The sequence below is a fragment of the Anomalospiza imberbis genome, chromosome 4 (assembly GCF_031753505.1).
Source record: "Anomalospiza imberbis isolate Cuckoo-Finch-1a 21T00152 chromosome 4, ASM3175350v1, whole genome shotgun sequence".
Lineage (NCBI taxonomy): Eukaryota > Metazoa > Chordata > Aves > Passeriformes > Viduidae > Anomalospiza > Anomalospiza imberbis.
This window is the reverse complement of record NC_089684.1, coordinates 11959856-12248213: the sequence shown is the minus strand read 5'-3', so window position 1 is coordinate 12248213 and position 288358 is coordinate 11959856. Positions and strand designations below refer to the sequence as shown.

At 36.2% G+C, this 288358-nt stretch overlaps 1 protein-coding gene and 2 long non-coding RNA genes across 7 annotated transcripts; all 3 read right to left on the bottom strand.

Annotated features, from left to right (window-relative positions):
* Positions 1–70743: 70743 nt before the first annotated feature.
* Positions 70744–72858, bottom strand: LOC137473351 (uncharacterized). The gene is made up of 3 exons (XR_010998707.1): positions 72819–72858; positions 71568–71687; positions 70744–71286 (listed from the first exon to the last, which is right to left on the bottom strand). It is a non-coding gene; the product is annotated as an uncharacterized lncRNA (long non-coding RNA).
* A 556-nt stretch (positions 72859–73414) lies between these two features.
* Positions 73415–241168, bottom strand: SPOCK3 (SPARC (osteonectin), cwcv and kazal like domains proteoglycan 3). Of its 5 annotated transcripts, none has more exons than XM_068187120.1 (11): positions 241022–241168; positions 240685–240861; positions 179839–179884; positions 168249–168363; positions 141716–141842; positions 122441–122555; positions 95053–95172; positions 84131–84352; positions 77593–77655; positions 76298–76435; positions 73415–75287 (listed from the first exon to the last, which is right to left on the bottom strand). In XM_068187120.1, exons 2-11 carry the CDS (start codon positions 240859–240861, stop codon positions 75112–75114), a joined length of 1299 nt encoding a protein of 432 aa, XP_068043221.1. In that variant the 5' UTR covers positions 241022–241168; the 3' UTR covers positions 73415–75111. The 5 variants fall into 5 exon arrangements, with proteins under 5 accessions (XP_068043221.1, XP_068043222.1, XP_068043223.1 ...); XM_068187121.1 differs by having other exon boundaries at positions 240974–241120; XM_068187122.1 differs by lacking the exon at positions 179839–179884.
* A 21978-nt stretch (positions 241169–263146) lies between these two features.
* Positions 263147–286720, bottom strand: LOC137472234 (uncharacterized). Its single transcript, XR_010998085.1, has 3 exons — positions 286366–286720; positions 267084–267127; positions 263147–263514 (listed from the first exon to the last, which is right to left on the bottom strand). It is a non-coding gene; the product is annotated as an uncharacterized lncRNA (long non-coding RNA).
* Between the last annotated feature and the right edge of the window lie 1638 nt (positions 286721–288358).

Genomic DNA, 288358 nt, shown 5'->3' with positions numbered 1-288358 from the left:
CCTCAGACATTCTGAAACTGCAGTTAATAAATATTTTAAGTACAGTTTTGTCACAATGAATAAAATGAAATAAAGCTATCCCAAATAAGGCTTAGAAGCAGAAATTAAGGCAGTATTACTACTTACACCATCCAGGGAGGAAAAAAACCCCAAACATACAATGAAGAAATCAGACAAAAGAATTTCTAGAATCTTAGAATCAAAGAATGGTTAGGGCTGCAACAGACTTTCAAGATCATCTAGTTCCAATCCCCTTGCCATGGGCACACCTTTCATTAGATCAGGCTGCTCAAGGTCTCATTCAACCTGTTCTTGAACACTTCAAGACATTGGGCATCCACAACTTCCCTGGGCAACCTGTTCCAGTGCCTCTCAACACTCTGAGTAAAGAATTACTTGCTAACATCTAATCTAATCTAAACCTACCCTCTTTCAGTTTAAAACTATTGCTCCTTGTGCTGTCATTATCTGCTTGTGTAAAAACTCCCTCATCCTCTGTTTGATAAACCCCCTTTAGGTAGTGGAAGGTTGCAATGAGGTCTCCTTGGAGCCTTCTCTTCTCAAGGCTGAACAACACCAAACTTTTTTGCAGGAGAGAGTGGGGCTTCAGATAAAATTTATTCGAGAAGCCCTCCCTTTGAATCATGAGGTACAGAAAGGACCCTCTTGTAAACCTCTCAGAAAGGAGCCTGGGGGCAAATGAAGCCAATCTTACCCTCAGACTGCCAATGGTTTAAGTCTAAGAAATTATAGAGGTCTTACTGAACCTTTCCACAACTTTTTCCTGCAGGATTAATGATAATGATAGCAAACCAGGCATATTTATATAAAAATGAATCAATTGTTATGACAAATGACTAGACAAAAATATCTTAATCAGAATTATTTACTGAAATCTATAAAACTGAAAAATAATAGTATAGTATAGTATATGTAGTATAGTATAGTATAAGTATAGTACAGTACAGTATAGTACAGTACAGTATAGTGTGAGATACTGCATTATATCTAAGCAATTCTATTAAAGCAATGACATTAAAGCCAGGAAAAAGAAACAATAATTGAAGTAGAGATTGATGTAACTCACCCATACCACTGACCATCAGCAAAATCTCTTTCATTCAGACTGTCTTCATAGGAGAGATACTCCCACATCTGATCACCTTGGTAGCCCTCCTCTGAACCTCTTTTAACAGGTCAATGTCTTTCTTGTGTTGAGGACTTCAAATCTGGATGCAGTACTCCAGGTGGGACCACAAGAGAACAGAGTAGGGGAAAGCATCACCTCCCTTGACCCGGTGGCCACCCCTCTTTTAATCAGCCCAGGATGCAGATTGCCTTCTGGGCTGTGAGTGCACACTGTTGGCTCATGTCCAGCTTTTCATCCAGGAGAACCCAAACTCCTTCTCTGCAGGGCTGATATTGATGACTTCTACTCCCAGTCACGTCTCAGATTGCCTCAACCCAGGTGCAGCCCCTTGCACTTGGACTTGAACTTCATGACTCCCTCGTGGGCCCACTTCTCAGATTCGTCCAGGTCCCTCTGGATGGCATCCTTCTCTTGTGTCAACTGCACCACTCAGTTTCATGTCATCTGCAAACCTGCTGAGGGTGCTCTCGATCCCACTGTCTGTGTCATTGATAAAGATGTTGAAGAGCACTAGGCTAAAGACAGACCCCTGAGGGACACCTCTTATCAGTGGCCTCTGCCTGGACATAAGTGAGACTCGCTGATTTTCCTGTCTCCCCTTTATAAAAATGGGAGAGATGTTTCCCTGAAAAGCACAATGTTTATTGAGCATTTTATAAATGTTTCCCTTATAGCTGTTCCATTCCTCCAATGAAAACATCTGCATGCAGCTTTTACTGAATGGGTTAACGACTGTGATATCTGTCTTCAGATTCTATATAACTATAGAACAAAAATAACAGAACAAAAGTCCATAACAAAGGCAAGTCAGAAATACTTTGTAATTCACAGTATTAAAAGCAGCACAGACAGCAGTACTTGGAGCAAGTTCTTACTGTGTCCAGGATCTTGCAAGTAGGTCACAGTTTGATACAACAAAACTAGTCTCTGTTCTCTGCCTGAGGCTGGACTCTGACTGTTGATTTAACATCTTGTTCAAACTTAGTGCTTACTATTTGGGAACTGGAAGCACAAGATTGGACCAGAGCTGAAAGACTTACGGCATCTTTCTACTAGTTTCTTCAGAATTCAGTGGAGAAATCTATTTTTTTTTATCCGATTGCTTCTAATTTGAAATGGCAAAGTTTGTAATTTATTGCCAGTAATAACATTGATTAGTTTCAAAGTTTTGACAGATATTTTTCAAGGTTTCTTAACTTGTACTAAATTGAAGAGGAGAGAAAGAGAGAGATAAAATAGGTGCTTATTCTTATACCTGGTTCAATATGTAGTCAGTGCTTAGTTTGGTGGTTGATCAGTGCTATTTATGCAAAAGAGCTCTAGTGCATGTGATGTTGCCATTCTTGCTGGCAAAGTTTAGAAAGCAGTGTAATCCTGTAAATCATATTTGTCATTTTCAGTGGTAGGATTATTCTGACCATAGGTCAGATTTTCAATTTTTGTACAAATTCTAGTTCTCTTTTGGCCCTGTTTTTGGGAATACAATGTCTCTAGCCACTACCAATAGTGAACTACAGATGACTCTATAATTATGTAGAGTCATATACAATACTCATGAGTATTTCAGTGATGCATTTGGAAACATGCTATCCCAGCTTCTATGACAGCCAGGCTAAGGATAGAGAGAGGCTCTCAGCTTCAGAGCAGGGAGTCACAAAGCTCTGAAATATTGTCTGCAACACTGTCATTATTAAGGCCTGCCCTTTAATCACATAAGTGTGAATATGGCTCTCCAAGCTCTACTTCAGGGAAGTACAGCCAAGTCCCAGTCTAGGAATGGTGCATATTCATCATCATACTGAAATATTTCTGCCAAGCATTTTTATTTGCTTCACAATAGCAACTAAGAAAAAGGGGTTAAGGTTCATTTCACAGAGGATGATGAAGAAACACAGATGACCCATGTGAGCAAATATCTCAACTCCAATTACAATGAAGACCTGCTCAGCACATCACTAGTGAATAAACCCCCAGTATTTACTTCAGGGTGAACCGAGCTGTTCTCTCGGCTCTCTTGCCTAGCTCTCCATCTCACACCAAGGGAGGGTAGACACTTAGAAGCAGATAGCTAAACTCAGATGTTTTAATCCTCTCCCACCCAGAGTAACCTCATGAAACAGAGGGGAAACAGCTATAAAGAAACATCCATGGTATAAAACTACCACAAGCTGTTTCAACAGCAATAAAACTGCAGCCCTCATTGCTGCCCAGTCAGCAGGCCTCATCCATAGCCTAACCTCAAAGGGACTGCCTCTGAGTAAGCAGTTTGGCTTTCCTTCCTCTGCTCCATTGAGACTGCCAAACCCAGCCCAACTGCGAAGATGCCTTATGATTGAGAATTTTCATCAAAAAGGAACCAGATATATTACACTCATTTGGTTATTGCTATTATAAAAAAACTGAAGAAACAATGAATCACATCCAGGCCTGGTTTAAGTACAGACTGCCCCAAAATAACTACTTGGCTTCCCTCTGCAATTCAGTATGCACCCATTCATCAATCGGCTTTGTCTGGGAGCCAGTTTGGAGCTCATGGGCTAAGTGTTACAGGCCAAATCAATTTTGATTATTTATTTTTTCAAATCAGTTGCTCTGAGACAATACAAAGTAATTTGCTAAAGTCACAGTGTTCTACAAATACTCCAGATATACCTCAGTCACTAACCCTACAACCTTAGTAAAAGTCATAATAGAAAAGAAAAACAAACAAAATCAGATTGCCTAGAAAGCAGTTTTTAAAATCAAATGTGACTGCTAACTCAGTGGTCAGGTTTATTTTTAATACTTTTCTATTCTTTGAAACTGAGAAGAATGAAGACCTGTAAAATATGATATCCAGGAGCATTCTTTCTTGTCTAAATAAGAAGAAATAACTTTCTTGCTTTTGTGTGTGTGTGCATGAATTTACAGTGTTCTGTGAATTTCTAAAAAGAAGCTCCATTAGCTCAGTAATAGCTCTCCTTTTTCTATAAAACCTGGATATAAACATTCCTTGGGAATATTGGCTGAATTAGAATGAGATCAAAATAATGTAAAAAAATAAAATGTTTACTCTCTTACTTCACAGTGTTCATGCATATATATAATTTTTTTTTCCCAGCAACTACAGCTTTTTAGCCATTTTTCTGCTTGAATCTAAAATGATTGTTTCTTCTCACCCAAAACCATTTGACAGTAACCACTGCTGCCAGTCTTGGTGTCCTTGATTTCCCTAAGACCTGGCACCCCGAGACTTGTCTAAATATATACGAGTTTGGTCAGATATATCACTGTGTTAAGTTACAAAGAGGTGTTAGAAACAAGACTTGAATTTTCTTGTGTTTCCCTTAATTATTGAATCATCTGCTTTCTGATTTGTCCTCTTCTATATTTACAAAACTTTTATGCATACATTGCTCTGCCTCTCTAAGGCACACCAGATAGATCATTGCTGGTTTAAGCATGAAATTTGGCACATTAACTTGACGTGCACACTCTACATTGGAGACCAGTAAAACCATCACAGATCTAGGCCTTGATCCTCCTTTGGTCAAGGATACAGACTGCACTTATCCCTCAAACTGTTGATTTACAGGTCAATTCCATGGATAGGCAAGGTATTAGTAGCCATTACAGTTGTTCTGTTAAGGCAGACGGGCTGTTTGCAGGTAGGTCATGAAGGTGAAGGGGTAGTGAGAAAAGTCTTATCTGTGGTAGGAAAAACTTTCCAGGAAGACAGGATTTCCCACCATTCTACAGATTAAAGGAAAGCAACTCTGAGCAGTAATAACACTGCCAGCAATTACAGGGAAAACACTGTTTCCTGCCTCCTTTTAACACAAGAATGTTACATTTATGTTTTGGATGAGAAACATTTTAGCAATTAACAAAATAAGTAAATAAATAACAAAAAAAAAAAAAAAAAGGCAAACAGTTAAATTCTCCAATTTTAATTTGCATCTCCCTGACCAGAAATGGCTCAAGAATTAATTCAATAATAAAATCAGAATTTTAAAAAAGTTATAATGGTTTATGTAATGAACTTCACCTTCCTTTGCCTTCACAGAACCTATAGAGGTGTCTGATAGATCCAGATTTAGAGAGAGGATTCAAAGCAAATGATCTGGAGTTAGCTAGTAGCAAACTCTGAGGGTCGGGGGGGACACATAGAAACTTCTGCCCCCTTTTTTTTTTTCAATAGCTACATGGCTAAGGATCCATTAATTCTGCCTAGAAGCAGTTTTTCAAGTGTCTGGAGGGAAAAACACTTTGTTTTACATATCTAGTTTGATGATATGAATTTCATGCCCTCAAATAGTAGCATGGTACCATTTATTGCACATATATTGATGCATAAATACAAAACTCCAGCTATAAGCTAAATACAAGTTCTTAAATAGTACTGATGTCTCCTGGAAAATAATAAAATAGTTATCACAGTGCACCATAATACTAGCCTTGGTAATGATTGGGCTTTCAACCATTTCTTTCCTTCAGTTTACATGCTGAAGGATTCTAATATTTCTATTTATCTTGGGGGGCATTTTTTATGTTTCTGAAAATGTAAGCTGGAAAAATCAGGCTTTTACAGTGTGGAAGCCCAGAGTTGCATACAGCAGCCATTAACAGTGGTTGCCACAGAACTCAATCACTTCTTCGTGGAACATGGATTGGGTCCTTGTATCTTATTTATTCCACACATGTAACTGCCACACCAAGGATCAATGTATTTCATGACTCAGTAATGATTAAATGCAGTGCTCGAAATCTGAAAATTAAAAGTGGACACTTCATTAATTTTTTAATAAGTTGATATTTTGGTAATGGTTGTGCTACGCAGCATTGCAGACATAGTGGATGAATGTCAAATACTAGATGATATGAAAAGAACCTATGTAATTTATACTCTATTGATAACTGAGTTATGTTAAGAAACAAATCCATGCACGATAATAATCTTGCATTCATCTATTAGTCTGTCCATGGATCTGTGTGGCACTCAGACTTGCCTTTGATTTTGCTGCATAGAACATTTTTCATTCATGAACTAGTACAATCTTATTAAAAATTAATTTAGAAGCATGTTTAAAAATTAAAAAGATTTACGAATTATGGCTGCAATGATACAGATCTTAGAGAATAAGTTTTGCTCAGTTGGAAAAAAACTAATGTGAAGACTTCTGCTTCTACCTGCTCAGCTGTAAATATTTCTGGTGACACTATCTGCAGCCTAGCAGATCTCTTGAACTGAGCAAATTATTGCTTTGCTCTTATTCCTGCTGTGTTTGCCATGAACCACCCGTGCAGCAAAAGAATTACTTTTTGTCACTTTATCCCCAAGACTTTGGGATTAGCTGATATTCTAAAAGGTTTTTTTGGTAGTTGCATAAAAAGATAAATAAAAAAAGGAAAAAAATAAAATCAAAAACCCCAAGCCGTGTTTCCTCTCCCAGTGGGCTCTTACCTTTTCTCCACCAGAAACTAGAAGGCTGAAAAGAAGCCAGAACAATGTCAAACTAACCTGAGAAACTTCTAGCTCTTTTTCATCGTGTGAACAGATGACTTTCAAGTTTAGTTTGATTTGGTCAGAATGGCCCACAACAACAGAAGCAGTAGCTTGTGCCAAGTTATTTCATTTACAATTAGCTTGAAATGAGCTGCCTAAACAAAACCAGGCTTTGTTTTTGAATTGCATTACCCAATGTGTAGGACTTAAGGTGACTTGCACAGAGCACCAAGAAGAATAAAGAAGAAACAGATTTTGTTAGCTGCAACCAATGTCAAAATTTTAAATTACCACTGAGATATATAAATTTAACTGAGATGTATATATAACATGATAACTTCAGGCATATGGGTCATATGTGAATTTTAGGATTGTTTACACCAGCAGCATAGCACAAAGGAGTGAGGAGCAAGAGCTGATATCCATGTGATGATCATATAAAGGAAATGGTTCTTTGTAAGGAAAGAACATAAAGGCCTTTCCAAACTGGATATTTGGGGCTGGATTTGGTCATTCTGTGTATATTAAGAATTACAGTAACTTTATACTATATTTATACTTTACATTAGCTAACTCACAAGATTACTCCTGCGGGTCTACATGTTCTTAACACTACATATTCAAAAGTATTCAAGTAAAATTATTATATGAAATATGCATGATAATCATGTAAATGCAGATTTGTGAGATTTTGGTTTCTTTCTGTGTCAGGCTAGAATACAGAAGAATGACCTCATGGGGATTTTTTTGGAGTAATTTTGATTCCAATCCCTTTCAAAAGTTGTGAGGTTAAAGATGATTTGGGAAGGGTGGGAAAATGAGAACAAAACAGTCATAACAGTTTTATACTGGAATATTCAATTTAAAACTATCTGAAAGAACAAATAATGTCTCATGAGATATAAGAATAAAATTCCAATTTTGATTCCTTACAAGAATGTTGAGAAAGAGACACATGGCGTCTTCCATCTGGGCAACATATTCCGGTGATTAGAACAAAATCTTTTCTGGTTTAATCAAGCTTTTTTTCTCTAAAACATGTAACAGTTCTTAATGAAAGGTGGACCTTACACCACTGTGGTGCATATTGACTTAATTTAACCATACCATAATTTGAAATGGTCTTCTGTTTCCAAATGAGAAATACCAAAACCTGAGGTTTTTCTCCCCGATGTCTTCCTACAACTGTCTTTTTTTTTTTTTTCTTAAGCTAGAGAGAGTAAGTCCTGACCATAATGATCTCAGGTGACACCATGCCAAATCCTTTCCCAGTGTATCTGAGGTGACATGACAGTACATTACACAGTGAAGTAGATGTTACCACCACTGTGAGCTGATGAAACCTAAAAAAAAAGCTTTAGCTTTTATATTATAGATTATTCTGACTTTTGGCTAGATAAAAGTAGAATACTTTGATCCAGCATTTTCATTTGCTGTTATCCACAGAATAATAGGATGATAAAATTACTCCATAGAATTTTTGCATAAACCCAACAGACAAAGATATAAAAATATACTCTGTGGGGATTTTGATATACAAGACATCTCTAAAAGGATTCAAATGCATTGTAAAGTAGAAGCATTTATATTTCAATTTTTGCATAAATTGACTGTACCTAGGAAAAAAAGTAAAAAAGCTATATTTTAATCTAATGTGGACCTTTTTCAAAACCAACTCATATTAACTGAAGGTTGAGCCCTTCAGACATTATCCACCTCAGTGAACCTCACAGGCTTTAATAGGATCATTTGAGTATGATGACTATTTCAAGGTGAACAGGGGTAAAAGGAACAGGTCTCAGATATATGCAATAAAGCAAACACAAACAAAAGAATTATTAATATATTAATATGTAGAATTATTTTGTTTTCCTAATATAAAACCTTTTAATATTACCTGAAAATGTTGATTTCATCAATACAGTTGAACCAGGAAGCAAATTTAGAACCCTCTATTTCTGACCACATCCACACTGATTTCACACCTACACAATTTACTGATTTCACACCAACACACTTTAATTGCATTATTTTTGTTTTTCCTCATTGCAGACAGTCAGACCTAAACCCTTATTATCCCTCCAAATAAATTGCTCGTTATTTTAACAGCTTCCTGCAGTCAGTTTCTCAGCATGTATCACATTCCTATTTCTTAAGATAGAAATGTAAAGCAGCTGGGGGTCTGCCTGATTTAACGTCCAGATTTGCTTAGAGGAAGCAAAGATGATTTTATATTTCTCTGTACACTGATGATATGTGGTCTTTTAGCTTCTTCAACTATATTTAGAAGGACTTATGAAGCAGCATTACTGAGAAAAGAAACACAAACTAAGGCCAAGTCTCAAACAAGGTAATCAAAGCTACTTATGTCCTGCTGGGGAACTTCAACCACTCTGACATCCGCTGGGAAAGTAGCAGAGTGAGCTGTAGGCAATTCAGGACACTCCTGGAATGTATGGAGGAGAAGTCCTTGAGCCAGCCATCAGACAGCTCTGCCAGAGGGAATTCAATACTGGATCTGAGCAACACAAGGCAGGTAATTGGAGACATCAAGCCTGGAGGCAGCCTGGGCTGTGGTGATGGTGCATTGGTGGAGTTTGCGGTCCTGAGGGATATGGCTCAGAAAGGTGTGAAGTTAGGCCCCTGTACCCTAGGAAAGCAAACTTCCAGCTTTTCAAGGATATAGTCAATAGAATGCACTGGGAGACTTCCCTCAAGGACAAGGGAGTGAAAATAGCGGAGCTTTAAGGAAGTCTTCCACAGAATGTAAGAACTGGCAATTCCCATGAGCAAAAATCAGGTGACAGCATGGCTGAGCTGGTCAAAGTAAAAGGAAAGAAGTAAATGCCCAGGCAGTGGATGGAAGCTAATATACCCTGGAAGAGTATAGAGTGAAGTTTGGTTGTATAGTGGTGAGGAAGACCATGGTGAAGCTGGAACTGAACCTGGCAAGGTAATTCAAAGAATAAAATGAAGAGCTTATATAGGGGTGTTAACTATAAAAGGAAGGTGAAAGAAGAAACACCCTCCTGAAAAATAACAGTAACAAACTGGTAACAGTGGATCAGGAGAAGGCTGAGGTAATCACCAGTCTTTGGCTCAGTCTTCAATGGCAACTTCTCTTCCCACACCTCTTGAGAGGATGAACAGCAGGATGGAGACTGGGGAAGCAAAGTGCTTCCCACTGTAAGTAAAGATCAGGTTCATGACAACCTGAGGAACCTGAATGCACATAAATCTATGTACATAGAACTGTGAGATGTAGCTTAGAATCCTGAGGGAAATGGCTGATGTTGCCAAGCCTCTCTCCATGATATTTGAAAAGTCATGGCAGTCAGGTGAAGACCCAAGTGACTGGAAAAAGGGAAACACTGTATCCATCTTTAAAAATGCTTGGATTTTAAAGGTGTGATTTGTCAATCTAATAGTTGAAAAGGGCTATTTGCTTACTTAATTTCAGCACAAGTAATCCTGCTGAATTAATGAGTATTTGAAAAGATGATAAAATATTTTCACATCTTAGAAAGTTGAAGGCTGCATGATGAACTACTCAAAAATTAAGTATTTTATCCCCTGGAAAAAACACAGATGAAAAGGCAGGCCAGGACATTTGGGGAAAGATGCAAAAACTGAAAATCTCTGTTCCTAACTACTTGACTTGGAAAACAAAAAATAAAAAGAAAATATAGATCTATATTACTTGAAAAAATAAATTAAACTTTTGCATATTTCTGGCATAACACACCAATTTAACTTATTAAATATAGCACTTGACTTTCACCAAAACCCTGAGAAAGACAAGGCTATCTTTTTTGACCTGTAAGTTGGCTACTTCTTAATGCTACAGCCTGTCTAGAAAAAAAAGGAATAATTTTGAATTTCTTAATAAGTTTCCATGTGAACAATTTGTCTAAAATAAGACCTTCACCTAAGCTGAATCATTTCTGGATTAAATGAAAGTGAAACACATCCTTTCTACAATTAGTGTAGGACCTTCTCTTTTTTGTTGCCCATGGAGAATCTCTACTAGAAGAATCAGTACAGTCTATGGAACAGAATCTAATAAGTCCAACAAAGAAACAAGATTATTATGTCTTAACTGGTTTAAAGGGATTTTAAGGGCTCCTGCTGAGCACTTAATACTTTGGACTTAGTCTCCTACTGAGGTATTTTGTCAGCCAAAGATAGAATGGGAGATGTATCAACGTTTAATTCTATTTTGGCCTCATTTTTCCATCTCAAAGTGGGTTAGGTGCAGCATTTCTTGTACAGGATACTTTGGCGATACGGTGTATTGATACACTGATACTATAATGGATATGGCTGCATATGAGAGATACACCCATAGGAAAGGAAGATTAAGGAATGCTCTTGTCTGCAAGAACCAAAATCTACCCTATTACCCAGCTGCTGGTTTGCTCTCTGGCCTCTGCTTGGTCTCTGCACCTGGCTCTCTCCATAGCAGTTCATTTAGAGACACCTTGGAAAAGGTTATAGGAATGCCACAGCATGAGTTTTAGATCCCTCTGTAGTACACAACAATTATCACAGTTTCCACCTCATACAGCAGAACATCTTAGTCTCTAAAAATCACTTTTACAAAACACCACGGGCAAAGGTTTGATTCAAAGTTACTTGAATCAGCATAAAATCTTAATGTTCCAATAAGCTTTGAAAGCAGAAACCAGTCTGGTGTCTTATCTAAACCTTCTCTGGCTTTTGAAATGGCTCTGTGTGAGTGGTGCACACTACAAGATAAATAATACACTTGTGCAGACTAGGGATGGGAACCATAATAAAGTGGAAACTTGTGGCTTTCCCAGAAGTCAGGTCTATCTGCTCCAATACCGTTTCAGTGAGAAGGAGGTGATTCCAGCACTGGGTAGAGAGCCATTCTGAAGACAAAATGAACCAGGCAGATAGTCCCAGAGGCATGATTTTAAACAAGGACAGGTTTTGCCAGCCAAACCAAGTGAAGCAAACAAATGAACTCAAACTGACAACCCTCATGACAGTAACTTCTAAGTTTTGAGAGTTAATCATGCAGCATTTTGACAGATCACTGATGAAATCTTTCAGATTTGCCTTGTCAGTCATTTATTAGCAGACATCTAATGAATAGCATATAAAGTAGGCTTTTTAAGTATAGTGCCTGCTGACAGTTCAATTTAAAAGTGAAGGGTGTAGAAAATTCGTTCCAGAGCAATTGTCAGTTTTTCCACAGGAAAAGTATATTTGTGTCAGCAGTCTGTATAGGTCTGGTAGGGATGTTCTCCATCTCCCTGACCCTGGCTGCCACAGGGATACAACAATTTCTTTAGCAAAGAAATGGTCAAGCACCCAAGCAAATATTACTGGAATTATGACATTACCATATTAATTTCCTTGCTTAGGAAAGATAATTCAAGGATACTCCCTGAGGTGTATCAGTTATATTTGAAACTGATTTTATTGCAATTTTTTATTTTATTTTTTTTTCAATATGATATATGAGAGGAATTATTAATGCCATTAATTTAAGCTATCTCTTTTTCCAACATAATACAGCATGAAAATAATAACATCTAGCATTAAGCTTGCAAAATAAAATGCATTTTTATGAGATGTTTCCTACTGACTTTGGAAACAAAGTATAACAAAACAAAAACATCCTTGCTGATTGTTCAAACCTTTAAGGAAAGAGATTAAAGCGGATTCAAAGACTGCATTGATATTTTTTATATTGAAATATTTATCTTCTCACATACAAATACATAGGCCCATAAAAATACCGCATTGTTAAAAACCACAGTAAGAAAAAATGACTGAAATGCAAATAGAAAAGCTTATTATGAGAAGTGGATAAAACACTTTTTTTAAAATATATATTCTGAAGGACTGTGGTTTTTTTAAAGGAACCTTACAGGTGGTTTTAATTTTCAGTCTTCCAATTTATTGACCCATGTTGGTTTAAAAAAATTGAAACTCAACTAGTTTTACAATTATATCTCTCAAACAGGATAGGGACAAGTGAGGCAAGAGAAGATCAAATGTTTGTTGATGGGCAGGCCAGGCTAACACTAAAAAACTTTTGACTCCTCTTCACAAGATCTTTTTCAATACTTTTTGTTGTTTACCTGTTACTTGATTAAACTCATTATGGTTATGAACTCAGATATATTGCTCTCCTTCATCATGACCTACAAACATGGCATGGGATGAGACTGGAGACAGGAGACTGGAAGTAGAATAAAGGCACATAAACTAAAGGGGGAAAATGAAAAATACAGAAGGCATTTCAGCAAAGCTTAAAATAGGCAGAAATATAACAGATCATGAGGAGAAGAAGTAATTGTAAAAGCACAATGAAGGCCCTAAGATGTTGTGCTTTTTAATAATCAGCTAAATTAAATAGTCTACAGTGGTTTTCTAAGATGAAGATCTGCATGGTTTTTAGACAGTGATAGGAGGATGTGAAGAATACTAATTTCCTGGAAAGCATGAATCTTCAAAGATATCTCTTTCATATGAGGAAGGAATAAAAAAGGGAGAAACTTTTAAAAGCCTGTAAGGATTGAAACTACTGTTTCTAGTGTCATGTTGTAAGGTTCAACACATGCAAAGAATCCTTAATTCCAACAGTGATTCTACTGGTGTTCAGAAATTGATTATAATATTTTAATCATGTTAATATTTATCATGATTAGGGAAATAAAAATATACAATAGATATAAAAGGCTCCATAGGCTGATGCTGTTTATATACAGATGTACTTGGGAAACTCTAAATCCAAGACTTTATGTTACTTTAGCCAGAAAGTTATATCTGAAGTTTTAATATAGATTTTTCCCTGCAGACACAGGGATATGTTACATGAAAAACAGATGCTGAACAGTAAGACAAAAAATACTGCCATATAGAGAATCCAGAGAAGTTTCTGCTGTTTCAATGCCCACAGGATACTAAAGAGTGGTCCTCTAAAAATTACAGATATGAGTCCTCCATGACTCTGCAACTTCTACAACCAATAGCAGTGGATACACTGTTGCCAAATCACACTTCCATGTTTAAATAAAGGGTGGCATTTTATACTCATTGGGTAGGACATGACTGAAACGTGGCAATTCAACATCATGGAAGTTACAATCTCTTTAGATCTAAATATCTCATATATCAAGCAGAATAAAACCCTTGGAGAAGTGAGACTGCAGCCATTTATTTGTAAAGAACTTCTTAATTCTAAGAATTAGCATATTTTACTGCAGATCCTGAAGCTAATCTTTCTCCCCCTACCCAATCTTTACTCATATAGAGAGAAAAATGGTCTTTCTTCTTACCTCTACAAGAACTAAATGTGGATTAAGTCATAGCTGTGCCAAGACTTCAATATGTGTACCAATGAAAGATGAATTACTTTTAAGAGGTCCCTTAGCACAGAAGCTCCTCAATTTGATAAAGAAATTCTACAAAAAATCCCTCAAAAGGAAGGAAGATGTTGGCTCTAACTCTACCTTCAATTCAAAGGAATCCATCAACACACAGCTGCTCCATCAAGAGTCAATGAATGCTGACCGGAGCAAGGTTTCCAGTGAAAAAGTCAAAAGATTGTTCAGGGACATCTATCTGACAGCTGAACTCATCTGTTGTCTTCTGCAGGACTACCACCTCTGCCTAATGTCAAAAAAGGAAACAGGCAAAACCCTGTAACAATCAGTTATTTACTTAGAGCTGTTTGAGCAGAAAAATACTGCTCCTTTAATCCAAGAAAAATAAAATAAATTCTCCACCATTTCAACAGCAGCATCTGTACCTGTCTGCTATACATATTAGAAGTTCATAGAGGTAATTGCTTGTATCATTTGCAACCTACAAGATGAAAAAAACAACTTGAGATGTGTACTCAAGAAGGAAAAAAGGCTTTTAAAATGTTGCTTTAAAAAAATACACATTCCAAAATAAAGAAGGAGTCATACAAACTTAAATGTACATGGAATTATTTGAAACACTTTGGAAGTTTCAATAAATATTCACTGATTTCAAAGATTTGCAGAAAGAAAGTTATATGCAGAGCTGCTGATCTTGAAGTGCATCAGAAAAGTAACTGTCTAAATTCCTCAAAAAATATAAAAGCAACCCAGTAAAAATTACTGTGCTCACAGAAAGATAAAAAACAAATTGAATGGACATCAGCAGCCAATCTTGTAAGTATCCAAACAGTAATTTAAAATTCTAACAACTTCACTGCCTGAGGAGGCAGCCAAAGCACAAAGTCATTTGTTAAAACAAATACTTTAGACAGTTGGGTAGCCAGATCTGTGACAGCTGTGACAGTCTGATGACTTAAAATAAAGGAACAAGAGAGATATGGCACTTAATCAAACTTTCCAAGAGTAAAGCACACTTCCCTACTTTGCTACTTTAAAAGGACTAAAGAGCCCCCAAGTTTTTTACAGCAAATGTATTTTTCATCCTGAATTTTGTCATTCTGAGGGACAGACTTTCAGTCAAGTCTTCCTTCTACAAATATTTGCTGCACCAAAAATATCAAACTAAAATTATTGATTGCTGATTGTGGATATTCTCAGTTCAATCAAAGAGAAAAAGAGAAGGTTTTCTAACCAGGCGAAGAGCCTGGGAGACAGTTGGGAAAGAATGTAAATAATTCTCTAATCTATCTTGTTGTTCGCATTGTTTATAGATATGTTCTGCCACCGTGTGTCATTCACTGCACACCAATGGTGTGAGATGTTTTTACTCTAAGACCAATGAAATTAGTCTGCACGATGTTCTCTATAAATAGAGCAGTGCATTTGAAATAAATCAGAGTTCATTCTCTAGCCTTTGACTTGGAGTCATTCTCGTTACTGTCCTGCTCTACAGGGACAGCTGATGCATTTCAGAATAGCAAATAAACTGATGCAGTTGGGGTGGGGGTGGCTGTATCCCATCCCTTCTGAATCAACAGCAGGTCTGAAATTTCTCAACAGCCCAGACTGGTGGAACAGCTAAACTCTTTACTGGTCCTTGAGAGACTTGCACGTTCTTAGACACTTGGCTACTGTGACTTGATCACAATATTGGGAATAAAAATAAATGACAGATTTCGGATCAGGGAGTTTATTTTGGTTTTGACCTACTTCAGACAGGTAGAAACAATGGGACTCACATAAAGATGACAGAGATCTCCCTCCTGATATGTCTTTCCAGGGCTCTAGCACTGACAGCACTGCAGTCTTCTGTGCTGAGCCTGCAGCTCCCCACAGCCTAGCCTTTGCAGGTTGAAATGGTTTAGATCAGCTTAAAACCTTCAGTTCTGTACAGCAGTGCAAGGCATGTCCCACAGGTGGAGACTGCAGAGTGTGATACATATGAACACAGCCTGGGCTGCCTACAGCCCTGGTCCTTGGCATACCTGGCAATCCTGGCAATGCCAGGGTAGGCCGGTAAAGAAAAGGAACATGGGACACACACATGCAAGCTACTACAAATGTAAGAAATACTACTCAGAACGTTTCAGTTATTACTTCTGGCTCTTTTTTGCACAATTCAATTTCCCGTTATTGATGGCAAATAATTACTGACAATTATGAGAAATTTGTTCAGAGCAAAACTCTTGAAAAATACTCATTCAGGCCCTTAAGTTCATTGTGGAAGACTTTAATCATTGCTATCACCACTGTGTGGGCTATAAACAGTAAATCCAGTTAACAGGAGCATAGAAAAGGTCAGAACACTGAAAAAAAATGTTTTCCTTTCATACTTACCTTCAAACTCAGACCTAGCAGTAACTTCAGGTTCATCAGCTTACATTGGCTACCATAAAAAAAAAAAAAAGCCCCATCATACTTCAAATCATTCAAACACACATCAAAACAGAGATGCAGTGGACTAGCAGAGTAAATTACTTTTCTGTTAGAATCAGTCTGTGATCCCCTAGTTGGCAATAATGATAGTTAGGGAATATTTTTCAAGAATTTGTCCCAAGAGTCTAAAATTCATATATGCCTGGCACTATGCCTTCCAACCTTCATACTCTGCAAATCTTCATGTCTCCATTCTAGAGTGTATCTAGTCGCAACAGCTCTGCCAGATAGTTCAATTATTTAAGGAAAGCCATACCAGTGTGTCTACTTTTGTTCAGATTTGTAATCCAGATTTATTAATTTTTTTTTAGATAAAATATACAAGCACCTAATTTCCCATTCAGTAGCTTCAGTCCTTTGCAGAACACTGACTTACTTGTGGATTACACCAAACCACTCAAACAAACAGGGCTTTATAGTTTAAATGACTTCAAGTGGATAAACACAACACATTGTTTGTTTCTGGTTTTAGACCTGTTCCTGTCACCTTTCTGGTTTATATGTTTTCCTTCCAACAATGAAGTTCATCTACTTTCACCATGTTGGCTGTTATTCACATTTGGTTACCCACAATGACAAACACTGCTCAAATATGCCTCCATAAAGTTGTCCATGTGGGTTTTGTAACAAAAGCAAAAAAAGGTTCAGAGATAAATGATTTAGTCTCTATGGCTCATGGAAGTTAGTCAGCCTTTGACTGCTGAAAGATTAAAGGAAATGCATCTTGCTCTGAGTAATGAGTGAGGAGGGAAGACTCTATTTCTTAAAAGTAAAATGTTATCTAAACTATGGATCAGCTCAAATAGGAGTTTCAAGCTGCAGCTTTGTAGGGATTTGATAGATTTCACGTCATTGGTGACCAATTTATTTTCTGCCAGCCAAAACAATGTTTGTAAACTGCACTGCCTGGTGACTGATGATGCCAAGGGCAAACAATGAACAGAGAATAAGAGAAGAGATGAAAAGAAACTCTGCTGGCATAATGAGAAGAAATGGTCCTTCATCATCCTATCAGGCCTATGGCTCTGCAAGTTATAAATCACTGTCCTCTGCCTCACAGCCTGGGATAAGCACAGCAAAATAAATTCATTAAACTAAAGTGTTCAGAGTGCTGCATGTATTTTTATGTGGTAACAGGTTTGTTTTCCTGACAGCTTTTCAGAAATGCCTCTTTTGTTGGACTTAATCCATGCAGATATAAACTGAGCTGAGTTCATGATATACATTAATATCTATGTAACAAGAAATATGAAGCACACTTTATTTGATAGTGTAAATCAGTTTCAATACCAGTTTGAACTAAACAGTGCTTTTTCATTGTCTCTGTACCAGATTCAGAAGACAGGAGCACTCTACTAGGTCTCATTTCCTTTTGAATAATTCAAACCAAATGAAGATTGGTTTATGATTTGCTGTGGTTTGAAACTCTCAAAGTAAGCTTAATAAGAAAGTTACTGACTTCAATTGTCTGTTTTACAATCAGGATAATATTAAAACTAACTGTAAAGAGGGCTCTGGACCTTTGATTTTAGTATTAGGGAAGAATTGCTCTTTGATGTGATTCATATAACACCTGTCCTAATATCTATATATATGTATATATTTACTCCCACGAATGAAAGAAATTCTTTAATTACTGGTGATAATGAGTGGCTCTTCATTGAATGGTGTGCATCTAAGCACTTACCCCCGCACAAACAGATCTTTTTTGTATTATTTCTCACAGTTTCCATGCATTCAGAATTGCAATCTCTAAGTGAAAAGCAGTTTCAAGGTAAATTGTTTTGACATTAATTCTTATTTATGTTGCAATATGATTTGTATAGACATCCATAAGTAAACCTAAAATTAACTGCTTTTGCAAAATTTCTCAAGAAACTACCTTCATCATGATATAATGTATCTATCATACTTATCATTTCTCATTTCATATGTCAGGAAAGAATTAAACATTGCAGTAAGGACATTTAGTTTTCTCTTGAAAAAGCTTTCTTGTGTAAAGATTCAATTTAATCTGAAACTAAAGACACAAGAAATTCAATGTGCAGCATCATAAATTATTAACACTGATTAATGAAACTCCGCTGTCATTAAGCACTCATACTAATATTTAAATTCATATAAAAACGTTTGAAAATTCAGATGGTGTTTTCATAAGAAAATAGATAACTAACTTGTTTATAATACAGAAATTGATAGAAAGTTGAGAATAGATTGTAAAAAATCTCCTAAAACCACAAAACAATTGGAAAATGCATTCTTATATGTTGGTTTGGAATATATTGTACTAATATTAACATTTTATACTAGGGTATCCCTGTAACTTCTGCTGACCACAATGAAACTTGCAGTAATGTAGGCTTCAGGAGCACACATAAAAATAACTAATCTTTCAGAAAAACTGCGCCAAATCACCCAAATGGAAAATATTCAGTCTCTCATAAGCAATCAATTTTTTAATGCATACATGTCCTTTGGGTAGCTATTTCTTTATTTAGTTCAATTTTATTTTGCTCTAATTGTTTTAATTGAAATGGAAATAACATTGCTAATAAACTTCTAGCTCTGGGCTTCAGATTACCTGTGTTCCCAGAGGACTTCTGAAGTTCAAATATGGGTACTTCTTCTGAAAATCTCTTAATATGGTGCACCAGAGCCCACAAGGTCTGATGCAGAGCTGTTACACAAAGACTACATTACAATCTGTGATGCAAGTGCCTAAATTAAATATTATTTCTGAAGGGAGAATGTAAGCCCAAAATGTACTTACCTAATAAACACGCCTTCCCCCTCTGATGAGCTCTCCTCTGAATAAATGGAAGTGACAAACAAAAGATTTAGTCCATAAATGTAATTAAGTTAACTGATTAAAATCATAATGCCTCTAGTAGACATTTTTTGTACATAGAGCATAGAAGGGTACCCTGTAGTCTAGAACAACAGAGAAGCATTAACTCAAACACCTTCAAAGAATGAATTAATTTCAGAAAGCAAGCTGGTTATATGACTTTGTGATGAGTCAGTACCCCGAGCAGCGCTAAAAGTTCCCCTTGGTACAATGATGTCCCATAAAGTCTACAGGCCTAGTGGTGTGATGGCTAAAATCACTGGATGGAGAGTGGGCAAAAGGGTGGAGACCTACGTGGTTCGGGGGACAAGGGAGGAGAGAGAAGGACATCAGTTACCTGCAGGTTCTAAGAAATCTAAACTTCTTAATGGCAATCTCTAACAGACATGATCAGAGTGCTAACCAGGAACCAGCAGGAGGAAAACTGGCATGGCCAGGTCTCTTTGAGTTAACAGCTTCACACTGGAGAGAAAAGCTCACCTCAAAGGCACACAAAACCTGTGGAAATTTTCAAATGTGGGGACACTTATGAGTAGGCATCATATATATATGAGATATAGATAATGTCCAACTGCATGGGATATTTCTATACCACTCCCTTCTAATCCAAGGGTAAATGTTTGCCAGGATACCAGCAATCTGGAGTTGATTATAGTCCAGAGAAACAGACAGACCTTTCATATATTTATGTAAAAACATTTGCTTCCTGAAGACTAGGAAAGGTTGGGAGCAACATCAATGGGAAAACGTAAATAGGAAAATGTATGTTAATCTCAATACAAGCTACTTACTTTGGGATATTTGGAGGGATAATCTAATCAATCATAGCTCCCCCACCACAATGGGATAAGTGTAGCCCAAGTTCTTATCTTTCAGGACAAAGTAATGAACAGCTGTTAGAAATACAATAAGCATTCATCATGAATTGAGAAGAAAAATATTAAAATTAAGAGCAATTAAATATTCTAAAGGAAATTGAGAAAGGTGGAAAAAAAATGAAAGTCTTATGAAAGCACAGAGAACCAAAGAAACATCAGCAGTGACTTAGGATCTTTAGCAGGTGGCAGCAAGATGCTAATAATTATAGAGTTAATAATAAATAGTACTAAGTGTTTAAAGTTGAAATATGATAGCTGAAAACCATATTAAATTGGCTAATCATACAAGTCTTGTACTGCAAAATACTCACCCATTGCCCCGAGCCAGGAGTGCTGCACCTTCTCACTCTTCCCTGCAGCAAAGTGTAATCTGGTGCCCAGACAGAGGGCTCCTAACATCACACAAAATCAATAGGGCATGGATGGGCTGTGAGCATAGCTAGGTGTAGTTTTCTCCCTCCATGCTCCTCTTTCCATGACTGGAAACTCAGGAAGTGTTTGTGTGATGGATAGGGAAGGAGGGGTTGCTCTGCGGTAAGTAATTTTGGGGTTTTTGTTGCATTTTTGGTGTAATTTTATAACAGGGAAAGACCCTTAGGAACTTTGAACTATTCCCACTTTATTAGGATGTTTACATAAAAATTGAAATATCTCGCTAAAAACAGTGGGTCTTATGGGAGTATAACTGCTGTGAACAGAAAACCATATTGATGGCATGGAGGCATCTGCTTATAGAGGTGTCATTAGAAAATTATATATTCCTATAACAATACATATTGCATATTGAGAGCATGTTTGAAATAACTTCAAATTAGATAGACTGTTTTCTGCCTATGTGAGTGGAATCTAAATTACTGAAGAGTCTAGTTGGCCTTTAAGTTATTGTAAACATCAAGACAGAGCAATTCTCTTGCTCTTCAGTAAAAAATAATAGTCTGGCAGGCTAGGACTCTATCACCTTTCCTGGACTGATTATGAAATTACCTCTGTATGGTATTGTTACTCTTCTCAGCTGGAAAAAATGTAAAGGGTCTAAAACATGATATCTCATTATTCTGCCAGGTTTGATACCCTGGATCACCCAAGCATGTTTTCATGAAGAATTATCCACATGCATCTCTATTTTCTGAACAAAAATATGTACAAAGGGTTGTTTTCTTATTCTTCGCATCATGGATGAGTTAATCCAGAAAAAAATTAGATGTAATTTCCTGTCTATTAGCTTGCTTCCCGATTATATTTCTGACCCTTCACAGAAAAGTATTTTAATTTTTCCAGAAAGAAAAAGAAGATGGAAGGAAGGAAGGACAGAAGGAAGGATGGAAGGAAGGAAAATATCTTGGAACTGAGGTGACCTCTTTACCATACAGGGAACACAGAATTACTGTAATGTAAATACCTTTGTGCCATCCACACAATTCATCTCTCCCCACACTGTTAGCTATCCCAGACCTAAATTCCACCTACTTACAAGCTTTATGTCTATTCAATGATCCATAGCTCTCACTTCATTATAAAATCAGAGGGAAAAAATGAAATTTATAGTCCGAGTAGGAATCAGAAAGAACACATTCATGAGTGCAAGGAAGGCTCATTTAGCACATTTGGAAGAAATACTTCAAGAAATCTGGCTTTAGAGGACCCACAGCACATTATTTCATACACTTTATTCCAACTTCCAGCAACTTTTAAATGTGTTTTATGAAGATTTCTAACCTCACAAGGAGGGTAATCATCAAAACATAAAAACATTTTCACTACCTTTCCTTGAGTAACAAAAGAAATACTAAACCAATAGAAACTTGTTTTTCCCCAGTGTTTTACTTATTTAAAAGTATTTCTTCTTAAGATCTGTCTCTGTAAGTCTCTCTTCAGTCTCTGCAAAAAATTATATAAAAGCAGTATTTGGAGGATGGGTTTCTAATTCCATCAGACAGAAAGCACTTAAGGCTCAGGTCAAAATCTGATATTTTCAGGTTTTTCTCATAATTTATGTGTGTTTAGATATAGGATTGAAGTTAATGGCACAGCATTATGAATCAATATTAACTGTAGTGAAAATTAAACAACTATCAACTAACATTTGCCCAATGGTATGATACAAATTGGAAGGTAAGTTTTTATGCAACAGAAAAATAAAGAAAATTACTTTTTTAAAGGACTTCAAATACATTTTTGAAATAAAATAATGCAATTTAAAATCCCATCAAACTGTAGGGATTATTTTAAATTAATCTTTTTAAATCCACTTTTAAAAATCCTTCTAGATGTAATCTATGGTTGAGATAAAAACCCAATTCCATTTTATTTTTCAGTTGTTTATTTTCCTGGCAAAACAGACTATTCTATTTTAGATCACACGAGCTGCTATTAGAGTCAATGAATAATATTTCTTATGCAGCAGGGGCTTAGTCAGTCCACATCATCTGTGGTTTATCCAAGGGGATTAACCATTTATAATCAAATCCAGGTGGATTAATCATGCCCTGGATAGGAAGACTCAGAGCTGGCTCTGTGCAGAGCCAGTCTAGGTCGTCTGGGCTTCTTAGGGCAGGTGTGGTGTAACAAAGGTACCACTCTTCTCCCAGGCCACATCACACACAGAAAAAGGTTCATCACTTCTGCATTGTGCAGGATTTATCGAGCCACACTCAAAGGCCCAAGCTACTCATATTCACTGCAAATTAGTTATCTTGAGCCCATGAAAATATTGAAAAATATGATGCAGAGACATGAGTGGTCACATGAGGTCAGCTTGAGTACTGTAGGATTTACCAGTCCCCCTTCAGATGCTTCTGCAGCCCAGAGAAGCTGCGCATAAAGGACAGAAACAAACCCTGGCTGCTGATAAATGAAACACTGGCTACATTTGTCATGGATCACACAACTCAGAAATTCAGTGTTTGCTTTGGTACTCTAATAAAGTGACATAGTCAGATTAATGAAGTACTACACTGAGGTATAACCTCGATGCTACAGGAGCAGAGCACTGGGGCCTTTACAGGCTGGGTGCCTCTGAGCCAGCACTGTCTTACGGCTGCAAACAGAGCAAGGCTGAGCTCCGTGCTGGAGAGAAAGACAGATGTCTTCCTGAGCTGTATTCCTTTCCTCATAGCTGTACAAGGGCTATCTAAAAAATCACCCACAGTCTTTAATTCTGCTCCCACTTTCTGCACTGGCTTTCATATGATGATTTGGAAGGGAAGAAAAAAAGTGGAAAAATAGGTAAGAAATAAGTTAAGAGGAAAAGCTCATTTACTTAGTTTTTTCATGTAGAACAAGTTAATTTTCTTCTTGGCTTACAGCAAATATTTTTAAATCATCTTCCTTATGTGCAAAACATCTCTTTTGGCTACAAAATCTAAGTAACAGCTGAGGGTGAAGCATGAGTTCAAAGTCTAATAGGAATATAAAGCCATTTGAATTCCACACAACAAAGACATGCAGTTTGCTAACAGATTACAGACACAGAAAGCATTTTTGATTTGCTTATCAAAAGCAAGTCCACTACATGGTTGCATGGAGTATGAGTAAATTGTTCTTATATTTTAAATGGTATCTCTAGCATATAATGTAATTTACTGGGCCCACACACTGAAAAAAAAAAAAGCCTACATCATACATTTGACAGAGAAAATTTTGCTTTTTTATTGCTTCTCAGAAATTACTAATTTTTAAAAGCCTAAAACAGAAACAAAATCATCACCTGTATTGTCCAGATCTTTGTACTAAGCAAACTTTTATAGAATGTACTTGAAGACATTCTTGATTATGAAAAAAACAAACACATAAATGCAGATTTTTGGAAACCAGCTAACTCTCTTTTACAGTTTCATCAACAATCCTGAAATAATTTATATGTTCAGACATGAAAGGGATCTTAGTAGCTGTAATTGCTTATTTTACAACAGTCTAATTAAAGCCCACATCTATTATATATACTGTCTTGTTTACAGTGAACAGACATAAATCAGCCTAGGGAAAAGCAGGCAGTCTATTTCCTCTCCCCACCTGCTGACTCTACCACCAACAGCTTGAGAAGAGGGCAGTTTCACAAGACAGAAGAATGATAAATTATCTGAATTTCTATTTCTGCACCTTTGGACGAGACTGGCTTTTCTCACACATCCTTGCAGTTCTCCAAATAATGGCAGTACCTGTACAAATAAGGGTGGCACTGATGCAATGCATGGGTAGATGTGCCTCATCACTGTGACCCCCTAGACTGTGCCCAGCAGACTCTGTTGGTAATGAATGGCTTACTTCTACAGGAAAGATCAGCTCTTGGTTACTGAGATCTTCATCTCTCTCAGCTCTGGGAAGAGAGACCCTGCCCAGGGAAAGCCTAGGCAGGAAAGTCTCCTGCCTGTGCTTTGGCACTCCACACACCTGCCCTGCGGGGGGACCGAGGTGCTATGGCTGCTCAAAGACAGACAGACAGACAGACAGACAGCTGTCCTGTGCTGTGCACACCAGTGAACCTGGGTAGTTGCAAGTCAGGTCTGGCCCTGAAACTGAGAGAGAATTTGGGTGGCCTGTGCTTGTGTTAATGAGACCTGACAAAACATGGGGCATATGCTTACTTGCCAAGTAGAGCAGGGCTGGCTCCAGACATCCAGGAGTCCAGGCAAAGACAGTAATTCTGCCTCTTTACACCATCTGGAAAGATGCATTCACCTCTACCTACTTTGCACTCAACTACTTCAGTGTGAAAGTAAATGGAGTAGTCCTGCATATTAACAAAAAGCAACCTGGAATTCCACCTCAGATTCTTCAAGCAACCTCAATGCCAGAAAATGAAAAGCATGATGCTGCCCTAAAAATCACAGCCAGGTACATCACAAAGAATGAAATAATTGTTTTTAATGGTACAAATGCACACCGGTTCTCATTCTTTCCAAGTAATGGTGCAACAAACACACCAGGACCACAAATGGAAAAAATAATAGTGTGTTTCAGGTTTTTTTTTTTTATATATCCCCTGACACAGAGCTTCAAGTGAAAATAAACAGATAAAATGAGAGAATTTCTGAGAAACGAGAACCTGGTGTACCAAACACGGACCACTAGATGCTCCCAAGGAATTTTGTGGGGGCTTCCAGTTGACAAGAGGGGTTGGACTCAGGGAGATGTTTCTTGTGTTAGCTTAGGTGCTCTGACTTGATAGATAGTGCAAGAAAATGAAGTATCTCAAGAAGGAATCTGCAGAAAACAACTGACAGAAGAGGAATTAGGTGCAGAAAGGACCTAATTAACAAATGTTCCCAACAAAATTTCTGCTCCAGTTATTCAACGACTAATAACTTCGGTAACGTAGGGTCAAGAAAGGAAGAAATTGACTAAGTTCATTGTGGACTTGGCATTCAATCAGATATGGGATCTCTCTGTTAACTTGGAAAGAACATTAATTTGAATTTGGATTTCCCACAATCTGTTTACGGGCCCTGAATGCTAGTGCAAGATTCCTATAATAGTTTAAGCTGGTGGGGAACCCTCAAGATCATCTAGTCCAAGATTCTGCTCAGTAGAACTAGCTTCAAAGGTTGTTCAGGACTTGAGGCAGTGAAAAAGCTGTAATGTGCAGAATCCACTGCCTCTTTGAGCAAGTTATCCCAGTGTTTAACCACTCTCGTTGTGAGGTATTTTTTTCTCATGTCTAATCACAATTTTTTTTGTAAAAAACCACAAAAATTGAAACTATTGCATTTTTATTCTTTCAGTGTTTGCCATCAAGATATGTTACAAACCCCATGCTTTCTGTTCAGGTAACCATGAATCTGGGCTCCTCACATTCATGATCAGCCTAACAATTAAACTGAAGCCAATCTCAAAATATTTATTCCTCCCTATTTTTTTTTTTTTTTTTAATTTCATAGTTTTGTAATTGCTTGTAATTTTGTATGACTGGAAGATTTAGACACCAGATCAGTGTCAGATCATTCCCATATTCATCAGAAATTGTGCTTGTTACTGAATGAAAAATATGTCTAAAAAATTAAAGTTTTCCTGCTGTACCTTTCTCCTGATACAGCATAACTGTCATTGTATATGGAAACAGAAAATAAAAGGAATACCTTACATCTTTGCTGAAATAAAGTCAAGGCCAATAAACCTTACTGGTGATTACAGATTCTAAGTGCTCATATGAATAGTATGCCAACACTTTTTATAAAAAGTAAAAGTGAAGTGAAAAGAAGTGAATTTTTAAGTTACGGACAATGAGATGTCGTTCTCTTTTCTTCTGTTTAAAAGCAAGATTATTCTTGACCTTTGGAGAAACCCAAAGCTCATTGTAAAGGAAAACAGTAGCTGCAGTTGTACAAAGCTAAACAAGAACAAGGCCATTCTAGTACAGTAAGTTCAATTTAATATATATTCCTCAAGGACTTTTGGTGTCATTTGCCACATGTTTAGAGGTGTCCTACACTAAAAAGTTATAAACAAAATATTATTTTCTTAATTAAAAAACATTCTTTTACAGTGCAAGGAGAAAATCAAGTTATCACACTGCAATTCAAATTCAAAATTCAAGAATAAGTTAAAAAATTGTCTTTGTGTCCTTGAAAAGTTTTAAGACCAGGTTCTGATACAGAAAATTCAAATTATGGTGGTGTTTTTCAGTGGTGACTGAAAAGTAATTCAATAAGATAAACAGTGGCGGGGGGGGGGCATTATACAGTATTTCAAAGCATATTTTTACTTAACTGAATAAATGAGAAATTGGCATATACCCCTATTTACCATTGGTTCTATCTACATGAATTTTGAAAGGCAAATTATCACAAGAGTTCTGCAGTCACTTACATTCAGTGATAAAATGATCAGCAAATCTGCAGATAGGAAATAACTTTCTAAACTCAGGCAGAAACTGAACAGTATTTTTGGAGGTTTCTGGGGGAAGCATGTCTGGTATTTTATTTTCTTTTTGTAGTTAAAGTATGGACTGGCACCCCAAAAGCCCTGTGATGTTTATGTAATAATGACTACTTTTGAAGGGCTTCTGGAAAAGAAAGAACCCCCACTTTTCCTGCTCTTTCCTTGTAGCCTCCAGTCTTTTCTGTAGATTGTTGTATGGGAATACATAGTGATGACATCAATATTTTATTAAGCATCTCCTGTTTGTGAATGTAGAAGAATATCTTTTCACGACCATTTTCACGATGTTACTGAATCTGAAAATAAATTGGTGGCAGTAACATTAACTTGGATCCACACATAGGAAGGATTGGATAAAATCAATCCACTGATTCTCATATGTTAAACTAACATCTTCAGCACTTGTTGCTGAAATATCAATTCTTGTTGAAGAATTTCCTGGTACATAATGCATGACTGATAGAAAATTAAAATGTGTTTAATTTGACTGACAATGGCAAGATAGAAAATGAGATGAAGACAACAAAAGAGGTAGTGAATAACTTAAAAAATAGAACACAAAATCAAAATATATGAAAGCAAATGAAGAATGGAACAGTGAATTAAATTATAAGAGCAGGAAATATTATGAAAAGTAGAGTAAAAAGATAAAGATTAAACAGCATGAAGACTATGAAGCAGTAATAGGATGAGATGTGTAATGGAATCTGCTGTATAGAGTAATAAAGAAAAGCAAAAGGAAGATATAATTTGGAAAGAGATCAGGTGTTTAACCTTCTAAATATTACTTGCTTACAAGGAAAATGGTAATTTATGCCTCAGATTAAGAGAAGATTTGACTATATCTCCTGTTAAAACATAATGCTAGAGTCTTCATTTTTCACATAAAGAACTCTGTAAACTAAAAAAAAAAAAAGAAAAGACTGCCCCCCAACTAACCAAAACAGAAGATGGTGCTCTGAGGTGGTCCAAAAATGGTTCTTGTGCTACTTCAGCACTGAGGTTTTTAAAAGTTGAGGTTTATCACATTCAACAGGAACATTAGGCAGTGGATAAGGGAAGTAAACAAAATATATTGAGGCTGTTTTTAACTTTTTCACATAGCCTAATATACAGACTTACGTGACGCATGTTTTGCAATGAGGAAGAAACTAAAAGTGAGATGTAAAAGTGAGATGATCAATGCCAAGAGCATTGATTCAGAAAATTAAGTTAATAAGTTAATTTCTACATGATTAATTTGAGATTAACAAAAAATATATTCTAGTTTTTGTGCCTTTGAAACATACAGAAAAACCAGTCCTGACAAACGTTGGTACCCATAGGTTATCCAGGGAAATGATGCAGGATCTATAGCAGGAAGGCATGAACTCAAGTTGAGAAGAGACCAGGTATGAAAGACATCTAGGAAACAATGTATTTGCTACAAAAATGCAATATTAAATCAATCAACAAAATTTGGATATTTCTTCTTCATTCTTCTACTAGTACAGAATGTGGATTATATAGGCTGAACAGTTTTTTTTATTTCATTTTATGGTCATCATTTTAGTTAAATACACAGAGTGTCTATGTGTGTACAGGTGTCTACAACAATTTTTTTGGTGAGCTCACATAAAGGAATGCATGGGCATATATTTATTTGGTGTAAGAGCCCGTCTGAAGCCCCTTGTTCTCCATTCTGCCTTCCGATTGCCACGAGAAAGAATCCCTTCCCCTGCTGCAGTTCCGGCTTAGAACAGGACACAGTGCAGGTGGAACCACTGAACCATCATGCTAGCTGTTCCGAACAAGGCCTGGCCAGAACTTGGCAAGGAGTTGGCAAGGACTTGGCAAAGACCTGACATGGACCCAGCTCGGGACAGCCTGATGCGCGGCCTGCTTCTAATCTCCGTTCTTAAGCCGAATGAACTTTTGGGGGGACTCCCGTGGTCCTTCATTGAAGACCCCTCATCTGCCTCGTTACCACTGTGACAAATAAAGAATGAGAACCCTCCTCCCAAGGACTGAGACCGAGACCCCGACTATAGGGAGGAGGGGAATTTGGTGGTCTGACCACTAATGACATGACCTGTTTCCCTTCAGTAATTTCAATGGACTTATTCTTTATTGTATTCGTCTTGATTTGGTGGTTTCTGTGGACTCACCTGTTCCCCCGTGGCGATTACAATGGACTTTCATTGTTACACTTGTTCCCCCCTCTTTCCTCTGTGGACTATAACTGGAACCCCGAGTCGACCAGAACTTCGGAGACTCCCCCGACACGACAGACAGATCCCCATCGTCCGGACCACCGAGGATCTCGCCTGTGTTGGTAGCTATTCCCATCCCCCTCTTCTCTCTCTCTCTCTATTATTTTATCTCCTTTCTGATCCCCACTATCGCATTTACTATTTTGGCCCCTAATAAAAGTGCATTTGTTGTGATTAACTGATAGTCCCTTGTTGTTTGCCTTTTTGTACTTTTGGGATTGGTGAAAAGAACCATCACGACACCCCGCAAAAAGCGGATCGTGACATTTGGCTTTTAAAAATCAACTTATATTAATTAATTCAGCTATATGTATTTTAATCCTGAGGTTTAACTTTTACATTACCCATTGCTCTCACCTGTTAGACAAAAAAATAAACTACTGCTACTTGTGTTGTGAAAGGGAAGGAAGTCAGGCTGCTGCTGTATGCCTTCTAACCCAGAGCACAGACTAAAGGGCAGAAGAACTAAGACTGCTGCAGTGAAATGGAAATATCTTAGAAAGAGGTGAAAAGCTGTCAGGGACAAAGAAACCTGAAGAGGAAAGGCAACGCAATAAACTGGCTGATTCAGTGTCCTTACAATCATCCCTGTCTGACCTTTATGATCATTGCATCTTAAAAAATTCTTTGGAGCAGTTGTCTGCCCCCATTTATTATCATTATTGTATGTTTTGTAATAGCAGCAAACATGAATCAAGTGTATTTAGGAGGATATGCTGCATAAATGAGGAGAAGAAAGTTTCTTCTGTTGTGAAATAATCTCTGCAAACAGAAAATACCAGGGAGAAGCAAATGCATGGCCTTAAAGTAACCAACCTGAAGTCATTACACATTAGTAAAGGAGATCAGGCAGTAGTGTCAAATTATTTCATCCTGGCTTTAAGAGTTTTAATGCAATAAACATGTAATTATTATTGACTCACCCATTATATTTTTAATTCCTTCTGCTAAAATGGTTTCTAAAGTCTAAATAGAAATAGTAGCTCTTTTCTTAGCACCTATGTAATCAGTGTTTTAGGTACCAGGGCAGCTGGCAAGCTAGGAAGGAAATAACAGGAAAGCAAAGAGAAATAAAGGTAATAGCAAATATATTTTGGGAACAAAAACCTGAAATACCATTGCAGCCACTATAGGCATGTTGACCTTTGAAATAAAGAAACTGCAAGGTAATGTTCTTTTTATATCCCACCCCATCTATGGTAATTTGAATGTCTATATTTATGGAGACAAATCTTATCACTGTTTATTAATCTCCTTTTACCACTATCTGTATCCTGTAACCTCTTCCTATTTGTCCTTATATTCTGAATGTCTTCTTTCAGTCCCGATCTTTTACTGAACTTTTGGCAGGTGTCTAGGATGTCATAGATAATGACAGAGATTGTAATTGCTTATCCAGTTAATGGGTTGCTTAAATACTGGCATTTATAAAACAGCAGCATTATGCTGGTTTATAATAGTTGGCATTTAAGAGACATGATCTTCTAGTACTGTAAGACTCTTGTAAAGCTCAGGTGAGCAAATGTTCAGTGGATATGACCTAGATCTATAAGCTTGAGCTGCAATTGCAATACACAGTGCACTGTATATAGTACACAGTGCACTGCAATATAATCCTTTGGTGTAACACATGAAAATATCCTTAAAAGATGAAGAAAACAGGCTAGTGTCCTATTTGTTACCCAAGACAAGTGTAATTGTGAACTATTGCCATCTGTATTTTCATGACATCTACTGACGAAGTGTCAGAGATTAAACTATGAAAGAAGGAAAGAGTGCCCTTAATAATGAAATGTTATTTATAAGCATGGTCTCATTTTGTAAGGAAGATGTGTGGAAAAGACAAATAGTTTAGCTGTGACTCATAGTCAAAGAGATCATGACTGGAATTGCAGGTAATTATAATTTCTGAGAAATTCACCACTGAGTTTGGACAAAGTGTCAAGGACTCTTGATTAGCAATCTACCGCCTTTATAATACTGTAGAAGGCACAGGAAGCAAAGAGGGCGGTCAAATCAACCTTCATTAATCTTGTATGCTTATGCTTACAGCTCTTGTATAAATAGAAAATTAGGATAAATTACCAAGAGCCAGTGTTCTGCCAGAAAAAAAAAAAGTCTCAACCTTTTTTTTTTTTTGCATAAAACTTTGACAGTGTTTCAATCCATATTAACTGTCTGTGCTATATTGTAAGTTGATGTCCCTCAAGCAGATGGCACTCCAATTACTCATAGCTGTAACAGGCTTTTTCCCCGCTTCAGAGAAAACTAATGTGAGCTAAATTTTAAGCAACACAGCAAAATTTTAAAATTGCCTTCAGTTGGTGAGCTAACTGTGGAGGACTTCTTAATCCTGTACTCTTGTGGAGATCCTTTAGGTCTCTTTTTATGGCATATTGTTTCCTCAATAGATCATCAGATGTGTTTTCATTAAGCTTGAGGCAGATATATCAAGCTGCACAAATCACAGTGTCCCTCAGATACAATTAGGTTTAGAATAAAAAAAGAAGGAAGATATTGTAACTCAAAATGCCTTTCTTAACTAGGATATATGTCTTAGAATATATCCAGTCATCAGACTTAAAAGATGTTCTAAACTTTTTTTCTTTAGCATCCTAAATGCTCACAGGTCTTAAGAAACAGTAGCAGGAAACAATTTTGAACCACTGAATTAAAATCTGAATTTATATCTGCAGATCTAGGGATATGTAAATATATTTACATTGTAGGGAGGTGATATTCACTTCTAATGGCAACGTTTAGTACATCCTGTTAATACTCTGTGTGTTGGTTTCTTACGGACACCAAAAAACAGGTTTTGAGAATTCTCATGGTTATATTTTTGCATTGCAAAACTAGTTTCTGAGATGTGATGATATGCGTAAATCTCTCACTACTAAAGTAATAAGGCAGAAAACTGAAATGCAGGACTGGGGTTGAAACAGGTCAACTGAACCCAAATAGATAGGATCTGGTTCCAGTGACATTTTCTGTTAGAGCTTAGAAGTGATGATGAATAAAGAAATATTAAAACAATACAGTTTTCACAGATGAAGGTTGCTATAAGATATAAATGACTGAGCAGTCTGAGCAATACTAGAACAACATTTAGGTACAGGTTCATGCAGAATCTCCTTTTTCTAGGTGGAGCTGATTTATAAGGGATAGGAGATTTTGTTCTTTTGTTAAGGCGATTCCTTGAGGACAGGGAAAATTATAAAAAGTGTTCTTTTGGAATTTTTAAATCAGTGCATTAAAAAGGAAAGCTTAAAAAATGCATTTTAAAATGTCTGTGATTGAGAAGAAAATTATCCCACCTAAAGCATCAGCTTATGCAATTCACCACAGAGACAGCCTACAGAGGAAAGGAAGTCTTTAAGTTGGTCTAAACTGCTGTGATAACCTGTTCATTGGCAAAACTATGCCAATACAATCTTCTCAGTTTGCAAGTCTTGGAAAAAAAATCCATGAAGCTGATTATGTAAAGCTTAGTGTTAACCCACAGCTACTGATCATAGTAAATGCCATTAATTCAACATCCTCCAATAACAAAGAGGAAGGATGTGTATGGCACATTGATCTTCCCCGGGTTAACTTCTGCCACTTCTGTGCTAAACCACAAAGAAGTTCCATAACCCTTTCTGATTTATGACATGGAAAGCTCTAATTCAGACTTATTCACTAGAAAATGAGCTAATTAACTTCCTTGTAGCCTTGAAGCACAGAGATATTTTTTTAAGCAAAAGAAGGTATGCTTCTGCATTTAAAATTGTGTGACCACTTACATGATGTCCACTCTCCTATCAGACCATTGAAGTGTCTACAATTAATAATCTAGTTTCAGATAAGTCTGAATTGCTTTGCAAAAGTAACTAATCCCAAATTTAAAAAGGTATTTGATCAAGTTTGAAATCAAAGCATTACATTTAAAGGCCAGATTCTCAGCAAGCATAAATGAAGGCACGAAAACTTATACAAGATGACCACTGGGCTCTTCTTAAGCACAAGCACCTGACACTAAAAATGCTTGACACTTTTTTTGCAGTTACCATACTGCAATTATTTTAAACAGGGTCAACTTATCATTGAAGTTGTTGCTGTAGTATTATACTTATTAAAAAAACCAAGAACAATCACTCATCTTGTTAATCTCCTTTCTTGCTAACATAATAAATAGCTCTAGTACAGTATGTTTAAGCACAGAAAAAAGTAAATTAATCAACTCTGTGAATTTTGTTCACTGAATGGTAGTGAATCTGCCAGTGTTATCATATGGGTTTTTAACTGTCCTTTCCCTGTTTATTTTAATGTACAGGCTCTTCTAGTCTGTGTACTAGAGAGATACCAAGTTTACCTGGTACTCTTAACACCAATAGTCATGCCATGTACCACCTGGAAGGTCATTTTTTCTCCAAGTTTTGCAGAAATATCCAGATTTTTTTTTCCGCTGATGTGACCAAAATCTGGAAGTCAGTATTATAGCAAGTATAATCACTGTGCAATAACTGGGAATTCTTGCATGCTGCTTTTGCACTAAGTCATTTACAGGACTTTTCAGTCTTACGTACTCCCAGCAGGTTAACATTTTACCTTTTTTATTTTGAAGGCCACTTCAAGGAATTCTTCCATTTCCTTTCAAATTTACTTTGGTTGGTCAAATATACCCTGTGAAAGATAGAATAAAAAATTTATTCTTTTTTAACTGTCGTTTTTTTACTGCAACTGTCAAAATTTATACTTTTGAGATTTAAACACTGTGAAATGATCACTCATGATAGACACTCTGAACATTGTTAAAAGTAGGGGCAGTGTATTTTCTTCAGCTGGGTAGATTTTTCTAAGCAGCAGGGATGTTCTGTTGTTTCAGATAAAAAGTCTCTTCTCTTCTGCTACTCATACCATTAAAATTACAGGTGTTTATTCCTATATGATTCCAGAAGGCTCAAATTCACTATATTCTTTGGAAGCTTTTCTCATTTTGTTTGCTATTACGATTTTCAAAATAGACTTCTCCAGCTTGACAGATAAGTTTTCATTGCACTTGGAGGTTTTGGGGTTTCTTTCCAAACTATGTACACACATGATGGTCAGATTTATCATAGCTGCAGAGATTCAAAACATTTTAAAAGTGTTTTCTCCTACTGGGGCATAGTACAAGATAGAATTAAAATAAGTTATGGAATTATGTAATGGTGCATTTTTTCTAATGGTAGAGAATAATTAAGCTATAAATACATGTTTAAATTATATTAAGTGGCATATTTTCCAGTTGATGCACAGGAAATTAGCCTTAAAAGTCCTATTAGTGTTAAGTGGAAGCTGTATTACTAAATCTGTTTGCATCATTTTAAAGGTTTATCACTTATGTTAGAAGTAGTTATGATATTCAGTAAGAAGAAAATTGTACTTTTGTCACCATATATGTCAGAGTTGAAAAAAATCATTATCTGATAATATTCATCACATTAGAGCATAATCTTTAACTTCTGCTACAATAATTCCCATGTATTTCTCTGTCAGATGCAACATAACTCATCCTCTGAATTTGAGATAGATGGTAGATTGAAGCAACATACTGCCAACCACATAAAAAAACAACTACAGCCAGCAGCTTCAGGATCCAAATCTGCCTCTTATTCCCATTTCTTTAGTTAGATAGATTTATGCAATCAGAATGGATGATACCAGAGTGGATAAGTCGCTTTCTGTTTGCCTGTTGACCTGTCAAAAATTATCACAATTGTTGCAAAAATACCACCTGTGTAGAAGAGAGTGTCTGCCAGAGCAGAGCCAAAGTCACAAGTCTCTGCCAGGGAGCTTGTACAAGTCTGAGAGAGGAATTGCCCCTTTTGTCTAAACCACGGTAAAAACCTTCACAGAGAATAATCTCAGATCATCCAGTTATATGGAGTTTTTGTATGTACAGGCATGAGATACAAGCATGAGCTTTCAAAACCAAAATTAATGGAAAATGGGAAAAAGAAGTAAATATATATTATACTAAAGCAGGTATAAGTGATGCAAGAAAATACACATATTTTATTATTCATGACCTGAACAGTTCCTTTCACTTGAAGAAGTCATCAAGAGATACAGGTTCCAAATATGACGAGCCAAATATAATTATGTTTCTTATCACAACAATCATGCAAATGAAGCACCAATGAAGAGTTAAAATGAAAATTCTAGTTTTAAAAACTAACTTTTATAAAATAATATTTAAAATTAATAAATCAAAAACTTAAAATATACAACATTGATACCATTAATAAACAGCCACGGCCCCCATTATCTCTTGGAAAACAAATAAAGCCACATAAACCCAAAATCAAATAAAATATATGTAGCAGTATGTTCAAAATTCAGATTTTTTTTTAAATGGCTGAACAGTCAGGTCTGTGATAAATTCCTAGCCTGCTTTTAGATCACATTTGGGCTCTCAATTGTAAGGATGAAAGTCAACAGAAACACAAGTTTTTATAATTATTGCCTTTAAAAGATACTGTACTTTTTAAGAAAAAGATGTAAAAAAAAATATTTCAAGAAGCATTTCTATTTAATTTTGGTTGTTACAGTTTCTAACTAAAAAATGCAACTTGAAATTGTAAGGACTTCACAATGCTACAGAGTCTGCACAAGTCATTAATTTGAATGTCCCCTTGCTAACTTCCTGTTGTGCTGAGGAATAATGACATGGTGTTTCCTATCACTACATCCTTTGCTATTCAAATACCTGGATATGTTTTTCTGCAATCTAGAAATTGCAGTAATGGAAAAAACAAACAAACAAACAAACAAAAAAACCTGGAATTGACTCCCATTCACCAGCACAGGCAGCTGAAATAAAAAAGGAAAGAAAATTTCAATGCTCTGAAAGACAGTTAGTGCAGATGTCATATTCTTCATGCCTGGATGTATCCATTCAGCTCTAAAGGCAACATCAAGCATCTCCCACACCACCCATGACACAGCTACTCCAAGCTTCATACCAAAACCATAACCAAGGCCTTTCTGATATACATTGTTAGTGCTGCTTGTCAGCACCTTTGATGGCTATACTCTTGGAGAGAAAAGCAAACATATGGGAGTAGAGACAGAGACAGGAATCATCTGCAACTCAGCACAGCACTGCTCAGTAACCAGCTGCTGCACTACACTACTGAAAATCCTACCCTGACACACAGACACAGAACAGTGCATCCAGAGTTGCCACTTTGCCTTCCTTTCAAAATAAACAATCCTCATGTATATTAAAGTATCAATTAAAAAAAAATATTACATATTGCGGACTATCTTCTGGGAAAATAAGGCAGTGCTAATTTTAGCCCTACATAGACAAGAATATATTTTATTGCAGGTAACTACAGTAGACTTAAACCAGTTGATGAATATTGATGTTAACTTATGAAAATTCATAGTTTACTCAGTGCATAGATAAAATAGGCACACGCTTCTCTGCTTGTTATCTCACCATAAAATTCATCCTTTCCAAGTTGTGCAACACAGGGAAATTTCAAGCTTCAGGATTTGGCGTACACGTACCTTGTAGATATTCCATCTTCTGAATGGAATCTCCTTCTGGAAAAGTAGGTCCTGTGATAAACTGTACATAGTAGGATTTCCCATTTCTTCAGACAGCCTCTATAAATGTAGATAGAGTTTGCCTCCCCTTCAACCAGAATATTAGCACATAAAAAAAATATTTTGTCATTTCCATTGTAACATTCCCTGGATTTTCTACAACCCAAGCTTTTAAAAGCAAGATTTACTTCCACATTTCCATTAAAAAGTTGCTTAAGGGACTGAAAAATATACTTATTCTACTTACAGACTTGTCATACAATCTTTTTTGTGAAGAATTATTCAGACAAGCCAGGTATGCAAACTGTCAGAATAAAACATCATGTATTTCTTTTAGAAACAAGTTAAACTGTACACACACTTCCTTCTTTTTAAAGCTGAGGGGAACCTTACATTTAACAAGTAAATATGAAGTTTGTAAAGTTTCAGATTTGAAAAAGTAATGGAGGATATATGTTTCTGGACCCTACTGTGGGAATTTAAAATTATGTACATTATCAAAAATGGTGCTGCATGCACTAATATGACTAATATTTTTCTTTCCATAGCACACATAGTGTGTGACCAATCCCATAAATAAAGCCACACTGCTGGTGATTTCTCATCCAAGAAAGCCTACCTCATGTGAGATTTACTGAGAAAGATAGACTTTGAAATTGATGGCATGCTGTGAAAATGTTAGTTTGTATATCATACATAGTGCTATGCCAGTTGTGAATTTTGATTTTTTGTGTGATTTTGGCAGTTGAGAAATGTTCTGGCTCAACAACACTAAAGAAACAAAACCCTACATTTATCTACATCATGGGGGAGGCAGAGCACAAAAACTTTACATTCTGCTCTGCTTCATGTGTGCTTCATCCACCTTCAGTGAAATGAGACTCAGCTGTAGGAGAACAACTCTCTGTGATGCAACAGAATATGACCTCATCTCCAGGATCTCATGTTAAAAACAGCAGAAAAGATAGGAAAGGTGGGCAAAAAATATGTTGAAAGCAACCATTCACAAAGGTTTGTGGATTGAAGGAAATCTTTCCACTCACAGCAAAAGACCGTTTTGCTGGAGGAGATATTGTCAGAATGCAGGTGAAAGCAACTTTATTACATGAGCAATAGTGCACTCAACTTGAAGGACTTAAACATTCAGGTTACCAGAAACTTTGAAATACCCGCTATTTCTGAGGTCTCAATATGTTTTATAACCTCCACTCACTTCAGAAAAATTGGTTTGAGAATTACTTCCAGCAAAAGAACATTTTAAAAATATAAAAATCTTTAAAGCAAAATATATTTTTAGCAAATTCAATATAAATAAATGTTGTTTTTTTCATTTAAGAAACTAACACTCTAAACTTGTATCTATTTTACCTTTAATGAAGGTTTACATCTGACACTTTCTCCATGAGTTTGTTGGGATCTAGGACAACACCATTTTTTTAAGAATCTCACCTATCACACTTTCTAAACAGCCTACATAAATGTTCCTTTAAATTTAATTTGAATTAAGTTTCCCTGTTTGCGTGCTCTCAAAATATTCCAGAGAGTTCTTTATTACATATATAATAATTTTATGCCAAATTTAAAGAGGAGATATCAAACTATCCTATATCTGAACTCATTCACTGTGCATGTCCCAGCTCTTTCTGCATTGAATATTGGAGTGAGAATTAGCCATACAACCTCCCTCCCTACATATTTCTTCCCATGATGAACAAGTCCAGTCACATATCCCTGAAAAAAAGGTATGATGTGTTCAACACAGTGTTTCATATGCAGTCTTAATATGCAGGATTCCATTGGAACAGAATGTCAGAACACAAGCTAACTGAGGGGACTTACTAATTCAGTCATCTCTTGTCATAGGCAACTGCATTATCGAGTCTTGCCATAACAGTTTCCTCTTAATTCTAAATGCTACAAAATAATACAGTGTCTACACACATGCCCATAAACACCTTGCTGTTGGGAAACTGTGGGCAGTCAAATTAAAAAAAAACAAAACCCAACAACAAAACAACAAACACAGGAAGACATTTGGTAACAAGAGACTATTTAAGCTGATATAAAAGACAGATTAATTCAGTGCAGCAGTTCAAAATCACATCAATACAATAGCCAGGGTATAGGTCTGTGATTGCCAAATTATGACTCACAGGCATTACATTGCCTACAAGATCCTCTCAGGTTGCTCATTTCTCCCACTTGTCACATATATGTCTTCTCCTAGTCTGGCTGGAAAAGCAACATGTGATGTTGTTTGCAGTATCCTATTAGAGTGGAAAAACTGAAGATCACCATTTAAAGCACAAGATTTCATTTAAGTTACTGAAGCCTCAAAACCCAATATCTTCTCATCACCCAGTAAATCTTACAGCAGCAAATTAAGGGCTGTTAGATAAATATTTGTTTTAATGTGTATTGGAGATTTGGAGTAACAAAGTTCTGGCTTTGTTACTATTGCAGTTAAAAACTTTTTCACCACCAAAAATAGAAACCAAATAATCAAATCTCAGTTGGTTCCTGTACATGTCTATTTCCAGCAATTAGTATTGCATTAGTAATACATTAAAATTCTCCACAAGCACAATCAATTCTGAAGTTAGTTAAATACTAAGCTTTTCCTCATTATAATGCCATTAAGGATGGAAGTGTCTCTTGATGTGATTAATGGACTCATGCAGAAATTTGTGTTAAGTATTAGTCCATTGCTGGTACTTACTTTTTTGATATCTTTCAGGGATCTTTTCCTTAAGAATCAGGATACCTTTACCTGGCTCCAGTAACTTTTAACCTCTGCAGCTGGGAGAACTGGGTACTGAACTGCCTGGCACTTTGTTGAAAGCTTTTAATTATTACTAAGCAAAGTTATCCTACCAATAGGACTGCAAATCTATTGACTTCTGTGGTGCCTGTGGGAGGGAACTGTTCAGTTAGGGGGAAGAAACTATTTCTTTGCCTTAACTGAGATTAAAGTGACAATGCTGCTGCCAAAACCTAGGCAATGGCCATGGTGATGTGTGTCAAAGAGCTTTACACTGAAGGTCATAGTAACATTGATTCTCTTTTAGTACTCTTATTTTAAAGCACCTCTGAAGTGCTTCCTTTCTCATTATGCAGTGGGTCTTCTATGTTGATTTTTATGCCATTATTTCAAGACTGACTTTTGTAGACTTTCTTTTCTTGTGGTTACTGTTTTCTTCTGCACTCTCAAGAGGTCTGTTGTGGCAGGAAAACAGACTCCAAAATGTGCATTTTACATTGATAGCAAGGTACGGATGGGGTTTCCAAAAATAATTCTCTGGTGAAGTCTCACTGGCTCTACTAGGAGCAGGATTGACACTTTGCCCTTTAGAAAATTCTGCATCATTTGTAACTGCCATTGCAAACTTGAATCCTCACTGTCACAACCATAGAGATACATCTGTAATGTTTGGAATTCCACCGAGTCTATGGGTGCTGAAAGGGGCCACCATCAGAAGCAATCCTCTAATTATCAAGACACCTTTTCTTCAGCCAGCAGTGTTTATGCACTCACAGCCTGATGCTTCCCACTCAGATGCAGATGCTTTCATTTGTTTTGCTTATGGTTATGAAGAACTCCGTGTTTAAAATATTAGTAGGATTTTGAAATGGATTTGTGAAAGGAAAGCAAAGAAAGTATTGTGGCAATGCACTTACAAGTAAATACACACATGTCAGTTCTGGTTTTCAGGAAGGGTTTTTTGTCACTATGCTGAAGATACATGACTCTCCTTCAAAGTAGCCTTAAAAGTATTCTGTGTTAGCATTAAGAAATGCTCAGTATCAGTTAGAAAGCTAAGAACTGATTAATAACAATGGTAATCATAGCAGTTTAATCAACAATGACGTTATTAGTATTTTGGCTCTTTGTCAAACCTGCAAAAAAGGGGGAAATAATACAGACTGTAGAAGTATTTTTTCTTCAATTTGTAGTATAGAAAGCTTGCTAGTAATGTGGCCTCATTTTAGAAGGCACACCTGACATTTCCTAAAGGCAAAATTAAATGGATCAGAGAAAAAATCATCTTGAAACATTTTGATGCCATGAAGACTTAAAATTATTGCTAAAGTGTGTGTCCTATCTATGATAAGAACAAGAACCTGGAAGTTGGTCATTTTGGCAATATTCAGGGCCTCAACTTGTCAGGTTACTGCCCGAACATCAAAAGAATAGAAAATCTGAAAGTAACAAACCTTTCATCTTTCCCTTCATTTACTGTAGTGACTTTCTTCCCTCTTACACTCCAGGAAATAAAGTTATGGAAACTGCTGGTTTCCCTGTGTCTGAAGTACATTTCAGGCACAGTTTTACTGTGCAACCCCCTCTCTTACAGTACCGTGTGATCACCCAAATTTTTTGTTACACTTTGAATTTGCCAAGCTAGTGATTTTCTAAGAAGAAAGAAAAAACCCCATTCTACTGAATGATTATTTAAGATGACTTTTTCCCCCCGGTTTTTCAAAGTTACCTTTTCTTTTAAACCATTCTGAAAATTATTCTTCAAAAAGCTTTCACATGCCCTCCCTTTGAAGTGTCTTGCTTACTGCAGTGTGTGTTTCAGGAGCTCTATAGCTCCAAGCCTTTTCTGGATTGGGTATACATGCCAATTGTGAAGAAATGTCACCTATGCCAGCACTTCAAAAGTGTTCAAACAAAATCTTTACTTAATTGGCTGGCAAGAAGTGTGCACATTTAACAGTTTGAATCATTAAGTAAATATTTGAAGGAAGATTAATAAATCTGTATAGAGTTGAAACAATAAGTGCAAATGTTAGCATTTTCCTTTGTTTCTAGTTAAACCCAGGCTTCAATAGAACGACACAAATTCTCAAATTAATTTATGATCTGAATTAATGTTCAAAATGTTTACATCTTCCTCTCTTCCTGCTCCCCTCCTTAGAACAAGCAGGCTGGACGATAACATCAGACAGTGCATGATCATTGCTGATCCAGTGGCATTTACTTGAGCAGGAAATTTACCCACATTCAGAAATTTTAAATTTTAGAAATGAAAAATTTCTGTATTGAGCTACTCACCAGTCAGCTACCACAATGTAACCTGAAAAAAAAGGAAGGGAGGAAGCCCCACTGCTTCCTACTGACTACTGAGAGTGAAAGAAAGAGAGAAAAAGTGATGGAAACATGTGGGGAACTACAGAAAATGAGTGGAGATTTTGTTAAGGAACAAAGCATAGGATAATAGTTGGATTAAAGCTGATTTTCCACTCTATCTTCCAAGCAAAGAGAAAGCTCTAAATGTATGGGACACCTCAGACTGAAGGAATTTTCTATCCACTGATCAGTACCTGTAGCACTCACACCAGTAATGCCATTAGTGTTGGTACCAATAATACCAATAATTTTGTGCTTTGACATAATGACAAATCTTCAGACACATGGCTTGTACACATGTGTCTTGTCCATCAAAAGCCTGGTGGAGCCCCTTAAAGTGGAGCATGCCTTACTTCAGTACAGCAGAGGGGAAAAAACTATGAAAACTTCCCCTTGATCTGTAAAAATGTGATTTAGGAAACAGTGGGAAGATTTCTGAATCCAAATTTTTTTTGGATTACCTACTTGACTTAGTAAAAAAATCTTTGGAGGAAAAAGAAATTAGAACTTTTTCTTCCCATTTCAAGCTGTGCTTGGATTTGCCATATATTTATCTTTTTTTTTTTTTTTTTTTTTTTTTTTACATATGCAGCATTTAATTATTTTTTGAGGCAGGACTAAATGCAAACTAAAAAGCAGACCAGAATTTTGTATCTGTCAGTCAGCTCTAATGCTACCACTAAGAAAGGACAGTGTGTCTCCAAAGAAAAGCAGACAATCAAAATACTTTTAATTTATTAATTATTTAAAAAACTGGCTCAGCCAACTTATTTGTGACCAGGCATATTATAAACAAAGTGGCTGTAAACATACACAGTGGAATATAATATTATCATGAAAAAGAATTCTTGATGTTTTTCTGCTTATATTATGATTGCTGAAAATTTTTCTCTGCATTCTAACAATGAAGTCCTGTTACAAGGTAATCTCCTCCTCATGGAGCAGAGAATATAAAAATTTAAAAATCTAGTAATAAAACAGGAAAAACAGCTTATATTAATACTTTTATACATAAAATTGTTAGTGGGTTTCGTAGCTACAATAATGGGACTGAGAAAAAGATCAGCAAATTAATTTTAATTAGTGAGAATTAACCTCAAGGCATTCACAAAAATAAGAGATTGATTGCTTTCTTCTATCACCTGTAGTATCTCACAGTCAAAGCACGCATCATGTAGAAATCTAGCTCAGGGCCGGAGGAAAGAAACACAGTATGGGCTTGTCACAACATCTAGAGAAATGCAAGGAGAACAGAGAAACAGAGGTAATTACCAGTGTAATAGGTATTAAGTATTATTACTAGTGGGGAGAGAGTTTGAGGCTATCAGGTTTTAATTGGCTCAACCCTAAATTCACTGAAGTAAATGAAAATCTTTCCAGCTATTTCAGTGGGATTTGGAGTAGTTTTCAGTATCGTACAACAAAGATGCAGTTGCCAAAACAATTATTTCTTCATTCCTCCTAGTAAGAATTTTCTGAATAACCTTTAGTGGCTGTTAGTGCTTCTTAAGTTTGAGAGTTATTACTGAGGAAACAAATACTTTCTGACTGTACTTCCTCAGAATATGGTCACTGGACAAATAACAAGAACAGAAGGATTTGTAAAAAATAACCAAGAAAGCATCATGGACACCTTTCTGTTCTAACTACTGCAAGAATTGTCATTGCAATATTTAGAATGCATTTTATTTATAAAATGTGTGCAGGGATGCATTATTTTAAAATACATTCTACATAAAAGTATCAATAGAGATAACCACTTTTTTTTTATTAGCATTAAATCCTTGCTCATGAAAAAAAAAAGACCTTTTTATTATATGCTTAGTGTAGGTATTGCACAGAGAAGCTGTAAAGAGATGTAGGAAGCACTTTTCTAGCCTCCAAACAATCTCCACATTTCAAACTATTTGTAACTGAGCATGGGTTCTCCTTTGAGAAAGATTTTCTCCATCATTGTTCTGAAGGCATGTGTTACTTAAATGTTGCAAAAGGGAAACATATGGAGAAGCAAGACGAGGAAGTACTTAGGAAAGCCTCAGTAGTAAAGTAGAGGAAATAATAGCACAGTCTTAGCAGTAGCACTGTTCTTGTTTTCATGAGGTATTTGTTCAAACATATATATGCATATATTATATCATGGTGTCTCTACCATCTGTCCTTTTGGTCATGTAAAATCATGCTCAGTTTTTGAAAAAACAGTTGCATGTAAATCTGCTTCTGTGGGGAAAAAAAAAAACCCACACCAGTGTCTATTTCAAAATAACATCAGAGTGGAGGAAGGTGAATCCTCAATAATAAACAAATCATTTCTTTCAGCATCTCAAAGGAATGTCCCAAATTCAAGGACTTCTTGCTATTACTTGCTGATTTTTGTCCTCACATTAGAACAAAAGGAATCTTTTGCCCTTCATTAGCTACAAACTCCTTTTTAATCTCTCCTCTGAGCAACAAGGTTTTCCTGACATTTATTTGTAAAGTTCTTTATCATGCAGGAGAAAGCACAGAAACTGAGTAGAAGCCAATACATTTTTAGCTGATGAATCTGTTCATTTCTGAGCTCTGGAGCACTCACATGGTGACAAAGCCATGCTGGAGAGAATAATTTAAAATTGAAAAATTTCCACACACAAAAATGAATGACGTCTGCACCTGAAACATAGTACGTAGTTAAAATATTTACTTTATAAAATATAATGTCCTTGGCCTGGATTGCCTTATGATAGAAGTGTAAGTATTTAAAGACATAGAAGTGCTTTGGACATAAAACAGAGAAAAATAATGTATACAGATACACATGATGACATGTCTTGCATAAAATCTAATTAAAGATCACTTTTTAAATATAGATTCAACTTTTCTTATGTCTGTTAAGACAGTCAAAGGAAAGCCTGAAAAGAAGTTCTGAATGGAGCCCCTATTTAGCTCAAGGGAAGCAAGAAAAAGGATGGTCGAAACAGCATGACATTTTATAGACTGCTTTCAAAGAATACCTCTGGTATTTCCTAGCTCTTAAATCAGAATGGCAAAAATCTTTTCCCTAAATGTGAAGACACTCACTGATGGGGAATCTTCATTTTTTCTTCATTTGTACATTTTATATATGATTATAATTTTTGCATTATCCCTTGGTTATGCCTCCAGTCTGGCAATATTTCACTGTCTCACACTATATTAATTAAAGATTTAATTTCATAAGCTTGTTCTTTCTCTCTCTCTATTCTCTGTCCTATATACGGGTAAGGATTAATAACAAGGGCACCATCAATTGCTGTGCCATGCTCCAGGGGTGGGAGACAGGCTGAGTGTGATGCTATCTTTTCTGACCTGAGAACTTTAACTTACTCAACAGCTGGATAGCTAGAGAGTTTTATGGGATGAATTGAATCCCATATATATATAGGTGTCATATATATATATATACACAGTGCCTGTTTATGTCTAAGACAAGCCTTCTACTCTAAGATGGGAATGTAGCACCCCAGCAGGAGAGGGGAGCAAATGCAGAGAGGCTGCCTCCTTCCTTGGTCAAGTTGGAAAGGCAAGAGATGAAAAGCAGAGTAAACAAGTATTGACAGAGCTGGAGCAAGAAAGATGAATATAAATGAATAGCTGTACAGAAGTGTATATCAGCACCTGACTGTAGACATACAGATTTAAAAATTATTTAATTCAGTTGTCTGGCAAACAGTTACTGTGCAGAAAAAAATTGTTCAGAAAATGAACAGAGAAGAGATAATTCTGGCAATGTCTTGTACAAAGAAAAGGTTATGTTCAAAGCCGAATTTTGCTGGTTGTCTAAGCTAGTAACTAATTTTCCTACATAAGAAAACTCTTCTTTTAGGAAATTCATAAGGAATTATGTATCGTTTTTGAAGGACCATGACATTATTCTTTACTGTCACTGACTTGTCACTATTTGGCCAGATTACCTAATGCTCTACCTACTGTTAATGGATATCTTTGATTTCCTTCTAAAGTACCCAAAATGGGTACTTTAAGCCCAAAATGGCTTTAGCCTGCTAAGAGCTCAAGAACAGCTTTACAGAAAAGTAATCTTTCTTCAATAAAGACACGTTATCCAGCATTAGCCACATCAACAGGTATACCAGATACTGTCATTCAGTATCTGAGATTTTCACTGAGATTTTAACCTACTTGATCTGAAATTTTTGGCAATGTTGAGGCAGAAAATAGCTTCCTTTGAGAAAGATTTTATTTTTCTACCTGCAGCAGCTTGAAAAGCTTTTAACTTAGCAAACATTTCTGGGGGCAGGACCAATGATTTTTTTTCCTGTGTTCTGAACCCTGTATGTGATACCTAAATGTAACAAATAAGATGCTGTCCCCAAGAGCATTTATGTTGTCACACTGAGTAATCAGGTCCTGTTGATTTTTGGAAGCTGTCTGTTGTCTCAGGAAGAAAGTCCACAAGTTTATCCTACAGTGACAGATGGTCTGGTTAATAAATGTGGCAATAACTCTGATGGGTGTCACGGTCCTGGCAGCTGGTACTCCAGAGCACACTACACAGCAGTGTTGACTGAGTCCATGCACTGCCATACATCCATGTATCTGTGATCACCTCACCCTCATTCTTTCTGAGCTGTTAAGAGAACAACTTGCCACAGACCATTTCAAACATTCGTAAGGACTCCCTTGTCAGAGGAAAGTTTCCTCCTCTTCAGTAACACAGAAGGAGCAGAGACTTACTGAAAAGGCTTCTTTTAAAAACTTCCTGGAGGAGCAGAAGGCACAAGCACCTGGTTCTTTCCCTCTCTACCCTAGTACAATTATAAAGACTCTTCAGGGTCTCTCTTCCCACTCCTTGCAAACACCTTTGTCATTTCCTCAGACATACTGCTTCCTTCTCGGACATGTCCACACAATTCAGAGAGCACAGGAAAAAGATAAAGAGATGAAAACGGCATGAAGTTATTCCCAAGCAGGTTTAGCAGAAAATGTTACAGTAAAAGGCTAAAGAAGACTGAATGTGTCAAAAAATGAGTTTAGGGATAAATAGATGGGTTATTACAATCAATTAATTACCAAATATGGAGTTGAAAAACACCACATAACAGATTAGAGCTATCCTTAATAATTTTCAAAAGACTCCTTTCAAATAGACTTTTCTTAGTAGACAGGAAAAGGTATCTGCAGTGGAGAAAAACAGGCCTTCCAGTCTAGTTTCTTTAAAGTCAAAATCCAATTTTTTTTTTTTTTTAGAAAAGCTTTGTTTCTTTTTCTGTCTTTTTAAAGTAGTAATAAAGGGCTCTGTATCTTGAGTGCAGTATTTAGCAGAAATTTCACCTTTTAAGGCTCATGAGTTTATAACCTTGGTATTTTTTACATATAAAAATAAGACACACTGTGCACACAGTTACATAGCATGAACCAGTTTCCAGGAGACCACATCCATGAACAAATGTAGGCATTAATTCTAAAGGGAGCCTTCTAAATGCTTTTCCACATATTCTAGGGACATGGTCTCTGTTCCTGCCACATTGAAAGAAGAGAAGTAAGCAAAAAAGATGCTTTACTGAATAGGAGCTCAGCTGTGTAGCAGTACAGTACCAGAGACTAGCAGGCTTTAAATATTTAAATACTAGTCTCTCTAAACCAACAGACCAGTTTTAAAATTGAATGGTTACATTCTCCTTTTCCCTTCCTCCTTCCCTTTTTTTTTTTAAATGGCATCTTTAATTTTTATTTTTAAGCCTTAACCTCAGTGACCAATAGGCAAAAAAACTGCAAAAACCCTTTTAAGAATAGAAATTTAGTCACCACTGCATTTCTGTTCATCTTTCCAAAGACTGCCCCATGTGTCTGGGGCCCTCACTTGTTATTTTCCAAATAACTTGTTCCATCACAAGATGGAACAAAATAACAAGACACTTGGATAATGCAAAAAAAAAAAAAAAAACCCAAATCAAATAAGTAACACTGTCTAAAAGCAGCTGTTTCTCTTCTGCACACTACAACCTCCAACTTTCAATTGCATTTTGTAATCCTATGCATTGATAAAGTGATTGAGGCAAGGGATTTTTTATTCTCTTACCTTTGCTTATGGAGTATGAATAAACTACTCTGAGCAACACAATGTGTTTCTCCAAGCATCTTCTGACACCACTGCTAATGACAGCTTTCTGCAAAGTGCTTCCTTTGAGAAGATGGACAGGGTTATTTACAAGGTGTTTACTATCACTTCTAAACCAAGTGTTTCATTCATTACATCTATAAAAAATGGCCTGGTTTATGTAATAATAAAAGATTTCTTAAACCTTAGACAATCTTCAGCTAAGTTACCTATCAGCACTAATGATGAAAAGAATAATTGCTCTCTTTAACATTTCACTTTTTTTTATATTCATCAACTCCATATTGAGAAACTATTGCCATGCAGGATAAAAAGATAATCACATATGGAAGAGGCTGCTGTTTTATGAGCAGTCATTGTCCTCACCCTGTGTGTCTGAAGGATAAATGCTCACTCAACAACCACTCCTGCAGCTGAAAGAGGCTAAAGATCAAAATTTGCATATCACAACACTACAAGGAGAAACAGTTATGTCTCTTTATTACCTTTCAACTTCACACCAAAATGTAAAAAATTAAAAATAGTATGAAGAAAAGCTTGATACACTAAGATTCACTTAAACCATTTGCTGAGGTGTATTTGGAATTGAAATGTACCATTGTTTGTGGGAAAACACAAGGAAATTTCTCAGAAATTGAGTTCATACTTCAGATGTTTAAGTGATTTACCATTTCTTATCTTTTTTTTTCTCAAGATTAGCCCAGGTTTGTCACATTTTGGCCAAGAAGAGATCAGCCACTAAATTCACTCTAACTCAATGCTACATCTAATTAAATGCCCAACACTTCATATTTCTCCGCTAGCAAATTCACAGGGACCAAGCACGTAACACATAGGTGCCTGGTCCAACTCAAACAGGTGCTTTCACCTCTATTTTCCTTTTCCAAGACCTGCTGTAAGGTCATCTGCTTTCTTTCCCCCCTGCAAACAAGCTTGTCTTCTCCTTTGCTCTTCAGGATACAAAAACCTCTGAGCTGAATCCTGAAATACCATTTTAAATTACAGGAAAGCATTCGCAACAGATGAAACGGAGAGAGATAAGAGTTCCATCTGGAAGGATATTGGTTAACCTCATCTATTGCTCACCTCACAGACACTGCACATCTTGGTTAAAGAAATGCCAGTAATGCTGCAATTGCTTTCACACAAACATACAAAAGAAACAGGAAATATTTTATCATATTTACAATTCATTTCTTCAGGTAGGAGATCACAAGATAAAAAATGCAGGGAGATGGCCTATATTACTTGGTAACTGCAACTCAAAATGTATTTGCTAGTTTAATTCCTATATCTAGCTGGGCAAACATTAAATGCATTACAGGATGCTGATTGTCATCTTTGTTTACAATTGTTAAATGACATCATAGAATCATAGAATGGCCTGGATTGGAAGGGACTTTAAAGACCATCTGGTTCCAACCCCCACACTGTGGGCAGGGACACCTTCCACCAGACCAGGCTGCAGTCCCAACACAGCCTTGACAACTTCCAGGGACTGGTAACCTGTGTCAGAGCCTCACCACCCTCCCAGTAAAGCATTTATTCTTATCATCCAGTCTAAACCTAGTGTCTTTCAGTTTTAAGCCATTCCCCCTTGTTCTGTCACTACATGCTCCAGTATATAAAAATATGCTAAGTGATGCTTTGAAGGCTGTCATAATATTTTGCTTCCAATTATGGCCACTGCTGTAGGAATTCACTTAGTGGTGAACAACCGAGGGGTGGCCCAGGACATTACCTTTGTGTCTGGATGAAAGGTCTGGATTCATCTGTCTGGATGAAAATGTCTGCTGTTCCTCACCCCTCGTACTCCCCACAGCACTGAGTTGTAAGTACCAAATTGAAGTACAGTGTTGTAAACCCTGAATTTGTAATTTTTGGCACCTTCCAAAGCATTCAGATTATAATTCTTGGAGAGAATTCTTTAAAAAAAGACTATAAACACCCCTACCCCAGGTTCTCTAAATGTTATTATTTAATCTAAGAATATTTTGCCCCCCTTAAGACTGGCTAGTTTTAACAAACCATTCATGTTGGAAAGGTTGTCATTTTGTTATCTCAAAGAAAATAAATAAGAATCTTATTTTTATCATTAATTTGTCATTTCATGAACTAAGGGTCACAAAGGGCCCCTGAAATTCTGGATTATTTCTTACCTCAAAAATAAGTTTCATCCTACAGTCTCATGGTTAATTTTTTTTTTCACTAAGAAAAATGAGGAAAATTCTGCTTCAGAGAAAAGCTACAGCTTAAATGCAAGCACTAGCAGGTGAAGCGTGTGGGCTTCTACTTACCTGTTTGTTAGTCTTGGCAAAGAAATGAAATTACTATCTCAAAAGGATCACAGCAGTGTATTGCACCTTTCACACTCAGCAGAGCCATGAAAATAGTGAGAGAAGAGAGCTGCTTTTTTCTTTATAAAACATCTGACTTACTCTGACAAAGATCATGACAGATTAGTGGCTGGAATGAGACTGAAAAAACCAAACAACTGCTATAAATGTTCTTTTTTTGGTTTTTAACATTCAGTTCTAAATAATGCCTTCCCTTTGCTGTGTACAGATGACAAAGAGCTGCTCAGAGAGGTTTTTTTGACTAAATATCTGAAATAAATAGTAAATAATGTCATACCATTATGCAGTCATGCAAGGCAACATCATCACATTTTAAAAGCCTCTTACAGAGTTCACTTTCATTTATACTACATGAAAACAAAATCAATTCTCCTTAAAAATAACATAAGTGATCTAGTAATTGAAGCAATCTTTTCAATACAGCTTGTGCAGCGACAGGAGAAAATGCAAAATATTTTTTATTCTCTAGAAAATGGCTCAAAGGCAAAGTGAGCATAGCCCTTTGAGACCTGTAATAACCTACAATGAGGGCAATAGCCATCAAACAGAAAATATAACAGATGGCAGCATGGTTGCTTTACTTTCAGATACAGGTTACTGAACAGATGCCTTCAGGGCTTAATATTAGATATTTTTTCCCTTTCTTCTAGACCATGGCATAGCTTTGTGCACATGCCATTTATAAAACAAATGCAAAACACCATAGGGAAATGAATAAAGTTTCAAATGGCAAAATGTCAGCAGAAATACAAATTTACAGAGGATAATGTGATTATCAATGTTGCTGGTATACACTGAAACATAACCTTACCCTTTACAGTACACTGCATCTATCACACATTATTTTGAACTATCTTACACAATTCAAAAGTTTACACATAAAATCTGTTATTAGCCTTCCATTTCTTTGGCAGAAAGGTCAACCACCCAAGAAGGTAAAAATCAGCTCTCTTGCTTACCAGGTTTAAACACTCAGAAGCAGCAAGACTAGAATAGAGAAAAAAAATTGTCATACACAGCAAGAAGGGAGATTTCTACAACTATCTGAAAAGATAAAGCACACAGAGATATAGATCACACACTGGTAAAACAGATAAAAGCAAGAAAGATTATTTCTAACTCCTCAGGCACTACAGAGTTCACAACCGGACCAAGTCAAAAATGTATCTTCAACATATGTTATGGTGCTTACGCAGACCATCCTCCTAGCATGGATTCAGTCACGATAAATTGCTGGGATACATTATGAGACCCCTAAGGATATACTAGGTTTTCAAGATTCTGAGTCTTTTCTCTGTGTAACAAGACAAAATATCTTTCGTCTTCAATAAGACAAGAATTTCATCTTACAAATGCACACAAAAATGCATTTGAGTTGTGGGTTTGGTTTGTTTTGGTTTTTTGTTGTTGTTGGGGTTTGTTTTGTTTTGGATTTTTTTTTAACTAAAATTCTTTTAGGACTAATTACTATGGTGCCAAGAAAATAAAAGAAAGAATCTTCTAGAGATTAGGCCAATCTCTCTTTAACAATGGGATATTTCAAAAATAAAGATAGTGCATTCCTTAGGATATTTTAGTAAATATTTCTTAGAACAGTATTTGTTTTACTAAAACTGTATTGCTTAACCAAGGAAGAACAGTGTTCAACAAATAAACTGGGCTTCCTTGTCTAAAAGAAAAGGCACATCGTTAGCAGGAAAGAAACATTCAGATGGAAAATATAGTGACAAATGGGCATCATTGTCACTTCCACCATTTTGGGGAAGGAAAGGAAACTGTATTTTTAATAGCCTGGAGGAAAGTTAGAGGAAATACACATGGATAGTGAGATACCAGAAAACAGATATCGTGTGACAGAGTATTTGCTGCAGCTTATACTGCTTTGCCAGAAATCTGGTGTCAGAAACACCACGGGGAACCTTTTCCAAGTTTCACAGAAATTTTGTCATGATATATTTTTCCCAGGGAAAGTAGGATAACGTTAAGCTGAGGATGAATAGACATGATTTGCTTTCATTTTATTATGAACTTGTTATGACCTTACATATCCTATTTTCTCTGCCTCCTTCAGCATCCAGGCTACTTTCCAATACTTTATAAAATGGTTGGACAGTGTAGCATTGAAGGTCGGTGGAAATCCAATAGAAAGGCAAATTTCAAAGGCTACCCCAAAAAACTTTAAGCACCCTCAAGTAAACAAAGTAATCTAGGGTTAGGGAAATTTTACAGCCATCTAGGCTGTTTTTCATCATGCTTGAGTCACCAATACATTAGCTACTAATCAGAAAACAATTTATTTTCCTGGATGCCTATTATGGACACACTGCCATCTTTGCCATCTTATTTGAATTATTAAGACAAAATATTAAGAAAATTAATCATAAAAGAAAACTTATCCAAGCTACCCTACAGAAAGTAGCTACTGAGTATGCTTTCCTCTTCTCTTTTCTCTTTTGAAGTATTCTCTTTCCATAGTAAACACACTGACATTACCGAGACAACTCAGTAATAAAAGGATTTCACATAAAGAAAACCTGATAGATTCATTCACAGGAAAATTTATTCCATGATAGAGACATAGATACTAAAGGCAGATTCTGAAAACTGATAGTTGTTTTAATTTTAGCCTGAAGATGCAAAGACCCACTCAGATTAGCCAAAATAAAAAAAAATTGTGTCAGGTCTAAGAGTAGCAGGAGCACTGTGCTGCATTTCCAGGCCTGTAGATACAAGACAAATACTGAGTAAGTGGAAGAGAATTGTAAGCTACATGATCATTAATCAGGGTGAGAAGGACAAAACTGGAAAGAAAGTGGCACCCAGGTTAGCAGGTCTGCACTTGGCAGTGCTCTCAAGGGTACATATTATAAATAGCTGAAAGATATTAATCCCAAGGGGTTGCATAGTGATATGAACAAACCCTTGTAAAAGGAGTTGAATTTATCATACAGCTGGATTTACTTTGAGTGAGGAAATCCCTTATAAGATTGTTCAGATTTCAGGCACTGAAAGCACAGCTTTTTCTTGACTCCTTTTCAGCACAGAATATTCCAAGAGATGTGAATATTCCAAGCCCCCTTTATTTTTATACCTATATACAAAAGGCTAAAAATATGAAACTAACATAGGAAACTCCTTGATCTGACATTCAGACACCATCCTGCATTGAGCCAGTAATATAAATAAAATTCAGGGCCTATTTGCAAACAAGAAGTTCCATGACTGGTGATATAACCCATTACCAATTACATGCCTCATCTAGTTGAAGAAAGGTAAGCTGACTTTGCTAGGGATGTGCAGCAACTTGAGCCTGCAGGGACCATTGATTCTGCATGCAAAATATGACAGCAGGCATATTATAAACTGCAGTGAAAATTTAAGATGTTAACAAATTATTATTTTCCTTCTCTCCCCATCACTTCTTACTCAAAGCATGTACTACATTGCAGATTGCAAATAAATTTAGGGTTGGGAGTGAGAACATCTGGGTAAAATTATTGCCCTTTTACTATTTATGTTGACATTCACTCATTTGTGTGTTATCAGACTGTTTCGGTGCTCTGCTTCTAAGGAAAATAGTCTGGTTGTCTTCTGAATCCATTTCAGCTTTCCAGAGCTAACTGCCTTTCCCACACATTCATTATTCTAGGCTCTGCAGGTTTTAGTTTGCTTCATTTCTCTCGATTTAGGTTGTGTTGACCTAGTTTCTTCACTTATACTAGCACAGACGAAGGTAACATTGTTAGTAATCAGCCTTTTCCAGAACCAATGTATTGGGTATATTATTTTAAAAGCCATAAGATGAATAAGAATATATTAGAGAAGCCACATATTGGACAAATCATTTAAAAAGAGTAATAAAGCAGAATTCTAAGCATACAAATTTTATTTTCCTCCCTCCTTTCTTGTCTTTTCTTTTATATGAATGCTTTTCTACCTAAGAGCAGGTAAGCAAAGACACCTCATTTTTCTGTCACAGCCCTGCCTTCTATTATTTAGATAGAGTAAAAAATGCCTACTGATATGAAACAATAATCCATAACAACAGAGCATAAACTAGATTAACTTATGCATCCAGAATTCATTTAAGACTACCTTTCTGTTGCATTTAGGTAAAAACAAAAGGAAGGCCTTGTAAAATCATGGCTCAGGCCTGTTGCTTTGGCTAAGTAGAAAGGACTGTGAGAAAGTGACTCAGCTGAATTAGAGGTAGAAGAACAAGTCACGTCACCATCACGTGTTCACGTCGTGGTGTGTGGTGGTTGTTTGAATTATGTCTGTGGTGATTTAAAACTGTGTAACTGATAGAGGCCAAACTGCTCTAAAAGGCCTGGCAGTGCAAAAAAGCAGCTCTCCTTTGCCCCTGCCTGGGGACTCTGCATCGCTTTGCTTCACACACTTTGCTTTAGTAAATCAAATAGCAAGAGTTAAAGTGTTCCCTATTGAATTGGTTTAAGTAGAAATGACAATGCAATCTCCAAGAAAGCACAGGAATGACTTCTACCCAAAAAAGGCACAATCCCGTCATAGTCCCTCAGAGCTGTCAGGACATTGCACCTGAACACCTCTGAGGCACAGACAAACATATCCGACAGTTTCTGTGGCACCTGGTGTTCCCTGTACGTGACGCTGTGATGAGCACTGTGCAGAGATCATAGAACTCTGCTAATGGGAATTCCCATACAGGATGTTGCTTGGAGACCTCTTCTCCTTCCTTTTTCTTCTACTTCTCTTCATTTTCAACTAGGAACAACAACATCTCCAAGAAAGCCAACCCAAGAGCTGCTTGTCAACCTATAACTTCAAGAGCAGCAACTCTGGGATTTGTGGTTTATATTTTGTCAGAAAAACATTAAATATTATAACATATGTATGGTTGGCCAAAATATTATTCTGCAACTGTGATACACCAATTAGTGTCTTCGCAAGTCCTCTTCAGAAAAACTTCTGCCTAGCACAGAAGAGCTGACACTCTACATGACAGCCTTATTTGCTCCACAGATACATGGCTGAATCTTTGCCTATATAAAAATTATTTCAGGGAATTTAGGTCTAACTAACAAGGGAACTGTGGCCTGTCTTCTTCCCTCTTTATGACTACGCCAGTCTTTGTGTCATTTGCAGAATTTCAGTTCTCTTGGAAAAAAACCCCAACAAGTAACAGGAAAAAAACCTCAACCCCTAAATAGTTTATATGGGTCCCCAGTAGCAAAGAATTAATGAAAGGTAAAATAGGAGATGCTCAGCTGTTTGAGTCTCTACCAAATATACTTCAGTTGTCCCTACCAAGTAATTTCTAATTTCATCAGAATTTATAAATGCTTTATTAAAAGATTCATACCATTATCAATCAACATGATTCCTGAGATTTCCCTCCACAGAAATGAATATTTGACTAATCCACCCAAAATCCATTTCAGAAAATGTTGGTTCAAAACTTTTTTCTTTTAATAAGATGTTATTAGTTGTATAAGTTAAGAAGTCTTTTTTCTTAAAGTTTTGTGAACAATTTAATATTAATTAATGTAGATATTACTGCAATTCTTTTCAAGCAGTGAATCTTTTAAAATGTATACTTATTCTCTCAGGATTCAAGGCAAACAAAATATTTAGTATCATTTATACAAATGTCTTTCTCTGTGTCTCTGTCTGTTTTCATGTCATGATGTTACTGCTTTGGACTCTTTTTATTTCATTTATTATTACTCTTTTAATTAATTTATTTATTTTGCTAAATTATTTTAAAAGGGGAATGATGAGAAGCTGAGTTGTCTGAGAGTTAGTTCAAAAGTGTTATGGCAACTTCAGTGAAAAAAACTATCTGCTGAATTTACACCCCGAATAACCTCATTGGTCACTTTCAGAGATTTTTCTAAAGATGTATCCATGCTGCTGAGAGAAAAAAAATCCCAACAAAACAGTAATACATTCTGTGGTTTTGTAAGTTCCATCCCTGAAACATACTTCAGGACAGCAGGTGTGCTAATGTGACAGAGGAGAGTTTTGCTCATTAAGTTCAGTGGTTTAAGTTAGAATAAGCTTTGACCCTACAGCATTATCTTCTAATCTTTAGATGAAAGCAGGAAAAGCTACTTATGATATACCAGGAAAGAGAAACAGGTGTCAGCTGCTGACCACAAATCAAGCCTTTGATATGCCAAAAAAAAGGGAGCACTTTCCAGAAATTCCTATTACCTCTCACTTTTGAGCACATATCTACTTGCATGAGCCCAAATATATAGTAAGTTTTTTCCATTCTGGGTTAAATGTAAACTCTAACCTGTTTCAATTCAGCCTTCATACAGATAAATCATTTTCTGCAGTGAAGGATTTTTCAAACTGATCCTATTTAAGAAGCAATATTGAACTTCAGAAGAAGAAGAAGAATGTATCTTCAGCTTCAATAACTTCAACAAACACCCTATTCTGCTGTCACAGCTGTCAGTTCTTTACAGATTATGTGTTTGTGATACCAAATATTAAAAAAAAAAGTAACTGAAGGAAAAACATGTTCCTTGTTCAGACACTCTCACATATAAGCCCTTCTTTTGTGTTTTTCCTTCAGCTGAGATCTCATTTCAGGAAGATAGATGGGGAATGAATACCACAGTCCAGCAACTATTATAAATATTTCACCTATGTTTACAGAAAAATAAAAGCTTCCTGTGTACACAGACACTTGAGAAGCTTCTTGAAGGCACTCTGTCAGACAATAGAAGAATGTAAACAATAGATGAAGTAGATCTATGTTCAGACCTAAGTTCTGCACGAGGAAGGACATCCTGTTTGTCCTCAGTTCCTGACCTGTGCCCAACAAGGCAACAACTATCCTGAGGCAGACAAGCAGAACTTCTTTTTTGTGAATGCACATAAAAATATGTATTTTAATGTTAGGAAATGCCCAGCTGCCATAGTTACCAAATTCAGAGAAACAGTCATTCAGTCCATTATTTCTTGGCTACACTCAAAACTACATGTGAAAAATCACTGATGTTCTATACTCGTCTCAAAAACAAACAAACAAAAAATTGAAAGAGATACCTGGGCTTCCATATGAACCTGTTTTTTGAATTCCCATATAAAACCAGAAGCCTTTACCATATTAAAACACTACCAAGCTAGAAACAGCAGATGAAACTCTGCTGTGTACAGGCTCAACATAGGTAGGACTGTTCTGACTTGGCACAAGAGTGCCAAGTGTCACTATTATCTGATTGTGCCATTAGTGTGGGAGAACAAGCATATTTGTCCCCATCCTTGATGGGATGGCATGGTTACAAGGAGGCTCATCAAGGCTACTTAGCAAGAGCAGCCTTGTTGAGCATCTCTTGTTGAGAAGAGCACCTTGTTACATAATTACCAGCCACAGATGAAGATACAGACTGGGCTTGAAGGGTTCATGCATCTTTTATGTTATAGATAGATTTTAATAATGTCTATGTTTATTCTCTTTCCCTTTAATATGTCTAGATGAGAAAATAAATAGAAAGGTAATATGATAGTGACAAAACAGGCAAAGTTTTTCTGTACTTAAGTCAATAAGCTGGTGAAAAAATGGACCTGTTTTCATTATTCACCCCTCAGCTGGCATCAATGATAGGTCACAGTGTTAATGCCAGACTAGCAGTAACTTTGGTGTTTCATTTCTCTACAATACAGTTTTACGGAATTTTCATCATCAATACAGTAACTTTTAATGATAGAGACCACAAAACACTAGGGTTTAGTTTGACATACCTGTGTATTCCTCCATGTTTTCCTTTAGGCCTTTCCTCCCAGGTACTACTCACATATGCACCAGGAAAAGATATAGTCAGAGGTAAGGCAGAGCCTTGAGGATCAGGACCATCAATAGTAAGCGATACTTGTAAATAACAAATCAATGATTTAAAATATGGATTCAAGGGAAACAGCTTTTGAATACTGGGACAGAACTCACATCACAAAATTCATTTTTATTCCCATCAGATCCATTCAGATAGATGCCATCTTTCCTGCTACTAAAGGCATCTATAGATTCTTATGACCACTAGTTCTGACAGTTCTTCTGAGAACTATTTCTCCCAGTACATCATCATAACTATGCCTTTAAAATAAGTATTTAAGCCTGAAATATGCTAGACTGGCAGTTGAGGAAGTTCAGAGGAAGAGAAAAAGATGCTAAGCCTGTCAGGATGAGACAGCAGAATGTTATGAATACAGTTACCTAGCAAATCTGTCACAGGAGAAAGTTAAGCAAAAAGCAGCAATCTTCTTGAATTCCACAGTAAATCTGAGTGTGGAGTATTTCCACTAGAAAAAAAAGTTTATAAAGCTTTTTATTGAGACCAGTTGAGAAATTATTACATGGTAAGCCCAAAAATGTCAAGGTCAGGTAATGATTTTGAAAAAAAATTCCAGTAAAATTGTCCTTCCATGTTTATAAAGGTGCTAAAATAGCACAAAATTTAAAGCTGAAGAGTGACTCCACTTTGAAAACTACATAAGAAGCCAAGGATTGAGATTAATGTAAATATTCAGTATCAAAGTTTGAGTCTGAACAACTGAGTAAGAATGCATAAAACATCCAGGATATTTTGCTTCAGTGCATGTGTATCTGAATAAACAATCTCTTTCAGATATTACATTTTCTCTGACTGGAAACAGAGTAGGTCAGGGTAATAAATGATTTTTTTTTTTTTGTTGTAGGTTTAGTACCTACTTGCCCTGCTCCCAGGCATGACAGGGTTAATCTTTTGCAGTACCTAGGAGGGAACATGGCTAGGACAGGGATACCACCTCATGTCAATGCCAGGGTCAGGGAAATCGACTCTCTTCCAAGGAAAACAGGTTCTTTCTGGTCAAGAAAATGTAGCATGGGAAGATGTCTGGTACTGTTTATTGCCATGGGCTCTGCAGTGAACATTCTTGCATATGAATCACTTATCTTTTATACACTTTTGTTATTAAGATTTTTGCTGTTACTCTTTGTTTTCTTATCTCACTGCTATTTCCAGAAAATTGTACTTATCTCAACTCATGCTCTTTGCCTTTTGTTCCTCCAGTTAGAGGGGCAAGGGTGAGTGGGGCATGTATTTTTTCTGTGGGAGTACTAAATTGGAGAATCCCATTCCTAAACCACAACACTGTTATATGTTTCATGTTAACAAATGTTAAACCAGTGTAAATAGATGATCACAGAAATCTCATTTCAACTCTCAATCTCTTTGCTGATGGCCTCACTAAATATTTCAAAATCCTCACAACTATAGAGAATAAAAAATATTTTCCCTGACGGTGTTTTTCCCAGATAAGCACATTTGTACATGACACACATTTGGGGAAAACAAGCCTCAGATAATAGATTTAATCCATTAGTCTCTCTGGGGTTCAAACTTCATTCACTACAAAACAATTGGAAGAAAGGCCAGTCAACCTGCTAAGGGGAAATGTCCAGCTCCCCAGCCACTGAAGGACTGGTAGATGAGAAAGAAATGTGCACATTTGGGAAAGAGAGTGGCTAAGAAGATTTTGATGCCCTAATGGTTTTCATCTAGAGCTAGAAGTGCACAAGCAGGAAAGCATGTCTGGCTTATTACATAACAGCAAGATGCTGGCACTTCTTTGTGATGAAGTTCTCATTTCACACACCCAGACCATAAAATCCTACCTGCCAATACATTGCTCTCCCACCTTTCTATAGAATTAAATGTGGTAAAATTGAGAATTAGACCCTTTCAAAATTTTCATATCAAAGTGGTTTAAATAAGACATGAATTATACCATCTGGCTTAGGGAATTCAAATGACTTCCCACTCACATTTGGTATTTAACTATAATTAGACCAATTTATCCGAAACTTTTCACTAGACAAACAAAAATGCATTTACACCCTTGTCCCACATTTCTGTCCTTGCACATCATGGTGCAGTCCTTAAAGTACAGAGCTTTTATTCCCTTGTCATCCATAGAATATTTTCACTAGCAGAAGTTGGGTATCTGGAACAAAAAACATTTTCTAAACCTGCTATTGGCTCCAAAGAGGAGTAGGATGAAACTTCCCATTCAAGGCAACTTCAACTCCCTGCAGCAGAGCAGCCTGGGGGATGAAAAACCCACTGAATTCTGTTAGGTTTTGACAGCTGAGCAGGACTGCAGTGCTGATCTACAGCTGAAGGGACACACACTGCCCATGGACTCCAGAAGTGGCATGTGGTAACAAATGTGAATCCCACATGTTAATGTCCATTTTTAATTTGATTTTACAGCACAGCCACCTTGTCACAGCAAGAATGAATATAAATCTGCCTATAATAGATACTCATCGTTTCTCTGTAAATATATTCTAGACACCACATAGAGTCATTTGCCAGTAACTTCATTACAGGGCATTTCCAAAACAGAGAAAGAGTGATTTTATTTTAAGCTCTTTCTAGGCCATTTTTTAACAGCTATTCAGGTCTAAAAATGTGAGAACTTGCTAATTATTATGTATTTAGGGAATTAGCTAGACTTCTTTTTCTTACATTTGACAGGCAATTCAGCTTTGCAAGGCTGTGAAGTCTTCAGTGATAAAATGTTCTTCTGCATGTTGTCATTAATATTTTTTTTTACTGCAAAGCAAGTGAAAGTTTCCTAGACCCATTAAAGACTATTTTTTTTTATTCAGGATGGTAACAGGATTTAGAAATTTGCTTTCTTGCCTGTCCAATGTTAACTCATCAAGATACTATAGGGGAGACTGAGGTTCAAGATTAGCACTAACAAATATCTAAGGTGAAGGAACATGATCTTAGAGGAAACACAACCAGCATCACTTAGATTACAAGGAATTTATTGAATGCATCCTACAATATTTAGACAAAAAAGCAAGACTCACTTTTACTCAGGACATTTTTCTGTTCTTTCTCAGACAAAAATACTATCTACCAGACAATGATGAATTATTTTCAAATTGTGTAGACTTCTGTTTTACTTCTGAATCACAAAAACTTGCAGAGAATAGGCCAAAAAATCTGGTATCCCATTAACCATCCCTTTCCATGGAAATAATACAAAAAGAGTTTCTCTGATCCTTAAGCTGCCACATCACATTGTAACTACTCACTTAATCAGAGATCTCACAGCATGCTGCCAGCCCCAGTCCCTGCTGTCACTAGAAAATATGTCCTTTTCTGTCATAAGTGTGGAGTTATTCAAATCCTGATTCTCTTTACTGCTTAGTCACAATAACCTTTCTTTCCAGAAAGCTAAAATACAATAAATATTTAAGCAACCTAATAAAGACAGACAGCAGAAAAAATTCATCCAAAGATTTCTCTAGTTGTTTCATTTGTACTTGCTAAAAACTGTTATTGAGAGTCCTCGTGTGTAAGAAATCCACATTTTTTCCATCACAGAGGATTCCTTTCCCCTGTGACTGGGCTTCCTAGTGACATTTGCTTCAATATTTCTGGGTGAAATCTAAACTACTTTTGCAAGTAGTCCAATGAAACTATGTTCCTGAATGGTGAAACTAAATGAAGCTTTTAATCCCAGATTTATTTTAAGGTCAGATTGGTAGTGAAATAAATCAAGCAGCAGGAGAAAGAAACTGATTATTAAAATCATTAATAGACAGAATGCATAGACACAAAACAATGACATGGAGAACTTTGCAGTAACTTTCACGAATATGGAAATGGTAGAACTTCTTTTCTACTAAAAGAAGATAAAGCTGTATCAACAAAAAGTATCAATCGAGTAAAAATCATGAATTAGAATAAAGTTTTGTTGAACAGCAGTGATCCATGGCCTGTAGTAATCCCTGACAAGGACTAAAGTTTGCTTGTATTCTTGAGTTAAAAATAATAAATGGTATGCGTTATACAGAACAGCCCTTTTTCTGGGAGAGGGAAGTCTTGTGAGTATATTCATGTCAACTTCTGGCCTATCAATTCAAACTTCTTTCTATAAATCTCATCTTCTCTCTGTATCCTGTCCTCAGCAAAACTCCCTTCACCCAGAAAAGTAATAAAAAAATTATTCTCTGGAATTCACCAAGGGCCAGCAGAAACTCTCATTAAATGGGAACATGTGTCTGCTTTACGTATGAAACAGTTGGTTACTCTGATCTGCATCACATCAACACATGGATGGCTGAGAAAAATCTTGGCTTCATTTCAATAAGTGCTACTTAAATAATGAGGGCCCTAAATAATGCACACTGTTTTCCAACACTTTAACAGGAAACAGGAAGAAGGGTTGATGTACTATCCCTCTCTACAACTCCCTGAAAGGAGTTGCAGTGAGGTGGGGGTTGGTCTCTTTCTCCAGGCAGCAACTGACAGAACCAGAGGACACAGCCTTAAGCTGGGTCAAGGGAAATACAGGCTGGATATTAGGAAAAGGTTTTTTATGCAAAGAGTGATCAAGTACTGGAATGCTTAACCCAGGGAGGTGGTGGAGTCACCATCCCTGGATGTGTTTAAAAAAAGATTGGATGTGGCACTCTGTGCCATGGTTTAGTTGAGGTCTCAGGGCTGTGTTGGACTCGATGACCTTGAAGGTCTCTTCCAACCTAATGATTCTGTGATTCTGTAAATCCCATCTTGATCAATGAAAAAGATCAATGAAAAAGACTGAATAGAAGACGTTTCTCTTACTTCAGTTTCACAGAATTACAGAATGGCTGAGATTGGAAGGGATGTCTGGGCATCACCTTGTACAACCTCCTGTTCAAGTAGAATCACCTTGAACAAGTTGCCCAGGACCTTGTCCAGGCAGTTTTTGAATGCTTCCAAGGATGGAGATTCTAACACTCCTCTATGTTCATTTCAGAAAAAATACGTTCACCAGAAAAATTATGAAGCTGTCTTTAAAACTATGCAAAAAGGAAAATAAATTGTGTTTTGTTTTTCTTTTTTTTAATTTCTAATGAAGAAGAAATCTAAAACTTTTGCCAAAAAGTTTTGTCGTGTTTTTAAATTGTTTTTAGGGTCAGGATTGCTGATGGTCAATATTTTAACAAGATTAGTGGTCTATATGATCAGGAGAAGAACTTAAATACAAATAGAACATTTATAGGTTTTTCCAAGTTATTGCATACCGCACATATAATATTTAATATACGTACACTTGTGCAGTATTTTGCACACTTTAAAAGCAAAATGGGAAATTATGTAACTAAATTTTACAAAAATCTGGAACATATGCTATATAATAAATACTTTACCTATTGTAATTATTTATTTTTATTTAATTCTCTGTTTAGAAACAAGACCTTCCTGTTTGTGTATTGCAATGGAGGATTTATGATCACCCTTTTGTAAGCGGAAGTTTAAACTTATCTTCTGTGTGGCAAACACATGCGTGTAATATTCCATTAGTTCTGTTATCCAGTGTTCATCCAAGAGTAGTCACAGCTTTTCTGGAATCCACTCTTCATAGAATGAATTCCATTCTGAAGCAATAACTGTAACAATACACTTTGTCCACAGAAAAGTTTCATTAAACACTGTTTTCACAGACAGCTTTAATCATATCCCTGGTCCTAACCTTGCAATATCAAATAAAATTAAAATCTTTTAATTACATTGAAAAGTTTCAGATGTTACCCTCAAAAACAAAGATGATAAATTTTGGTGTCCCAGAGGTTGCACATTAAAAATACCTAAATCTGTAAAGTGCAGGAAGACACTTAGTGACACTTTGTAGAATGACTCTATCTTTCTAAATATCTACATGCCAAATCACTAATTTCTGGTGGACTACTAAAAAAGAACAAATCCCAAGAGCAAACTAATGTAAAACATCACCACTACCATGTAAAACACCTTTGGCCACTACTCTTCAAGTCAACTAGTAAACACAAAAAGAAAAGACCCAAAAAGGAAAAAAAGCTCAAACATGTCTAAAGGAAATTTTAAAATTATTTCATAGGTAGAGTACTGTATCAAAGGAAACAGCTTCCAAAAAATGCATATAAAAGAGCATATTTGAAGGCAGTACTAATCCTTCTTCTCTTCCATGAATCCTTCTCTTTCACAAATGGACACATTTGGTCCTATAAATAATTCCCAATAGAAAATAAGGAGTCTGATAGAATAAATACAATTATTTATTCTATATATAATAATATAATATAATATAATATAATATAATATAATATAATAAATATAATATAATATAATATAATAATATAATATATATTATATTATATATTATATATTATAATATATTATATTATTATATTATAACATGTTATAATATATTAATAATAATATAATTATATATTATTATTCTGATAGAATATAAATAATTCTCAATACAAAATAAGGAAAAAAGGAGTCTGAAAGGGCTAAATAAAAACAATTAACTCAGAAACTTTGGGGAAAGATATGTGTCCTTTCCCTGAAATGTCCCTCTGGGGACATAAATGGGATTTGACCCTAGCTGAACTTGTCCCTAAATACACACTGTGCACACTGAGGAAACGTACTTAATCTGAAATGGACAAGTGCTAAATGAGAAAATTCTGAGGATTGACTTTGAGATGAAAGAATTTTGGCAGCTCTTAAAAATGTTTAGGTCTGGAAAATGTATGAGAAGGTTTCCAGGTGAGATTTGCACTGCTTCCTAGTATTACCAACATTAGCAATAAATTCATGTTAGTTACAACATTGCTAGCATAGTCACTATGGCATTATACTACTTCCATTATGGGATTTGGCAGGTGGTGGCAAGTGCAGTTTTAAATTAAATTAAAGTAACTATAAGATACAGGTTTTGTATGTATACATTTCATCCTCTAGAAAAAAAAAAAGGAAAAAAAGAGGGAGAAAGAAGAGATTAAAAAAATCTCTTAAAACTGTCTTAGTTAAAACGGCATTAATTACTTCTTACTTAATAATAAAAAATAATCAAATAAACGAACTTCAAATAATTTCAAATTAGCATTTAACCAGGATTGACATAAAAATCTAGGTTCTAACAGAAGTGCAGTATTAGATAATTTCTCATAAAAAAATAAAATTACATTTGAATTGCTATAAAGGTCTTTTTCTTCACAACCATGTTAGAGTAAATTATCAGCGACTCTTGTATGCTAGTCAAATGCTATTAATGTCAAAAACCTTGGTGAAAGAAAGCTCACTATTTTTTCATCCTTTTTTTTAAATACTGTTGGATTAGATCCTTAAGTAGGATAAACCAAGCAATGGGACAAGAGGCAATGGACAGAAACTGATGCACAGGAAATTCCATCTGAATATGAGCAAGAAATTTTTTACTGTGCAGGTGAGTGAGCACTGGAACAGATTGTCCAGAGAAGGTGTGGAGTCTCCCTCGCTGGAGAACCATCTGGACACAACCTGTGCCATGTGCTCTGGAATGACCTTGTTTGAGCAGGGAGGCTGGGCCAGATAACCCACTGTAGTCCCTCCCAACCTGGCCCATTCTGGGATTTTATATAATTCTATTATACAGAATACCAATTCCAGCCAACAGGTCACATAATACTATTTTTCCCTGAGGATCCAGATGTGGGTTTTCCAGTCCTGTTTGAAAAGTAAAGGGTAATAAGCCCCTCAGGAGCTCTTGCCTACGACCAAGTTTCCCTTTGAATAACTTACAATGAAAGTCAACAATGGCAGGAAGTACAACTTAATTATTTGGACTTTTATAATGAATTTGAAAAATTTCCACTATATAAGCCTCCTTTCAAGGAGTATTCCAAAGAAACAAGTGGGACAGCAAAGAGGTAGTAAGAGGGAAAAAAATAGTGTAAACTTTTCTGAGTCAATTGCTAATTCTCAAGGAATATGAAGTAGGCCATCTGCTGCTACACAAATCATACGTGAAGAGTCTTCTGCTTAAAGAGATCGATTGAGCATATGAAACATTAAGACCAAGAGCAACCTTGGGGCCTCCTGACTGCTGCTATAATTCCTAGAAGAGTGGAATTTAGTGACAAAAAAGATAAACTGAAGGTGTAGAACAGATGTAGATGCATGAAGAACTAATTTGTGCAAGACAGCTACTAGATGTGACAATTTTTAGTAGATAGTAGCTTTAGAGATAGGAGCTTAATCATAGAAGAACAATGATCAGGCTCTTCACAAAGAAAACGAAGTCTCACCACTTCACATTTCATTTAAATGTTCACATTTAAAAATGGGAAAACGATGTTAGTTTAGCTAAGTAAGAAGATATACAATTGAAAGTCATACCTGTTTTTTTTGAAGACAAGGTCAATTCTTCAGAGCACGTGTTGAATGCTTTGTGATCCTGCTAAGAAGATGCCACTTGACGGCCAACTTGTAGATCAGGAGGAATGTGTTAAATGGTTTGGTTCTTTTCAACAGCTTCAATAAGGAAAGTCAGGATCTACCATACATTTTCATAATTTGAAAAATAATTAGAAGTCACTTCCTGGAACAATGAACCAATAAACCTGAGCAATGCCTAGAAGCATATTTATAGAAATTAATAATATGAAAAAAGAGCAGTCTTATAGGTGTCATTAATGGCTGTTGATATCTTTGTTTAAATGTTTGTGTAGTCCATGTGTTGACCTTCTGAATCTATTTTAGGGAAGAAATGACAGTACTTTGTCTAAAACCAGTAAAATGGCCAGATTAACACTACAAATAGACCATACCCTGGAGAACATGTCACAGGGGACAAAGAGAAACAGTAACTATTATCATAACCACTAATAATTTACATTTGTTTCCCTCTTCACTTTTTGCCAGGTAGTGCCTGCTAGAAAGCCCTGCAACGCACCTTTACTAAGTCACAGCTGTGTGATGGTCTTCCATGGGGTAAAGGCAAAGTTCAGCAGACATCTGTTCCTTTGGTTCAATGCATCACATCTTAGATGCTCTGGTATTCTTATACTGAATTGATGATTATATTTTGTGGCATGTGAAATTGGTCCTACAGAACTCAAGGGAATGGAAGAAATTGTACTGCAGCATATTAACGCATGAATTAAACACTCAAAAAAAAAATCACATGTTGAGAGTTATCCATTGCAATCACTGTCTTAAGGGAGAGTGACTGGAATTCTTCCCATGAGTAAAATGTAGCTTTGGCAATTTACAGATGTTTGCTCCATGAACTTGTGAAATCCCAGAAGTGTCTAAATTAAATGTTGGCTACAGATCGATGCAGACCAAGGTCACAAAGCTAAAGTAAGTAAGTTGGCTAAATTTAGGAGGAGTAAGTGCAGAGTGAGGCTCTCTCACCCTCAATATGTTACTCTTTTCCACAATTCTGTGTTATCAGTTTACTATTTTTTTTACACTTCTGCCTTGTTTTCTTCTCCTGTTTAGAATAATTTTTGTTTTTTAACAAGAGCTGGACCAAGAACGCTTCAGAAAAATAAGGAAAAAAACCTCACAAGCACAATATTTATTTCTTTTTGAGACAGATAAAATGCCAGGGAAAAACAGCTGGCTATTTTGGGCTGGTACCACCAAGAGAAATGGAAAGTTGACACACCTAACAGAGCAAGTATCTTTTGTGAAGATGAAATACAGGCACCAGAGGGGCCACTGTTGTGGGACTATCCAGTCTGTATAATCTCACTATGCGAAAAGAGAAAAATCATTCCCTTTCTCCCACCACACTTGGGCAAGCACGAGCAGCAGCACTACCACAGATCCCTTCAGCAGGCACATGCAGTTCCCCTTCAGCAAACACAGCCTGTGTACAGCCGAATCCTCTGCGGCCAGGTCGCAGCACAGCTCAGCCATCAGGGAGGGCAGCACAGAGATGAGCTGTGCCAGGCAGCAGAGGTTTCCAAAATCCTGCCCTGTTCATGACAGCTCCATTCACTCAAAGGACACGGGGACTGCACAGCAAGATTCCTGTCTGCACGTAGGAAGAAAAAGACCTTTTTCTGTACAGCAGCAAATTCTAGAAATTTTGTGCAATTTCACAATTTCATTCCTGCTGTTGAAGATTATCAGGCCTTTTTTTTCCTATTGTTATGTAATGGAATTCAAGAAGTAGAGAAGTGGGAGACAATTTAATACAAGCTGACCTCTAATTAACAGTAACAGACACATTACAGATTTGAAAGGGGGGAAAAAGAGAGCTTCTTTCACTCATTTTCTCATTATAATTGAAATCTAAGTATGGCCAGACAACAGCTAACCAGGCAGCTAGTGCTTATGGTGAAAGTCAGATCTATGAATCATAGGAGTCGATTGTATTAGGGGATCTACTCATTACCTCTTTGGCCTTAAGACATCCCTTATGTCAACACTGATTTTTTTTTATCTTTACAAAACTGATACAGGAAATTTACTTAGAAGGCAATACTTTTTCTGCCTTTATTGCTGATTCAAATTAAAGTAACTAGGCAGAGAGATAAAATAGTAACACCATTTCCACTACACGAAAATCAAGCTATCTTAATGGACAAGAGATACAACTGTCAATGGTATTCCACTTTTATGTCAGAATCTGAGCAAATTACCATTTATATAAGCAAAAACTCTGGGCACTTCCTTGTACTGAGTCAAGCAAGCATTTGTAATAGATATACTGAAGTACATCTGGACAAACACCTGCTGTAAAACTCCCTCTGAGGAATGACAATGTGTCAGTAATGTCCTCAGCTTCTGGGCTGCTTAATGGTGCAATTCCTGCAGATGCCACTGTGGGAAATGATCTCAGCATTTATGTGTAATTTCTGATGTGAAGATATGCTAGAAGGCTACATAGGCTAATAAAAACATACGTGGTGAAATTATGAGGGGAAAGAGCAACCTGAGCAATGAACTCAGAATCCTCACACTTTTTAATTTAATGACAGGAACAGTCAGCTACTCAGATATATCGATGTCATCCCAGTGCTGTCACATTCTAATGTCTCTCCTGCCTTCCTTTTCTTTGAACATGCCTTACTTTCAGCATTTCTATTTTGGGGTGTTTTTTTTTTTTTTTTTTTTAACTAGGAATTGTCTTCCCATGAGCACAGATTATATTCAGGTACATTTTCAAGGCATAAATTAAAACTATGGGTAGGTTTTCTTCACAAAATTATTAAGAGTAATCAGTCTTGGCTAAATCATGCATTTGAAGCTGCTATGCTTTCAAAAGACCCTCCTTTGTATACTCTGGCAGGATTTCTAGGGATAGATCCTAGAGTTCTTACTGCTGAAGGTAGTAGTCCTGCCCAGCATTTGATTTCTGTCTTTCACTGGAAACTAGTCTGTGTTTCCAAATGCATGGGGAAAATGAAGGAAACAAGTTCACTTGAACAAGAAGAAATACAGACTGGTACCATCATCTTGTGCTGTTGCAGCGTCATTTCACAGTGCACATATTCTGAGTTACACTAACTAACATGTCACCATCCATCGGGTCACAAATAATCACAATGATGACACAGCACAGACACAAATCTTTACTTTGCCCAAATCTTCATCATGCTAAGCAAACATGAAAACTTCCCAGCACAAAATAAATACATCAACTTCCTATAGATACATTTGTTGTGTTCAGGTAGCTGCCTCAGATGTTACAGCAGGAAGGATTCTTAAGCCACTTTTAACCATTTCATACTCAACACTAAAATGTATGCCTTCTACGAACTGAGCACAGTTTTTACAGTAATTGTCTACTTTGAGTGGATTGGCTTGGATTTTACTGGTGCCATCTGTAAAACCACCTCTTAAGTTTTGTTTACTTCAATAATGAATGCTTATACTAAAAAAGCAAATAAAAACTTCACCCAGCAGATTTTGGATTAAAGCATGTTTCAGTTCCTTAACACTAATGCAGCACAATGGAATTAATGCACATTAATAAAATTTGCTACAGAAGTATAATAAAACTGAGCAAGTTCTGAAGATGTTTTGCATAAAGCACACAACCAATCAAATGGGACTTACTGTGTACTTTCAAAGAACTGCATTTTTCTTAAGAAATAAGAAAAAAGAATCATGTCATTGCGACTGCAAAACTGGATTCTTCCTATATATTGCTACTGCCAGGTGGTTTTTAAAATAGGTGAAAAGCTCAGTAATCTTTGCTAGCTTTCAGACAAAATCAACATATTTTAATAGCCAATACTCTTTTTTTAAACCCCAGACTTAAGAAATCTTTTTGTGGCCCTTCAGCCCCCTCAGGCATATGGAATCAATCAGAGCCATTACATTTCCAGCAGAAGAGATCCAATCTCCTTCACAGAGACCAAAGACCAGAAGATGATCTCACAGAAACAAGCCAGTATGTTAATTCTGTGAAGTAAATAAACTATGAAAAGGGAAAGGAATTGGGGAGTCTTCCCAAAAATGTGTATTTGACATCAATGACAAGCCCTCTAGAGCAGACCTCTCAGTGCCTTGTGCTGGGTACAGCCAGCTCTTTGTAAACTACACTTCCCTGATGAGCAGAATAATGATCTCAGTTGGAAGGATGTGCATTAGTTTTTTGGGATTTTTTCTTTTTTTAGATTCAATAGACTGCTGGATGCTCCACGAGTTTACAAAACAGCTGCAAATGCTGTGGGCAGAGAGGGTGAACAGGTGACCTCTCTGTACATCTTAACTGATAAATTTCAACCACCTTGGTAAAAGTGGTTACAGGCATGAGCACCAGTTTTGTGCATCTCTGCCTGAAGTTTTAATCCAATTTTTCCATGGAGTTGTGTGGAAAGCCGGTGAAAAAATGTGAAATGTCTTGCACTATTACTAACACTATGGAATGGAATTTTTTTTTAAAAATAGGCACACATATTTCACTTGTAAAACTCACCTTCAAGGAGACACATAGTGGGCAGAAGTCTCTTTTTCAGAATTTGGTTCAATTAGCATCTGAAACACAACAAAAAATTCAGGTGGAAGTGTCATGTTTTAGGCTAGGCAACTCTGTTTCCCATTCTTGCTCTGGTTCCTTAACTTCAGAGTGATTTCCATTGCCTTTTGACTGGATGAATTAACAAATTAGCAAACTGCACCCCTTCTGCACAGCAAGTAGAGAGATTGTGTTATCAGAAATCCAATTGTGACAAGAGGTTTAATTCAGCATGTCCAGCATTGTATTTGCCTTCAGGAGGCAGCTGAGTTTTTCAAAACTTGGGGTTTTAATTACTCACCCAGTGGTACCTGGTTAAGTCAGAGATTCTTCCAATCCATTGTATTCTTCTCCATGTTAATACCAATCTCTCTTCACACAGGAACTTGCTGAAAAACTATTTTATTGTCCACTGCACTCGCTGAAATGAAATTGTGAATGATTTGCGACCAATATACTTAAATTCGCTGAAAAAACAGTAAAAAGAAATACAGTACTTCAAATAACTTTGTGCTGCTACAGTTTTATTTAAATCCAGTTTTCAAAAGCTTTTAGTAATCAAAAATATGTTCACTGCTTTCACAAATAATCTGTAAATAAAAATGCTTTAAAATTTCTTATGAAGCATAAAGCTAATCCACGTCCTGATAAACTTTTATTATTCTACCTGGGCACTGGAATTTTTAAGTAAGAATAAAGGAAATCCAGTTTTTGTCCATGAGCACAAAACAGGCAAAAATATTCCTACTATCATTATTATCTATCTTCCTGTCTTGTACAATAATCCAATTTTCATATAAGCAAATTAATGACACTAATTCATTTCCTTCTAAACTAAGCACATCTCTGCCTTGACCCAAAATACTCCTTTCAAAGACTATATATTGCATTGAGCATCGTATTCCTCACTTTTCAATGAAACTGAGATTTATAATTCCACACATTCTCAGAAGAGTGTAAGGATTAATCACTCTGCCTGAAAATCTCCAAATGTACATCACAATCTTTGCCTATCTATAAATACATGTGCAGAACTGTAAGAACAAGAAAAAACAACAAATGACAGCAACACTGTAAAAATAGTCAAGGGCTCCCAAACTGCTTTCTGCATGACTGTAGTCATGAGGACAGACATCTGTACAAATTTTTGCATTTTATGGAACCTAGGAAAAAGCTTCCAAATACTTTAGATATTTAGTACATTTACATTATCAGCCTTTGCCTTTATTTATTCTAGCTGCTCCCGATATCTTGCATTTCTTTAATGCAGGAAAGAAGCACACAGTGAAGTAGTTTCCAGTTCCTCTGGTATCATGAAAGGTAAGCAACACCACTGTATTAATCCACAAATGGTTACCTATCTTTTACAAAACAAAAGGATGTTTGCAAGGGAAGATTTACACTCTGTCAGCCTCTTCTCTGGCTTTTCCTCAGGAATATGTAACAGTTGAATTTTTGGTTCTTGCTGTTTTAGTTTTGGATCACAAAAATAAGCCAAAGTTATCCATATTCCCCACTGTCAATGTTCTTTATTGAATTTAACTATCTTGACTTCTGAATTTATGCTAAGTAGCTTTAATACTCAGGGACTACTCAGGTACTAAAATACTCAGGAACTACTCCTCCTCTTTCAGTTCAGTGGAGAAGTTTCAGGGAAGAAAGAATAAAAACTTCTTTCAGGCTCTTCTGCATGACAGCTGTTTTCAGAAAGGTCTTCATACTGTAATCCCTTAGGCAAAACACATAATGAATTTTCTTTAATTCTTCTAATATCACAAGTTTTAATGAAATGCATTTTCAGTTTGTCATCTAATAACCATTTGTCACATGCAAAAAATTTCCCACAACAGTACTTACTGTATCAGCCAATAATGACAACACGTTTTCTTTAGCTTCTTTATTTAAAATTAGTTTATATATCAGTGAATTTCAGTCATAAGAAACTCTTTTCTGACAGAATCCCACAATCAGAATGGTACACTCTTATCTTTTTTTTTAAGAAAATAACACAACTATGCCCTACAAATTATGAACAAGCTTGAAAAGAAGTCTCTCTTTCTTTACTATGTAATGAAGACAATGTCATAAAAGTACATAACAAAGCTATAGAAAAATCAGGAAAATTACAGAAAATCAGAAGCTCCCTAAGCCCTATTCAAATAGTTTAAATGGAAATAAAACATTAATGGCTTTATTCAAATAAATACATACTTTAATAGGTAAAATGCACCTGAACCATGAATTCTTCCTGATTCTAAATTTCAGACTACATAAAAAGTCAAAATGATGGGCTATACTGGCCAAAGGTTGGTTACAAGAGTTTTTATTTTGCAAACTATACAGAAACAGTAAAAAAGAAAATGCATTATACTTTTCAATATTACATAAGATAAACCTTAGATTTAGTATTTACCGTGTAGAAATTAATTCAAATAAGAATCTGATTTTTCTTTTATTAATGATGGGAAATCAGTGACTAATTTTTAAATTATACAACCTGCAGTAATACATTATACAGGTCATTTCAATTTTATTGTGGGCAGAAAGAAACAGATAGGATATGAATGGAGATGGTGGAGTCCCAAAATGTCTACACAATTAATTAACATGCTAACATAAATACAGTGATTAAAGTAATTTTCTCTACAGTCAAATCTTAAGTGCTACTCTACACAATAAGCATAATCTAGACCACATGGTAATTACATAATAATAGGAAAAAAAATTAAAATAATCCATTTTCTTCATTCCAGCGGCAGTACCTATACTGGTATTAATTTGGTAATTGGGTGTGCTTAGCTATTGCCTAACATCCTATACTGGTATGCATGCTAAAACCTCTCTAGTTCTATTTTGCAAGGCACCTTTACAATACGTTCTATAAGTTTCTGCACTAGTAACAGAAAACAACATGAATTAAGATAAAGAGCAAAACTATTTCCCAAAATAAGAAAATAAAAAGCATCATTATACATTTATTAAAAACTACCTCAGGGCAAGTGACAGTACTCTGAAATACAGTAATGTATAAAGGTAATAAACTTTAAGCAAATCTTCTTCCCAATGTAAATATTTTACGCTAGTCTGATTAGAGAGAAATACAGAGAAACCACAAAGGGTGAAGCAATGATTAAGTAAATAATGATAAAGCTTGTGTGACCTTGACATGAAACCAAAAAAATGAAGGACAAGAAAATTTTAGAATTACAGAACTGGTGCTTGTCCATGCTACTGCTTTTGAAAAATCCTCTCAAAAATCTAGCCATTTCCTACTAACAAACATAACTACAAATGCAAAGGAGGACTTTGCTACAGTTTTCCCTCCCAGTTTTTCTCAATACCTCTGGTTAATTAAATGCTGGTTGAGATGTTACTTGTGCATCAATATTTTTCTACTGCAATAAATTTCTGATTCATTAAATGAACGCTGCAGGGCCGAAAACATGGACGGAACCAAAGTTAAGTCACAGTATGCATTCTGAAGAGGACATGCACAGTCCCAAGTAAGGGCAAATATTTTTTCAGCAGAATTTTGAAGAGACTGGTTGGCTTTCTAGTGTATTTTGCACATATATATATTTTCAGTAGCACATAACATTTTGTTCTTCAGGCTAGAATTCCAATGTGTGTTCTTCAGCGCAACGGAATTTAAAAACTCAAAAGCACATGATATAATTATTCTTATTTAAACAAAAAAGTCTATGACTCCAACTGCAATGTTTGAAATAATCATACAAAATATACATATTTGTTAGAACCCTTTTGATCTTGGAGAGCAAAGGGATTTTATGAAATATCATCTCATGAAATTTAGAAAGGTACAACATAGGGACCTCCTAATATTATCAAATATATCCATCATGATCATCGTCATCATCATCATCATCATCATCCCCTTCATCTTCATCATCATCTTCAATTTCATCTTCATCATTCATTATTTCATCTTCATCTTCTTCATCGTCTTTCCATTCATGGAAATCACCAGAGGCAAAATCACCTGAAGTCTCTAAATCGATAGCTAAAAAGGTATGATAGTTATAGAAAAGACTCACAAGATACACTATATATTTAAAGTATATTTTACATAATCATACAAAAGGCACACCAGAATAATTACTTTCAGGACAACTACAGAGTGTTACATAATAACAAAGTAGAAATAATACGCAGATTCTTTTGTCATAAAAAATCCACCTCAATACTGAATTTATTTCTCAATGTTAACAAAAGGAGACAAATTTTATGAATTTGCAGAACTATAATGAGTGTTAGGAATAATTAAAAAAATTTAAGTCCAACTTACAGATGATAATAAAGACTACTGATAATATACCCTGACTATTGTTCACTTCTTACATATCGTTTTGGACTATACCAAACTGTCCATTTATCTAGAAATGATCCTGGATCAGATGGACAATAGGCCTGAGCTTGTACCTCAAATACTGTGTACAATTTACTCTCTGCTTCAGGCTATGTTCTTTTGTTGGAGAAGTGAATAGGAGTCATAAATTACTTTTTTTTTAAAGAAAGAGGAAAAATACTTTTTTTTTTTTCATCTTTTATATCTGGGACATCAAATAAAGGTGACATGGGAATTCTTGGAAGAAGCTGCACAATGCTGTAGGGAAGGGAAAAATAAGGGAAGATTTAGTGTGCTAAAAACTTTTGGCAATTCCCTCAAATATAAACTGAAAAAAATGTCAAATCGAATTCACTTGCATGCTGATTACCCAAAGGAATTTCATGAAACATTCTGGGACTTATCTAATGCTGGTCTAGAAAATTAATTTTTCCTGGGTTTATATACACTATGTCAAGCACGTGTAAGGGGTCTATTAATAGTTGACACAGTAACAGTAGTTCCAAAAAATAATGCAATAAAAATAACAAATCATAATTTTTTGGGTTTTGTATCAAAATCCTTGTAGTTGGGTCCCACACTTCTTACTGAAGAAATTTAACCTGTCTGGCAATCAAAGGGAATAACACGTTTAAGCCAAACACCACAGAAGGTTCTTAACTTACCGCATTCCGCTGCGCCGTTTGTTCTGGATCCTGACACCTCATTGCCGTATCTGTCCACGCACCAGCACTGCCCTAGGCTTCCATGGCACTGACTTGGTTTGTAATACCCATCCTCATCACAAAAGGGGATGTACTGCCCTGCAAGACAGATAGATATAGATAGATATAGATATATATGTTCAATAAGTATATTAAAGTCCATGTCTTGGCCAATGTCACAATTATAGCAGAAATCATCTGCCTTTTCCTGTTTCATCATTTCAGACTTTACACGGACTGCTTTAGCAATACTAAATTCAGTTGACTCAAAGTGACTGAATGGATCAAATGTGGGAGGGAAAATATCACATATCAGTCTTGGACTGATTTCAAGACATAAAGTGAGTGATCTTCCTTTAAATTTTTTGTTGATCCTGTGATACATATTTCTTACTCTCTGAATATCTCAGTCCAGATTTTCACTGTATTCTGCTGAAAAGGCTCAAATGTAGAACCTGCTCCTGAATGGGAAGGTCTATCATCTGTGGAGTACAAACAAGTCTGAACAGTAAGGGCCAGACTTCCTGACTAACAAACTATCTACTACAAGGAGTTATTTGTGTTTAATATGTATTTTACAAACCACCACATAGTAATATTTAATTATTCCACCACAGAAGACAAACGCAGCAGAACGCACCACAAAAAAACTGTAAAAAATTTGCATTTGTATGTACAAGAGGGGCTTATTTTGTGAGGCCGTGACTTGCCTACAACTGAATAATCCACTGTTTATTACTTGGACCAAGTGGAGATCACAATGAACACAATATTCATATGAAAGCATTTGAAGAGATTGTTCTTATTAGAAACCATTCTTAAGAGAAATACAGTTTTGACTGCTTGGTGCCAAGCCTTTTATTTTACATAGCTTTTACACAGTGGCTACTGGTAAATGAAGACTTTACACTTCAGAAATATTGATGCAGTATAAACTGATTGACAAAAAAGATTTCAATTACTTACAGAATATTACTGTTAAAGGATCAGCAGAAATACTACTTTAGGAGTACCTTATGCTGCCCCCTCTGTACTATAAAAATGTACCTTCTATCAGGGTAATAAAACAGATGTAAGAGCTTTTGGTAGGTAACGTAATAAAACCAAGTTTAATAGCTTTCAAAAATTTCATAAATTTTGCTGTTGAGATTTACTGTGGTCTATCTTCATTGGATTAATATTGATTTTGTGTTGCTGTTTAACTAGGGTTATTTATGTAAGTAATAAAACCTTCAAAAGAATGATCTATGGCTCACCTAGGAGCTTCTTTCCTCCTTGCTGCTTCTGAATGTTACTGAGTTCTGTCTGGCAAGGTGGGTCTAAAACGACATAAAAAATGTTAAACAGGTTACACAGTATCTAGGACAGAAAGCACATGACTACGTTTTCACAGTTTGCTATGTTGTAAAGTCACTCTAACTACTGATCTTATGAAACACACACATCTGAAATAAAAGAATTACCTTGCTACAGCTTCAGAATTATGAATTTGCACACCACCATGGATTTGTGCAGAACCACGCATAGTTAACTCATCTCTAAGTGAGCATCTAGTCACTAGTCTGGAGGATCGAGGAATGCTAGACCAAAATAGTAACTCTATCACACCCTACTTTACTGGTCTATAAAAATCTGTGCAACTGTGAAGCTTGCCTCATATATTAGCTAAAAACAGGACAGATCTTTTAATTTCCTCCCTTCTGTCCTTTTTAGAAGTCATGTTCCAATTTTGTATTTCACATACCACACTAAGAAAATAACACCTTTTTCTTCACTGAAGTCTGCGAGATTCAGTGATTCTCTGGCAACAATTTAAGACTGGATCCCATAGGTATGAAGGCCCATGTGCAGCAAACTAACTTAAAAACGGAGGCCAAACTTTAAATGGCTCTAAGAAGCAGAATATGTATGAAAATTCAGTTTTCCATTATTCAGCTACAGCTTCTGAATACTTCTGAATAATTTAATTTTTTGCTGTCCATAAAAGAAAGTAGCAGTGTGTGCCATGAATGGGAAGAAAATAAGATGTGAATGTGTTTACATCACTGTTCAGTAAGTGAAAGAATCAAAGACAACAAAGCATTAATTAATATCTGAACACTGGCTCTGCATACCACATTAGACCATTATTAGCACCAGGGCACTTCTCATTCTGAACCAGCACTAGAATTACTCAGTTTACTCACAGGTGTCTTTAGCTTGCACCGTTGCCAGACAAAATCTGACATTCCATGAATATTAAATGCATTTTCCATTTTAGCAGACTCTGATCATTCATAATACATCTTTGCCATGTACTTAACTGAAGGATCCCTTTTTCTTCATGCAAATAGAAAAATGTGTTCTGAGCTGGTTTAAAGATGAATAAGACTGGCCCAGCCCATTGATGCAGAACACATGTAAGACCAGAACCCAGTCACTACACAGGGTACTCTGGTGACAAAGGCCTAGAGAAAGTGGGGATCAAAAATATAGTTCTGGCGAACACGGAGCCTCTTGGCCAGCACAGCCTAGTTATTCTAACAGGCCTTTGTATTGTCTAAGAGAGTAAATAAAAAGTAGTATACAATAATAATCCCTTACTGGTAGCAGGCTGTTAATTTCTCTTGGTTTTACATTTTAGATAACATTTACATATGCAATACATTTAAAGAAGCTTATAAATGTTTCCAGTGGCCTCAGCTCTGGTAGGCCTGGCTATTCACACTAAATCTATAATGATTTTTTTTAGAGTGAAGCCGTTAAGGGCAGGCTCCACTTTGAAAATACTGTCAACAGGACTCTTAATGCCAGAAGAAATTTTCAGGAGTTGTCTTTCCAGATGATGAACCAAATTCTCTGCGTGCTCTTCAAAAATCACTGAGATTTGATATCACTGGGTGAGTATTGGATTTTAATAATTCAGTCTTTGAGTATTTTTTGAGGCTACATGAAGTTTTACTTTTTTGTTGTAGGAAATACTTTGAGGATGATCATGCTCACAATTTCATTACCTTTCAAAACTAAGGATTCTGTCTTTCCCAGAATTTGATTATTTAAACTCTTAATGCTACAACATTCTGAGGATCAATTATTTCTTAAATTAAAGGTATTTTCTACTACTATTAATTTCATAAATGATAGTCATTTATCATAAAAATATCACAGGTTATAAGGATCTAGGAATGGGGTGGATTTGGCAGGGTTAGGTTAATAGTTGGGTAAGGTCACAGAACATTTCTATTCTATTCTGTTTTCTCCTCTCCTACAAAAGAGATGGGAAATATGCCAACGAAGAAGAACTAGTCAAATAGGAAGAATACATGTGTTTTTTTCCCATGAAGAATAATCCTAAATTAGAAACATAGATATGCACACAAGAGCACTAACGTGTGAAAATGTAAAAATTACAGATGATGCCTAAAGGAAAAAAAATCTTCTTTTATAGCTATAAATCTTTGGTGGCATAATTACAAAGAGGAGCACCACTAACCAAGATGTAACAAAGCAACACGAGGTAGTTACTTACCCAAAACACTCTTTTTCCCAGAAGCTAGGTCTTCAAGACTCACACTTAAGCTTTGCTTCTCAGGGCAAAAACAGTAAAAACTCTTAAAAATACTAAATCACTCTGGTGCTTAAAACTGTCAAAGAGAATGACAGGCTAGAAGTTCAACCAATTCCTTTTGGCTCACAGCACATACATTTTCCTCTCTTCCCAAATCATAATGCCTCCCTCTTTATTTGTAGGTTAGTTCCTAAGTTTGTAAAGTTTTTTTTTTTAGATTTCTGCATTTATTTTTATAAGAAAAGCAGTCACTGGACAACTTATGGCAGTCTTGAGCCAAGGAGAAAAAAAAATCCTTTACAAAAATCATGGTTGTAGTTTCTCTTGAAATAGCAATGAATCTGACTGTCTGTCTGGAAATCTGAATACAAATAAGGTATCCAATCATCTTCATCCTTAATCTACTTTCACAGATTTGGTAGGAATTGTCCTTCTGGACAATCAGTGCACAGCTAGGAGTGAATCATGAACCACACAACACCAGCCATTCACAGTTCGTCAGCGCTCAAAGTACTGATGCACACCAGAGTATCCAACGCTATTAACACCGGCACTTGAGACACCAATATCTAGCACAATTAAGCTTTGATTTACCAAAACAGCACATTAACAGTTCAGCTGGAGTAAAACTGGTAGGTTTGACAATTATTTTTAACAGATAGGTCTCAAGGAGCTGTTATTACTCACACAGTGAGCCTCCAACTTTCAGAGATTCTCCTTCTAACTCAAGAACAAAACAGTGATTTTTCACCAATCAAGTAGATAATATTTGGCAGAGCCCCTAAGTTCTGGAATATGGTCCATTGCAGATAAGGCTGCAGTGACATCTTGCCTGTACTTGGCATCAAGCATTATAATTGTTGGACATCCAAGGTTTGTACTTCAGGGATCTGAAACATCAATACTACAGTTCAAGAAGTCTGCCAGGGGATCTCATTTATGATCATCATTTATCTTGATAAAAGCATGTTACATCTTCATTTGTAAGTATTTATAAATATATTTGAAGTCGTTGCAATCTTAAGACTGGCAAATACAGATCATGATAATTCTCATTCTTCTGTAAGAGAGACTGTTTTTGAATTGATGAAGATGTCTTCCAGGCATGACAAACAGAAGAGCCTCTATGAAAACACAACTAGAGAAGTGCTGGACTAATAGATCCATGCAGAGGCCTGTAGTAAAGAAATACTTTGCTGCTAAGCATTAATACTCTCAGCAAAATTGGCTAGTCTCCTACTCTGAGTCAGTGATGCAACAAAACAAGGCTGCAGTAATCAATAATTGGAAGAAAAAAATTCAGCCTATAAAAAGGCCAACATTGCAAAGGCCTCAGCATTTCAGCATTTCGGTAAGCACCAAAGTGTCATGTTAGCATTGAACAACTAAGGAAGTAAGTTTTGAAGATGGGTGCTGAAACACTTGCATGGATTGTTGAAACTAGAGAGCCATAGTGACCAAAGTGTACAGAAAGACTTGCAAAGAGCACTGGCACAGCGCAGATTTTGATGCATTGCAGAAATGCATTTTAATGCCTTAGATATACCTCAGAAATACTAAACTACATTTAAGGCAGAGTAAGGGCAAGAAAAAATGCAATAAGCATCACTGGACTGTACCTAAGTGTTTAACCATTAGTCAAGGCAAAAGAACTACTACAGGAAGATCATCTTCTCCACAAGAAAGACCTGACTTCAGGATTCATGAAATTGTTGCCTATATTGACTAGAATTTTAATGTTCAGTAATAGGTCTAGAGTAGTGTAATCAAGCAGAAAGAATGAGGAAGAGTTTCAAGTACTTGTCTAATGCTGACAGTCTTGCATGGTAAAACTAAGATCAAAGACCACGAGGGCTTCTCGGGTAATGACTCAAGCTAACACTATGTACTTTTAAAAAGTACAATGAAATTGCTATCCCAGTGTGATACATATGGTTGACTACATTTTGTATTCCGATTACAACAACATTAATCATGAACAGTACTGTAAAACTACTGATCTGCCCAGAAAGCACTAAGCTCAATGAATACAGAGAACTGCTCTACATGGCTTGAAGCATTCTGTTAATATCAACTTATTTTAATAAACATCAGAAAGAAGCTGCTGAATTTCTCAGCTTTTCAATCTCCTTGATATTAATAGCAAAGGCTTAGTTAAAAGCCTTATTTAGATCATTCCAGCAAGTAAAACATAACCAGACATGAACATATTCCATGGTTCAGCATAATGATGCCAATTACAGAGAATTCAACGGGTCACTAATACACCAGGGAAGTAGGGCTCAGACAGTTGTGCACCAGCTAATAATAAGACATGACAAAAGAAGACTACAAGATTTTTTTCTCCTTACACCAAAAAATGGAGAATACAGATTTTGATGACAGTGTTAATTTCAAAGGACGATGGGCATGTTAAATGTGGAAGGGTTGCTGAAACTCAGATTTCACTTCATATACAATGTTTAGGAGACATCTTTTTACTATATACTCAAACACACTGTGGTAACAAAGACTATCTAATCTGTTTGAAATCGGGACCTTATCTCAACACCATTATCAAGACAGCGAGGAAATTAGTAAAAAGGGGAAGAAAAGCTGGATAATGTTGGGTTCTACAATGTGAAGAATCAGTGTCACTGAAAGATGAATCTGTTGGAGTACCATTAATAAAATTACGTAGTGTTTAGATCAGTCTTTACAATACCATCCTCAGTTTCTAACGGTACACTGAGCAAATATTATGCACAAAATGTGTTTATTAGATAAGAAAATGCAAAACTACTTGAAACTGATCTGTAGAATGATTTTCTTAATGCACCCTGGTTATGCCATTACATGAAATTGGTGGAAAAAAATTGGACCACAGTAGGCCACATGTAATTTTCTATACTTCCTCTTACAACAGGACAGAATTACACTGCCCTCCAAAGACTAAGGGTACTTATATATTAAGCTGAAATTACTGTGCTGGGTTTTTTTTTTTTTAATATTTTTATTTTATAGACAAATGACCAAAATTTTATGTTGTTTAAGAGCTACATTACTTCTGGGATGGGTTATTTTTAATTTGCTAGTGTTGGTAGCAGTACATACATGCTTATAAAAAAAAAAAAATCACACAAGTTATTGTTCTACTATAAAACAAACAAGGTGTTTTGAAAGTTTAAATGTTAACTTTTTAACAAGAAAGTTACCAAAGAAAAGATATCTGCTATTTAGTATTTATCTACAGAAGTACAGCTTTATTTTTACTTAGATTTACAACTGGCAGATGTAGCATGATAAAAACCTTTATTTCAACAGAAATCAGAATGAAACCATAAATGTTGAATGCTAATGCATATTTATCATGAGAGTTTTAAGGGTACAAGTGAGAATTAAAAACTGATACTAAAACTTTCAAAAAGGCTGAATTAGCTTAGCAAATTTTCCACCAAATCAGTTTTATCTCTTCTATCAGCAGCAGAAATTTGAACCCTAGTTGCTGTTTATCCTTTAGAAAAACTCCCTCATGTTAGTAAGGAAAATGCAGGGGTTATTCTGACCAGCTGTAGACAATATTCAGTCAGTGAATTTCTCGATACTTTACAACTAGCTTGATTATATAATTTACGTGATGTCACACCTATGTCTAAAATTGTTACATATTCCTCAGGAAAATAATGCCTATAGACTGTGTTTATTTGTCTAACCAAAATCACATCACAACATTAAAAAGAGATTCAACTAGGCAATAAAAACCAACCGGCTTTAGGTCTAAATGACTGGAAATAACTTTATCCATAATGTTCATTCAGCTATTTTATTAGGCTCACTGAACATTAAGATACCCTACATTAGCAATAAAAAAATTTACTTTATAATGTAGGCAAAGTAGACGGGGAAAGAAATAATTTAAGTAATTTTGTTCTTTATTTTCATCTCTTTCCCTCTACATACATACGAAATTTTAGTATGAGGAACAATATAGCAGTAAAAGCATTAGTGGCAGTGTTGCACTTTATTTAGTCCTTGAATTTCTAGCAAGCCTTTCCATTCAGCTTGAGTCGCTTGGCTTTTTTGTTTGTTTGGGGTTTTTTTTTTTACTTCATTTTAGGTATTCACCATATGTCACAAACTTTAACACAAATTCACTGCACAGCATTTAAAAGCTTATAGTTCACTGTAATCTTAATATGTTAAAAAAAAAGATAAAGCACAACAAAAAGGTCAGTCATATACATATGCAAGTTGATCTCATCTTTTACCTTGCTGTCTTTGGAAGCAGTAGCACCACTCATTGTTAGATATCAAACTGTCTTTGTATGTGTCACAAGAATTGAAGAATGCCCTGGTGCATGGCTCGTTCTTGTCAAGGTAAATGCTTCCAAGCTCTGACTGGTCCAACAACAGGTCATAGTTCGTATCAAGCCTATTAAACATCCAGCCGAGGGAGTCTTTGCAAATTGGCAAAATGCTGGTATCAAATCCTAAGAGACAGAAGAAAAATTATAAAAATTATATAGATGGAAAGCTGGAGCAGCTGCTGATCCCAGCCACCACAAAAGAATGCTGCATCATGGAAATAGCTCTGGTGGTACATAGATAACATAAACAAACAGTATGTGCTGTAAATTTCTATGTGTTGTTGAAATGCACATAGAAATTATATGTCAGATTCACTTTTAAAGTGACTAAATTAATCTGCTAAAAAAATCAATCCTACATTCAGCCTCAAAACATTTATAAATATGAGTTGTCATGTCAGATGTTATATATATATATATCACACACATTATGTACAGTAATAAATGATAGATTATGATTTCCTGGAAAAAAATACTGATGAGGAATTTAAGTGGTATTGCAAATCAGGAGAATGAAGCTTAACTGGTTTGCAAAGTTTACAGAACTAAGAAGAGAATAAATTCCAGGTAACTTGTACGAGTCCCTGCTTGGTTGTTTTTTGTTTTTTTTTTTTTTTTTGTTTTGTTTTGTTCTGATAACATACATTTATCTATGAAAAAGGAACATGACAGTCAGTCTCAGCAATGCTTTGAAAATTGTGTTTTATCTTTACATGGTGTACTTTGTATCTTGAAGGAGGCCATGTAAAAAATTATTGCTAACAGCAGCCAGCTTCCAGTATCGTACTTACCTATACAGTTTGCATCTTCCTAAATCACTGCTTGAAGAAATAGCCAAGTGGAACAGGCTGAGTTACTTATTCCTGTAGCCAGACCTCACACCTCCTATTTATGTTTCCTGCATGAACTTTGAAGTACATGCAGACTTGCCTATGGACACGAAAGGGAAATGCAGAAACCACCAGGCCTCTTGCCTGTGTCGAAGCTGTGAGCTGCAGGTGACACAAACACACTCCTTCTGGTTCATGCGCTGTGGGTCATGCCACAGCACCATGTGGCCAGGCAGTTGAGTACACACCCTAATACAGAGCAAGATTTCGTGCTGCTAAACATCATTCTTCTCGAAACTTTTAAATTAAAACTGAGCACAAAAAATATTTGATTGGTAGATATGGCTATAGAAAAGTTGACATGAGAGCATACAGGAATTCCCAATTTCTACCGCTGTTGAAAATCAAGCCTGGCTGCCTTTTTTGTTGTTCTGACAACAGTAAAGAAATCATAAAAGTGCTTCTATACTGCTAAACAGGTTTAATCCAGTAATTGCATTTAGAAGTCATTAGGCGTCCTTTTATATATATATCTATATATGGAAATGCCTATTCTGTGGTAGAATGACCATTTCAGAAAGGAAAATAAAGCTGATAGCATCAAAACTCCCCGTGCAAGTCAGACCAACACATAAAATCCCTTTCCCCAGAAATTCTAGATTAACAATGATTTTTCATTGGGTGATCTCACTTTTTTTAGTTCCCTGATGATCTGTTGCATTAATTATGACTTTTGTTTGATAGAAAGAAGATCAAAAAAAGCAATAAAATTTAAGCAAGACATTTCCTTTTTATTAAGTTTTCATGTGTTTAACACAATTTAAAAACACACCCAAGCATTCAGCCAAAGATATCTTTCCCTTCCTCTTCAGCCCCTGATAAAACATCAGGACAAAACTTATTTTCTGTGGATTACGAAGAGCAGTGAGATGCAGGACCCAACTGAATAAATAAGAATATAGAGTAAATGCCTTATGCAACCTCATCTGTAAAAGGTATCAGAATTATTCAACAGGTGTTTCTGATTAGAAAAATCTGGAAGATTCTTCCATCTTAAAACATTTTTTTCTAAGGATTAATGTTCAGTGTAACATTATTTACCTATAAGATTCTCTTCCTGAAGGCCTCTTAACACTTTCTCTCTTAATTCTGCTTTTAGCTAGAGATCCTCCTCATGACCTTGGATACCAAAAGAGGTCAGCATGGAACATACTGCTACCTGTCCTGCCTTTTGTGTACCTGCATGACAGGAGAAATTATTCTTGTACTCACAATATTTTTTTCTGCATTAGCATTCTGGTCAGCTCACCCAACTCTAACAGATGGGGCAGAAATAGAGCAACTATGATTTAAATTAGTAAGATGTCAACTAGAAGGGAATTTAAGATAAAAGCCACTTTAAAGGTGTATATAAGGATAGACCTTGTGGGCCAAAATAATTGAAGATAATACCCCTGCATGTGGTTATTCCAGCGTAAGTTTATTGAAAGAAGCATCACTTTCCAGTGATGGGACAAAATATTTTTAATTTAGCATTTGTGGTTCATGCTGGCAAAGCTCACATTGTAAAATATTTGTATTTGAGGATACTAGAAGACAGTTTTATGTTTTTAATAAACTATACTAAGGAAAAGCAGAAACCCTCCAAACATCTGCTTATTTTACAGAATAAGCTGAGTTGGACGGGACCCACAAGGATCATTGAGTCCAGCTCCTCAGTCAGTTTCATATCATACTCTAAAAAGAAATAAATTTATCTGAAGTACAGTGAAAGAGAACTGAACATTTCAAAGGTGCATACACCACTACATTAACGTTGGAACAATATTATACAACTGCATAAGATTTTTTCCCTATCTTTTTCTTGATTTCCTTAACTATCATTAGCCTGTGACTGGAGTTCATCCTCTCTTCCCATTCCTCAGTTTTTTTCTCACTTCTTCCTATATAGCTTTTAGATTTTTTAAAAAGTTATGTCCCACTAGCATCTTATCCATTACATTTTTTATAATTAAGGACAAGGCTCGAAATTAAAAAAAATTGTATTGGAGTCAGCAATATAATTAAAAGCAGATAATTTTATTACATATCACTTATACCAACAGGATAGCACCGGAAAAATGTTATTATGTTCTAATGCTTTCAATAAATCCTGTCAAAGTTCAACATAACCACAGCTGAATATTTAAATACAGAGTATGAAGTCTGATATTCATGACAAGCTCTTCCTAGAAGATATGAATATATTATTTTGGTACACCACAACTAATAAACCCACTTCAAATAATAATATTTTATATAAGAAAAGCTTACATTTATTAAAACTCTCATAACCTATCTGTTAAACAGCATCAGATACTGGAGGAAAAAAGCACTGTGGATCATGGGGTCTAACTTTCTACTAAATAACTGTTTGATTTAATAATTTCTAAAACTGATTACATTTTATCTTGAAAGTAATTTATGTTTCTTTTCTCAGAGTTCAACTCTGAAGTAGTTTGTATTCTCATTTACAGTCCAAATATATTTGTTGTTGCTTTTACTAGTTTTTTAGTTCTTCCTCTTGTTTAGTATATACAACTTTAGTGTTGCAAATAGAGAAAAATCCCATTTCTTCTTAGCTCTCATTGGCCTTGTTTCACCAAGCCAAAGTCTTTCACAGCCACTAGTCACTGCAATATAGAAATGTCTGAAATCTAGGTAAAATATTAGTTTTGCTAAAATAAATAAAATAAATAAAAATGGCTCAAGTATTTCAGAGGTAAAACAGGCAAGTGTTCATAGAGATAGAAGCAGCTTTGTTTGATATAAAATGGAGCACTCCACCTCTTTCCAGAACTGCTACATCACAAAAAGATCATCAGGTCTATATACACATTACCAACTCTTTTAGAGATTATTGTGGTAAAATTCTTGGTTCATTTTAAAAGAACTTTTACTGAACTGTCCAAACTTAAAATTACCAGAAGTACTTTCTCTCAACTACTTGCTTCCTCTATTATAATACTGATAAAATAATACATCTTGAAGATGATATACTTGGGTAAAAGAGTCAGAAAAGCCTTGAAGTTCACATCTAGAGTTTAATATCTGCTAACATGCTTTGACATGTGAAGGCGTCAGCTGATACAAAACTAAAAATCAAAAAATCACCCAGTGACCTAGACCCAGAAAATTATTGCCCAAATCACATACTATATCTATTATCACTTGGACCACCAACTAGAATGCTGGTTTTACACATTTTTCACAGTTGTAACACAAAGCAATAAGCAGAAACTAAGGAATAATTAGTATAACTGAATTATAGTAATTTATCCTTGATGATTAAGTATCAGGACATTATGCCGAGGAGTGCAAAAACTGCTGCTCAGATGACTAAATTATGAAAGATGTTTTTCTCTTTCATTTTAACCACTTACTCAAAATCTATTTCCATACACCATAATGAAGTGAATTTTTATGCAGCTATTTCTGAACACTATCTAAAAAATTTGAAGTACCAGCTCATGCTCTTTTCCTGGTCAAAACAATTCCAAGGGAAATAATAAAAAATATAACCATCTTCCATGGCTTACATACTGGGCATTCAAAACATTTGCTCAAAAGGAATAACAGAAATGCTCCTCTTTCTGGTTATGTCTCTGGGGAGAATTTCAACTCTTATCTGCTTTCCAAGGCAAAACTATCGTTTGCCTGCTTATTAAGCACATAAGTAATGTGTACATTGAGGAAGACAGCTTTTGAAACCATGTGGAAATCAGAACAGCATACACTCACAGGCCTCACATACTGCATTATATAGAAATTGTTTATCTAATATGCCAAGAAATGCACATTTTTTTCCAATACCAGTGTGCTGTCTAAAGCAATAAAAGTCACTGGCAAATCACACATGTGAATAAACACACATGCACTCTTTGCCAGACTCCTGGCTGACATCTAGACCATGCATTTTACCTGTTCAGTGTGCAAGCTGCATCGCAAGAAGGTTTTCTTTTGTAATGGATTTCTGTAATATTGTGGTTAGTAGAAAACCTTCAGTGAACAGCATCTCACAGCTGAGACCTACCATGCACAAGCTGGGAAAAGGTTTCCCTTCCGAATGCAATCAGGACAGAGTAGAGCAGGAAAGACTAAAATAAAGGGGACTAAGCAGAAGTGAATGCTTTTGTACTTGATCACAAAGGCAGTGATCTTGGTGAGCCTTATCTGGCTCCACAAGAGCCAGGAGACAGATTCAAGGCGTAACACTCTCTGTCCCCCTCTCAGGCTGTAATACATTCCTGCTCACTGTGGTTACACAGACACAAAGCAGAGCCCAGGTGTTGCATCCCAGGTTTGGGTTCACATTATGGGTTTTTTCTTTGTTAGTTTTCCAGTTCTCTGTACCCTCGTGCATCCTCCGAGTTTTCCCCTACTCCTGTGGTTTCCGTGTCCGTCTCCCCGTTCTCGCCGTCCCACTCACCCCAAAGTCTCGTGTCCGCCCCTGCCGTGTTCCCATTGGTCGCTGTAGTACACGTCATCACCGCGATGTCTGTACCCATTGGGCGGGAGGGCTCCCCGTCCACCCTGTCCCTTCCCTATTTGATCCCACTCCTCGGCATGCTCGAGGTCATTTGCGTCCGTGCGAAGCTGGGAGCGGCTGCAGCCTTTCCATCGCAGCTCTCGCAGCCAATAAAGCATCCAGCCACCACACGGACGGATTTGGACGAATTCCCTGCCTCTTTGTTTCTTCCCTCGCGCCGACGGCAAAGCGCGGCCAACAGCCCACCCCGGAGCGCGACAGCAAGAGCACCCAGAAACTGCGGCGAGCCCCGGCCCCGACGAAAAGCTGAGACACCCAAGCCGGGCATTCGGGAGCTGATCGGGGCAGACAAAGTAAAGAGCAGTCGCGCCCAGGTTAGGGCAGGATACAGAATCCCAGAATATCCTGAGTTGGAAGGGACCCATAAGAATCACCGAAGGCCAACTCCCGGCTCTGGGGAACATGGGGAAGGGACTAAAGGTATTTTGATAAACCTAGGAACACCGACTCTCATGTCACAACAAAAGGTATAAAAGAAAGAAAGAAAGTACAACTGCAATGTTCCTGTGAAAGTCTGCATTCTGAAGTCTCTTCCAGAAAGTGTTCTAAAGAATTTTATATGGAAATGTGGGGAGGGGGAAGCAACATGAGTCCTATTCCTAGAAACTATCAGTTTCCTAATAGATAGATGGATCAGATGAAATTTGTTATTTGGGACACCAGACTTACCATTTTATTAACAGGAGAAACTGTTGGAGGAAAGCAGATAACTGAAAATAAAACAAAATAATAAAGACCCAGGTTTCATTGTGTACAAGAATAAATTCTGTACAAAAGATTGAGTCAAAACCAATTTTCAGTCAGCAACACCGATGTGGTTCATTTAGAGACTTTAAAATTTAAGTAGAGATGGATTAATTAACATTCCTGTTCAGAATTAATTCTAGGCTGGATTTCTTCCAGACTCTTGCACTGAAGATGCCTTTGCATGAGCTAACCTGACACATGCAGAAATTCATTGGAAGAACCTTGCATTTTTAGCAAGCTAGAACTATGGTTCAGGTTGTCAGCCTGTTCAACTTTGCAGTTCAGCTTTATGGAACATTTCCTGAAATAATCTCAGGAATTAGACAAATTCTCAAGCCAGCAGTGCTTTGAAGGTATAAAATATACTGTTTAAAACCACAAGTCTTTCCAGCTCTAGGAGTTCTTTCCTTACCCTAGAAGTAAGGAAAACTGTATTGTTCTCATGAGTTCTGTCTGCACCCTCAGGGTTTTCAAATATGCTTCAGCAGAGAAGATCAGGGAAATATAATTTATCACTGCGTAATATCAGCTTGTCTCTTTATCAGTACGGAATTTAGGATAGTCAGAATGAAATTAAAATCTGCAAGCTAAAATCTGAAGTTGCTTATTTTATTTACTTTTCTTTACAAAATTAGTCTTTCCCTCCCAAAATTTTGTATAGGGATTTGTTAATTTTAGTGTAATAATATCTTCCTATGCTAGTTCCAGAAAAGCCACTTATAAGTAATTTTCTTTCAGACTTGATTTTTTAGGTTATTTTCAAAATTATTAGTGTATTAGACTTCAAATCATGATATTATTTCCAAGTCATAAGAAGATGCTCTATTTATTACCTTTGGCCTCTGGTCTTTCATCTGCTAACAGTACAAGGTGCACAAGTGTTCTTCAGAAATAGAATGCCTGTTAGCAAAAATACCTGTGGGACTATGGTATTGTTTGTGCTCTGCATATGATGTATTAATTTTGTGTTCTATCACACAAAATTAATATAGAAATAGAATAAATAGACTTTAAACATGTATATTAAATGTCACTTGATTTTTTAACTCTGCATATTCTGATTCACAAGTGAAAATTAATGGTGGTGTTATTGTAGAATGGGGGTCAAATATGCTTTTCCCCTTTGTGTCATCTATTTAGACCCTAAATGGTCTGAGGAAAAGATTTAAGTGTGTATGTAGCATCTATATTATTGAAACTTTTAGATATATTATATTTGACCACATCTGGACTCAAAAGAGATTTTGGAAATAATACCCTATTATTTTTTGAAATATCCTACTCTTGATTACATCCTGCTTAGGAAAAAAAGTGTCAGTAAGACAAAATTACCTTACTCTTGTAAAAGCACAGCCATGTAGGCACCTGACATTTTTAACTTGTGAACAGCATACTGACGGTCCTGGCAGAACACTATGGTTTGGTTTGGTTAGGTATATTAATGATTGATTGGAAGAAAGTGGATTATTTAATAGCTGGAGAAACTCCAAAAAGCACCATGAAGGCACTATAAACTTCCACTACATCTGCCTTGGTCAGAAGGACTATGCTGAAATCTTTTAATATATCCTGTCCTAAATGCCACCAGTGACTGAAATATGAAAAAAACCTAAATAGAAAGAGACAACCAGAGAGGATGCCACTAATTGCTTCTTTGAATGCAGTGCGGTTTTTCGGTGAGGAAGGAACTTTATTATAAGAATACAGGAAAGCCCAGGGGAGAAGGGTGACCAAACAGATTTTTAACTCCCCAAGAATAACGAACAGCTCCAGGGATCTGCTAGATTGGACTCTGAAAGGGGAAGTTGCATTCAGGTGCCTTTCTCTTCCAGTTGTATTCTGCACAGACCACCAAGTCTCATGTGCTAGGTGTAAAGTTATTATACATGATAAGAAGTTCTTTGCAAGTTTTGTTTCTAGCTGTAGCTTTCAGGCATCTCCAAAATAGAGACTGGACAGCCCTGGTATACTAAGATATCAATATGGCTGGATGCCCTGACATACTTAGATATCAACAGACCTAATGTCTTGACTTTGGAAACAGACATGGAGGGATATTATGTGAGAACTTTGCCCTTCAAGAAGTTTTAGGAATTTTTAAATGGGATTAGAAAGGACATTACCATGTTAAATGGTTATAATATTTCATATTTCTTTATGTGTTTGCAGGGACATAGTGACACAATATTTTCTTCTAAACAACAGACACGTTCATTCTCATAAAATGCAGTATATATTTTGCTGTCTTAAATAAGAAATTTTGAAGTACAGAAATTTACGTAACAGGAGAAACATATAGCACTAATGAAACCAATTTAAAAAAAAATTGTACATCCCCAAATCTAGAAACAAAAAAAACCCACAAAAACCTACTACTGAACATATACTCATTCAATTGCTTCCTGTCTATAGATGGACTGCCTACCTGCAGTAGCCTGTCAAATTATTACATGTAAATATTGGCTATTTATAAAATTGAGTAAATACTGCACAAATAGCATGTTTAATATCTGAACCCAGTATTTTTTCACAATTAGCTATATCCAATTCGAGTAACTGACCACAGTACTGAAACATGACCCACTGAAAAATTATTGTTCAAATGGGAAACAATGTAGGTATTTGTTGAATACCTCTTTTTTGAAAAGAAAAAGAAGAAAATGTAGGACAAACTGAATGTCTCACATGTAACCATTTTGTAAAACTTGATTTGTTTTATTTTAGCAAAAAGAAAATAAACACCCCAAAACATACCACCAAACTTTGTTCAAATTTAGAACCAGTAATAAATTAATACTTAGTACAACATTCCAAATAATGGTACCATGATAAAAATCTAAGTCAAACATTTATGACAGCACAATGTTGATATGTAACTTAAAGTCAGTAATATACACAAAACAGAATTTTCCACAGAGATTGTAATCTTCTACCTGTTGATGAAAAAGAACCTTGCAAAAACTATTCTTAGCCATCCAAATCAACTCTTGGTTCTATCACTTAAAAAAATAGTAAAATATCGTGCAATCTAAATTGTGCCTTAAATTTTATGTACCTCCTAAAATATGTGTAGATTCTGTACAATGCCAAAAGAGAGAACTTCCAAATTTGAGTGTCAAAAGATCCCTAAGATTCTGGAAGTTTTAGCCTCACATATTAAAATCTTGGATCTTAAGTCTAAATATAGTCGTTGTTACCATAAAGTAAAAATTTGCAAACAAACTAGCGACATAAATATGACTGCATTACATCCATATACACATCACAGTCCAAATGCCTGTTTCAAGTAGAGACTGTAGGTCTTATTAAAACCACCTGTATGCTTAAGGAAAAAAGCTTGAAACACTGACTTGTTATTTATGCAGGACATAATACTTCACAGCTCTACAGTTGCTTCCTTTATCATTGCCAAATTTCAAAATAAGCATTCAGCAAGAAAAAGGACCCTACATGATATTTCAGTAGTTTACCTTCAGCACAGCAATGCACTAACCTACATAATTAGATACATGTTTTTTCAATTATACAATAAATTCTTACTTAAGGGCTGCAAAATTTGTATTTCTATTGTTTTCACTACTGCATGAGAAACAGATCACATGCCAGTTATGGGCACCAACCAGAATGTAAATTGGAAATGTACAGGTATAAATGCCATTTTTTTTCATTATCAATAAAGAGTGGCATTATTGTATTACCAGCGTACCTCAGAAACATTTTTTCCTCAATGTTAAGAAAAGTATTCCCATATAAGACAGAACTATCTTTAATTCATTCTGTTTTACAGAATAATTCACATTTTCTTAGCATGAAAAAAATCATACAATGAAATGGCATTTCCAATTAAGTGAAGTTAATGGATATCTTGAAAAAAAAAAGTAATGCTACAAATTGAAACAAACAAAACATAAAAAATCTCAAATATTTAAAAAGCTAAAAATAAAATAAGTAAGGTAAGAAGCCAGTGGTGGCCAAGTTCTGTGAAACATACTCTGGAAGAATTCATAGTTTGCCCTTCTTATTAATAAAAGCTAGAGTTTTATGGCTTACAAAATCCAATTTGACTCCCCTCACAGCAGGACTTTACTTTTGGAACTATTAATGCACACTTCAACTGCTCTTCTAAAAAAAACATTTGATTATTACATTTTAAAATGGAACTACTTTTCACACCAAAAGAAATCTATTTAAATATTGGAGGGGGTTAAAGACAAATTATGCCCCTACTGTTTCCACTTCATTAGTACTCCTGAGTCTTTTCCAATTTCAAGTATAACCTTAAAAATTCTTTTTTACTTACAAGCTTCTTTTCCATCTGTTTTTCAGTACCAGTACATACAGTGACATCAACTAGCAAAGATGGGTCACACATAATTTAAGCTCCTTTATTTTATTTATTTTAATTTGATGGCATTTACAAATTAAAGCATTGTGAATGATAGCTGTCCTGCCAAATGATATTGAAAGTCTGAAGTGAACATTTTGTATTAGTACTAAGCCATAAATAGGAAACCAACTCCAGAAAAGCCCAAAGTTATAGTTTTGTACACATGTCTATTTAAAGCACACAAGAATAAGGCAGGTCCTAGCAATGGAAAAACAAAAGAGCAGAAAAGGATCAAAGAAAACATCAAATAAGACAAGCAGAAATCACTTACTACTTCTTTCAGGCCTTTGAACCATCCTAGTCTTCTTATTCTGAATTCCACTTTCATGAAGTGCCTTAAACCAGTCTCTCAATCTGTTTGCAACTTCCCTGAATTCCAGGTCACTGCACACTGAAAAGCAAAATGCAGAGTTCTTTAATGTTTTTCTCCAGAGTGCTAAATAGAACTTTTCAAATTATGCTAAAAAAAATTCCCCAACCCCCACCAAACCCAAACCCCATATAATAATACAAACAGTTATGTTCCACAACTTTTAACATTTATTTAATTCAGCTGCATTGCTTAGGTATGCCTTCAGAACCCAATGGAGGTCGTGAGAAATAAATACCTGCAGTATAAAGGAATTATAAAATTACAGATGACAAGGAATAGAAAACCTCCTTTGCAAACTACTATACACAGTTGTAGCACAGGTATTTTCACACCTTACTGCAGATGAGGCTGAGACACCCATGACAGCCTTTTGTCTGTTCATTTCCATGTTCATTAAGGCAATACTAATCCAAGACCTATCAGAAGAGGTCAGAGGTGAAATTTAGGCAGATAATCATGAACACCCAACCTACTTTCCTATGCTGAGGCATGAAAAGAGGGAATAGCATTGGCAGCAGAAGTGTTTCAACAATGTGCTGGAAGTTTGGAATACTTGGAATGGAGTTTCACAAGCCAGACCTGTGAGCACATAATGGCTAACAGGCAACTGTACAGCCACTTAGTGATGGAAAGGATGTGTTCTTTGACCAGAAATAGCAAAGGCAGAAAAAGCACACCAGACCAAAGAGAGCATCTGTAGTGCCAAGAGCAGCAGATTAGTAGAAGACTGGCTGAAGTGCTGTCAAGTACTGGCAGTTCGTACAGAAGGCAACAGAAGGAGGTATCAGAGAGAGATGTGCATTCAAGAGGCTTATTCACTGAGAAGACAAAGAAAGGGAGTGCTTGAAGCAAGCAGATATCCCTCCCACAACTCCATCTTCCCATTTGTTTGGGAAAAGCTAAGAGAAGACAAAAGAAATAGCACTATCTGGAAGATGACAAGCGCAGAAAAGACACCAAATGTATCCCTGTTCAGGTAACAAAATATCTTCAACTGCCATTCTCAATAGCTATAATTTCCAAACTGGGATCATTTTCCAGGTCTACCAGTAACTGAATGAGCTACAACCTGAAAGCTCGTACCTAAGCTGGCAGAGCTTCAGAGCAACATTCTTGAAAATAAATCTCCAGTTTGCTTACTTCTCCTTTATTGTGTAGCAATCCAACACATTTAGTGACATAGCTTTTTTAGCACTTCATTAAATTAAACAACACTGTGAAACACCTATTTGTCTTTTGGAATAAGATAGAAACATGTCATTATGTCAACAACAATCAATGCCTGTACAACTGCATGCATCTAAGCACGGGATTATTTATCCTTTACTGAAGTTCCTCTTGATACTTGGATTCTATCCATGAAAGACTAAAGTAGAATTCATCCATCCATACATTTGCATATGTTATGGACTGACATTTTTATAAATGTTGTATTTGTGCTTCTCTATTGTGTAACAGAACTATTTCTTTTCTGATAATTTACAGGGAACTGGGGAAAAAATAATGATAAATAGGCACGTGTACTAAAAAATGTATACAACAACCAGACGAAAATGTTCTCCTGATCCAAGACCAGATATTTTAATTCAAACATGTGGGATTTCTATATTTGCTATAATGACACCTTCCTGTATCAACTCTTGCAATCAGCTGACAGGTCAGCACAAAGAGTCAGCTGTTAACTTGGGACACTCTGCTCCTCTTTAATTTCTCCTTCAGTTACAGCTGTATATTGGGTTTGTATGGCCAGGTTTTGGTAGCAGGAGGCTAAAGGGGTGGCTTCTGTGAGAAGCTGCCAGAAGCTTCCTCCAGGTCCAGCAGAGCCAATGGCAGCCAGCTCCAGGACAGACCCACCGCTGCCCAGGGCCGAGCCAATCAGGAATGAGAGAATATATTTATGTTCAACTTCCTGTTCTGTGACAGAGATGATCGACCTGAAAATCCATTCACCAGAATGCTTCTTGCCATTGAAACATGATGAAAAGTTATAGTAATTAGTTGATACATACTAAAACCTGTTTAGAAACTTTTCATCCCGGTGATGAGCTTGTAAAGATACAGAGTAGTGAAATTATTGTGCAAATTTGTCTGTACTGATTTAAAATAGGTCAAGATGAGGTAATTCAGATCTATTCAGACTATTATTTAACCTGATAGACTGGGAGATGAATCTTTAATGGTGAAAGACAGACAGTAAAGGTTGTAGAAGGTTAGACAGTAATCAAAAAATGCATATTAAATCATATGAATCCACTCAAAAACCTGCCAAGAAGTACTTCTGGTTTTGTATAATCCCAATGCAAAGCAATCCTGCTATTACAATCAATTTTAGTAGCCATTAACAGAATTAGTACAAGGCAATGCAAAGTCACTAGCTCAACGGTTACTGGAGTCTACTGTCATTTCAAGCAATGAGACTGTCTTCTAAAATTAACAGCTATGGCTATGCAAAAAAATGAAGGTATCAGAGAATTTATAGGTACTTAATCCAGATATAACTTTATGATAAATATTATTTAAATGTTAGGTGGAACCAACTATTCAATCTGTTTTCACATACAGTAAATGTTATGATTTGTGTTGGCATTTGAATATACTTTACAGATTGGAAGCAAAACATTTGAAAATGCTGTATCAGCCCGAGTTCTTTAAGTGCCTTTACACTCAAGCTAATTAATGAAGTAAAAACAGTGTTACTGAAAGCTGTAAAGACATGCAGAACGTGTTTTAGCATTAGCACAATGTACTGAAATCCCTAACAAATTTAAACTAGTCTTAGCATCCTGACATAAGAGAAAATAAGTTGTTTTAACAGTGCTTCTTTTTTATGTAAACACAGACACAAAAAAAATTATCTCTAACTTAGTAAGTTTTGAATGCACATAATAAGCACACTGCAATACTGTTATATCAAAGAGTAGCTTTTGTTAAGTGAAGGATCAAAAAAATTATTTAGGAAAAAAAAAGAAATGAGAAACACACCACAAATGATGCAGATGATCTTCCTCAGCACACACAATCTCATTCAATTGTGCAGAACTATATTCATAAATTCATGTATACAATAAAATAACCAGGAAGTAAATATAAAGAGAGCATATAGAAAACTTGAAGAACAGGGTACACATCAACCATGTTTTAGAGTCAACTAGTAATTACCCCATGTGAGATGGGCAACTGATCAGTCTGTGTGTGCTGAAGCAAGACTTCTTGCTATTCAAACTTTTTCAACATATTAGAATCACTGCATATGACTTACAAAAGCATTGCAATCAAAGAACAATATGATGTTGTTCAATAATTTTTGTTTAAAGGGACCTCCAGAAGTAGTTCAGACTTACTCTCTGTTAAAAGTAGGTCTAATTACATCAGGCTGCTCAGGGCAGTGTCAAGTCTTTCATGTCCTGTGACCATCAGACAACTCATGTGAGGGTTCCTCAGTGCTTGAGAGACAACCCCTCTTTGAAAGGAATTACTATCAACTGCTTTGTAGCTCTATACTGTTCTCCCTGAAAAATACAAGAGTATTTCCTCATGCTGTAACTTGAGGATTGCATCCATCTGTCCAGGCTTGCTCGAGACCCAGAAACCTGGTTAGAGCAGCAATTCTGAATCAGCTGTGAGCAGGGTTATTAGGAGCTGTCCACAGCTGATGCTCGTGTAGCCCAATGCCCTTTGACAGCATTACCTACCAGTCATATAATATCATATGGCTGCAAAAAAAATGTTGAGCATCTGTTCCAGCACAGGCATTTAAATGTTCTTCTGAAAATACAGTAACCCTGAAACTGCCATCAGAACTCAGTGCTGCCTTTGAAGACAACATCTACTACAGTAAGCTGGAACATTATAGCACACGTAACTACCCAGTGACAGTGCTCTGCAAGGCTGCCATTCTGCAGAGGCTTGTGAATTTAGCCCTGAGGAACTGATTACTCGGACTGAAAATTCCTGGCTCCAGAATATGGGCTAGTACCCATGTGGCTAACTCTAAATGTCTAAGAATTGTATGCAAGTGACTTACAATTCCTGTAATATAGAGCAGCACTTCTAGCTCTGCATCATCTGTCACAAATGGGAAGAGTAACATATGGCAAAAAGAAATGTGCTAGAAAAACCCAATAAATTTGGCAGAAGGACAAAAATCCCTCCAAACCTGTAACTAAAGGATGGGATAGTCATTTCAGTCACCTTTTTACCATCCAGGATGTACCATTAGAACTTGTTTGGTTTTTTTAAAAAAGCTCTAAACTGAAAAAATTCATGCATATATTTCTATAAGCTGATATTTATCAGCCATCTGTTACCTCTAGGGTAGGGCTAGTGATTTTAAGAAGATAATACCTTGAAATTAACTAATAAAAGCATTCTGATTTCCTTAGTATTTAACTAAACATAATGAATTTGCTACTTTGGTTAGTCTATGTTATGAGATAATTAATACAAATGCTGCAGATACCATATCAGGGACCTGCAGCTGCTTATTCTTACTGCCTCAAATTAATGTTCCATACAGACATTCTGCATATGATTAATGCTTCATAAAATGCAAAATTATTTCAATAAACTACATTTTCATAAAATAAATCTGATTTTTTTTGTGTCCACACAGTTTTTAAAGACTTCACATTTAAATATAATAATAACTTCTGAATGCAGGAAAAATAGTAGTAACCACAACACACACAATTTATGTGCCAAGTTACTGTCTTCATCTTAAAATATGTGGACTTACAAAGACATTGCAATCAAGTAAGACAATACTGATTCTTTAGTCTCTCAGAAGTCTCTCACAGACCTATTGTGGAATTTGCTAATTTATTTTCTGAAGGACAATCAATGTAGATGGCTTCCTTTGCTAATTGCTGCTAACCTTTACTATTGCCTATCATTTCTCATCGTGGTCTGTTATTCCAAACTATTAATTTCTGAGGATGAAAATGACATTATTAATCTGTAAATTGCAGAGTTATGAACACAGACAGCAAAAGAAGATAGCAAAGAGATGTTCCACTGTAATATGCTATATTCCAAGATAATTTTCAAATATTTCTGTATATTCAATTGAAACTGGTATTTCATGTAATTAAAGATATGGGAAGTATCAAATAGGGACAGACCAAAAATTGTGTTAGTGGTGAAAGCTTTTAAAGAAACCATAACACAAAGGTATGGTAGTTTTCAAAATTCAGATTTAAGGATTCCTGAAAGCACTACACAGCTCTGGGACATAGTCTGGACATTTTCTTCCCTTCAAGATCATGACTGACAGAGAGACCTGCAAAGACTTCTTGCATTTGACACATAATCCCTTGAAACATAGTAGACAAAGGCAAAAAAGATCACTGAATCATGCTCTTTTTAAAGAAAATTTAAAAATATGTATATATTATTTTACCATTTCAAATTAGGTATTTTCTGGAATCAGAAATGTTCCATCCTGATAAAAGACTTTAAAAGTGTATTACATCAGGTAGCCATGCACAGAACCTAGAAGGGACTGACAGACCTTTCTTTCTTTTGTGAGAGAAAATTATTGCTTCTCATTATGACTACCTACTGGTTTGCACCTTTTCTCTGTCATGGAAGGGCAGGAGAATTGAACAGTGGGCTGAAGAATCACCCTTTAACAGAAATTAACTACAATCTGTCTGCATGTGTCTGGCATAAAGAAATCTTACATCATATTGGATCCCACTGAAGTCTAACAGATCCGAGGCTGCATTGCAGAAATTTTTTTTTCATATTTTGATTGTGATCTGACGCTTTAAACCACTTTGTATTTACTCTAACCATTTGCTTGTGTTTTTCTTGAATGTTTAATCACTAACATTGCTGTCAATCACATAAAATTGTTCATTAAAGAGAACAGATGCCTGTAGACCTTTCAGAGAGGACTGAGAGAGAAGAACTATTCCAATTTAGTTAATTATTTGTATCTTCCCTAAAGTAAGGCCAACAGAGGTAGACAAACTCTTTCTCTACTTTTGAGGAAACCTATGACAGTTAATCCATTATATAGTAATGTAACAGCAGGACTCAATTCCCCTGGCCCAGAATTGACAGGCAGCGAGATGCAAAATCTACTACACTACCACCACCTCAGTGAAATCAAAATGCTGGTTAAGTAAATGTAATCTGCAGCTGTGTCTCCACACAAATTCAATAATCAAGAGTGCAAGGAGAAATGCAGAAACTAATGAGTTTTAAAAAAACATGGTTAGGGCACAAATACCCAAAATGTTTACAAATGCATATATGAAATATGTTAGCAAAGTGCAAATATGTTCTGTTAGTCTATGCATTCACCACTAAATGGATTGTTCATGAATGTCTGATGTAGATCAGGAAATTTTTACGAGCTGTATATGAATATTCATACAGATAGGAATTTATTTAGCCTTGGTAATTTCTAATGTGGTTATTCCTGTATGTATTTTAAACCCAAAAATCTTGCATTATCAACAATGATCCTCATATGTGTTACAGAGAACTTCTAACACAGAGTGTGACATAAACCAACATCAGATCCAAAGCAGACACCATGAAGGGTCAGTCTTGGTATCATGACAGGTTTCAGAAAATTCTTTTCCAGCCACACTCTTTCTGCTGGCTACCTGCATGCAGTGCTGCCCATGTTGACTTCACAAGTACGGAAGTTTTCAAAAGGAGATGCTTACAGAAAGCACAAACCAGCACCATGTGTTTGTGCATGGAAAACAGGACAAAGCCCTCTTAAAATCCTTACCCTATTGAAATCCGTAGTAAAATTATTGCTGACTTCAGTACAACCAGAATTTCACCCTCAATTTGCTGCTGTCTAGACCAGCTACTTGCTTCTTTGAAGAGGAAAGGAATGCTAACACTGATCAACACAGTGATGATTTTTAAACAATTCTGTTGACATTTTTCACAATTCAAAATTACATTTAATAAATTTGCAATCTATTAAAAGAAAAATATAACCCTTTTGTTTAAAGAAATATGACATCATATTTTGAAACAAATCTACACAAGAAAATGTGTTGCATTTTAGACAAAATCTATATAATTAGAATGTACATTGTTCTTCCACACGGTGATTAAGAACCTTTCAAGGCAAAAAGAGTATGGGCAATTAGAGATGCCAGGTAGTAATCTATTCAGTTATAATTTCACTTGTTAATCATAAGCCATGAAAGGCATTTATACTAACTGGCTGTGCTGATTATCAGCACTGTTGCCTACAGCTGAAAAGAACTGCCAAGTATCATGAACTGTGAGCCTCTTTACCACTGCATCTGAGACTTCCAAACTACTGTCCTAATAATGGCATCACCGTTTTGCACTTTTTACAAAATCTGTAGAAGTCCTTAAACTATCAGTGACATCAGCAAGTGTCTGAAAATAATGCATCAGGTACCTGAGACTTAAAAGTGAAAAAACAAAACCAGTATTACAATTATTTTAAGAAATAATGAAATACCTACTGATAATGGTTTTGAAGACACCCTAGTAAAAACAGTAAGAAACATTTATAGTGCAAAATGATGTCTATTTCTCACATAGATTCTTCTGTTCTCTGTTAAAAGACTTTTAACATCATTTTCTAGCTGCTATTCCTTTTGCTACTGAAATTCAATTTCATGCATGTTTCGCTTCTGCCTTTTTTGGGCCGTGCTCTTAGAAGTATTTTGTATTTCTTTAAACACATCAATAACTACCGCGAAACATATCACAGTGATACCTGAATTTTAATGGTCACACAGAAGTTCCTCATTTCTTCAACAATGATCATCATTAAATCAACACAGCACTAGAGAGTCCTGCCAGATTATTCTATTCTACAGGGCCAGTCGCATCACTAGGCTATTTAGGTAGTTTTAAAAGATACAGGCCCTGACAGCCACCTGTGAATTCACTGTGGTCAAACTCCAGGTTTTGTTACTACTGCACTGAGCTCAGAAAGTTGTTGATTTCCTGTCTGCATGGTTCATTGCCTCACTTTCAAAATGTTGACATTGCTCCTCAATGACTTTCAGACAACAGCAAATTCACATTTAGCAAGGTGAAGCTGAGGCACAGCAAATGTGTGCAGAGATTACTGGACTCAACAGCAAGCACCACCACCAAAAAAATTACCTTGCAGTGTAACGGCTCCAAGTTTAAGAGTTTCTCCACGGCTCTAATTTAATTAAACAAACAGAAACCTTGTTTCCATTTAGTGGGAGTTTTGTCACTGATTTCAGTACCAGTTTTGCATTCAACAAAGATGAAAAACCCTTATTGCTACTGCATAAAACCTCAAAACTTCCTCCTGGTTTTACAGTTGTAATTTGAAGGCTATTGCTTGGATACCTGAACAGACTTGGGATCTTATTCACTTCCTGCTGTCTGCATATATTAATTTATTAACTGAAAGGACATCATCAACACATTTCTACTTTAAGAACCAACACTGCTATTATTTCTTAATATGCAATCAACTTACAGAGAAAAACCACTAGTTTGTTTTCATTTTATACTGAATTCCTGTTTTAGAAAAAAAACAGTTTCTAAAGCTTCTAGGGCTGCTCACAGATCAGTCAGAGTTGGTAAATATGATGAAAAATAAACATAATCTTGTAACATCCAAAATAACATAATCCTATAACATACTGTACATGGCAGAAAGTGTCTTTTTTATAATTTATAATGACACCTGGAAGTCTAATAGGACTGCAGGTACTGCATAATTTTACAAGGTCATTAAATGTATAGAATAATTATATTGTGGGGCTGATACTGTTCAACATCTTTGTCGGTGACGCAAGCACTGGAATCAAGTGCACCTTCAGCAAGTTTGCTGACAACACCAGGCAGTGAGCTGCAGTCAAGACGCTGGAGGTAAGGGATGGCAGCCACAGGGACCTTGACACACCTGACAGGTGGCCCCAGGCAAACCTCATGAAGTTCCACAAGGCCAAGTGCAAGGTCTTGTGTCACGGCAGTCCCAGGCACACCTACAAGCTGAGCGGAGAAGGGACTTAAAGGAGGGCTGCAGAGAAGGAATTCAGAGATGGTTGATGGAAAACTTAGCATGAGCCATCAGCGTGCAGTCTCAGCCCAGAAAGCCAAGGGAATCTTGGGCTTCACTAAAAGGAGCATGGCCAGCAACTTGAAGATTATTCTCCCTCTCTACTCTGATCTTGTGAGATCCTACCTGACTACCACATCCAGCTCCAGTGTCCCAACATGAGAAGGACATGGAGCTATTGGAGCAAGTCTAGACGAGGGCCACGAGGTCAAAACAAGGACTGGAGCAGCTCTCCTATGATGATGGCTGACAGAGTTGGGGCTGTTCAGGCCCTGGAGAAGAGATAGTTGTATGGAGACCTCATAGGAACCTTCCAGTATCTCAAGAGAGCTTACAGGGAAGCTTTTCATCAGGACCTGTAGTAACGGGAGAACAAGTAATGGGCACAAACTAAAAGAGGGGAAATGTAGGTTAGACCTTAGGAAGAAATTATTTTCTGTGAGGGTGATGAGATACTGGAACTGGTTGCCCTGGGAGGTTGTGGATGCTCCAACCCTGAAGGATTCAAGGTCAAGTTGGATAAGGCCTTGAGCATCCTGCTCTCTTGTAGCCTCCTTCTGATACTGGAAGGATGCTATAAGCTCTCCCCAGAGTCTTCACTTCTCCAGGCTGAACAACTGCAGGTCTCAACCCTTCTGAACATTTTTGTGGCCCTCCTCTGGACTCACTCCAGCAGGTCCATGTCCTTTTTATGCTGGGGGTCCCAGAGCTGATGGCCATGACTAAGTAAATTTTTGCAGTACATGATGCAGTATGGACAGCAGCTGCCACTATGGTAATGTACTTTAATGTTCCATATAAAAAAACTTCAGTACAACTTCAACTAGTATTTTGAAATCAGCCAGTAACTTGAGCTGTGAAAAAATTTCTGAAAACCAAAAAATTACATTGAACCCTAACGTTTCCAAGTTGATAAGGGAAGTTACAATAAGAACAGACTTCCCACCAAACCTAAAGGCATTGAATTTGCAATTTAAAATGGTATCAAAACTGTTGTTTAAGCCTTAGAACACAGAAATAAACCAAAAACTCATTAAAGCTTCAAACTGCAAAAAAATGACTTTCTCATACAGGCTGAGAAGAACAAAATATATAAAATCATAGAAAATAATTTGTTTTTATTATCTTCCAGATACTAGAAATTAAATTTGTGAATTTTGTTGTTTGTGCCTCAAGGTATGTTATCTATTAAAAAAGTAAGTGGGCAGACTCCTAAATAGAATCATAACTTAGCAAACATATTAAAACAATTCCTACTCACTTGGAATAGTATTTCACTTGGAAGGGACCTACAATAGTCCAGCTGCCTGACCAGTTCAGGGCTGACCATAACCTAACATGTTATTAAAGGCATTGTCCAAAATGCCTCTTAAACACCAGCAGAATCATCGACCACATCTCTAGGAAGGTTGTCCCAGTGTTTGACCACCTTCCCAGTAACAAAATGCTTTCAAATGCTTCCAAAATGCTAACACTCCTGTGGCGCAATTCTGAAGCATTCCCATGTGTCCTTTCACCCGATACCAGGGAGAAGAGCTCAGCACCTCCCTTTCCACTTCCTCAGGGAGCTGCAGAGACCACTGAAGTCACCCTTCAGCCTCCTTCTGTCCAAATTTGACAAGCCCAAAATTCTCATCCTCTCCTCACAGTACATTGTTTCTATCCCTGTCACCAGCTTTGCTTCCCTCCTCTGGAGGCATCCAAGGACCATCACATGCTTCTTGATGTGTGGGGCCCAGAACTGCACACACCACTCAGGGTGAGGCCCCACAAGGCTGAATGCCGTGGGTCAGTCACCTCTGTTGGTTGTCTGCTTGTGCTGTGCTTGATGCACCCCAGAATGGGGTTTTGCCCTCTGGGTTCCAGGGCACACCCTGCTGACCCATGCTGAGCTGCTGCTGACCAGCACCTCCAGATCCCTCTTGGCAAGGTTGCTCTCCTGCCAGTTCCCTCCCTATTTAGACTTGTACCCAGCATTACTCAGTAATACTCTTTATTTCAGTAGGATTCAGCATGAGGGAGCTGCGAACAAACAGTACCAATGTACAACACCCAGTGCACTGAATTCAAAACCACTCCGGCTATCTGATGTAAACAAATAGTTGACCAAAATAAATTAAATTAATACTGAATGTCTAGTGACTGCCTAAAGTCCAAAAATGCATGAGTGTTAGGTAAGTCTCTTAGAAGAAATTAATAAAAAAGAAAACAGAAAGCATGACATTTTCAACACACTGGTATCAATCACCTGTGAAGAAGATGCAGGCAACAGCTCCTCTGATTATTCAGTCACTCAACAGTGATGACAATTAGAAGAAACTTCCTGAGGATATAGGCAGTAGTTATGGCCCACAGGGGAGCAATTCACACAAACTCTCCAAAATCTCCCTGAAAGGTAGTCAACTAGGTATATTAGGTATCTAGATTTCATTTGTTTCTCATTGACTACACAGACACACACAAAATAGGTCAGCTCTTCAGCAGAAGATAGGAACATACATAAATACATAAATATATGGCTGAATATAAATATAAAACAATCGTGAGTTTTTCTTCTCTCTGCTATCTAGACAAGGCAGCCAAGCACCTGCCTGGTGGGCACAAGACTATGGTCCTGAGCCAGAGATGTAATTAAAACATCATCATATCCTTGCTATTCACATTTTCTTTTTTCACCTTCTCCCCCTTTCTAGGCTGCTTCTTTCTTTAGTTCCTCACATTTTGAAGTGTCAAGAGCTAATGAAACACATTATTTGTATTACATTGTACACCACATAATCAAGGTGTCCCATTTAATCACTTTGGTGTTGAAAAGTTTCCTGTGAAATGAACTATTTGTTACTCAGCACATATTTCTGTAACAAAAATACCCTTTATCATTATGATACTGTTACTTAATTTTTTTTTTCCTGGTGAAAATAGTAGATATTAATTTTTTTAGAAAATACAACAATGAAAACATTTTTTTTCAGAAAGGTAAGATGCTGAACATTTAAATCTAAATTAATTGATTGATATTTATCCAATGGCTACAAAGAAATGCAAATATATCTAATTTTTGAGTCCACATACAACCCTTTTCTCTTGTAGCATTGAAAGAAGCAAGGAAATTGTCTTCAGGAAAATGTCCATTTTTTATATGGCCTGATATTGCACAGATAAAGTAAATTCAATTTGAAAAAATAAAATAACACAGGCTAACGATGAGACACTGATAGCAAAAATTAAGACCTCTGTAAAGACTGGAATAGGCAGATGTACTTTGTTTTCACAGTTACTGTTTGGCTTCCATTCCATAAGAAATTCCTCATCATCCAAAATAACATTAATAAGCATTTAAAATGCTTGATAAGGATTGTCAATTCCATTTTGATTTATGCAACAGAATGACCCGATGTCCACATGATACACTGGAACAAACTGCTCCATTACACAGGAAAGGAGTTCCCGCATTTCAACTTTTTAGAATGCTGTTCTTTATCTACCCCACAACTCTGGAAATCAAAAGGAAACTCAGATTATAATAAAACAAGAGCTCTGACCAGACCATTTCATGTGCAGCTCTCCCAGAAGAGTGTACCATACAAGTTTCAAGTCATTAAGCTGCAAGCCTCCAGGAGACACCAGATTCGCAGCATGTGCAGTGTGGGCAGTCTGCACATATGGACTGGTTGTTTGCCTGGTGCTTAACAAATGCATGCCAACACCATCAATCTCTCTGCAAATGCCTTCTTAATGGATATATGCATTTCTATTTGCATTATGGAAGTCCTTAAACCGCAAAAGAGCCATTCTTCCAGTCTGAAGAGATCTTGCTTCGAGGTAGAGCAATAGGAAAAAAAGGAATAGTAGATTGTGCAATTATTCCATGACATCTGTGGAAATGAAATTCAGTACAATTTTATGTTTATGTTGTGTATAGTTAGCTTGCTTCTAGATATAAATATATATAGCTAGGAATTTAAAAATTACTTCCAAGGCTCCTTGTGTCCTTTGTCCAAATGTCAAGAATGAATCATTACCCATTAGAATGCTCATTTCAGATTGAATTGAATGTTACATCACTGTGCCCGAAGAAGATGGAAAACAAAGATTGTTTTGCAGGCTTTATGATTTGCAAACACTTTTTATGAGTTCATGTTCTGTAAAATAGGTTTCTAGACTACTACTACTACTACTTTTAGTCATAGTTTTCAGTGTATTTCGTACATGATTATGTTACCCTACAAAAACACCCACTTGGTTCCACAGAAGAGTTTCAATGGTCTAGGTGCTTCATGTATATATATAAAATATGCTATAGATATAGATATAGATATTAAGTATTACAATATCTGCATTGTGTGTGCATGTAGACAAACAATATTTCTTTTTAGAGATTTCTCTTAGAAAGTTAGCATATAAATCTAGAATCACTGTAAACTGCACAAGGTTAACTAGGAAATTTATGGATTTACATCACCACATTAAAATGACAAAGAACTTTTAGTGATAAATATATTTTGAGTTATAAATCACATTTTCTTGGCTGTATTTCATGCTACATGTTAAGCTACACATTTCTCAACTTGCTCCTCAAATGCATGAGATCAGACTGCATTTCTTTCTCTATATTTTGGCTAAAAAAGAAAAACATGCATTTGTACACAGAAGCAAGTGTAGTATCTCTTAATATACATACATGTGCTATAGTTCTCAGACCATTCTACAAACTCTTTCTCTTTCACAGGTCTTCACAGCTAATAAAAAATGTCTCACTAATTGCCACTGAATGTGACAAAATCACTCATGAGGTTCCATTATGATAGACAACTTTGGTTAGCTAATTATAATGTGGACCTTTACATTTGGTGCATCAAAAGAATTTCGTATGATGAAATGTTGAAAGCACTGGGACCATTTTTGATGAGAGGAAAACAATGGAATCTTATAAATGTGAATACCTGGAAGGTGGACATAAACACAGAACCAGGTTCTTTTCAGTAGTTCTCAGTGATGAGGCAAGAAGCAATGGGCACAAAGTGAAACAGGTGGTTTCTGCTGAACATGAGGAAAGAGTTGTTTGCTGTGAGAGTGACTGAGTTTTCCAGAGAGGATGTAGAGGCTCCATCCTCAGAGATGTTTTAAAGTTGTCTGAACACGGTCTTGAGCAACCTCTTCTAGGTGGCTGTGCTTGAGCAGGGGGTTGGAGCAAGAGCACCTCCAGAAATCACTTTCAAACTGAACCATTCTGCTAGTCTGTGACTCTGCAATACTGGTGTGTAGCCTAGTAAAAGTTTGGTAGCAGAAGTACTTTACTGATAATTTCAAACATCCCAACAAAAATAATTTCAAGTGATGGTAAAATTTAATTCTTTATTTACTGCATCTTTATTCAGATTCTCTGTGCTAGTTGCACAGATTATTTTGGGAAAAAACTATATTCATTTCTTGCTCCTTTTACACTAAGCAAAGTTTTCCACCTCCACACCCTACCCCCCACCTCCAAGCTTATTTTTATATTTTTTGGGGTTTTGAGAAGAGAAATTGAATAAATCAAAAGCCTGACCCCTTTGTCATATCAAAGTCTGATCTTACAAAACAACCAATTTTAAATCTCTCCCAATACATTGGAGAAAATCAGAAATAAGATTTAGAAGAAAAAGAAAAATCTTTATGACACTGCATATCACTTATGCAAAAAACTGAATTAATTTCAAATAAACTAAAATAGAAAATTAAACAATTTAAGATAAATTAGTAACTAACTGCTTATCATTCACTCTAACTCTCCTACCCTAACTTATAAGGACCAATACCTTAGACTTACCACTTGCAGAGTGAAGTGTTGCATGGTATGTAACACTATGTAACAAGTGGCCTAGAGAGAGGGGGAAAAGACAAAGAAAATAGTAATATATAGTTCCTCAATGTAAGAAAATTAGGATGTTCTCCGGAAAGGGAATATACTTCAGCTAGAAAGCTGAATTACTGTATTTACTCTGTATTGAGTGCTACATTCCTGCCACTGCTGAGAACCTCTTTCAAGAAGCTAAAGAAATCAGTTCCCTGGCATCACTTACTGGCATCAATGAACTTCTAACAGCTCCCCATGCAATGCAGGAAAAACATCCTGACAGACTGGCATCTTACACAATGAGATTCATGTTCCCACAAATGAACATTACAGAGGTGCAGGCTGCTAATCCTTACAGTCAGTGAGAGCTCTCACTAATAATTAAAAGACCATCTGGATGAACTGTGGACATGGGAAATCAGTACTTGCATTATAAAATCTACCTTTAACCCTGGTGAATGAAATTCTAGAGACATCAAGAAATAAACACATGTACACAATAACCTTGTGAATAACTGCATTGATCTCTAGCCTTCTTTTTCTAAGCACCAAATTGTCACAGATGCTCCTCTCTGACACCAGTCTGCACCCTCTAGCCTTGACACACTATATACTGTTGGCTATTGTCAGTTTTTCACACAGAAAAAACACTTTTAAGCTATCAATCAGTAATCTTTAAAACTGGTGGACAACTCTTCTAAATTATTCCTATCTGTAGTAATTTTCTTTTAAACTTGTTTTCCCAATACATGTTATGTATCCTGTTTTCTATGAAGTCTAGTTATGACCCAATGCTCAATTAAATGGTCAGAAACATCCCAACTGATTTGGATATGCTTGTACAAACTCTTTCTCTTTAATAGATTTAAACAGGGTGAAACACATAACCAGAAAGTATTACTAGTTTCTGTGTTTTTCTGAGCTGCAGCAGTATTTCGTTCACTTTGCTAAAACTATACACTCTTTTTGCATTCCTTTTCTGAAGCTAAACCTTTAGAAAGAAGGTAACTATATAATACCAGCGATTTAGTGGCCTCTGTCTTTGACGTATCTTTTAATCCTCTTAAACTGTATATACAGAAATACTACAGAGGTTGATCAGCTTCAACTACTGACCTTAAAAGAAAACTAGGAAAAAAAATCAGATTCCTATACAGGATTCCTATTCCAGAGACATAGTAAACTTTCTTAAAACATTCAGCCACATCTGAATTTGAGACAATCCTGCTAAAGAGACCAAACAGAACAAACCTGTCTTAATTACTTACTTTCCACTTAAAAGGACTTTACTACTCTCTTTTTAAATATTCTATGCTCTACTACTGTTCTGAGTATTCTAACAAGCCCCTACTAAAAAGACAAAAAATAATGCAAAAATATTGACAGGAATTATTACTGAGGATTAATCAATCCAGGATTTCTTATGACTTGCACTCTTAGGAATGGTAAAGAGATTTGTTTGATTTTTTTTTTCATACCTCTGAACTAGTAAATCACAATACAAAGCCATTTAATTTTAGGGGGTAGTTATGTTTTAAAGGTGCCACCATGTTAATGAGCTTAACAATTTGGTAAAATTGAACAAATGCTGATGCCTGCATGTGAGGTGACTGTAGCACTTGATGTTGCAGTATCAGCAGAACAGATGCCACAGCTAATTTCATGGATCATGGTGCATTCAGGAAAGAAGTTGGGTTTTTCATTTTCCATGAAGACTTTAATGTGTTATTTAGAGAATTTCTGACATGTAAAGTGGTATGCATCTGTGATATAAAATAAAGATATCAAGAAAAAATAAACTTAGTATTGTATATTGTGACGCAGATAAAAAGCAACACAGCTGGATAATTACTATACTTGAGGCACAAAGGATTGATCTAATAATTTTATTAATACATGTTTTCATAATGCTGAATTATCAAGAATACAAAATAAATCTGTATTTACAAATACAAAACCTGGGTTCTTGGCAGTAAAAACATTCAAGATATGAAAATGTATCATTTGAAATAGATTTACATCATACAGACACTAGTACATATTCTTACCAAGTCTCTAAGTAAAGCTGTAGTAAACTACATAAAGGCTCAAAGCTAGCAGGACTATTTTGCATGCAAAATAAGGATGGGGGGTTTTTCAAAATCATCTTTCCCTTGCTTAAAGACACTCAGAAGCATGTAAAAATTGTCTCACAGAGTTATTGTTCAATAATTTTCTTCTAATACTCTTACATTTTTTTCTAACACTGTATCATCATTTCAAACTTTTAGAAATTATCACAGCTAGAAATGAGTGATGAAAACATGGCCTAGGTGTCATCATACCTTCAATGCACAGATGGACATTATCAGAGTATCAGTGAATACACACAACCACATTAAAAAGTTCAGTAGTGCCTCAAAAGTTTACACCAACCAAAAGAACAATGGTTCTCAACTGTGAAAGAATGTTCAGGCATTTATGTAGGAAAAGTAAAATCGAAACAGTAAATCAATTCTGTACTTCTGTCTGTATGCTCAGGAGGGGTGAGAAAGATTTTTTTAGAGAAAACTTCTACTTTTAAGTCTAAGAACTAATTGGGTATATATACACTATTACACTACATATACTATTGAAAGAAAGAGGATATTGTCTAACCAAGTAAGGCTATGCTGATTCCCAGTAAGCTTTTTTTCCTTGCACAGTAAGTTACTGGAATATTTGCTTAAAATTAGCTCAAGTAGAAACTAGTTACCATGACAGGGGTCAGCTTCAAAGAATAAATGAGATACAACATTTATGTTAAAAAAAAATTGAAAGGGCTACCACATCACCAGGATATTAACAAATTTCTGTCAATTTCAGTGTAGCAGCTGTAGAAACATCAGTAACAGCTGCCAAAGTTAGACATTTCAATCCATGTTTCTAAAGGCCTTTGATATTTTAAGGAAAACACTAAAATTCTGGCAGCTATTAGAACAGTCACTTCAGAAAAGTGATACTGCAACTATTTAACAGGGAACACAGATAGCACAGTTGAAGTACTAAAGTAAATAGGATATTGAAGTTCTAAAGACTCAATTAATATTATTGAGAAGTGATTGCCAAAAGGTTATCACATGTTCTTTAAATACCACTCAGCTTACATCCTACCTGAAGAGGATTTCATGAATCTTATTGATCCACCTTCAGAACACTACTGAACCATCATCAGTCCATTCCTGAGCTTCCTAAGGATCTCGAGCAGATTCACTGTCAATAAACTGATATACTTACAGAAAAAATAATTCAGAATTAAGTTATGCAATTAGCACCATGTTTTATCTTCAAAAAACATGAAGGAGGAGCAAATTAAATAATTTAAAGTAATTACATGATTTATAAAAACACCTGATTTTTCTAGCAGTTATCTTCCACTGTTGAGTAATGAAAGACTTTTAAATATTACTGCATATTGATGGTATAAAAACAGTATAATTAAAAAAAATATTACCATCACATCAGTAAATGAGACACAAGCATAAAGGCATCCTTAGCATATTTGTACATTGCATGAACAGAAAGATAATGCTGATCCAGATACTTAGCATATGATCTGCATCTCTTTAGTTATTTATTCTTAATACAACTGCTGTGACACACTTAAAAAGCCTTTAATGTACCATAAGATTGGCAAGGCCCCTTCATTTACATAATTAAGGCAATTATAGCCATTATAATTGAATGCAACACCATTTTAATGGTCTGGACTATATTTAAGCTTCCACTTTATAATCCATGGAAGCTGGTTAGCGAAATGCAAAAGAAACTAATGAATGTATCCTAAAAAAGCACTCTCTCATGACTACCTAAAATAGTTAATAGAGTTTGTTGTGCTACACAGACTAAACTTTCTAAATAATTTGCATGTTTTGGGGACTCTAGAACTGAATTTGTTCATTAATTGTTTCGATATCTAAGTTAAAATTAATAATTATAAATCCAAAAATAAAAACAGCATTAATTATCTTCTTTCATCATAACAGCTTGCCTAACTGTCTTAAAATTGCAGGAACACACACAAAACCACAGGCTGATACACTGTAGATAACTTTTTCGCCTCTAAAGGCATATTCGCCATTGGGTTCCTTGGGGCTTCCCCTCCTACTAAAACACAAGGAGAAAGGAATTTAAAAAAATCAATCAAGCTAATCAAAATTCTCTTAATAAATAATTTTAAAGCAACCTCCTCTAGAAAAATCTTTTCCCTGTGAAAAGTATATGAATACTTTTTAAGAATACAACTCTGAATGACTGATTACTCATCTTGTATATAACGAGTCTTTACCTAAAAAGAACCAGTGTATAAATGGCCCTGAGTGTTGGAACAACCCCACAAAAATCAAGGATTACAAAAAAAGCAATGCATTCTAAGCATTCACCCCATGTATATAAGCTCACTCCCACATATAGTGAACAAGCTAGCAAGTGTCCTGTGATAAAAAGTACTCACACAGTGAGCAGAGATGCAACACTGACATTATTTTAGAAATCAAAAACTGTATTACACCACTTTTTTTAACACAAGGCCAGATCTGCCAGTTCAACACTCGCTGGTAACAAAAACATGAGGAGAAAATTCTCAAAGTGCAGTCCACCACAGTAGGACAGAACTGCTTTCCACAGCATTGAGACCTTAGGAATTTTCCATTTAAAAGTAAATTTGTGGATGTGACATACATACTAGGATTTGACAAAACTGTATAGATTTGAGTACCCCAAAGCTTCCAAAAGCAGCCATAAAAAGTGGAATGACTTGGAAACCAACAGGCCAAATGAAGAGAAAAGACAAGGTGGTTATAGAGGAGATTGATGTTGTAAAGGTGCTTGGAACTGTGAACAAGGAGCCGTTTCCAGTGATGGGTATGTAATATTCCCATCTTCCCTTTAGTGTCATAGCTCTTTGCAATATTGACAACAAGCACTTGGCTAAAAATACTTTCTCAGTATTACACTTCATCCTGGAAACAATAAAATGTTCTTCAAAGCATCCTCGAGTATGTTCTGCAGTGTTATGGGGATTATTTTTCATAAACACAGTGTATACACTCTGGCCTTTTTACAGTATTATTATGGAATGGGCAACCTTCCCTTAATCCTTCACTTCTTCCTTGTAACAGTCAGGCTCAAACGAATTTTAATTCATTCTGCAATTATGACTTAATTGCAGAGAATATCAAAAATATAGATAATTGCTCAAGCACATTCCGCCTTTTCACTTTTTTTTACACTATCAGCTCCACTCTGATCTGAATTAATAGTATTCTTTTACTAGAATGTCTCTGCCTCATTGATCTAGCTGCATTTGTGATACCACTTTTTTCCTGCACAACACATAATTCTACTGCTTGTTCTCAAATATTCTAATCCCTGTAAAAACAGAAAGAAAAAGCAAATATTTTTTAGCCAAAAGGTCATCTACCAGTATAATAACCAATTCTAGTTATCCTTTTTGAACTATAAAGCTGCTTTAAACAAAGTGAACACACACTATTCCATGCGGAAGTTTAAAAATATAGGAGAAACAGGCATCTGGAACAAAACTGAGTCACTTCTAGAGCCTAACAACAGCTTACACAGCTGCTTCTCCGTTTCTGCAGTCCTACAAACACAGCCACAGGGTCCTCATCATTTCCACATCACACATGGACAATACCTGGCAAGCAGTCTCTAAGACTCCTTTCCAGCCTTTCCCAGCTTTTGGAGGAAGGAAGCCCAGGTCTGTGGGTGTGCTCTGGTTAAGCCCAGGCTAGTTGACAAGGGAACCAAGAATGGTGGGCACACAGGTCAGACCACGCTCATCCCAAACACATTCCCTGTCATTCCACACATTAGATTGCTACTAATCACACTAAATTAGATTACTAGCAATTATGATGGAGAGGTCTCCTTTTAGAAAGTCTTAGCATGGATTTTGATTAATGAAAAGAAGATACTGCTGACAATTTTACTTGGCTCATTGTCACTTGAGAAAAAGAAGATAGTTCAAAAATTTTAAAGAATTATGCAAAAAATATATCTTAACATCAAAGAAACAACCAATAAAATTAGCTCCACTGAGTTTCTGTTATTACACAAACACAGTAAATGAATCCTAAAAAAATGCCTTTTACAAATACAGTAACACAGTATTTTTGTGCTAGCAAATTCCCTTTCTATCATACATATGGAAGTAATTTACAAATACAAATGAACTGTTGCAAAGATCTGTTGCTAGTCTGCTAGCTCAGAAATAACCTACTATTTAGTAAGCAAAGCTCTAAAATCTGACAAAACAATAGTATTTCTTATTACAGATCAAGTTAAAAATGGTCTATCACTCACCTTATATACAACAGAGAAAAAAAGGACATTCTTAATGAATTAGACTGACCAAATATCAAAGAATAAAAATCCACAATGCATCAACTTTCATTTTATATTAAAATAGCTTCAAATTATACATAAGGTATACTTACAGCTAACCACTACTGTAAATAAAGTGAAAAACAGTAGCTTGGATGCTTGGATAAATACCGGTTTAAGATGAATAGCATTAAGATTGAAAAGTAAAAACTATATGTTCTAGTAAAAAAAGCAATAAAAGAAAAATGAACATTTACTTGTAATACCCTCTGAAGAACTACAATGTATATACAATAACACATTTTAGTTTCATAGCACCTTTAAAACCAAAAGGTTTCAGAAACAATAATAAAACAGTGTTCAGAAACATCAGTAGAGTAAGAAGGCTTACCTATGGATAATGTATTTTCCTCTAACAAGGAAACTGAGTCACAATGTTATAGCTGACTTGCATTTAAATCAATAGCGTGATTCATGCTGATGCCAGCAGTAAAAGCAAGAGCAGAAATATTAGCCCAGATTCAATTTTTGTTGTGAGCCCACAATGACACCAACCTCAAGCAGTGTATACCAGTACAGATAAGACAAACGCCTGGACTTGAGTGCTTCCACTGATACCACTCATCATTATGCCCTGGCATTTCAGGCTTCATCTAAAGACTATATTGAGAAAGATTAGCAAAATTTATGAAAATAATGTAATTAATGAAAATTAAGCAACTAAAAAAGCATAGAGAATTTATTTTATTGTTGCATTTCATAGAACTATAGTAGGAATTACATTTTTAAAACTTACTGAATATAAATATATGGCTAAGAAGAACAGTAAACTAGAAAGCTGACAATTACCCAGTGCAAATTTAACTCACATATAATAAATGTTGCTACCACCTATACTCCCAGACTTCCAAGACCACTTCCTTCCATTTATTGTGCATATTCCTCTGAGAGAGACTGTTAACTGAGAGCAGCTTGCCTGTGATGTGAACCAGCACTTTTGCCTTTGTGCTTCTTTTTATAGGCTGGTCACTTTATTTTCTGTAACAAGCATGACAGTATGAAATTAAATGTTACAGTTAGATATTTTCAAAAAATTTGAAAACATACTACCATATTTGTAAATAAAGGTCAAACAGCAATATAACCTAACAGGTCACTGATAATATCAAACCTAATTGGCCTAGTACATGTTGGTTTTAACATGGATTTTTATTCCATTGATGTCCTGTAGTTACCTTTTCAAAAAAGAAATAGGGGATTACAAAACAGCAGTATCTGTCATTGAAAGGCAGAAATACAAAGCAGAGATTAGGGAGTTAACACAAGTGGTAATTTTGGCCCTCAATCTCTTTATTTGTGAAGTCTGGAAACCAGTCAGTGTTCTCTCTGAATGTAAACAAAACAAAAGCTCTTTTTTGGCATCTATACCTGTACTATATGAAGAGTAGTAGAGGTCACGTATTGAAAAGATGATGCTATGCAAATTAAATCAGAGGATTTGGTAGAGTGTTGCTTGGTTGTTTGTCCCTCTATTTGTTTTTCAAGCACTGATGCACACAGAACAAACCAGTATCCACAGTGTCTTTAATCCTACTGTTCTTTATCCCCATCTCTACAAAGCAATTAACAATTTGAGGGTATTCAGTATAAAACAGGATGCAGCTGAGAAAGCAGTCACATTCTGTGATTAAAGTCTTTCAGATATGCTAACTGAAAATACTTTGAGCATGTAATGTTGTCTTTTCAGCTCCTTCTGGCAAAAGCTTAGAGTCAAAAAGTATGACATTTGTAAGAGCTTCCTTGTTACCTACATAGTCCCCCTCAGATACTGAAAGGAAGAGAAGCCCTTTTTTTTCCTTCCATGAATATAAGCCTAAATCTCTTATTTTAGTGAAAATATCATGTGAACTCTTAGCACAGGATTTATTAGAGATTAACTCAAAAATTATTGAGACTGTATTCTTCTATTTCAATAGCTAATACAAATGCATATTCAGTATTTTACCAACAATGATACAGCTTTTGTCATTTAAACTGCAGGGCCTTCAATTGGCCCTGAGCTTTTCAGTGTGACTGTTATATCCCAGCTAAATCTTGACCCCATGTCAGGGCAGAAACACAAACATATTTCTATGATGAAGATATCCAAAGACATAATTAATTGAGACGGATGCTGTACAACACATCAGCCACATCAGCCAAATCTTTGAAATAGACTTTTTGGGAGACCAGGATCCTGGGATGTCACAGCACACATTTGTCAGAACATTAGTGCAGCTCAACAGGGAAATAAAACAAAGCACTCTGTCAAGATTTTCAATTTTAAGAATAATTAAACTTTCCCAATGTATGTACTCTGGCGAAGAGCAAATTTAAGATAACTGACAGTGGATGCTTTTCTTAAATACCTGTGAAGGTCTTTAATCATAGCTAACAGCTGTCAGCCATACACTCACCTGCTGACAAAATTTCTGAAGAAATGCCTGTGGTCTTCATTGACCACACTTTGAATCATGTGTATTTTTTCTCACCCATCAGACTGAACAGCAGGAAAAGCAAGGGACAGGGCTCGCTACATCTCACAGCAAAATGACCATGACTACTATCTGAAAGAAAAAAATTGTGCCTAGACATTGCCAAGGGGACAAAAGTCTCCTTGGTTTTGTAAAAATGTGCAGTGCACAGAATACTTCTGAGCTTCTGGTTCCACATAACCACTGAAAAAAAGCCTCAGAAGTGCTTAGGAAAATAAACATCTGCAGATTCTGACTCAATGAAATCCTTTCACTCAAAGCTGTGCAACTCAGTATGACCTGGGTACCCCAAATCCTGGCACATACTTGAAAAGGAGACTGGGGCAAAAGCAGGACATGAGGTGATGGCTATGCTTGGAAAACAAGATGCTTCCTCACGTGTCTCTTTAACACCTCTGTCACAAGTGGCAGTGCTTCCCATCCATTCTGCTTTACCTTTTTTTCTCATTGTGCTTCTACACAACTTCCAAAGCCCTCCCTCTGTTCTGTACTCCCCATATTCATTTACTTCTAACTTTGTGCTCCCCTAATACTGCCTCTAATGCTCTGCAGATGTCCCTCTCTCATTTGTAATCCTAAGTTTGTCTTTTTTGTCTCTTTTTAAAAATTAGTGGAGTACCTATTATAGTTTATATGATATCCATTGCTTTATCTAAATTACAATCAAAACAAAGATGGTAAAGATTTTTATTTTATTGTGGGTTTTTTGTTGTGGGGTTTGAGGCTTTTTTTTTGCTTTTAACTTTTGTTTTTCTTAACAACTTCCACATCTAGATCCAAATCAAGTTCTTAAGCCTTTCATTTATGGATTTAACCCAAGAGACCCTGAACATCAACTGGGTTCAATGTTTCTAAATGTATCATTAAAATGAGAAAGCCTTCACAAAACCCGGACCCCTCACCTGCCTCATGCATTCATCAGAGATAAGAATTAGACAAACTTCATAGTTGGATTCCAACGAAAAGGACCCTATGATTTCATTATTAAGTTCATACACATTTTTAAAAGAAAATCTGTTTTTCTGAATAATGGTTTAATTTTCCTTCCCAAAGGACTACAGGGATCCACACCAAGACTATTTTGGGAAAGTTCATAGACATAGTATGCTCTCTAGATACACCCAAAAAATCAGCAATTTCAGTCTGAGAAGATGAACAAACATGTCCCAAACAGCCTAGGTAAGGGATGTATTTTAGGAAACCCTTACTTAAGTTACCCCTGAAAAAGGAACAGCAACCCTACTTTGCCTGTTTGGCTTCATCAAATTTGTAAGCAGCTTAGAACCAAGGAACCATAGCAACATTTAGTTTGAAAATATCTCCAAGATCATCAAGTCCAACCGCAACAACACTTTACAGAGCTCCATTTAAAGACAAAGATTGTATTCTTATAACTTTTGTTAGAAGAACTTCCGTTGTAAGAAATTTTGTATTCTGTCACAATAAAAGCTGAAATTTCACTAATGATGCTTAGCTCACTTTAGTGTTTCTCACATTTCCTGGCTTTTGGCCTTGTAAAAAAAAATATATTAACAAATTTCAGTGTTGCAACAAAATATAACACTTGGAAAAGCCCTGTGTTTTGCTTGCTCTGACAATCTGTCAGGACAGGATTAGTGCTAATTCCTATACCCATGAGACCTTTTTTCCTTTTCTTTTACATAACTAGGCACAAGTAATCTTGACTCCCTGGCAACTTAAATCATCAAGAATAATTCGTTCTTAATTTTAAAAAATTCCAATTTTTGAAGCAAAAAAATTTGTCTCTAGATTTTTTCAGTGTTTTAGCACAAGAGTATGAAAAATTAAATATGCTTGAAAGAATACACACGAAAGGTAACTGCATTAGGTGAAACAGCTTCCAGCAGAGAGAATACTGATCTTATTTTGGTAAAAACTAAGGGCAATGATAGCATATTAAAAGACTAACACTGGAGAATGGTAAGCCTGCTATTCACAGAGATGATTTTCGGCTCATTATCTTAATTTCACTTCATGCCCACTGTTAAGCAAATATTCCCATATCCATCCTGAAGATACAGAAATTATTGCTAGAGGATGCTGCAACCACATTAAGGTTACACCCACTGTATATCTTATCAAAGGGGCCACATTAGCCACACGATGCCAGGTCTTCCAGTACATTTCATTTTGTTTAACAATGCGAGAAGATGACATATTTACTTTCAAGATACTACAAGAAATAGTAAATTAATGCTTTAAAAAACATCAAGACTATCATTTTGCAGAGGGGTTCCAGCACAAGGAGCATTTAATTACATATATTCAATTAATATTTAATTACACAATCAATTATATTGCCAAAGATGAAAAAAGGGACCTAAAGAAGTGTTTCAGAGCAGTTTTTTAATTGACTCGTATGCCCGCACACAGTTTAATCATTACAGTGGTCATCGTTGTTCATTGTTAAAAGAACATTAATTTGTTTTTTAAACTAGAAAAAAAAATATAGTTTTGGCAGTAGCTACAGCTTATAATGGAAAGTAAGACTATCCTCCACAATAAATTTGGAATAGTGCTTCAAACTATAATGAAATATCAGCATTAATGCAGGAATGCAATATTTGTTTCTTTTATTGTTATAAGGTTACTACAGGAAAAAACCCATCATCTTTAAATTTTATTTTTTCTGTATTTTCAATGTATTTTACTCATTAAATGCATTACTATATAGACAGAACAAAAAGATGCATCTAACAGAGATCAGTCTAAAGAAATTTTAAAAATGCAGACCTCCAATCATGCTTTTCTTGACAGATTCAGGTCCATGGTAGCCTAAAACGTCATGACCACTTGCTATTCAGAACCACCAAAGATGGTATCATGTTTTCTTTAACAAACACCTTCCATAATCACCTGGAAGCCACTGAAATATAAATATACATAGCTACCATTTTTCCTCTCCAGTTTGTTCCAGCTGCACCTAAAAGGCCTAAGAAGCACTGCAAAGCAACATAATCTCATTTGTGGTCCAAAAGGAAGCTGATTTACTCCTATCAAGCATTTTTCAAAGGAACTCACTTGCATAATAGAGCCATTACTAACAGTTCTACAGCTCAACTGCTTGCTCCTATGACCAGCAAGAAGTACTTATAAGTTTTCTTCCTTTCTACCACCCTTCGTTTTCTTAAATATTCAGATGAAAAAACTGAGGAGCAAGGAATTAATTTATAATTATAATTATAATTTATAATTATAATTATAATAGAAGCATCTCAAGGAGTATTAAATAGTAAATGAAAAAAAGAAAAAAAAAGAACAGCAGTAACTCATGCTACAATAGCTCATCTGAAAAATACCATGGTATTTTACAATAGGTACAATTTCAAAACCCTTGGCAAAGAAACAACCTTGAACAAAAGCTGGTTTTATTCAAGAATAATGAGTGTTTCTGATAACTGTAATATTCCATGTGCAAAATCTTCCCTCCTTCTGGAAATGAGTATTAAAAATATTACACAAATTACCATCACTCACCTCTCCTGTCATTTCTGCCTGCATTTGTGGATTTGTCAGAAGGGCAAGGGCAACGTCCTTCACATTTCACTGAAATTTGTTTTCCTGAGACACAGGCTTGATAGTCTAATTTGCACTGTAAGGAGACAGAATGACTATCATTAACGTAAACATATCTTATTAAAAAAATTATACTTCTAAGAAATTTGAAGCAATCTCTCATGAAATGCTTAAATCTTTGCGTACACCTGAGAAGAAAAGTCTTCTTCAGTGTATGCTACTTTTGTAACAAAAATTAGATTCAAGAAAGGTACAAAGTTTTTGGTTCCTAGCCTGGCTACAGTTTCAAAGTCAAGCATGAAGGCACTTGTGGCATGAGACAGATTTGAATATCCATCCTAAATGGAAGCAGGCTGCATTGGTTTTATCTGTATTCAATGAGCAAATAAACACAGCAACAACATTCATTATAGATAGGAAGCAATAAACAGTCATTTTTTATAGAATTTATCACTGAATTTCTATCTTTAAGATGACAGTATCGTGGTAAAAAGCATTAATGAATAAAATGAAAAGCTGTGCCTAATGTAATTCTGCACAGTATATTTTCTGATACAGAAACAGATTCATTTGTGAGGTTCTGATCTGTGTACTTACAGCACCAATCTAGAAACCACATAAAAACTAACTATATCTGAGAAACAAAATTGTTGTCTCAAGCATATAAAAATATTGCAGTTAAAAAACACATACAGAGAAAATAGTATCATTGTAAACATTATCACTCTTACTTTTTCTTGCAATAAAACAGTTCTTTGCATAGAGATCTTTCTCTGGGATGTTTTGTCAATGTGTTATCAGGAAAAACATAAACAAGAAACAAAGATGGGGAAAGCATTTACAAAATGCTTTTTCCCAAATCAAAAGAAGAAAGATTGTTATGGAGAACACTTCATCCTTGAACAAAAGATGCCAGATGTCTCATTAAATAGGTAAAGGACACAGAAGCATATGAGTCAGAAAAGCAATTCAAGTAACAAATAAAAATACAAAGTGTTTTCTGTGCATCACAACACTTCAGAACAATCTCATCAGAATTTGTCTCTTTTATTCCCTGACTCATATTTTGTTGGGGTACATTACTGTAATGCAGTTCCATTATTTGATTCTTAGGATTTCCAGAGAATGTGAAAGTCAAAATTTCTCTCTCTCTCTTCAAAACATGTAAGGGGTGGGAGCACTGTAGCTATGAAAGAATCAAGGAGCCTCCTGAAAAACTGCTAGTTTCCACTAGTATGTAGATGTAAGCACTGTGAATTTACGGAACTTTATCAACTTTTTAAGCAGTCAGACTTTAGTCTTGTCACACTCATGCAATTCCATATCTTGCATAACCTGAAGTGTATCACTGTATCAAAAGAGTACATTTTGGCACCATTGCCAGCACTAAAAAGACAGAAATAATTACATCAAATTTTGTGTACTTCAATAAAGTCATTATTGTACTTCAGTTCTGAATGTGTCACCTTTACCAAAAATGCATGCTTAAAGGAAAATGACACTAACAGAGCCTTTTAAATCTCCCAAAAACCCCAACATAACTGTTCCAATTGAAAGCTATATAGCACTAATATCTCACAAAGGACTAGACAATGGAAGCAAAGCAAACACCTTCCCATGCTGATTTTGAAACAACTGAATACTTTTTCTGTCTCAATTATCCTGGCTGTACAGGAGAGGGCTTGCATTACTATGATGCCTACCAGCCCTCTCTCCAGAAAGTACATGACCTAATGTTGTGGTTTGATAGGGAAGTGCATTTTCTCAGGAAGGTGGGGTCAAACCAATCAGTGGTCAGGTTTAAATATCGGCACTTGGAGTGAGTGCTTTCGGACACGCCTCTGAGAACACAGCGGGTTAAAAGCAAGAACTCCCAAGAGAACTTTCTCTTTAGTTCCAGGCAGAGTACTGCGCAGACCTTCCCTACCCAGCCTCAGGCTGGGTGAGGGAGGGGAAGCCATGCGGCCTGGGAGAGGTGGGCCCAGGGTGTGAAGGGACTGGAACCCCTGCAGGACGGAAGGGTGGAGAAAATCTGAGATGTCTTTGTTCCTCCCCCAGAGAGAGAGAGAGAGTGAAAGAGATGGAGACTGTGCCAGCAGTACCCGGCAGAGGAGAAGGAAAGGGAGGGTGGGGAAGGTGCCCAGCTGTGGGAGTTGGAGTTCTGAGCAAAGATTCCAGCCAACCCAAAAGCCTAAGACTTTTAACCCTTTCCTTAAAAGAAAATACCTTACAAGACACTACTCCTCCTCAATTTAAAAGAAAAAAGAAACAGTCTAAGACCTAAAATGTTAAAAAAATCCTAAGTTAAAAAAAAAAAAAAAAGATAAAGTAGCCTTAACTAGACTTTTCTTGTATAACCATAAACTAAACCCATCCTGCAACACAGACACTACATTTAAGAAGACACAATAACTTAAACCAAGAAAGACAAGAGTGGGAGTGACCTACTTCAACAACTGCAAGCGCAGGAATAGAGTAAACAAAGAAAAGTTAAAGAAAGTGTAAAAGTACCCTCTGTCTCCAAGAAAAAAAAAAGATCTCTGTTCTCAAGACCCTCAGCCCCAGGAGAGGAGAAAATGGGGGGTACTGTTGTCCCAAAAATGAGAAACTAAACTGTTGTTCTTTTAGTCCTTAACAAAGCGTCCTTAAAAGGGCCCTATGAACAGTTTCAGTCCATACATAGTAGTAAGAACACTGTAACATAAAAAAGAAAGTGTCACAATAGCAGATTTTCTCCAGGCGGTGCCATGTGTAACATAGAAACACAAAAAATTACAATTGTCTTTCCTGGGGGAGTCTATAATACAAAAAAGACTCCTCTCTCCCTTAAGAGACTACATATTAATAATCTAAAAAGTGGTAACTAAATTAAAAATCCAAGTTTTGTCTCACTGTGTTTTGTTAGAAATTAAGTATATGAAAGAAGAATGTATTAAAGGGTGTTCATCCTAAATTCTGTGTAAGTCTTTTATTATAATTGTAAAGTAATAAAGTCTTTTCCTTTATTTTTAAACTTAAACCTACTCTACTCTTTTCCTAATCACATCTCACAACACTAATTTTAAAAAAGTATATTTTCATAAAGAACACTAACATTACACCAAAGTCAAACCATAACACCTAATTCATATTTTAATGCTCCATCCAGTATTTGGAGTTTGTGGAATGGGTTATTGCTCAAATTTAATACTCATCTCTGTTAAAAAGAGGTGCCTTTCCTTTTTTAAGATCTGAGAGTTTTTATTATTCAAACTTGGTAGTTTAAGGATTCAAACCTACAGATTGCTTTAGGTTTTGATTACTCCCTTTGGTGAGACCGCCACTTAATATTTGACATATAAACACATTCCAGGTCTCATTTACTCAGAAACAGAGTATGAAAAGTGAAGGAAAAAAAACCAAAAAACTTTTATTTAATTTATGAAGATTTTTTTAATCCTTTCTTTGAGAGATTATTTTTTACAGACTCCAATCCTCCTAAATTTGATTCACTTAAATGTTGCTCAAGAGACTAGTAAATACTTCATAGGTGCTTCAGCTAGCATCATGAGTTGCAAGTTCAGTCTTTTTTATTTATGTATTTTTTTAAATTTTATTTTTCTTTTAAGTTGTCTACTCAGTCCTATTTGCTAATAATAGTATCCTTTTAAATGCTAAAAAACTTAATGCTCAGCACCTAGCACAGGCTCAGATACATGAGATACTGAGCGCAAGGTCAGCACACCACACTTCCAAATCAGTATTCCCATTCACAGGTATGATAAAATTTTACCCTCACTGAACTCCTTTTAAGGACAGGCAGGCAGCAGAGATATATTCATTTTTTTCAGAAACAAACCAACATCATGGTGCTTGCATAAGCTGAAAATGAATCAAGGCAGTTCTGATAATATCCTATTAGCAGCTAATGACACCAGGAGCAGAACTCTGGTTCAAACCTCTTGACATCATTCCCCAAATTAACAGTGCACGAGGATACTGTAAAGATAGCTCAGTTAAATAAAAGTGCGTAAAACTTCCTTCAGTGTTACTCTTAAACTGGTAGAAGAGCAAGCAACATACCTGAAAAACTCCACAGAAAAAGAAATCACTGACATGCAGGCTATGAGGACACAATGAGAAATAGTGGCCAAAAAGGAGAGGTGGTGTGAGGGGATTCATGCCAGGGCAGTACTCAAAGAGCTGGCTGATTTCCTAACCATATATCTCTCCATGACTTTTCAATAGTCTTGGGAATCTGGAGAATTAACAGGAAGCTGGAAAATACTGACCCAAATCCCACTTCCATGCCTGATAAAATTATGGAGAAGATTATTCTGGAAGTTACTGGAAGACGTAAGAAGGACAATGCAATCATAGGTCACAGACAGGACAGCTTAATGAGGATGAAGCCCAGCTTATGACAAAGTTACCCACCTATCTGACCAAGGGAAGCCAGCTGGTATAATCCTTTTGGATTTCAGTAATGCTTTCAATACTGCCTCTCACATTGCCCTTGTGGACAAAATGTCCAACAGAGAGCAGGATAAACTCATCATGTGATGCATGAGCACCTGGCTCATGGGTTGGACACAAAGCACTGTAGGGTAAAGGGGATAACATTGGGGTTACATCAGGCTGGTGACCAGTTACTACTGGGGTTCTACACAGCTCCACTGTAGGGCCAGCACTCTTCAAAGTCCCCATAAACAACTTGGATGCAGGATTCAAAAGTATATGAGTAAGTTTGCCAATGATATTCAACTGGGAGGAGGTGTTGACTCACTCTCCAAGGCAGAGAGGTCCTGCAGAGAAACCTGGACAAATAAGAGGGATGGGCAATCACCAACTGTATGAAGAACAAAGAAAAGTACCAGAGCCTACACATAGAATGAGGCAATCTGGATGAATACAGCTGAACTGGGGAATGAGATGCTGGAAAGCAGTGCCATGGAAAGGAAATTGGGGGTCCTGAATGATGGCAAGTTGAATTTGAATCATTGTGCCCTGGCAGCCAGGCGGGCCAACCGTGCCCTGAGGTGCAACAGGCACAGCATCGCCAGCCAGGCAAGGAGGAGGGGATTGTCCTGCTCTGCTCTGCACTAGGGCAGCCTCCCTCAAGTTCTGTGTGCCATTTTGGGTGCCACAACATAAAGAAGATATTAAACTAGTAGAAAGCCTCCAAAGGAGAGCCACAAGGATGGTGAAGGGCCTTGAGGGGAAGCCATATGAGGAGTGGCTGAGGTCACTTGGTCCATTCAGCCTGGAAAAGACTGAAGGGAGATATCACTGCAGCTTCCTCATTCGGGAAAAAGAATGAGTAGGCACTGATCTCTCCTCTGTGGTGACCAGTGACACGACTCAAGGGAATGGCTTAATGCTGTGTTTAGGGGATGTTTAGGTTGGATATTAGGACAAGGTTCTTCACCCAGAGGGTGGCTGGGCACTGGAGCAGGCTTCCCAGAGTGGTCACAGAAACAAGCTTCACAGAGTTCAAGGCTCTCAGGCACGTTGTGTGACTCTTGGAGCTATCCTGTGCAGGCCAGGAGTTGGACATGAGGATTCCTGTGGGTCCCTTCCAACTCAGGCTATTCTATGATTCTAGAGGGTTGGAAGATGAGATAAGGATATCCTATTAAACATGGAAGAGTTTTAGAAGATAGAAATATACAAAAAATAGTCATAATATTAAAATAGGCTACAATATAATGAAATTCAATACAGAAAACTCCTATGTTCTACTGTTACATAGACAAGATAATCAAGATATTAACAGCAAGCTGGAGCAACTGGCTAGACATCCATTCTAAAGGAAAAATAGGAGTCTAGTGATCATTAAGAAAAATTGAATGGTGTTTAAAAACATTATACCAGGATATATAAATGCTAGTGCAACCTATAAAACTTCTAAGATAATTTAACATAGCTCTGGCAGCACTGTACAGCTTGTGACAAGGTTTCAAACAAGACAGGAATTAAATGAAAAAGAAGTAGCAGGAATAATGAGAAACCTAAAAAATAGTCACCAAAAAGAGGCTGAAGGGTCTTAAGAAAAGACTATTCACAAAACAGCTGTCAAATAGGCAAAAGACATCTGAAAGGTACCTGAAAAGAATTCCACTATGAATGTTAGAAGAAATAATTGTCTTAAATTGCTGCAGAGAAGTAATAAATTAGATACTAGGCAGACCTTTTAAGAAGGGTAGTGATGTCTTAAATCACTGGAGAAGCTTTTTGAATCTCAATAATTGTCTTAACAACCAGGCTTAGATAAATCCATCAGGAATTCCACTTGTGTAGCTTATCTTGCTTTGAGAACATGGGGGAATCAGATGGCATCAAGCTTATTCAGTTGGGAAGCACAGTACAGACCCACTCCAGGAATGAACCAGTGTCAAAAGATTATTGCTTGCATAAATCTTGTTCATTTACTGAAGAGTTTAAAGATATGTAATGAATGAACTAGGAAGACGGCACAAAAGAAAAGAAAAGTAAAGTTTATACTGGTCTATTGATCCTAGATAATTTCAGCAAAATTCTGTTTGGTACTGAGTATATTTGTGCTCTCCTGAGCTCTTGAAAACCTGAGATATGACTTGGGAACATGGTAAATATTTTTAGATAAACTAAACCAAAAATTAGTTGAATATATAAATGCTTTGCAATGTGAAATATGAACAAAAAATCCTTAAACTGTATATCCACATCTCACATATAATTTATTTGCTTTCATCTGCAGAACCATCATCTACCTGTATAAAGACATATCACACAGAGGGACAGTGTGTGAGACAGCTGTAAATTAGTTGCTATTTGCAGACTTCTCAAAATGTACAGGGAATAAAGACATATTAAAGTAGATGAGAAGTTTAGTTTAACTGTCTGGCTACCATATAATAAAAGACGTGTACTGACAACAATTTCCTGATTAGATAAAAGGGAGGTATGTCCATTCTGTGTGTTATGTGAGTGAAGAGCCCTCTGGAAGAAAGCAACAGAATTAGAATTGCATTATAAGTCTACCCATAAAGGAAGATAAAGTCCTTGGACAGCATTGACTCTGGTATTTCCAGAAATTTTATCAGTCTGCTTTTTCTCACAGACTTAATTCTGTTCCTTTTAGAGAAGGCTTCAACCTCAGTGCAAGATAGCATTTTCCACAACAGTACTGTCTTGCCAGGAATATCTAGTGGCTTTTAAACAAAACTACCTCAAACTAAGTAATGAGGACATGCGTGACTTCTCTGGCAAGTAAAGAACAGAAGCTCATGAACAGAAGCCTTTAGGTACAGTCTGCAGACACTCCCCTCCAATCCCTCTTTTCCATCTGTATACATCCTGGGCAGCTGGAAGCAGATCTGGTACACCCCTACAGCACACAAGTCAGCAGAAATTAGCTGCCAGGATATTCATCTAGATGTCCAGTGAATACTGTGTCCATTATGTGCTTCAAGCCCTTCACACTGAAAGACTGAAGTTTGGCCAGATACATCAACATACCCTCTTCTAAACAGGAGCATATCTGAAATATTGGACAAAGTGTGAATTCAGTATTAAGAATCTTTCGGATATTTTCATCTGCTGAGGTGCTGATACTTACAGAAATGCTTTCTAGAACACCATCATATTTAATACTGAGCATTTAAGTAAATTACTTTTTAGACAACCAATAACTAGTATTTATGTAACTGTAGAGTGTCTCATCTTTGAAAGGTAACCATCACCTTTAATTGTACCTTATATCAACGACAGCTTTCTAGAAGTCTCTGATTTTTTAAACATTTAAAAATCAAACAGGGCATGCTATCCAATTCTAAGAAAAAACACACACATAAATAATTAAATTCAGATTCACCCTAATAATTATCAGTTCATATGCTACAAATAGAATTGCTGGGTTTATCTGGAATATCCTTTCAAGTTGATATGTTCCCACCACAACACATAGCTCTTTCTTTCCTGTATATGTTCTAGATGATCAACAATTCATGGTCAGAAGATTTCTGTATGATGCAATCAAGAGGATCTCTGAGAAAAGAGCTCTTTGCTAGAGTACCACACAGATATATATTTTTTCCCCAGTATCACTGTATGTTTCACAGGCAGAAATCTTTCCCACAGAGCTCCACACTCATGCATCAATACAGATGTTTTGTCTCTCTTGTTAGAAGCTGGTATCTCTGACAGCTGAACTGATAATCTCTGTTTACTCAGTACTATGTGCTTTCAACTTGCCTTCATGCTGTTTTCTTAACCACCTTCCCCATTTTCAGACTTTATTCCCATTTCACAAAGCTTACATATATTCCCCAGCAAAAAAATTGCCTCTATGCTTCTACTGTATTTGGTGCAAAATGTTATGTGAAATTATGCCCTCAGATTTGAATTTACATCAAATATGTAAAGAAAGTATCTTTTTTAACTCGGTTGGTTCCTGTCACCAAACATAGGGGCATGGTGGGTAGGGTGAGTGCTGATCAGGTATGTTCCAGGTCCAGTTCAACACAGACCATACGCTGATACAGCACATGGAAGAGAAGTAAAGGACTGCTTCATGCAATCACTTCAGGCTGGCTTAAAATGAAGGTGAAAATATGACCAAAGTTAGTGATGTGGTAAACCTAATTTGGAAAATTTTATGTAATTTGGATTTTCTTTACAAAAAGCAGCCAAGAAGGTATAGAATTTCAAGCCAAATACAGCTAGGCATAATGCCAAAAGACCACATTTTCAACAAATTCAAGCTCAAGAAAGGAAAAATTATGTGCAAATCTATCCATGAAGCATCATCAAAATCGACAAATGCCTTTTTGTCTCATCAGTAACCTGCTAAGCATGTGTATTTCTCACATAAAAAATAGGAGTTTGGATAAAAAGCTTTTCAGCAAACAAGTACTGCTAGTGAAAATGAAAACAACTGTTGAATATATTAACCATAAAGACATGCAACTAGCATTTTGATCAGAAAAAACAGGAAATGTGTCAATTGAACCAAGACCCTGAGCAAAGAAAACCTTTTGTGGTTGAAAGAGAACTGATGATACATTGTTTATGAAACTGTGAATTAGAGAATGCTATTTTCATGACAAAATAAAAACCTGTATGCAGTTTTCTTCCCATCCACCTCAACTCTTGTCTGTTTCCTCCAATGCTCTGCAGTGCAATAGTATAAAATTTAAAGCTTGAAATCATTGAAATCAGGTCAACTAGATATTCTATCTTTTTTGGGCACCCAGGAACACATATTAAATCACAGAAACATGCCAGCAGATACCTACTGGGATTATTTAAATTAGGCACCTACTTATGTTTGCTTTCCTACTTAGAGACTATTAGAGATACATGATGCTTAGGAACTTCTGCAAATCCTTCAAAGAATTTATCTGCTTTTAAAATCAGCTGTCTAAATTTTTAGACACTTACTCAGTTTGGAAAATATATACTTCACTATCTTATTCTATACATATTGCAAACAGGCTAACTAGTATTTTGTACTATCAAGCAAGAACACAAAGCTTAATTAATGGTAGATCCCTACTTGATATACAGTATTTCTAGTAAATTAGGAATAATTAATAATAATGCTTTTAGTAGTTGTGTAAAAAATGTAATATATTTCCTCACATCCAAATTATTATTTCAATATTCCTTGAATACAATAAATTATGTAAAAATATATGTCAAATATTTTTTTTAATTTATTCACAAAAGGGGTAAAAATATATAACCATGTTATATATGATATCATGCCTTGACTTATTCCAAAATTATAAACATTGATGCAGTCTGAAAATGTACTAAAAGCTTCTTTTAAGCATGCTTAACTCATAAAAAATAAATCTCTTTCTGATATATTCAAGCATATATTCAAATCTGTAAATTCTGGCTCTTATTCAGAGCTCTTGCATGTGTAGTCCAAACTTCAGCATTTCATCAGGCTCCTTGTTTCAAACTTCTCCATCATATTTATCCCACCCAAGCTAGAGAGGCACAGAATGTGACTCAACACTGTGTATATGCAAAATCCTTGGTGCAACCCATTGCTGGCATTCAATATTTTGAAATTTTCTTGAGAGAGAGAAAAATAAATATTGCTCAGAAAAAATTAACTTTACATTTTCAAGTTCCCACTACAAATTTGAAAATTAACATTCAAAGAAAATTTTTAAAGGTGAACAAAAGCATTTCATTCTCCTACACAACCATCTTAGAAACGGTTGACTACATCCATTCAAAAATCGGCTAATAAAGCTCTTCACTGATTTTTCATCTGGCATACAAATTTCTGAATAATGGCAATAGCAAAATAGAAGTAATGGCAAAGCTGCAAAACTGTATAACAAGACACAAATGGCTTCTAAAAGTGTGGAATTTTTTGTTAAAATAATTTGCTTATTCCTTATTAGTATGCATTATCACCGTATTTTTAATGTAATATGACTTCCTAAACCATGCTGGCTGATTGCATTGCTAATTAAACAAGTTCAATTTATCCAATTATATCTAAGTTGAAATATTTATAAAGTTGTAGCTGAGCTAAAATAGCATCTAAAGGGCATGTTCATTAGTTTCAATTACAGGAAAAATAATAAAAGTACTAAAAACAACATGCACAGACCTAGAGAGTCCATACTGGGTTGTCCCAACAAAGTTTCAAAGACATTTACACTACTCTTTGTCAACTGTGGTGAAAAAGGGAAAAAAAAAGGCGGGGAGGGGGGGGAAAGAGAAGGCAAATAAAAGGAAAAATACATTATATATAGGTAGTTACAAGTAGGTAAAACACCTAGGCACTCTCTGTTTTCTGATCAGCATATTGCCTGTACAGCTCTCTGCATTTTTGCTCACCTAAAAATGTATGCTAATATTCATTTGAACTCCAAGAGCTAGATTTAATTTATTAAACAGTCCAAAATACAAGGTTCCAAGTGCTATCAGTGACAAAAAATTTATGAAATTCCACATTCCTACTAGTTCTCACTCTGTCAGGAAAGAAACACTATATTGTACAAGAGGGAATTAACATTCCAAAGCAGGACTGTTTTTCACTGGATCACATCTCTGTTGAGTTTAAAGAGATATACCTTGTGTAGAGACACACGGGACTGTGCCTAAATCTTTCCCCTTTGTGCTGTCAGTACTTGATTTCTAAAACATGCAAAAATTTTCCTTTCTATGTGACAAACAGATATGGATTAAAACCAGGAAAACACAAAACCAAGTTTTCATATGTTATGTTTTGTATGAACAGTCAGAGTGACAAACTTGGCTATATCAGTGCTTATTTTTTCTTTTCCAGTAAATCCATGGTGGCCTAAGATATTAGGTTTATTTTGCTGTTGTTGACACATTGCTGTGATGCAGAGGACCTATCCCTGATACTCAGTCATATGTCTGAATTTGGTTTCAATGAAATATCCACGTAGCAATCTGCTCACATTTATAATATTTCATTGTGAGCTTGCAGGAATTACAAATTTAAAACAAAACAAACCCATAACATGAGACTTGGAAGAAGATTCTTTAACGTTACAGACATTTCTCCTCATTGGAATCTGACAAAAAAAAAAGACTGAAGTTTATCTTTTTCTCCAGGCCAACATGACTAGTTTATAGCATTATAGCATTGGTGATCTAAATCTCTGTTATGGGGTCTGAAACCTAAATTTCACAGTATTTCAGCTTCTTCCTACATGCAAATGTAATCTGCATGAACACTGTGTAAGAATGTAGTTTAGAAGCTAAACACTTTGTTCCATTTGATTACTAAATTTAATTACATGTTTTAAAATTTTGAATTTGAATAATTACATTTTTTCAAGTAATTTTCACTTTATTTGCAGCTTTCACTGGGCCAAGATCTGAGCCAATTCTCACTTGCCATTTGCTTGTTTTCATCTCAACTTCTTTAACCCCATTCTTATTGCAGATTGTTACTATAAACTCTCAGAATCTGTTCCCTAGGTTGATATTATTTCGCTTCATGTCATCTTTAACCATCCTCTCTCCCTATTGAAAGCTCCTTTTCCATTTTTTTAGAAATAAATGCCTAAACAGTAGGCTCCCAAGATCATAAAAATCCTCTAAACCCACCTAACTATATTGTGAATTATTACCATCCTTATCTTCTACTCTACTGATACCATATGCTTTAAGGAGCTTCCACTTGGTAAATGAGGCAATTGTGTCTCGATCTCCTTCTTGCACAGCTCATCTCAAACTTCTACATTATTTTCTCAGTGCCTTAATGTTGAAGCAAATACAAAACATAAGAACATTATTAATTGTCTCATCACTCCAGACCCTTCTCTCTGTTAGTTTCTTTAGAGAACTGGTTTCTGCCCCACAAGGCTAACTACGCAAGTTCCTGCGCTCAGCTCCTATGCATTTCTGCCTGCCTGTGATGTGGACACATTTTTCTGGAAAAGAATTGCTATGCCAAAATGATTCCAACTACTTTAGTTGTAATTCTAGTTACATTTTTAATACTATTTTCAAAATTTAAGGTTCTGATGGTAAAACCTCCCAGAGAAAAGACTGCTCTCCACGTAACTATGTATGTCTTCAATTTTCTCTTTTTACTGGCCATCCCATTTGACAGTTAACACAGAAATTTACACTCAGAATTTTGTATCTGTATCCTACTGCTGTGAAATGAGGGCTCTTTAATAAACACTGATACTTCTTTCATTTATCTGTTTGCCGTATTCTTTCAATGATTTTTCCTTACAGCCTGGATGCTTTCTATTCTAGAAAAAACATAAAACCATTGTAAAAAAACACACAGAGAGTCACAGTATGACTCCATGTTTGAGGGTTGGAAGGGACCTTAAGAAATCATCTAGTTCAGACACCCCTGCCATGGGCAAATAAATCTGCTTTTCTCAAAGCCCATTCCAAGCTGGCCTTGAACACTTCCAGGGATGGGACATCCATAACGTCTCTGGGAAAGCTGTGCTAGCAACTCATCACCAACATAGTGAACAATTTCTTCCTAATATCTACCCTAAATCTACTCATGGTCTGTTTAAAACTGTTCTCCCTTATCCTATCACTACGTGCACTTGCAGAAAGTCTCTCTCCAGTTGTCTTGTAGGTCCCCTTTCTTGGCTCCTCTATCACTTGGAGAATGAATTTCTCATGAACACATTCCAGGAACCCCCTGCAATGCTTATGCCCTGCTGTGTTGTCCCTCCAACAGGGCAGATGAAGTCTCCCATGAGGACCAGGGCTTGTGAAAGTGAGGCTGCTCCTACCTGTCTGTAGAAGCCCTCATTCACTTGTTTTTCCTGGTGGGGGGGGCTGTAGCAGTCCCCCACTTTAATGTCATCTGTCCCTGTCTCCCTTTAATCCTGACCGCTGAGCTCTTGGTCAGCATCTCATGCATTCCAAGGTGGACCTCCATTTAAAGGAATTATATAGATGAAATATTTGGAAAGTATTTTCCACTCCATGAAGTTGCAAATTTATTTTTTTTTTACTGAAGTATTGAAGTTTAGGTATATCTTAATGCAAATTCAATATATTAAACAAACATGATATTCTGGAAATGAAAAAGGGAATCAAATTCAATTCCTGCTCATATAAATACATCATCCTAGTCTGAGAAATACTAAATTGCTCAGAATTTCAAAATATTTAAGTTTCTGTAAAGCATTTTGTTATCCAAGTCTTCTTTCTCTACAGATTTAGAAGCTATTTATTTTCATTGCAGTAGACAGAGAGGAGATCAGTTATGTATAATTTGATATAGCTTGGAATTTTTAGTACATCAGCCTATTTGAAAATATAGATTATATAAAGTTCTGATATTTCTCTGCCTTTTTTTTTATTTATACCACATCCTCTCAATATAAAGGTTCCAGATAAAACTTCAGGTCTTACTGGCAAAACCCATCCATGTCTGATTTTCACGCTTCAGCCAATCTTATTTCCTTCCTTTATTCATCATTTGCCTTTTTTAAGCATTTAAACAATAAACAACCAGTTTCTAGTATTTCTGTAAAGACCCAAAGCATATTCCAGGATCAACTAAGCATTATACATTTTATTTTTAACACTGTCTATTCATGAGTCTCATTCAAGAAAAGTTGGTTACAGGGTTTTCATTGTTTGTGGGGTTCCTTAAGGCCAGAGAATGGGGTAGAAGAAATGCTGGCCATGGTTTGTTGGCATTTTTTGGGGGTTTGTTTTTCCTCCCCCCGCCAATTACCAACATCATTTTTTATTTGCCAGTGTACCTCAGCCACAAGTTCATTGTAACAGTACAACCCAAATTTGGTCTGTAGAAGTTTTTAAATTTTTCCCCTTACAATGTAGTGATTTTGGCTGGGTGTTGCTTGGGCTAGAGACCCAAATCTTAATTTTGAGATGCCCCTTTTGACAAAATCTATTTTTATTAGAAAAACAAATCAGTCCTGGTAGAGCACATGGAAGAAGCTCCTTCTTGCAGCTGCAAAAGTAAAAGAACCTGTATGCTGTGAAACAATTTATTTCAGAGAGATTACATTATTTTATTACTAAAGTTGGCAGGCAACGATTTAACCTTAATATTTTTGGCTACATTTTAACTGACAGTTAAGTCTACAGCAGATTGCTTAGTAACAAGGCAGATAAAAATGGAAAGGCATAGTGGATTAGCCCAATTTAAGAAGTAAGACTGACATACATTGAATCAGGCTTGTGAAAAATACTTTTTTTTACTTATACAAAACTTCTATTTTGTAATAGCGATTCTGTTTCTAGCAATCTCTCCTGAAGCAGAAAACAACTTTGAACAGTTCAGGCATGTGACCTGAAAGCTCGCAATATACTAATTAATACATTTAAATCAATTTAAGTTATATAAAATCACAGTCCTTAAAGTAACAACAAAGATTAAAAGTGCCAATACCTAATTTTTATGTTTCTTCCCAACAAGCTGTCTTATACCAAACACACTGCTAAGAGATACAGATTATTAAGTTAAAATTTTAAAAGCACCTGAAATGAATAAAGATAGCAATGATTTTAAAAAGAAAAATGTTAAATATGGGATGCCCTGAGAATAAAAATCTATTTCAGATTCATACAAAATGATAAACAAAACTTGAATGGAATATTTAACTCACTCCTTCACACAGTGCAATTTTATCCCCAACTCTTTCAAACCTCTTTATAGTAAGGAATTGTAATTTGGGAGACTGAAGAAAGTATTTGAATATTAAAAAGATCTAAATCCACATTCCTCTCTATCTGTGGAGTCATTCAAGATTTTTATCTTCTTTTCTTACTACTTTTCTATACAGTTTGCATCTTAGTCTGAGAAGCTAGTTTAGACCCATTACTTTTGACAAACATAATTATTATTTCTATTTATACATATAGAATTGTCATCAGTAACATGGTGCTTTCATAGGTAGGAGAAAATACACTTCATTAAAAATTCACTACCTATATGAAGCCATCTTGAGCAAATTGTTGCTAAGAATAGAACTGTCAAAGCAATTCTGGCATAAAACCATGGGGCAATGGGCATAATTTAAAGATTAAGTTATTTCTGCTGTGTTTTCCAAATACTGCAAGCACTGTTTATTGATCTTATTTAAGGCTAGATTTTGCTGAAGTGGGACTAATTGTCAACTGCATTCAACTTAAGAGAGAAAACTTCAGCCTATTATACCAAACACCAGAGCTGAAATCAAAATATGCAAAATCCAATCAATAAAAGATTCATCTGCAGGACCATTTTTTTTTTTACCTCTTGGCCATTTCTCTGAAAGTCCAGCCACAATATTGCACAATATGGGAAAATTGTTCCAACAGAAGCATCCAAGCCTGAGCATCACTATCTCATCCCAGCTACACCAGCTATACAGTATGTGCTGCCCATCAGTGAGCTGCCTCCCTGGATGGAAGAATGGCAACAGCTGAGTTGCTGCCTCAAAACAACCCATCTGAGCTGCACTTCATGTCCTTTTATTTCCCTATTAATCCCAGGAAAGATGAAGCTACAAACAGGCTGTGTTTTTCATGGAGAATGTCAAGTGCATAGGGGTACTAAAGCCTTATGAGACAGCACTGCTTGGGAATTCCTAGTGTAAAAATGCGTACTGCACTTTCAAGTGCCAAAGTTTAGAGAAATCCAGAAGGTAAAAACAGACCAAGTGTAGAACATATGCAGTATTATTTAAAGGCCATTAAGTAAAAATTGTACCACCACTGTGCCAAGGAAATGGTAGGATCTCTTTATACTGAATTGCTTCCAGCAGAATGATTCATGTTCACTTTGATTACTCAACATTTCAGCATGTAATATTTTTGTTTCAACATTCTTGTAATGCTAGTAACAAATATCTTACACCTGCCACTTTTCTTTTACACTGACTTCATGTGACTAATTGTGAGCTGAGAAAACCATAAACCTAACCTGGACTACAAAAATGAGAGAGAAACAAAATATCCTCACCTGACTCTGGAAAAGCTCATTTTAGGAGATAACTTTTCTTTCTAGATAGTCCAGCTATTATATAATCTTTTTTTTACTTGTTTGCTTTCCAAAGCAAAACACATGTATGAAATAGCTGTAGTTATATAACTTAAGTCAAGCATTTCATGGACTTGTCCTGAAAATCAAGGATATACTCCCAAAAAAGCATCCATCTGACAAATGTCAACTGTCTGGCTGTATTCTACAATACTATTACTATTTAATGACTTATTTTCTGAAAATGTATTATACAATTTTCCATAGTCATTGATGAATGCTTTCTAAATACAAGAAAAGTGCTGTATAAACTCCTACTGGAGCTTGATGACACAATGAAGTAAACTTTGCCTGGGGTACAGGAACACAAATATTTGTCTTTAGTCAATTTTTAAAAACACTGCTCTTGAAATAACCTGGCAAGGACCTCTGTTTTGATGCAACTGGTAGCACAGAATATGAAAGCTTCATATCACTGAAAATAAATAAAAATAAATATTTATAGACTAATATAGACATTCTGTGGCAATGAAAGTTTTTCGCATTTTTCTTCTGTAAGCTGAGATGTGAAATCTACCATTACAAGGCAGTGGAAGACAGAAGTACAGACCAAAATATCTCTGATGGTATGTTACTTCTGCATTGTTTGCATGCAAGGTATATTGAGGTCGGATAACATGTACTGCTGCATGGAATGCACTGGAATGGGAGCACAGTGTGCCTATTTAATCCACTCATTCCTCATCATTCCCTTTGAACAGCTGCACCTTTAACACACAAACAGATTTAAACATATCTGCACCTCATCAATGTTTATAGACTTTTGTACATCTACTCCAGACCAGACCATGAGAGGCCAGAAATTCATTTCTACCTAGAGAGGTATTTAGAACACAGCATTCCTACATGGTAAAATAGGAAATAAGCAATGAGGTTAAAGTGGGGTGAGCTTGGTATTACATTAGGAAGAACATAGGAAGAGATTGCAATAAATGAAGTACACAATATTCAAAAAATAAAAAAGTTGCTCATCCAGTATTAACTATATTAGCTTGTCTGTCCCATCTATTTAAATTGCAAAATTCTAGAGGCTACCATGTGTATTATATCTGTGTGCAGCCTGGACTTGAGACTTAAAGATTGCCTGAACCTTTGAACAGCAAGGCAAAGTAAATACTAAATGACAGCATCACCTAATGTCTAGTAAGATGCCAGCACACTTTTAGCTCATAAAAAAACATAGGCAAGAGACTACAGTTCATGAAAATCAGAATACTTTTCAAATTCCTAAACTGAAATCATGTTGTCAATGAAAGGAAGTATATTTTAGCTGTGCCAAAGAGTCCAGAATTCATTTGTAGGGCCTCAGATAAGCTGGTGTAAGCATTAGAATTTTTTAAATTGCTTTCTGTAAAGGAAAACTAGGTTCTAGACTGAATCCCTATAAATAAATATTCAAGTTAGTAGGAAAAACATTTTCTAATGTAAGATTTAGGATAAAAGCCCAAGTATTGTCAGGGTTTAGGAAGCACTAGTTAAATCAAATGTTTTTAGGTTATCAAGAATAAAATATCCTTGGAGAAGATACTTGGTGTCCAATCCAACATCCAGTTCCTCCTGGAAACTAATTATTTTTTCTAAACTTCACATGAGATTACCAATGTGTGAACTTCAGATGTGATTAATCTGCGATTATGTGCAAAACAAACAAAAAATTATGGAAACTCTAAAAATCTTTAGATACTAGGAAATATCCTTAAACTATTTTGTATAAAATGTGATACGGAATTTTTTCTTCGTAAGTAACAAACACAGAGCTTTTACATCTCCATCAATTTAATCTATTATTATACTTCTCTTGAAGCACTGGATACTATCTACTAATGAAACAATTTGTTAGTGTAAGGACACAGTGACAGTATGACAGAATGCAGTAGAGCTCCTTTCACACTACTGAACTACATTCTGTTTCTGAGAAAAATGGGTTTATCAAGAGCCCACACTTTTCCATTAAACAAGACTCAATTGTTAATATTGGCTGAGTATTCTTCTGCTCAAAGTTCTAATGAAGGATGCTAAACAAATTAATCTGTTTTCAGCATTATGAAGTCCCTCCATTTCACAATTTCACCTCTGCACTGTACTAATGCAGTCCCAGGATTTCTGGACTTCAGCAGGATGAGCAGAAAGTATTTCATCCAAACAAGACTGGGTAAACTGACGGTAACATTTAAAAATAGATGTGAGAATAAAGACAGGAGGGTAAGGAGTAGAAAAGAAATATTTGATTATGATCTTAAAACTCATAATAGGCTGTTGCAAGGAAAGTTATCCCACAACTCCATACATTATTACATTTTTTTTCTGAGTATGTTACATCTATGTCTAAGAGCCTGGAATTTGAAGCACACCTTCAATGCTCAACTGGAAAATCTGACTTAACATACCTATTCTACCCCCCGCTGGGGACACCCAACACTTATTGGCTTACTCAAAACCCCGCCATGGTGTCTCGTCACGCAGTGGAGCACTCATTGTGCTCCGTTACATTGTGGAGCACTCCTACACTCTGCTGCTCCAGGTATTACTGGTTTATTCTGCAGAGAGTTTGCTACCATTTTGCTTTTACATCATACAAAATACTAGAATTCTTGTAAGTTGCATTCTGTAATACATTTTTTAGCCAAAACAAGTAAATATTAGTTTGTGTTACAATAAATTATTTTCTTTTCCAAGAGCTGGAATTGATTGGAACAATGAAAGATTAATTTAGTTCTTTATTCAATTCTTACCTGAGAAGAATATGTGTGACCATCTGATCCACAAACAGGATTGGTATAAACTACTGGACACTGCTTGCAGTTTGATGAAATGGGACCACCCCTCCACTGTTTATGGCCTAAACCAGCCTCTTTCATACTGTAAGTAAACAAAAAGTATGTAATTCTGATAAGCAGTAGTAAAAATAGAACATATTCAGGGTATTTTAATGAGCCTTTACAAACAGCAAACCATACATAATTTGAACCATAACGTTTTCTTTTACATAAAGGGATGCCAATGTCTTTGGCATAAACTTCTTCACCTTTGTACTTTATTCACTGTAGTGATACTTGATGCCTGCATATTATTTCACTTTCTAAGACATATGAGTAGAAAAAGATAATTAAGATGATGCTTTGGGGACTGTTACACTTATTGATCAGTGAAAGATGTTGGAATTACATGGCATTTACTCTTTTTGTTATTGAACAGTATGAATAGAACTATATTCAGAACTAAATACTGATATTTTATGAGGCAACATTTAGGTTTTAGAGAACTGTATAGATAAATACTTCTATAGAAACAGGGAGGTGGTCCTACTGTTTGCCCCACTTTGAACACTGTCTTTCACTGTCTACAATTTGCAAATTTCACTGTCTACAATTTGCAAAATTCAGTCAAAACTCAATATATAGTCCAAAAGGGAAAAAACAAGTTAATCCACTGGAGCACAGAATCAATATACACAATCATATATGTGTATCTTCATATAAACATATACAGAGCTAGATGGATTATTTCAACTTAGGAAAAGGCTATCCTGGGTCAGAATAAAAGTCTAAGATAAATTACTGATGCTTCTTCACAATATTTTATAGCTTTCAATTCGTGATATGCAGCCATCTTCACACTGACATGCTTTTTCTCTGTATCTTTCAATTAATTCTTATTCATTAATTTTTTCAATATTTTTTCAACTATGAAAGCATTTAGTAGCCACTGTATCATGAAACAGCTCCTTTATGACCTAAAAATATATGAAGAAGTTACTTTTTGCATATAAATAAAAAAATAAAGAATACTGTATGATTTTTATACTGGGGTTTTTTTTTGGGGGGGGGGGGATCTTAATACCACTTAGAATACAACAATAACTTATCAGGACACACACAAATGTTCCAACTTATAAAATCTCAAATCAAACATTCTTTCATGGAGCAGAACTCTCAGAGAACTCTTTAAACTCTTTCACCTACAGATAATCAAGAACTGTTTTTGCTAGTAATGAATCATTGTTTGAGAAAAACTTGTCTGCAGTAATAAAAAGAAACATGAGAAAATAAACTCCCCATCCTCTGGTTTTATAATGAGCAGAGTAAAAGGCTAAAAGCAAATCCTTAACAGAGTAAAAGGCTAAAAGCACATCCTTTTGTCCTTGGTGATGACAAAAAACAAAAGCCCATTTCCAAGCCATGCTAATGTTTATGTGAATAATTTTAGCTGTAAATGTGGTCTTTTAGAAAAAAGAAAAAAAAATCACAGGAATCATAGAATTATAGAAGTTTGCATTAAAAGTTATGCTGTGTAATGAAATTTTGAACTACACAGATTTTTTACAGTGTAAACAGGAAGCTGAGATGCTGCATACAGAAGGTGTCAGTTACCACTGAAAAAGCCAGAAATAGCTTCAGTTCTATGTAGTATAATGGATAATAAAATATCAATACAGGAAGTTTTTATGTCCACCAGGAAGCACTAAAAAGGAAACAATTTGAACATACCACCTTAATTAACAAGTAACAATCCTTTCTGATGAGTTTCACAATTTGAAGACAAAGTAAAAATCATCTTGTTTCTATTATAGAAAAAAAAAGATAATCTGTCTTTGATGATGCACAATAAATAGTAATAATTAGACTACGGTTGCTCCTTTCACTTGACTGAGAGCTCTGCAATCATTCACGAGTTCCAGCATCATTAGATTATATAGATGGCTGCATCCTTCTCTAACTTGTTACTTTTATAGCTCACAATTATCCAGAAGTGCCCCAGTAGCCTGAGGCTACTGACAGGACCAGCATCTCAACTATCAACCTGATGCAATTTCTGTTTATCAGAGATACAGTAACTTTAAAATGCTGTACAAATAAATTGCAGAAGTTCCACACATCAACAGAGAGAAGCTCCTTGACATCAGCAAAAAATAGACTGGAAGCAGAATTTGTGTGACACACAAAGGGACTTGGTGTAGATGTCTAAAATAAATCAAAGAAAGGACTAGTGGTGCTTAGTGTTTTAGTATATATACACGTTTGTGCATACTCTTGATGAAAACAAGAAAAGACAGAAAAAGGAAAACAAACCCTCCTTTTAGATGAAGAGAAGTAAAATTACCTGAAGGTAAAGGAAAGAGGCATCTCAGACAGAATTGCAAGGACGATGAAACTAGAACAAGCTCAGAACACAGAAATTGCAGTTCTGTGATGAGCAGAGAGGTATGAAGAAAACAGAAAATATTTGATATAGTCAGAGAAATTACTTTCCTCAACTAACCTCTGCTTTGTTAGGCTATTAAATGCAAAATGTCCCAGGGCACTCATTAAAGCTGAAGAGTGTCAAATTTCCTCTTTTACACAGAACTCCTTTGAGATCTTCAGCAGATCACTGTTACCAAAATTGGCTTCTATATAACTAATAATATTTTTGTAAATTGACAGTATCAATCCAGACACCTGGTCATGGACATGGTTTGTATGGATATCTATTTAAAGCTTTAGTACAATGATGCTCAAGATGGACTGTATTATCAAAGCTACTGAACAGCTATTTTTGATTGTCAGTCACTGACAGGCAAATATGAAAAGTCAATTAAAAATATTTTTAATGCTAGTTATGGTAGATACGTGCATTTCATAAAACACCTGAATAATGCAATTATGTACTCAAACTTATCCTTCCACCATTATTTAACTACATCAGATTTGTTTCTGTTGACTGTTTCTTCGCAACCAAGTGTTGGTGTTATGTTTTTTACAGCTAGGCAATGATCACACATACAAATTAGTGACATGGAAATAATCAAGAAACTACTGTGATGATAAAAATTATCTTGAGATATGATCATTGATGTATGTCAACAATATCCTGAAATAGGTACAAAACTGTAACACATATAATTGGTTATTACTTATGTGAGCCATGTGGATACATTTTAAAATGCTAAGACATGAGAAAAAATAGCAAACAAGGCAGTTATTTCACTTTAATAAATCCCTTGTTTCTTCCTTGTATTTATTATAATTCAAAATGCAAGAAGAAGACCCAGATGACTGCAACTTGTAGCTAGTCAAATCTTGTCATTGAATTTTGTGGTTCTACTGCAATCACTATAAATGTACTTGCACTTGTTCGTACGCTGTCACATTAACTATATGATGTCATGAGAAAGTTAACCTTTTCCACCAAAAATTTCCTGAAAAGGCTTTGGTACCTGTCTCGTAATAAAATAACTATTACTGAATGCAAGCTCCACCTTATCTGATATTGTTGACACCTAAAGGGTAAAATTAAATATATGGGCCTAATTTACCAGCAATGCTTCTGATTGCATTAATTTGCATACACCAAACTGTGCATGCCTGCCTAGAAACATAATTAGCCAATCTGCCCAATTAGTCTAGCCTATGTACCTGTTTGCATACATAAACTTACCTTCCTGTATACACAAATTGTGCCTGCAAATACTTTGAGAATACTTAATGCAACCCATTTAAAATTTAGCTTCGAGCAACTCTTTGGCAACATGACATATTTAATAATATCTATATAATGCATGAGTGCCCAATTCAATTGAAAAATGGTATTTTATAGCTAGATATGATGATCTTCAAACACATTTTTTAAAAACTGGTCGAAAAAGGTCTGAGTTGCTAAAAACTAATCTTTGAAAGAACTCTAGTAATTCTTCTCTGATAACTACATTTGCATCTTTAGGAGATTTTAGAGTTATTCCCATTTAGAGAGTCTGCCTGATTATGTTTTGCCATGGCCTTTGGGGGACACAATCAGGCTGTGTAAGATTAACATAATCAGAAAAACCACTTGTATCATAAAATCTAAATTGCCTGAATTTCCTTCAAAGCTGCCTTTTCATGTAGAAGCCTCTTGGAAGAAAACCATAGTTGTCAATATACTACTAAGATGTTTCTTTCAAATGTCAAAAACCTCTCAATTCATTACTGCCAGTCTTTTTGAGTATATTATTTTCACTTGTTTCTTTACTTTGCAGTACTTCTAACAAATAGAAGAAAAATCCATCTGAATAAACCAACAATAGCTGAATTAAACTGAGATAAATAGAACAAAAATTATTAAGATTAATGTGGAAATAAAAATAAAGTATATTTTAGCAATTTTAGCAATTTACATATTAACACTGTTTGTAAGACATTTGTATTTATTGATAACCAATCTTAGTGTAGATTGGATGAGTTAGCAAGTGTACTATATTCATGAGACAAAAAAACAAAGACTGTACCCCAACACAGAAATCATAGCATCATAGAACATTTTAGGTTTGAAGGAACCATAAAGATAATTTGATTCCAATCTCCTTGTCATAGCCAGAGACACCTTACCCTACATCAGCTGCTCAGAGCCCCATCCAGCCTGGCCTTGAACATTGCCAGGGATGGGATATCCACAGCTGCTCTGGGCAACCTTTTCCATTACCCTCACAGTGAAGAATTCTTTGCCAGTATATAATCTAAACCTATTTTTAAGTCCCATCACTAAATGCCCTTGTAGAAAGCCCCTCTCCAGATCCCTTGCAGGCCTCCTCTACAGGTCTCCCCACAGCTTTCTCTTCTCTGGGCTGAACAATCCCCATCTCTCTCAGCCTGCCTCTGCTGGAGAGGTGCTCCAGCCCTCTGAGTATCTTTGCAGCCCTCCTCTGAATCTGCTCCATCCCATCCACATCCTTCTTATGTTGGAGACGCCACAGCTGGATGCAGCACTCCATGTGGGGTCTAACAAGAATGGAGTGGAGGAAGAGAATCACCTCCCTCAGCCACTGGCCATGCTGCTTTGGATGCAGCCCAGGATACAGCTGGATTTCTGGTTTGTGAGTGCACATTGCCAGCTCATGTCCAGCATCCCCAAATCCTTCTGGGCAGGGCTGCTCTGCTCTGTCCATCCCCCTGCCTGGATATCAGGGGTCACCCAACCCAGGTGCAGCACCTTGCACCTGGCCTTGTTAAATCTCATGAGATTCCCATGGGCCCACTTCTGGATTTTGTCCAGAACCCTCTGGATGGCACCCCACCCTGTCCTTGAGGGGTGTCAATAGCACCACAAAGCTTGGTGTCATCTGAAAGTTTAGTGAGAACCGTTCAGGTGGAATTTCCTGTCCAACGTTATTTATGGATATGCTTACTACAGATCTGACATAGTTCCATGCATGTCCTACATACTTAACTAGAAATGATCACATACATAAAGCTGAAGCAGATTTTGCTTAGCAAATGCCAGAAATGTGGAAAGCAATCCTGTATATAAAGACCTCGCTTTCTGTCACAGAAAACATGCACTCAGATTTCTCTAAAGACAGAGGTGCAAGTTTAGTGTCAACATCTGTAAATAATTCTATCACACTATCTAAGTTAGCAGATCGATAAAATTACTTCAAGAGAAACAAGTGAAGCACATTTGCATAAACAATACCGAGATAATAAGACTATTAAACAAATTAGTATTTACCATTTTTACCACACACTTTCATTTGCAGTATGACTTCTGTGAATGTTTTGCCTTTTATTCCTACCTACTTTACAAATCCCACTTGGAAGTCCTGAGCTACAGATGCTGTCAAAACTTTAGACTCACCCACTAAAGGTAAGGGTTGAGCATAAACCATATTCCCACTGTCTCTAAAATCTAGGCATGCTGGTCAATGAAGCAGCAAAGCATACTCCTTCAGCCCACAAGTATCTGCAGTTCAGACCATGAGAATAGGGAAGAATGGCATGTATTTCCCAGTTAACTCACAGCTGAGTGAGTTAGCCTTCCTTCGTCCTAAGGACTGAGGTTTTAATATGGCATGGATGAATAACCTTGGCACACACTACTGAGGACAATACTAAATCGTGAGGAAGAAGTATCAGAAATTAAGCAGTGTGGAACCATGCAATGTAAGAGAGGTATAACTGCAGACAGAGCTAAGATTGTTGAACAAGGTCAGTCAGGAGTGGAGGGAAAACAAGCCACAAATATGAAAAATTATAAAATCATAAAAGCAAAAACAGAGACCCAAGTCTAAACAACACTGAGGATCAATCCGTTTCAATAAGCCATGGGAGACAACACGTTATACTTGAACTGTGTGGCCAGCAAAGACCCACTGAGTATCTGGAAAGAGGTGGAGAGCATTGTCAGTACAGTGTAACAGCAAATTAGTGTCAGCTAAATATTGTGCCCAGTGGGCAATAAACAATTTTATACATACAGCCTCCCTACAGAGCCTTTGTGCCCTGTAAAAACTACTTGAATAAAGTGGCTCAGAAACTAAAGATTACAACAATAGCTTCACAAGTTAAGCATAAGCTGGAAGAAAACCCTGGATGAAGCAAGTGTTTACACATGGCAGAGTGATCCACCTATCACAGGATGTCTCATTTGGCTCTTCAGCATAGTTATTTTGGCCTCCAACGCAGGAGTTGGAGAACAGTAAAGTTACAGAGAAAGGTCTTTCAATTATTTTGATACTGTATGAAAATGTATCATCATGTAAATGATAAAGATGCTTCCTTTACTAGATATTATTTTCACAGAGATCAAACAAAATTACCATTGACTTCATAATTTTTAAGCTTATCAACTCACCTACTGTTTTTCCTAATTCCAGTTTTTAGAGGACTTCCTGTACTTCATATAAGAATTGATCTAAATATGACTTCTTTCCTTCAGCGGATATATGCATTTTTACTCATTCAATGGATGGTAAGAAACTAAGGATCTCCTAAATTACTAAGTTACTTAAGTGTTACTAATTTTTTTTAAAAGGATTTATTTTAATCTATAAAATCTGTTGCATTCCAAGACATATCTCACTAATAATCAATAGTTAAATTTTTCACAAATCAAACTGATAGAAATAAAGTTGCAAAGATTTCAATAGCTTCAGTGACTACATGAGATGCTCACAATTTTAAGTCATTCCAGAACTGAAGCCTCAAAAAATTTAATACACATTTTAGTTGATATAACATATAAACAATATTACAAAAGAAACTGAAATTCATACACACACCCCCCCACTTTGCAATTATGCATTATTTCAGAAAGATTTTTAATAGTGTCTTTTAATTTATGAACTTAGACTTCACCTTTTGATCACCAAGATATGCAAATGTCTTTCATAAGTGCTTTTTATGCTAATCTAAGTGCTTGACCTTGTAATAATGCAGTGTTTTAATAATTTCTTAGAGATATTTATTACTTTTTCCTAGAACTGCTTTCATTTTATAAAGCTAAAAGAATTACTAAACACATTTCAAACCTAAAATTTTCTACTTTGCAAAGACAAAACGTTATATAGATTTTGTGTGTGTACTTGGCCATGCAGAGTTTACCTCTTTGAATATAAATATATTCACTATGTACTAGTTCTACTGGAAAAAAGACATCAATTTGTGTTCCAAAGGAAAACAGACATTTTTCAATGTTTTCTAAAACAGATAACACAGAAGCAAAAGTAATCTCTTTTTTCTTTTACACATTATTTAATAAAGCAGAAACCTTTTTTTTTTTAAGCCAGCAAGGAGTTCTCCTTTTTCAATAGATGTAATTTTCAGAACTATGTCTAAAAACCAGAGTATGGTGTCACATCTAAAATTCTTTGTAGCTTGCTGAACAGGAATCCAAAATTCCCCAGTAGTAAGAAAAGTGTAATAATTTCATTTGATTATCATCACTTAAATAGGGTTCCTATGTATCAGCAAGTTTAACAATTGCAAAACTGCAAGGGAGGGTAATGGTTTAAATTTTTCAATCATTATATATCTATTATTGAGAGAGAATTCAAAAGTTATTAATTCAGAATCTGTTCTACATAATGTGATGCTGTTACCTGCATTTGATAGTCCAATTAAAGGCACAGTTTTCGTAAGAGAGCATCTTAATGCTTCTGATTTATAAAAAAATGCGTGAATAAAAATAATTTAAACATAAAAACCAAATTAAAATAAATTAAACAGTCAACTAACTAATAATCACTTCTACAACCCAAAGTAGACAAATAGTAACAATATTTTGATTAATATTACTATGAGGATGTCTACTCCTACAACACTGACTACTCTATGTTGAACATAATTACAGAATAATTTTCACTAGAAAATAGCTACTTTTCCTATTGGCTAAAAACACTGGCTGCCACAAAGATGTTCTTTCACCACTATAAGAATAAACTGATATTCTACTCATCAGATTCAGAACCCTGCAGAGTGATTCTCATGCAATCTATCTTTCTCATTGCCTGGCAAGTGCAAGTTGCACCCCTGCTGCCCATGCTCACAGCTCTTTCTTCCCTCAAGCAGGATTAGTCAGTGTCTGCTTAAAAATAAAGACAGAAAAGAAGGAAGAAAAACCCATTTACAAGCATCACAGCAATCAATATCTGAAAGAAGGATTTCCATTTTCTTCCCTTAATATTATCAACATATATCTGCTCTGTCAATGACTTAAGTTTATCTTCTCTACACTTAACTGTTTATGTAGGATTACAGGTAGAAAATATCAGTTATTGATCAATTTCAAAAGAACATGTTTGGGTTTTTTTTCTTTCTGAAGAGTAAGTATAGAAGGTAACTAAAGAAACATACTTTGAATCAAAACTGAAAAATTTAAGGAGAGACCTAAGTAACTATATGTCTCTCCAGGTTGTATTTAACAATTCTGAGCTCCTCATCAGACCTGTGAGAAATAATAAGCTGCTTCTACAAAGACTACATTCAAAGTATTCATGTTCAGGGATCTGAATATCCCTTAATTGCATAAGTTACTCAGGGTGGCTTCACAGTATGGCACAAAACCTTGCAGCCATCCATTTTAACAAATGTTCTTTGCTCTTTTGCACAGCTTTGGAGTGAGTGATACTTCCCTGCTCCCCAACCCCTGCTTCAGCTCTTATTATAGTATCTAACTCCATTCATCAGTGTTTCCATCTGTGTGGTTGATGCTGCACCCATCACCTACAGCTCAGCTTCTTAAACCCACCAGGTTTAATTTATTGTTCTCCTATCCTCCAGAAGTACCACAATTCATTTGCAAAAACAGTAGAAGTGGGATTTTTTTTCCTTTAAACTGCAATATTACAGGCACTGTGTAATATAATTCTACCTACCCTGGACACCCATTTACATTAAACAACTTTGAACTGGACTCATACTCTATCTAAATCAAGAATAATTCTGCCAAACAAGAAAACCACGTAACAGACATAATAGAACTCTTTATGTATTATCTACTGCCTGGTGCTGAGGAGCACCAGGGGTAGATAGGAATAGGACAAGTGGTAATGTCTTTACACTGAAAGAAGTTAGGTTTAGATCAGATACAGAAAGCAATTCCCCAGTATGAGGGTGGTGAGGCACTGAACAGGCTGCCCAGAGGAGTTGTGGATGGCCTTTCCCTGGAAGTGTTCAAGGCCAGGCTGGATGGGGCATTAAGAAACCTGGTCCACTGGAAGGTGTCCATTGCAGAGGGGTTTTGCTACATGATTTTAAGGTTCCTTCCAACCCAAACCATTCTATGAACAAGGCTTGAAATATGCCAGCTCTCTTGATAATTCTAGTGTGCAAAGATTTTTTGCCCGTAATTCTACAGCCAAAATAATTTCAAAAGCATAAAGATAATAACATGTCTGTGGTTAAAGATTGTGAGACACAGCACACATGGACAGAAAATTGTTATGCAAAGGTGCTCAGGATTACAATTAACATCGATATGGTATTTAAATTAAAACAAAAGAAATATTATCTCAAACTAGTTTTGCTATTGTGGTTAGTCTAGGTCACTTCTGACAAAGGCTGTGATGTTTTTAGATGGTGTTGTTAACCAGGTGCTAAAAGAGTGCTGTTTTACAGTTCATGAGTTTTTAAGAGAAATATCTTTGTCTGCAAATCAGTACCTCATAAAAGTTCTGTATTCTGGCACTGGTTAATAGCTATGGCATGTCACTGAAAGAGAGAATTCCTTTAGATCATGTAGACAACTGTCAGCTTACTGTACTGTAATCTTCCAAGTGCTCCTTAGAGAGATGGAAGAGCACCTATCAGCACCGATTTTCTCACTCCTGCAGAGGGAGAGGAAAGGAGAAAAAACAAACAAAAAAGAGACAGAAAGGCTTTTCAGCTTGATATTATCTTTTCTCCCAGCATGATGTCTTCTGAGTTTATTAATTATGCCTGATAACATCAGAAAATGGGAAGATAAAGCTGACAAGCTTTTATCATATAGAGGTCTACTCAGATAAAACATATAGCAACAAGTGCATAGTAAGATGATAAAAGAGCAAAAATGGGTTGTCAAACAATTAGCCATGAAAGATCATCTGCTGCAGTATACTAACTCACTATATTGATATTCTTTTATATTGAAACAACATAAAACTTTTCCTTTTTCTTTTTCTCCTTGCTTACTACTAAAGGTTAAGTTTAGGTTGGGAGTGCTTCTCATCAAATCTCACAAAGCTCAGGGCAGAGCCTGCCTAGACAATGACATCTATGCATGACACAGTAAGTCCAAACCACCAGCGAGTACCATTTCTATTACACACTCACTGTGCAACAGGTCTGTACACTGTGGTCGCCCACACTGGCAAATATGCAAGAATTCCCTGAATGAGTATCAAAATCTGCTTATATAAACTTCATGGGAGAAGAGGGCAAAATTCTGACAAAATATAAAACCCAGTTCAACAAAGCATCGCACCAGCTAAATATAATAAAAGAAAGAGCAAGACCTGCACAGTTTCCATTTTGGCTGCATATTGCTTGTGTTTGCCCTTGGTTCTTCAAAACTTGACCATATTTTGAAACAATACCGATGTTCCCTAAATGCTAGTTTTAATTTGTAATATCCTTTTACCTCTGATCAAATCCAAAGATCATCAACAGTGACTTCCACTGGGGGGAAAAGTTCCCTTCTCAATTAGGAAGCAACTTCGCTTTTTTATATATTGGAAGTGATGATTTTTATAGCTTGAAAAGATTCAATTTTTAAATAATGTATAGTTTGTTATACTTATTAATCTGCTTTTGTCATAGACATATTAAACCCACAGAGATAGGTACAGGTATTGCTGTATTGAAAAGAAACCAAACAGTTTAAAACAAAACTTTGCTACTTTCATTGCCATCTATAAATGAAGTTATTTTTAAAACACAGATTACTTGCACTATTGCTCAAGGCAAGAAAATCAAAGAGATTTAAAGTGTGAGGCTTTCTAGTCTGATAATGCACACATATAAATAGATCATTTTACAGATGGAAATTTAATACAAAACAGACATATCCAGGATGAAATATATGTGCCAGAATATCAATGAAAAAAAATTTGTCAATAATACTGCCAAAAGTATTTTTACTAACTACTGTAATGTTATTTCACATTATTTAGCCTAGCATGACAAAAGTTCTCTTTTATTATTTATGTTGGCATTATATTTCCCCTTATGTCTATAAGAAAAAACAAACTTGATTCCATAAAATAATCTAATGGGCAAACAACTGGATAAAACTTCTTTTTGTGCCATTAGGAAGTCAGTAATTTTCCAGTCTTAATATCTTTTCCTTTTCTATTGATGTTCATAAACATCAGCAGTATAGACTCTTTCTTACTTTTTCTTTCTTCCTTCCTCAATTACTCTAATGTGGGTCCCATAAAATGGTACCTACAGGATAATACATAATCTATTTCTTTCAAGCCACCATAAAGCATCTCTTACTGGATATGACTACATAAATAATAAGCCATGTTGAGTGAAAACACGAAGTACTGTGATGAAGAAAAGTAATATAAAAAAATGGAGTAGTGTTATTTAAGAGAGAGAAAAACAGTAAACAGAACTACAACAAAAATGCTGAAAGAGAAATTATTAAATAAACAGAAGCACATTACAAAAGGTAAAACAGCAGTAATCAATATTTCTGAGATGGTAACACAAAGGGAATTGTGGTTCAGCTTTTAGGGCTCTGTATTTAACATCTTCATTCTGCAAAATGAAGATGTTACAATTTGGAAAATTCTCTGAGTACTTCAAAATCTATTTCCAACTGTTCAGAATAACTGAAAAATCAGATACCTAAGACTTCACCTTTTCCTCTGTTTAATTACTCCTAGAGGGTCTACATTTTCATACTACTGGGGCCCTTGATGGTGCCTCAGCTGGACACCCCTAGTGCTCTGCATACCATAACACAATATTGATCCTGATTTAGCTGCCTAATTTCATCTTCAAAGTCATGACTCTACAAAACAAACAATTCACCACTCAGCCTCACGGCTGAACATGCTTCCAAATACTTTGCTTTAGAAGACCAACCACAAATTCAGCTTTGAAATCCCAAAATCGCAATGCAGTAAGAGTGATTAAAATGCTGTGGTGACATGGAAAAAGGAAAAAATAGTCTATGGAGAGATAACAAATGGAAATAGATATTTTCTGCTCCCACTGTGGGGCAAAAAAAAAAACCATTTAATAACTTTCCTAGGAAAGCATCTGTTTGCAGAAAATATGGATTTTTTTTTTATTTTAATAAGAGCAGACAGTGTACATTTTCCAGTGGCATTTTTCCTTCTCTACTTCTTAATCTAGCTCAACTTTTATTTTTATTGCGGTTTTATAGGTTCAGGCATATATTAATAACTGTGTCTTTTGATAACTAAATTACTTTGGTAAGACAGTAAATTGTGGTCTCTAACTGGACTAGTATCCAGTCTGCTGATCAAATACAGAATCTTCTTGTAGAAAGCAGCTGGAGAGCTGGAAAGGAACAGTTAAAAGATAAAGATAAAAGGAAATTAGGATTAAAGTGACCTGAGGCAAAACTTACAACTCTCTTGTGAAGAACAGGTTTGTTACATGCCAGAGAAATCAGCTGTCTTACCTGCATGCTAGCTTAGAGGATTGCTTTAGCTCTTCACACACGTTTCGCAATCTTCCTTTTAACCACAACGCGGACCAAGAGCTCTGTGGCAGTAATGTCTTTCAAAATTAAACAGGTTCTTAAAATTTGTTTGGAATCTGCTGCCTGATGTATTTTCCCCTTTCCTTCATTATGAGATTAAATTAAAGAAACTGAGCAATGAGAACATAAATAAAATCCTGTCATAGTCATTCTTACAAAGTTAGCACTAAGTTAAACACCCATTTTCCAGTGTCTCCATCCAGACGTCTCTTTAGGTCTTTGATCCTATTCTCAACAGCTCAGAAGTGTTTCGGTTTCTGGAATGTGTCATTTATCAAGATGGACATAGATAACAGGACTACTAAATAAATTGTGAGACCTCATTCAAAATGATTTCTTAATATTTACAGACTATCTCCTTCTCCATTCTTTACAAAGTTCCATTGTTTTGTTTGCTTTTTAACTACTGCATCTGCATAAGTTTTCCAAGTTCTTCCTAGTGACCCTTTGTGTCTGCTTCTCAGTTGAGAGAAGAGAATAAACAATTACTGATCCTATTAGAAATTACCTTGTTTTCCAATTTGAAGATAGGAGAGATGAATTAGAATGTGACAAAAATATTGCAGTGTAGGTAAAAAACCTCCAGTATTTGTACTTTGAAATAAACAGTTATATGATGTCATATAACTTCTAGATATGAGTATGCATCTAGAATATGAAAAAAAATCAGTTTTCTAGTCATTTCAAATGTGTACAAAAAAAAAAAAAGCTGCAGTTACCCTAGAAAAGTTACTATTGTGAGTTATCTGTGAAAGAACTGTATGGGTAGAAAGCTCAATAGTATAAGGGTCTCCAGTGTTCACTGTCATAATGAGTAAGGGAATAGCAAGCCCGCCCCTCCTATGACCCAACATGTTATGTTTGTTTTATGATATCAAAGAGCATACAGAGGATCTCGGCTGTACCTTCATACTTTTTAGAGACTGTATTAGCATACTCCAAATATGCAAAATCAATCACTGATAACCTCAGGATATCACTCTCCTATAGTCTTATGTTTATCATCCTACTCCCCAGCTTAAATCTCCTCTCAAACTTTTCTCTTATTTGCTTCTACCTTGCACTTCCCCTTGAGTTTGAGGTTGAAGAGATGATGTCTGGGGTTATCTTTAGAAAGAAGACCCAACAGAAAAAGCTTGGAACATAATTTTTGTTGAATTTAGGGATCAAAACTTCAAATCAGCTTTCATAAGTATGCAAATCTTTGTACTACAAACATTCATTGCCCATTAATGTGCAAATAGTGAAGGCAAAGGCAAGGGGAGTGCATTCTTCAAGATGTGCAAATGTTTTCAGAAACACTTAAGCGCCCAGATCTTCAGCTGATCAAGAAATTAATTATTCCTTAAATTACAATAATTATCTTAAATGTTGACACATATGAAACTCTCTGACAAGAAAAAGCCCACGTAGCTATATTTCTCTATGAAACATCTTTCCCAGAGGCATTGTTTCTAAGATTCAAAAGGTTGTATTTTACAACAGTTGTTATTTTAGATTCTGAACTAAAATAATCTACAGTTAAGGAAGAAAGAATAATAATTAGGAAGCAGAACAGACAAATTATGTCCCATACGCAGTCACACTCAAAACCACAAAGAATTAAATAATTTTAAATCACAGTGAAAAAGTTAAGCATTGATGAATACATATCCTCCAAGATGATAATTTTGGATGGCTTGATCAGTAGGAGCTACGAACCAGTTCTACCCCATTAGTTAGCGGAAAAAAGTTGTCCTGAACACAAGAGAGAATTGATGCTTCTTTTTCTGTGTAATTTTGTTAATTTGGTTTGGGGTGGTTCTGTTTGTTTGCTTTTTATTGCTTTATGGAACAGTCTAGGAATTGCAAGTCTGTGTCTATTAGGAAAGTGATATACTGTAAGCATTGTTGCTATTGCATCTGCAACTTCAGGCAACCCTGAGTCTATAAAATAGGGATGCATCCTGAATGTTTTGCACTTTTGCAATCTTATAAAAAAAACACACACTATTATAATTAAATGCTTATATAAATTTTACCCCCAAAGTGTACCTGTGCTGGAATGTTCAAATGTATCACTGAAGTTCTGTATTTGAAAGAAGTATCCCTCAAAGGAATTGAACCAGAACACGCTAGAGTCACAGCTACTCTGAGTTCAGGTTTCCTCAGGTGTAATCTCTTCTTTGCCTCCCTCAGGAGTTCTGTTTAGACAGAATTTGAGTATTTCTTTGAGATTTCTGGACACAGAATCTACACTGCCACACATCATGTGGATAGTCTGTGTATGTACAATAAACCCAAAACAACTCTTGAAACCACTGGATAGATAGTGCTTGAATAAAGGCAGTGGATCCCACAGATCTCGGAAGCTTTAAATCCAGCCTTAACTGTACTGTCACTGTAATAATTTTTCATTATTATTATTATTACTATTAATAGAGAAGATGCATAGGTGTTTTAGAAAAAGTATTTGTGTGGTGCAAGAGTCCCAGTACATAGATTTTGACATCAAAAAAAATATATACTTTTTTCAGGTAATAAGGATCTAATATAAAAGATACAGTAGTCTGTGGCAAAAGCCAAACACCTAAGTAAAATACTTCTGTTCTCCTGTAACAGACTACAGCATTCTGTAAAGCAAACCTATTTCAGACAATCTGGACACGTGAAAAGGGTTTTAGCATTTGATTTTAAACAGAAGATAAAAATACTGCCAGACACAAAACCCCTTTATATAATCGACCATGTAACAAACATGAACATTTAAGAGACTCCTGACACGCCTTTAGCATGCTGAAAAACACTGTTTGTTTTCCAAAAGCAGTAATAGATTGTACTGTAAAGTAGCAATATATGCACATACTTCCTTCGATGATGACAAACACCTCCAGCTACTACACTTAATGGATTTCTCAACACTGGAAACCTTAAATGTATTGTTTTACATAAATGGAAATTAGTACAGTGATTTCTGTTCCCTGAACACTACTCCTACTTGGTTTCACACACTATCCTGTGCCCACCACTGGTACATAAGCAAAACAACAGATGTATTCAGAGCCTATAAACACAACTTATGAACCACAACTTTCACAAAAAATGAAATGCATAAGAACTGATGCTAGGTAGTAATAAAAGCACCTCATTATAACCAAAATTAAATTTTAAAACCTGTGAAAGAACCCTCCATACACAAGCATCCTGAAATTCTACCATGTTCCATTACCTAGTATTAGAGTACTGCAGTAATACTGGGAAAAAAAAAAACCCTTAAGATGTGAAGAAACTCCAAATTAAGCATTAACTGATTACAAATGTTTGCATCAGCTATTTTAAACTTGATAATATTTTCTAATAAAGTACACTGAAAACTGATTCTGACAGCTAATTTTTAAAGCACCATAAAAATACATCACAAGCTTAACACATATTTTTAGGAAGGGGCATTGAACTGTTCCTGAATTCGCTTTGCCTACCTTTTCTAATAAAGGATAAAAAAGACTTATCATTTTGTATTATTTCAGCATTTACAGTTGTACACAGTGAGTTATTGCTGCAGACTGCAATCACAGCTTCATAGTTAAGGGTAGAGAAGTAATTTAAAAGCACTGTCTTCATCATTCTTCCTAACCTTTTTGTTAAAAATGCCATCTTTTAAAGTAGATTCTCAGGAATACTGTAAGGAAAAAGACCATTTTAAAACAACACAACAAAAGCTGACACAGCATTTTTTACAAACATGACATTGCATTAACATCCCCTAGGACTGGTCAAAATTGTACACTCTACCAGCAAAGCTTTCCTAGATAGTCCCATTTTCTAGTCACATTCTTTCCTGCTGTCTACTTTGTGAATAGAAGTTTTCTAACTCACTGCTTCTTAGGAGAACGTACAAATGAGTGAGTCTTCAGCCACCAACAGCAAGACAGAAAGAAATACAGCAAGCTGAAATCAATTTTCCTGAATAAAAACCCAATCCTAATTTATAATCTCATTGCAGAATTTCTAAGTAGAACTCTCTTGATTAAAAAAAAACCAAAAAAAACCAAAAAACAACCCCAAAAAATCATCATGTGCACTGATTACCCAGTACACCCTCTCACTCCTACAGGCAACTGAGATTCTGGGCAAGCTCTTGTGGAGCAGGTAGAAAATGAGTAGGCTCAGGACTTATTAAATTTACTGAAGTCCATATGATATAGTCTTGCATAGAGCTCCACATTTTCCTTAAAAAAAGCCTATCATGGGTTTTTGAATAGGGAAAGTATATTGGACAACTCCTGTTCTGCTAACAAATAGAATACAAAGGCTCTGTTTAGGTCTCTTTTATTTAAAATCAGTTTTACATACTAAAAACAAACAAACAAAAAAATAACAAACAAAAAAAGAAACTAACAAAAAAAACCCCAAGCATTAAAAAATTAGTATTTTCAATTTTTACAGACACAGTTTGAGAAGGCCAGGGGTTGGATAAGTTTTTGTGCTTTTTTTTTTTCCTATAAGGACAGCAGTTTTTGAGTTTTGAAGCTGGACAGCAGGAATTATAAATACTGTATGACTTCGTAACAACCTTAATAAATAGCAAGGCTGATACGGACAACACTAATACTGCAATACACAATGCATCAACACAGAAGTCTTCCACTAGTGTTAGCAAAAGCTCCATAAAGAGAGAGAAAGAATTCCATGAGAGGATCCTGGTTTCCTCTAGCTGTGTACCCATAACTCCTACAAACATGAATGGAGGGAACACAAGCTCACCAAGGAATTACCAGGCTTTCACAGCACATGCAGAATGTACGATGCACAGTGTCAGTCGCCTTCTTTCCTCCCCAATGCAATGAAGTGGAGAGCAAAAAAAGAGGCTTCATTCTCTCACTTTAATAAATTAAATTGCAAAGCATATAAAAATATCCACCGTATTCAAATTTTCACCTCTCTTAAGCACATAAAAGTCCAAATTATTTTCTCAGCAAATTCAATGAAGCTACAGCTAAGCAAATTTCCTTTTCAGTACTTTGTAGAGTGCAAGTATGATCACAATGGCATAGTTACACAATAATTGGTCTAATCAAAGCTATATAATGTTAGTATTGTGAATGAAGTAGTGTTGCTCATTAGCCTTTTACAAAAGAATTACTGTAAATTCAGCCTACGTGCAGCATCACTTCCTGTGCAAACAAACACAGATAATGCAACAAGCTTGAAACACTGCCAAGCTGGCAGACTGGCAGCACAAATTATGCAAAGAACCAGAAAGCCTTCAGTAGATTCAATAGAGCTTGGAGGATAAGAATGATTAAGTGTTTCTGTGTACAACTACAAATCACAGTAATGAATCAGACTAAAATTTCCAATAAGGGACTTAACTGCACCAGCTGGCCTTCTTCAGCAGCATTATAATGTGAAATGATGACATCCTCAATAGTGGTGTTTGCAACTTTCACAAAATCTGCCCAAAGCAAGTCCTTTGTTTTCCTTCAGTTTTTTTAAAGCTTGTTTGTTTTGTTGGGTTTTTTTTTAATAACGTTGCAGCACCTAAAATGACAAGAAAGCTACAAAGCTATGCTGTTCCTTCTTCTCTGCTTCTTTTCCTCTTTTTCTAACCAAATTAGAAAATCTTCCATATCAGCTTTAATAGATTTGCTTTCAAAACTGCTCAGACTAGAGTTTTGAAAGCAAATACAACTACAGATTTGCAATTGCATTCTTTTTCTTTTTTTAATCAGAAATTTAATGGTAACAAGTCTAAATTAAATCCCCTCTTTCCTTTGTTGCAAAGGAGGAGAGATAGCAAAATACCTCATGTTCAGAAGTATGATGTTTTGGAAATCTGGGATACATGCATCCATACAACATGAACAAAAAGAATACATATGCATGTGTACTTACTCATTAATATATATGTATGTGCACATATGTATGCACATGTATGCACTATATATGTGTGTGAATTTTCCTCACATACAGGCACAAATACGCCCCTCACAAATTTGACTTCACTTTTTCTGCTTGGGAGCATAATCTCAGCCATGCAGTACCCACATGAATAGAAACAGAAGAGGTTTTGGCTCTCTTTTACAGTGTTACTCTGAGCTTCTGTCACATCATCCAGGCTAATCCACATCATGCTCCAAGGCCCAACACTCATCACTTCCAAGCTGAGATGGAACATTTTCCTCAAGTTAAAATACTAAGGTGACCAAATACAGGGAAGATCTTCTGATAATTATTCTCATATAAAATGAATTCAGACTGATTTTCCACATTCTTCAGAAAACTGGAAGAGGACAGAGTCCAAGGCAAGAGAGTGGTCTAGATGACCAATGACTTGAACCAAATGAGCACCTCAAAATGTCATTTAAACCAAAACCCTGAAGGAAGTTGTAACTAGATAAAATGCCACCACAAAATCTATGAAGCTATCCTACTCCTCTACCTAAGTAAACTGGATTAGGTGATGCAACATCTTTACCACTACCAGCTTCTGTGTGTCTGTAATAAACTCTTTAATACTCCTTAATTGTGAAACTGTCATAACTTGAAGACTGCACCCATAAGCAGAAATATTGCAGAATTTTTATTAATCCCTAAATTTGGGTCCTACTCCACATAGGCTTGGGGCAAGCAACCATTGTCACTAAATCTATCTTCATTTCACAGAATTCTAAAGAGTCACTAATTCTTAGAGACTGAATTCTCTATCATTAGGCTTCTATACTGCTCACCTCTACCCAGCTCTGCACCTTACAGATGTCCAGTCTGCACACTTCTCTGGAATCTGCCTTGTGGAGCTCTACTAGAAAAAGAGCCACTATTATTTTTTAAATCTTACTTTTAACTTAGAAAAATGCTTTCTTATTGTGAGTCTCTATTCATGACTGGTGAACTCTCATTATTTTCCAGATGATCAACATCTGTAACTGAAATGTTTTTGCCATTAAAAAGTTGCCAGTCCTACCTTAACCTTTACTTTAATAAAATGGGGTGAAGATGTTCTCAGTTCAGTCCGAGAGAAAAGGAGAGATATTCTACCAGGCTAATCCTGGGAAAGAGCTCGATAGGAATGTAAATAATTCTTTATCTCTCTTGTTGTTCACATTGTTTATAGATATGTTCTACCACCATGCGTCATTCACAGTGCACCAACGGAGAGAGATGTTTTTACTTTAAGACCAATGGAACTGGTCTGCACGATATTCCCTATAAAAAGAACAATGTATTTGAAATAAATCAGTTCAGTTCTCTTCTTGCCTTCTGACTTGGAGTCTCTTTCATTCCCATCCTGCCTCAATGGCGACAGGGTGAGGTTTTTTTTTAGAATTACAAGTATCACCAGAATCTCTGGCTTAGTTAATACTTACTGGAAACCAGTTACTACTGCTTACTCTGAAACCTAAGAATAAATGATTGGAGAAGGTGAAAAACCCAAAGAAATAGGGAGTTCAATATCACTTACACAATAAGTGCTGTCAGGTCTTTAAACATTGTTATTTCATCTTAACATGCTACGGCAGAGACAAATGCAATCTACTTCTGCCATAGCAGGGAGCCTTTGTGTCGATCTGCACAATTCACATAAACAAACTCATAAGAGCATAGCAGGACCTTCACAGTGGGGGCAGGGGGCATCATGTCTTGTGGGGAATTCATGAAAGAGACAGATCTACATCTGCCTAGAAAAACTGCACACACCTTCAATGCACTAAATAATTTAGTGTCTCCAAGCACTGATTGATTACATGTATCAAATCAATTTTCCACAGTACTTTTCTACTACTTATGGAAGAAGAAAAAGAGACTGCTTTTTAATCAGAGTCCACTAGGATCAATGAGGAAGTACAATGTAAGTCACTAGGTTCTAATATATCAAAGACACCGGGATATACTTGAAACATGATTTTTGGCCCAAAACTGTGTTGCAATTTCCTAATTTTCAGAACTTTTAGACTAATCATGTTGAGAGATTCTTCACTGGTTTCCAGCTGTAAGCAGTCAAATCTTGGAATGGGCTGTACAATAACTAGGTCTCAACTGAATTCATCTCCTTTATAAATTGTCTCCTGCAGCTGATTTGAGATAAAAGCTAAGAGAAACATTTGAAGAAGAGCCCACACCTCTTCTTTCTTTCACCTTTAAGTGTTAGGTTTAAATATTTTTGACAAATATGGAGTACAAAAAGGATTCCAATAAAGTAATTCTCCTGAAATCACAGGCACTGCCCCATGTTTACTGTTATGCTTACATTAAAATTCTCTGCTGGGCAGCAATCCTTCCCCATTTTTTCAAGTTTTCCTGCTCTTCATCTGCAGATAACCTACTGATTTAGAACTTCACCTATACACTGCCTAGTTTAATACTGCAGCCTATTCACAGAACGTCAATCTTAGTGAAAATTATAGTATGTGTCAATAGCATAATTATCCCTTTCAAATCTAGAAGAAAGTTAACATACTATTCGTCAGGACCTGTAAATCTAGGATAGGTCACCACTGGACTAACTTTTCCAGTTTTCTGAGCCTGGTTAGTTACCAGCTTGCATGGCCTTAATGAGCTCCTGTTTATCATGGTGTCTGCACATATTCTGTGCTCACTCAAAGTAACAACAAGAAGTACATGGAGATTTGAGGATTTATGTCTACCACCTGCTGTGCTAAATACACAAAAAGCACACAAACCATTGCAGGCATTATGAAATGTCCATAACCACCTACAGCCCTCGCCTCTGACTCATCCTTTTTATTCCTGCCCAAATGTCTTCTGGCAGAACACTCACGTAACTTCTTTCCTCTTCCCCAAGCTCACAGGGGTGAATGCACAGTTGCCAGAGATTCGTAGCACCGCAGATGCAAATAACTAAATCTCCTGAGAGTGAAGAGATCGGAAGGTAAAATGAGTAGATGATTATTCCTAGTGTGATGAATATCCTGCCTGTCACTGTAACACTCACATCAACACATCCTAATACAACCAATACTGTATTTAATATTCTGCAAGTTTTATTTTTAACTGAATAAGGTATACTCCAAAGTATTTCATTATTTCATATAAAGACCCTTTACAGGTTTTTTTTCCCCATAAAGCCCTTTAACTTAACCAACAAAGATAAACTGGAAAGCACAACGGGATGGCAAAACATCATTCAGCCGAAAGGAAAAGTTAATGACAAAATTCCAAATTCCAAAGAATCAATGAAAATTCTATTTTACACCATAGTTTGCATTACCTGTTTATGATGCATTGTAGTCTTGGCAGATACTCCCTTTCAGATACTTCCAGCAATCTACATAGGAATAATGTGTACAACCTTTATATACATATCCTGCATATTTTCCCCTCAAGTACATGACCTCTCTTTCACAGCAGAGAGCTAAGTGTGCAGCACACAGAACACAGCTTCCAACACAGTTAAAGCCAGCAGGGATGCAAATGCTGTTACCTGCAACCAACAAAAACCTTGCTCCTTTAAGCATGACCCCGAGTCTTCAAAGTCCTGGTACTTCCAACCATTCTCATGACCAATGATCTACAACACCTATTTCATCTTTTTGTCAAATGCTATTCAGTCTTTCCAGGACAGCACATAAAGGAAGCTCTTGTGCTGTGGCCCTGCAGGAGTGTGTTAGAAGAGGACTTGCCATCTTGGCAGTCTACCAGAAAAGGAAATGAACCTTGAGAGGAGATCATGCTCCCTTGCTGCCATGGAAACTGAGGAAAGAGCAAAACCATAGGCTTGCCTGACCCACAACCCCATGAAAAGGACAGCGAGACACAGGAGCTGGTTTTGAAACCATACAAATGGAAGCACACGGCAGCAAGATCACAGTGCTGAGGTCCCCAAGCTAATAGAAATTTTAATACTTCTGGAAGCACAGATAGAATCATCACTAAAATGCGATGTCACATTAATTAATCCTGTTGGGACCTTGTCATATCATGTCACTACCAGCCTTGCAGGTGGCTGGGATATCGACCCATGCTTCACTGTGTGGTGCTGAGGGGCCCTCAGTAATCCAAACTGGGCTACAATAGTTTGGAGATTGCACTGTACAGAGAACAACACCTAGGACAGCACAGACTGAATAACAATTTCTATGCCTATGTGTTTTTTCTGCAAGTTAATTTCTTACAAACAACAAGAGAAATTACTAAATTGAGTTCTCCATTTGATACAATTATCAGTCTTCACTGATTAGCAACTTCTCTATGCTATTACCTAAAGAAAGTAACAGAATTTATAAACATAAATTTATGAACTAGGTAATAGGGCTTCTTGGGAATGCTGCTTCTAGTAATAGAGAATTCAAGTATAAATCAGAGCATTTCAACTTGATGACACTACAGAAAAATCTACTATTCAGCTGTAACTGTATTTCATGCCTCTTTCCCTGCGGGTATCCCAAAGCTGCACATAAACTTTTTATTTATCTTGGAAGTGTGCTAAGTCACCTCTTCCCTGACAGTCTCTTGGGGATCATCTTTGCCACTGTATCAATTCATATACTCTAAACTACTTTTCCTGTGCAAGAGTCTTGGGAAAATCTCTGGAACTTCTATGGATCTATACAGCAAATATGCCCAAATTAAAATCCATGGGCAAGTTCTTTATGAAGAGTTCCCAGGAATTCATGAAAAAGGTCTCAACTATTTTTTTCAGAAAACATCTCCAACTGCCTTTTCTTAATTATTCATATTATCTGATCCTAGAGAAACACCACATGTGCACACAGACAAATTAAGCAAAAAAGGAAGGATTACTGGGGTGAAATTTTGTAAATGTTTATTCACAACAGATTACACACAAATGATATATCACAAATGGATACTGGTAGACAGGTTATTTTATCAACTGTCAAGTTATGCTTTCTCATCTGATTTTTACCAAGACTCACGTTGTGGTGTGTTTTTGTTACATTATTATTTTCAATAGTTGGTTTTGTACCCCACCACCCGCAAGCATTGGTCTAATCCCATCTGTCAGTCCTCCCTCATACCTGCCCCTTTTTCCAGAGATTTCCCTGTCATTTTTGTATCCTTTGACGTTTCATTGGTTTAGTTAAACTGTTCCCCTCCCCTATAACTCCCTATTGGTTTAAACATTGTAATCCCCGCCTTGTGTTCCTCCCCAGTCCCTTTGTTATTGGTTCCCTACCCTAAACCCCACCTTGCTCATGTCCCGTAAAACTCACTGCCCTGCCTTTGTTCGTGGTCCTTGCCTCTGTTCCACGTTCTGTTCCACTCTGTTATTGGTTCCCTACCCTAAACCCCACCTTGCTCCTGTTCCTTAAAACTCACTGCCCTGCCTTTATTCGTGGTCCCTGCCTCTGTTCCACATTTGAGTTATGGACGCTTTTGTTTTCACCCTTATGGTTTAATGAACGATCCTCAGATTTACAAGCAAGGCCCATCTCGCGTTTCTATGCTGATCCATCGGTGACTGCATAGGAGGTTCAGGGCCCTGGGGGAGGTGTTGCACCCCTGTCAAGCACGTAACACCGAGCGCACCGCGACAAACTCCTACAGAGTGTACACTCCTACAGAGTGTAATCCTCTCAGAGTGTTCCTTTGGGAACTCTGAGAAACAGATGGCCCTACTGATAACCTGTATGCAAACTGTAGATAAAAGTGAAGGAATAACATGTTAGGCAAAGAAAATCAGTCATGGTAAAGAGACCTAGCAGACATGTCTGCTTGTGTTTATGATACTCCTACTTTAATCCCACCATGTTACAAAAAGGTCAGAAACTGCATGAAGAAAAACCTTTTTAGAAAGAAAGCACAAAGCAAATGATTTCTCCTTGTATGTTGTAATCTGGGGGAATAGGGAGATCTAAACTTGGGAAAATCCTGCCCTGGCTTAGCACAGGTAGGTAAAAAATTGCTTCATCTACCTTACAGGACTAGATTTACAGTGGTTTTTACAAACATCAAGTTTCTGCCATTCCAAAGTTTCCCATTATTGACTGCATATTATTCAGGCAAGTTCTGTCTTTTAAAATATTACCTTTCTAAAAGAGTACTAAGAACTGTGGGAGGAATAATACAGGGATGAAGGTTGATGTCAAAAAGTTTCTTAATTCAAGAGTATGCATTTTCATCTAACCTAAGAGTTCTCAGTCGTCACCTACTGCATGTATACTTAAGTAGAAAATACCATTATTTTCATTATTTTCCATGACATGTAATACCTCTTAGAAATTTTGAATTATTATGTTGTCTCTTCACAGTTAACACTCATATATTCCCAACATTTCACAGGAAGTTCAAAGCAGGCTACCTACCTTTGTCTGTTAATAATTCTTGCACCATATAGATCATCTTATCAAACTAAAATGTCTAGCTCTACACTGAGATTGTTTAATATAAACAGTGTAACTCCACAAGTACAGTTTTTTTTGCTAAGTACAGCTGCAGATTGAGAACAGTTTAAACTTTTCCTTTCACTATGTACTATCTTGCTTGTTTGAAAAGCTCCAGATGGATGTATTTAACATAACTAGACACTCAGAAGAACATTCCTTGTATCATTCATAAAACTGTACTTGAAATGATCCTCTTCCAACACACAAGGAAGTCTTATTTTCCTCAGCTCTTTACAGCCCCTACTGAGCAAAGCACTTTAACAGACACTTATTTAAATCAATTTATTGAAATTTAGCCATTCTACTGTGTCCCGTTTCTCCTAATGAAGTGTGAAAAAAAGAACAATGCCAAGTCAAAAATGCAATTTGACTCCATCTCCTTAGCACACAACAGTCATGAATCAACTAAGTGTATGTTTCAGGTCCTATATATTCATATTTCTGACTCGGATAAAGCCACAAAAACACATGAATTTGTTATATATTTTCTCCTTACATTTAACCTGTACAGCAGGAAAAGAAAATCAGAATGCACAGAAGAAGAGAAAAAGAAGAGAGGAAAAAAATCCACTAATCTCAAACAACTTACACTATATCAGGCTGTTACCTACACTTCAGCAGGCAGTTTTGAGTTCTCTAGCTTCATATAAGAAGTGATGATGTCAAATAAAGTACAGCAGTAGGATACTATCACAATAATTTTATTCATTTGGTACTGGCACAGTGGGTATTTCCCTAAATGCATTTGTACCAGCAGCTTGCAATATTTAAATATGTATGTTTTTCTAATATTCTAGTTAAAAAAATTAAGTAGTAAACATTGTAATCAAATTACGTATACATACTGACTTCTAAAATCCACTTCTAGTCTGCTCAATGTTGTTAAGTAATTAAACTAATTATAATGGATTAATGGTTTACAAGTCAGTCACGAACACTACAAAAATGTCTATAGGAAAGTATTTACCTGTGTGTAAGCCTTCGATGACTAATGCAAACTGCAGTTTGTGGATCCTGTGCAACACAGACTTTATGGCGACTACATTTCATCTTCAAGCATGGATCTTTAGCCGGATCTAAAGCTGAAAATAGTTTCAGAAAGTTAACAGTTATCTAGAATACAAAATTAAGGCAAGAAACACCACATATAAAACCCACCCAGTATGTGGAGGGGGTTGGCCCGCTGCTTGTACAGTGCTGGAGTGAAAGGAAGCAGGAAAAAATACAAAAATACAGCTGTTGTGTAGGTAAGTACTCCCTGCTATACTCTTTTAACAACTGCCACTCTCTGACTGTAATCCTCAAATAATGGTATTGCCACCTTGAAAGCAGTTTCCTTTAAGTGCTTACTAAGACACAACTGGGTTCTCTCTAGTCAACATTAAGTGGTGAAAAATGACACTGAATTTACTTAGAAATTATTACTCAGATGAGATTTCAGTGAAAGAAAAATTAAACTAAAATATGCAGGTGAGTGATTTGTGTGAGTGCATCTTTAAACATAAGTTCTACCTCCTTCTAGTTTCTATTTCTGTTTTGTGGTTTGTTTTTTTGCTTTTTTTTTTAGCTGATCCTTTAGTCATTATCCATATTCATTATTGAAGTACAACTCCAAGTACAAACAATGATTTCTGACTATAATACTGAAGAGCCAAATAATGCTGTTTTTGCTTACTACTAAATTTGCATTTTTCTGGAGTAGCCATGCCTACATGGCTATAATATAGAAAAGCATCTGCCAATTTAAGCTCTCAGAAGAGAAAATAAACTTCATTCTCTGATCTCCATGGTGTCCTTTCAAGTAATCTAACTATTCCAAAACTGGATTTTTTACTCCTATTGGTATCTTTTTTTTGAATCAAGAAAGCCATAAACAACTGGAATTCAATTTTCCTGTGTTCTTCTTCACATTAGCATATTACTGTCCAGTATTTAGTTATATTTCAGAAATGCTCTTTCCCCATTTCTTGCATCTGCTTATAAAATAGCACAGCATCACAGAATATTCTGAGTTGGACCCACAAGAACCATCAAGTCCCGCTCTCGGCCCTGCAGAGGACATTCCCAACAATCACACAATGTGCCGGAAAGCATACATTGGCATATATATATATATATATTCTGAAAGAAAATTTATGTTTCTTCTGTTCTTCACAATCAAAAGTAATCTTTTAACCACATCTCTGTGTGACCTGACAGAGGATATTAATCTGAGCCTCCTAACCATGCATGTACCCAGAAAACAAGAACTGAGCTGATCATTAGTTGCAGTTTTGACACACGATGTTGTAGTGCTGAGTGTGATTAAATATAGTCTGATTTTTTTAGGTTTTTTTTAATAATACATTCAGCTGTGCAAAAACAAATAGATCATACTATTATCAAAGCAGTAAAGTGATGGAATCATTGCTATAATAATAATTCAATGCAGATAGAAAAGAAGTATTTTGTTAACTGCAGCAAAAGACATGTGAAAAGAGGTATTCTTCCTTCTTCCACACATTTTTATTTCTACGACAAACTAGTCATAAAAGCACCACAAGTAATCCATAATAAATCTGACTACAACAATTCTATACAAATGGGAAGCAACTGCAGCAAAAAAAAAAATGAACTAGGGTTAGAGAGTTGGAGTCAAAAGTAAGGAGAGCATATCCTTCTCCAATTTACTTTAGATTTTAGATTCCATTTAAAATATTTTCTCTGCTTCATGTCAGGCAGCATGCAATACCAGCTACTAGTAATCATTTAAGGTACTGGTCCAAGTACCTCTTCCCAGAATGTTCCCTGATGGAGACACTAAGGTAGCAATACTGGAATATGGCCTATCTTCAGATAACTCTTCTGTAAAATAGAATAGGTTAATGAAATAAAAAAATCCATGAGTAACAGAAACCTGGAATCATATAAGGATGCTGAGTTTAATACCAAGTAGGAAAGAGGTTCCAGGAGAAAGGATGAACAGGGGAGATCATGTAACCATTCCCACTGAAATGGTTGTTTCATTTCTACAGTTCTTGGGACTCTGAAGGTATGTTTAGACAATTCCATCAAATTTAGCTAGCCATAAAATATGGTTTTGGCAGTATGTTCCATTTTGGCAAAACATAACAGGCAGAACCCAACTTTACAAGCAAGAGATGGTAATTTCCCACTTTGCCTTTATGACAACATGAAGATGGGTATCACATGGAAACAAGGACTTTCAGTATTTACTGATATAAGTATTATAATCTTTTGCTATTTGCTGACTCAGTAGTTATCATGTCCTGTATGTAACCCTTGATCACCTCAGGTGAGGTATAGACTCACTAAGCAAGGTGAGTAAGCCAGCAGAGTCACGGGTGCCAAAACCACAAGACCATTTCTATATTCAAAAGCATGTTCAGCACTCACGGTCTTGCCACCGACACAAACTCACATTATCACTCCATGACCTGCTGAACTTGTTCTCTGTCAGCTACAAGCTCCCTGTGGAAGTGTTTTTACCTCGCCTTATGTGTGACACACAGACTCCCTTTTCCAAGTACTTTTTCATGAAACTTTCTTAGTTACTGAACTAAGTTTTACTGATGCAGAAGTCAGAGAATAATGTATATCCTTGGAAACATTTTTTTTTTAACAGCAAGGGAGAGATCAGATAAATAACTGATAAAAAACCGCATATTTTTGGAACGTGAAAAATTGAACTAACTAAAGGGTAAATGTCTGCCTGGACTAACAATATGCCAGAGGATAAAACAAGAAAGAACACAGAAAGAGATTTTGCTAGAAATTGTGAGCACCACTATAAGTCTTCCTCTTTTTTCTCTTTGAACACCAGATGCTCTAGTCAATCCTACACTATAAAGTATATAGCATCCACATCAGATTGCATTACTGATTTTGCCAGCTTTGAAAGGACTAGAAAAAAAATTAGTTATTTACAAAAGCATGGAAATGGCTTGCCTTTCTCTTGTGCCTATTTGATACTTGGAACTGACAAATGAATAATTTTCATGAGAAATAAAGGCTAAACCACAAGAAAAACAGTTTTCAAAACCAGGGCCTGAAGTTCTTCATGCTGGGGAAGAAATGTACTCCCCTTCCAACGCAGGGACATGTCTGACTATGTGTCTGTCTGGTCTCTACAAGGAATCATTCTAAATATTCTAAACTACTATGAAAATGTATACGTTTATTTCAGGAAAACTATCATAGATTTCTGCTAAGCATGTAACTCATTTATATCAAGAAATACATGGCACTAAGTCTTCACTTCTTCAGTCCATCTTATAGCTATCCCCAACAAAACATTCCTGGCATTCCCCCACCTCATTCAGAGTATGCAGACTTGCACAGACCATACTGCATGTTTCTTTCCATTGCTGCCAAAATAAGCAGCTTTGAAAAAGTACAACAGTCACACTAAAATCATCCTAAGCGTCAAAATCCCACAGTGGGACTGATGTATTCCTTGCAGTTGTTGTCTTCAACACGATCAGGTATCAATCCAAGTTTTTATCCAATCAGCATTACTAAAATATCATAATATTTGTGGAAATTAGAGGCTCCCTCCCATAATTGAAAACGTCTATGGTACAGCACAATTACACTGTTATTGAAAAGCGGTAAAGGGTTGCACTACGGAGAGAAGACTCTAGACATAAGAAATATATTTATGCAAGTCTTGTCAGAAATCATCTCTTTAATACTCTATCAGCTGACTTACTACAGTGTCACATACAACCATCTTCTAAAGATGCAGGTCTGATATGAGCTTTAACAACTTGGTAATGTTCAGCTTTACACAGCTTCTAACATTCAGAAAAGCCTACTTGCTATAGGTTATTTGTCTGTATGCCTACTTTGCACTTGTCCATGTATCTGGCAAGTGTATCTGGCTACAATAGCATGAAATGTCATGTTACCTAAACTTCAACAAGCAGAAAAATATCACTGTCACAAAAAGCATATCAAAAGTATAAAATGTTTTTAACATCTACTATTTCTCTAAGAACTTACATTCTAAATGACAAGTAAGTTGCTCTGCCGTTTGGAACTTCTGCTGACTTTTATAGATTAATATGGATTTGTTCTTCTCACATGGTAAGGAAGCAATTAATATTTGAAAACTTGACTCAATTATTACTCAATAATAGATCTATTTATTTGAAATTGAAATTTGGGAAAGCAATTAAGAAAAGCTTCCCATCCTCCCTTCTGTAAGCTAATATACAGTTAGCACTCCCAAAAACTGACATTAGTCAGAACATCACTTTTATAGAGAATATAATAGGAAATAAAGACTAGCAAGCCATAACATAAGAATATTCTTAATGGTAGCACTTCAGCAGAAACCAGAGTGAATTATCATTATTCCACAATCTTTTGAATGCATTCTAACATGTTCCTTCCTTTCCACTCCCAAGTAAAATGAAAGGTGAAAAAAGGTTAAGGACAGAGTTTTCAGACTTAAAGTCTATTTTTTTCCTACAGTGTTCTGATTCATTTCTGATGGGCAAAATAAGAACCAACTACATATTTTGTTTCCGTTCACCAAAACTTCTAGATCTAGATATTTGCAGAACCCAAGACCACAATTCCAGTAACAGTAGGGAGGAAAGCAAGGCAGAGCACATAAACACTCAGTTGATATTGTCAGCTAACATGGAGCCCAGATAAATATTTAATTAAAATTACTAGTGGTAGTAGTTATCTTTTGCCTAAATTTTACAGTGATCAGTATTCAAAATGTGTGTGTGCACATATGGACCTCCTCAGTCACAGGTGGTTTGAATCCACACTGCTGTGGATTCATAACAAGAAAAGCCTACCTTACTATGCAACATATCTACTGAGAATCAACACCTTTTAACTTCAACATAAAAATTAATCACTGCGCAGCTAGAAATCTGAAATTTATTTTAAAAAAGAGAATAAACAAGAAGTACCCTACCTCAGTAACTTGATGAGAATGTTCTGAAAAAGAAGAACCTCAGACTTTTGTTTCTTTTCCCATGGACTGTATTTGCCATGTAAGATTCACTACATAGCATAACAAGCAGAATGGGTAACCACAGCTGGATGTTCATGAGAGCAATCTTCCTGAACACTAGTTCCATCTGGACACATGAATCTACAACTTCAGTAAGAAGGCTAGAGGGAAGGTGGCCAAAGTATAGATTCAAATCTCTGAACATCATTGGTTGTGTAGTCTGGTTTCTAACTTGTGAGCAAGTGCTTCAATAATTAAGGTGGCTGTGTGTATGGAGGTAGCTTCTACACAAGAAATTCTTCTCTCGAGAGTGCTCAGAACTCTCCAGACTGATGACTGAAGTACATTTGTATAAAGTCTCTATCAGGCTTCTGTAATCTGTTCCTAATGTTCTACATTAGCATGCTTGGGGACATCAGCACCGGCTTTCTAGCTGCCCTGCAATGGTTCTAGTTATGCTACACGAAAGTCCTGATAAGCAAAGAAACATCTAATGCCAATTTATAATCATCTGACACTGCTTATAACCATCTGACAGAAAGCACCGCGTATTTCTATTTTGCTCACTGCTGCAAAAAAAGTTTTTTCTAAAATGGACATGAAAATGCCATTACACTGATTCATAACATGGTATTATAGGTACTGATAATATAAGGTAAAATAAGTGTTAAAAAAGCAAAATTGCATCTGCCAGTCTCTGTTCTTCATCTGGAACAAACCTACTAAAGCTTGATTTCTTTTTCAAAGTTTCAAATACTTCACTCATTCTTTCTCCACTCCCTTTAAAACAATCATCTTCACTGAGTCACACTTTTTTAAGCCACTTGTGCAGTGACTAAATTATAAGAAATTCTCCTCCTCAAGAATATATATGATCTCTGCTTCAAAAACATTCCCCTTTTTTTGTGTTTTGTTTTTTGGGTATTACTTGAAAGTTTACAAGACAATAGGTTACATATAGTTCAAAAATGAGAAATTCCATTACCTGTGACAATTCAGAAATGATCCTGTTTGTTTAAATTGCTGAAAAACAGCTATTTTAGGCTCAGACTGGTGTAAGTGACAACAAAATTAGGACAATTATATTGAGTTTCTTCTATATATAATAAAGAACTCTCAAATATTCTGCAAAGATCTCCAAACCCACTAAGACAAGAAGAAATGCAAGTGCACACTTCCCTGGCATAATTTTTGAAGTTTACAACAGCTTTAGTAGAGCACTTTTGTTTTTTATTTTTATATCAAAATGTAAATTTCCTTGTTTTGGCAGAAAAGAAATAATACCTTAAGACTACTTGATCATTCACAATAGTGATCTATCACCAACCAACAGTTAAGCATTATATTATCCTTTCCTAAACAAACTAAATCATCATTTAGAGACATGCTGGATGCTGGCTGTGTTAGAACTGACCTCTGGGTTCTTCAAATAGGGCAACAAGGGCAAAGAAAGATTTGCAGACCTGTAAGAGCAGAAATGCATTGTCCTGAAAATTCTCCCACCTATTGTCTCACTTGCCAAGAGGATTATCCTTGCAAAACAACATGCTGTAAGATACAGCACCGGCAAAGCCACGCTTCGAATCCTGGGTTTAGTTTTGGGGTCCTCTCTACATTGAGGTGCTGGAGCATGTCCAGAGAAGAGCAACAGAGCTGCAGAAGGGTCTGGATCACAGATCTGATGAGGCACATCTGAAGGAGCTGGGTTATTTACCCTGGAGAAAAGGAAGCTCAAGGGAGACCTTATCACCCTTTACAACTCCCGGAAAGGAGACTGTATTGAGGTGGGAGTTGGTCTTTTCTCCCAGCTAATGAGTGATAGGACAAAAAGGAAATGGCCTCAAGTTGCACCAGGGAAGTTTTAGATTGGGTAGTAGGAAAAAGTTTTTTCCTTGAAAGGGCTGCCAAGCATTGAAAGAGACTGCCCAGGGAAGCAGTCGAGCCACTGTCCCTGGAGGTAGTTTAAAGACGTGTAGATGTGGCACTCAGCAACATGGCTTAGCGATGGGCTTGGAAGTGCTGGGTTAAAGGTTGGACTCGATTATCTTAGAGGTCTTTTCCAGCCTAAATGATTATATTTTTGCCTCTTGGAAAACTCTAATTTCTTGTATTTCATTATGTATTCTTGAGTTACATAGGGAACTTAATCAATTTAATTTTACTGTAGTCAACTTCAGCTTTTAAATTTTTTAAACCAACTAAACTGGAATCCAGTAGACTATTTGCATGAAGTATCTAATACATCAGATATACATATCTGCATTTTGAAGCCTGGAATAACAAAAATGACCAGGAAATGTACTTGTCAAACTGAATGATAATCTCCACATAAAACACATTCTGTAAAGAGCACATCTTAACATTCTTTATATTTGTAATTTTACAGATTAACAGGTTTTTAAATACAAGAAGTTAAATAGGTCAAAAAGTCAACTTGTAATATTTCAGGTTTCATTCTTCTATTCAAATAAAACTATGTAAAGCTCTTTTTTCTTCTTTACAGTATTTGCTTACTGTTTGGTTCTTTTAAAGGGATTTATTAAACTATTTCTTCTTTCTCTCACCATTAAATTGTAATGTTATGTCCAATTTCATGTTCTTAATACCTACCTCTTTCAGCTGCTTTATACACCTTCGTATTAAATTTCTGTGGCAAATATAAGCAAATTAGGCCTTTAAGTGAGCCTATAAAGAAGAAGCAGTCCTAGTACACACCATCATATTTTCAGGTACACAGTGCTCATGGACTTGATCATTATCTGGGACATGCCAGCACAGTAGAGAGAAGCTAGACTTCCAAAGTGAGAGATTTGCAAGACTAAATTTTAGCAGGTCTGTAAATGCAAAGAAACAGTTCCACACACCCTTTTCTCAGCACGCTGACAGCTCGAGAATCTCTGGTGCTGTACCTTTGGACAGTCGCCATCACTCTGCAATACATTTCCACTTTTCTGACATAACTATCTGTGGGTCTGAACAGACACCTGAATCCAGGATTTGGCCATGTTAAAAACAAACAAACAACAAAAAAAAAAAAAAAAAAAAAAAAAAAAACACTTCTTACTTTATCTTATAATAATCCTTGATATGGTGACTCTAGACCTAACATCAGGGCATAAAGCAAAGATGTCAGGACAGCAGGAAATAAGGGCTTAGACTGCTACTGAAGGCTAGCAAAATCTCTTATTATAGGCTCAATGTAGCCTCAATAAAAATCCTTTCTACAGACTCTTCCAAAAATAGCTAAAAAAAAAATAGAATCCTTTCCATGATCCCACAGAAATAAATACTGAAACAATTTGAAAGCCATAACCAGAGCAGCAGATGTGTATTACCCAGTGAACCCGAGCTAGGAGCCAAGTCTATGAATTGTATAGGACAAGACACTTTTGTGATGTTACCACAATAGATAAATTGATAAAAGAGAAATAATAAAAGAATCATCTAAGCACAGTGTCAGGTAATTAAGAAAAAGCACAATGAAAGGGTTCCTCAGACATCAACAAGAGATCTTTCCAGGCAAGGGCTAGCTGATAGTATCATCAAGCAGTGGGAATCTGTTTAATATAGGATTTAGTGTACTTCATTAGTGAGCAGAATTCCTAAATATACCTAAATACCTGAAACTGGGAACTGTTCACCAGATTAAATATAGCTTAGCCTTTCTAGTAAATAAGCACTAAATATTTTAAAAAGCTTTTCAGTTCTGCTCTTTTTGAAATTCATAGTGTCCTCCTACAAAGAAATCATTATTTCTTTATATGAGACAACATTTTAAAGTACTATGTGATACATTTTAATTGCAAATCACTGCAACTTATCTTGAAAGTGCTGGATATATATTTCTACTTTAAATACATCAATAGTTCTACTACCAAAACTAGATCATGAGAGCACATATCAAATGCAGCAAAGTTAATTCTACATGACTGTTTTCAGTCTTCAACTAATGGATCTTCATTAAACTCCCTTATGACTTCCCAGAGCTTGCAAATGAATGAATCAAATTATTTTATTGAATATGACTCTAAATTATTTCAGTTCACAGTACAGAAATGTATTTGCAAATTATAGAGATGTGTTTGCATATATTTGGATATCCTTAGCTGCCCAAATTATTACGGAACTAGGTAGAAGAAATACACAGAGCTAAAAGGCATATATTAAACTAATATAAGTAAAATAGTTTCAAAATCTGGTTTTGTTGTACAACAGTATCTACAAAATTCCTGCTGTAAACAGACATCTAATATAAAGTGATACTACAAAAGCCAAAAATAATTCAATGGAATGGTCTACAAGAAATTTCATAAATACATCTATGAACCAACCATACCTTCAGGGTGTTCAATCTCCACAGAAAATGTCATGCTGCATTTTTTCAATTACATGAATATACTCCACTTTTCCTCCAAGGTATTTCTATTGAGCAAAGGAAAACATCCTTTCCACTTCACCAAATTACACCAGTGTCTTTGTGTATGCAATTTCATTCAATAGTTACACCCTCCAAGCTCTGCTACCATCTCTGGTCTAAAAATAAAATGTACCAGAAGTATTCTGTATATTTTCATCTGATGTAAAGGTGGTGCAAAAAGAAAATGTGTCAGAAAATATTGTGTGTATATGGGGAGGTTAATTTGAGTAAGCATTGATAAAATGTTGATAAAGCTACTAAAAGTAGTCAGCTTTAGTCCTAAACACAAAACATTCTGCTTGCTTTCTAAAACCACTGAAAGAGCAAAACCTGCCTTTTAGCAGTAACTAAATATGCTATAAGAATACTCAGATTTATTCCAACAGTAATACATGCCCCACATAATTGTTTATGAACAAGTTACATCGTGGTATTTGTAGAAATACAAAAACATTTAGGGGTGTATACACATATGCACACATATAAAACATACCACATATACACATATACCACATATAGTCAAAACATTCAAATATGTTTTTTCTTAAAAAGATAGACGCAAACAATAGTTCAATGGAAACAAGTCCTCTTCTTCAAAAAAATGCCAGATGTTGCTTTAATAATCTGTGTGGTTTGATTGCAATGCAAATCACAGTATTTTTCTATCTTTAAAAATAGATTTTGTGGCCCAGGAATAAATAGCATTATACATTTTCATAGTAAGGGCTACCCTCCTAGCATGCTTGGACATGTATTTCCATATAGAAGCTCTTATTAATAAAAACAGAATAACACAGATCTGTCTACATGAGCAATTTTGACATACTTTAACACATTAACATAAGAAGGCCTTTCAAAATGTGCTGAAATAAAGAAGAATTAATTGAAACACTGTTCATAGAATCATGAAATAGTTACGGTTGGAAGGGATCTTAAACATCATCTAGTTCCAACGCCCCTGTTCACTGCTGGCAGTGAACCTTCCACTAGACCGTGTTACTCCGAGCCCCATCCAGCCTAGTCTTGAACACCTCCAGGGATGGGAAGCTCACAGTCTCTCTGGGCAACTTGTTCCAGTGCCTCACCCCATCTGATAGTAAGGAATTTCTTCCTAATATCTAATTTAAACCTAGTTTTCTCCTGCTTAAGGGTATTACCTCTTTTCCTAACATATATCCTTATAAAAAGTCCCTTCTCACCAGCTTTCACACAGACTCCTTTAGGGACTGGAAGGCTTTTATGTAAGGCATTCATTATTTTTATAATATGCACAACTACCAGTGCCTCGAACCACAAATTTTTCTAAAATTACAACAAAGTAATATCCCTCACAAGTCAGTATCCATTGTGGAGGAAGGTCTTGAAACGGAATAAACGCTATCTTCACAACATATTTTTATCTTGGTCTCTTGTCTACAAAGCCCTGCACCGTTTCTTGATTGCATTTATGCCACTGGCACTACCAGACAAGACCAAGTTCCTGAAACATTTCTCAGAGCAATTTTAAGAAGTATCAATATCCCCAGCAGTTTTTAAGTGGCAGCAATGCACTTTGAAACAACATACATGAGGGGGATTATATTGACAGTAAATATTAAGTTCTAGTGCCTGGGGAGGGAATATGTAATGGGGATATTTGCTGCATTTGCTCATATTATTCTCAGCCTAAAACAGCTGTACTGCAGCATTCCAAATGCTCCAGCTACATTTTGCCTCAAGATAGATCATTTGAACATGACAGACTCCCAGAATTGTTTTTCTAGATCATCTTTTATCTGATGGATATAAAGAGACATTCCAAATCTTAACAGTTTTTTTCTTGACTGCAAAAGACAAGTATTAGACTGCATGCCTGTTTTTTGTCAGATGTCCTACTGAAAAGGCCTGAGTTCTTAATTTAAATATACAAATAAAATAAAATCCTTGCAAAGGGAAACTTTAAGCTACTTTGAAGGTTTCTAAAGCTCCCATCTCTTTATATAATCAATAAATGTTTGAAAAAATCACAGACATAAAATGATGATTAAGCTGAATTTCTGGTCCTCTTTAAATCGATTATTTGAAGACAGAAAACTACACAAATTAACAGAATTCTGTTAGTATTCTAGAACAGAAGCACAAATAAAAGTACTTAAATTTTATCCCACACAAGTGGAATCTTACCTTGATCAAATGGTTTACCCGGACTCCATGTACGAAAATAATCATCCTGGAGGGGAAGAAACAACCTAAATTTAGTAAAATATAAGGAGTCCATAAAAAGCTCACAGTATCATAAAAGACAGAAGAAGCATACCAACCTCTACTTCCTAGAAAAGGCAAGCAGCAAAATAAAATAAAAAAGGAGAGAAAAAGATTACAGTTATCATAATGGGACAAATTACTTATACAGAATAAAACAGTGTAATTCAGAGGCCATTTGCATCACTCATAGTAAAAATGCTACTCAAAAATATTACTTAATAGCATTTTAAATAGGAAATGTCTCACAGTACTCACACAGGTAATGTTTCTAGCATTGTTTTTAAAATGTTACAGTAGTTTTTCTGTACTTTAACTTCAAAGGTATTGAAAAACTTAAGTACATTTTCAATGCATGGTTTTTCAAAAGTAAAGCTTCAAAGTCATCATCAATAAAATACAGCTATTTTAAACACTATGTGAATTTTAGAAAATAATTTTTTTATGTAGTTTTAACCACATCAGTAAGATCTTTCATTTAGTCAGTCTAATTAGCTCTTTTTTCTACAAATCATCTTTATAAACATAAAATATCTTCCTTATTAAGTCATCAGCTGTATTAGGCTTCAATTTGAAGAAGGAAAAACTTAATTAAATTAATTGCTTTCAAGATTATGAGAAATTTGATAACAAATTGCAAATTCATAGCCAAGACAATAGATTTATCTGTACATCTCAGATAACAGATGTCACAGAAAAATGGCTGCAATTGTTTATTATTATGTCTTAATCCAACTAACTATTCTCTAGAACAAAATATTTCAAGGACTGTACCAAACACTTTAAAGTCTGCATATATTAAACTTAACAAAATGCAGTGGGTGTACTGTCAAATCCAGCAGTTCCATCCCACTTGCTAAAAAGATCACTGTAAAAAAACATCAATTTATACAAATTTTAACTACTGAGAAAATGTAAATCTCATACAGTTGTCAAAGCCACATAGTCAGAAGTTTAAAATGATCAAGCATCAAATAAGTCTTTGCAAGTACAGAACACTCATTGAGTTTTGACCCCAACAGAGAAAAAAAAAAAAGTGTTTGCAACCTAAACCGTATTTATTAGTAAAAATGTTGTTATGAAAATTTGTGCTTTGAAAGAGAAAGACAGAAATGAGCAGAATCTGGAAGCACAAAATAGTACTGTATTTCTGTACCAATACTTAACCATTCCTTTACTATGGCGCTGCACAGATTAACAATCTACAAATCAGTATATGTGATTTGCCTTTTTAATTACTATATTTTTAAAGTAATAAAATACACACAGGCATATAATTTTTAAACACATAAGAAGTAAGCAGAATTACAATTATGATGGTATTTTTCAAATATTCCTCCTAATAGTCACTGCAATGTTATTCCTACAGTAGTGTTCCAAACAGGTCTGTACCAGCTGTAAGGCAATGAGTCACACAATAGCAAAACTTAAAATTCTTGAAAAAAACATCACAGTGGTAGGTTCTATGTCTACTAAATCAACAATGTTCATTCACAATGAGCTCATGCAAAAAATCAGGTTGTTATTATTAAAATGGTGAAAAATTAAGAGTATCTAGAACATTCAGCTCTTAGAACAAAAGAGAAGCCATCCTGAATGTAACAAATATCCCCTCTAAGGGATTTTGTTTAAGTAAGAATATACAAGTGGGGCTTGTATACATTACATGTTCTCAAGTTGGCCTGAAACCATCCAGAAGATAAATCAATTCTTGTTCATCTCTATACTGCAGAAAACTTCACAGATCCCAAATATAATATCCCTCAGGCACTGCTAGAAGCCTCGCTGACTGACTTCTGTCTACAAAGCAAATCCCTACCTTTCCTGTTACCCTTCTGTGAATCTTTTCCAAGTCTGCTTTCTTGGCAACTAGAACTGTGCAGAGCAGTCAAGACGAAGCAGCATTATGGATCTATACACAACACTATTTTGTTTTGTATTCTTCTCCCCAATATGCCTACCCCTCTGTTGTCTTCGTAGCTTGTGTCTATGGTTTTGTTCTTTTTAGTATGATTTGAATGGTTTGCATGGAATTTTCTACTATAAATCCAAAATATAAACACCCATAGACCAGATGTACCTATACTGATTTTCCTAAAGAATTAATTTTTCCAGTCAGCTGCTACTTAAATAAAATCCTCAACTAGATATGTTAAACAAAATTCCTATGTGTCTCTGAAAAAACAATTAAAATTATTTTGATTTGTCAGATTTGTCAAATTGTCAGATTAAGTAAAGAAAATGCTTCAATAAATTATAGCTTCACAATTTTAAAAATATTCCTGAAGCTGTTTAATCTTCTGCATCACAGCCTGGCTTCCTCTTACATTCAGATGTTTCCTGATCTTCAGTCAGTAAGTTTGATTATAATAACATTCAATATCCTCTGCAGAATAATCAAGATCATTATATAACATACAAAGCCTCATTTTCATAATTTTAATGTAAAAACAGAACGAAGGAATACACAGTTTAAAATGAAGGCTGGGTAGCATCACTGAATCTCTAGGCAAAGTATCCTGTAGCAATCTATAAACACAAAAGTCAGTGTATCAGGATCTCAGGACAGAGCCAAAGTCTTCTGAATTTCTTCAGGAGTTTCCTGGCCTTTGCCCTGAGCAAGTTGTAAAAGTAGGCAGAATAAAGTCATAGATTTGTAACAGTAACCGTACCACTTTTTCAACATTTTCCAGCTAGCGATATTTATATATTTTAAACAGAAAATTCATCCTTACTGCTCTACTTGAAACTATGTGAAATGTCAGGATTTCTTTCAAGTGTCTCTTTGAAAGACACAAAGCACTTCTAATAGCCATGGATGATGGATTTCAATGAGTTTAATATCCATGCCTTAAAATTATGCATGTTTAAGCATTACGCTCATTCAGGGTCATAGTGATGAAGTGTTTCTAAGAACTTAAGCTCATGCTACAGTTATATATGCAACTTGAGACTAATAATTTTATTTTTTTTTCCTGAAAAGGTGTTACTATTAAAAAAACCTACAAAATCTGACAACCTTACAAAAAGAACCAAAACATCAGCTTGATGAGAAAAGATATTTAAAAATTGGAAAAAAAAAATATTCTGCCCTGAACATTTTTATTGCTTCTTTTTGGACTTCAATATTCTTCCATATGTATTCTCTTATTGTTAAAAATGAGTTATTACATAAGTTTTTTAGAAATACACATTTAAGCATGGTAAGAGAGAAAAAATCTCAGTGGAAAAAACAAACAACAAAAAACCTAACCCATACATGGCAATCTCATGCAGAAGTTTTCATCTTTCAATAGACACAGAACTTATGAATCCTGTAACTTTTCTTTCCTCTGTAGCACATTTGTTACATTATTTAACAGATCTCTCCTCTGCAACATTTTCTGTAGATGCTGCCGTCACTTGAACAGAAATCTATATTATAAGAACATAGTTGAACACGGTTGATGAGTGACTCAGAGAACAGCAGGCGTCCACGGGCAAGCAAGAAATTTTCCTCACAAATATTTTCATACCAAGGTTGACCTAAAAAATTTAATAAAGAAAACTCAGCCCTTGTTTTGTATTTAACGGTTTAGCTCTAGTATGGCCTACACAATAAAAGCTAATATATTAAAATAAAAGCTGATTTGTAACAGAGAATCCACTAAAATTGAAGCAGTTTTCTGAACTTATCTTTATATTTTACTAAAATGCAATTTTACTGCTGCAGCACAGGGATATTGTTATTTATGTTACTTACAAACTACCAATTCTAGAAGAAGTCTGCACAATGTCAGGCTTCATTTAAAATAACTTTTCAGGAAACAATACTTCTAACAGCTACCAAAGCAGGAAAGACATGATTTCCTGAACACTATTCAACAGCAAACTTAATTCTCCCCATACAAAATTCCACTCAGATTTTATATGACTTAACATAATCGAAAAAATACATTTTACTGCTGGCCTCATTCCTACAGAGGGGTTGGTTTATTTTTAACAAAGAAGAGTTACATACTTCAATATGTAGAGGGACATGGAATTGCATTTGACAATTTTAGAAGCAAAAGTTTTTCTGGCTGCACATGCTCCCAAAAACTTAAAATCTACAGTATTAGATTCAGATTTTTTTTCCTCACTGCCATTAGCTGTTTTCCTATTGAGTATTTCACTCTTTTTAATTTCAAGGAGTTCTTAATGGGCTCTCCATTCCAATTCTTCTATCTGCATCTCAAGTACACACATCTGCTTCTCATCTGACACGAAAGCTCTTTACCTCTTTTTTAGGCTAGGTCTTTGCTATTTGGTAGCTGTGCTATTTTCAGACTCCAAGCCAACTCAGTTCAGCCAACTGTCCCACATCACAGCTCTCCTCTTGCCTCAAGCTCACTTCTGCAGCAAACTTGAGCTCCCCAAGTATCTCCCCCTCACGTTTCTGTACCACTCCAATAGCAGAGGATTTGACTAATCTGGACCAAACCTCCCCAGTGACTGTAACAGATATTTGTATCCTAAGTCTCACTGAAAAAGCTGGGGTAGGGTTGTCATCTGATACCTCTGCACCAACCTCTTTCCAGAGCTGGAAAAAAAAAAAGCACAAAACGTGTAGCAATTTTTTTCTGCTTGTATTTTGCTCCAGAGCCTTCAGTCTAATGTCAGTGAGATTGTCTTTATCCTACAAAGCCTTGAATTGCTGTTCACATGGAGAACTATTGCAGGAATAAAAGGATGAGACAACAACAAAGCTGCCATCATATGGGAAATCCACCAGTCCTAAATGCTGTAGTTTCCTTAAATAAATGAGGGCCACAGACAGCATACATAGAGTAACTAAGATACACACGTCTGATGAGAGTACTACCCCAAAACATAAACCATAACTGAGGAACCATAAGTTGCACCCGGAAAATACATTATGGATATGTATGGGAAAATTCCTCAACCTGAAACCTGAGCCAGTCTGGAATTCTCATCCAGGATGCAGACATGCTGTTCAGCAGTATGTGGATACTCACTTGCCTATCAGATGCTGGTTTTCATCTCTGCTGAAGTGCACAGACATCTGATCTATCATAAGCCATGTGAGCACTCTGCTGTACAAATGTGGAGTGTCAGTTTAGCCCATTAAATGCAGGATAGTGCACACATGAGAATAAGGCAGATACTACACTCCCCAGAACTCTATTTACTATCACAGCGCCTCAAGTATCTCAGAACAGCTGTGAAGTCAAGAAGCCAGAATGGACTTTGTGCTCCTTAGCACATTTTTTTACTAATTGTCCCAGATGCATGCAATAGGTTGCTTATCTGTCAGACCTTATGTGATGTCACATAGCTACAGGTCTGCAGTAGAACTAGGAACAAAACTAGTTCCAGGAGGGCAGGGACTGTTGTATCTAGCACATTTTTTGGCTCAATACTTTGTTCTCAATGGGATCTCCCTTTTCTCACCAGCTGAAATACCTGTTTTGCTTCCCATAAAGCCAAATTTAAGAACTGCACAGAGCAGGAAGCATTCTGAGTGAATCAGTTTCAAAAAAAAAAAAAAAATCACATTTATTACACTTAGGAAATTAAAGAAATCAAGTCCAGAAGATATTTACAGGCTAGCAAAGTGGAGACTTCTGCCAGCTTTGACTGCAAATTAAGTCGCACATTAGAAACATAATTAGTTTAGCCAAAACCACCAGGAGTTCAGCGCTCAAAGTACTCAGATATGGACAAAGGCAGTGGCCCTTCACATCAATACTTCTGAGAATCAAGGAGTCAAGATAACGATCAGTTTAGTAACTCAAAGAACCAACACGAGAAAAACTCCAAAAAAATGAACCACCCCAGAGGTAATATAAGCATTGTTCCTCTGGCAGACAAAGACAAAATCACCTGCAGGCGAGACAGAGCCTTGCTGCAAAAGCCCTTTCCTGCTTGTCTGGCAGGCAGCCTCCACAAGCAGGGTGCAGCACTGACAGGTGAAAAGACACTGCTTTGCTGCTCAGTGCCAGCCTGCAGGGAGCCTGATGTCAGCTTCCTGCCCAGCTCCAGCTCCTGGGCTGTGCCACCCCTGAGGCCAGTATTCACAGGGCTGGCAAAGCACAATCAGAATCAATAGCTGCTTCCAGTGACTCTGGCACTCAGCTCCCCACATCTAATGTCTATCCCGCTCCCTTCCTTTGCCTCCTGTTTCTAGTACCATTGATGAAGCTGGGCTGGGAGCCACCACTTTTCAGCCCTCTCCGTTGCATAGCTCCCATTCAGTAAGATTTCTGTGGATGCTGTCTTTTTGGTACTAGCAGCGTTACTAACAGCAAGTTTGAATAGCACAGTATTTGAAATCACTTGTCAAGAAATACCAAATGCTCACTAAAGCATATATTCAGAAATATGGAGAAAATATTGAAAAATATTTTGAAAAGGAAGGAATTAATATCAAAGTACAAACACTATAAGCTTCTAAATCCCAGCTTCTAAATTCTAAACTATGTTTTAAAATTTAAAACATAGTTTCTTTAAAAGTGCGTCTCATATCTCTCATCATGAATAAAAGAAATAATGAACCATCTTTTCACTAAAAATACAAAAAGTTCTGTTCATGCTCCTCCTATTAAGCTTTCAAGATTCAACTTGTGAAGAAGGACCTTCATATGCCCGCTCAGGCATTTCATACACCTGTTACTGTTCCATTTCCTCAGATGCCACTTCACTAATGTACCAGCCCAAGGCAACAAGGGCAAAAATTAATCCCTGATCCTCTGCATACAGTTCCACAGACAGCCAAGAGCAAGACAGAAAATAGCAACAGACTACACAGGGAGCTCAGATCACATATGTGGGGCTGGAGAAATGTTCAAAAAAAAAAACCTTGGTATGTTGAAAGAGAATGGCAATATGATTGTGAGGCTATGGTTTGTGTCTATAAAAAAAAATGGTGAACTGTATAAAGGAGATCTCTGGAAACTGGAAGAAACAGCTAACATCTTAAAAGATAAAAGCTAAGAAAGAAATACTCAGTGCAGAGACCCACCAATGACCAGCCAGAGAACCTTGTACAATGAAGTAACACTTTTGTGCACAAGTAGACAATGGGAGGTGCGAGCACGTTCTGTATCAAATGCTGCATTATTCCACAAATGACAGGAGCTCATGTAATTTGTCTTTTCAAACTCTTCTCTCTCCCTCCACCAGGCGTGTTTTTGGGGTTTTTTTTGTATAATGCAGCAATAAAAACTTGTATTCGGGACAGAAGTCTTGTAAGATGTGAAGGACACACGGAGGGGATAAGAACAGTAACAGCCTAAATTTTAAAGGTCTGCTAAATGTCTAAGAAAGGATTTGAAAAAGCCTTGGCTTTTACACAGTTTTTGGAAAACATTTTTCAACCATATCTGACCACAGCAAGAGGGGGAAAAAAGTGCTAATCACGAATTTTCATTCAGGAAGGTGAAAATCTATGTCTTTTTAGCATGTCAGGGATAAAAACATGGAATCCGTTACAAAACAAATACTATACTTTTGATGACATTGCTTTTGTTTGCTTGTTTGTTTTTCAGCCTGGAGAAAATTAATTACAAAGACAATCATGAGATCTACCATATCATGCCAGTTGCATGGATAGAATTTTGGTGTATTTCTCCCAGCAGAGAAGAAAAAAAAAAGTCTCTCACGTTAAGGCTCAGGACAATGTTCTAGTCTACCCCTCATTGCCATGGAGACAAAGAACACCCTAGTGTGAAAACAGTCCAAAACTAAAGAAATTAAGGAATTCATGATATTATGAGAGAGGAATTATAGTGTTATTGTCATTACAAAGCAAGTAAGAACAGATGTGTCAACAGAAAATGGGATGGAGGGAAAACCACACATATACAACATGTTTGCAACTTAATAGAGGGAAGTAGTTAAAAATACTGGTCTCAGTTCAAGAGTGCTACACAGATATTAAGAAAATAATTGGTATCTACAATTAAGGAATTTAAATAAGATTCATGCAGTTTAATGTCAATAAAATATCAAGTATACACACAAGAGAAAATAAGGATGGTGAGAAAACTATATTCTAAGTAACTCAGTCATCACTTTTGATTGGTAGGATACAAAGAAATTCCCACACTTCTTGCCAACATTAGAAAATTACAAATTTAGCAAATTGAAGAACAAGACAGAAGAAGCACATACAGATTTCAGGGTGATAGGTGATTTAGTACAGTAATGGTATTTTACAGTGATTTGGGAAAATACACATTTCAGCATCAATTGGGCTTAATAATGAGATACATTTGGAAAAGATCAGATGTCTCACAGAAATGAAATAGTTACTCTGAAGATTAAAGGAATTTCACTGGCATATCTTAGTCTGTCTGTTTAAACAAAACCAAGTCAGGGTTCTTTTCTTAGAAAAATATTTGCAAGACAAATGTCCTATGTGCTTACAAAGAAATGTAGGCTTTAGTAGCCTAAATTCCTGTAGTTGTGAAGTACGTATCTCCTTAAGAATGTACTTCACAACTACAACTTCTTTTCAAAAACATGCCAGTCTTTGTAGGAAGAAATTGTAAGATTTGTGCTCCTTCCACCTATATGTAAAGTCAAATTTAAGTCTAAAATTTACAGTATTGCTATATTACTTACCTATTCTGAACTTCATCTAATCAGATACTTCCTTCCAAGAAAAGCTCTGTTTATATTAGTGGAGATTAATACAATACTACAATATTTCTCAGATAAATCAAGAGAGGCTGCTGTCTCAAGAAGCTTTCTAATGTTCCAATTTCTCAAACACTAGTTCTAGCATGTCCATGATTAAGTGTTTTTTCCTCATCCCTTATGAAACACCTGTCTTGTGACATTTTTATTATTGTATCTGCAAATACTAAATAGCAAAAATGTTGACAACGCTGCACATTCCAATTATTTCCGCCCTTGACAAAAGCTATGCTAAGTAAAAGCAAGAGAGTTGCAACAGTTACAAGTAAAATGCATGATGGTGATACCAGGTGGATAAAAAAGACAAGAAGTTAAGGCTCAATCCTACTGACAGCGAACTTTAGGAATGCCAAATAAAAGTAAATTAATTTTAAAGAAATCACGTATATTTTGTTTCCTAATTCCAGCCACTGTTATGCAGCCTGTGTTATGGAGAGTTAAGGTTCTTTCTATATCTTAATCATGCGTGGTGAAAAACATGTAAGAAACTCCCCCATGAAGTAAATACTACCTAGGATGTTCTGTATCTTAATTTATTAGCATGTATTAAAAATACCAAGAAAATCAGGATATGTTACAGAGAAACATGAGTCAAAACACCCTACTTACTTTGCATCTACAGAAACCATTAAATAGCTGAGAAACAGAACCTTCCTCTGTCCTTCACACTGCAGCTGTAGGCTTACTAACTGCAGGGCAGCAGCAGCAAAAAGGGTTCAGACTGGTTCAGCTTCCCCTACTAATATCCGGGATATAGCAAGAAATCTGTCTGTACACATTTGCTTTGCCCTCCTGATGCTTCGTTTTTCAGAGAAGCCGATCCGAACCCTAGTTTTAGTCCAAATGTTTGGGAATAGTTCTAAAGACGTCACTCTAATTCAGCTCCTACAGTGCTCTTCTCTTAGGCACGTAAATGTACCAGCTATCATCTCCTTATTTACACATGTCTTAGCTCAGCAAGCGAGGAAAAGAAAGAGTGTTTCCCTTTCTCCTAAATATATATAGAGGTACTACCCTTAACGTCATCCTTAACATCTCTATTGAGCAGAGGTGACAATATGTACAAAACCACACTATGGTACCATGTGTTTTTTAGGACTGTTTTTAATCACTAAATGCTATCTGTCAAATCTGCTGCATCAGAATAATCTTCCTCAGGGAAATCACTGAAGAACAATTTTCCTCCAAAACGGTTATCTTCCATTGGTTTTAAAGAAAATAAAATCATTATTTATTTTTGTTAAGAGCAAAGACTTGCTTCATTTTTATCATGAACAACAGCAACTGTTCCGAAAAAGAACAATTCAATATCCAGGGCTCCATAAGACAATATTATTTCTCAGACCCTAAAGCAGTAACTTTTACTGATGAAGCCTAAAGAATAAATAAAAGCATTCAAAAGATCAGTAAAAGAATCTACAGGATTTTAAGCACAAATGGAAGTTTAGAAATACTGGCACTACTCTTTTAATTAATTCACACAGAATAATCAACAAGTATATCACCAAGTGCTGAATTTATTGAAGGAATTATTCTCACATGCAATCTAAATTAATCTCAAAGTAACTGACCCATTTCTTGTAGATCTTAGTGATGCATAATTCTGAAATATGTTTTCATATGCACTATATTATGAAGTTCCTACTTTATATGAAAACCTCGGATCAACTTCAGCATGTGGTGCTGTAAGATGGCCTGCAATGCATCCCTTATTGAAGAGCAAAGCAAGGATCAAGAAGCAGCCCATTCTGAAATGGCTTCCAGTGCACTGGTACAAGATCCTCTGATAGCAGATATCCTGAACGTGAAACAGGACAGAACAAAGCTCTACGGTAAGAGATGTGAGCAAAGACCAAGCACAAGTAAAGAAAGACTCCTTACCTGTGCTGGGAACTGATGAAGGAAGAACTACCCTAAATTTAAGACTAGAAACCTTTGAAAGAAAGAAGTCTATTGGCTGGTATCCCTGCTGCAGCAGCATCTTACAATGTGCCCTAATGGACTCTATCATAGTCTCCAAATTTCATTAACTAATCACATACTCTTTACTCTTAGTCTCTATCTTTTGAATTTTTTCTTAAAAGTTTTAACTGTTTTTTTTTTTTAACTTTTAAACAAAAGTTACAAGTTGCTTATTTCAGTCTATAGGGCTTCTCCAGATCTCAAGGACATCAGCAGAAATATTTTCAGACAATGTAAATGTTTGAATGCTAACTCCCTTTCACTGATTTGACTAAAGGACTAGTTTACACACATCAAAATTGAAAAGCTGTGTTTATCACAATGTTTGGATCTTAACTGCAAACTGCCAATTCCCAATATCTGTGAACTCTTACAATAAAATACCATGACCATGACAAATCATTATTTAACAGTCAAAGAAATGATATCATGCTACTTCCACAACCTTACTGCACCCCTAGCATCATCCTCCTTTCCCACCTACAAGAACATTCTGTTATCTCAGTCCCTCAAGTCTTATGTCAGGTTATTATGGACTTTAATCTCAAACCTAGCAGATTCAGACCTTGCCAGGATGAGTGACAAAGGATAATTCCACTGGCTGCAAGAAACCCTGCTGATGCTTCAGTACATGACACACTGAGTCCATGCTGAACTCAGAGGAGCAGCGCATTAAAAAGGTCTATGCTGTCAGAAGCATTTTTACTTCTGAGGGACTTAACACTAAAGACTTGACTATTTTACTTGGGCTAAATTCTTAGCAGCTGCAATTGCAACTGACACAACTCTGCACACATGCACATGCACAGACACCCCCTGAAAAGGAAGATGAGCCTTTTTGGTATCCGATTAGGAAATTGCATTCTGCATTCTTGAGTTTTTGCTATGCTTCAAAAACAGTGAGAGTCTTCAATTTGCCTTAAAATAGAATTTTATTGCTGAGCACTAAAGTCTGCTGTATCCTGCCCCAGAATGAGATTACTTTCAATGTTGCCAAATGTTAATCATTTGTACAACATACAGTGCAATTTATTTTGGGATCTTTCCAAATAGAAGGCAATTTGTGAACTTCAGCCTCTTCCTAATCTTTCTTTCACTCTTGGTTTCTGAGTTAAGCACTGATGCTCTTGCTCTATACTAAGGATGACAAAACACAGAACTCTCTATTCCTTCTCACAAAAAGCTATTGTCTTTTTTGTTCAGAAATTTTCTGTAGTACTTTAATGAGACTTATCTTTGTTAAAAGCCTAAATTGAGCTAAAATGATAGTACATCAAATTAAATGTTCCTTTTATAGTACCTCTAAATCCCAGTCTACATTCCTGTAAGAACCTCCATAGCCTTATGCTGTCAAAAGAAAAAAAAATCCAGAGAAAATCATCTCACCTCATTTTCCATTTTACTATATCAAGTTTCTAAGCCTAGATTTCAGGAACATTTCCCCACAGACTTGACCCAAAATCCATATAGACCCATTAAGGCTTTTCTAAATATTTTTCTCACCTTGGGACCAGGCTTCACCATTATTTTAATCACTATAAGAAGGAAAAAAAAAAAAAAGTCACACTTCAAGTATGCAGAAAAAGACTTTGACATACAAGTAAATACAACTATTTGTTGAGCATATCCAGCCTGCCTGTTGTTGAATTTTTCATACTGTCCTAAACTCAAAAACAAAATATAATTACTGATCTTTTAGTAGCTGGAAGAGAGTAGAATGACTTGCCACTTCTTTTTGTGTAACCCAGAGGATCTGTATTCAGAGCTTACTTCATGAGGAAATACCAAGTAGCATAACCTGCCTTATTAAAAGACCAACATTAAACAATACTTGTATCACTAATTATACACATTCTCTTCTTTCCATATTACAGCGATGTCACTATATAAATGATTTTCTAAACACAGTTTAATAAATATGGCATGTCAAATTCATCAAGGCATAATATGTGTCTGCCAGTAGATTCCCTGCCCAAGCAAAGCTTGGCACAGAGGAGACTGATCTGGTAAAAAACAGCTGAGACCTCCCATTTCCAAATAGGGAAACAAGATTACAAAGAAAACATCATGGATAACTATTCTGTTAATTTAATTCCATGTTGATTCTGAAAGAAGTACACTATATAAGTGGAAGGAGAATCAGACTTTCTGTCTGTATGTCCTCTTTGGCTGACATTTCCCTGAAATGTTGAGGTTAATATTCGATTCCAAATTGTTGTGTAAAGAGCACAGATTTTGCAGCTATCAAGCAGACTGAAAGAGTACAGCAACTAAAACTAGAAGCACTTTGGTAGTAAAAACAGCTATACACATAGAGAAAGACAAGTCAATGCAGCAGACATCGTGCTAATGACAATTTAGAAAATCCTGATCTATCATAAAACTAATCTCTAAAATACTGCACGTATCATTGCCTTTCCCTGTCATGTAAGTTCTGCAATAAGAAAGTTACATACCAAGACCAGGGATCAAATCCTTAGTGCCCTTACTGTGTGTTTACCTAACAAACTCTGCATGCCAAGTTGTCTTAGTTACGGTGACAAACAAGCAGCAGCAGAATGTCGTGGCTGTCAATGTGCTTGTTACAAAAAATAAAGCAACATACCAAATCTTTGCAGTGAATTCAACAATAACGAGAACTGCAGCTAACATTTAAGAGTGTATATCAACTCCCTTTTTCAGTCTATGGAAATGCTCAGTAATAACAGACTTTAAATATGAACTGCAATCATAGCTGAAGACTATCTTTCATTATTTCTAATGGCCTATTTGTACCACCTTCCTTCTGTTGAAAAGAAAAACAATGGCCTGAAAGGGCACTTGAGTACATTAACATTTCAGTTCATTTCTTCTCAGTGCTACTTTGAAGACAGATTGAGTTCCCATCCTCAACTAGTCATATTTTGCCAGGATCAGGTGTAGTTTGCTTTGGTCATAGAAGCAAGAAAAAAGCAAAATATTTTTCAGGTCAACAGCTATGACCACCTGCATTGAAACAACAATCTTACCCCTTAAATACTTGAGGGAACCCGTCTGCTTTGGACTGTGAGGTCAGTTGGGATCTGAATCTTTATGCCAAACCTCTGCATTCAGAGTCCAGTTTTCTCTTTGGACCTTGAAATACTGCAGGAAAATCATGGTGCCTTTGAGCAAATTACATTTTGTCCTAAATCCTCTACTAGAGCATCTCTCTCAGATTTTAGGACAGATGCTCCAACTGTTGTTAGATCCAGAAGTGGATAGCACTGCACCAGCCTCACTGGCCTGAGATTGTGTTTTCCTCCAGCACCCCGTCTTGTAACTATGAAGTGAAATTTAAAATTATTTAAAAAAATAAAAAGTTGCCTCAGCAGCATCAGTGCTAAAACATTTAAAAGGCTCAGAGGAGAAATTTGTCTCTAAGCTGCCCTGCTGAGTAATTCTAACAAAATCCTACTGATAAATTAAAGGACGTAGAATCAGTCTACTCTTTGCTATTATGATCAACACAGGAACAGATTTATTTCCTCCTATGAGATAGGGAAATTACTACACCAAAACCACTGTGAACACAGATAAAGGGAGACAGAAAGACAACCACAACAGAAAAGGAGACTACCTTTGTAAGACATAAAGAATTTGTCTATCCTGCATTCTATATTCTTTTTAGCTAGACTAGAAAGCAATTTTCCTAGTCAGGTAGTGGTGCTTAGCAACAATTTCTAGATTTGTAAACCAGTGCACAGATCTATGTGTTTTGTGGTAAGGTACACATAAATACACATAATTTTTCTCAAACATATTCTGCAATTTAACTTCTGTAATTATGTATCATTTGTGTTACATCTAAAAAGAAAAATTACTTATTTTTTGTATCATTCTCCCTCAAGTATTTCCTGTACCCTGTTGATTAAATAAGCTAGAAAATAATGAATAGTTGCATTCTGACTTAGGAAAGAAATTAACATCTTGTAAACTTCCTCAACAGAACAGTACCAGATCTAATACTTTAAAGCTTGCAATTTACATTCAAAAATTACACAAAATATTATCACAAACTGTTTACTGAATAAGGTTTCAAATAACTCCCTAGTATTTCTTAAGTATAGAAAAGTCTCTTATTTAATCTTAATTTTCCATATAATCATAAAATAAATCTAGGCTGTAAACAAACTCTGGACACCCTCTAGTCTTACCAGTGCTTAAAGCATGTCCAATTACATAACATTGCACAGTCATGCCCAGTCAAACTTTAAGTATCTCTAGGAACAGAGATTCGAACTCCTGGTCTGGGCAACCCATTCCACTGTCTACTCTCACAAGAAATTGTTTTTATTTCACTTAATTTATTTCACTTCATGCTGTAGCATGTCCTTTACCTCTAAATCCCATCCCTGCCTATCAGTAAGGAGAACAGCCTGGCTCTACCTTCTCTGAACTACCACAAAGGGCAGTTGAAAACAGCAACAAAACTTGTCTTAGTCTTCACTGTTTAAGATTATTTTTTCATCCTCCTCTCATGCAAACACTTTTTAAGGACATTCTAAACATTTTTTGAGAGACAATAGGCAAAATCAAGTAAGTCCATGCTTTCTTATTCTAATGCACTAGATATTCAGTATTACAACGGATTTCCAAGTCTGGGATTTAAAAAAAATCTATAAAATACCTGTAGCACATAAATGAGGATCACAACCTAAAAAAATCAAAAAAGCCCTAAAAACTTTTACCCTCTATATATAGCTAAAAAAAAACAACCCAAAACAAAACAAAAAAAAACAAAAAAAACCACCAAAAAACAACCACACCAACCCTCACAGATCTATTTTTTGCCTGTCAGGCCCTAGAATATAGCCAAGTCAGCTCTTTTTCTACAGCATAGATTGAATACTGGGGCTGAGCCTATGAATATCCTGCCAATTTCCGAGTTGATACAGTGTATCAGCATTGACAAGCCTTATTTTCAGCCACACAAAACATTTTCAAGAAGATTACAGCCCAACAATTTTTTCTAATAAAGTATTTAATGTGTGATATTTTGTATGATAGCTGACATGCTTAGATAATAATAAAATGACCTATAAAAGAACAGAAGCACAATAAATATGTCTGCAGTGATAAGACAAGGGTTAATGGTTTTAAACTGTTAAGAACACAAATACAGACTAGATATAAGGAAGAAATGTTTTTTGGTGAGCGTAGTGAGACACTGGAACAGGTGGTCCAGAGAGGTGGCAGATGCCCTGTCTGAAACCACGCAAAGCCAGGTTGGATGGGACTCTGAGCAACCTGTCTAGTTAAGGACATCCCTGCTTATGGCAGGAGGTTTGGCCTGAAGACTTTAAAAGGTGTCTTTAAACTTTAACTATTCTATGAGATTATGAAATACATAGAAACCTTTTTTTTATTTTAAGAACTATATACTACTATATAATATACTATACTTAAGTAGGATAATCCTTAATCAAAAGACCAAAACTACGAGGAGAACTGTTCTACAAGACCAACCATGTCGTTATTTCAAATCTCTACTCGATACATGGCAGGGTTTTGATTGCCTTTTATGATGAAATCTATTCAGTAAAGTAAAGCATCTATTTCTATGTTCTTTCTTGCTTGAAAGTACTGCTTGCAGCTACACCAGGATCAAATGCAGCAACATTGCAAACTTGAGCTCTCTTGTCACCTTCCATATCCCAATTCCATACCTCCTCTAAAAGTAGCAAACAATATGTTTCAACTTAATTATAATATCCTCTTGAAGCGACTCACATATTGTCAAAACTCTTTTGGCTTTTTACCCCAGGTCCCTTTATACTAAGTCATCTTTAAGTTTTCAACACAGAGAATGAGAGACTGGACTTGTTTTGCTTTACAGTGAAGGAGGAGGAAGAAACAATACTCATCTTTCAATCTGGATGCATATCTGCATGCAGATTTACTGCTTGAATAGCTTTGGCTGATATTAAGGAATTTATTATCTCAGAGCTGGAGTTCAATTCCAGATTTTAAAGCAGGTACTGGGGCAAAATGCTTTTCAATACCTGTCCCCCCACTACATGTATCATTAGCCTCACTGCAGCTTTCCTATTTATAGAAAAATGTTAAGACTAGTCCTGGAATATTCACAGACATCTGAATGTGGACAAGCACTCTTCACAGAGTTCTCACACATAAAAGGCAAATACAAAGAATTCCACTGTATAATATTGCAGTCATCAAACCTTCACTACAGAACTGAGGTATTTACATTATAAATAAGCAACACATTTTTTGAATAAAATAGTAATTTTATAATAGTATGCTTTGTCTTGGTTTTTACTATAGAGACTGTGTCTAAAGTGGCCAGTGAAAACTACTGATTTACTGAACAGTTTGATGGCTTACCATGTACATGCACACAAATCCAAGAAATTGCTGTTATCTACCTTCTTATAGGATAGCAAGCCAGTTATTTTCAAGAAGTCTACTGAAATGACATTAATCCTTTCTCAGAACTAAATACCAAATTCCATACACATATTCATTACACTTAAACAAACAAGCTTTTCTTTCAAGCTGTTTACTTAATGCCACAGTAAAATATGACAAATTAGACAGTTTTGTTTTGAGGTACACAGATACATATAAGCAACATTACTAACAGGATTATGTGCCTCCATGTAGATCATGTTATGGTTTTTCTTTTTAAATAATCTGCATTTTAGCTTGTGAACATTATATTTAAATAGAAAATATTTTTTCCTGAAAAATTGAGGAATATGGAAATGAAGCAGAATAAATAAGTCAAGGGGCCCACTTAAGCAGCTGCTCACATTGAACTACTAAACACAGAAACAAAATTATCACAAGAAATACACAGACAAAGAAGAAACTCAATATTCGGGTCTACAAGAAGGAAATACTGGACAGAATCCAAAAGCCTATTTTCTTATCTTTACAACCAAAAATTATTTAGGACAATAAAAAACAATTTTAAGAGTTGGCTCATTTATTTTTTAATATGTGTGTGTGTATATGTAGCACATAATTGCACTGGTGACAGTGGAGTTGCAATAGAATTCTACCAAAAAGCTGTGTGCTAGGCTCATAACTGGGACAAATCAAAATGCCTTAAAAAGCATAACAAAGCAAAACAAAACAAGAAACCACAAAAAACAACAAAAACACCCAAAAAAAGACACACTCAAAAACTACCAAACCTTTAAACACAGAAGACATTCTAGAATTTATCAACAGCCTACTTGAAGACATGAACTTGAAAGCAATGATTACCAACTTCATCTGTTAATTCAGGGAACTACCAGCATCTGCATTTTACAGCATCAGAGAAAGAGAAGTTCAAATTGGCATGAACAACTGAATATTTTTAATTTCACCCATGCTTCAAAGCAGGGTCAACCAGAGTAGGTTGCTCAGGTTGGGATTCAACACATTCACTTGGGATTTTAATTCTTTAATCTACTATGACAGCTTGCATGGAAGAAACTTCATTGAAACTTTACATGTAATCTCTGCAGTTTATTCTGCAGCAAAACATTACAGATTAAGCAGTTGACGTATATTTTAAAGTAGAATCAAGTTTAAGGACTTAAACTGATTTATGGTGTGCTGTCTCTGGGAGACACCCAACGTTTCTCTGAGTTTCACAGATAAAAAACCTATGTTTTTCAAGGGACCTCCCTTGAAGAAGTCTTTGAATAAGAGTAGTCAGGCTTCTAAGTGTAACATTCTCTTCAGGTATTCTCTTCAGTGTATGTTACATTAGACATGACAATGCTACAGTATTGATCCATCACTTCTATTTCATTAAATATTTAATAGCTGGTTTTGCACAAAAAAATTACTTTTACTAACTTTTTTTTATGTTACACTCAATACTATTACTTTCTTCAAGTTAGAAAGCCTGAATATTTAAAAATAAACACAGGAACAAGAGATTATGTTTTGGTACACATAACCTGAAGTATAAACTAACTTTACCTTCCTTCTTCTTCCTGTAGTTCTTTGGCCTCACTACCTCTTCTGCACTTTGAAACATGACTGAAACACAAGTATCATGACTCGTAAGTCCTTTGCCCTTGAAGCCAAGCATGGCTCATAGAAAATCCCTTCAACTTAAGAGGTGCAAAACATGAGCATGTAGGTACAAGGCTATATCATACTGTGTAGCAACAACAGGACCAGTAAATGCATCAGGCTGAAATTTTAAGTATAATTTCTGAATGCTTGATTTCTTAACTTTCATATTCTAAGGATCAGCCCAATATCTGTTCATCAGATTGAGTGTATTAAGGAATCTGGGGTTTTTCCAGAGCGTGGTAGTGCAATTACTTGGCCAATGTAACACAGGACATTAGGCTAAGTAAATACAGGTTTTTTGTGGCCTTAAATTTATAATCAAGGATCTTGCCTTCTGTGGGTCTACTTACCATATTATAGGAACAGTATGTGGAAAACTGGAGACAATCAATTTAAAAAAGAAGTTGACATCATTAGAAATACCTGACAAGACAAAATTTGGACAGATGTTCCAAAGTCATCAGTTGCCTATATTCACTACAAAGAACAATTTTGCAGTTGTAAGGCCAAAAGTACTAGCAGAGTTAGGCAAAACTCTGGATGAAAATACTCAGTTACATTAAACAAGATTTTAAAAATACAGCAGTATCAATCCTTGTACTCCAAGTAGTCAAAGTAATATTGCTAATGGTGCTACTAATACAGAGCCCACTGTAAAATCCCTTTATACATCATACCAAGTTCCTGCCATACTAGCCAGTCATATCCTTGCTAAATACATGTATTTTTTTTTGTTTTCAGTTTCAATAGGAAAGGCTGATTTGCCATATTTCTTTTATGTCAATATATCATTCACTATATGGAAGAAGATATCCTGTTTTACTATCTAAAATCTCCTTACTTTTGGTCTTTTTTCTTTTTATTCATCAGCTTTTTCCTAACCCTAGGCACTTCAATGGTATTATCTTCAACACATTATTGCTATTTATGTCTTCATTATTTTCAGTACTCATTTTTGGGGTTTTTTTCCCCTATCTTAGGGCACTTTATAAACAACATGGATGGCAATATGCAATTTTACTAGAAAATATGACTTTATAAACATGATGCTGCTTATTTACGCAGTGCTGTAGGGGCATTATCTTTGCTCATACCACAAAAATGCATACTGAAAACACCACTGATCTGACTCAGACGTCTTTATTCCTGCTTTACCAGAGAAGGATCAGAATAATTCAGAAGTAATACTTTTACAGTTAGACTTGATGATTTTAAGGATCTTTTCCAACCTTTTCCTATCCCTGATTCTAAATAAGTCATTGACCAGTCTTAAATACTCCACACCCAAACCATCTCCATTATAAGGAGACAACTTCAAGCATCAGCTCTCTTACAAACACCACCATGCAGATATGAATCAATGTGACAAAATAATGCAAGATTCACAGCCTATTATTTCCACAAAATCCTGCAAGTGCATTTGAGAAATAAAGGAGAAATTATGGCCACACATGGCCCAAGCTCATTCAAACCAAAAGGAAGGAAGCAAATCAAAAGGGGAAAAAAATATTACTTTAAAAAATGGTATAACTGAAATTACTCCAAAACAAAGCAATTTTACACTCCACGTGCTCAGCACCTATCTGCCAGCAGGTTTCTCTTCTGTCAATTCAGTTTACTGTAAATCTGAAAGTATATTGTAAATCTGAAAGTTTCAAGAATCTTAGGGCTTGGGTGAAATTTCCTTTGAATATTTTGTACAAAATGTACGTGCTTTGACTGACAAAGCCAATTACTCATTCTGTTACTGCATCTATTTCCAACAAGTATACCAGGAAGAAATTAATTCTTTAAGCAACTTATATAATTTATGCCAAGTACCAGTCCTCCATCCCTCTGCAGTAATCTTCAATGCTCATTGCTCAGTCTGTTTTTGTGGTGCACAATGTATCCTAGAAGACTGTTCCTCCGGGTTATTTCTGTTTTGGTCCTTCTTTAGTATCTTGTAAAATAAATAAGAGCAACAGAATTTTAAAGGCACTGCTGGTTGACTTTCTAAAACGCAAAATCCACTGCCTTGCCATACCTTACCAGAAAAGAAAAAGATAATCATCATCAGAAACTAGAAAAAGTAAGTACTGCAAAAACAAAGTTTAAAACCTCACTGAGTGAAATCAAAAATAATCACCTCAAGCCCTTGTGCCATATTATGAAATTCCTGAAAGACACTGAGATCTCAACGCTAAGGACAAAGCAAACAACAATCACAGAACAAGTCCTCCTTATCTATACCAGTCACCAGCAGGTGGTTTTGTCAGCAGTTCCTCAAAGAAAAGTGCTGCAGTAGTGATATTCCATACTTATGGCTCCAGCCTATCTCAATTAATAAAACCTACCACAAAAGCTGTATTTATAGAATACTGATAAATATGGGAGACTGGAACTACTCAGAATAGGGCTGATAAATCCCAGTTCATTAACAGAAGTGCTGGTTGTACAATACTGGTCTGCAGTTTTTTTTTTTTTAAACTCAGACAAAAGCAGGAAAACCAGAATGAGTGGAAGTGAAGACAACAAAAGGTAAAGAAACATCATGACAAGTTTCAGGTCTTTTTCCTTAGTTTTGTTTCTATTTTTTTGCAGAGGTGAATTTTGGTTTTTAATCGCCATTTTTTCATCCAGTAGCAAGGACAATTACATAATGAACTATACATGATTTTTGTCTTTAATGCACTGGAAGCAAATTATGTGTCCACAGACCATGACTGTTATTATAAAATCATAGTTTTAGCAATACATTTCAAATACATGAAATCAACCCCTGTTTTTCAGAGCTCTTTTTGGTCACTAGTATAGGTTTTGGAAGTAGACTAAATAAAAGATTCACCCAGCTTGTATGTTTGCGAGGACTGGCATAAGCTGTGGAAAATCAATTTTTAAGTTTCCTTGTGACCCTAACTGTTCCTCCTATGAAAGTGAAATTCAATGACATTGAACCAAATTCAACTTCAAGCGAAGTACCTGCTCTCAAAATTCATGGTCACCCACAAGACTGAGAACCCAACGTTTCCATTACTGCTGGTACACAGAATTTTCCATTTTCTTTGTTAAAAGTATTCTACTGTCTTTGGCTTCAAATTTTAAGTGAATCCATCTTGTATTTATTCCACTAGAGTTTCTGAGCATTTAAATACTTCCATTATTATAAATGTTTATTGTTTTAGAATGTATGCCACTGAATGCAGGTAACTAACCCTGCCACATGGAACCATCTACCCCAATTTCCATCTCCAGCTGGAGCCAGGAACAGACAGCTGCAGCCTGTTATTGAAGAGATACAGACTGATCAATAAACCAAGATAGAGGTCTTTAGAGAAAGAAAGCAAAGCAACATCCTTTATTACCATTCCTTCTCCCTATCAGAGTCCTCTAATACTGAGAGCTTTTTAAATGAAAATCTACTTATTGATATCCTTTATCACTTATTTTCCTCTTTTCAATATTTACTCTAATTCTAGACTATATCTTGAGGAGTAAGAAGAGGGGGAATGATAATGTGCCCCACAGAATTATACAGGAATTTAACCACATCTTCTAATTTTTTTCTGTTATTTTCTAATAGTTGCTAGCATATGATTTTATTTTCTTTTTGGTCAGCTGGTTCCTATTAGTACTGGTAATGTCCTGTAACTCATTACCTGAATTCTGAATGTGTACTACTGGACTTCTTACAGAAGAAACACTGCTCAAAATTAATTAGAAGTTTCCACTGTTTTGTGCTCTCTCCTTTATTCCATGGAATTATCCCACAAGGTTACAACCAAGTGAAAAGAGAGAGAAAATGCAAAAGAATGCTTAAACATAATTTAAACAGTGTTTAAAAGACTTTTAAAAGTCTTAGGTCTCCAAGGTTTTCAGTTCACTGACAAACATCAACTAAAAACCAAATCAATAGTGACACAAGAAACACAGCTAACAATGAAAATGGATAAAGCCTTCAATATTGCAATTTTAACAGGATCCCTGGCAAACAACCAGGGTACATAGCACCCTTAATACATAAATAATTGGGAAGTATCAATTCTTGAAGCTGTTCAGGCACACAACTCTGCAACATGTTATTAATTACAGCAAAAGTTTTACAGTACAATACCTGTAACATCAAAGTTTATGTAAAGCAAGAATCTGCCAAGCGCACCAAAAAACAAAAGTCCCCTCCAAAACTCCTGATGTGCAATAATGAGTGTGAACATCTGATAGTACCCATGGCTGCACATTGATACATATCTTTGAAAAAAACCCAAACTCATTACAACTTGAAATTTTCATGCACACCTTACCCAACACCATAATTTTAAAACCCCATGACGAGTTAAGCCCACCATTCTCAAGGCAACAATTCCAAGTATTCAGCACATTTCCATTAAGAAATACCATATCTCATAGCATTTCTTTGATAGTCTCATTAGGATTCTAAAATGTCTGAGTCATCCTTTATTTTGTCTGTTTGCCAAATCAAGTACTGATTTTGAATCAGGGCAAGGACAATAATATTTTTAAAGATTAAACTATAATTAAGTTCATCAAAAAACAAGTTTTACACATTTGTTTAAATACATACAGAATTAATAAGTTATCTGCCTTGACTGCAGCTCTTGTGGTTAAAAAGACAGACAACAGATAAAAGAAAAAAAAAAAGTAATGCAAACTGAGTGGGACAGAAGACTAAGTACTCAACTCAGTCTACATTGATGAAGTGTGTAATTGTCCTGAAGAAAGGCATATATGTGGGGGAGTACTTCAGCACTAATTCATCATGGAATGCTTCTAAATTAGAAGCAAAATGAGAGTCTGAGAGAAGCAGCTACCCCTGACTTCCACAATTTATGAACAATGTATGATTACAGTAGCAAATCAAAGTATGAAAAGTGCTCTTATAGACAGAACAAAGACAAATTTTGTGAATGTCTTGTCTCTCACAAGAGACAGGCTTTATAGCAGGATAGCAGTGAAAGCAAACATGGGAGAAGCAAGGAGGAGGCAGAACTCCAGCAAGATAGAATGAAAGTATTCAAAGATAGAAGCCATGCAAATAGGAACTGGCAGGAGGCTTGAGTCTGGCCAGGATGGAGCTCATTCTCATACAGCAGCATGTACTGCTCCATTCTCCAAGCCCATGTTTGGAAGCTGCAAGTCCAAAGTATCCATGTACTGCTATCAGGTAATTATTGCATGGGTAAGCACAATATGCATTTTCTTCCAAACAATACCTATGAATATCATTTATTTAGTTCAAAGTTAAACAATAAAGTATAGACTGCATCTAAATTAATAATCCCAAATCTAGCATACATCTTAAAAAATGGATCAGATCAGAAACTGAATTCTTCCCATTTTAAGTCTTTTGATGTTACAATGATATGACACATAGGTCACTACCTGTATAGTCTCTATGGTACACAAGCTCATTTAGCTGGGATGAAGAAAAAGGTGATTTATGTATGAAAAAGCCTTTTTCCTACCATCATTTGTCTCCTGTGTAAAGATAGATAAAAGTAGGGAGGGGAAAAATTATTTAAAAAGACACCACAATCAAACAGGTTTTTTGAAGGTAAAGAATAATGACACTTAGAATGGAGAGAAAACCCAGTGATCTCCAGTCTACAAGCACATGATAAAGTTGAAATTGAAAGTAGCTATTTGCAGCATTCAAACAGTCAGAGATAAACTGGCTCTTCCTGAACTTTTAGCAGTGTAAGGTTCAAGTACAGAATACTTGATGCGTCCTTTAAAGATTACACACCGGCAAGAGACCCACATAAGCTCTGAGGACCTCAAAGAAACTTCATAATGTTAAAGGCGACACAATTGCCCCAATCTGCTATCAAAGTAAACAAGTAGAAGTTTACTTCAATGACTAAACTTTGAGATTACCTCACTCTTTTCTATAAATGCAGCATTCTGGATTGAAATACATACCCACAATGCAAACATTTTTCACTAGATGATAAAAATGCATCAGAATGATTAACCTGAAAAATCCATATGCTCACTGAAGAGTGGCAAAGCTCTTTCATGTGCCTACACGTTCCATTTTGCCATCAACATCTGCCAAATTATATCTATATTTTAGATCATTATCTAGAAGACAGTTCCATAACATCAGCTTCAGTTATCTCCACATTAAACCTCAAACACGATATAAATCCAGAATTACTGACCACATTCCACAAATATACTTTACATGGTCATCCTGTAAATTACATGGAAGTTACTGAAAACTGTCTGTCATAGTTTTGTTTCATTTATATAAATCCTCTTCAAAGAGATAGAAAAACTAAAGAGTAGAAGTGTAGAACATTAATTTTGCAACTGCAGGTGATCTGCACAATCTTAAAATTTTCTTGTCTCCTATTTGAAGCCTGTGTATTCTGAAACACAAGGCACCATTAAGATTTCTATCCACAATTTTTCCACATTTCACCAACTCGCAATTGTACTATATGATCACTGGGGGCCCATAATATCTACTAAGGTCTTTACAACGGCCTCAGTATTGTCGATTCCTCTAAAATGAATTCAGTAAGTCCTTTAACAATCACTTCTGTAGCTTATTTTTTCTCCTTCCACTCTGTATTGACTGTTGCCTAAATTTTCAGAAAATTGCATCTTCATTGATGTTAATTTTTTGAAGATCAGTGTTTTGAGAATAAAACAAGTAATGCTTAGCTACTCAGAAATGTAGATCACTGTATAAAACGATTCTGTCTCAAATACTTGTGATGAAAGTGTGCAATTTGCCTTTGAATAAAAAGGACCAACCCATGTCAGAACATGTTTCTGGAGATACACATTTGTCTTTAACCTGAACTGCTCTATGTCTCTCCTGTTTTTTGTAGCAGCAATAAATCAGTTCATTCTAGTTAAATCTGATGCCAAGATAATGTACAGAAAAGCCTACCTTATAAAAATGCCTAAATATAGCCCACAAGCTCTAAATTCAGTCACAACTAGCACAGTTCAGTTTTTTGCTTAAGATAAATTTCCAAACAAAACAAGGCTCTACATGGTAGAGCCTAATGAGAGCTAAGTTCAATGTGACTATCAAGTTCACTCTGAGATATGCACCATAACATTATACTTTAGGGAAGGCCAAAGATTAGAGGACAGACAAGAATTATATGAAGGTACGATATGAAGAGATAAGTATTCAGTTAACAAATTCTCTGGTAAATTGCTGTTTTATCGTTTTTCTTATCAGATAATCTGATGAGGAAACAGCACTGATAAAACTAAAACACCTTCACATTTTCTAAGTACTGCAGTACCTCCTAATTTGTAAGCCCTGCATCTAACAAACTAAAGAAGTTGTTAACCAGAGGGAAAGGAAAAAAAAGAACTGCAGAATTTATTGTAGCTTGATAAAAATGCTAGAATTATTATACTAGCACAACAAAACCCAAACAAGTAATGTAAGTGACAACTGAGACTTCTTAAGACTATCACTGTTTTCCAAATAGCAGCAATCCCATAGCCACTAGTTAAAACGCCCTTTAGTGTTAGAGGAAAAGAAGACTAATATTTTCTTAAGTTTTCAGAAATAGGAAAAGGGATCACTGACAGACAGAGGTACAAATCCAGTGCTAGGGAATCCAAAATAACTGATTAAGAAAGGAAAAAAAAAATGGTCAAGCTTAAAGACAGCAGGAGTAACTTTATATTAAGACTAAACTACAAACCTAATTATGTTTTTCCTTCATTATTGGATGCAAATGTGTGCTGGTTAACTATTGAAAATCAAAGTCAAAAATATCAATTTTTGTTCCTCATTAAAGTAGAAGTCAAAGGACGTAGACATAGCTGGTGAAATCCTTTTGACTCAGAAGTATCTTAAGATCTGTTTTAACCAGAAGGGCAAGTCAGTCAGCTCAAAGCTGCAACTAGAGCCATGAATGGCAAAACAGAACACAAAAAAGGGGAGCAGCTATAGTACACTACAGAAATATATGAAGATACTGTAGCAGTACAGATTTTCTGAGTTTTTTTTTTAAAGAAGAAAGCTCCATAACTACATTGATTCTTTTATCTGCTATTTTGGGTGCTTGTTATTGCCAACTGTCAGACATAAGCTGCTGAATTAGAGACATTGAGCTGGACTTGTTTTATTTTGCCTCACATATTTCATATAAAGAAGTCATTACTATGGATGTATGAGACTTTCTTCTTAGGATCATTGGGTTGCTGACCATGTACAAATTTTCATTTTCTCCATATTTTTACGCTGAAAAAAAAAAAAAAAAGACTGTAGACAAAAGAGCAAGAGAGAACACAAAGGGCAAGCCAATGGCTAGCTTAACATCTCTACAACTCTGCAACACTGGCTTCCCTTCTGCAGCTAAACAGTGCATGTTTCAAACACATTTCACACAAAGCTATAAATATATGAGCAAGACATGCAGTTCAAGTCCATCAGGATAGCTATGTTTGAATCAGTGTCACATATATGCCATACACTCTACCTATTCCTTAAAGATTATTTGATTATGAGAGAAATACTAAAGCAGAGAAGTAAAATATAGAAATTTGCCTGCAATCTTATTACAATCTAAATTTTATAGATATATCTAATGTTTGATATATACACTGAACATATTGGTTCCAAACAGCCTTATTCTATAACTTAAAGAAAAATTGATCTTATTTCTTCTGGCAACTCTGGTACATCTGTAGAAAACATTCCAAAGACATTGATAAAGTTACTTCAGACACTATTTTCCAGGAAGATAAAGTCCAAATAAGTTTTATTAGAAGCCAAGATCATAAGTGACTCCTGAAAAACTCGAGATTTAATTCAAATGTGGAAGAACTACAAAGCAGACTGCTAATAGCCAGCATCACAAAAAGCAACAGGCATCTGTGGATCTGTCTATCAATGAAGGTATTAGGGTTTTTTCTTCTAAAGATCTTAAGATTTAAATCCCCACTATCAAAAATTTACACTATCAAATAGACCAACTGGTTTCTTTTTAGAACAATCCACTTAAAAGACCCTAGAGAAGAGACACAAAAAGCTGAATGAGTGTAACTACAATTTTGATTGCATTACCCAGCAAAAGACAATTATACAGTGGATGCAGACTGTTCTTCCCTCAATAATTACTTCATTAAGGTGCAGTCTATAATTCACTAAGTGCACATTAGTAAAACAATAATAATAAAAAGAACCTTGAAAGTAAGACAGTTTGTTAAATAAACAAGCAAAACTGCCTTCAAAAATGCAGGATCACATTAATAAATATACAACACATGTTCATCATGATAGAAGAACAAGATTAGTTGTAAAAGAAAACAAAGCAACCACGCATTCTGTGTCATTAAGGTTCAAGCTGTCAACAATTTATCTGATCCAGTTTTGAAGTTCATAAGGAACACAGTTATTGAAAAGACATTTTTTCTTTCCTACGTTCCATCCTTGAATTGTCACCCATCTCATGCAGAGGCAGCAAGAAGTTTTATTTGGAACAGAAAAGGCAGAGAAAGGAAAGCCATCTATGTCAGTTTTTCTGATGTGTCTGGAAAACCCTCTGTTACTGTGTGAACACAACACTTCTGGGGAATTCATTTGTTTCAATAATTCATTTGATGAGTCATGAATCACCTCCTTTAGAGTTGTTCACTACACCCTGTTCGAGAAATGTAAGTAATACACTAATAAATACATCAAGTTTCTATTTTTACAGCCACTTTTAAAAAAAACTTTTCCTCTCCAGGAGTCATTTGGAGTAGATGTCCCTGCATTTATTCAAGAGCATGAGCAGGTAGGTCAAGTCTGAGGGAGAAGAGAGGGAAAAGCAATGTTCATTAATAGTACAGATAAGAGTTCAAACTGGACAGGAGTTGGTAGAAGTGTCATAAAAATAATTTCTAAATTAATTTGAAAACGTTTTAATATTCAGTCAGGAAAGAGTCTCATGTAAGACCATAGGTATGCCTCCTTCAGTTGCACATGACAGAAACACCATTTGAGTTTTAAATATGAAATTGTACTACAATAGGACTTGATTTTTTTTCCTTGAAATAACCAAATTTGTAATAAGGTATTATAAAATTATCCCCCACATTATTAATATGATGTTATGAAAATCAATGCAAACTATTGTTCCAATTGTAATGTCATCAATTCTTTTCTATAATGAAAGGCTGCCTGCTACATGGGAACTTCAAAGACCTTTCTTAGATATTCTGAAATAACACTCCCAAAAATTATTTTTTTAAATTTCAAACATCTTATTTTAATAAAAAGTATATATTGAATTATGGAGTATTTTGGAAAAAAAAGGAACTAAATATACTTTATAACACATACAGATTTACCAAAATAACAGAGGATTTTGACTCTTTACATGCTGTGTTTTAATGGAAAAGACAAGCATTAAATGTATCAAATCAGTCTTAAAGCTGTCTCATCCACCAAAGAGATGAAGCACAAGCAAGTATTTGAAGTTTGCCACTTTCCTGCTTTAAGAGAGTTTCTAGTATTTTTTGTGTTTTCTTGGATTTTTTAATGACTCAGAGACATACCTCCACACAATGACACGTTCATCTTACCCACTCAATCTTTCAAGAGAAAACCGTGGTGAAATATAATGGATATGGCCAAGATGCTGTGGAAAATATATCAAACTGCCACTAATGAAAATGGTCCTTTACTACAACTCATGTTAGTAGGTAGCTGTATACAGATGTAGAGGTTCAAAATCTTCCTCTGACAGACAGTACAGAAATATTGTATTGTAAATATAATGTATTTTAAATTATATTACAACATATCATCTACAAAGCAAACCCACTGAAAACTTATCAAATACTTAGCTTACTCTGTCAGGACCATTTTCCACCTATTAAGTTCTCTACTTATAAAATGACCAATTCTATATGAATCAAATCCAAAATTCCTAAAAAGTCACAGGAATCCCAAAGAAAAAGCTCAACAAACATATTTATAAATGTTTGCAAAGAATAACAGAAAAATGTTATGATAAAGATAACAGTCCACATTAATTACTGACTTGCACATGAGGGCTAATAAACCCACTATTTCTATAAATCAAGGTTACTCCATATAAAACCTATAATGTCAAAGCATTTCTTTCTATCTTGTAATATCTCATCTAGCTTCACAGTGGTTTGATCCAGGCCACATTGGAACTTTTACAAAATAAATCTCACCATGGCCAAGAAGCCCAAATTTAAACAGGAACAAACCACATCATAGCTTGGTATTGACAAATAACAGGAAGAAAATGCACTCACTCACATTCTAAAATCAGCGTGAAAACAAACACCAAATTAAAGCAATGCACCATTCCCTTCCAACAAGATATGCACTGCATTAATATACTATTTCATCTGACAGCCATAATTTTATGCCAAATAGGAAAGATATTCTTTCACAGAAGGACAAATTAAAATTAAGATGTATCCATCAGTACAAAATGACAGAACATAATATCCATTTAAGCTACTAAATTTTGTGACTATAATCAATTCCCTGCTTATTAAGCAGTTGTAAGGTTTAGAGTAGATGGTTTTATTTATTCTTTCTATATTTTAATTCTGTACATAATTCTCCAAAGAAATCCACCCTGTCTCTATTTCTACCGAACTAAAAACGTATGAACATTGAGATGTGTCATCTTTCATACCTACACTACAATTCAGTACCTGCCTGAGCAAAACTTTTGTGCAATTTTGTCCACTAAAGTGGGTGGCTTTAAAGGAAATGTAAATAACAAATTTCTATGCAAGTGTAAAAGGAAACTCCTGGAACTACTTTGAGTTATAGAACAAAATTTTATCTTGTTTCAAACACAGAGGAAGAATGTCAGTGGCTGCAGCATCAGGGGAATGGACTTTAGAATAGTTATTCCCAAGCTTACATGACTAAAGACTTCCTACTGTAAAAAAGAGCCTCTTTAATAGCCTAATACTGATTAATGTTCTTTCAGATCATGAAAAGAAGCAAAAGACTCACAGATGATCTTCTGCTTGCACATGTAATCAAACTCATCCAGCAGTAAGATGTAAAACTAGCCTGGTGATGTTTTACATCATTCCCATGAAACATGCTGTTTCAAAGTTGGTTTTTCAGGTTATTGTTGCTACACAATGAGCCAAGACAAGACGACATCTTCAGTGAAAATTAGTATTTTCTTTAAAAAATGTTTACCATTAATGTAGAGGGAAAAATATCTAATAACATTGACATGAAGAATTGCAGGCGATTTCCAAGAACATATAGAAGTGGGGAACATGCACATTTAGTTTGCCCTCTGGTGGCCAATTCCAAGGCTGGCTATGTTTAGACAAGGATGCACTTTGGGATCAGTGTCATTGGAAGGCAGAAGGTATGTTACAATTACTTTTACAGTTCTTCATCTAAGCCCTCATATATTTTCAGCACACAAGTGCAGCAGTTAACTTGGTATTCCTTCTACAGTTTCTAGCTACATACCTCTTGAGTGCCTACCAAACCACTTGTACAGATCCACTCATTGGCCAGGTTTAAGATACTTTAAAAACTAGCAAAATGTAACTTTTTACATCACCTGGGAAGATAAAACGCTGTAAATGGAGAGCAGAGAGTTTTGAAGGACAGAATAACAAACTGGTTTATGCCACTAGAATTCATAAATCAGAGGATAAAAAAGAACTCCAGAAAAAAATTACTGGAGTTTCTCAAAAGCACTTGTGAATTTGTCTGTATAGGTAAGTGACAACTACCACTCAAAAGCAAATTGTTACCATCATGCACTTCTAAGTGTAGAGAATTTGATTCAGTAGAATCTTTGACAATATTTCTCGCAAGAGACTGATGAAAAAACTCACAGCAGAACAGAACAAACCGGAAATAATCTGTAGCTACTATGTTGTCAAATAAGATAAGAAGCTATTTCAGATTCTGTAGAAGATCAGGTCTGACTACTGAATAGAAATACTGCATTAAAAATTTCACAGTTTTTGGTTCTAGACAGACACTTATTCAGATAAGCATTACTTGAGACTATGTAATTCTCTGTGATTCTGAGCAGCAACACATCAAGTTGACCAGTATGCAACAGGAGACCAAGCTACTTAAAAAATAATTCCTTTCCATTTTCTTCTCCCCAAATTGCAATGGTCTGAAACAACCACATGCCTCAACCACACACTTCTCATCAAATCCAAGATTAATGTCATCCTTCTTTGCAAGCAATTAGCCTGGTAGATTCTCAAAAGGGCTTTGTTTTGCACAAAGAGTTTTCAAGTATATGAAAATTTAAAAGAGCTCAAGAATTCAAAAGTTTGCTGAAAATACAGGCTTTATTTGCCAACACCATTGACATTAACAATTTATTCCAATGAAGATTTCAGGCAATGCTGCAGCCCTATTATTGTAACATCCAACAAAAGTATTCTGATTGCAAACATTCAAAAAGCTGCCAATTCTGCCTCACATGCTAAATAAATGCACAGAGGCAGCTGCGTAAGGATTTGGAAAGACCAAATGTGAGATGAGAATATCTTACCCTCTAGTGACTGCCTACCAGCTAAAGCAAAATTTGTATATATCTGCTTGTATATTCCGTGTAATACAGCCAAATAAAGGGAGAACTTCTATGTGCAATTAAGTAGGGGAAAAAAAAAAAAAACTAATCGACCCCCAAAAAAATTCCAGTGACTTGGGTAGTAAGACATATTCTTGCACCTGAGCCAACTACTTAGTCTGAAACAGCCTACAATGAGCATGGCCTCAAAATTACAAAGTCTTTCTCAATAATTAGTTTTCTAGATGAATTGGGGAACTGTGGATGGAATGATGAAATAATTACCTTCCTTAGTTGGAGTCATTTTAATTGTACTGGAGATTTGTAACATCTTTTCCCTTACATCACTTTTGTCAAATACCTATTTGATTTGTGTAGTGAAAGATTTATGAAGGAAAGAACTGATGCAATGCTGATAAAGCCTGTAATATTACTGGCTGCTCTGAAGTGCCTTTGTATCATTTTGAAATGCTGCATTATACCTTTGTGGCTTTTGCTTTTTTATCTAAAGTAGTTTTGATACTTAAGTACATGGTGGAGTAAATGGACAGTCTTTTTGTTATAAAAGAACAGATTTGGGAACACACAAGTTACACAAAGCCTTCCCTTTCCAGGTGTATCTTTCATACGTGCAAAAAGGATTACAAGCTAGACACTTGCCAGCAATACAAGCTACTGTAAGAAATTTATGGGAATAGAAGAGTGGGGAATGCACCAGAATATCTGCCTGGCTTTTCTTCACACGATTCTGTAATATGACGATCTAACCAGTATCCAAGGGATAGTAGTCCTGATCCAAGATTTCTTCACCAGTCACATTAATTGTAGCATAAAATATCCTTTTAAAATAAGTAACCTTTTGAAACTGTCTAATTCTTTCCTTTCAGCAGAAATGTGGCATTGTTTCCCATCCATTCTATAGGACTTTGTGATGTTTTTCAAAATATAAAGTAGAAAAAAAGACCATTTTCTTTTTAAATATATACACACTTTACAAGAAAAACATACCTACACACACAGTCAAAGTCAATCTTTTGTTTAGATGTCAGATTAATCTAGATGTATAATAACTTAGAATAAGAAACTGGCCACTGACAGAAGATACAAAAGTAAAATTGAAGAACTGGAGTTCATTTTAACAATATTGATTAAGTAAGCTTTCTTTCCAGGACACTGTTAGAAAACAGGAACATTCTATCCAGATAAGAAGTATTGCCAGGGCTCCCCAGAACAGAGTTATTTACTCTCAATGGGATTAGAGAATATTTAGGTTCACTAAGTATACCTGCAGAAGGAAAAAATAAGACATCTACCACCAGCTGGTCACAGCTCTGTATGACAAAAACTCTGAAAAAGAGCTTAGGACTTGCCAAGAACTAGAGAAACTAGATATCTCATCTTCAGGCTACCCTAATATAGGAGAAGTTACAAATCTAAACCCTGAGGGTACATTCAGTTTGAATAAAAAAGGAGTCAAACTTCAGAATAAAAGCTACTGTGCTGTAAAACTACTTCAGTGTGTGGCATTAGTGGATAAACTGTTCTCTGTAAGGAAAATTGTAATCTATTAATTTTAAATCACTGACATGAAATGGCATTGGAGGTTTCAAACAAAATACAGTTTCTGACTCCATACAAATACCACATTTTTTCTAGTTTCACTGGAGAAAATAGGAAGATGGGACTAAACCTACTTGTAACTTCCTTCACACTTATTCAAAACAGGTGAAGTTTCAAGAGTGTCAAAAAGCAAATTGGCAACAGTATCAAATTTAAATAAACCTCATAGAGACTGAGGTATCAGGATCTAAAGTTAACACTTCCTATCCCAGTCAGATTTTTGAAAAGGTTGCTGAAACACTCAATAAGTAGAAGATACCATAGAAGCATAGAATGTTTTGGGATGCAAGAAATCTTAAAGATCATCTGGGTCTAACTCTCCTGCCATGGATGCGGAACCTTTATGTAGACCAGGTTACTCAAAGCCCCATCCAGCATAACATTGAACACTTCCAGGGATGAGGCACCAACAGCTGCTCTGGGCAGCATTTTCCAGTGGCTCACCACCCTCACAGTAAAGGATTTATTCTAAACATTTTGTCTAAACCTCCTCCCTTTCACTTTGAAGACATTCTCCCTTCTCTCTATCACTACATGGCCCTTGTAATAAGTCCCTCTCCAGCTCTTTTGCAGCCCCCTTTAGGTACTGGGAGGTTTCTTTAAGGTCTCTCCAGAGCCTTCTGTTCCCCAAACTAAACAACCCCAAATCCCTCAGCCTGTCTTCACAGGAGAGGCACTTCAGACCCCAACCATTTTCACAACCCTTCCCCGGACTTGTTCTCTCTCATTTATGTCCTTCTTATGCAGGGGGCCCCAGACCTGGATGCAGCATTCCGGGTGGAGTATCAAGAGAGTAGAATAGAGTAGGAGAATAACCTTCTTCAACCTGCTATGTTTCTTGTGAGGTAGCCCAGGATGTGGTTGGCTTTCCAGGCAAAAAGTACACATTAATGGGTCATGTTGAGCTTCTCATCCACCAACACACCAAGTCCTCCCCAGGGTGCTCTCAGTGTATTCTCCACACAGCCCTGTGTTTGTGCTTGGGGCGGCCCCAAAACAGGTGCAGGATCTTGCACTCAGCCTTGCTGAACTTCATTCATGAGATTCACACAAGCCTATGTCTCAAGCCTGTCCAGGTCCCTCTGGATTCCATCCCTCCCCTCCAGCATTATGATCACACCACACAGCTCGGTGGTGCTGGCAAACTTACTGAGGATGCCCTCAATCCCACTGTCCATGTCAACAACAACGATGTTGAACAGCACCAGTGCCAACACCACCCCCCGAGGAATGCCAATCTTCTCCATTTGGACATCAAGATGTTGACCGCAACCCTTTCAGAGCAGCCATCCAGCTAATTCCTGATCCCCTGAGTGATCCACCCACCACACACGTCTCTCCGGTTTAGAGAATACGATGTTGGACAATGTCGTATGCTCTTCACAGTTCTCAGAAGATGATATCAGTTGCTCTTGCTGTATCCACCAACATTGCAATCCCTTCATAGAAGGCCATTTGGGCTGTCACAAGTCATTTAGAGTTTCCAGGAGGAACTTCTCCTGGACACTTAGGTAAGACTTACTGACCTGTGGTTTCCAAGGTCTTCCTTATCTCCCTTTTTAAAAATGAGGGTTATGTTTCCCCTTTTCCAGAAGGAACTTCACCAGACTACCACAGCTTCTCCAAATATGATGGGTAGCAGCTTTGCCACTTCCTTGGATGGTTCCAACAAGACCCACAGTTGTATCTCATCAAATCCCATGGACCCTCAGTTTCCTTAGATGGTCTTATATCTGATCTTCTACAGTGTGTGGTTCTTAATTCTTCCAGTCTCTGCCTTTGCATCCTGCAACTCAGGCCAGTGTGACTGCCACACCTGTCAGTGAAGACTGAGGCAAGAAAGTTGTGGAGTATGTCAGCCTTCTTCATATCCTGTGTGACCTGGTTCCCTGCTTCCTTCCTGAGAGAACCCACACTTTCCTTAGCCTTTCTTTTGCCAGTGATAGATTTTCCTGTCACCCTTGATATCCCTAGCCAGATTTAAATTTACCAGAACTTCAGCTTCCCTCACCTCATCTCTGACTCTTCAGACAATTTCTGTTTTCCTCCCAGGCTACTTATCCCTCCATCCACCCTCTGCAGGCTTCCTTTTTGTGTTTGAGTTTACCAAGGAACAACCTGTTCATCCATGCAGGCCTCTCGGTGATTTTGCCCAAATTTTTCTTTGTTGGGATGCATCACTCCTGAGCTTGGAGGATGTGATCCTTGAATATCAACCAGCTTTCTTGGGCTCCTCTTTCATCCAGAGCTTTATCCCAAAGTACTCTGCCAATCGCATCCCTGAAGAGGGCCAGCTCTGTTCTCCTGAAGATTAGGGTAATGAGCTTGCCATGCATCTTCCTCATTGCCCTAAGGATTTTGAACTCCACCACTTTAGGGTCACTGCAGCCACACTTCCCTTCAGATTCACATTCCCCATCAGATCCTCCTTGTAGCTAAGAACAAGGTTCTGCAGAGCACCTCTCCTCTCTGGCTTTTCTATCACTTGGAGAAGGAAGCTGTCATCAACACATTCCAGGAACCTCCTGGAATGCTTATGCCCTGCTGTGTTGTCTCTCTAACAGGTATTTGGTTGGTTGAAGTCCTGCACAGGAACCAGGGTTTGTTAAAATGAGGCCACTCCTATCTGTCCATAGAGGGCCTCATCCCCTTGGCCTTCCTGGTCAGGAGCCCTGTAGCAGACCCCACTACAATGTTCCTGTCCCTGTCCTCCCTTTAATCCTGATCCATAACTCTCAGTCAGTTCCTCATCTGCTCCCAAGTGGAGCTCCATGCACTCCAAATGGTCATGGACACACAAAGTGACACCCCTTCCCCAGTTTCCCTGCCTGTGTTCCTAAAGCCTGTATCTTTCCATTCCAACACTCCAGTAACAGAAGCTAACAAAAACCAACTCTGTCATGTCAATAAGATCACACCCCTGCAGGTGTGCACACATTTAACTCTTTGTTTAATTCTATGCTACACGCACTAGAATAGAGGCATTTAAACTGGGCCCCTATGAAGTTGACTTACTAACTGGAATTCTTTTGTGCCACCCTTGAGATCCTCTCCTGTTGCTCTGCACACCCTCTCCAGCCTCTGGCTTCTCCTCTAACTCTGGTAGCAAAGTGTTAAGAGGGGGATGGATTGCAGCTCCTCTTTCCCAGCAACTTGAGCTCAAAAGCTCTCTTCACCAGCTTAGCAAGCCTGTGACCAAAGGTACCCTTCCATATCTAAGTTCAGCTGAAAGAAACACTAAAGAAATAAAAAGTAAACTCTTAAGATTTTCCTACAGTGTAGAGTACCAATTATCCTTTGCTTTTAAACACAAAATCACTGATAATCATACTAATATTTTACTTTCTCTGAACAATACAGAACACCAATTTTAATTCACATGCATGTATAAAAGCTGTGTATTTTAAAACAGCACGTACTCCCAGCTGTTCAAAATTTCTTTGCTCATTTTACTCCATTAAGCAAAGCTTCCATTTATAGCACTCAAATTACTTTTTAAAATTATTTTACATTTTATACATAATGCAGTCTACTTTGGAATCTTCTTTCCAGAATACCTTCCTGAGTATAACCTGTTGCCCAAAATCACTTTAATTTTACAAGCTAAAGACAAGCATTCTTATAATCCACAATAAAAGACTTTTTGACTAGCTAGAAAAGACTTTTTGACTAGATAGAAAAACAAATTCAAATTACTGAATGTTTGCTAAAAGAACTGCTCACACACCTCTCTTCTATTCTGGCTGAAAGAGAAAGAATGTTTTTTAGTCAGGATGTTTCAGGTGTTAATAAGACACCAAAACCCATCCTTAGCCTGATGCCTCTGCCTTCACTCCCATCCCCCTCTCTAAAACAAAGTCCCTTACTTAACACTCTATATACGGAAGACTCATACTTTGAACTCTCATTGCCTCTCAGGCTAAGGCTATGTAGGACAAGAAAAAAATATCTGCAGTGAAAGCTGCTTCACATCAGAAAACACGGTGAAATAGTCACAACATCTACGTTTTTCAGTTTTTGGGGCACTTTGGGCTAAAATCTTAAGCTTTTATCTCTGCATAGGTAGTTTAATACACTGTGGAATTCTCTCTTTTTTTTTTTTTTTTTTACTCAAAAACAAACAGTTGTAGTGCAAAGCCTACAGGTTTACAATATTTTTTGTATGTACAGCAGGAACTTCACAAATACTATATAATACCTCCCTAGATTACTGAATATGGCAGCTAATACATACAAAGTGTTTTGTTTACTTCATTAATTGTTTTCAGTTTTTTTCTCCTTTTCTTTCTTGTTTTCAGATTTTTCTCCCTTCTGGCTTTCCTATGCATGGATATATCTGTATATTTTTACCTTGTATTTGTGTTCTTTTCACATAACTTATGAAGTAAAGGGTTTTTTTTTTTAATTCTGGCCTTATCTATTTTCATTTCCTCTTCAGAATTTACTACCTATCCTTCAATTCATTACACTGATCAGCAGCTTTTGAAGGCTCTCCCTGAAACTACAGAATATAAATGGACGTGGTTACTTGAGTGACAGAAGAGCAATTCACAGCTACAAAGCTACACTTCCTTAATAAACTACAGCACACTTAAGAATGTTCTTGCTGTAGCTCCCTGGAGAAACCAACACCCACTCTGCAGACTGCAGCACTACTGCAAAAACAGATGTTTTGACAATATATGCGCCTATGCCTCCTTCAGAGAAAGTACTGTAACACAGTGCACGTGGGGCAAGGGAAAGTGTGTTCTGAGACATTCATATCCAGGCGCATTAACCAGCACTGCCTTCAAGGACTGACCCACAGCACACTTAAGAACTCCAAATATTGCCAAGATTTTCAGGTCATGCCCTTTATCAGTGTTCCACCATATATAAAACACACTGCAATATTTCATGTTTAAACAAGCTAATCTGGAGATCGGACACTTCTGTGAAACAAAAATGAGAAAATTGATTAAAAGGATATAATGTATCTTCTCTAACATAGCTGTGGTCATTAAAAGGTATTAACTGCTTACAAAGTATATTGAGTCACCAACAATTTTATTGAACACCAAAGGATAGAAAAATAAAAATCCAGAAAAGTTCCTGTAGGTGATAACTCTATTTTATTCTTTAGGAAAAACCTCAAACATGACTGGAAGTAGAAGAATATTGAAACAAAAGAATTAATTTTTTAGTAACTACATAAGAGCTATACGTGTCAGGATTAAAGGTTTCCAACTTCTTTTAGCAATATAATGCTGCACTGTAAAATAAAATAATGTACACATATGTGGGTTCAATACTTTATTCTTCACACAATTAATTTACAGAGTAAAAAAGAATTGCCTTTCCATCAACTTGTAGAAAACACCTAAAATTGGAGACTATTTGTACCTAATTTTAGCGTTTCAAAATCAGCTGTTCCATCTGTACAAAGCATCTAGGACAACTAGCCTTCCTTTCAGAAAAAGGTGACCACTTTAAAAGGATGATATGTCTCACACAAAATCACAACAAAAAAAAAAAAAAAAACTGTTTAAAGCAGACAGCTGTCCCCACTTACCATATAAAGTAAGTCTGCAGAGAACATGCTTATGCTAAGCTTCTACACTACTGCAGTTAGGCAAGATGAGAGCCAGCTTCACCTTCTGAGTAACCATGTCACTACTCAGTAGTTATTTGGCCAAGCAGGGAAACCTTGCTTATCACCCAACATACAAACCCAGCAGCGCTTTACCTGGACAATGTACAAATTTTCTTTGTTTTGCAAAATTTATCCAAAAATACAATACTACTTTTCCAAATGTGGCTATTTCAGAAGGAATGGGAGAGGGCAAACACTTTTTCTTGGCACCTTTTTAAATCAAGGCGTTTTAAATCAAGGTAGCAGTTTTAGGCTGGAATATTATGCAGCTCCATACAAAAAGAAACAATACATTACTATCACAGTTGATTCAACCTCCATTAGAATAGGCTTTCTGCAAGCTAGCAAAAATAATTCATTTACATCTGGGATTTTTTTCTCTGAAAAAATTGTTGAAAAATCTTTAATGTTAATATTTTTTCTAGGCAAAACAATTCATTATCTCCATTTGTAACATAGTAGTATCTAATTTACATTCTATTCCTAAGGAAAGACAAATTGATGTCTAGCCCCAGGTGCTGGTGAAAATAATATTCATAATTTACAAGACGTGAAAAAGAGAAATAGGTGTAATGTAAGGATAGAAATCAGGTAAGGAAAATAAGGGGAAAGAAATTCCTGGTTGTTTAAGAAACCAAGCTAAGTGTCCTGGCACTGAATAGTCTTCTAAGTTCAAACAAAAGACATAATTTTATTTCTAATCTTTTCCTAATTTTTTTCTTGCCTAGTAATAATTTTAACAGAAAAATTAACATATAAATATGTGTAAATTATACAAATAAGATTTCTCGAAGTTTTTCCACTATTAGGGTGATATATGTATCTATCCATGAGGAACTGTACAATATCCTGACATCCTTGAAAGGCAGCATTCTTGTTATCAAAACTTTTCTTCAACTGATTCTTTCCTTTTTCTCAGCTTTTAAGGATTTGTATCCCAATGGCAAAGATACCAATAATGATAGAAGTCATGATGGGCTATAGAAAAGGATACCTTTTTTTCTTCACTTCTATTTCTTCTACCAAAAGTTTTCTGAAATAAAAATTAAAATCTTCTCTTGCCTTATCTTTCTTCCACCCTAGCACAAAGAAATGCATGAAGCTTTCAGGTAACTAACTTCAGATTAAAGCAAAACACCTCCATTAAGACTACATTCATAACTATGAAGAAAGACACCAAATTATTGTAGGGTAATAATTATCTACATTGGAAATGTAGATAATGAATGTACAATTATCTACAGTGGAAATCATCTAGAGCAATTCTACCGAGAATTATTCAGCACTGGAAAATTTGACATGCCATATTTCTGACAACTGACCATTGCCACATGTGATCATGTAAACAACAAAAAAATCAGCATGCAAGAGATGAGGAGGGTAACAGGAAAGAAATTCAAGAGCAGGAAAGACAGAAACATTGGTCAAGTACTCACATCTTGGTATAGCAAATAGTAAGTTGAGTATTTACTATTTGCAGCTGTACTGATGTGCACACTTTCAGACCAAGATACCAGGGTCAGAGATACACAGGAACAGAGCACAGACCTTTCACACACCACATGATCTGATTTAAGGCAGAGATGGTAACAGCCAGTCAGCAAAAATAACATGGTCATCTAGAGCTTGAAGTCTTTTCATTCCTCTGATGATAATGCTAGCAATTTACTCCTGCCTGGACTGTGTTCTTAGTGATTCGGATGGAGGGAGAAAGACATTTAGGTATAGTTTTAAAAGGCTCATTCAAGGAGAAAAAGTGAAGAAATACCTCCCGAGAAAGAAACTCAGGCACTTGGGAAGCAGAATTTTTTACTCACAGCTTATTTGCCCTTTCAAACAAGTATAGTATCCATTTTAAACAACTCTTCTTATTAATTACAGCTCGAATTATGAGGAATAGGAATGACCTTTCAGGAGAAAAACTTTAGCAAAATTTCTCCAACTGTCACATTAATCAATGCTGAAAGGTTTAAAAGCCTTTAAAATGTCTTACTAATTCTTCTATTTCCAGATAGTTCACAATGAAAAACAGAAAATAGAGTGTAATGTACAGAAACACAGTTAACAAAATAGAAAGGCTACTGTAATATTAACCAATACCTCCTATTTTAACAGAAATTATATCAAGACTATTATGTACACATTGGAGGAGTCTTAAGCTTGTCTTGAACATTCTTATAATAATAAAGTGTCATGGATAGTGATAACAATATCCAATCTCAGTCATGTGCTTTTCCCTGTGATCTTTTATTTTGGTACTTTGGGGTCGAGCTCCTCATCCCTCCTTACAGGAAAAGGGGAGATGCAATAGCCTTAAGCAAATTAAATTACACCTCTAATAGTATTTGAACACATGTCAATTTCCCTTATGCTGCTTTAGCTTTGAGAATCTTGAAGAAACACACCAATAGGAAGAGGCTGCTCCCATTTTGATGCTCAACAGGCAAATTACTTATATATTACATGCATGCACAGCAGAGGATAAGAACATCTCAAACAATGCTTTCAGTTTGAAATTTTCTCCTCTCTCCAATCACTGTCAGAAACAGACAAGGAAAAAACCATCTCTCCCTTCTATTTTAAAGTTTCCAGGGTGTGTGCACTTATTTTCCTCTCTCAATTTAATCCTTCTCTTTGCTCTTGTTCTTTACCTCAGAAGTGAGGTTAACCATGGCCAGAAAAATGTCTAATTTAACTTCCCCCAAAGATTAAGGACTCTTTCCTCCTCTCATACCTACTTCAGTTGCTAGAATAAAAAGAGTTAAAGAAAACATGTACTCTGAAAATCAAAAAATACTTCTAACCTTTGAGGGGTCCTGAATTAAGTCCCAGCTGAAATATCAAAATTCCTGTAGCAGTATAGCTGATTTATGAATAGCATTAGTAAAAAGAGTCCCTGATCTGCATGGGCTTTCTCTGATACTCACAAGTCTTTGGAGAGCTCTGAAGCATTACTGAAAGAAAAAAAAAATCTGAAATATGTCAAATATGTTCTTTAAAAAAAGCTTGCTTTCTCATTTGAATTAAAATTTAGTTACCAAGTAAAAAAAAAATAGGACACCAACAACAAATATTTTTTCAAGTTTCAGGTTTAACAATGAATAGGCTAAATATATTTGGAATGTTTTTAATAATAGTAATTTTCAGTTGCCTCCAAATAATTGCACACCAACAACCTACTTTTATAACATTGCCACTGAACCTTCTTTGGTTTTGGAAAGCAGCAGTAATACATATCCTGCCAAAATACATAAAATTGTTTAGTGGTTGTTGCTCAAAACCAAGCTCAGTGGACTAACTCCTGCCTACAAGCAAGCTGGCTAACTGTTCCGCATTAAGTTTTCAGTTGGAGGTGGTAAAAATAAGGCTTATATTAAGCTACTTTATACAAAGGCACTCAAGCAATTTTACACAAAATGTGTAGAACTACATATTTTGTTCAAAGTACCACACAGATCCATTCAACTCACCTCTGCAAACCAAATTCAAATACCAAAATCACTGAAAGTGTGAGCATATATTGCTTTTTTAGGCATTGCTCAGAAATAGGATAAACTTGCTTGCTTAATGCCCTGCATTACTTGAGCTATGCTATTTCTATGTCATTACTATAATTACCTCCATAGCCTCACTCGTTACAGGCATCTCTTGAAAGCACTTTGCCACCTAGATGCACCTTTAGTCTCTCCACAGGGAGATACCAGAAGGAGCAGCTAAAGCATTTGCTCTCTATACCTACTTATTTTACATTAATCATCATATACATATATCAGTTGTTGATAGCAATTGCATAATCAGGACTCAATTTAAAAGATTACTCTTACTTCAGAAAAATATTAAACTGTTTCTGTAACTCTTCAACATGAAACTCAAAGATGTATTTCCATCACTGATAGAAAAAGTGCTTAGTAGAAATGAATACCCATAGGAGTGATAGATGCCCTGATGACAAATACTTTTTTTAAGCAAATAACAGAATTTTAGTAAGATCTTCCATTTTGATTTGGAGAGAAGTTATTCCTAGGTTCTCTCTAGTCGCTGTAATTGATAAGGATAATATGCAAGGATAATATGCTGTTGATTTATCACAAACTGATTTAACTCTTCTTGGTATTCACAACTTAAATGAAATATTTCTATATGAGACAAGAGTTTTAATTATACACATGACAAACTTAACAAGTCCGTATTTTTGCAAGAGTCCTTTTAAAGCAAAACAATGCAAACTTATAATTTTTGACTGCAAGAGAAAGAAAAAACCCAACAAAACCAAACAAGGAAAAAAGCTTTTAATTTTTCTACAATCTTAATTCATGCTACATCATATGTGGCAATATATACAATAGAAAGAACTTACACCATCCTTTCCTCAAGTTTAGCTCTGTAATTAGAACTACAGAAGATGTAAAAATGAGCATGCAGCCCCATCTTTTTGTTTCTTGAAGTCCAAAAAAGAGAAGAATATCTATGCCTCAGACCTAAAGTTAACAGTCAAAGGAATTTTATACCAAAAACCCCACCAAGTGCATATATACTCATGCACTAAAAAAAAAAACCCTGATCGTCCTGCAAACAGCCACATATTTGCCTTGCTGTTTTGCACCTAAATAAATCTAACACACATAATATTGGCTTTAAAAATCTAGCTATGAAGAAATCACCACACTGTTGCTATAATATTTTACATCAGTGAGAATATCCTCCTAGTGCTTGTTGTATATATATCAACATTTTATTTTCCTGTTTCCCCTTGAGAAGCACTCAGCTTCTTTTGTTCCATTAGTTATCTAATAAAGCAACAAGAAAGTAAACACAAGACACAAAGATATGAAAAAAATTGTAGTAGACCAATAAAAACAAACAGTAAAATATATGAACATGTAAAGTATATGAAATTGCTCCTTAAAACCAGACCAAAAATATTGAGCACATTTATTTTGACCCTTAAAATAGACTAGGTATGCTGAAGAATTATTCACCAAGCAACTAAATCCAAATGCTAACTTAATAACAAGAAAACTTAATTACATGCATCAAGTTGCTGCTTCTTTGGTTGCTTAGCCATTTGGGCTCATTTGGGCATTTTTAAAATACAAGATAAGAATCACATACAATTCTATGTGTCACCAAAATCCATCAAGAAATAAGATGCCTATTCTCAAGTCACCAAAATCCATCAAGAAATAAGATGCCTATTCTCAAACCACACTGCAGTATCACACCTTTGTTCCAAATCAGTGATATGGGGCAGCAAGATACTGACAGAAACCACCAAGAAACACACTGCCCACAAATAAACTGTAGTATTGTGAAACAGCTAAGAACTGCAAGTGCCTAACAGCACCCACACATAGCAATATACCACACATTTAGTTTTCAGCAGGTATTTAAGAGGGTTTTTTTTTTCAATAGTCTGATAGAGTACACCATTTTTGTTCTTAGGTCAGAGCTCTACCTTGAATTCATTATAATCCATGAGAACCTTTCACATTTACAGTATTTCTGGTGATTTTTTTTTTTTTTTTTGCTCACAGATAGTGCTGTGTAACAATTAATACAAGTCCATGAGCATGCAACTAACTTTCCATAACACATTTCTCTAACTTCACTTCCTACAAAATAATCTTAATGAAGACAAATTGACTGTTTACAGTTTCAAACATTTCAGCAAAAAATCATCAGATTTGCTGAAAATAATTAATTTTTCATCAAAAAGTCCACATTTTATAAGAAAATGATACTGAAATCCCACTGGATAAGCCTATTTTCTATCTAGAAACCGTGTGATTTCTACACGTGTTAAATTTTAAAGCTATTTTCATCTTCTGCTGTATTCATCAATAGCCCTACAGAACCTGAAACAATTTCTTATCAACACATAACTTTCCCAAGATACTCAAAAAACATACAAACCTATTTCAGAATAGTGTTTTCAGAGCAGCTCTAGCTGAATGCAAGCACATAAACTACAGGAGTTGGGTGCTAAAAGACACCTGGCCCATAGTTCATGATATTCAAGCTACATTCCATATCGTAAGTGCTCCCCTCGGATATAAAAAAATTGAGGTCATGCTCTTCATTTCTGCTGTTCTTGATTAGTTATTGTTTATTGCTCAGCAAGTTATTGCGAAAGACCTACAACAAAAACATATCTGCAGAAGAAGTAAGTTCATAAACAAGGCAACTTCTACAATTCATGTACTGTAAGCCAGTGTTCAAAATAAACTGTTGTTTTGTGTGTTAGAGAAATATTTAACTTTAAAAGAGCTACATCACAGGAAAGGGTGAGCAGCTTGTGTCCAGATATAAAGGAAATATATAATTTTTAGGCACAGAAGAGTCCACTAAAAACATGGGATACATGCCTACAGTTGCAGAAACTGAGTACCATCTTAAATTCTAACACAATCTTAATTTTAGCTTTACTGTTTAACACAAAATTTTGAAACATGTCCAAATAAGATAAACTACATTAACTACTGAAAAGATTTTGGGTTTCTTGATGTATATTCCTCTTGAATAAATTTTAAAATATTGAAAAGGATAGTGTTTTCTCAGGCTAGTTATACCTGCAAATAACAGTCTAGAAATTAATCTACATGTTTTTACACACCTGATCTGACGTTTACTGGCACTAACATTATTTTCTCCTGCACAGCAGATCCCTCCACAAATTCTATGCTTTGGATACTTATACTACTTTAGTAATGAGGAACTTAATTTAAAAGAATGTTGCAAGTTTCAGCGGTCAAAAAACCCAGTGATTTTAATGTTTTCTTTAAATAGAACCAAATCATTTCAGACACTACAGTAGTTTGACAGTTTATCATATTTCCTTTTTTTGTGTGTATGAAATGGGAATTAGACTGTCAAAGTAACTGGTGCTACAATTAATCTTTCCAAAGTAGCAGAGCTTAACTTTCTGAAACGTCCAAGTAATACTGTCATATGAAACCCACCAGTAATACATGACCAAAAGCCATCAATTCAACCATTTCATCTATTAAAAAACAACCCCACACTTTTGGAATGAACAGCAAAAACAGAAACTGGTCAGATAGTAACAATCTTAAAACAAATTAATCATCTTACTTAATGGAATCACAACAAGTGATTTCATAGGAAGCTCGTTCACAGGCTTACATTAGCCACAGACCTAAACTCTTTGCTGGTCAGAACACAGAGCACTCAAGATGAGAGACATGCAGATTCAGTATGCAGAAATCAATCCCCGTGGTGATTAACTACGATGCCTGCAGTGTCAATACGGTTCAACTGAGAAATCCACTGTCAGATCCCCTCTAAGACTGATACCAACCTATCCCAGTATTGGTCAATGGTACTGGACTTGAACATTGAATCTTTACAATATAACCTTTACAATGCTGTATCACCAAATCATTATACCTGACCATTTCATCACTGGTATTTCAGAATGCACTTAACCCGTCTGAACGTTAATGGTTGTTGTGAAAATTAAGACTTGGCACTCAGTCTTATTTTCATCAGGTTACTAAGTGATTTAAGGAAATAAACAAGCTATTTTTAGTGTAGTAAAATACAGACTCCTAGAAATTAACTTGGAATCTGATCTCGTGAAAGAATCACATAAATTCCACTTCTCCAAACAAACACACATAGTAGGCTGCCTATAGAGGGTAACTAGACATGCATAGGGTAACAGCTCTGGGTACTTAAATACCTTTGGCTGAATATTTGCTCACAAATTGTGCTGTTCCATTCTCAGAAGAAATCACGAAACAATACTCATGTGATCATAAACCAGCAATTTTTCTTTAGAAGCCCTCTAAATTGCTCTTAAGCTTTCTCCCAGGAATGCTGATTTAATTGGTATGTGCAAGAAAGTAAATAGAGAGAAAACAACATAAATTGAGCAATGGAAAAGAACTAGGTGAGAAACAGTAAATCAACGGACAATATGGAATATTTATTTCATATTTGTGTTATTTTTTAACGCAAACTTTTCTGAGAAAGCTGATACATAGTGTTTGAAGATTTCAGGATTCTTCCCTGTCCTACAAATCTACTTGGCAGCCAGTCATTACAAATACCTGTTCCTAACAACTCAAGCCAAAAATCACTCAGAACAGCAATACACAGCTAAAAAACAGTATCCAGTCCTTAACTAATTTTACACTACTGGAGTAAAGCCCTTAACCTCTTTTTAATCCCCTCTAACTCGATTACTTCTTAAAACGTTGTCCCAGTGAACAATCTACATTTTTTACAGAACATTTTCTGTGCCAAACTGCCCTGGTTTATAATAAAAATTAGGTACATAATTTCTTCTTGAATAATAAAACCAAACCCCCCCCCCCACCAAATGACAAAAATATGAAAGCACCTATATTTTGAAGAGCAAGAAGGCATTATCTAAGAGTCATAGTCAAATTTCATAGAATACACTCACAAATAAAACAGATTCTTGCTATAGATATTTAACTTCAGCGAGCGCACCATTCACTCAAATCCTTCTTTAAGAAACTTGAAGTTGCAGGAGGAAAGCAGGAAGACTTCAAGACTTATACAGTCTTCTTGTCAGAAAAGACAAAAATAGAACGAGAGAAAAATTCTTCCAAATTCATGACCTAAGTGATAAGATCTGGAATTCTGAATTGATACTCAAGTTTTTTTAGATAAGATGTTCTATTTCTGATGCAGTGCAACTGTACTGCCCAGCTTTCCACTAATTTAGGTTCAGGGAGTGTGGGGAGTTTACATTCTCACTAATTCCAGCCCCCAAGGATGGCTGCTGCTGTTGTCCTTCAGTTTCAGAGTTTATAGTCTCATGCATTTAACTGTTTAAAACAGGAATGCTCTTTATTATTTAGATCCAGGTTGAAAAATGAAGAAATTCTTCCTTCACCCATTCTTCCAGTTCTGTCACACCACATACATAAAAATAAACTGGTGTAGAAAAGGCATAAAATCACTGGTTCTTGCCTGGAGACTCCAAGCAACACTAATACTTGAGATGTTTATGGGATTGACCAGGGACTTGAACCTGGTGTAAAGGTTCAATAGAAAGGGACATTTATCACTGTGACCAGTGTCAAAGAAATCTCCACATGGATAAAATAATTGCTGCAAATCCCTACAGCTGATATAAGAGCAATACAATTTTGACTTTCATTTTATCTTTCCCTCATTTCTGATTTTCTGGTAAATGTCACAAATGGAAAGTGACAATATATTTTGATTTTAGTGAAAATATTTACACATGAACAACCCATTGTTTTGCCTAGTCAAGGAGGGAAATAACAAATAGTTAAGTAGATTTCTGAATAAAGATAAGGAAAAAATACAAATGTTAGAATCATTAAATGACTGAGTAACTTAAGAAAATAAATCTGAGACAGGTATAACAGAACTTCACTTAAGATGAGCAAAATAAGCAGGATATACCATAATATGAAAAGAGATTAAATACAGACTTCAAAAAATTTAGTTATAATTACACAGTCGTATATCTCACCTAAACCTGGTTTTGACTTGTTCTGCCTACATATTTGTACCTTACTTGGGACATCTAAGAATTAACAATGCCAGATGAGCAATCTACTGTAGTACCAGATGAAAGAAACAGCTACTGTGTAAATCCATCCCAGTACTTTGTTTTGCTGTGATTTTCCACAGAATTGAGCCACGCAATAGATGCTTTAATACCTCTGACAAAATAGGTTACTCAGCTTTATTTTTTAAAAATACTATTATCTATATAAATGGCCTGAAACATGATGAAAATCTTGCTTCAGAAATATTGTCTTGCTATGCACTGTGCAGCTTTTTTAATGCTTATCTGACTTTTTATTTATTTCTACTTCATAACTGTCACCCTCCAATTCACTTGACTTTCTGTACTGTTTTGCACAGTGCAACATGTGATTCACCAGGAGAAAGCAGAGTGATCACACAATCTGCAATTCACTGTAGGAGCTGGGCATGTAAAGGCAGCACAGAGGGACCTACACTTACATGAAGCAATGCAGCAAATGAATCAGACACAGAATTTAAACACACAAACAGAAATCCTTGAAGATGAATTAGCCAAAATGGAATACTTTGATTAAGGTCAGTGAAACAAAGATTTTTTGTACCCATACCTTGCAAATGGCTGAAGAAGGGAGGCAGGGGGGAGAAGCTGCAGAATAACAATTTATTCAGGAAAATAATTTATTGAAAAGTGAAAAGGAAAATAAAATCCCCAGTCAAATATAGTAACTTAACAAAATAAAGGAACAATGTTTTCATTGTACTCCATAAGTTGCAATGAACTTGTAATTCTTATACCTATTAAAGCAAAAATAAAAATAAAAAAAAAAAAAACACACAATAATCTTGGTATTTACACTACTTTATACTACTAGAGGGGTCTTTCTAATGAAAAGGACTTATTGGATGGATGACTTAATTTGTTCTCCAGTTCAAGTTTGCTTTCTTTCGATTTTTCAAAGATGCAAAAGATATCCAGAAGTCTGTTTTGTAGACTTAATGGTCAAATAATGATTTCAAATAAGCAGACTGGCAAAGTTCCACCTCTCAAACACCAGTGAACATAGCCTCAGTGACCTCGATTAGACAAGACTCCCTGCAAACCAGGTTCAGATCCAGTCTAATACAACATCATCCCAGAGAAACCCAGTGAAGAGTTGATAAAATGAAGAAAAGAGAAGAGAAAATCTTCAAGGAGAAATGTTTCACTTCCTTGGAAACGTCTTTAAAAATACACTATTTGAACAACTTTGTTTAACAATTCAGATATTAAAAGGTTGGATGACTACACATCCCTTTGAAATTATAATTAATTCAGCATTATGAAGATTATTTTCTTTCTTTTCCTTCATTTTCCTTCAATCAAATGCTTCTCTTGATCAACACGAGACATAAAATAAAACATCACGATGTCTTTTGTTCCATCCCTATGCTTGATTACTCTTAGCAGGTTTTTTGGTCTAATGAGCAAGCTGTTTTGGCTACAGCTACCTAAATTAAGACAATTGAAAAATTAATTTATCAAATCTGAAAATACATCTACTTCATTTTCAAGCTTAAATTTGTTTTACTGTAGTATAAATGAATGATGCACTTTGACTTAACTCAGTTGTATAAATACTGTGAAAAATGTTCCAGCAGTAGAAATTTTAGCATCAACTAGTAATTTCTTTGGTAATTAAAAAACATCTTTCTGATATAAATAAACAAGAGTAGGATCTGTGTATGTGGTAATTAAGCATGTACAAATTACTAGCCATTGTCTGTATTAGGATAAAAAAGCATAGATATCTGTAGAAGAAGCAGCAGTAAACAGATATTACTAAACAGATTAAATTTTTATTATTAATAGTGTCTGACAGCAATTTACAATATTTTAAGGAAAAGTATCTCCTAATGTTCAAGCTGTTTAACAGTCCTGCTACACTCAAACTGGGCTGGAAAGCTACAGTCCAATAGCAAAAAAATCCAAGATCGCCTTACTTTCCAGCTAAAAGAGTACCTGTTTGACAAGACGGATCTTTTTAAAACCTTGACTATGTAAGATGCTATCACATTTTACAATCAGATAAGCACTGTTAGAATCAACATCAGCTTTGCTTCACAGAATAATTTCTCACATTTTCTTTAAGTATTATTTGTATAACCTCTCCCACCTTTCTTGGAGAAGCGGAGTTCCAACAAATATTTTCTTGATAATCTCTACATGCTTATAGCAATACTTCCCTTGTTCTTATGTGATATTTATAGGAATGTAAAAAAAAGATGTAGTTCTTCCAGTCAGTGAGCTGAAACTACTGCATATAACTGCCTCACAAATCTGAGATATGAATTCAGAATTATTTCATTCTGCACACCACAAACATTGTTAAACCCATGTCACCTTCAGTATATATCAAAAAATGATCTGCAATCGATGGGATATCAAATGGTAAGATAAAACTGCAGACATGGTGAGATTGGAACTATAAAATACTTAAAATATTCTTTGAAATATTTTGCTCCTCAGAAGGAGGGATAGACAGCACAAAATCACTTCACATTTTTATTACTCTGAGGTACCAGTTAGCATAAGCACGTGTGTGCCCTCCCATGCACATGGCCTCATTCACTTATTAAAAAAAACAACCACCCCACACAGCAGCTCAACTTTTCCATCTGCTGGACATCAAACACTCTACAATATTAACTCTATAATATTAGTACTTTTGTAAACATTCACCATATGTAAAAAGCATGCAAGACAGAAGAGTATGGTAGCTTTTGTCCAAACCACAGTTCTACCACTGTGTAGAACCCAGTTTATAAATCCACATTCAGTACTAGTGAAGAAAATTGAAATGTTTTGAGGTTCTATTCATCCATCTTATTCCCTCAGTACAAATCTACATAGTTAATTCTACTTCTGCATATCCCTTCCTCTCCATCTTTATGAGACTACATCCGCAGATCTCAGAGAGAAATCTCATGATTCATAATCATGTTACACTTAAATTGGCTAAGACATTACTTACAGTAACTACAAGGTAGTTTTGGGCATATATCCCTGCATGCTTTGAGAGGATATTTTATTTTGAGGAGCCCATGATTATCACAAGTGGAACCAATTGCCTCTTTTTCTATTGTAATTTAGTCTTAATAGTGTAAAGAAATTCTGTCCACTCATACCCCAAGTACCAGAGTTCAGCAAAACAGGACCTTGTAACTGCCCACCAAGGTGTATAAACATATACACCTGTAAAAGTTTAGGAAAAATTCACTTAGGAAATATTTAACAGTTTAACAGTTTAGGCAAGAAATGCTAGATTGAGTAAGATTTAGAAAAATAGTTATGCACTTAGTGTGCTTTAATCCAGTTCACATATGAAATATTGTGCACTATTTGCAATACAGTGAGCAATCTGACAGCCCTTTGCTGGCTTTGTAAAGTAGGAGCTCTTCACATTCCTGTTTTTCGTTCCTGGATATTGGAAACAAGGTTGCTACCTATTACTTAATATGCTTAAAGATTTGAACACCAGATGTATCCTGGTGACTATCTTAATGAAAATTCTGAAGCCATTTCTCTATCTTCCTTAAGATTTGAATTGGCTTGCATTCCAACATCAACTGTGATTTTTCACATTAAAGCAATTGGCTTTTATTGACAACGCACACAAGAAAATTCTAGGAAGATGGTAGAACAGAAATCCTTTTAAACAGCAAATTAGCATAAGAAAAATTAAGCATTTATTCCAGTCATTTCATATTTGGGCCAAAAAGGAAACACTTCCAGATCAGACCAATATGAATTTAAAGGGTACTCTTCCATATTCTTCTGCAAAACAGCATAAATCTGCTGCCTAGATCATCTGGGAATATTGCAGCTAATTAATTCCCTCATAGTGCAGGCCTTAGAGAGCAAACCTTAATCTGTGCCAGTAGCACACAAACATTGCTGAAACCTGAAATGCTTTTTTCAAAGTAGAATTTTGGGGTGTAATTTAATCTGCGAAGATATAAGTAAATATGCCACTATACACAGGCAAGCATGTTGTCAAATCCAATGGTCTACTCTGGCCCTAAACTTGAATACAAAGAGTTCTCAGAGCTTGACACGGACTTTCTAAATCTTACTGAAGTGGTTAACTTTCTCTGTTGCCAAAGGCTGGAAGGCCACTTTCTACAATGGGTTCTTGTCACTCCTCCTTTACCTACCAAACTATTGTTTTCACTTCTAAGAATCACTGCTTGGGTTTTCTCCTAAAGTGATGTTCCAGTCACCAACACAAGCCCTGCCAAATCCTCAAAACATATATGCATCATTAAATATAGATCCCCACACTCTTCATATTAATAACTTCCTGCTACTTTAATGAATAGCTGGTAGAACACAGATAATTTTTCACATGCAGTAGCATATAACAAGGAGTAAGTTCTGTACTTCTTACTGCTATGCTACAAAGATTTAACAACTGGAATGAATTTCATCATCAGGAGCAAGCTCAAAAATGTTAAAAGAGTTTGTTTTCAGTTGCATATAGGCCCCAGTCTAAGTGCACTACATGAAATTGTTTGATGACTTGCAGTCATTTTAGAGAGATACTGAACAAGCTGCAAAGTGACAGTCTCTTCTGAGTCAATGATTATGTATCACATGAGAAAATAAAAAATTAGTTCATAAGAATTTTCTGCAGCAAAATGTCTGGATAGTCTTTAATAACAATATATTAATACAATACTTTCTGGAAGTGATAAAATACCAAAAAGTTTGAATGATTTCAATATTTTAAACCCATTCTCTTATTGTGTTCTGTTAAAGCAGCCACTTGCAAAGATAGGTAACAGAGAAGTGATATAATATCTTCATCGTAATGTGAAAAGCTTTGTCATGGGTTATAATTTCATTCTATATCTCCTTGTGTCCTGTCCAAGGTTATTACTTTAAACTGCACCACCTTTTTTTAGGTACATCATTAATTCCTACATAATTTTTCCTACTGTCATCTATCAGTGTCAAATGGGAAAGTAGAAGTGAAAAACCATTAAAAAAAATCTAACAAATAACTAAAGATTGTTCAAATTAGGTAAGAATGTCCAGTGAAGCTCTGATCACTGATATAACAAGCCACTAACTTTTCTCTTTGAGAAATAAAATTTCAATAAATATGAAAATTACAAAAACTTTTAATACAATCGCCTATGCTAGCATTTACTAGCATTGCCTCCATAGTATTTGTTTCTAAAGCAGACAGGCAAGATTTTTAGAATTAGGCATAGTGGGACTTTGAGATGCAGAAAAAGAAACACTCAGTAGTTACTAAGACATTAAAATATGTCAAGTTAGGACAAATAGGATAATAGAAAAACAACAAGCAATAGGAGAAACACCATTCCGAAATCATTATCAAAAATTTTAAAAAGGTCTACATTGGAAACATTAACACGAAACAAAACTACAACTATTTTACTAAAGTACCTTTTCAATACTGATAAAAAAGTGATAGAAATACCGTGGTTAGAATAAAAGCTTCCTTATGCTTTAATACATGGGAGTTACTTTAAAGCTACATTCCAAAAATATGTACCAGCTGCTGAAAGATTTTCTTTTTTCTTTCAGCATATCTCGCAGGGAAGGGAGGGAGACAAGGTGGACACAGCAGGAGTCACGACAACACGGACATGACACAGAAACAACACACAACTGCTTCAACTCAAAGGAGTAACACTCAGAAACTGGCCAACACTTGTAAACATACCAATCCAAGCTATTATTTCTCTTTTCTGCAGAGTTACATCAAATGCTTCAATTTAACAGAGGAGATAGGAAGAAAGGATTAATGGCGTCAGTCTAAAAATATTCCAGTTCTGCTCAACCCAGGGTTTTCCACATTTTGCCACCCCTTACAAAACCTCTCAGGCATCTTTCCCCTCTGATTGTAAAGCCAAGATAGCCTATGCAGTTTCTGTTACTGTTACCATCTATTTGTGTATTACAAAGCTATATGTACTACACCATAATAAGCACAGATGGCTAGAGTCAATCCCAATAAGATTTAATGGAAAGACAAGAGAAGACTGGGTATCCATAGCCACTAAATAACCTACAGCATATAAAATAAAGATTATTCTTCAGAGAAAGGAGATAAAGATAAGATGAAACAATGTTATCAGCTTTACTTTAGATTATGAGGGCAATCTAAGAAAAGCACATTACCATTTACTTAACTTCTAAAGTCAGCTATATAAAGAGCTTCCAAGTTAATGCCTTCCAAGACACATTTAAGAGTTCAATGTTAACAATAGTTTGAGATTAGTAGACTCTGCCTTTCAGACAAAAAAGTATTTGGCACTAGAAACAGGCAGCAAAAGCACAACATAGGAAAAGTAATCCTGCGAAAGAAAACAGGAATCCATACTCAAGACTGAATTAAAAGCACATAAAAATTAGATGCCTTTGTCTATAACACAGAAGAAAGGAAAAATTAAGGTTTCCATAACTCTTTCCCATTATACTTTGTTACATTCAATCTAGAAGTTATGAACAATTCAATAGCTTCTTAAATTTCCTTAATTAATTAAAATTAATACAAATTCCTAACACTTTCCCATATTTTACAGTTTTAAAAAGAGCAGTCAAGTCCTTATTACTTCATTTCAAAGGCAGTAATTACAGGTGAAGGTACAAAATACTTATTCTGTCAGACCTCCTAGGCTTCAAAATTTTTCCTCCTTCACTATATTACAAAAACTCAGATCATACAAAGTAAGTCATGGAAAAAAGTGACTGACACTACTTTAGAAGTGCCAGTTTCAGGCACCTGGAAAAGATTCAAAGCCCTATTTGCAAAAGTAGCTTTACGTTATTACAAGATCTTGGTTTAACTTAGGCTTAAAGCAACATAAAGAAGAAGGAGCTCATCTTTCATTTTTTCAATTCCATTTTCCCCTGACGTCATGATCATTACATATGTATGTTGTAAAAGAGCTGCTGTACCCAATAATAAGGTTTTTTACCCTGAACCATAAAAAGTACTCAAGAAATAAGACCACCAAACCTTTTTTCACAACTAATGAGTTAACATGAGTTATAGAAAAGACCATGAGTGCTGCACTATCCAATCCTAAATACTGACTTCTTCTAAAGTACATTTAGGATCCTCCATAAACCATGAGGGCTTCTTGTCCATTGCAAAAACCTTGTTGAACAGAAGTCCTCCTCCTCCTCCCAAAGTAAAGTTACTGGTACTCCACTCTGGAAGCATGAAAACCTTCCAAATATTTACACGGTAATCCCACAATGAAGTACAAAGAACTTGCGATGAATCCCTTTTAAAAGGAGCCTTTGGCTTACTCAGTTGTACAAAGATGTAGTTGTGATCCACACAGAGATGTTCTGCTCACAACAGTACTGCACAGAGTTGGCATAGAGCTTAACTGAGTGGCAGTGTTTGTTTTTGAGAAGCCTTAAACCTCCAAAACAGACAAGGGAATAATTAATGCTGGCTATTACTGAATTGCTATGGAGACCTAATATTCAATTTATCTCCTTTCCAAACACAGAGGTTTAGTTTTCACTAATGTTGAAAAAACATACTCTTTCAATACGCCCCAGAAGACTCCTCTGGGAAGGCAACACAAGCTGCCCAAAGTTGCTACATGTAGAAGGCAATACATTTGATGGTCAATGTGAGAAAACCTCACAGCAAAGCAGAGTAAAAAGGAGAGTAAAAAGGAGTACTATCAGTGCAAACTTCCTCTTCATAGCTGATTGATTTTATGGTCAGTTCAATTTTCTTCTACCTTCTTCACCCTTGATAGCTGTCATTAACATGGTGGGATGACAGTCAACACTGTCGTATGACGCAGCTGGTTATAATGATCAACCAACCCTATTATTTCATAGCAATACTACGACACAGTTGAGTTGTGGAGTTCATTTGTCAACTTAAATTTGAAAATACAGCAATCGCTTAAATTATGACCTCTGAAAAGAAAAAGTATATATCACTAACAAGTTAGAACCCAACATCTCTCTTCCAGGAGCAAGTAAAAATTTACCATATAAAATACGGTGTTTTTAATGAACACAAATGCGCAGGCCACTTTGCAAATATCAATTACTAAAATGAGTTATTCTCTAGAATCTTGCTTCATTGTATTTTACAGAAATTAAAATTTCTGAAAAGCAAGCCTGAAAGATTTTCAGATAGTGATACAACAGGCAACTACAGTTGCATGCAATTTTGTCCAACTGGCCGTAAAGATATAAAAAGACAAAATTATTTTAAATGACAAAGCCACTGTGTTTTGCTCTAGAATTAAAAACACCACCACTATTTGGAAAGTAATTAGAAAGAGAAAAATAATTGCTATTTTCCAATACTCTGTTTTTCTCCACAGATTTACAGTATTATGAGTAATGAAGGTTTGCTAGGTAAGATTTAGGATGTTCAAAGTAGGAGAGTATAAATGTAATGCCATTTCTTGATCACATTTTTCAAAAGGAATAACCTTTATTTCAGACAAACTGCAGTATATGTATATATATATTTATCAAATGTCTAGTGCTATCATCAAAGGTAAAATCATTACCACAAAGCATTATCAATATAACAAAATTTGAATGAAGAAGAGACCCCTAACAGCATCTACAAGCCTGAAATAAACAGAGGATACATTTCCATGAGCTAGAACCTCCCAGCATCCTGACACCCCTGGCTGCTGAAGCAGCCTAACAAGGCAGCTTGGAAAACCTTAATAAACACATCAACACTGACAATTATTTTAATGACAGATGTGAATAGTTACAGCTACTCAGCAACTGGACTGCAGCAGCACTAAGGGTTGAAAACTCTTCCTCCCCCACACTCCAGGCAAAAAATAAACTTATCCTTGTATAGAACCCAAAATGGTTTGACTTGCACATACAACTTAAGGGAGTTGATATTTGACACATCCCATCTCCCCTAGCTTTAAGAGTCTCCTATTTAAAAACAAGACCATTCTCAATTTTTGCACAAGAAAAAGTGGGTAGGTGGCCTCTAACACACATCTAGTTTCCCACTGTTACATGCTAAGGCACAGTTCTTGCCTAGACCTACTGCATTAATTTCAATAGATTTGTCAGAATGATCAAGACCTTTCAAAAGAAATGAAGAGTCAGTTACAGTTCTGCCTGTACAAAGTACTGAAAAGATCTTAGCTAGTAATCTCATGTTAATAACACTTAGTGACAAAACTGACATTTTAGAGTATGTTAAGAGAGCTAGGTTTGGGGGTTGGCTTGGCTTTTTATAAATAAAATATCATATCCTGGTTTATCAGGTTCTGTAAGGGTTCCCTTGCTGAATGACTGCGTTCTTTCTCACTGTGATCTAAAACTCTTAAGAAACTGAGCCAATGAGCCAGAAGTCAGGGTCATTATCTTTCACATTAATCAGTCCTGTCAGTTAAGTCTTAAGTTAAGCCTTTAAATACTTCTTTTCACACCAGAATTCCATCTCACCCTTACATCTGTAGGGTACTGAAAGCCTGCAAAAAATATCCTACTCTGACCAGAGAATTAAATTACAAACACAGGCCTTGCATACCTTGATTTTAACTCTGCAAGACAGCTACCCCGACATATGTTTCAAATGCTGCTGTCCTGTTCCTTAACAGGAGGCCACTTCTGAATCACTAATCACAATGCTAATCACAATTTCAAAACCAACAAATTAAGTCACACAAGTAAATTTACTAATTATATAAAATGCAGTATGGTAAAACTTCTCCACCATGTTGCATTTAAGTATGATAACTGATAAGTGTTCTTACAAGATATTTTTTTAATGCATCCTTGTACAGGTAGATTAACACAATTCAGCAGTGGGGGGCAGGGGGTTTACAGTTGTATGTTATGAATTGCTGAAAACTACCAAAGCTTTATAGGGAGAACCTTGTAATATTAAATAAATATTCCAGACTGGGTACCAATCAATAGGACATAAGCATGCTGCACAAGAAATAAAAGCATACTCTTCACTGAAGCGTCAGCCTCATAAAACTTACACAGCGTAAAAATAAGCCAGCATATTTGCAAATTGCCTCACAAGAATCAGTATGCAGTATTCCTCAAAGCAGTCACTCTTAAAACCCTTGGGGACACCTACTTGTCACAGACTAAATTATCTGGCTAATATCCAATATTACAGTACACGTCAGTGGGCACCCGGGAGATGGGCATTAGAGAGCACTTAGCTTCCTCAGCCTTGCAGGTTAGTCCTTATATAAATGACTTTGCCCAATTACAAAACATAACTGATGCCTGTATTTTGGAGTTTTCTAGCAGCAGCTTTTAATCCTTGAACATTTCTATAGCACCAGATTTTCACTTGGTTTTTGTTTTGTTTGTGTTTTTTTTTTTGTTTGTTTTTTTTTTTTTTCTTCCCAAAAATCACAGGTCCCAATGCAAATAAACTGGTATTTTCCACATGAACATAAGCTCTTTTTTTTAAGATATTCAAGGCAAAAAAAAAAAAAAAAAAAAAAGACTACTGATTGGAAGTGCTCTCAAACACCAGAATTAAGCTGTTTAATAAAAACTATTGCGAAAATAAGTTCTCCCAGAACTCTAGTAGCTCTTTCCCAGTTGCTTATGAAAAATAGCCAAGTTTGCATCCCACAGACATAAAGCGAGAAAATACATGCACCACAAGACACTCCAAGTCTCAGAAAAATAAGAGACTTCTTAGGAGACATTTACTTCGGTTTGCTACAGCAAACCGCAGTCACCAGCAGGCTGTAGAACAAGAAGAAACCTGTTGCCTCTGAAGTTGCAATCCAAATCAATGCTTTACACCAAATCAAAGAAATCCAGTAGGTTAAACAGTAAACAAAAGAGAAAATTATTTTGCATGGTTGGAATTCGGATTTTTCAAAGTGACACCAAGGGACGCAGGATATTGGATGATCAAATCTTTTCCACTGAAAGAAATGTGAACGACTTTCGAAAATAGGTTGCTTTTCCCTCAACTTGCAGCGAACACAGCCCGAACTAGGCGCACAGGCGAAGCACGCTGAGGACAGAGCCACCTTACAGCGGCAGGTTTCGTAACGGATGAGATTCGGGTCAGGCTGGGGCTGCTGCTCCCGGGCTCCAGGCACGGCGCCCCGGACACCGCGCACCGCTGCGCCGAAGCGCAGCGCCGCCGCCGCCGCAACCCCCGGCCGTGAGCGCTGCCCCTTCTCCCCCGCCCTCCCTGCCGGCACTAATGACAGGGCACGGCGAGACGCGGCGGTGCCGGCGGCGCCGCTGCCAGGTGCCCGGGGAGGCAGGGGGCTCTGTCCCGGGCGGCACCGGCGGAGCGGCGGCGGGGCGAGCCCCCGTCCCGGCCCCGCGCCCCCACCGCACCCCTTCCCGCAGCGGGGCGGGAAACGGGAGGAGGGAGGACGAACGCGGCTCTCCCCCTCCACCGCCTGGCGCCCCGCGGGGCGGGAAGCGGCTCCCGCGGCCCGGCCCGCTGGGCCCCCAAGGTGCGGGCTGGCCGCCCCGCACGGCCGGGGCACGCCGGGCGGTCCTGGCCGCTCCGCGGCGGAGCGCACCGGGAACTGCCCGGCGGGACCCCCATCCTCCTCGCCGAGGCGCCACCGGCAATTAATTAAGAATTAAAATTAGGGGAGAAGGGGGAAAGTTGAGGCTGTACCCCAGTCCCCGCTCCCCAAGAGATGCCCTACACCCTGCAGGAACGGAACCAGCGGGAGCGGGCTGGGCGCGGCTGCCGGCTGGCAGGGTGGAAGGGCTGAACTTACGTCTCGGAATTTGTTCCACTGCCCGACCTCCTTGTCGTACTGGGAGATGGTCGTGAGCCATTGTTTATCGTCCAGAAAATTGCCGCTGTCCGGTCTGCCCCCGGCCGCCGCCGCCGCCGCCGGGCTGCACCAGACTGCTGCACACACGCACACCAAGGCTGCCACTGCCGCGAGCATCTGGGCGAGAGGAAACACGGGCAGGGGAGGTTACCCACAGCGGAGCCGAACCTCGGCCGGGGGCTGCCGGCGGAGGACGGGACGGCCGCCCGCGGCGGGGCCCCTCGCCCACCTGAAAGCGGCGGGGGGAAGGGGAAGGGAAGGCTGCCCAGCCCGTCACCTTGCTGCGAGCCCCGCACCCGCGCTCCTCGCCGCGGCCGGAAAGGCGGCCCCGCGCCCGCTCCCTCCCCGCACGCGCCGCCGTCTGCGGCCGCCCGTCCGTCCGCCCCGCTCCCGCGCCGCGCGCGCCGCCCGCCCCTCGCCCCGCCCCGCCCCCGCCCCGCGCCGCGCCGCGCGCCGCACCGGGGGAGGCGCGCGCCCGCCCGGAGCCGGGCTCCCCGCGCGGGGCCGGGAGCGCCGGCACATCCCCGGGCACCGGCGCACGCCCGCCGAGCCCCGCCCGGCCCCGCAGCAGCCGCGCGCTGCCGCCGCCTCCTCCAGGTGGGGGTGGATGCCGCTGGAACTTCGCTACAGCTTCGTCGGCACCTCGCACCCCGAGTGAGATCGGCGAAAGCCCCTAGGCGGACACGATCCTTCAAAAGTCACAGTCATGTCAAGACAGAACTTCCCGTGCCTTCGGGACGAGGGGAGACACGAGCCCGCGGGTCGCCTCTGAGCGCTGATGGAGGCACATTGTGATGCCGCCTGCCCGTGTTATCCCTGTTGTAAGGATCGTGCACACTTCCCTCTCTTTCTGGCTATTGTCTTTTAAACACCATCAGTGGGTTAACTCCAAGTCTTTAATGACATTTGGTTGCTTTCCCGAATTAGTTAAATTAAATTTAGAACTGAGCAAGGTGCAGGAATAGTTCAATTACCTATCCAGCATTCCCGCCTCCATATTTAAGTTCTATTTGCCATCCTGTTGACCTCTTTAATCTAATTTTTAATGTTAGCTTTATTCCCTAGACTTGAGTAACACTCTGCATTTAGGTTTGTATTAGCTGCGTGTTGCAAGGTTTCGGCAGAGGGAGTGGGGCAGAGACTGCGCGGCGGCCTCTGTGGGTGTGGGACTCTCCCGTTTTTGGAACAGCTGGCTCCGACCAGCTCCACAGTGGCGACATTGTGGCCACAGCTAAGCCGTTCGGCAAAGCTGGGGGTGCCTCCGTGAAAGCATCGCTGAGAAAGGGCAGAAAACGCTGCGCGGAGAGAGGAAGTGGGGACAGAAATGGTGAGAAACAGCAGGGAACGCCGGGGCCAGAGAGGGATGAGAAGGTGCTCTCCATGGCAGAGCACTGCACATCCTGGAAGATTTATGCCAGAGCAAAGTGATATACCCAGAGAAACTGTGGCAAGCCCAGACCAGAGCTCATTTTCCTGAAGGACTAGAGCCGATGGAAAGCCATGCCAGAGCAGAGGAAAAGTGTGAGAAGGAACGAGCAGTGAAGAGAAATTGTTACGTGCTGACTGTACGTGCCCTCAATTCTCCCTGTGCTGGTCAGGGAGAGAGGAGTCTTGGAATGAAGAGACTGGGAAAAGAAGGGAGAAACGTTGTTTCAACGTTCGCCTTTAGCACTACTCAAACTAGCGATTACATTTTTATTTTAACTGGCAATAAATCTTCTTCCAATCAAGTTTGTTTTGTCTGCAACAGTAATCGTTAAACAGTATTCTTGATTTTATATTAACCCATGAGCCCTCTCACTCCAGTTCTTCCTATACTTGTCCTGCTGGGGAGAGGGGCTGTGAGCAGCTGGGTGAACGTTTGGCTGTTAGCCAAGATTAACCCACCGCGAGGTAGCCAAGTATGTCAAGTACACAACACTCTCAGTGTAGTTGCTGAAAATATGAGTTTCATACTTGGTACTAGGGTCAAGTCCATCAAGAGATTCTTTGATGGCAGAAAAATGCCACTTCATGCAAAAAGAGAAGTGATTATGAGATTGCCACTGATTTTAGCAAGTTTTGATTTTGGTTGTAAACTGTAACTACAGACAGATAGTAGACTATTAATTTAATCAAATAACCTACATCATACAGTACATAATACATGCCACTTGGTTCCTGAACTTGTACCTCAAAAATCAATGAAAATCCTGTCACTCGTATGACATAGAGGATGATTGCCAGATTAGGATTTATGTGCCTGACTCTAAAAATGCTACCTATCCAGAGTGATATTATATGCTGTAATAAATGAATCATAAAATTCAAAGCAAAAGGATGGAGGGACTGCACAGAGGCTAAATAAGAATCAATAAAACACTCAGGGTGGGTTATAGAGTCAGTGCTTGACAAAATCATTCTCTGACAATCCAGTCTGTATTTGCCAGTCTTAATGTTAATTTCCTACAAATTGTTTTGCCCTTTGGCAAAGAAGAAAATTCTCTATAAAACTAATGTGTTGGGGTTTTAGTTTTTGGGGTTTTTTTTGTTTTTTTGTTTTTTTGTTTTTTTTAAGAATGACTTATCTAAACTTTTTTAACAGCATCCCAATTCCTGAATTTGTGTTTTCACTTACCCAGCAATGAAGGTGATCTCTTTCTGTTCTGGTTTGGTTCACCTGTGTTTGACAATTTCATCCAGATAATATTAGTACTTTTAAGTTATTGTTCACTTTTTATGCTTAGAGAAGAGGAATAAAAGTGGCTAAGATTTGCATTCAGTAAAAATACTTAGAAAGGGGAAATCTCTTATGGTTTGAGTTTTACAAAAGTTTCACTGCAATTTGTTTAAAAAATGATCTTCAACACCTATCACTGCAGTTTCTACTGACAACACATACTAATGATCAATTATATGTAATTTTGCCTGAACCAAGCTATTTGAAATCTTTAATAATTCTAAATGTATTCCTTATAATTTTAACCACTCTGATCTCCACATAATTGGTTTAAGAGCCTCATTCTGATCAAGGACTTTACACAAGTTGGTAATTCCATTTATTCAAGCACACAATGATACTTGATTGAAATGGCATTTTGAAGATACAAAACTAACAAGTTTTTTTTTCCTCAAAAATTTCACTTCTCTTCAAAGATTAAATCTATGCACCTTGAGAAATAGTCTTTATTTTAAATGTACATACATTTCTTACAGAAAACGTAACTGCATTGTTACATACTGACATGTTTAACAATAGCATCTTTAAGAAGTGACAGGGATTCTGTTACTGCAGCAGTGGTAAGAGAATAATACTAATGGTAATAGGAATATAATTTTGAAATGAGAGTTTAGAAACTCTGCCTTATAGCTCTTCATCATTGTCCAGTCAAGAAGCATTGTTGTTATTAACAAAAAAATTATTTCTTCTCAATTCCAAAATATGATCTATTTTGCAAATTTTCGGTAATAAATATTTCAATATTAAGACTTACTAATTTAGAATAATAACTTTTCAGGTGTCTTCACCTCTGAGTAGCTGATGAATCCTACAAGGAGGTAGCAATGAAGATAGTGTAGCTGGTAATATACTTGCAAGTTACAATATTGGTGTGAGTAATATGGTTGTTGCACAAGGAAAAGGCTGGAAAGAGAAAAAAAGAGGGCGTATAAATTTAAATACGTATTTAGTGTACACATCTGTGTGTTATAGGAGTGTTAGAATTATGTAATGTATGCACGAAGATATATATTGGAAGAAAAGTTTCTATGCATAGGTTACTGATAGAAGAGAATGGACATGCTAAGAAATTATTAGGAAATGGAAGGAAATTTATGCCCTGAACACTGTGTCACAAAAGTGCTTTACTTGCTTCCTGCAAATGAAGAATATGTTCATTTAAGGCAATTAAGTATGGGGTTCATTTTTTAAAACTATTTTAACTGCAAAGGCTGTGTTATTATATTTGAATAAACTTATGTTGAAGAGAATCCCAAAGGAACAAACACCTAGGTAGCTCACTGCCCACAGGCAAAGCCAGATATTCCTTGTCACTGCTGGCAGATGTCAATCCAAATCTACTTCTAGAATCACCATGGTGGAGTCTGTCAGTGGTAGAAACTCCAAACTGATCTGTGTCAGCAGACTACTTCACTTATTTCACTATGCATTTTCAAGCCTGAAGTAAGTTTTAAGAATAATATTGCGAATTCACTTGTATAACTTACCTGGGCAGGTAATTCTAGTGCAGACAAAACTAGAAGATTAAGCATGTAATGAAAATTTTAGCTCTTCATTCTTTTGAATAAGAATGAAAATAACATGAAAAAAGCATATTACATAGCAGAAGAGTTTTGGGTTCTTTTAAATTTTCCCTCTGAAACACACTCTCCTATTTTTCTTTACTATGTAGATCACTGGCATCTTTTAAGAAATGTGTCTGCAACGTAGTTTGGAAAAACATTAATTATTCTAATCATTGTGGTTGATTAAGCAGGTAGGGGATCCTTTTAGATTCTTCATTTACCACTTTTTCCTCCTTACTGAGGGTTCTGCACAGCTGGAAATTTTCAGCCCCATTGTAGCCTCCTTAGTAAAGTTCTTTTGGCATGCTAATTAATCTCCTTCCCAATATTTACTCTCCCTGACCACAATCCATTGTCTGCTTTTACATCTTATTTTGAAGAGACAGGGTTCTTGAAATTATTGAATGCTTCTCTTAAAATAACTCTAGCCTATATATAATGTAGCAAGCAAGAAAATTATTTAATGATAAATTTCTAACCTTGAGACTGTTTTCATGGGTTTTTTTAACACACTTCAAGACTTTGCTTTTATTTGGGTTTGTTTTTTTTTATTTGTTTGTTTTTTTTAGGGGTTTGGGTTTTTTGGGTTTTTGGTGCAAAACTGGGTTTAGTTTTCTTCTGTTTTGCCAGAACACTAATCAAAATGGAAAGTTTACTCAAATAATTCAACCAGTTTAATCCAATTTATCCAATACAGAAACATTCTGCTTTATAATAGTTCCTATTTCAGACTCTTTTGAATCTTATTTATTAAGAAAGTAATGTTTACCTGTAAAATTTTTATGCATGATGTCCAAAGCAATTTGATAAAATACAATCTATCTTGCTATTAAATACTGAACATATATTGGATATATACTGGTTATTGCATATCAAATATCCTATCAAGATTTATCTTCTTAATAGAGACTCTTCTAATTTATTAATTGCCATTGAGACTGTTACAGATGATTTAATAAAATGTAAATAATTCTAATAATGTCTAAAAATGTGTCTAAATAAGGTGTCATTTATGAAGAAAACTATCCCTTATTAAAAAGTTTTACATGAGAAATAAAAGAAACAAAGCTCATGTTTTTAGACATCAAAGATGGGTAGCTACAAATTCGGCCTAATGTCATGTCTCTGAAAGTTGTAAGTCTTTACAACTTAAAAGGGAACCAAAGTCATCCCAAAAGTCTTCACAAAAGCAAAAGCTGAGCTGATCAAAATAGCACCATCTTGCCCCTTTCTTCTGTCAGTAACTGAGCAAAGGCCTTTCCCCACAAGTATCCTGTATTTTATAGTGATGACAGGTTTGCATGCAATACTTTATTGACTAACTGTAGGCTGATTAATTTACCTATAGAACTTAGAGTTTGCTTGAACTCACCATGCCATCTCCACCTAAAGCATCTCTTTACTACAGAATCATAGAATCATTTAGGATGGAAAAGACATTTAGGATCATCAAGTCCAGCCATTAACCAACGCTGACAAGCCCATCCCAAACCATGGCTATAAGCGCCACATCTACATGTCTTAAATACCTCCAGGGATGGTGATTCAACCACTTCCTTGGGCAGCCTGTTCCAGTGCTTGACAACTGTTTCCATGAAGAAATTTTTCCTAATATCCAGTCTAAACCTCCCCTGGTGCATCTTGAAGTTGTTTCTTGTCACCTTGGACAAGTGAGCAACCCACACCCAGCTACACCCGCCTTTCAGGCAGCTGTAGAGAGCAACAAAGCCTACCCTAAGCCTCCTCTTCTCCAGGCTCAATAAACCCAGCTGCTCCTCATAAGATTTGTGCTCAAGACCCTTCATCATGTCTGTTGACCTTCTCTGGACCTGCTCCAGCATCCCAATGTCCTTTCTGTATGAGTGGCCCAGAACTGAACACAGGATTCCAGATGTGGCATCACCAGTGCCATGTACAGGAGACAATTGCTATCGTGGTCCTGCTGATACAATCTGATGCCATCATTTTCGATACAAGCCAGGATGTGACTGGCCTTCTTGGCCACCTGGGCACACTGCTGGTAGACCAGCACCCCAGGTCCTTTTCCAGCAGGCAGCTTTCCAGCTGCTGTTCCCCAAGCCTGCAGTGCTGCATGGGGTTGTGGCTGAAGTGCAGGATTCAGTACTTGGCCTTGTTCAGCTTCAGACAGTTGGCCTCAGCTCACTGATCCAGCCAGTCCAGATCCCTCTGTAGAGCTTGCAACCCTCCAGCAGATTAACACTCCCACCCAACCTGATGTTAATCTGGAGGACTGCACATATTCAAAACAATTTTGCTATGAAAGTCAAGCTTTGCTAAGTTAACATGATAGATTTTGGAGCCGTGTGAGCATTAAAGGAAACTGAATTACAACAGAAGAGGAATCTCAGGTTTACAGTTCAATCACGAACCATATCTATTCTTTGGCTCTGTTTCTAGACCTGTGTAAGACATTTCAGAATTAAATGGGTTTAACTGGCTTATTTTTCTTCTGCAAAACCACATGTACAGTTGAAGCCAAGTCCATTCCTAATCAAATACATAATTTGACAGGAGTACACATTTGTGCCCATTAAGTTAATTTGTTTTGGGCCTGTAGGCACTATCACACATGCTGTACGTCTTACCTTGTTACCAATTCAGTCAGAAGTGAGAGGAGGCTATGTAATTAACTACAATTTTCTTACAAATAACCTCCATATAAAGTCTAGGTCTCTGAAATGACATTTCTTTTCTTATTATGAATGTACTGTAATCATTAAACCTTCTGTATAATTTAAAACTAAGTTAAATTGATCATAAATCTTGCAAAAAAAAAAAAAAAAAAAAAAAGATAGAATTTTTAGGATATAACCCAGAAGAGCCTGTGCACATTTCTACCCAATTTTAAAATATGAAAATATCAAATTTACTGCAGGGAAAAAACCTCACAATGGCACAATTCTTCAGGGAAATTTCATTTATTAAAACCACCAATACCTTTTTCATCTTTCTGTGACTTCCTGTCTTTCAAAATCACTTATTTTCAATTCATTTCCTTTTCTGTGGTTTTCAGAATACAGATGCGTGGTTTCTCTTTTGCCTATTCCTTTTCATCTTTTTTCATCTCTCTCTTGTTCCCATAACTTTCTTCAGTTAACTACTTTGGCTGCATTTTATCTTAATAATCATATATATGGTCTATTTCAGAAGTGGAGAATTGATGTGGAACAAGATCACAACAAACACCACTGATCTAGAGTAGAGTTGGCCTTCCAGATTACCAGGACTGATGAAGCTATTGGAAGTAGATTGGCACTAATTTATAGATTATTTCAGTTTCCAGCCTAATCTCTCTGTATTGAACTGGACATTTTGAATTGGCAGCAGTGTTTCACACTTGGCAGCTTGTCTTAATCAGGACATCTAGGAACTATATATTTTTCCACACAATCATTCTTGTAACTATTTTGATTTTTTCATCACCTTTAATACATTAAAAATCAGGGGGAAAAGCTCTAAAACAAATAAACAAAATCCCCACAATCAAACAAAATAAACATATAAAGTAAATAAAAATTAAAAAAAAACAAAATAAACCACAAAATTACCACCAGAAAATAACCCAAGGAACACAGAAAAGGAACTCTGGTTCTATGGCACTCCAATTAACAAATATTCCAGGTAAACAGTTAAAATGTGTTAGTGCAAAATAATTTCTTCTTCTAAGAAGATAATTCTGTTTATTCTGTGGTCATTTTCACACAGCAAAATTTAACACTTTATCGAACCAAAATGAAATTTCATTTTTTCAAAATTTAGGTGACCTACTAAAAAGTAGCTTCTGTCATAATTAATTGGCTGCAATTTGTAGTTTCTGTATTTCAAAGACTAAGTTTCTGAGTCCTCAACACTGTATGCCAGATAGGTCTAAACCCCAAAGGAAACTGCAAGGAGTTGTAGATGATGTAGATTTGTCACAGAGCCTGGTCAAAGATCTGGAAATTTCTAACCATCTGGCTTCTTAGGTAGGCCATAGGAGAGAATAGGAACATAGTGTTTAGGCAATAAAGAAGTAATTTAGAGATACCAGTAGATGTAATTTGATATTCAATTAAAATCAATTTTTTTTTCAATTCCAGGCAATTAAAACACTAAAATGAAAGGAAAAAATCCTTTTTAAATTTTGGATTCTACAAATAGTTATAGGACATTGATGTTTCATCTCAATTTGACATAGAAGAAAATGTGAAAGGAATGAAATATTGCACACATTGTGAGGAGTCTGGAAAGCAATTTATAAATCTATTGGAAACTTGCATGCCCCTTACTTAAAGATGATTCTCCATTAGGATAATCTGTTTCAAAGGGCACAAGATACCATGGGGAGAATTACCATAATTCCAATCTCAAACCTAAATCCCTCTGAGATGGCAGTTTTTCTGCATCCGTAGCAAACATTTTCTCCCTAGCATAGACACATAGTATGCCAAATGGCTGTGCATACAGAGGAAAGTGGAGAGAAGACATTGCTCAACCTCCTCCACTTACCTTGACAAGTATAGGGCTTTAAACATCTCTAATCTACCCAGAATTTAATCCAGCTAGGTTTAAATAGATTTGTCACAGGTTTAACATTTCTACTGAAATTTTCTGGTCTTGAATAGGGATCGTGTGCTTTTCTACAGTGTATTTTGTTATCCCACGGAGCCTTTCTGGACAGCAGTGAAGATGCTACTGTCAGTCTGATGGTAACCCACTGAGCTACCCCCTAGATTCAGCAGTACACCACCAGTAGACCTCAGTTCCTCTGGAGACTCCTATAGAGCTCAACAGAAATGCAGAAGTGTACTGACACAGCTGATGAAACTTCCTTCTTCCCTTCCTCTCACTTTGCATGCGTCTAGGCTGCATACTAGACTGCAAGTTGACTTTTAATTAATAGCTTTTCAAAGAATAATTGTTGGGATATTTTGTTAGCTTAAAACATTATATGTCCAATAGTTTCCCAATTTATTTGAGTAAAATAATGGTATGTTAATACACAACAAAGTAGTACAACTTTGAATTTTTTAAAAAAGATTTGTTTTTTTTATATGTCACCATAATAAATTATTATGATCTACGCTTTTATTATATTAACATATATAACACCCATCTTAACCATACCAACCCAGGAGAGTGCAACAGCAAATAAATCTGATCTCTCACTGCTATTTTTGGGTGTTTTTTGTTTGCTTTGCTTTTTAATTTTTTATAGTTCTCCTCACCTTCATATCATCAAGGTAAACACAAAGGATCCCAAATTTCCTTTCACATTGTGTAAGCAACATAATTTCCCTATATTACAGATAATAACCTAGATTACGTCTTCCTTGCTCCAGAGTTCATTTGGAGAAGGCTGCTTGTGTTTCTGAGAGAAACCCCTAATACCCAGCATAGCCTCTCCAAACACCAAATAGAAGTCATCATTCAAATTGTAAGAGAGAAAGAAGGCTGGGCCTTTCAAGATTTTTTCACTCTTTTGTACAAGTGCAGTTCTGGATTCTATACAAAAATTTAATTTTCATGTATCACTCTGAATGATACACTCAATAGCAAAAGAGAGAGACAAGAACATAGGAACTGAAATACACCAGCATCTTTGAGAATCCAAACCCCAAACTGTTAACACCTTTGAAGGAGGGGTTGCATTGCATTCATTAAAGGATGCAAATCCAGACTAATTGTAGGAATTCAATGTCTTAGTTTTTCCAATATCCTGCACAGCATCCAGCCTCATGTTTATCAAAACAATATCAAATAATCACCTAATTCTAGTAACAGGGTCTCCTTCAGATTCAAAGTTACAGAGCAGGAACAATTTTAGCCACATGATAAAAGACTTCCTTTTAATCAAGGTGGAGGAATGTCACCATTCTCCACTACCCTGTAACTTTTTGTATTGTTGACCACATAACAGAGTCATAACGCTGGGGTTACTCAATCCTTTCTTTTTGAGAGAGGCTCACAATAAACAATTACATTTTCACCTAAGGTACCCCTGGGAGAGGGAGAGAATCAGGCACCAAGAGAATATTAGACACCAGCAATGAGTGAATGACATAGAGCTTTCTGATTTTTGATATCAACCTGTAACTACCTCGGTAGTATGAAAATTAGCTCCAAAACAGACCATAGTTCTCAGAAACCAAAACAGAAGCTATGGGGATAGGTAATATTTTGAGATATGGAACAGACATTTTTCTACAGTGTCCTAAAACTTGTGCCTCGGAAATCATGTTGATACCTCCTCTCAGAGATTGTTCTGATAGTGCTGCACAGAAATAGAACAACAGAAGCAAATTACATCTTCCACATTAAATGAATAGGCTGCATTGATCAATATACACCAAGTGGCATTACAAATGCCAGAAGTTTGTACTAATCACTAAAGACTTGAAATTTTGTTTTGAACCTGATTATTCCTATCTTAGGCCATGTACATAAATAATATAAAAAGACAGAGAGTTATAAAGCATGCAATGAATGTTTGTCTCTTAATAATAAACTGGGTATTTAAAATAGAATTGTCCATTCCATAACTTGTTCAAAGTGTTTTTACCAATCTGAAAAAGTGTGCGTACATATTGATCAAAATGCCTGTTGTTCTAATCTCTTATTAGATTTTTGGAGGGAGGTTTTTAAGAGGTTACAGTAAATGAAACTGAAAGGTAAATGGTGACATTTTTGGGGTTTTGATTTATAACAAATTTGTGCTTTATAGTACCACTACTCCCTTTTTTTTTTTTCTTTTTTTTCTTTTTACTTTTTGAATGCCAGGTATTTCCCTTTTCAGTTCAACATTTCTCTGATCCTACTGAGATATACTCACTATAGACAACTGCTTTATGCAGCTGAAATGAAGTTGTTTTGTCCTGTATACAATGCCAATGCACCTGCAGGGAATGAAATACACGTTTGGGTTAAAGGTCTGAAGAATAGTAGGGGTAAACAATATATATACTCTGAACATTTGGAAAGCTTATAGCTTTTGTTCCTTTAAGTAAAAGAGTACTAAATTATAAATTTTTCAAAAGTATATGGATAATAAATAGGGAAGTATTAACTAATGTTAGGTTAATGGTTACAAACTGACAATGAAGACTAAGAACATGACCGTCTTGTGAGAGTATCTGTGAGTTTTAAGCAGGAATAAGATATTTAATAATAATTTTCATTAACTGAAGTCAAGGAGAATGCATTAAACATTCCAGTTCCATAAGACACAGTCATTTCTAAATTAACTTTTAAATTGAATTTAGTAAAAGATTCAAGAATTCTAGGAACGTGACTAAAAGGTAGCTGCCAAAATATTCTTTCCTTTCAAAATTTACTTCTAGAAACCTCTTTAAATAGACCCATGGTCATGCTAACATCTCAGCGGGACAGCCCGGAATGTGAAATTTGTGCCTCTTTCCCGAAGTACTTGGGAGAGCATCGCCCCCCGGTGGCGGCGGGGAGCCGCATTAATTCCAGTGAACCTCAGCCCAGAGGGATGAAAGCTGAGCAATCACAGCTCTGCCACTCGCTCGCCGTCCACTCTTCGTTTAAAAAATATAATATTTCATTTCCTTCATAATTATTTCTTTGAGAAACTGCATATTATTTGTATTTCTGGGTTTGTTTCTGTTTCTCCCTTATGCCATAACTACTTATACTTACAAAAATTCTTGATCCTGGAAGCCTTGCTTGCAGATACCAGAACCCATGCCTTTACAATTATCCTATGGTTTTTTGGCACCCCGGTGTTGCTGCAGACATGTTTCAGGACTGCTGTTCTTTGCAAAGCTAAGGCAAGAGTGTCAGTAAGAGACATGCAGCAGATTCTTGTGGTGACCAGCATTCTAATGTCCCCAGAAGTCCACTGTGTAGCTCTGTCTCTCGAATCAGCTGTGTTTCCTCTCAGCATGACATTTTCCTGCTGCAGCAGCGCAGCAAGCAGGGCTTTCACCCTGCAGTAACATGATGACAGACCCAAGTCCCACAGTCTTCCCCGCAAATCTCTGCTTCTTAGAAGACAATAGAAGCTGGAATAAAAGCTCTGTGACAGCAGCTTGTCTTCTTAAGGTTCCTGAAAAGCTTCTGCAATTGCTCCATGGACACAAGGAAATGTAACAATTTTTAAATGTATAAACCTATCACAAATTAATAGATCTATGTAGGTGTGTGTAGTATACCAGATGATATGGCAAGAGGAAGGCTGCCTCTTGTTAATTAAGAAAATATACAGGATATATAATCAGATGCTATATTAATGTTGTTGGCAATTTCATGAAAAATGACTGAACATTTTTTAACACTATTTCCTACAGATAATATTTTGTGGGAAAGATTTAAGGAAAGCAAATTCACTGTTAATAATAAATCCACTTTCAGGAATACAAAAGGAAAATTTATGTACAGGTCATAATTTTGACATAGCAAAGGAGGCAAGATCAAAAGAAATGCTTCCTGGAGAAGGTAGCCCAGTCTGGAGATGTAATGACAAGTGCAACAGGCTAGTTTGTCATTTTCAGGCAGCAAAGACAACTTCTGCAAAGACACCCACAAAACCTCCACGTCTGTGGAAATGTTTACACTTGAGCTGCCTAGGAAATATATTTCAAAGCAGCAAAGCCGTTCACCCAAACTTAGACAACAGTCAGATCATTAGCTCTGTCACTTAGAAAACAGGGATGAGTTCAAATATAGTACAAGGTTAAGCAAAAAGCTCACAGTCAATTTTTTTTAAATATGAAATTTATATAAAACTATTTTTCATAAGGTTTGACTGCTATTGTTAATGTGTCTGGGCAATGTTATTGCTTATGTCTAATGATATATTGCATTAGAACTTTAATTTAAAATGGGCTTTTGCAAATCATTTACTATGTGTGCTTGAGCAAGTACAGCAAGCAATTACAATGATTAGCCATTTTTGACTCTGCTAGAGCTGCATCACAGTATATGAGGGATGCCTGGCACTCTAAGGCATTCTTTTAAGTCACCCTCAGTCAAGCACATTAATGAAAGGCTTCTGTAACTTCTGTCTAGCTGTTGAAGGAGCAGCTTGCTGTCAGCTTTATTCTTTCCACTTAACATTTTAATCTTTTTTCTTTTTAACAGTGTCATATTCCTCATTTGTGGAACAGCAGACAAGGTCCATAAAGACAGTATTACAATCAGCCAGATCTCCCAGTGCTAAAGTTGTACTCACAAAAATACTTTGTACACACAAAGAGCATTAGGGATTGACATGTGGAATGTACCCATAAACACAGTTCTGATGTCTTGGGATGTGTTAGTTCTTGTTTCCTGCACTGTTTAGGAACACCTTTCTATAGGACTCAGAATCTCCATCTGCACAACTATCATCCTGGTTGAAACCACTCGGGCACTGGCACGTATCAGTACAGAGTTACCTGTTTCCCTTATATCTTTTAGTGCTTCCATCCCTAAGAGTCTCAGGAGGCAAGCTCCACACTTGAATGATTTGCACATATACAGTTAATTATATTGTTAATACTTCGTAACATTGCCAAGCTGTTTTTCAAAAATTTAGAAGCACCAGTTCACAGGGTGCAGAAAGTGTTGCCAAGTGTCTGACAGAACCTGAAACAGTTGCAGTTTTTCATCACCTTAAAGTTTCTCATTCCCAAGCTAATACATAGTGGTTTAGGAACTGAAATGCTGTAGAAACCACTCATCATGTTTCTAAAATGGCGATGAGAACATTTTGAACTACAGGATCTACTTTTGAGAGAGCAGTGAGGGCAAAGGGAAGTCATAGGGGACCATGGGAGGAAAGGCCTAGACATGGGATAAGATTTTAACAGGAAAAGGAACTAGGACTCCTTGGATTAGAACACCCTGAATTCTTCAGGTGAACCATTTCTACCCAACAGTAAACTAGGTGATGGGATGGGAGGCACGGAAATCTCCGACAGAATTTCTCTTGAGGAAGACATTTTTAACAAGGCAATAAATCAAATATAACATATAGATCAGCACCTGCTATTGTTACCTGCTTACTGGCAGAATTTCCCAGTATAGATGTGACTGTAACTGCAGGAGACTTTTTAGAACCTTGGGGATCTTTTCAGATTCCTGTTTGTCTTTCTCTGGCTGAAGAGCACAGGTTTTGACTGAGGTAATAGCAAGTTTATAGATACTATGCTGTGTTGTACTGCGCATGTAGTTGGTTTTTTGATTTTTTTTTTTTTTTTTAAGAAAAAACTTTTATCACAAAAGCAGTCAGTATAACAAATTTTGCTTAAATGTAAAATGGCAGTATAAAGCTCTTTCTTTCCTTTCTTCTTGTATTAGCACTTTACTTTGTCCTCCAGGCTGCCAGAAGACTATGCAACTTTTGAAAGTGTGTCTTAATGGCAGAAAGCATCTACTTGTCCATCAGTTTCCTTACATTAAAGTAATAATACTATTATACTTATAAAGTAAAAATACTATTCAGTGACTTTATTATCAGGACATGCTTTTCCCAAGTGGCACTGGACACTAACATGGTGCTAAAAGAGGCAACATGTCCCTTCTCACTCACCCCATTCTTTGGCTCAAGAATAGCATGCTTCAGAGTCTCTAAGATTTTAATAGATCATCTAAAAAGTTTGAATAGTCCTCACAAAACAGATGTTCCTTCAAAGCAGTCACAAAATGCAAAACATACTACAAGTGTGAAATTTATATTTGCTACATAAAATTTTATAAATTTTGCCTTTGGAGATGAATATAATGTTTTCAGAAATTACATTAAAGTGTTTGTAAAATAGACTCTGATTCTACAAATGCAATACTATTTTTGAGATACACATTTTTACCATGTATGTTTTTCTTTCTTGCCAGTAAAAAACACTAAACAAGCCAAACCCAAGAGTTCAAATTGGCATTGCTAAGGTTAGCTTCTTCATATTCTGGATGCAGTATTAAGCACTTAAATAACAAGCCCCATCCTCGCAGAACACAACAGAGGAAACAGTGCACAGCAGATTCAGCTTACCTTGTAGAAAGGCACGTGTAATGCAATCAGGTTGAATGGACCTGGGTTTTTCCACTCAGGCACAGCAAAATGTTGGCCTTTTGTTGAACTTCTGTCCACAGCTATTGGTCTCAAACAACTTATGGAGAGTGGAAAAAGTACATCAGCACTACTAAGCTGCTTTTTGCCTCCCAGATAAGCTGTGCTATACATACTTCTCTCTGTTCCCTTAATCCCTTCAATGTCTCACCTAATGCAGTCTTCATTGATTGAGCTTTACAAACATTCCCTGCAAATGAACATTAACAAAACTCTGAAGGGCATTATCGTTTGTGAGCAATAAGACCGTCAGACAGTTTTCTTGGAGTAAAGTATGTGAATTAAGGACTTTTGAAGAACTATTAAACCATGTTTGTGCCAAAGTACAAGATCATCAAAACTTTCCATTAATCAAAATTTACGGTTTAACTGAAGATTCCAAATTTGACCTAGCAGAACTGAAAAGCAGTAAATCTCCAAAAGGATCATCCACCACAGGACTTTTTTAGCTTTCTTTCCATTAGCCCCTCAGTAAAGTAATTTTAAGCACCCAAAGGCTTGGCCTCCAGGCATTTCTCACTCTTGACTGTCAACTGTGATGTGCCATATCAAGATTGTAAAAAAGGGAAAAAAGATAACCTGCAATCTTAAAGGAAGTTACACTGTTTCATTTTTAAGGATTACTCATAATTTTGTTCTCTTGTTTTTCTCTCTGTGTCTCCTTTGCCATTGGTTTGTTTCTTTCCTCTGAAAAACTCTTATTTTAAGATGAATTTCAATTCCACCATCCAATTTAACAGGAGTGGTCTCTCCCTTCATAGATAGTCTCATGCATATCATTGCTTGAGACAACAAAGTTATCTGTACGGCAAGGACTTTGCAAGTCTTCTTAAGAGACTGTGTGACAGAGATGGAAGAGGGGAAGTCTGAAAGCTGTCAGCAGAAATAAGACATTTGATTCTTTTAGTTACTGTAACTGGAGAAATTAACTCTCAGCTGGTAAGAGAGAGTTAAACAGCATTACCCTCTACAATGACTATTATTTAAATTTAATGACATTTTATTTTTTTTTTCCCTACGCCATTTGGAAATGGCTTAAACCTAGCACAAACATGGTTAACCATTCTATTTCCTAATGCAGTCACATTTCTTCCTTCAATGTCAGTATTTCATGTTTCAAAACTTATTATGACATCTATATTAACAATGTAAATTTATCCCATAGTCAGAGTCCAAAACAAATTTAGGTGTTTCAAATCTGTAACTCAATCTGAAGTCAATAATGTACATACAAAATATACATGTTATTGAAAAGATAACATGGGTTTTCCACACACTACTAAAATCCATGCTGCATGCTTTTCCCTGTCAAAATATACTTTAAAAATATACAATAATTTTCAGAATAAAACCAGTGGGATTTCACAATATAAAAAATTATTATTTTCCATATTTTTCATAATACCATAACACTTAATATTTTTTAATCTAGTATTTGTATCTCTGTTTCACAGAGAAGTTAATCACATCAGGTAGAACCAAAAAAAAACATTAAACAGTTGAAAACTAAGTAAACATTTCCTTATTCACAATTTGGTAAACACAATACATGGTAGAAACTGTAAAATGTAATTATACGGTTTTGCTCTCTCTCCAGCCTGTCGTATGTTAAAGAAAACTTCACATACACTGCTAGGTCAGTTACACTCTTTGGGGTTTTCTGGTTGTTCCATGTTTAGTGGGTTGTTTATGTGAGTAGTTACTTTTAGATGCATGGCAGCTGGAAAACTTGAGTTCATCTCCGTGGTAACAACCACATTTTCACTGGAAGTATCAGTTACTTTGAAGAATTTCCACATGAATGTAATTAAGATGGAGGTAGAAAGCATAAAGTATTGTTTTATTAGAATGTAGGGGGATACATTAAAGTGCTGTGGAATTAATATACAATGGTATTTTGAAAGAAAACTGTAGGCCAGAGTAGAAGTAATTTAAATCTAAGTCCTAATACTAAGGCTATTTAATTTCTGAGTAAATAAGATCATTATTACTAAAGGAGGTTTTCATGGCAACAGTCTGTGATTATTTCCTTGAAAAAGACTAGTTCATTACACTATTTAGTATTGGAAAAATGGATCAAATATTTCTACAATTTGTGGGTATGTTGATGGAAAATTGATGGAGAAACTATCATAACAGTATATTTTATTTGCTCATTTATTTAGTTTCTTTAGAATCTAGGTTTCAAAAGTAAAAATCCATTATAAAATACTTTAAAGATTGTATTAATCTCCAAATGTGCATTAACTCTGGTACAAAGGTCCTATTTCTTGCAGAACATTCTATTTTTTTTTTTCTTTAATACCATATTTTGAAATGAAACACAGTATTTCACTTCCTTCTCTCTCCTTTTATTTTATGTTTTACACAGGAAGGAGCTGATATTGGGCAACACAATATCCCTTCCTGGAGAGAAGGACCAAGTGAAACTAAGTCATCAATTCCATTTCTGTATCCACTACGTACACATCTTCTATTTAAGATAAGATTTTTCATTGTGATTGTAGTGGACATCATTTGTTAACTGATTCACTGTCAGTTAAAGAAAGTTCTTCCAAAGTCCATGATTTGTACAGCTGACTCTTTAAATCACATTCAATACTTTTATTTGTATTCTGCTACTCAAGTCTTGCAGATTTTCAGTAATAATAAAACAGGTTAGAGTTGCCAACAACCTCCTGCACTTCATATACTTTGTAAATCCTATAATATTTAGAAGTATACTTGTGAAAAGCAAAATTTAATTTTCAATATGTCTTTTAGACTATGGTTTGGTAAAAGTAGTTTAATGTTTAAAAAATATTTTTTCCTTTAAAACATTGTTGAAAAAAATATTAGTCCCTGAATAACCATGTTTTCTACTGACTTAATCATCTCTGCCTATGACCTTGCATCCCTGCAAAAGATACCATCTAGACTCAGTTTCAAAATGAAATATACATTTAGCATTAATATCATCTGTATTTTTTCATAAGATATATGTCTTATTATACTCTATGTATTCATAGCCTTCACATGTGCACATTACAAAAGGGACTTGTGAAAGCCTGTAAAACCCAAGATACAAGTTATTCTAGGAAATTGTATCAATTCAGAAGAGACAATGAAGGAAAAAGGCAGGACATAATTCAGAATTAAAACTTATTTCAGTTATTAAAATGAATGAAACCCAATTAGAATGACAAAAGCCCACCCAACAGCACAAGACCCACTGAAAGGGCTCCAAGCATTCAAAAGTTCTACTAAAAGAATATGAGTACTTTGTCAGTCTTAAAATATGATTTGTTTGCAAAAGTGAATCTGTAAAACAAAACTGCAAGAGAATCACAAAGTAAGCAGAAAATGCATTATTCCAAATTCAAAAGGAAATCAACAAAAGTTTAATCAATAATTTTTTCTTCAATACACTCCTTGAAAAAGTTTATTGCATGTTGAGTATTTGAAGTACCTAATGAAACATTCAGAATGAGCACAACGTCATAGGAAGAAGCCTTCCCTGCAGCTAAAACAAATCAGAGAGAGAAGTGAAAATATTTCTGGGTAAATGAACTCTTAAAATGAAAAATGGGACAGCTGAGTAGAGAAATAGCACCACTTAGGAAAGAATTAAAATATCATGAGAAAGTTATTTTAAAAAGTTTCATTTTATTGTCTCATAGTGAGATTACACTGTCCCAGATTTTTTCTCCCAAGTTGTGGTGAATGTAGGTCAAATTTTAAGTCAACTGCTTGTTGAACAGTTTGGTTTATTGTTATGCAGGTTGTGATGATATCTCATGGTCCAATCAATTCTAGCATTGCTCTATGCTGTATTTCTTTTCACAGCTGAATGGCCATTAGCTCAATTCAAAATGGATTTTTCAGAGAAGAGGCTGTGCATGACAAACAACAAATACTGTTATCAGATGCACAACAGGAAAATTCATTTTGAGATAGCTCTTGGGATACCTGGTGAGTAGGTTACAGTCCTTGAAAGTCTGAAGGAGAAAGCATTTGGAATTTTTCACCAAGGCAAGCAAACCTTATGTTTAGCCAAAGAGAACGAACTAGCAGAGAGATCAGTAAATCAGTCTGAATTGGCCCACTCAAGACACTGAGGCAGCCTAGATCCTAAGCAATTTACTGTCCTTCCAGGAACTAGGAGGCAGCTAGGGAAATAACTATGATTTGCAGTGTAAATACTCTCATCTTTATTCATGATATAATTCAAGCTAACAATTTGATCCTAAAGATTTTGTTTAATAAATAGCTGTGGAATGATGTTCTGTACAGGGGTGTTAATCACAAAGTTTGGAAATACAATAACTGAAAACAGATGTCGTGTTGCACTTTCCAATGTGGACAGTTACCTATCTGCACCAGCTCTTTATAAGCCACAATATGCTGACTTTATGTTTCTTTCTCCTTTTTAACAGCTTATTTTTCTTTTCTTTACTTCCTCACTTACAACAGAAACAATAAAAAAGATAAGTGTTTACTATTTAGTAAGATTTTATACTTCATTTATTCCTTCTCTTTTTACTTTGTCTTGCTCTACTTGTGACTTCTTTTACCTCCTTTTCTGAAACAGAAAAGAAACTCTCCCAAGAGTGTAAAAGACATTTGACTCTTGATTCTAGTTCCATACATGTCTAAGTGGAACTGAGTCAGTGAAGCCACATGCCCTTTAAACTGATCTATTTGAAAGATAAACGGCATCTTTTATTCCACCTCATTCTGGTCCCACCTCTCCACTTTAAGTGTCTGAAATCAGCAAATCTCTCTTCTAACCCAGATCTGACAGCATCTAACACACAGCACTAATGATGACAGTCAATCATAATTAACTAATACACAGTTAACATCCATTTTTAAGCCATCTTTTTCTTAAAAATCTTCAAAGTAAGGCTACACTGAGGTGGGGGAGAAGGGGAGGGGAGGGTTACTTTTAGAAAGAAAAGAAAATCTATATTCAAAATTGTGAAATTAGGCTTCTAAATAACTATTCATAAGTTCTAGCATAACCAATTAAATAAGCCTGAAAATTTAATGCATTTTATATTTTTAAAAGTTTTTAAGACACTGATATTTCTAAAATTAAATTAATATAGATTTTATCTAAAGTCTCTAAATTCCTTCTCTAACTTTAGCAGACAACTGTATACAAATGAAATTGTTCTGAACACCAGGAGTGAATGCTGTGAAGAGATATTTCCCTGGTCTGGTGTCTGATCTGATTCCTTGGTGGCCAGGCTTCTATCTCCTCTTGCCATGGCAAAATTGACTTTCCTTCTCTGCTGTTTCTGTGACTCACTGGTGTTAACTGAGGCTTTGCAGAGAAGAGAGTGTGCCTAAGATACCAACAATCCTATTTAGTTTTCTAAGTGAATAATTTCTCACTATTGTGCATGTTAGGAGGAGATAAGGGACTCTTAGATGATATAGAGACAAGATACAGAAGGTTTTACTGTTGCTAGATGCTTCTGGAGGTGGCAAGGGAATCCAAGAAAAGAGGAAGAGGTTTAAAGTTATCATTTATACCTGAATGATTCCTGAGTAAATGCCATAAATTCAATAAAAAAGGTATCTTAAAGGGAAAAAAAGTTGTTTACCCATTAGACTATGTCATGATTTAGACAAAACCTAATTTGAAACCTGAAGCCTGTGACTTAAATAGCATCACTGATAATATGAAAAGAAGCCTTTTCCTTTATTCTGTGAATTTAGAATAAGCTGGAAAAAACCAAGAAAGATGCATACTAAGCTGTGCAAAATACCTGCTAGCCCACAGATGTTACAATGGTGGTGTCACCTGGGGCACTGGTCCTTAGCACTGATCACCATCACATTAATGTCAAAATTATAGTCCTGACTTATGAAACACTTTGTCTGAAATAAAAACATAAGTAGTTTGTGTGCAGCCAATAATAATTGGTAGCTTTTAAAATATAAGAGCTTATCTATTCCCATTTAAATTATCAGGCTAGAGCGTGGTGATGGGGATGGTGTATTTGTATGTACTCAGTGCCACAAGCACCAACTACTGCAGTGGTGCCATTTCAGAGATATATCTAATTCCCCATAAATACTAAGCAACTGCTGAAAAGGCAAGTTGTTAGAGCAGGAAAAGAAACCAACATGAACATGAAGAGAGGAGTATGTCATTAGATTATATCCCATTAGCAAATGGTCCATGAGAATGGAACAACCCACCGTATTTGTCACCTGGACATCAGACTTTCTTGTCCTGGGTCAGTGCAGACCTAAGAGCTCTGCTTTGCTTTTAAAATATCATCAACATTTCACACAGTTCTGACATAAAAACTTTTCACAGCTCTACTAAGAAGATCCTGTTCAGAGTCAGTATCTGATGTCAGTGGCCACTCATCATCATAGCAAGTTGGCATTGTAATGTTGTGCACTTATGTAACTCTGTTGAGGTAGGTGGCTCATCCCAGCATTAAACACTTAGAAGGCACTGATACATTTGTTTAATTACAATTGCGTATGGCTCTTCTTCATCTGTGTTTATCTGATTTGCAAAGAATTTATCCCAGAAGTTGCCATAAAATTTGCTATAAAGTTTACCTTCCTTGGAGCTTTCCATCACTGAAAGGACATGTTCTGAGCCACAGTCCTGAAAAATGAGTTTTTCCTCATTTCTTCAGGGATTTTTTTTGCTATTTAATTCACCAATTATTTTAAATTTTATTTTAAAGTTCTTTAATAATTTACACAATTAATGTTTATTCCACCAAAATGATTTTTACTTTGATTAATTTTTACATAGTTGGAAATTGATTTGGTCTTTACTACATTAATTAATAACATAAATTAAGAGATTCTTCTCTTTTATCGGAGCTGATCAGTCAATCAAGGACAGGTGAAAGTCTTAATACTAAATTGGATCAGATTCAGTTCTGAATTTTTAAATTGAACAAGGATATTTAGACCTCTAGTTTTGTTCTAATCATCTGTAATTTAAAGACACCAAAGGTTATTCATGAGATGTGCAGGCTACAAAGTTTCTTTAAGTAACATCCACCATCTCCCAGATGCTGAAGGGAAAACAGAGCAGAGCCCTGTCTCCCTTCTCTGCCTGCATGCTCACATAGCTTAAGGCTGACCTCAGATACACATCTCTCTCACTTTACTTTTTTCCCCACTTTCTTGGAAGGATCTTTATTTCATGGAGGGGAAAAACGCAGCGTATTTTTATTTTTCATGTAAGTTAAATAAACTCAATTCATCCTCATACACAAAACCAACCAGCTTCAAGTCTCCTTCCTCACTTCTCCAGGTTCTATATGCCAATTGTTCCTGTCAAGTGCTGCACTTTTTTTACCTACTTCAGTTCCCTGGGGAGAAGTTCATACTCCCATGTAGGAGTTTGTTATTCTCCAGAGAAAGATTCCTTCTCATTTATTCCAGTCCACCTATGAAAAAGGCTGAAAAACACTCTGTAACCCCTGTGTAGGTTATACAGTGGAAAGACCTACTGTTTAATGGAACCCAGTATCCTGAAGTACTAAAGCAACTTAGAGGTAATAGGAAGAAGGAATACAAATGGATGGAAAACACATGATGCTCTCCTTTATCTACTTCCAACAGGCATTAGAAATGGAAAAAAAATGGTCTTTCACTGTTTATTGAAGAATTTGGAATATGCGGGTCTAAATTGGATGCTCTTGCTCCCTGTTGCTTTATGTAATAGATAGAGAAATTTTAATGGACTTGCTGATGTCCCAAATTAATTTAGTTTCCTAGTGATCCAGTTAAATGTATTTTCAAACTGTCAAGATAGCTTAAAAATCAATTTTGATACCTTCCTAAGCTCTGGCAGTTCCTATTTGCTCTCCCAAACCAGCTGGGAAACAGGTGGAACAGCAAGCTTTTTCTCATCTCGGTATGGAAGGAGAAATTTCTAATAAAAATTCTTTAATTTGTGAATTTCTTTACATTCTGTAGCAGCTGGCTTGAAATAAGTGTCATTATTTAAAATGCGCAGGGCATAGTTCAGGGTACAAATGATGCATTTAAAATAACACACACACATTACTCAACTTCTTTTCTCTCATGAAGTGTTATTACACCCTTAGTGTCTACACCCAACACAACAGAAGATCAACACTGCCAACGGTGTGATAACATCAGAGGCATCACTTGCAGCTAATTCAGGAGTCATCAACAGAAGCAAAAATGTTGAAAGAAAAAGTAATAACCATGTGACAAAATAAAAGTTAGTGGTATCTTAAGTGCTGGATATAATGATGAAAAATAAATCACAGAGCACTGTGGACATCTCTTTGAAAAATGAGGTCATTGCAATAAAGCTTAAGAACCCAAAACATGATAAAATAGGAAAAGCTCAATCTTTATACCCACTTTCTATACACTTTTGCATGACTGAAGGAGGTTTCACTTTGGCTTTACATAAAGCTACATTGTAATATAACTTCTGCAACAATGTGAAATTTATTGCTGATAAATCGGATTGCCTACGTTTTACAGGAGATCCTGTTCTCTAGGTATATGTTCCTCAAATCCAATAGTAAATACAGCTACATATAAATACAGAGGAAAATGATTAAAATGTTTTCTCTTAGCTCACATATTTATAATCCTGAATCTGTAGTTGTCTTGTTTCATGAATCACCTTACTAATATACCGTGGTAACCCACAGAGAGAAAAATTACAGAGCTGTCAAGTTCTTCTGATAATTAGTACTTGTACAGAGCTCAAACTCGTAGATTACATCTCCAGAGGTCTTGCTTCATGAGATTACAGTATAAATAGCTGGTTTCTTCAGAATTATTCACTGTATTCTTTAGGGATATATTAGCATATCAACTCTAAGTCACTGTATACTGCTTGTGACCTTCTTTCTGAAGCAGGAAACTTTGCTCTTAGAAAAGTTCCCTTGAAATATAAACTATGGTGGGTTACTATGTTTATACCAACTCTGAAATTCATCAATCTGTAGAACTGTTTTCATGTACAACTGCCCATATTTTACATCTAACAATAAAAATGAAAGTATTAAAAAAATCTCATTCTGAATCTTCTGTGTTTTTTTAGTATTGAACAAAACCAAGAATTTATAGCAGAGTATGTCAAGATTTATTCTACAAGCCGTTTTATTTTCTTTACACATTAGCAAGTATTGAGTACAAAGAATCTCCTGCCATTAAACTGTTGATAACTTTCCTAGCTGGGCAAAGATCTCTATCAGCCTTGATGAAAAGTATATAATCATTATTCTGAACCACATTTATAATCACCTTCATTTTAAACTTCCTGCTTTTCTTTGCCATGGCCTGGTTTCATTAAAACCTTCTGTTGCTGTTCATTTCCACACTCCACTCCAGAACTCCATTTCTAGGCAGGGAACATCACAATCATAAAAACTTCAAGGGACTGTTGAATTGCTAAGTTTCCCCATTTGCAGGACAAATCAATATGCATAAAGCAAAGCAGGCAGTCTCAGTTTCAAGCCACATGGACTACCCCTATTTCTCATTGACCAAACTCAAGGAAATCATTACAGAGCAAAACGATTCATTTTCTTTGTCCTTCTGAGAGGAATGCTATGATAAACAACTTACTGACTCTTTTACATTTAATTTGGATTGTGCCATGGGAGTATTGCTTTGCAGAACATTGACAAAAAACAAACCAAACCAAAAACACACACACACACACAAAAAATGTACATCCAAATGAGTAAAAACCCTCATCCTGACTGTATTCTTGCAAAGGCTGGATATATACTTGAGTAATGAATGTACTTTTATCCATTCTTTCCAAAGTTTTTCGATACATCTCAAGTGAATCAGCCACTCCCTCTCGCTAATCAAGATGCCTCCAGTAAACAGGGATACCAAAAGTTATCCAAATACCACCAGAAGATGACAGATGACAAAGACGCTCACTGGGAGGAGCTGGCATGCAAATCAAGGATCAGAGCTAGGCCACTGTGCCTCAACCTAGCTGGAACTCTAGCTAGGCTTTCTGTAGGGTAACCAAGAACATGAGCTCTCTGCTCTTCCCTCCAGCCAGGCTCATACATCTAAAGTCTGTCTCTAAAGATCTACTTTCATTCTGGTTATGGGGTTCTCCAAGCAACATAGTAAGAACACATGATGAAAATATGTTGGTATGAAAACATAATTTAAAACGTGAAAAGGAGAAAATCTTTCATTAATAACTTTTTGATTGATTAGCTGAGTTTTACTGTTTGATTGGTTTTGTTGAGTTTGTGATCTGGGGTTTTTTGTTCTTCACTTTTATAGCAATGGGCTGATGCTGTTAACAAGTAATTTGATTGTTATTATTGGAAATCAGAACTTAAAATTACAGTGGATTTTAGTACACAAGATCTGGCCCAGATTCAAGTTTCACTTACATGGCTATCAATATGGAACAAATCTGATGTTAACAAATTACCTCAGCTACACTAATGACAGAACTAGATCTCACACTTCACAGCTGAAATGTTGTTATATATGCTATGTTATACTTGCTCCCAGCATCAATGCCAAAAATTTAAAGGAGAAATATTAAAATTTGAAATTAAATCAAAGTATTTTATACAACTATTGAATATAATTCTTTTTTTCCAACTTCTCATATGGTGTTTTTATTGTTGTAGTCTCAGATATGTTTCTGTTGGCAGGAAGCACCAACACATTTGAAAAGCTTTGCATTAAATTGCCTTTCTATGCCATTCTGCATGCTTGGCCTAAACAGAATAATTTTTTCCCCCCTTAATGTCTCTAAACCACATGGAAATAAAGAAATTATAAAACATGATTTCCCATATGAATTATCGCATTTCTTGTGATTAAATTTCAGGCAGTTATAATGTTATCTGTTTCTTTTGACAAGTACAATTACTGTTGGCATGTGCACCCAAATTGTATTTCACTTTCTGAAAAAAGAGCTCATTACATTCTCTAGTAAAAGGAAGGCATAGGAAAAAGTACTTTATAAATATTGACTTACCCTTAGTACCTGTCAGCAAAAATGCAAATGGTCACAAATCACAGCTGTAAAGGAAATACAATAAAACCCAGAAACAGATAGTATTATAGACTAGCGACAGTAAAGTGATTTCCAGATTCCCATTTGTCCAAACTGAAAACAGCCTAAACAAAACAAAGATATTCTAGATGGATGTTTTGTTTCATAATTAGTATCTCATATATATATATATATATATATATATATATGTTTATTTATTTATTTATTCTGTATCATTATAGGGTAGACTATTTTATTGATGTTGGTTTTATAAGATAGTTCAAAACCAGCTTATGATTCATAGTTGTCCTGTTCTGTTCCTTGCCTGGTATATTTGACCATAGATGTTAGGCTTTTCAATCACTCATGACCTACAGATGTAGCCTGATTTCTGATCTGATCCCTTCTGCTGTTGCTCATTGTCAAGAAGCAAAACCTTTATAGGGATGAGACTGAGCAGTTAGTTAGCAAGTGGATCCTTCCGTCTTGGAGAAATGGTGTTCCCAGACCTTCAGAGAACCTCCATACCAAATATCATGTTTCTTGATGCCTTAGAAATAAACTTTCTCTTCCAGTAATAAGATTGAGAACATGGAATAACATTTCTGCAGCCACTGGGGAAACAGTTCTTTCTACAATCAAAATTTAAGTTTTTTATAATTATAGTGCCCCTATGGTCACTACAAAAGAGAGTCTGAGGAGAGAGAGAGGGGTGTGGTGCAGGGTAGAAAGAGCATAAGTATGCATTCACTGCTGCATTCCCTTCCCACACAGTAAATTATTTCCTTGAAAGTTTGCTGTGATCACTCTGTGTCGTTATCTGCAGTGGCTTGGTACAGTTCATATCAATTTCCCCCACTCTCAGCTCCAAGCCTGCAACCAGGAGAACAAGGAATGTCTCCAGACTCCTCAGGTGAAACCTGAGGTCTGCTGAGATCTGTTGAAGTTTAGCACTTCACCTAGGATCAGAACTCTTCAGTCCCCATTGAGCCTCTACTTGAAACATTTTGCATTCATGTAGCTGATCAGCCAAAGCAACCTAGAGGAAGATACATCATGCACAATGGATTTTCCAAGCATATACACTGGCAACTTCTGTAGAAATCCTTGAATTAATTTATGATTCAAGTCTCAAGTTGGCTCATTGTTTTGCTTCTGTTATGAGGGTCTCCTTTTTTTTAAACTCCACACAGACACAGAATTAAGTGGCTCACAGACATGTCATGTAGAAAAATAATTCAAAATACTGCTTTATTCTTTTGCCTTCCAGTCTTTTTTTATCCTCCTGAACACAGAAGCCAACTTCATATACATTGCTGACACAAAGCAATTTTAAGTTTCTTTTCCCAGAAATAGCTTGTTGTTACAGGACAGAAAAAGAAATTATTCAACTTTATATTTGTTTTATTTACAGCAGTTCCAAGCTTTTACTGACATTATCATTGTAGAAGCATGGCTATTTAAAATAGACTTCAGAGATTTTATTTAGTGAATTCATCTGGGCTTTAACTACATGTATAAGCTTTGATATTCAAGTGTTACACAGATAGCAAGGGCTGGCTTCCTTTTTACCTACATGAAGACATTTATAAAACTCTGATTATTAAAAAAAAAAAAAAGGCAAAAAACCCACACATGCCCTTTTTTCCACACATCCCACCCACTAATATTTCAAAGGTTGACTGAAGAACAAATGTATGGAACAAAAAATACAAGAATGCACATTTTATCAAATATATAGACAAAAACAGGGCAGGAAGAAAGTCAGTTGTAAAGGTAAAGAATGATAGATGTTAAGAAATACAGGGAAATTACCCCGTTCATTTTGCCTGTTAGATGAATGATGCATACTGCTGAATGTCTGTAGAAAGTTTTCATGAGACCTGTGAAAAATGCAGGGGTATTGTTTGGGAGAAGAACTGCATATCTGGAACTTGGAAGACATTTCTAGGGATATTTACAAGAAGCCTCAATCTCACCCTTAGATAAATCAGAAGGATTTCTGCCACTTTCAAAGGGAATGAGATTGATGTTTTTGGTGTCCTGACAAGGCAATGTAGAAAAAAGCTGTCCATAAACTCATATGCCAAATGGGAAAAAGTAAAGCAGGTGAATTTAATATTAGAGAATATTTCAATAAAGCATTTTCACTTAATAAAAATATCCAAGAATGAAAGCACTGCCAAAAAAAAAAATCTATTTTTGTAACATATGTATCTTTTAAAAATGTAAAATAGTTTAAGAAAATAGGATCAAAATTTGCAAGAACAAGAAGAGAAGATAACTGAAATTCACTCACAGCAAAACTAAAAGAAAATAGGGCAACAAAGACCAATTTTATCAAGTATAATTGAATAATCAAGAACAATATACGCAATGAGAATAGTTTAAAATATGGAATACTCTGAAAAAATGAAAGGAATTTAAAATTCCTAGGTGAATCAGAAGCAGACTGAAGAATAAGAAAGAGATTATCCCTCCATTATAGGAGGGAGAAAAGAGAGATATTCACACACACACAGAGCAATCTCCCTGCAGGAAGATCTTTGATTATAGTATGCACATGTATCTCTTTAAAAGTCAGAAAATTAACTGCATGTGGCTATCCCACCTTTAAGCAGGAATTCTATTGTGAGTCTGGATTTAGTGTTCTTGTAACTACTTTTTAAGATCTACAGTCTTAGAATCTGTCTTTGTTCCATATAAAACACAGTTCTATCTCTTACTGTGCTCATTTGTCAGCATTAAAATATATTCTTTTAAAATTTGAGATAGTCTCCCTGCTTGTGCAGTTTGTGTTGGACCGCATGCCACATGAAGCCTGATTCATTTCACAAACTCACTATTTGGTCTGTTCTACATCTGAAAAAAATTACAGTAGAAGATTCCCCAAAGAAATATTTGATCAGCTTAACTACAAAAGTTTTTGTCTTTTTATTTTTTACCATTATATTGAAAATATAAACATTAAAGCAGTAATTCTTCCACTGTATGCTCCCCTATGTACCTCTACTCCCCCAGAAATAAAATCTCCTTGGTTCCTTGAAGTGTAAGGTTGGAGCTGTGTGACATATTATTGTACTTACTTATTTCAAAATTGCTTATTCCTCTTGCTTTGGCACTCAATTCAAAATAAATGAGGGATTTTATATTGCTCCTGAATGCTGGTGTAGGTTGTAATAGCAGCAAGCAGCAATACATTTTGGCAGTTCTATGGAAATCCTCCAAAGGTTGCGTTTAATACTTCCTGGGTATTTATTTAGGCAAAATAATTAAATATCAGCCATGTGTTTCCATTTATTAACAGTCCCTCAGGAGCATAGGCAATCAATGTCTTGACTTAGTGACTTCTCCAATTTGCTTTTAAAAGTGTTTGGTTTGGGGATTTTTTCTTCATTTCTGTCTACTGCTATGTGTTTATTCTAGCAAGGACATAGTTTAAAGAGAGGAGACACGAGATTTGTATTTGTCAAAATTCCCTGTTTAGTCCATAGTCTCAAGCAGAGCCTTTAAGAGTTTCACTGTCATCAGAAATGAGATTTAATCCCAGGTAGGATGGTGCGTCATGCCAGTTTTCCAAAACAGGTTTTATGCTGTAATTTCTTAGTTCTTTCAGATATCTGAAGATTTATGGAATTCCCTCAGGATGAAGACAGAGACCTTGAACTTGCTTCCACTTTCTGACCTAAGCCTGAAGAATAGGAGGGATGGGATGAGTCAAAGATGTTTAAAAAAGCTGTTTTGCTAATGAGATATGCTTTATGAGTGTGCAGAGGTTCATGCTTCCTAAATGCTGAAAATTTTCGCTATCAAATCAGAAGATTTGTGCAACAAAATCTCCTGTTCAGAAAAGACAAGATGTACGTATATAAGCAAGACCAGTGATAAATGGTTCCTTGCACATCCTCCCTATCACACAGCTCAAATTTCAGAAGGAAAAAAATTATTAAAAAATTAAACTTCAGTTAAGGAATGGAGCATTAAGCTTCAGCGCAGAACAGAATGAGGTGTAAAACACGAATGCAGTTAACATACTAACTGAAACCCTTTGTGCTTTTCCTTTGTTTTTCTTAGCTAGAAATTTTAGATTTCTTCATGGCAAACAATTCTTGTCAATTCATAAATAACTATACACATAAAAACCTGAAATCATTCCTAGTTTCATCTAACATGATATCTCTGATACTATAGCAGAAAAATAAGATCATGCCTGGTGAACCTGTCATTGCTCAGCAAGAAACAAAAAAGAATTCCTTGTAATAATAATATGCCACTATTTTCATCAATAATATAGTCATCCTCTTGAAAAGAATAGTTGCTAAGAATACAGGAAAAGCTGACCTTGCTGGAATTCAGCCCTGAATTTGTTGTCAAATTATATGTGCCACAATGCAGGAAACTTCTTTGCATTACAAGCCTGAGGCAAATGAAGAGAATACTATCTATCCCAGGTACCCAAGAAAAGTTCTGCAGGGGTTGGAGCTATGCATGACATTAACTATTCCATCAAGATTTAGTATCTGTTATTAATTAAAAAAATATTAATTCACCATAGAATTCTATTGCTTTCTGTACTATAAAAGTTAGCTATCGTCCTGTCTTGGTTAGATGACCAGCCAGCCCTAAAGATAAAAGTACTAAAAATGCAAATGGGGAATTGGGAGACCGAGATAAAGGAATGGCAGATTTATTAAGCAATTACTATATATTTTCTGCCTTTAGATGAAAAAAGAGTATTGATGGACTGCTGCACACCATATTGAATGGCAAAATACAGTTAGCAATTGTAGTGCACAGATAGCAATGGAAATGGGTCTGAAAAGATTAGTCGTGTATTAAAATAGACAAAGTACTCTGTCTAGCAATACATTGCTAAGAGACTGGAAGGAAATGAAGATGGAAATGAAGAAAGTTTTTTTGTCACACTAATCAAAAGTCTGCAAAATATTAGAGCATTACAGCTACTCAGAAAATAGCCATAGAAGAGGCTCACGTGGCTTTACCTAATCTGAAACAAAACTATCATGACACCCTCTTAATTCACAGCCAGGAAAAAGAAAAACTTTCTGGAGAATGAGCCTTCTAGCACTACCTGAAATACCAGAATAGATGTGCATTTGTAATCTCCTTGACAGCAGAGTGCAAATCCAGAAGTCTCCTGTGCTGTCATGGTATAAGCTTACTTTCCCTTGTATTCCAGAAGGTTTTGGTGCATCCACTGATCTGTAGATTATGGCAACAAAACTTCTGACTTCTGGAAGTCCAATGACTACAGAGCAGATACGCACAAACCATAGTCTGGCTTGAAGAAAAAGCAGAGGGAGGAAAGCTCAGTAGCTAGATTTTCTTGCCTTGAACCTTTAGTATTGATTTCTCCATACTATTACTTTGACAGAGAAGTAAATGCAGGTTTGAGGCATTTTAATAGCACAGGCTCACATCCCATATGTTAAGATTATATTTTTATAAAACATAAATTCACCCTGCCATAAATGTCAGAAGATACAGTTTTAAGAAAGTGTTCTTAGAAGGATAATGTCATACTTGCAGTGCAAAACCAGGTTCAGCATATTTATAAAGTAGCTGAGCACTACTGAAGGAGGATGAACAGAATTATAGACATATTAACATCAGATTTAGTATAAAGGATATATTCCTCAGTGAATGAAAAACATGCTCTGACAGAGACCAAACGTGAATTTTAGAGAGAAATGTCATAAGTAAATTGCAGGAAATTTTTTAAGATCTTAACATTACAGCAGGCATGTGGAAATATTGCATACTTTAGTTTTTCAGAAGCATCTGACAAGAGCATACCCTGAATATTACCTAATAAAAAATAAGGCAAGAAGGAGGCAAAACAAAAGATCCCATCACTAAGAGCTGAGCTGAAGCAAACAGAAGCTGGTGACTGGTTAGCAGGCCAGGCCACATGTCCTCATGAGGAAGAAAAGGAGGTGTTCTGCTGATCTCCTGAGCTCCTCTGTGTGGGAGTGCCAGGCACTTTGTATGTGAAGCAAAGGACTTCTGCAATAGAGTATCTTTTTTGCTCCTGGACAGGGGGGTGAAGCTGACACAAATTAAGGGGAAGGGAGATGCAAGATATCCCACGAGTAAGAATGAGAGAATTTACTTCCCCTCTGATGTTAAGCAATAAGTGAGTTGTGATTCAGTCCTCATCTGATCCCTGCTGTTTGCCAGGACTGTGCACTGTCCTCCTAGTGTTTGATGAGTTGTCAGAGTCATGAAAGAGCTGCACCAGAATTGCCAAAGGTGGGTTTATAGGATCAAATAAATGTACTGGAATGAAAACAGAACCAAACAAAGAACAACAAATAAACCCAACCACAAAACCAAAACACATCTTGCTGCTTGTGCTATTTTAAAAGTATAGAACTGTAACTAAAATTATTGTCGAAGTAGGGAAATTGGTATTTTAAAATGCGTTGGAAAGTTCTACTATTTTTCATCCATTTAGAGAAATTGATTTGTTGTAGCTTGTTAGGAAGTGGGGGCAACTGCTTGGTAAGAGACAAGATCCCATAAGATGCATACAGAGAGAAAACAACGTGAGCAAGATGGCATTGCCACAGTAAGCAACAGAGTAAATATATTTTTGTAAGAAGAGCATGAGAATATGGAATAAATCAGGCAAGTGGTATCAGAATTCCCTGGGAGTACTTTTTCCTAAAAACTCCACTGGATAAAGTCAAGCTTTTCAAACCAAGAACCTTGCACAAATGCATAAAAGTAAAATCTTCCAAGGCCTTATTTTGCACTAGTTTTCTCCGCATGGCTTTAAATAAACAGGTGGACCTGTTTTCTATTAGATATTACATTGTTTTGGAGATTTAGAACATGTATAGTGAATAAAGACAAGGGCTTTCTCAGAGGCAGAAGCTGTTCCTGTGAACAAGGGCACAAATAGCACAGTGCCAAGCTGGATGCTACTGCTGCATCTGTCAGGCTCTATGTCCACAGCACAGCGCTGTGCTGGCTCCACCGAGGCTAAACGAAGCAGACAAAGTGGGAATGCCATGCTAATGCAGATCTCTGAACTCTGCACGTAAGCAAAAAGATGTAAGTGTGCAGCAACACACTAATGTGAACTGTGATGGAATCACAGAATCATAGGATTGTTTATGTTGAAAAATACCTCTTAGATCATCAAGTCCAACCATGAACCTAGTGCTCCCAAGGCCACCACAAAACCACGCCCCTAAGTGCCATATCTAGGCATCTCTTAAATACCTCCTCTACTCCAGTGGTAGAGTCCTCGAGGTAGATGGACTCTACCTCTTGACCTGTTCCAATACTTTCAGTGAAGAAATGTTTCCTAATATCCAATCTAAACCTCCTTTGAAGCCTATTTTTCTTGTCTTGTCACTTGTTAGCTGTGAGAAGAGACCAACCTCTCTACAATATCCCTCCTTTCAGGCAGCTGTAGAGAGTGACAAAATCTCCCCAAAACCTCCTTTTTTTCCAGGCTAAACAGCCTCAGCTGCTCCTCGGAAGACCTGTGATCCAGACCCTTCACCAGCCCCATTGCCCTTCTCTGGACACGCTCCAGCACTTCAGTGTGCTTCCTGTACTGAGGGGCCCAGAACTGGACACAGTACTCAAGGTGTGACTTTAAACCAGTGTTGAGCACAGGGGGACGATCACTGCCCTGATCCTGCTGGCCACACTATGGCTGATTCAAGCTGATGTGATGCTTGCACAGTCTTAAGCTTCACAGCTGGATACCAATATATTTTCTACTTATATACATGCATCTTGAGACTCTGGAGTTTGAGTCACTGAATAGTCACAACTGTGTGTAAAGCTGATCAGAACTGTGCTTTCTAGGCATGAAGTTTGCAAGCTCTTCCAAAGAAGAAAGTCAGAATCTGTTCCAATATTGATACTACTTGATGTCCCAGGTCTTCTATCTGGGAAATGGAGCTAATGGAATAATACACATTTTCTCAGTATCATGAAAATTAGTTTATGCATTTAGATAGTGATAATAAAAGGTTTTTAAAATCATGGGATTTCAGGGAGTTGAGCTTGGTAGGACCTGGGAAAATGTTAGGCCATGTCTTTGTTAGATCATGTGAAATTGCATTGCAACTGTGTAATCATTATATGATAAATGATATGATTGTTAGATGTAAGGCTTGCTTAGTAATTAGATATAATTATTGTTTGATCATAACAAGAATCATGAGACCTATGTTCTGGGGGGTTAATGAAGATTTACAGAAAAGCATATGGGTAAAATAATTTTGTATGTCTAGGAAGGTTAGAATAACAAACTAGATAAACTTGAATGCCACATACCAAGCAATAAGATTAAAAAGGTTAACTAATTGTTCCTACCTTTTAACTGCAAAGCACCTTTGTGGATATTCTCAGTTCAGTCAGAGAGAAAAAGAGAAAGATTTCTGCCAGGCTAAGCCTGGGGAAAAGTCCGAGAGGAATGTAAACAATCTATTACCATGCTTTCCGTTCATATTGTTTATACATATGTTCTACCACACTGACCTAAGTCCAGTGTACCAATCAGGTGAAATGTTTTTACTTTAAGACCAGTGGAATTGATGTTCACCATGTTCTCTATAAAAGAGAGAAGTGCTTTTGAATAAACTCTCATTTGCCTTCTGAAATCGTACACGTCATTTCTCCCATCCCTGGCTCAACAGTGTCACACCTTCTGCACATTGAATAAGTCTAGGGACCTAGAGGGGTTAAGGCAGTAGTATGTGACCACATTAAGGTCGTTGCCACTCATATGCTCAAAATGGCAATGTTGAAGTGATCCTGGCAGTAACCATTTTGAAGTATTTGACTTTGCAAATCTAGAAATAATGTTAAATTCTTTTAAAAAGTTCCAAGTTAGGCCATAACTAATGCAGAGAAGCCAGTCTTCCTTCTAATACATTTTTATGATGCTCTTCTCCTCATCCTCTACCCTTGCATTTTCCCAAGGGGCAGAGATTTCCTCTTGAATCCAAAGTATGTAAATAGACAAAATTCAACACTATTACCTTCCAGACATACAAAGGCCTAAAAATATGTGTCACAGAGTCAGCAGAGTAGCTGATCTATGGCTGACAGGAAAGAAAAATAAAGCTTGAATCAGGATAAAATAGATGTCAAGATGATCTTTTTTTCAGGATCTCTTTTTTTCCTTTGTCCCCATACATTCTCAATGCAAAATTAAATAAATCTATGACTGTTCATGGTGATAACATATCCTAAATACTCTGCTCTCTGTCTTTCACACCACTTCTATTGGGCTTCCATGTGTAATCAAAACCATGAAGAAAAACCTCTGCTGTTATGTCAGACCTAGCTTCCACATGGACATGCCCTGAGATAGTTTTACCACAATTGCCTGGAAATGTAGTCATGTTAGTACAACCAGAATTTGTATCTTCTTGGCAGCACATTAAAAAGAAAAATCAATTGCTATCGAACTTTAAGTCCAAGAGGTTCTTATTGTGAAGAGATAACAACACAACTACACATGACAATGGGTTTATGGCTGTCACTCAATTACAGACTGAAGCTACTCTTACCCACTAACAGACACCATTACTTTTACAACCAGTTTAACCACAAGAAAATTATAATCTCATCACCCATCAGCATCAATTGTGCATGGTGTCAGTTTGAAGAAATAATTAGTTTCTGTAGTGGAATTCCCCAGGTAAAGTATATTAGCGCACACATACATAGTTTTCATTTGAACATAAGCCGTGTAAAACAATAAACATATGGGTGCAGAAGTACAGGGCACAAAATCCAGAAATAATTGAGCAGCTTTATATACTCAGCTTTATATACTATCTTTTCATTACCTTCCTGGCAGCCTATCACAGAAAACACACATTTTATCCTCATTATTTCACACAATGTTTACCAGAGAGAAAAACAAAAGCATTGTTTTCATTTTGTTTTGCAGGGAAAGTGTCTTTATTACCTACTAAACATTATTTCAGGGTACGAAATCTTTGTAGGTTTGTGTGTGCACTCTGAGAGAACACATGCAAAGCTGCAAGTTAGGCTCCAAAGCATGGAGGTACGAATGAAAGCCATCTTTGAACATTGCAGGATGTTGATACTCTTACTAGTCCTCCATTTAAAAGCTCAAAATGATGTTTTAGCAAATAAATAGCTTTTCGGAACCCCAATATATTGGTTGGAGTCTTACATGAAGGATTTTAGATGTGCTGTTAGAAAGCCTCTATTTAATCTCACTGTAATGTTAAAGAGACGAGGCATTTAAGACTACCCACAACTCTAGGTTCAGTATCAAGTCCACAGAGCGGTGAGTTTGGTGCAAATAAATGATTTTTCAGGTTTTTGGTGGCTTTTTGCTTTTTTTTTTTTTTTTTTTTTTTTTTTTTTTTTTTTTTTTTTTGGTTTTGGTTTTTTCCTTTATTTTTCTGCAGGAATAGTTCTATATTATGAACTGACACCAAATAATAGGCTAAATTTACTGCATTTCCTGTTTTTGGACTCTTTTTTAAAAATAGCTCAGGAAGACCTGGAGGACTCATAGATTGCAGATTGGAAGCCACTGTTTTAGCACCCTCCCATTGCTCCTTCACCATTAGAAACCACAGAAGGCATCTGAAGCTTCTACCCTGAGGTGCTCTCCCAAAGGCAACTAAACTGGCTGACAGCAGGAAAAAAAAAAAAAATGCTGCCATGCCTAGACAGTGTTTCAGGCCTGGTTATAGGGCACCCCTAGAGCACAAGTGCCAGAAAAGTCCTCCAAAGGACTAAAGCATCACCTGCCCTAATTTTTAGATCTCTGCAAACCTTGGGTAAGAGTCAGATGGTCAGACTGGGACAACTGCATGGCTACATCAGGCAAGAGGCTATGCAAGTGCCAGACCAGAAAAATAGGAGGTACTGTGTTTTAGGGGAAGATGACTGCTAAATGGGACTTTTTTAACAGAAGCATGGGCTTGAAGTCTGTCTAAATTCTGTTTTAATATTCAATGCCTTTCTATATGACTCAGTAAGATTTGTAGACGCCTGTGCATTATTGAAAGTCAATGAGAAGGAAGTCCTGAGTCAAAGTACTTTTTTCTTTATTGTTATTTCCATTAGATGGTGTGATGTAATTATTTAAGCCAAATACTACAGCAAGATTTTTACAGCAGAGAGATACAACACTTTCATATTGACATTAGGTGAGTAAAAACACAATGTTACATGAGTTTTATAATCCTGATAGAAAGAGAAGTTAAGTAGTCTTCTGGACAATTGCAGCTATCTAAGATAAAAGAAAATATTAAATTCAATTATTAGTCTGCAATGTCTCTTTTTTTTTCTCTGTGTATATAATTACTTTTTGAAAGCAACAGAATTGATTTTTTAATTATTTTTCCTACACATCTTTTGTTCATTATTATTTGGCTGTACTTAGGAAAAAAGGATTTGTAAGCCACAATTGTTCTTTGAAGTACATCCAAGCTAATTACACAAAAAACAATATAAACCAAACATAATTCAAGCAATTTTTAGCACACACACATACCCTTTTTTTGTTTATAGAACTTCCCAATTTGTATTCTGAGACCATAATAAGCAGTCCTTTTCTCCTACAGACTTAATTTTAAAAGGTATGCAAGTATTGGTAGTACACCCTTTGGAATGCAAACCAAGATATGAGCGCAGCAACTGACAGCTCAGAGAGCGACTCCTGTTCTGTGATCTCCACTGATCAGAGATTCCACTGCAGTGCTATAAGCCTGCTAGTGCTAACTGCAGGAGTGCCAGCCATTGAGTTTAGAGACATTACATTTCAATTCTTTTTTTCTTTCTTACTGAAGTTTGCTACTGGAGAAGAACTTCAGCTTTGAATTGTGAACTCTGAATCAAAGGGGAAAAGTAAAGCACACCTTGTGGGAAGTATCAAACATTTTTTTTTTTAGTTTTGTAGCCAATATGACAACTTCTGGAACAAAAGGAGAACTTTCAATCCTAATCCAGAAATTGAGTCTACAACAGAAGGCAAGATTTTCTCTGCAATAATCTGAGAGTCAGCATGCAAGAGGTTCATCTGCAGAATCAGGAAGCACAAGGGATCCATTACAGTGAGTTTTTTAGCATGCTGCAGAAACAGAATTTGGTCTGCTCAGGAAAACATAGTAAACATGAAAGAGTGTATGGGCAAGGACAACAGAAAAGGGAGAAAGAAAAAGAGGCCAAGTGTCTTGCCCAATTCAAATATCTCAATCTGTCTCTCTCTGATACCAGCCAGTGTATGTGCACTTTACTGCTTATTTTCCATTCAGCATAGAAATGAAATATTCTGTTTTTCTACCACAAGTGCTTCACAACCCATAAACTCAGTTGCATCAGAATACAATCTCCACTGGAGCAATGCCACCCCCCTAATTTAGGACACCTATAGGGAAGCATCTTCCTTGGAAGTGCTTTTCTTCAGGAGCAACCTTCTACTGAAAACACACAAGCTTGCATAGGCTCATCAAGCACACCAGTCCAACACATCTGCTACCTTGTTCTCAGGTCTTGAAACCTGGCCTGACATCAAAGCCTCCTACATCAGCATTAAAGTAAGCTGAGCAGTCTGGCAAGGACTCACATCTCCTTTCTAGAGCACTGCATCAGCTCTCCAACGTACAGCAAGCAGCTCAGTCTGACTACTGCAAAGCCAATAGTGCTGTGCTCTCATTTGCAATGTGATCAGCGCTGCCTTAGTCACTAACACATGTTCTTTGCTGGCTTTTTTGTAGCTTGTATTAGTGGTACCAGTATCTCCCTTTGCCCTACTCCCAATGAAAATAAGAACAAATCACAAATTGCTATACTTTCAGGTAGAGGTAATGATATACAATGTATTTCTATAGCACTGCAAAGGAGGCTATACAACATCTAACACTGGGGAAGAGCTCTGCAGAGATATAGATCTCTACAGGAAATCATGATAGGTTGGGCATACAGAAAAATCTGGCAGACCCTTCATGCATTTAAGTGAATCCCAGTGCTGCACTGCAGAAATTAAGCTATTGCTATTCCACTGCAGCAGCAGGCAGTGAAGAGATGACCACCTCTGCACCTTTCGGTGTGCTTTTTCTTGCAGCATAGCATTAGCTTCCCTTTCAGCAAAGAGGCAGCTCAACAACAAAATATACACACACCAAGCTGAGAGATGAAGAGCAGTAAATCCTTGACTAACCTCATCTCCTTTATGACAAAGTGATCCATTTGATGGTTGAAGAAAAGGCTGGGTCATGCCCTTGGGTCCCAACAACCCTATGCAGCACTACAGGCTGGGACAGTGACAGGGCAGCTGCCCAGAGGAAAAGGGCCTGGGGGTGCTGGTTGGCAGTGGCTGAACATGAGTCAGCTGTGCCCAGGTGGCAAAGAAACCCAATGGCATCCTGGCCTGTATCAGCAGTAGTGTGGCCAGCAGGACCAGGGCAGGGTTTCCCCCCCCATTTTTTTCATGCTGCACTTTAAGTACTGTGGCCAGTTCTGGGCCCCTCACTACAGGAAACACATTGAGCTGCTGGAGTGATAAAGGAGCTGGTGAAGGGTCTGGAGCACAGGTCCCATGAGGAGCAGCTGAGGGAGCTGGGGATGTTTAGCCTGGAAAAAAAGGAGGCTCTGGGAAGACCTCATTGCTCTCTACAACTGCCTGAAAGAAAGGTGTGGCCAGGTGGGGCTTGGTTTCTTCTCCCAGATAAGAAGAGAGAGAAGAGGAAAGGGCCTCAAGCTGTTCTAGGGGAGGTTTAGATCAGATATTAGGAAAGATTTTTTTCACTGAAAGGGCAATCAAGTATTGGAACGGGCCATGTGGTAGAGACACCATCCCTGTCTGTGTTTAAAAGACATGTAGACAAGGCACTTAGAGCCATGGTTTGGGGTGGGCATGGCAGGGCTGGCTTAATGGTTGGACTTGATATTCTTAAAGGTCTTTTCCAAGCTAAGTGATTCTATGATTCTATCCTCCATTAATGCATGAAATGCATCCTAAGGCATAAGGCACTCAAATTAGAGACTCCTGCCAGGTGATCAGAGAAATTACCTGGTAGCTCTTCCACCCCAAATATGCTAGACATCAAGAGGGAAAGTTTCCATTTCTTCAGCTTCTATCATTTCTTCAAGAAAAGTCCACTTAAACTTGGAAATAAGGACACAATTTCACTTTCCAATTGCAGGACACAATTTAAATGCATGTCTATCACAGAGAATAAATTATCCTAAGAAGTGCTAGGAGGTCATTATGTTTATTCTGTTTATAATTGCTTAGTTCTCATTTTAATTTTTCAGCTTTTGTTTTATTTATTCTGTGGAAGATTCTTGTTTGTGTCTGTGTGGTTTTGCCCCTATTGTCCTTATTACATAATCTACATTCTTCACTAATATAAATTGCCTGAAACCAGAAAACACAGCCCTTTGAAACAGGACACCTTCAGAACTTACCTTTCAATACTGTGTATCATAGTTACACATTCAAGCCCATAGACTAACATGTCTAGTTAAGCATCTAATTATGCCAATCAATGCCCTTGTCCATTTAAATACCTAAATGAGGCCAGTTTCTCTTTTCTCAGTCTCTTGTTTGGGTACACACTGATTTTTAAAAAAACTTTGATAAGCATGAACTCTGAGATATTTTTTTCCACTTTCTTATTTTCTTGAGAACCTCCATTATTATTACTGCTTTCCCAAGGATCAGGTATTGATATATATTAAATTCAGAGAAAAACTGAGTGCTCAGTTAAGTGAAATATAACCCAGGCAAATATGTAGTTCCATATATGCTCTAAAAGTTTTGTATTTCTAAGTAACAGGCAGTATATTTATAAATTACTGGCCTGATAAAAATTACTTTGCTGATACACATTTAGTTCTGTTTTCAGTCATTTCTAGCAGGCTCCTGGGAAGAAACAGATGACAAACACATAACAAATCCCAAAGTGCATAGATGTATATAAATCAAGAAGAAAGCAAAACCAGAAGTGTTGCATCTTAATTTTGCAAAATGATAGAAATTGATGGCAAGGAACTTTTACTCTGATGAGATTTTGATAGCCTGTGTTTATGTTGAAGGCTTTGGGATTTTTTTTTCCTTCTGAATCTGCAGATACTTTTTCATAAAGTTTTATTTGTTGAATATAAATTTCAAAGCAGCATTCTGTTTTATTCATTTGGAAGAATCAAAATCTGCTAATCATTATTTCTAAATATTTAGATGTCCTGAAGTGTTATCTTACATATAAGGGATAACACTCTGTTGTATGAATTTGCACACACCTCAATTACTGCTTTTATTGCAACTTCAACACTTTCAGAAGGCATCCATTCTGTTTTGCATGTAAAAATTATTCCTGAGGAAAAATCTATGTCATTAAATTCTATCAAGAAGCATGTATACTTATACTAAATGGAAGTCACATAAACATGTTGGATCCTAACCCTATGGAAGGCCATCTGTCTACGCCAGTTGGATGATATGCAACAGGGCAATGGATGAGAAACAATGCTAGTCATGCACTTAAAAAGAAATAGTTCAACACAGCCTTCTCTTGTGACACATTAAATACGATAGCCAGAAGTGGCAGGGTGCTAATTACTCTAGTGATGTGATCCATTTTCTAAATAGTGAGAACATCAATAATTCAGTGGAAGTGGCTGTTAAAAAATTTAATGTCTGACAATCCAAGCCTGGCAAATAGAAAGATAATCATTTGTGTCTACTTGTTGGCATTCAGATGCTTTCTTTTCATTAGAATATATAAATGTATTGTTCCTTTTTAAGGCAGTCTAGATTATGAAAAATGACAGATGGATAATGTGTCTAGTTTTGATTGTTTCAGGTAGGAAGGCAGAATCCAGCAGAAAAAAATGCAGATGTCACATACTTAATGAAAATTAGGTTTACAAATATATTTAATAAAGTCTGAATAGTTTCTGCTAATAGTAGCAGCCCAATTACATGGAAGTAAGTATATCTACATAAAGATATGGAGCAATCAGGTGGCTCTGCTGGCTGAATATTGCACTTCCAGTTAAGAAAAATTCCCCACTTATTCACAAGAACTTCATTTAGCTGTTGGCACCAACATTTCAGAGAGAGAGCGCATTAACAACTACAAAGTCAAAGCATATTGAAGAAATGAACTGGCAAGGCATTCTTTGCTTACATAAACGTCTAGCTTTTATATTTCTGCAGCACTATAGACAAAAATAAGTGATAAAAGCCTACCTGTTTCACCATGTCGGATTGTAATTTGCAGGTACGTGTTGTTTGAACAGAAAAGGTTAGAAAGGTATTGCCTAGTTTGACAGAAAATAAGAACATTGGTACGTGCATAAGCTACAGCCTTGAAGAAAAGCATTACTGATCAGTTATTGCAAGGTATTTAGGCATTTAACTCCTGTTCCAGCAACTCCAGTCTCTCAAAATCAGTAACAATTAGGTGATCAAATAAGAATTAGGTTTTCAAATAGCTTTGTGGATATGGGCCTGTGTCCCAGACCTAAACAGGTTAAATGCTTTAATTAGAATTTAAGTGGATCATAATACAATAGTCCTACTACAAGAAAATGGGTTTAGCAATGCTATTTCTCTCCTTTAGCTGCTCAAACAGAACTTTAATGAAGGTCTTATAAAACAATCTCAGCATAGGCAAACTGCTTAAACACCCAAATCCTTGAATCATCAATATTTCAGCCTTCATGATTTTCTCACCGTAGACCAACAGACAGAGCTTTATATTGTTTTCAAAGTCCCAAATGTAATCCTTCATTAAAATTTAGATTGATCCCTAAAGAAGATACTTCACACATTCTTGCTTCTGATAACTGATAATTGAATTTTATTAGTTTTATGATTAAGGTAGAAGCTGAAAGCATGCTTCACTTATTTGCCACATAATGTGATGCACTTGAAATTTTTACTTTCTAAAATTCCTCTGACATTAGCTGCAACTCTTCATTTCTGGCAAGTCAAAGTAACACATTTCATCTTAACCTCAAAGTCTTCTCACAAGCATAAGCTACCCCTAAGCAAAGAATGTGTCTAGTCCAGGATTAACAAGTACCTACAGATACCAGTGATCTTAAATTATTTCACTTTAGGCTCTTGAAAGGAAACTTTTCTCTTATTTACTGACCCAGACCACTCCCAAGGTAACTCAAGCTGAAATTCAAACATCATTCAAGTAGTCATTTCTCAAAGCTTTGGAAAAAGAGGAAGTTATTTCTTTTCTGAGAACAGGTCCATGAAAATCCAGAAATAATCTCTCACAACAGTTTATGTAAGAAGATGGCTGATCTTGTAGCATGTATTCCCTGTAGAACCAAGATCTAAATGGGCTGCATGCATATCAGAAAAAATGTATCTGTGAACTCATCTGAAAGAATAGTTCTCAAGGACTGTAAACTGGTAAAAACTCATGCCAGGAAAACTGTAGACAATGTCATTTAATCTCAGCTTGAATGATGAGATAGGAAAAAATCTCAAGAAAATACTTACAAAAACTCCTCTAATATTAATCTACCTACAATGAGTATAAGCAAGCCATTGTCAAAATCTTACAGCATATCTGATATATTAAAGAAATGGATTTACACTATTTGTACAGAGAGGATATTTTGTGTGAACTCCTACCAGAAATGGCCAGCCTCTATAATTAAAGGCTGATTTTAATGATTTATTTTCTTCCTAGATCATTTAAGGTTTATTAAATCCTGCAGTTAACAGTTAACCAACTTTGATAATTGCTTTTCTCTGAAAAAAAAAAAAAAATCAATTTTACCTCTTTTCCAGTCACTAAACCAATGTCTGGGAAAAATAAAGATATATTTTCATCCCTTTAGATTTATTATTTATTTTTATTCTTGATAATCACAGGTATTCTCCCCAGATATTGTTGTGTTGAGAATATAGTCCCTTAAGTATTAAAGATTACTTTGCGAAAGTCAAATCTATATGCTAATAAGGAAAAACCTAACCAAACATCACAGATACTTTAGAGATTGTTACATCTCTTCACTAGGAATCAGTCCCATCTGAATGGGAAATAAAGAGGAGGAAAAACCCAAACACACAGCACAAAAACCCTGCAACCCAAAACAAAGAAAAAAAACAAGAGGCAAGGATATCCATTGAGCCATGTTCTGTGACTCAATCCCTTCTGACAACGTAAGCAAGGACACGACTGGACAGATTTCCCAAAAATGCTAGTAGCTCAACATGTAGTAACTTTTGAGGCTTTACTTATGGCTCATCTTGTTTTCAAGGCCAAATTAATCAGTGTCCCTAACTAATGTTGGAATAAATGCATTTCTGGGAGTACAAACTTTTTCACTGAACAAAAAAAAAAAAATCAACAAAAAACCACCACCCAAACAAACAAACCCTTACTGACTGCTGAGTGGAGTCAAAGAGAAACAATTGTAAGTATAATTTAATGGAAAATTAGAATTAAATTTCACAATAAAGTGAATAGTTTGTGGGTTTTGCCCCTGTATTTTGTGTAAATATATTTTTCAAGGCCAGATTGGATAAGGCCTTGAGCAACCTTGTATGGTGAGAGGCGTCACTGCCCATTGGAGAGGGAGTTGGGACTAGGTGGTCTTAGAGGTCCCTTCCAACCCTGTAGAGTTCTATGAATATTATGTGGACTTATGTTGATATGTCAGCATAATGTTGCCTACTTGCAGATATAACTGGATTTTAGTAAAAATATATACAGACATAAAATTAAATCTTTTAAAGTTTTTTCCCCTTGAAAAAAATTGTACTCTCATATACTCAAAGTGTATTGATCCAATGTTCTGAATATTGGAAATGTTGAACTCTATTCTGTTTTATAGAAGTTTTCTGTAAACTCCGCTTCCCATTTCAACTTAATTTAGGAAATTTTTCAGAAGGCATTTGCTAGTTTGCATCAGCCCATATCACCATCACTTAGTGTACTTCCAGCGGCTACCCTGGAGCTACTCTGGCACAGGTTCCTTTACTCTGTACTGCAGCCATTACTTTTCACAGCCTACCAAAGTCATGGTAACTTTAAATTTAATATTTAATATTTTTTAATGTTGTTCTCTCCCAATTTGCAGATGAAATACTGCATGTGCCTATCCAAAAACCTATATATTTGGTACTTTTTGAGTTATTCCTTTGTGTTGTTATAACTTTTTAAACATGAACAGAAACTGTAACAACATAACTTTGGAAAAATTCCTAGTGCCCAATTTCCAACTATTATATAACTTGATGACTTACCTAAATAGTTTTCTGGATATTTTTCCCTGCAGTAGTTAAAATATTTACCATGCAAATATCTGCCTTTTCTTCCTCTGCTGGTGGTAAAAGCATTGTTTTTGTGATAACTTGAAAGGTCATCTCCATCAGGCAGCATTAAAGGAAATCATCTTCCACAGCTGTTTTTTCCAAAGCGGACTGCAGAGAAGCCACCACAATGTTACTGTGATTTTGTTACCTTTTGGGAGAGTTTATTATTTAGCTGTCATCATTAAAAATTCAAAGCAGTGCATTGGCAAAACGAGCTGAAATAAGATTCTCCCACCACCCACATTTATGGCTAAACAACTGGGAAAAGATGGATTAAAAAAAAAAGTGAGGAGAGAATAGGTTGTTCTTAGAAACAATAACTTTAGGCACTGTAAAAACTGCAAAATTTGACTTAATTTCACAGATTTAACATAATTTTGTTTCCAGAAACCTTACCCAACATAAACCTAGGCAATTACAAGAAATAGCAAAGCAGCAGTGATTTGAACAGCTTATTGATTTGAAGAGCAGCACTCAAGATTTGGACACAACCAAGCCCTTTTGGGTTTTTTACCTTAGAAACAAGAACTCAGTATTGTGCACCATTAAACCAGCAACAAATTCTTTGCACTAGTGTTTCTCTTTGGTGTGGTATCAAGCAATACATTTGGCATGACCAAACCCTTTACTTTGGCTCTTTAAGTCCTGTAGGAAGGGAATAAGGACCTCATATTACTTCATTGATTTAAAACTGAGACCGCGTTCTGGAGATACACAGGATCTGTATGACCTGCCACATCTGTCCTTTTGCCAATATCCACAGCTGCTCAAAGAAACTGAGAGGAGGGAGAGTAAGGCAGCTCAGAACTGCTCTTTCATCATTGCCACATTGCCAAAAGGGACACTACAGCCCTGGGCAAGAGCTCTGTGTATTTTTAATTTTTTTTTCCCTTGTCTTTTACTCAAAATTAAATTTATGGTTGATTTCCTACATCCTACAAAATTTTACTAGGAAGCTGCCTGAAGGGGCTAGTAAAGGAAGCTAGAAAGAAGAATGTACCTGAAATGTTACCCTTTTTCAAATTTAGACATTGATTTATAGGATGTTGAGAGAGTCCCTGTGTGTGAACAGGCTTGTCAGCACACATCCTTTGAATTAGAGAAACAATTCAAGAAAACAAGGAAAAATAGTAGTTCTAGTCACAAGCAGTTCTATTGACCTACCTCACCATTCTGTCTTCAGTAATTAAAGAATTCACAGGAAAAAAAAAAACATAAACAAAAAAGCAAACAAACAAAAAACCCAATGAAGGCAAGACATGTGAATTAAGCCAGAAAGGATGAATGTCGCTGCCAGAGTCCTCAGCCCAAACCACCAGTTATCCTAGCCCAAGGACACTCTTCCTACTAAAACCATGATATGGCACAGGAAGGAGTTTAAGGCCTGTAAATTTAAATTAGTCATCCCTATCAATCAATTAGCACTTAGCTAATAATTTCCAACCCACATCTAATTAAGTGCCTCTAGCTGAGTGTAGCTTTCCAGACTAGGTCATCAAAGGAACACCAACATCACCTGCCTCTACGGCAGTCACTCCCTGAGGGCCTCTTGCTATATCACCAAAGTGTACAGAAGGAGCAGAGAACATTCTCTTTCTCAACTTAAACATCTTGGTTAGAATCTTGGAGTTCATAGGGATGAAACTGAGCTATAGAATCAGTAGGCATAAACAAAGATAAAGGTTTTACTGTGTTGGCTAAGCCTAAATAACAATTTGTGTCATATAGAGAAATATGCCTGTATAGGAGACTGAGATAGGTCCCTTTCTGAGGAATGTGGTCTAAGTGGATTTCCATGATAGAAAATTAATTTATTCAGCCATCTCATGAAAACTAGTGAATGACCTAATATCTATGTCTATGAATAGATCTTTCATTGACTTATTTTTGTAGAGCACTTGCCAGTTGTGTAGTGTATATTATA

Excerpts from the sequence above, each read along its gene's own strand:
- SPOCK3 (XM_068187120.1), bottom strand. The coding sequence starts at position 240,861 with ATGCTCGCGGCAGTGGCAGCCTTGGTGTGCGTGTGTGCAGCAGTCTGG. Across the intron at positions 95,173-122,440 it reads AGGCAGAAATGACAGGAGAG|TGTGCAGTGACCTGGAATTC; the intron begins GTGAGTGATGGT and ends TTTGCTTTTCAG. Across the intron at positions 77,656-84,130 it reads CTGCTTCCAAAGACAGCAAG|ACCCACCTTGCCAGACAGAA; the intron begins GTAAAAGATGAG and ends ATGTCGTTTTAG.